Source organism: Panthera pardus, unplaced genomic scaffold (genome assembly GCF_024362965.1).
Source record: "Panthera pardus isolate Hobbes unplaced genomic scaffold, ASM2436296v1 HiC_scaffold_20, whole genome shotgun sequence".
Classification (NCBI taxonomy): domain Eukaryota; kingdom Metazoa; phylum Chordata; class Mammalia; order Carnivora; family Felidae; genus Panthera; species Panthera pardus.
The window spans coordinates 71,356,063-71,599,855 of NW_026526766.1; the positions used below are offsets into that span (position 1 = coordinate 71,356,063).

At 40.3% G+C, this 243,793-nt stretch overlaps 5 protein-coding genes, 2 long non-coding RNA genes and 1 other non-coding gene across 13 annotated transcripts; 3 read left to right on the forward strand and 5 right to left on the reverse strand.

Moving 5' to 3' along the window:
- Positions 1-7,187: 7,187 nt before the first annotated feature.
- Positions 7,188-113,811, reverse strand: ECPAS (Ecm29 proteasome adaptor and scaffold). 4 transcript variants are annotated; one of them, XM_019454213.2, is made up of 50 exons: positions 113,487-113,776; positions 105,653-105,756; positions 89,295-89,425; positions 83,202-83,318; positions 81,611-81,729; positions 80,329-80,478; positions 76,794-76,962; positions 73,782-73,921; positions 69,969-70,050; positions 67,688-67,807; positions 64,585-64,670; positions 64,252-64,330; positions 62,406-62,455; positions 61,346-61,412; positions 61,131-61,253; positions 58,975-59,078; positions 58,456-58,579; positions 57,399-57,479; positions 55,960-56,185; positions 55,474-55,565; positions 52,524-52,658; positions 51,591-51,753; positions 50,964-51,136; positions 49,244-49,345; positions 45,684-45,807; positions 40,312-40,457; positions 39,847-39,901; positions 38,910-39,024; positions 38,137-38,205; positions 34,990-35,107; positions 34,538-34,705; positions 31,714-31,793; positions 31,007-31,112; positions 30,197-30,244; positions 29,012-29,133; positions 26,991-27,141; positions 25,991-26,056; positions 24,505-24,594; positions 23,385-23,451; positions 22,468-22,559; positions 22,321-22,387; positions 21,893-22,084; positions 21,078-21,286; positions 20,227-20,270; positions 19,938-20,130; positions 16,804-16,942; positions 14,738-14,843; positions 14,205-14,293; positions 11,661-11,732; positions 7,188-10,327 (listed from the first exon to the last, which is right to left on the reverse strand). In XM_019454213.2, the coding sequence occupies exons 2-50, from the start codon at positions 105,672-105,674 to the stop codon at positions 10,188-10,190; spliced, it is 5,523 nt and encodes a 1,840-aa protein (XP_019309758.1). In that variant the 5' UTR covers positions 105,675-105,756; positions 113,487-113,776; the 3' UTR covers positions 7,188-10,187. The 4 variants fall into 4 exon arrangements, with proteins under 4 accessions (XP_019309758.1, XP_053764150.1, XP_053764151.1 ...); XM_053908175.1 differs by lacking the exon at positions 113,487-113,776 and adding an exon at positions 112,872-113,249; XM_053908176.1 differs by lacking the exon at positions 105,653-105,756 and having other exon boundaries at positions 113,487-113,811.
- Positions 113,812-126,527: 12,716 nt separating this feature from the next.
- Positions 126,528-148,361, forward strand: ZNF483 (zinc finger protein 483). The gene is made up of 6 exons (XM_019454204.2): positions 126,528-126,638; positions 128,483-129,023; positions 130,956-131,044; positions 131,978-132,104; positions 132,489-132,584; positions 136,331-148,361. The coding sequence occupies exons 2-6, from the start codon at positions 128,636-128,638 to the stop codon at positions 137,878-137,880; spliced, it is 2,250 nt and encodes a 749-aa protein (XP_019309749.1). The 5' UTR covers positions 126,528-126,638; positions 128,483-128,635; the 3' UTR covers positions 137,881-148,361.
- A 6,880-nt stretch (positions 148,362-155,241) lies between these two features.
- Positions 155,242-181,756, reverse strand: PTGR1 (prostaglandin reductase 1). 3 transcript variants are annotated; one of them, XM_019454207.2, is made up of 10 exons: positions 181,600-181,756; positions 179,436-179,551; positions 177,981-178,026; positions 176,003-176,059; positions 171,374-171,541; positions 167,429-167,546; positions 166,549-166,704; positions 163,469-163,577; positions 159,488-159,606; positions 155,242-155,493 (listed from the first exon to the last, which is right to left on the reverse strand). In XM_019454207.2, exons 2-10 carry the CDS (start codon positions 179,539-179,541, stop codon positions 155,383-155,385), a joined length of 990 nt encoding a protein of 329 aa, XP_019309752.1. In that variant the 5' UTR covers positions 179,542-179,551; positions 181,600-181,756; the 3' UTR covers positions 155,242-155,382. The 3 variants fall into 3 exon arrangements, with proteins under 3 accessions (XP_019309752.1, XP_019309753.1, XP_019309754.1); XM_019454208.2 differs by lacking the exon at positions 181,600-181,756 and adding an exon at positions 181,179-181,412; XM_019454209.2 differs by lacking the exon at positions 181,600-181,756 and adding an exon at positions 180,961-181,067.
- On the reverse strand, positions 155,528-158,547 carry LOC128778630 (uncharacterized). The gene is made up of 2 exons (XR_008424307.1): positions 157,572-158,547; positions 155,528-157,307 (listed from the first exon to the last, which is right to left on the reverse strand). It is a non-coding gene; the product is annotated as an uncharacterized LOC128778630 (long non-coding RNA).
- Positions 181,757-182,172: 416 nt separating the features above from the next.
- LOC128778629 (uncharacterized) lies at positions 182,173-236,932 on the reverse strand. Its single transcript, XR_008424306.1, has 5 exons — positions 236,819-236,932; positions 184,330-184,410; positions 183,026-183,195; positions 182,580-182,650; positions 182,173-182,235 (listed from the first exon to the last, which is right to left on the reverse strand). It is a non-coding gene; the product is annotated as an uncharacterized LOC128778629 (long non-coding RNA).
- Positions 186,364-186,436, reverse strand: TRNAT-CGU (transfer RNA threonine (anticodon CGU)). The gene has a single exon. It is a non-coding gene; the product is annotated as a tRNA-Thr (tRNA).
- Positions 207,362-227,148, forward strand: DNAJC25 (DnaJ heat shock protein family (Hsp40) member C25). The gene is made up of 4 exons (XM_019454206.2): positions 207,362-207,770; positions 220,489-220,641; positions 222,938-223,408; positions 225,927-227,148. The coding sequence occupies exons 1-4, from the start codon at positions 207,438-207,440 to the stop codon at positions 226,047-226,049; spliced, it is 1,080 nt and encodes a 359-aa protein (XP_019309751.2). The 5' UTR covers positions 207,362-207,437; the 3' UTR covers positions 226,050-227,148.
- On the forward strand, positions 236,930-243,379 carry GNG10 (G protein subunit gamma 10). Its single transcript, XM_019454210.2, has 3 exons — positions 236,930-237,060; positions 241,268-241,399; positions 242,431-243,379. Exons 1-2 carry the CDS (start codon positions 236,980-236,982, stop codon positions 241,391-241,393), a joined length of 207 nt encoding a protein of 68 aa, XP_019309755.1. The 5' UTR covers positions 236,930-236,979; the 3' UTR covers positions 241,394-241,399; positions 242,431-243,379.
- Positions 243,380-243,793: the final 414 nt, after the last annotated feature.

Sequence of the window (243,793 nt, forward strand, 5' to 3'; positions counted from 1 at the left end):
ATAATTAAATTATATAATTATAAAAATTACATTAATTTTTATTTTTTAAATTTTACATCCAAGTTAGTTCGCATATAGTGCAAGAAAAAAGAAGAGGACCAATTAAAACCGTTCTCCGTCAATAAAGAGTTTAACTGCCATAATAACAGATAAATAAAGAAAAATCAGTAATTTTCTTGTGGCCAGTTGGAAGATATACTGACCAGAAAAAGATGCCATTATCAATCATATTAAAATTGTGAGAAATCTTAGGATGACTCTAACAAGAACAGTGCAGAACTTACATGAAGGAAACAGTAAAAGTTTATAACAGTAGTTCCATAACCAGTAAACTAAATGAATCCTGACGCAAAATCTAGAGTTCACCTGTGTTATTTTGTCAGTGAACAAAAAATAATTCTTTGCTAATGTAAGGGTTAAATTGTAGTGTAGGGCTAATGCTTAGCTTGAAAAATAACAGCTTTGTGTTGACACTGAAGGTTAAGAGATAACAGCCTTGCTTTGCTCTGGTAAACTACGCCTCATACCCTTGTAAATTAGGCTTCACCAATTAAGGAAACAAAAGTTCAAAGAAAAGAGCATGAGAGGCAGGGTCAAGGAGATCCACTGGTTGCAACTTAGAGGCAGAAAGTCTAAAGTAAACACCTCATTAGGCAACTGTTTCTAACTCATCTGGAACCTGTTTCTTTGTTCTGTTCCCAGGTGATGATAAAACGATGTGATCGGTTATAAAAACTCTGTACCCCGGCTGTTCGGGGCCGCACTCTTATCAAGAGTGTTGGTCCCGATCGGTCGGCCTTGCCTCTCATTGCAATAGACTTTGCTGTGACTGTCACTGGTGCCCGTAGCATTCTGTTTCAGGAGTCGTGTGGATGCAACACTGGCAAACTACAAAATCACTGTGTCAAAGTGATACCTTCAAAATTGAAGCAGGAGGAGTTTCTACAAAAGACGGTAGACATGAAAGAGGCTTTCATAATCATTTCTCACAAAACCAAACAAAAGAAAAAGTGCTGTTTAATAGCAAAACTGACTCCAGCCACTTTACCTTTCAGAAGAGTGGCATTGTCTCATCTCCTGGTTATGTGGTTCTTTTATTTAGAAAACCACCTCCCTGGGGCTGTTTTGTTGAGAAAGCAGGGCCCTGGCTCATGCCAATGGGAAAAGGCTATGATAAAGACAACTGAATTATTCTATTTAAAAATGAAGTTATGGGATTGCACAGTTCAATCCTGGCTCCTGAGAAGGGTTTGGAAAACTGGAAGACAGGAGAGTGGAGAGAGTATTAGGAAGAAAGCCTGGAAACCCTGAAGACTGAAAGGAATCCAGAGTAATAACCAATGAAAAATATCTAGTAGCAGGGAAGGCTAGGGATCTATTAAAATACTCATCCTTCATTTCGAACTTTAGATTGTTGGCTGGTCTTAGGTATGCTCTACTCCCTCTATTACTCCCAAAATTTCAGTTATAGTCATATAAACACAACAGTCTTGAGTAATGGAGCTTTGGGGAACAGAGGAACAGGAATAGCTACCAGAACAGAGAACTTTTGGGTGAAAGGCATCTGAAGAGATCTCTGTCCAATTAATAGCTGATTGCTAAGCTAACTGAGCAGAGCATTCCGTGGTCACATACAATAAAGAATTGACACTTTACAGAATCGTTCAGGAAGTCACTAAAAAAGAAAACAGAGGGGCGCCTGGGTGGTTCAGTTGGGTTAAGCATCTGACTTCAGCTCAGGTCATGATCTCACAGTTTGTGGGTTCGAGCCCCGTGTCGGGCTCTGTGCTGGCAGCTCAGAGCCTGGAGCCTGCTTCAGATTCTGGGTTTCCCTCTTTCTCTCTACCCCTCCCCCGCTCACACTCTGTCTCATTCTCTCTCTCAAAAATAAAACGTTAAAAAAAAAAAAAGAAAGAAAGAAAACAGCAACAAGTCTGGCATGAGGGGAATCGATACGAGACATGCAAAGGAACAGGAAAGGATAGCCTATATTTAATAATGATAGAGGGGTCAATCCATCAAGAAGACTTAACAGTAGTAAATACAGATACATGCGCTTAAAAAACAGAGCCCCCAAAACACTTGAAACAGAAACTGACAGAATTAGAGGGAGAAGTAGACAACTCAACTATAATAGTTGAAGACTTTAATACACTCAGCTCTCAACAATTGATAGAACAACTAGATAGCCTATCAAGAAGAGAGAGAAGACTGGAACAACACTACAAGCCAATTACACTTAATACCATTTATAGAACTCCCCACCCAACCACACACACACACACACGCACACACACACGCACATGCACATGCACACACGCACATGCACATGCACACATTCTTCTCAAGTGCACACAGAACATTACCTGCTGATTTTGTGCCATCATATAGTGTGCCAGATGGCATGATTGGCTTCCCTCCACAATATGCTTACAAGATCCATGTTGATGTGTATGGCTACAGTTTGCCCATTTTCATTGCTGTATTCAATAGTCTATTTTACGATCACAACACACTTTATTTGTTCTGTTGTGAAATATTTGAATTGGCCCCACTTGTTGGCTATTTCAATTAATGTTGTTATAACCCTGCATGTGTATGTCTTTTGGTACATGATATGCACACTTAGGATAGATATATACTTAGGAGTGACAGAACATGCTTAAGTCACCTTTAGTAGATAGTGTGAAATGATTTTCCAACATGGTATAAAAATTTAACTACTATCAGTCCTTTTACTGCATAACAAAGTAACAAAAACAGTGCCTTTAGCCATTTTCTTTTATCTCATGGATGTCTGGGTCAGGAATTCAGACTATTTAAGGGTAATGTTTGTGACAGGCTGTGTTCCCCCCACCTCCCCTTAGCCATGTTTCTTTTTTTTGTTTATTAAAAAAAAATTTTTTTATTAGTTTTATTTTTGAGAGGCAGAGAGAGACAGAGCACATGTGGGGGAGAGACAGAGAGAGAGGGAGACACAAAATCAGAAGTAGGCTCCAGGCTCTGAGCTGTCAGCACAGAGCCCGATGCGGGGCCCGAACTCACTAACTGTGAGATCAAGACCTGAGTGAAGGGGGTCAACTCAACTGACTGAGCCACCCAGGCGCCCCATACCACGTTTTTTGTTTTTTTTTTACTGTTTCAGTTGGCCACAGTCAACCGAGGTCCAGAAGCGGAGGACCGTCCTTCTAATGCAGCATCAGAAGGTCAATAGTAGCCCAACATTAAACAAATTAAGTTAAAAATTAGTAACATTTTATTATTTTTATTAATAATTATGTCATTGTTATTATTCCTAGAAGAGTAGCCATTAAAATATTAACAGATACTATCTTTGAATAGTTGCAGATAGGTGATCTTTATTTTCATCTTTAGTTTTGTTATATGTGCAAAAAGCATTTGTTACCTTTGTAATCCAAAACAAATCTATAAAATCCTCTTTTTAGATTTACCTAAAAAATAATTTATTTCTTAACTTTATTTTTTACAGCAGTGTTAGTTAGGTTCACACTGCAAAGTTGAGCAGAAAGTACAAAGATTCGCCGCCGTGTGTCGTCTGCCCTCAAGCGCGCACAACCTCCCCCACTGTCAACATTTGGCACCAACGCATTTGTTATAATCTGTTATAATCGATGAACCTAAGCTACATTGTTATCACCCAAACTCCAGGTGTACATTAGGATTCACTCTGGCGTCCTACACCAGCATCATAGTATCATACAGAATAGTTTCACCGCCCTAAAAATCCTGTCTTATTCATCCTTTCTTCCACACTCCTCCCTGGCGACCACTATCTTTTTTCCTGTCTGCATAGTTTTGCCTTTTCCAGGATGTCATGTAGTTGGAATCATAAGAGTATGTAGCCTTTTCGGATCTCTTTAACTTGGTAATATTCATTTAAGTTCCCTCCAAGTCTCTTCATGGCTTGATAGCTTATTTCTTTTTAGTGCCGGATAATAAATATTCCATTGTCTGGATATTCCAGTTAACTTTCCATTCACCTACTGAAGGATATCTTCGTTACTTCCAAGTCTTTCTTGGAAATTTTTTATGAATAAAGCTGATATAAACATCCACGTGCAGGTTTTTGTGTGGACCTAAATTTTCAATTCATGTGGGTAAATACCAAGGAGTTTGACTGCCGGATCATATGGTGGGGGTATATTTACTTTTTGTTGTTTTTTTTTAAATTTTTGTTTTAACATTTATTCATTTTTGAGAGAGACAGACTGTGAGCGGGGGAGGAACAGAAAGAGAGAGGGAGACACAGAATCTGAAGCAGGCTCCAGGCTCTGAGCTGTCAGCACAGAGCCCGAAGCAGGGCTCGAACTCACAGACCAAACTAGGAGATCATGACCTGAGCCAAAGTCGGACGCTCAACCGACTGAGCCACCCAGGCGCCCGGGGTGTATTTAGTTTAATGTAATTTATAAACTTCCCAGAAGACTGACCTTTCCACATAATATAACAACTAAACTCTGGACAAAACACAAAACCGGTTCTGGAGTCAACAAAGGCAGACTTTAGAAAAGAGCTAAAACATGGAAGGGATCAACACAGGGTAAGTTCCCTGGATTTTGGGCTTTTGTCTAAAGTGAAACACAGCCAAAACAGAGCAAAGAAGGGCTGATGTTCTCATTAAAAACCACTGCTTTCTGGCCTAAGGGAGGCAGAGCCCAAGACAGAAAGTGAAGGGGAAATTCCGGAAAAAGAAAAAAACAAGGCAGCAGGGAAAGTTCCCCATTCTACGTGTAAGCTCTGCCCGAGTTGTGGCTGACCTCTGAAAGCACACACATTGCATGGCAGGTTGCAGACAGCTGTGAAGGAAACGTAACAATAAATAATAACTGAACTGAGATCTGGGCTGCCACCACCAAAGGTAAGATAGTTTGCAGTTTTGAGTCTAAGCCCGCTAAGTGCCTGCTAAAAGAAAAGCATCTCGTTGGGAGGAATACACGTAATAGAGACCAGAATTTCTACCACATTCACAACGTCCGGGCTATAATCCCAGAACATTGGGCATATGAAGAACCAGGAAAAGGTGGGGTGGCAGGGGGTGGGAAGGGGACAATGAACAGAAACTAAACCTGAGGTGACCCAGATATGACACTATGAGACAAGAACTTAAAATCAGTTATTATAGGTATGCTTTGTGAACTTTATAAAAGTTCTTAATGAATGAAAAGATTGGAAATATTAGAAAAAGAAATCAAAATTTAAAAGTGAAAACAAGAGCTGAAATAAAACTTCACAGGATGGTCTTTAATATCAGAATGGATATAGTAAACAAAAAGTGAGTGAATTAAAGACAGAAGCGTTTGAGGGTTTTTGTGGGGTTTTCTGTTTGCTTGAGAGAGAGAGAGTGTGAGCAGGGGAGTGGGGGAGAAGGGCAGGGGGAGAGTGAGAATCCTAGACAGGCTCCACGCTTAGTGCAGAGCCCAAGGCAGGGCTCGATCCCACGACCCTGGAATCATGACCTGAGCTGAAATCAAGCTCAATCAACTGAGTCACACAGGTGCCCCAGGACAGATTTTTTTAAATGCCTCAGAGGTCTGTACAGCAGTATCAAATGAGTTAACATAGCTGTCATTGGAGTCCCAGGAGGAGAGGAGTGAGCATATGGCACAAAACAAAAACAGAACTTTTGAGTAAACTGACCAAAATATCCCAAATTTGGTGAAGCACAAAACTTAGAAATTCAAAAATCTAAGCAAATCTTAAACAGGATACATAGAAGAGTACACCTTGGCAAATTGTAGTCAAAGTGCTGAAATCCAAAAAGAAAATCATGAAAGAAGCCAGAAAAAAAATGATGCATCTAAGGAAACAACAGCTTGAATGACCAGTTATCACACTGGGGATCTTGGGGGCTAGAAACAGTAGAAATCTTTATAGTTCTGAAATAAATACTCAAAAAACATTTGCTTCAAATGATTATTTAGAAAAGATTTTGTGTTTGAAGATAGTTCTGAAGTCAAAAGTAGCATAATAGAATAATGTTATCTAACTGCTAACACCCAAAATCGGTTTTAAAATATTCTTTTCAGGAATATCCAAACAAAAACTAGGTGTCCTACAACCATTACCTGTTTTCTCCCTGTCCTTTACACTTTTTTTTTTTTAATGTTTATTTATTTAGAGAGAGAGAGAGAGAAGGAGACTTAGAGAGTATAAACAGGGGAAGGGCAGAGAGAGAGGGAGAGTGAGAATCCCAAGTGGGTTCCACATGGTCAGCACAGAGCCCAATACAAGGCTCAGACCCACAAACTATGAGATCATGACCTGGGCTAAAATCAAGAGTGGGATGTTTAACCGACTGAGATACCAAGGAGCCCCCTGTCCTTTAAACTTTCTAAGGCAGGTTTATCAACAGTTCTTAAATATAAAAGAAATGTCATTTCTTTAAAAAAGCCTTGTTGGGAAGTTTGATTATTTCCAGGTTTTTTGTAACATTATGATTTAAATTCCTCTTTTTAAAAACAAATTGTTAATCCAATCAGTCAATCTGGGACTTGCACTTAGGGGAAAAGGAAACAGAGGGGAATGACTTAGGCTTGTTGGCTGCTACTACAGATAAAATAAGGTCTCTCACCTTTTAAGCCTATCTGCCACAGCATAAAAATTTATTTGGCAGTTTAGGGTAGGCTGTGCCTGTACTTTGGACATTTTATGTCCACAACTATGTACATTAATCTTGGTCAAAGATCGCCTGGGTAGCTCAGTTGCTTAAGAGTCCAACCTCAGCTCAGTTCATGATCTCGCGGTTCATGAGTTCAAGCCCTGCATCAGGCTCTGTGCTGACAGCTCAGAGCCTGCAGCCTGCTTTGGATTCTGTGTGTGTCTCTCTCTCTCTCTCTCTCAAAAGAAACATTAAAAAATTAAAAAAAAAAAAATCTTAGTCAAAAGATTGGTCTATTGCTTCTGTGTTCATCTGAGATTACCTTGCTCAAAAAAATAATTATTTCAGTGATTATGTTTCTCCAAGTATTTGACTGCAGTTTTTCAGGTATCCTGCCTGCGTTTCTGCTTTGCCTTGGAACTTCCAGTTAAGCCAAAAATGTCTGCTTAGTAGAAGTTGCTCAGGATATGGCAGGCAATGGAGCCTTTTCAGTTTTTAAAATGTAACTAGCCAATTCCCTGGAAGTTGAACTATTTTCCATGAGAACCAGTAAAAATTAATGCACTACTTCAAAAGAACTGATCATGCAGCTTTTATTTACCACGTATTATCTTCTTGGGCATGGGTAGAGTTTTCCTTTCAAATAAGACTATCACATGCTTAACTAGTTCAGCACAAATTGCAAAGGATTCTATGAAGACTTTGCATATAAAATACAAAAATCTGTTACATATACATCCATTTAACAACATTTGTACATTACAATGAGTGCCAATGTCAAAAGAACTCCCTGTACTTAACAAGCAGCATGAATATATTGTGGCGGCAGCCGGTGGAGACGCCCCGCAAAGGGCAAACAGTGTTCACACAGCGCAACCGCTACGAGAGCACAGATCAACAAGGTCACATCTTTTTTCTTTTTTCTTGTTAGTGCATACACAAGGAAAAGGTGGAAGGGGAAAGCAATGGGGATTTGGTGGCAGTCAGTTTTATTGGCAGGTACGCTGCCACAGGCAGACACGCCAGCAGTTGCAAATTGGACACAGACATTAATTAAAGAAACTGCCGCTCTTTATCACCAAAAACACGATTTTATACTACTTTCATTGTTTTGATTTCCAATGGTCAAACTTCAGGTCCCTCCTTCTCACGTTATCAATAGATTTGTGAAGCTCTAGCTAGTGCCCTAATTCCAGGAATAAGGAATTCAGTAATTAGACTCTAAAACAGCCACTTGTATGATCGGTAGCACTGAGTGTTCTCAGGGAAAAAAAAATAATAAAAAATCAGTTCCAGACAGCTTTGGAAAATGAGGGCCAAAGACATAACCATGCATGGGTCCTTTTGCCATTTGTTCACCAGAACCATCCCACAATTACAGACTAAGTTAGTAACCCTTTTAGGAGATATGTGCACCCGTGCACACCCAACACAAGCTGCACTGGGAGACCATGATTTCACATTACTAGTTGTGCAAATGACTTGGCTGGTTGAGATGAAGGCATTAAGAGTGTAAATTGGAACTGTGCTTATAGAAAGCGACAATAAATGAACTAAACAGCGCTGAGCGCGAAGGCTCAAGTGTCAGCACCACTCTCTCAGCACCATGGGAAATTCCCAACGGTAAATAACAAAAGGTTTAAAAAGCATACAATTTGATGAGGTATAACACTCCATATGGGCTGAGAGCACAATTCTTGCCCTTACACTCTTTCTGAAAACAGCCGACCTGTACTGCATTCTTGCCTTAGAGGCATGTCCCAGGTCCTGCAAATGAAAGAGGGCACTTAGCAGAGGGGGAAATACTGGTCTGGAAAAACACCAAATTCTATGAGGCCATATGCCTTCTGAAAAATATCCAAAGTTGATTTTCCGCCAAGTAAAAGCCATTCTTAAGTTGAAGTCCATGAGAAGCTCCTTACAATCCATAATGCTACTAAAACCCACAATTATATTTAGTATCAGCTAAGAGGACGTTTTAATAATAAACACCTACATTTTCATTTGTAGACTCCCTTTCCAAATAGGAAGCAACTCCAAAACATAGTACATCCAGCCAAGCCTAAGTACTATTTTCAGCTATGTTTTTCAAACTGTGAATTGCAACCCATTTGTAAGACAGGAAATGAATTTAGTGGGTCTGAAAAGAATCTAAAAGGGTGGTGGGGGGGGGGGGGGGTGGAGGAGGGATCAAAGTAGATCACACATAGTTAAGAGTATGTGTATTATTTCACAAAACATTTATTTGAGTTAAAGATTTTATATTGATTCATACACACATACACAATTCTGGGTCAAGATGTAAGAAGTTACTTTTATTATGGGTCACAGTCAATACAATGGCCTATAGAGACCACCAAAAATAACAACCATGGAGTTTCCACCCTGGTGTTAATGTCAGTAAGCGGTCAGTATTGACTGTAACACCAATTTTGTGCTTGGAATCCAAGGTGAGCTAGAGTTCTCAGTTTACCATAAACACTTGTGTTAGACTTGGTTCTTCCCCTTACCCTATACCCTTTGGCAGGGGTATGAGCAGAACAACAACAAAAAAAGAAACCCTAGCTGCAATTGTTTACTTTCAGTGATAGGTTATTCCCAAATGGTTAATTAAGACGCTTGCCTTCTATTTCTAGAGTCATACTGTTAGTATAAGAATGGGCGGCAATTTATTGTCTTTACAGTTTTGAGATTATAAATGGTCTAAAACAGAGCAGTCACGATTTTGTTGTTGGTTTTTGGCTTTTGCAAAATACGCAAACTACAGATACAGACAGAACAAACAATCCTGTCCTAATCTCCTTTCACATGCCTGTAAAAGGGTGATCAGAATTATCACATGGAGAGCAAAGTCTCTCAGCCCGTAAAGATGGTAACCAATCATTTTCTAAAAACCGATCATCTAAACAAATGACAAGACAACGTTCAGCCTCTGAATTCAAGAATCCAATAGTACTTAGATAACGGGTCGGTTCAGTTCTGGTTCAAGGACTATAGTATACACCTCATCTTGGGAGTTTCTTAGGCAGGCCAGGGGTAGCACTGATTGGCAGCAGCTTATAAAAGAAGTATACTGGGCAGGTCTTCAAACACCTGGGTCCCAGCCTTGGCACAGGCTTCAGATCAGAAGCTAAGTCATCTGCTAGCTTATTTCTTCAGGTGTAAAGCAAGGGGGCTAAAATAAGTGAATTACAGAGTCCCTTCCTGAAATAACCTTATTTAATTTGGATGCAGTTCCAAGATTCTTATCCAGCTTGCTCTGCAACTCTGCCTACTCCTTTAATTACAGCCTTAATTCTTTTCATAACTATTTCCATCAGTTTCACCTCTGACCACCTCTCAAACATCCAAGGTCCCATTAAGCTCACTCAGCCCAGACACTTTTAAAAATCAAGTAAAATAAAGCTAATAAGGAACAAAATTTAAGGCATTTTTTTTTTTTTATTTCAGCCAAGGAATGATGCATGCTACAGATTAATCTTTACTTTTACCCACTTGGTTTTTCAAAGAATACCACCATTTCAACCCCCAATGAACATGGCACTTGTTGCTTTCTTCTCCTTCTAATTTATTCCAGGTTTTCAAGTGTTTTCTTCAGTAATGATGCTTTCTCCTGCAGCTCAGGTCTGCTGTCCGTCTCCATAGTAGCTAAAGACTCGATTAGGAGCACTCTGCATTCTGATGTCAAACTTTCCCACTGTTTCGATTCTGAATGGAAAAAGAAGAATCTTTATAGAACAAGCAAGCAAAAAAACCCTCAAACTGTTCTTTCTGCTTTTCCTCCACAGAGCGTATCCCCCAAATAAATGCAAAGCAACCCCCTGATGACAGTTTGACATATGATAACAGGTTCAATAGTTGTCTCAAAACCTAATTATTGACAATAACCCGAGAATATGTCCGAGCACTTCATCCTCTGCCCCCCCTCCCCCACACTAGTGGAACAAAGAGGATCTAAGGATGCTGGAGGAAAGCATCCTTAGGAAAGCTGGAGGAAGTAGGAAGAATCAAGGCAAAGCACACAGTAACAAGCCACTTAACACAAAAGCCGTCTTTATAAAACACACTCGGTAAAAAAATCTTGAATAAACTTCACAATTGCAAAGTCAGTCTGAACAGACTGACTTTCTTGAAGGCACCAGAGATCTATACACATACTGGAAATTTTAGAAACTCAGAAAGTATACCAGATCCTCAATCTTGTCTATCAGGCTCTGCCACTTTCTAGTGACGTGGTTTCAAACAAGTTGTCTCACTGTTTAGCCTCGTTTTCCTCATCTAGAATTTATTTCTACACATCTGACTGTGAAAATTCAGTAATGCAACTAAGTTCCTAGCTCTTTTATTTCAACAAGGAAAAACAAGATTATGAGATGTGTAGCATTACTGAGTCTAAAAGGCCTGCTTCATGGAATCCTAGGAGGGGTGCTTTAATTGCTAGGCAGAGAGAAAGGAGAAATAGAAAATATTTAAGACTCTCGAGAAAACTGTTCCATCTTCTCCATTCTTAACCTACGGGGTTAGAAAAATGAAAAAAAAAAAAGAGAAAAAAGAAAAGAGGCCTCCTTTTGAAAAACCCCACTGGAGAAAATGCTAGTGGTTTTCTTTTACCACTGATACAACAGACCTTTAGAAGACATCTGCTTCTTGATAAAAGGTTTAAAAAAAAAGAAAAAAAAAAGAAAAATGGGAAAAAATAGGATTAAGAAAACTGCTATCAAATTTGATGACTCAACTGTTAAAGTGTTTTCCCAACTCCACTCCCTAGTGCGTCACTGTTTCTTTGTGTATGTACAGAGAGCCCTCGAGATAGCTATGGCTTCATAATATATTAAAAGGATATAAAATAAGAGTACCAAATTTAAACACTTAATAAAATTTAAAGGTTTTAGCTTTGTATATTTGACTTACACGCACATGTATTAATTTGTATTTTAGATTATACACTTATTAAAAACAAAAACAGAAAAAAATTCCTAAACTATATGCCATAAAGTATCCTGCCTTTCTGATCCTCTGATCAGAACCATCAAGAGCTCACCTTCAAGTTTTTTAAGCAGTAATTCTATCACAGATAAAGCTTCCGTTCTCACAGATGAGTAGGTCTTATTTTCTAAGAAGAAAATCAGATAGTTCACGTTATTTGTTTTATATGCCTTACAAACAGAACCTTCGAGAGTAAATTAGTGTTACTGGAAGAAAGATATTCAGAAATTATAAATTCAGAGAAAGATATACCTGTTCTTAAGTAAGCTTCCTTTTGCTTATTATCATCAAATACTTAAAATATGCTACATGTCCGTATTTCTTACTTTAAAAAAAAAAAAAAAGCAAACTGTCAGCCAAATATACCAATGCCAGTATTTGAAGGACCCGTTTTAGAAGTGAGAAATCAAACGACACTATCTCAGAGTTGTCTTCACATGACACCTGAGAAAGGTATTTAGGTTTACATGATGAGTTCCTCATTTTATCAGAGAACATTAGTAACCCAGAGGGTTAAGGACAATCAAGGACACCTGTGTCTTCACTGCCAGTTCCTTTATTTTTCCTTCATTTTTTAATGTTTATTTATTTATTTTAGAGAGAGAGACAGCATGTGTGCATGCAAGCGGGGGAGGGGCAGAAAGAGAGGGAGAGAGAATCCTAAGCAGGCTCCACACTATCAGTGCAGAGCCCAACTCAGGGCTTGAACTAACAAACCATGAGATCATGACCTCAGCCAGTATCCAGAGTCAGACGTTTGACTGTGCCATCCAGGCGCCCCTTGGCTGCCAGTTCTTATTCAAAAGCATTCTACCTCCATGAACTGCAACTGAAACATGCTTCCCTAGTGTCTATTTTAGACACAGCATCTAGTTCAGGGTGATACCGTCTACCAAAAAAATTAACAGACAAGCAAGCCTGAGGCAAGGAAAGCACAAGATGAGCTTATAACATCCTTTTTTTGCTACAAAGTACAGAGGTGCCTAAAAGGATGCTAGCGACCTGTCAGTAACACCCAGGAGTCAGCTTAAAGAAGCCTCCGCCAGCCAAATCTGGAACCATCCGAGTAAAAAATTACTTAAGGAAAATAATTAATTATAAACCAATGGGGGGAAAAGGAAATCCACAAATCAGTACTGATGAGATAAAGAGAGGGAGAGGTGGCATCTTGTTTATAAGAGGATGCCGATGGCCACATGGTAAACGTGAAGGAAGTGCCCCGAGGTAGAAAATCACCCTCGTAAACACTGGTTCAGGGAAAAACCCTTGATGCATGCTAAGTCCAAAGAGGATATTTTGAAGAGGGGTGGTTTATCTGCATGGTCTTAAAGTACCTTCTCTGGGACTGCTGGTTAAACATAGTTAAGAGGAGCAGGTTGTTGGAATGGTCTTAAAGTGTGTTCCCACGGGCTTATCAGACACAAGGGAGAAAAAGAGTAATGAATAAAGAATAAAGAATAAAGAATAAAGAAAAGTGAGTAGTACCCTGAGGAGGTGATCAAAACTAACATCACCAATCAGGGCAGATGAACACTGTGTGCCTCTGGAAGTGCAAGGATACATCACTCACAGAGTGTCCCAGCCAGGAATTCATAACCTGCATCTAGTCACCGGTAAGCATGAAACACCAAGTGAGAAACATTCTAGTTTTAAAAATGGGGGGGGGGGGGGGGGGAGTGGGGAAGGGGGAAGACTTTTCTTCAAAATTATCAATGTCATGTAAGATAAAGAAAGGCTGAGGAAGTGTTCCAGATTCAGGGAAACTAAAAAGACATGACAGCCAAGTCCAGTAAATGATCCTGGACTGGACTCTTTACTAATGGGAGGGGAGAAAGAACTTTGTTGAGGGCACATGGGCGGCTCAGTCAGTTAAGCATCAGACTCGGTTTTGGCTCAGGTCATGATCTCACAGTTCGTGGGATCAATCTCTGCACTAACAGCATGGAGCCTGCTTGGGATTCTCTCTCCCTCTCCTTCTGCCCCTGCCCCATTTGCGCACATGCACGCACGCTGTCTCTTTCTCTCTCAAAAATAAATAAATAAAAACATTAAGAAAAAAAAAGAACATAGTTATGTCAACTGAAAACCCTGAATATGAATGGTAAAAATCTGACTAAACTTACTGCATCAGTGTTACACTCCCTACAGCTGGTAACTGCACGTGTTACATCAAAGAGCACACGTGGCAAACTAAGGAGCAAAAGGGCACAATGTCAGCAACATACCGTCAATGGTTCAAGAAAAAACACAGGTACACAGAAGTACAAATGATGAAGTAAATGGGACAAAATATTAACAGGTGACCTTGCGTAAAGGATACACACATATTATATGCACTATTTCTGCAACTTTTCTGTAAGTTTGAAATTCTTTCCAAATAAAAGTTAAATAAAAATACTTATCACAAAGGTTCTCCTAACCTAGGGGTTAGTTCCAGAGTAACATGCCACAGTTTGGGGACACATGTCGAGTACATGAAGTAGTTCAGCAGCTGTTCTGTGAATGAGGCTCCTTGCACAAGGGAGGGAGTATCTGAAGCTCCACTCCCCGAGCTCTAAGGTTAGGACTCCTTATATCCACATCAGCTCACCACACTCACCTAAAGAATATGTGATTGATTTACAAGTTTCGAGAAGAATTTCAGCCAAAGCTTCAGGATCTGCATGTTCTTCTTCCAAAAGCATTAATCTGTACAATAAAAGCAAGATACAAGTGCCAGTCATTAAAGAAACATCCCCAAACTTTTCTGGCACAATTTCTATCTGCATGTTATCGCTTTACAATGTCACTTCAGCTATTTGGTTTTAAAATTTGAAAGAATTCAGGGGCCCCTGGATGGCTCAGTTGGTTAGGCATTCGACCTCAGCTCAGGTCATGATCTCGCGGTCTGTGAGTTCGAGCCCCGCATCAGGCTCTGTGCTGTCAATTCGGAGCCGGGAGGCTGCTTCGGATTCTGTGTCTCCCTGTCTGCCCCTCCCCCACTCACGCTCTGTCTGTCTCTATCAAAAAATGAATAAACGTTAAAAAAATTTTTAAAAATGAAATTTGAAAGAATTCCTTGATTAGATCTAAAACGCTGAGTGGATGCAGGAGGCAAAATAAATGACTAAACTGTGTGTGAAGCAGAATTACCCCTGAAAAAAGGCATTCATCGACTGTAGCACTCCGAGCTGCACCTTCCATGTGCTGAGTTTCAGCCGCTCACACATCAACTTGCACAGCTCCTGACGGTAACAACCTGGGGCAAACAGAACAAGACAAAGCGAGACAGAGAGTGCAGGAACAAGACACACAGTGAGAGAGGGACACACGAGGGACAGACAGAAACCGGAGCACAGAAGGATTGGGAGGGTAGGAAAGAGGAAAAAATAAAACATATGCCTTTAAATTAAAGCCATGAAATCTCAAGAAACTTCAGTGTAACTTTGTGCCCAATTCCCAAATTTCCCAGACCAGAAACATCCCCCCATCCAGGGTCCTATGTAACTGCTCATAAATGTTCGTTTTCAAGGCAATATCCTTCTCCAAGGAACTAACAGAGAATCTTAACCACACTCCCTTTTCCTGTAAAATACCCTGAGTCACAGCCAAAGAAAGCAGAACTCTGGAGGCAGGGAACTCCTCTCTGGACACTCACAAGCTCCTGCATATTATAGGCTTATCAAGAGACAAGAATGCTTTGTTCCCAACATGTTATGCCAACTGCACTTGTTATAATTACATCATTAATAATACGCTCAATGACAAAAAGGAGGATAAAACTCAACAAAGTAGTTATTTTTTAAATGCTGTCAAATTTAGTATGATTCACAAATGTAAAGATGCATGGGGATAAAAATCTAAAAGAATTCTGCACCTGACTTGTTTTCTAATAGACTACAATTTCTTTCTCCACCATAAACAAACATAAACCAGGAATTGTAGATGCTACATTATGAGTAAGATGTACATAAGAAGCCAATGTGGAACAATTAAATTCTCAGACCTTGGCCCTCTCCTCAATAACTAGCAAATGAATGTACATTCCATTGCCCTACACTATAATGTACTGCTTTGTGTGGGATCTTTTTTATAGAATTCCCTACTTTAATTTTTCCTATCTATCAAGCAAAAGTTAGGAGTCCAAATGGTGTCAAATGAAGTGGATTTTCACTGCAGCCCGTAACATAAGATGAAGAAATAAGACTACTTAACAAATCTCTGTCTTATGGAAAATTCTTCCAATACATAGCAAATATGCTGTATGAAGGTCACACAAAGAACAGCCAAGGCTCAAAGACAATCTTAAGTCTGATTTTAGACATATGCAATCCTGAATAATCAACAATATTCTATACAGTATCCAAGATTATTAACATGTTCAGCAGGGTGCTCTGCAGGAACCAGCATAAGGCAAACTCAGGAGCACAGTGTCATCCCAAGAGGCCCTCTGAACTAACTGCAACTTAAATCAAGAGCAAAGGTTTAGTGGTTCTTCACTTAAACCTTTGGAAATATATATTCAACTTAAAAAATCTCTCAAAAAGTTCCAAGTTTCTCAGTGAAATACAGATTTCACCTGTTTATTGAAGATTTGGTAACAAGGCCGTTAGTTTTGAAGAAAAGAGCTCACTAATAAATTCTATGGATTCCCCAGAAAAGAGCACCATAAAGAGTAACAATTCTTTTTATGGTCAAAATACATAAAATTTATCATGATTGTTATGGGCTGAATTGTGTCCCCAAATTCATCAGTTCAAGTTCTAACCCCAAGTACCTCAGAATGTGACTGTATTGAAAGACAGGATCTTCAAAGGGGCCATTAGGGTGGGCCTCAATGCAGTCTGACTGGTGTCCTTATAAGAAGAGGTTAGGACACAGACACAGATGGTCATTTACAAGCCAAGGAGAGAGGGTACAGAAGAGCCCACACTGCCAACACCTCGATCTCAGCCTTCCAGCCTCCAGGACTGGGAAAAAGTAATTTCTGTTGTTTAGTACGCCCAGTGTGTCTTACTGTGTCGTGGCGGGAGCCCTCGCAGACCCTACACGGGTGTCCACGAGACTGTTTGCGGAGGTAGGAGGACAGTTTACAGTGAATCCCTACTATGAATCAGACTCCGCAAGCAACAACAACTACCAACTGCCACACAGAACATCCTCGTTCCCACCAAGTAACCTCCGGTTACAGCACTTCACGCGCAGATTCCAGTGCTTACGCTGGGTCTCCACGTTCCGGGGCCAGGCTTTGCCCAGGCTCTCAAAGGCTCCCAGCAGACATTCCAGCTGGAGCTCCTTCTCCTTCTCATTCTCATCTTCGTTTTTGGTTGTCCGAATGCCAGTGCTCTCAGGTGAGTTCTAGGATATAAGAAAGCAAATTTTAATTTTTTTCCTTCTGAGTTACAGGTGTACTACAAAAACAACCAGGGTACCACAGTAGGAAATGTTAACTGAGAATTAAATGCTAAATTCTCTATCATGAGTCTTCCTTTTTGAAAAAAGAATTTGTTACAGAAATACTACACCTCTCTAATAAATTTGGAAAATCCTTTAAAGCAATCTGTATGAAAAGGTGAAAAATATGCTGTATATGTAGCTTTGTTTGTTTTTATGTAGGCTCCACGCTGGGCATGCAGGCTTGAACTCACGACCCTGAGATCAAGACCTGAGCTGAGATCAAGAGTCAGACTTCCAACTTTGGCTCAGGTCATGATCTCACAGTTCATGAGTTCAAGCCCTGCATCGGGCTCTGTGCTGACAGCTTAGAGCCTGGAGCTGCTTCAGATTCTGTGTCTCCCTCTCTCTCTGTCCCTCCCCTGCTCGCACATTGTCCCTCTCTCCCTCTCTCAAAAATAAATAATATGAAACATAAAAACAAAAAAGATTAAAAAAAAAAAAAGGAGAGAGACACATGGGGCACCTGGGTGGCTCAGTCAGTTAAACATCCAACGCTTGATTTCCAGTCAGGCCATGATCTCACGGCCATGAGATCAAGCTCCCTATCTGGGCTCTGCACTGACAGCAGGGAGCCTGCTTGGGATTCTCTCTCTCCCTCCCTCTGCCCCTCCCCTGCGTGCGTGCACATGGTCACATACTCTCTCTCAAATAAACTGTAAAAAAAAAAAAAAAACCCAAAACAACAAACAAAAAAAAGGGCACCTGGGTGGCTCAGTCAGTTAAGCATCTGACTCTGGCTCAGGTCATGATGTCACGGTTCGTGAGTTCAAGCCCCACTTCGGGTGAGCATGATCCTCACCTTCAGGTAAGCTCAAGCCTTACTTCGGGTGAACCCCACTTCTCTCTGTCCCTCACAGGATTCTCTCTTTTTCTGCCTCTCGCTCACTTGCACCCTCTCTCTCTCAAAAACAAAAAAGAAGAAAGAAAAAGACTCAGATGCTTAACTGACTGAGCCACCTAGGCACCCCTGTATATGTAGTATTTTAAGCATAATACAAAAAGATTGGCATTTGAGTCATGGGATTAAAAATGGAAGAACCTGGTAATCATCTAAATCCAAACTCTTTCTTAATAAGAAAGGGAAACAAGCTGAGAGGTGACTCATGCAGCTAGCTGGTGAAATAATGTATTTAAAACACAGTCTCCTAAATCCATGTATATCCATATATCAGTATATAACAGAAATTATCTAAACTGCTTTTTGTTAAAAGAAAACCAATGAGCAGCAACACAAGAAATACAAATCCTATTTAAAACATTTCATGTTTCTTAAAAAAAATGATAAGCCATAACCTTTTTCTCTCTGAACCAGTGTCCAATCTCCAAAAATGAGTACTTCATTTTCCAAATGACACCTAAGTCTTTTTTATCAAAGTCCCCTCAATATACAGTAGAGACAAATAACAGAGACACCCTGAGGGGGCGCTTGGGTGGCTCAGTCAATTAAGTGTCTGACTTCAGCTCAGGACATGATCTCACGGCTTGTGGGTTCCAGCCCTGTGTCAGGCTGTGTGCTGACAGCTTGGAGCCTGCAGCCTGCTTCAGATCCTGTGTCTCCCTCTCTCTCCACCCCTCCCCCATTCTCACTCTGTCTCTCTCTCAGAAATAAACAAACACTGGGGCGCCTGGGTGGCTCAGTCAGTTAAGTGTCCAACTTCGGCTCAGGTCATGATCTCGGGGTTTGTGAGTTCAAGCCCTGCATTGGGCTCTGAGCTGACAGCTCGGAGCCTGGAGCCTGCTTCAGATCCTGTGCCTCCCACTCTCTCTCTGCCCCTCCCCCACTCACACTTTGTCTCTGTCAAAAATGAATAAACGTTAAAAAAATTTTTTTAAAAACATTAAAAAATTAAAACAACAAAAGAGTGACACACTGACCTCCCTGTCTTCATTCTAGGATGACTAGGATGGCTTCTGCACACACTTAAAAGGCAAAAGCACATCACCACTATGTTAGAGACTGTCCATTCGCTCCAACATTCACTCCTGCAACTCACTGTTCCCATAGCCATGCGTTTCTCAGCTTGCGGGTTGAAATCCCTGCAATAAACTGCTCTTTCTGCTCTGTTTAAAAAACAAAACAAAACACACACTCTCCCCTTCTCCCATGAAGGGCAAATGGACGCCTAGAAGACTACCTTTCCTAGCCTCTGTTGCAGCCAGGTGTGGCCACCTAGCTAAGTACCAGGAAATACAAGTCAAAGTGCCACAAAGTGTCCAAGAACTCTCCTTGAGAGAGAATGGCCATGCCTACTTGGATCCTGCATCATTTCCTCATCTCCTCTGCCACCACCCGCCTGGAAGGCAGTTACACCTGCACACTGTAGGGAAGGCAGAGCTCACAGCATAATCAGCCAGAATGCCTAGCTTCCTAGGTGACAGAAAAGCATCTATCTTGTTTGAGGCCATGATATTGCGGGATTTTCTGCTATTATGCAGTTACACTAATCCTAATAAAATATGTAAACAGGGTACGTGGAAAATCTTCCTTTCTTTCCCTTCTTTTTAAATTTTTTAAGTTTTTAAGTTTCAAAATTTAAAAAATTTTTCTTTTTAATCTTTTTAAATTTAGTTTTTATAAACTAGACCAGAAGGGGGGGCACCTGGGTGGCCCAGTCAGTTAAGCGTCCAACTTCAGCTCAGGTCATGATCTCGTAGTTCGTGGGTTTGAGCCCCACATCAGGCTCTGTGCTGACAGCTCAGAGCCTGGAGCCTGCTCTGGATTCTGTGTCTCTCTCTCCGTCTCTGGCCCCTCCGCTAGTCACATTCTTTCTCTCAATAATAAATAAATGTTAAAAAATAAATTTAAAAATAAATAATAAATAAAATAAAATAAAATAAAATAAAATAAAATAAAATAAAATAAAATAAACCAGAAGGGTTTACAGGTGGTCGTTACCTTCTTGATGAGAGGTATGACAATGTCCGAAAACTCCTGGAATCTGTCTTCTTTGGTGGCCTTTAAGACATCCGCCGCACAGTTGATTGCTACGATCTTATATTTAAGATTCTCTTTGCAACACTCCTTCAGAACAGCCTGGAGAATTTCATTTGTGCTGGGCTGATTGGGCACAGGCTTTTCCAGCTGTGCACTAGAGGATCCACACAAAAGAATCAGGACAGTTAGTAAGGAATGCAGCTTTCGGATTCTGTTTAAGAAATGGCATCGTCACTGGAAGAACATTTACCTGCATGCTGTCACCACACAGGCAATGGCTTTCAACAGCTCTTCCTAAAGGGTTGAAAGATGAGGGAATACTGTTAAGCACATGTGTGTCATTGACATTCTATATACGATGACTGCATTACCTGAGGAGTATTTAATAACTTAGCCAGAGTCATAGTATCTTTAACACGCTTTACTATTTAACAAGCACATCCACAGAGTTTTACTACAAACCACAGAGGGAGGACAAGTGTCTTCATCTCCACTTTAGAAAGCCTAGAGACCTGACTTGTCCAAGGTCAATCACAGAAGTCCCAGTCCAGCACTTCTTCTACAGTACTGTGTTGGCCGCCACTGACTGTGACCACAGCAAGTCGACTGTTACATGCTGCCACATGTCATGTTCCCCGCTGAGTGTTCACTCTAAGTAATCTACTATCACCCGTGTGTATGAAGTGACTAATTCACAGGCCTCGGCGATGGGCACCCTCAGCTCCAGGTTTAGGCACAGCTTGCTTTCTACTCAATTTCACGTGTGCCAAATCCTGATCTGTTCACGAGGTCACCAGGTATGAAACAGCCAACCATGTGATTTAAGACTTCTCTTGGAAAGCTAAACGTGATAGATAAAAATCAATCTCCAGCATTACTATGCAGTATTCAAAAACATGTGGGTTACACTTTCATGAAACATCATATTTAATCAGGCCAAGTTTACACAGAGCTTCCCACTGGCTAGAAAAGCTGGTTCAGATAAAACAATCCACCTGACATCCCACAAAAGCAGATTCTAATTTTTATGGAAAATGAAAGATGAAATCATAATCCTTTAAGGATACCTTCAATTTAACTGGGCATGAATGGTTCCTTTACCTTTCCTGCCCATGTTCTTCCAGCCAGGCCTTGCAGTAATGCGGCCAGGATCATTCCCAGATATGGAGGTACTAGGGAGCTGGTCTGTTTTGCAATTGATGCCATGGCAATTGCACCCTGGGCTTTCATTTTCCAGGACTGGGACTGCAAAGCCTTCTGGGTAATGGTAATCAACTCCTGCAGGTATAACCGAATGCCACCAAAGGAACCTAGGTTATGAAAAGCAAAATGAGAGCAACTTTTAAATGACAAAAAAAAAAAAAAAAAAAAAATCAACTTTTTTCTAAGTCTGAAAAAGAAAAAGGCAGTGACCATCAGCAATAAATGTTCTCAACGGTTACATCATACCACTCTCTGAAAGAGAGAGAAAGAGGGGAGTGTTGGAGTGTCGTGATATACCTTTATAACAGTAAGACTTTATAAACCTGAATATGCCCACAGGAGGGTGTCATGCAAATGGTCACCATCCATTTGTACACGTGAAGGTGAAGTACAGAATGAAGAAGCATTACTCTGAAATAATACACTAAAGCAACATAAAATCACCATTCACTCCCAACTCAAATAGGTACGGCTCCACTTTGCTTGGGCAGAGTTCTGTTCTGTTACGTGGGCAGCAATGAGGGCAGAGAGCAAAGAGGTCTGAGGGCCAACCTTGAGAACGTAGCAATTTGGACAGGCTTAAAACCAAATGGGACGCATGATGTTAAAGTCCTGGGAAAGTAACTACAAGAGTTTATAGATGAAAAGTAAGAGTAAAACCCCAGCTGTGGTTTTTAAGAAACAGGTTTAATTCACAGGAACTGTTTACTAACCAGGTACATTTTCCTGCCACACTTCAGTCCATAAGTTACACTCTTCCTTCTCTGCTTTCTCCTCATCAGTAATTTCATGCATGCCCAAAAATGCCAAAGGCAGAACTTCTTTGGCATGGTTCTTCAATACATCCGGGCTGTATCGTCCAATAGCATGAACAGTCAAAGCACAAGAGGTCTTGTAGATGGGTTCTAAAGAGGAGCAGAAACACCATAATCTTCATCATGCTTACTGCTGTCAGTCAGGGTGACTGATCTCAACAGACTACTAGCTCAGCTTGCACCGTGGCAAAACAAATCCGTAAAACCAGTCAGAAATGTTCCTAAGCAAAGCGCATAATATCAGAGGGCAAGACCTGATTTGTACTGTGTTCCTAGATTGCTAACATCTAAGTTAAAAATAGTAGAGAAGAGGAAAAGAAAGGTACCTTCTTTCTCCATGTACCAGCCATTGAGTTTCTGTAGGAGTTTCTCAGTGCTGCTATCCCGTGAAGTCTGAGAGAGAAAGCAACCCTATTTATTCCTTTATAATTACCAAAGTATAATTACTTAATTAAATACAAAATTCAACTCACCCGAACTAAATGGCCCATGGCAAATGCACAGGATTTCTGAATTACACTGTTCCGATCTGTCAGGCCACTAAGCAAAGCACTCATAAGTTTACCTATCAGAAGTAACGGAGAAACACATGACACTTGTTTACCTATCAGAAACAACAGGGAAAAACATTCTGCTCTGTTCCCAGGACAAAAACAAACTTAATCCTGTAATTAGTATCTGATTTATTCCAAGCTAGTTTGGAACCCAAGTATGTTACATTTGTACTATCCACTTGTTTCCTTTGCCTGATATAAAATTAAACAATCTGTGTCTAGAATACTGTAGGAAACGTTGCAAAAATGAGAGCTAGGTACTATAAAGTTCATTTGCCCCATGTAGAAGGCAATCTAAGAAGAGAAAAATGCTAACACAAAATTAGGCATAAAAAGGGGCACCTTGGTTAGTTTAGTCAGTTAAGCGTCTGACTGTTGATTTCAGCTCAGGTCACGATCTCATGGTTCATAAGTTCCAGCCCCACATCAGGCTCCATGCTGACAACATGGAGCCTGCTTAGGAGTCTCTCTCTCTCCCTCTATCTCTGCCCCTCTCCTGCTGTTCTCTCCCTCTCTCTCTCTCTCTCAAAATAAATAAACTTAAAAAAAAAAAAAATAGACATAAGTGGTAAACAAATCCTACAAAATGGCAGATACTTTCACCTCCTTATACCAGTAAGAAATGATCCAATACTTATAAAACAGTGAACACTAACTAAACTTGATCATCCTTGCACCTTGTTGCAAACAAAGAAACAAAGGCAGAAAGGGGGGGTCAAAGGGAGAAAAACCATACAGAAGATCACAAGCGTGTCTGAATAATTTTTTTTAAAAACCTTGTCACACAAGACATGGCCATACCAAAATGTCACCACACAAGGTTTTGACAAACTCACCTGAGTAAGGTGTTAGGTCCTGGGGACACTGAGTAGTTAATGACACAATGACACTGGCACAGCCTCCCTACAGGGTTACAAAGGCAAAGGTCTAAATTTGATGGTCACAACGTTCTTTCTTTCAAACCCTTTGTCTTAGGTGTCAATGATTTAAAGATGAGGAATATATGAAGCCTAACAGTCCCTGCAGGATTCAATCTGGAAAGAGGAAGGTCCTTATTTTAAATTAGCAATGCAAAGATCTTTTTCAAGGCTTTCAGTAGGAAGATGTGTGTTCTCACATACATTGCAAGTAAGAAAGAAAACTGGTACAGTCTTTCAGGACGGTAACATGTCCTCTTGGCCACCCTGGTTCTAACATTTTCAGTTCTAAGAATTTAACCAAAGGAAATAGCTTCAGGTGTGTCCAAAGACATTCATCACAGTGCCTTGTTTAATATCAAAAAGGCTGAAATCAGATGTTCCTTGAGGGACTGAAGTAGATGATGCTACAGCCACACAACAGAATACCCTATCGTCATTAAAGAGGATGCTATAGAAGACACAGGCCCGGAAAAGAGAGTGGAAGAAAACACTGTGAAACATTAACAGCAATCACCTCTGCATGGTAAACTTAGTGGACAATCTTTAACTTCCTCCTGATCTATAAATGGTAAAATTTTTAAATGCAAGCAGTATTACTTTTGCCAGGAGAAAAAAAAATCTGACTGGGTCTGATCCTTGAAAGATCTTAAACAGGAAGACATTTTTCTAACCAGACACCTGCTGGCCCCTGTGAAAATACTAATCACCACCTAAATCCATCGTGCCTCGATATCTAGAAGCATTTCCATTAATAACTGATCATGATGAAGACCCAGAGAGCATGTACATGGCAACCAGGGAACAGAAATGATTCCACTAAAAAAAGCAAGATACAATTTATTGAATAAGGCACATGTTTTATATTCTGAGTTACAGGTTTTAACTTATTAGTGCAACCATAGAAACAAAATAGTTAATATAAGATATTATTAAGTTTTACAGAGAACTATGAATTTCAGTATGATAGCTGTTACATTTTTGTGGCCCAAACTAATGAAGATGAAAATTCCTCTTGTGAAAAAATACACTTACTTACCTTAGTTCCGAGACCCACACCACTTCTGATCAATTCACATAATCTAGGAACTAGCTCACCCAGCACCGACACATCAAGATACTGCAGGCACTTTGGGAAAAGAATAAACATAAAGTTAACCTCAGAAAATGAAGTCAATACCACATCAATGAAAACTGCCATGTCAAATATGTTACCCGCTGGATCTGACATGAAGTTGAAAATTGCTGGTTTGATTATGCACTGATTTCAACGTAAAAACCGCCACTATACTACAAGCAGAAAAACCATTTACCAGTGGGTCAACAATAAAAACAAAACAAGGGGCGCCTAGGTGGCTACGTCGGTTGAGCGTTCAGCTCTTGATCTCGGCTCAGGTCATGATCTTGCTGTTGGTGAGATCGACCCCCACATCAGGCTCTGCACTGACAGGGCAGAGCCTGCTTGAGATTTTCTCTCTCCCTCTCTCTGCCCCTCCCCCGGCTCAGGTGCTCTCTCAAAATAAATAAACTTTAAAAAAAATAATAAATGTTTAAAAAAATAAAAATAAAAGCAAAACAAAAATAACAAAAAAACATTTACTTACTACAGGAGAAAATGAATTATGATTACCCAAAAAGAAAGGATTTCTCTGGGCCTATCTTCCTCTTTCCCAATTCATGTTCAGTGTAAAACACATGAATTGGCTTCAGGGGGCCTGCCCGACCAAACCATCTTATTAAAGTCAACTTCTTAGGTGAATACTATGTTTTAAAAATGCAATGACACACATTCTATTATAAATGAGCGTATCTGTAAGGTATTTGCTAGCCGTTTCTATTTATTTAAGATTTCTTTTCCCCTCAATAATCCAATTAAGACATAATATCCTTAGACCAAGTTTGGTGATAGTCCCCCCATAAGCACTAAAGAATATCTTCTCTTGTCCAGCCTTGCGCTCTGCTTAGCAAAACAACTTCCAGTAGCTCACAATTTGTCAGTTAAGCACTCCAGTGTATGCATAGCAGAGCTGGCTCTAGACTTTAGTGACCCCTAATCCCAGACTCTAGGATCTTTAGAATTTCGAACCTCAGTGCCAAGCAGCTCTTTTCTGCAAATCCCTTTCCACGACCAAAACATTTCAGCACTGCTTCAGTTCTCTTTCTCTCTCTTTCATGCCGTCTACCTTTACTGAACCTCCAGCTTACACCTTCCTCGGTCCTCCCAAGGACAATGCTCAGGCAGAGACAACTATCTGAATCTTTCTAAACAGGCAGGCCAAAAGAAATACACATTTGAGGGATCTTTTAATATAACACAAATCTGAACTAATGGATGTTGGTATTTAGAAAATGATTTATTCCATTTAGCAATCTAGAAGAAGAAGAAAAAACTATACTAAGAAAAAACTAGAGTCACAATAGGTGCTTGACTCACCCCTTAAATCTCTACATCACTTGATGGACCCTGAAGACTGAAAAATTACACTCTAAGGTAGCCAAACATTGCTATTACATTAGGCACTGACCATGTTGATTGTTTCCATCATGGGAGAGGATTTGGCAGCACTAAGTCGAGCACTATCCATCGCAGCCTGAGAACACAAATTCAAGTCACTCAGCACATACAATTAATTAAGAAGAACCCCTACACACACACACACCCATAAAAGGGCTTTGTTTCTAGAGGAAATTTTCAAAAAAATAATATACAGATAAAGGAACAGGCACAACATTTGATGCTGCATAATCTGACAAAAATCTGCAATCACCTCACTATAAAATATGACACACACATTAAAAAGAACGAAGTAGCTCCATCTACAGATATGATGTATTGTCAATAACAAAAAGCAAGTTGTAGAACAACATTCATCGTCTATTTTTAAATTCGCGTGCTTGTTTGTGTTTGTAGGCTATGACTACAAAGGAATTTCAAAACAGACCCAGGAAACCACTGAGAGTGGATACCCTCAGGAAGTGATACTATACCAGCAAGGGAGAGGGGGCTCCTAGGGGATTACTGTCTACCCTTCTGCATTATTTTTTCACAGCAAATGTTTCACCTACAATTTTTAAAAAACTTTGATCAGTCTAGGCACCTACAGTATATCTGAAGAGCAGAATAATTTTGGACTATGCCCAAGTCTAGATACAAATCCTCTGTTCTTACAAGGGCAGGAGTGGTCCACAGAAGGACTCTGAAGGTGTGGAACCCACCCCTTAAAAAAAAAAACGAAACGTACAAAAAACTGTGTTATATAAACATAAATCCATTTTTTAATGGAAGTGCTAGCTTTCATCCAATTCACAAAATAGTACATGAGCACTCCTCATACACCCTCCCACCCCTCCAAAAAACACACTGCATGTAGTCACAGGAGTTGAGTTATTTCAAGAGTGATGAAGGCATCATTTGAGTCATGGAGTTTGTCTAGGAACACCAGAAAGACTGTTCAGACAGAACTCAGGACCTTAACAAGGCTTTTCCTCCTTGACCATGACCAACATGTCTTGTTGTCAACTCACCTTTTCTTGGTCTGTAGCCCGGAGGCTCAAATAATTGAGAACTTGGGGTTCCAACACACTTAAGGATTCCAACAGAGCTGGGATGAGTTTTGGTGCATGTGGTTTCAACATGGCTCCTGCACTTTTGCTAATCTTCACAAGGGTGTTAATGCTACAGACACACAGAACACAACTCCTAAGTCCTTTTAAAAAAAGCAAGAAGCTCTACAAATCTAATCATGGGGACATTCTGTAGTTTATTGCATTCAGGAATACATTCGCCTGGTTAGAGTCTGGTCCTAACACTACCTTTTTCCTTTTTATCATAGAAATTTTTGAGCATATGTGAAAGAAGAAAGAATCGTAAATGAAATCCTACATATTCTCTACCTGGTTCAACAACCAGCAACTTTTGGCCAATTTTGTTTCATTTATACCTCCTCCATACACACAAGCACACTTCCCCTCTCCGACATCATATTACTTTCAAGTATCTCCTAACTAAACTTCAGTATGTGTCCCTAAAAGACAAGGATCCTTTACTACAACCAAAATACCATTTTCAAGCTTAGAAAATATTAATAATATTTTTCACATAATCTGATATCCAAATTTCCCTGTTTCACAAGTGTCTTTAAGAGTTGGTTTGTTGCTGGGGTACCTGAGTGGCTCAGTCAGTTAAGTGTCCCAATTCTTGATCTCGGCTCAGGTCATGATCTCATTGTTTGTGAGATCAAGCCCCACATCTGGCTCTGCATTAATAACGCAAAGCCTGCTTAGGATTCTCTCTCCCTCTCTCTGCCTCTCCCTTGCTCTCTGAAAATAATTAAACTTAAAAAAAAAAAAAGTTGGTTTGTTGGAATTGGATCCAGAGCCCACCCACCCATTGCAGTTTACTGCATTTCCCAAATCCTTTTTAACAGTATCGTCCCTACCCTTTTTTTAATAATCTGTTCTCATCAATTGTATTCCAATGGTGTCATTTAACATGCTCCTCTGTCCCCTGTACAGATCTGCAGGCTACATCAGGTTCAATTTTTTTTTTAATACGAATCTTTCACAGGTGGTGGTGTACATGTCCTATTCCATCACATCAGGATGCATGTAATGTCTGCTTGTCTTTTTTTTTTTAATATAATTTATTGTCAAATTGGTTTATATACAACACCCAGTGCTCATCCCAACAAGTGCCCTCCTCATTGCTTGTCTTTTTTTGTGAAGAGTTATCAGTGGATTCAAGTTTGGTTGACCTAATCATTCAGTTAAAGTTTCCCATCAGCCTTTCACCAGTGGAGTTAGAAGCCACTAATGATTATTACCGCAGATTATCTTACAGAGAATAGCAAAATGGTAATATCTTAATTTTATAATTCCCTTGCCTTTGTCATGCAAAATCTTTAAAAAAAAAAAAAAAAACTCCCCTCAGCTATTTTATTATTAGTAGTATGAAACAGTTACTATAAGTATGGTACTATGCTGGTAGTATTAATTTGATCTAATTTTAAGACTGAACTAAAATGACAGATAAAATTCCTAGATAGGAGTCTAGTTTAAAAACAAAAAAACAATACAAACTAGAATCGTTCACCATTGAATTTTACAAAATAGCCATATATGTCTAAACATGTGAGTGCATTTTTTTAGTAATTCATTGTTGCAGGTGGTACAGTTTATTTTAAAGCTAGTAATCTGTGAAATATTAACTAAATGATATAACCAATAACTCCTAAGGACCTGTGACATAACAGAAATGTGTGCCTGCTGGGGGCAGAGGCTGATGGCAACACAGTAAGATACCTAACTCAAGGTCAAGGCAGAACGCCAGAATGCCGGTCCAAAGCAAGGTCCCCATGAGAATGTCTGTTTCTGCAAAAATGGTCTACCTCACAACTTTTCACAAATGCTCTTGGGTCACCTCAATAGGCTATCCTCAACTCATTTCTCCATACTCTAAGAATCTAACATTCAGAGACACACTATTTCTGCTGAATGGCTAGGAACTAAGTAAATCCAATATACTCATTTAATCAGCGGATTCACACCTGAGGGCTCGAACTTCTGTCACAGGGCTCATCATTCCTTTGTCCAGAAGGCAAGGCAGAAGGACAGCGATGGTTCTCTGGCCAGCTGCTCCTTTGGCAGGGTCACACATTTTCACACAAACCTCACATACACAGAGTGTGGAAATTAGTGACAATGACCTCTTACCCGATAAAGCATTCATCTAACAAAATATTTCCCATAGCCACAGAAAAGAGTAAGTTAATCAATTTTCCATGATACTTTGGGGAGAAACAGGAAAGAGTCCTCTGTCTGCCAGTAACTAAAAGGAATTGGGTAATGCTTCCACTCTCTAAGCTTTGGCTTTCTCAGGCCAACAGGAAACAGCCGAAAATAAAATGAGAAAATGTGTAAGAAAGCACTTTGCAGAAGGCTTAAGGTATTATCATCATCATCATCAATAACTTTGGGTGGCAGCATAACACAGTGGTCAGGAACACAAATGTGAAATAAGAAATACCTGTTTTAGGGGTGCCTGGGTGGCTCAGTTGGTTAAGTGTCCGACTCTTGATCTCGGCTCAGGTCATGAGCTCATGGGTTTGTGAGATTGAGCCTCGCACTGGGCTCTCAGCAGACAGCACAGAGCCTGCTTGGGATTCTCTCTCTCTCCCTTTCTCTCTAACCCTCCCCCGCTCAGTCACGCATATGCTCTCTAAATTAAATAAATAAATAGAAACATCTGGATTTAAAACCTGGTTTTACTACTTACTACTTACATGTAACCTATGGCAAGGTTTACATAGCTAGAATGTAGAAGTCCCTGAAATACCACAAAATCAAGTTCAAGTAAGAAACTTATTTCAAAAAGCCTGGCAACCTCGTAAATATGCAAGGAAGATTAACACATAACCATAGCAATAGTAAGAGACGAGATAGATGCTGCTTGCTCTACAAGGGTCCAGTGAAAGTCACCTCTTATGTAAAGGCCCAGAGAAGCTGACCACAGAAAGAGATCAGACATAGACTTTGTCACAACTACTAGTATTCTAGTATAATGGCACCCAGTTTCTCATTCACTCTAAGAACTGTGAACTAGAACATGAAGCCAATTACTTCATGTCACTGCAACTCAATGTCAACTTATATGACAAAAAAGAAGTCACTGTTGTCCTGGTCTCAGAAAACCCTGCCCCACCTCATCCCCGAGATAAGATAGGAGTTTTCACCTTGCTTAGGGTTTTCAGGGCTAGTTCTGCAGCTTTCCGTACAGATTCCTAAAAATGAAGGAAAGTATGGCATGATACAGATTCGTTTCATTCTCATTCACCCCACAATGTGTACTTAACTGCCCCCGACTCTATACAGATTAGTGAAAAATCCTACTTACGATACCAGGTAAAAATAGTGTTTCACTAGGCTCCCTGTCCATCATGCACCAACATATAACAGCATATATTCCTTGAATTAGGAAGGACCTATTGTGACCTTACAAAAACCTGGCTATTATAACAGTTTAGAAGCTAAATGTATTATTAACACAAACATATAGATATCTATGTGAGGATTCTGGAAGACTTTTAAAAGTCTGTAATGAATAAAGCAAAAAGAAAGGTAAAACTGAAGTACCTAATTCTAATGGTGAGATATCCCAAGTATTTAAAATTTGAATCACTTAGGAAAAATTCAAAAGAATTAGTCCCATTATTTGGGAATGACTGATCCAATTTATAAAACTGATCAAGTAGAGGTAGTCTGGATTATTTCCAAACTGTTATTTATCCTAATCAACAGCATCATTAAATCTCTATTGAAAGAAAGTCAGACTGTAGCCACTTTTTTTTTTTTTTAAGTCAATTCAATTTAGATCTAAGGATATCCACCCTCGTAACTTCACAGACACATCAAGACTGAAACTTCGGGAGGAAATTGTAGTCTCTTAAAACTGTCTGGAGTGAGTTGTGAAACACTTAACATATGTACTTTAACAATCCATTTACACCTATTCCATGAATAAATGCAGACTATTTCTATAATACCTTGATATCATCTTGTACCCGGAAAAGAGTTTCCCAAATTTCTGGAAGTTTATCAATGATGTCATCTAGGGGTCTTCCTCTCAATAAATCATTCAGAGCTAAACAGCTGAAAAGAAACAATTTGGTTTTAAAATATAAGATCAAGGTAGTTCAATCTTCTACTATGAAACATTGCTACCAAACAAGAATAGGGATTGTGCCTGTATTTCCAGTTCCTACCCCCTCACTGCTGGACAGCAATACCTATTCCCTCCCTGGTTCTGCACACACCACAGGCATGTGACATTTACACTCATCAAATGTCTGTGTCCCACAACTATAATACAGCCTCTTTGAGAGGATACATCACTTTTTAGTTACCAGTGTATCCCTACGTGGGTAGCAAAGTGAAAGGACACAGCAGGCACTGAATACATCATATAAATACATAAATAAATGATGCCCTACAAAGCCTTGACAGTGCCGATTTAACAAGTGATCTTCTTTAATGTCATACTTCTGTAAACTAAGACAAGTTAAAAACACCATTAACTAGAGGTTTTTTTTTGAGTTTTAAATAGTTAAATATAGACTGTCTAACCCAACCAAAAATATGCTTTTTAGTAACATGAATTTATTCCTTTTGCAAAAGTATAAAGCTTGGAAACCTGAAGAAAAAAAAAAAGTCACTTCTATTTGACTAGTCTTATATTTCCAAAAAATGGTACCTAGATTCTCGAACTCGCCACATATTGCTGGTAAGGTTCTTAACCAGATCTTGAAGAATTTCCTTCAAATATTTATCCACCTAATGAAAGAAAAAGGTAAGATTTAAAATGTGAAATTCATCCACAGATTATTAACCTCTCACCCATACTGACCACATCCCTGAAGGTCACAGCCTAAGTGTCTCTAGGCTTCTCAGTCTACAAGTCTCTCCCCACTCTGCTTGCTGCCAGCTACCAGAACGATCATTCAAAAATGCAAACTTGATTCTCTTGCTTTCCTTAGTACGTGAATAAAGTCCAGCCACTGGGACATGGATACAAAGCCCTCTGTGACCGATCTAGCTCCAAAGGTATCGTGTGCCATCTCGCCCTTGTTCCTTAGTACATACTACCTCTCACTACAATCCCCTTCCATGTCTTGCTTGCCTGGCTAATTCCTACTTGTCATTCAAGATTCAAATCAGGCATCACCTTTGCAGAGAAGACCGGCTACTCTCCTCTGACTTCCCACAGCACCTTGTTAGGCACGGCGTATCAGACTGTAAACAACTACGATGCTCCATCACACTGAGACCTCAAAGACAGGGACAGGGTCTCACTTGTCTTCGCTTCCCTGGTAACTTGCACAGTGTCTGGCACATAAAGACATATTATGACTGCTCAGAATGAAAGGTGAGTTCAATCTTTTATGCCTGTTTTGTTTGATATATTTGGTAATAACCAACTGATGATAGACTCAGTTTTTATACTGATCCAAAGAATCTCAAAACTATGGCTTTTCCACTTTTACTCTTGTAGGCAGAAGAGGTTTTGTTACCCTCCTTTACCCATAAAAAATCCAAGACAGATGTGAATAACTCACCTATGATTTAACAAACTGACATCTTCCAATGTCCACCTCTAAACATTCTATATCACCTTTTGCTTATAAGGAGATGATACATCTCAAGAGCCTCAGCCTGTGCCTTGGACTCAGATCTGTAAAGCCAACTGGCCTATTAGATCTTGACTGACCCAGGAATACCAAATACTCTCCTAGAGCCTTCAAAGCTGAATCCTCAAGTGCCTATCACCATGAACAGGAGCACACTCAACCTGATACCAAACTGAGCAAGAGGAAAAGGCCACACATGTGCAGGGACTAACTCCTTTAGTTAACTTTAAATAAAGGACTTAACCCAAAATGGCACAATCCAATTTGTTTTTAATTGGTTGCTTATTAAATGAAGGAAGGCAAAGAAAAGAGAAAGATGATACCCTGTTAATCAGGAAATTAGGGAAAGAAGAGAATGGATTCAAGGGATACTTCGGATGCAGAATCAGCAGAATTTGCTACTGGATTCAACTGTGTGTAGGGGCAAGACAGACAAAAAACCAAGATGATACCAAGTTTCTTGGCATGGGTAAATGGATAAGTGCTGACAAGAGAGGGGAAAGCTTGTTTTTTTAAGTCTTGTTCTGGACTTCTTAAGTCTAAGGTATCTTGAAACAATATCCAAGTGAAGACGTCAAGAAGGCATTTGGATGTGCAAGTCAGAAACGCAAGTCGTGTCTGGGCCAAAATTGTAAGATTGGGAACCATCACAACAAAGATGACATTTGTATTCACTGGAACTGATGAGCTCATTTAGGAAGATAAAGTTGAAAGTAAAAGGTACTCAGAGGCAAGCCCCGATAAATCCTAATATCTAAAAGTGAAATTATGGGGCGCCTGGGTGGCTTGGTCGGTTAAGCGTCCAACTTCGGCTCAGGTCATGATCTCGTGGTCCGTGAGTTCGAGCCCCGCATCGGGCTCTGTGCTGACCGCTCAGAGCCTGGAGCCTGTTTCAGATTCTATGTCTCCCTCTCTCTCTGCCCCTCCCCCATTTATGCTCTGTCTCTGTCTCAAAAATAAATAAACGTTAAAAAAAAAAAATTAAAAGTGAAATTGAGTATGAGAAGCAGCCAGATAACAGAAATACAAGAGAGAAAACCATACTTGGCATTTGCCTGTTTCCTTGTCTATCTTCTCAAGGAAGTGAACTCCCTGAAGGCAGGAACTATTATGACCTGTTCTCCACTGCATCACCAGTACCTACACACTGTTCTATTTGTGTGAATACACTGCCATTTCCTTAGCCAGTCACCCCATGGACATTTAGATTGTTTCCATTTTTAAGACTGTAATAAATGTTGCCATGAGCATCTTTGATACATTGAAAGATGAAAGAAAGCTCATTTGTTTAAATAAGCATACAAACATAGGGACACTTGTACCCCAATGTTTATAGCAACACTCTCAACAATAGCCAAATTATGGAAAGAGCCTAAATGTCCATCAACTGATGAATGGATAAAAAAATTGTGGTTTATATACACAATGGAATACTACATGGCAATGAGAAAGAATGAAACATGGCCCTTTGTAGCAACGTGGATGGAACTGGAGAGTGTTATGCTAAGTGAAATAAGCCATACAGAGAAAGACAGATACCATATGTTTTCACTCTTAGGTGGATCCTGAGAAACTTAACAGAAACCCATGGGGGAGGGGAAGGGGGAAAAAAAAAAGGAGGTTAGAGTGGGAGAGAGTCAAAGCATAAGAGACTCTTAAAAACTGAGAACAAACTGAGGGTTGATGGGGGGTGGGAGGGAGGGGAGGGTGGGTGATAGGTATTGAGGAGGGCACCTTTTGGGATGAGCACTGGGTGTTGTATGGAAACCAATTTGACAATAAACTTCATATATTGAAAAAAAATAAAAATAAAAAAAAATAAACAAGCATACAAAGTACAAAGAAAGATGAGCACTGGGCAATCTTAGACAAGGGTTCACAGATACTTGCCGTTGATTTGTCAGTGACCAATGCATTCCAAATACTTGTCATGGCCTGTCGAATGCCCAGGTTGGGATCAAACTGATAACGATAAAGACGAGGAACTAGCTGAGGCAGAAAAGGAGCCAGCTGCTCTCCAGCTCTGGTGGCAATCACATTAAAACCAAAAGCAGCACCCTAGAAAAATAAAAAGATGAAGTAACTCAGATACATCTACTGTGGTAAAATATTAATACATTAAATATATAAAGATCACAAAATTACCCCTCCCAAACTTGTCCCTGAATACAGCCTGATTTATTGGGTGTCCCAGCTTTACCAATGAGCCTGGGTGGTGGCCTGGCTCTCTCTCATCCCAGATTCTTACAAAATACACTGCATATCAATTGCCACTTCCTGCCAACATAGCAGGTTTGGTTTTGGAAGTAAAAAGTAAAAACCATCCAGTGATAGGAACTTACCTTCCTAGAGTTCCACATCGCATGATGGTTGGCTAAATTCATAAATTTATACACCAGATCTGGCTGACTAAGATCACTTGCCAGAGAACAAAGCTCCTTGTAAGTAGAAAGGCCCTGGCTTGGAAACAAACAAACACAAAGCATACAATAATGTATTTCTCTGCCTTCAGCCCAGTAAAAGTTACTTCACCAATATTAGTGGGACATTTTAAAATTGTTTTCAATCTCATCACCACTGAGGCAGAGAACCAGGGTGAGAGGAATATACAAGTCACCTGGTTCAATTATCGACAATGCCAGATAAATGACCTGAAGATCCCTGCGACTCCTATGGGGGCAGAGCCCTCACCACCTCAGGAGGCGGGTAACTCTTCGTTACATTGTGCACCAATCTCTCAGAATCATGAAAGTCACTTAAAGACAACTTCTATCATCCCTAAGCCTTTTCTAAGCTACAGCAGCCCATCTTTTTTTAAAGTTTTTTTTTTAATTCCCGTTAGTTAACATACAGTGAGCGTTATGTGCAATAATATAGTGAGTCAACAGTTCCATACAACACCCTGTGCTCATCACAGCCAGTGCGCCCCTTGAGTCCATCACCGATTTCACCCGTCACCCCACCCAACTCCCCTCTGGTAAACATCAGTCTGCTCTCTAGAGTTAAGAGTCTGTTTTTTTGTTTTCCTCTCTTTTTCCCCCTATGATCTTTGCTTTGTTTCTTAAATTCCACATATAAATGAAATCACGTGGTATCTTTCTCTAACTTATTTCATTTAGCATTAAACTCTTTAGCTCCATCCATTTCACTACAAATGGCAAGATTTCATTCTTTTTTACAGCTGAATAATATTCCATTGTATATAGATGCCACATCTTCTTTATCCATTCATCTACCTCAGCGGACACTTGGGCTGCTTCCCTATCTTGGCTATTGTATATAGTGCTGCTATAAACATAGGAGTGCATGCATCCCTTTGAATTAGTATTTTTGTATTCTTTGGTAAATACCTAGGAATGTAATTGCTGGACCACAATTCTATTTTTAACTTTTTGAGGAACCTCCATACTGTTCTCCAGTGGCTGCACTATTTTGCATTCCCACCAATGGTGCACGAGGGTTTCTTATTCTCCACATCCTTGCCAGCACTGCTGTTTTCTTGTGTTGTTGATTTTAGCCATTTTGACAGGTATGAGATGGTATCTCATTTTAGTTCTGATTTGCATTTCCCTGATGATTAGTGGCGTTGAGCATCTCTTCACGTGTCTGTTGACCATCTGTGTATGTTTTCTTCAGAGAAATGTCTATTCACATCTTTTAATTGGATTATTTGGTTTTTGGGTGTATCAGTTCTTTATACATGTTGGATACTAACCCTTTATTAAATATGTCATTTACCAAGTATCTTCTCCCATTCTATGGGTTCCTTTTAGTTTTGTTGATTGCTTCCTCTGCTGTGTAGAAATTGTTTATTTCAATATAGTCCCAATAGTTTATTTTTGCTTTTGATTCTCTTGCCTCAGCAGACATATCTAGAAAGAAATTGCTACAGCTGATGCCAAAGAGGTCACTGCCTGTGTTTTCTTCCAGGATTTTTATTGTTTCAGGTCTCACATTTATGACTTTAACCCATTTTGACTTTATTTTTCTGTCCGGTGTAAGAAAGTGGTCTAGTTTTCTTAACACCATTTGTTGAAGAGATTGTCTTTTTCCACTGGATATGTTTTCCTGCTTTGTCAAAGATTAACTGACTACATAATTATGGGTTTCTGGACTTTCTATTCTGTTTCATTGATCTATGTGTCTATTTTCGTGCCAGTACCGTACTGTTTTGATGACTACAACTTTACACTATAACTTGAAGTCTAGAATTGTGATGCCTCCAGCTTTGCTTTTCTTTTTCAAGACTGCTTTGGCTATTCAGGGTCTTCTGAGATTCCATACAAATTGTAGTACTGCAGCACCCCAATCTTGATAACTTCTTTTGAGTCTTGTTAACTTTCCTCTGAACAAGTAATATTTACTCAAAGACCCGATTATTTGTGTTACTCTGTGAAAAGAGCACTTTTTCAGAAAAAGTCTACAAGGAGGGTAAGTGGAACAAAAATAACTTTCAAGGGGTGTCTGGGTGCCTTGGTTAGCTTCCGACTCTTGATCTCGGCTCAGGTCATGATCTCACTGGTTGTGAGACTGAGTCCCAAGTCAGGCTCTGTGCTGACAGTGCAGAGCCTGCTTGGGATTCTCTCTCTCCCTCTCTGCCCCTCCCCTGATAGTGCTCACTCACTCTCTCAAGATAAATAAACTTAAAAAAAACATATTACTTTCAATGTGGAAACAGTGAGCTATGGGAGAAAGTCAAGGACAGAACAAACAACTGGTTTCCGGTGTTGTAGACAACACTGAAACAGGGCTCTGTGTGATGTCACAGCAAGGCCCAGCCAGCTGAGCAGTCTGACCTGAGGGCTTTCAAAGGAAAAGCAGCAGCGTAACCACAATGAAATAATGATAAGACAAAAAGAGGGTAAAGCTCTAGGAACTAATCTGAAATGCTAACTTGGTAGACCCCACAATACCAAGTAGAGTTGCTCCCCCCAAAAAACGAAATGCAGTGGATGCCAAGCTGTGCTGCCAGACCCCTCCTCAGGACTCAGCCGCCCGGGAGCTAACAGAACTGCCCTCAGTACAAGGTCAGGTCCTTCTCCAGAGAGGCCCACCACTGATGCCTAGTCACCGAGGGGATTTAAAGTCTAATGAGAGGAATGTAAAGGCCTGGCCCCTCAAAGCAGGACAGCTCTGAAGGGCCAGCCCAGCCCTTCCTCCCAGCCCAGATCCTCCAGAGCTCAGGATCTGCTTAAGTATTAGCAGCAGGTCAGCTCCTCCTTGGGCCACCAACCCTCTCTCCTGCCTCGTTGCTCCCCCAGGTGATAAGGCTGGGGCACTCTTCATTTCAGGTTCCAGCAGACAAACCTCCACCTCACAGTCTGTTTCCCAAGAACCTCAAGCTGAGACACTACACTTTCTCCACAGACGTTTTCTTCTTCCATTAACATACAACATTTCTTAGGAAGGTGGGAATCAGCGTTGTGAGCGTTCTATTGACAAGACTAAAGGTGTTTATGATGAACAATCAATGCATTTGGCACACTTACCCATCGGGTGTTTTGCCAAGGCTTCCCCCTTGAAATACCACTGTCTCTCCAGAAACTTCATGTTTCGCTCTAAAGCAGAACAATAAGACTTGAAATTAGCCTCAATTTTTTCATACCAATGAAATTTTTTCATTCAACTAACTGATTCATTTCCTTTATAAACTGATTAACATCAAATTCCACAGCAAGAATCTACCATGTGCAAGATGTAAAAGTCACCTAAATCCTTTCCAATAAGCCTAAGAATTTTGTAAAATGAATTCTAGGATGAACAAAGAGACATAAAAGACATCCCACGTCAAGTTAAACTGCATTAAATGTGGTCACCCATTAAAAACTATCCTCCCTGTAAGGAAGGTGACATAAAGCAGTGACCAATTACAAGAATGATCGCCCCTCTCATCCTCTTCACAGATCAAGCTACAAAAGACATGCAAGCTTCCTCTCCACATCTTCATGTTCATTTAGTCAACAGCAATTACGGTATTTTTGTAATCCGATGCTTTGATTGTCCGAGAGCATTCAACTTTCAAAGCCCGACCTACTGGCATGTTTCTGAACAGTAGTTTGGTTTCTTTCACTTTACCGTCTAAACAGGATACACTGAGTAATTAAACCACTCTCCACTGCAGAACAATCGCTGACATGCAATCCACAAGAGCTTAATAAACAGGAACACCAAAAGCTGACGTTTCCTTCTTCCACTGCATATTCTCAGTATGTGCAAAATTTGCTATACGTGTTTAAATGTGAAATGTTCAAGTTCACTGTACCTTTTGCCAGTCATGAGTGTCTCTACAAGTGTTGAAACCAATTCCTGTTGATCTTGTTCATTGCCCAGTTCATACACCAACCCAAGACCTTTTGAGGCAACATCTTGGCTAAGTTCTGCACACAAGTCAGACAGAATAGTATTACTGTAAGAGAAATTTGTCTTCTGGCCATCACTAGATTTTTTAAAAAGCTGTAACAGAAATCCAAAATAATATCAAAGTAAATTAGATATGAAAACATCATCAATCTGCTTATTTTGTTAAAACATACTAAATCATCAGTGGACATGGCACCAAAAAAGTCCCTGTAAAGGAGAACTACATTCACAAGAGTCAATTCACAAGCCAAGTCCACACTGCTGGGCCTGGGCATGCAGGCACCGTGAGAGAGGATCAGGGCGCTACAAGGCATACTCATGCGAAGTACAACAGCCTCATGGGATTTCAACACATCCACGTCCAATGTTTTTTAAATGAAAAGTCAATACGAGACTCTATTATATTGAAACAATTTCTAAAACAGAGCTACTTATTTCAATGTCTAACACATTCACCCTCCCCTGACTTACATCACAAAGTGGAAAGGAATCAGAAGTAAAAGAAAGCGATTGTTTATAAATACTATCATTGAGGCCTCAGCTCCATTTTTATTTTAATTTTTTTTTATTTTAAATAAACTCTACGCCACACATAGGGTATCAACTCACAACCCCAAGACCTAGAGTTGCATGCTCTACTGACTGAGCCTGCCAGGTGCCCCAAGGCCTCAGCTCCATTCTTAAATGCAAAACTGAAGAACATGATCTAATTAATCAAATCAGTCAATAAGAATCGACCTTCCTTTGTCCCTCTTTTATGCTCGTTAATCTAGATTTTTTCAAAATTTAAAATACAAGTTTACTGAAGTTTGGAAATCAAATATTTACCAATAACCTACCATCATTTTCTGACAAAACGGAAACAAATGCACTCTGAATTTCCTTCAGGTGAGACTGAAAGAAGAAGAAAGGAGTTTAGAACACAAACTCTACCTCTTGGTAGATAAGGGAGGGTAAGAATCTTTTCTCAGCGTACACAACACCTTGTTGGAGTCTTCCAACCCCAGGCAGCCACATTACCTATTATGTTATGCTCTGGTCTCTGAAGGCAGCCAAATCACCTGAAGGCTGGACCACTTCTCAGCCTCCCTATCCTTACCATTTGACTTTATACCTTCAAGTTTAGAATCATCTTCTAACCGATATAGATCAGGCTGTCATCTTTCATGTACAGCTTATTTCAAAATATCTGTTATCAGTTTGTGGCCCTCCCCTTCATACACTTTTCTTCCTACCAGCTTTCAATGATAAATATTTCATAAACAATTTCCAAAGGTGCTGAGCACATTTATAGCATGGCTTACCTTCACTTCTTTATGGGTACTTAGCTTCCTCACAAGGGAAAGGAGCCAGATGCAGGCCGCTTGCCTCACGTGTGGGTTGGGGCTGACAATATGTTTATTTAAAATCACATCCAACACCCAGGGGACCACATCATTCACTTTGGCTCCTGAGGGGAAAAAAAGGAATGATAGAAGTAATTAAAATAATTACATAGAGTTTCCGGAAAAATTAAATTTTAATATTTATTCAACACAAGAAGCTTATAACATATAAGTATCTGAATGACTAAGGTGTTTAAGTTGTTGAAAGAATTTTGGTAATCGTCTACTTCAGAACCCAACACAAGCTAAATAAACCTTCAAAGGTACTCTCGTAACTTTAGCTCCCTAGAATGAAAACTTATTCCTACTACGGGGGAGGCTATGTAGGTGTAGGGGGCAGGGGGCATATGGAAAATTTCTGTATCTTCCTCTTAATTTTGCTGTGAACCTAAACCTTCTCTTAAAAAATTAAGCCACTTTAAACAAAAATTATCCCTACTCTCTCTGGTCTTAGCAATTTTTCCTTCTCTACCACATCTTTTCCATCTCCCATCTAAAAACTGACACACAAACAAAACTCTTCAGACTTGACTTTCCTCCTCTAGCTACACATGTCTTTTTTTCTTCTCCTTTATTACTTCAGAGTCCTCGGACATTTCTGGCCAGCAAGTGTGTTGCAGGCCCATTCTGTGCACTGCAGCATGTTCAGCAGCTTGCTGGCCTCCCCTCTCTAGAGACCAGCCGCACCCGCCCTGTCCAGTGTCCAGACATTACCAAATGTCCCCCACGGGGTAAAATCTCCCTCTTACAGTCAAGAATCACTGCTTTTCATTAAAACCTTTCAAGTAGTTGTCTATACTCAATAGTCTAAGTTTTTCTCTCCTCTTTTTTTGAACCCACTCCAAATCAGGCTTTTACCTTCTCCACTCCACAGAAATTACTTATAAAAGTCACCAATTACCATCCTGTTGCTAAGTTCAATGATCACTTGTCAGTGTTCATCTTAATTGATCTCTCAGCAGTGTGAGACCTGGCTGATCCCCATCCCAGTCCTTTCCCTCCCCTCTACATAGATTTTCTTCACTTCCCTTCCAGGGCCCCCTACTTCAGGCCACTTCTTCTCAGTGTCCTTCCCTGATTTCTCCTCATCTACTGAAACTCGGAACTCTGGGGACCCCAGGGCTTGGCTGTTGGATCTCTTCTCCTTTCTACTTACCCCTCAGCGATTACACATAACACATGGCTTTAAAAACTATCTTTACATGATACTCCCAAATATTTTCCAAACTGTGACTCCTCAAAATGCCATACTCATATATCCAACTGACTTCCAGATATGTCCATGAAGATACTGGTTACAACTCACCTATGGGGGCATTGGGGCATTCCAACACTGAGAGGGAGGAGTGAGAAGAAGAGTCAGAAAAGCAGATTTCTCCCTGCACCCACCACGTCTGTATCTCCCACAGCCCCCCATCTTAGTTAAATGGCAATTCCATTCTTTCAGCTACTCGCATCAAAACCTCCGAGGTCATCCCTGACTCCTCTCACTCTTCACATCCATCCCAGTAAAGTCCCCATCCTCTCTCACCTGGAATACTGCCAGAGCCTCCTAACTATTCTCCTTGCACTGCCCTGGCCCTGCTCCAGACTACTTTCAACAAAATACAAATGACTGACTGAGTGACTGAGTGAGTGTGTGAGTGAGTGACTGACTGACTGACTTATTTATTTATTTATTTTTAATGTTTGTTTATTTTTGAGAGAGAGAGCCTGAGTGTGAGGAGGGGAGGAGAAAGTGAGAGAGAGACGGGAGACAGAATCCAAAGCAGAATCCAGGCTCTGCGCTGCCAGCACAGAGCCTGACCTGGGGCTTGAACTCACAAACTGCAGTTTTATGACCTGAGCTGAACTTGGATGCTTAACCGACTTGAGCCACCCAGGTGCCCCAAAATGACCCTTTTAAAATGTAGTCAGACCATGGCCCTCCTATAACCGCTTCCTATTAAGGCCCCCACGGTAGCCTACAAAGCCCCTCTATGTTATCTCTTACTCCCCGTTCCCTCACACACACTACTCCAGTCCCACTGACCTCAAACATACTCATGCTTCAGGGCCTTGCTTGCAATTGCTACTCCTTCTGCCTCCAATGCTCTTCTGTTTCAGGTCTTCACTTTAGTGACACCTCCCTGAGAGCAGGTGCCCCGTGCACTCTCAATTCCTACCCAAATTTTATCTATCGCTTTCTCTGCTATACTTCCCTCCATAGCACTTGTCACCATTTAGCATGTTGTGTGTTTCTCTTATTTGCTTTTTGCCAACTCCCCACTTAATATAAAGCTCTGTAAGAGCAGGATTTTCAGCTACCCAGGAAACTGGATAGAAACAGTGTTACTTTTAATTGAGATAGGGACTAAAGAGAGAATAGTTTTGGGAAATAAAGAGGGCAAACGGTTTGGGAAGCCAACAGGAGGAAGAGGTGATTTCAGAGTCAGGCATCTAGCTACAGTGGAGCCTAGGGGACCTGTGTATGGACACACCTAATGGAAATATAGTTCTGGAGTACAACACAATGGTTCTAAGATGAGATATCCATTTGGGGGCCATCAACATATACTGGAGTGAGTGAACTGGGACATCCCAGCACAGTGAGGAGTATGCAGGAACAAGACCAGTGAAGGACAACGAGAAGAGGTCAGAGGTAAGGAAGAAACACAGGCAAACACAGTCTTGCAAAACCTAGGTGAAAAATGTTCCAAGAAAGTGCTGGGGATATGGTAAAGGCCTGGGTGAAAATGCAACCCAACCGGACCAAAAAGAAAGGAGAATATAGGTAAGACAAGATTTCAGAAAGAAGGAAATGGTTAGAAGAAGACCCTAGAATGATAACATTCCTAAGGGGAAAAAAAAAAAAAAAAAGCCAGAATAGGACTCCCACAAAGCCAACAAAAGGCCTGAAAAAGGTAGAGCTCTATTAGGGGACATCCCCCTCTTCATAGGAATTCGGATACAGAAAGAAGCAGGTGCAGGGGCACCTGAGTGGCTCGGGCGGTTGAGCGTCCGACTTCGGTTTAGGTCATGATCTCATGGTTCATGGGTTCGAGCCCCGCATTGGGCTCCGTGCTGACAGCTCAGAGCTTGGAGCCTGCTTCCGATTCTGTGTTTCCCCCTCTCTCTGCTCCTCTCCTCCTTGCACTCTGTCTCTCTCTCTCTCTCTCAAAAATAAATAAACATTAAAAAAAAAAAAAAAAAAAGACAGAGGCAGGTGCTATTAATTCCTCACTGGTCACATAAATCTAGTTCTCAGGGATGCCTGGGTGGCGGCTCAGTTGGTTAAGTGTCTGACTCGCAATTTCAGCTCAGCTCATCCATGACCTCACAGTCATGAGATCGAGCCCTGCATCGGGCTCTGCACTGTGGATTGGGATCTGTGCTGCACGTCGAGCCTGCTTGGAATCCACTCTCTCTCTTTCCTTCTATCCCTCCCCCATGCATTCTCTCTCTCATTCAATAAATAAATCTAGTTCTAGTTCTCAGAGGCAAACACAATCTCTCCTTTACCTTCCCAAAACCACAATTCCAGCTATCTGTAGGTCTGCCACCTAAGCAGCCGCAATCACCAAGTAAACAAGCTCTGATCAGATTCCCACACTGCGCCAGGTACTGTATTACATGCTTGAGATGCTAAGATGGCTAAGACCTAGGCCCTAAGTGGCTTCTCCAATACTGTATCTTCTATTCGAAGCCAGATCAGTACACTACAACAAAAGACATCAAAAAAGCTGAGTAGCACTCAGAGGAGAATGACAAACATGCATAATCAAAATTCAGGTCGAAAAGTCATCATTACCCACTTCACAGGATTTTATGCTCTCCTTTCCCTAAACACACAAAGATGGGGCAAACCTTAACACTTGATGGACAATTTAACTGAGACTCTTTTGGATGAGCAAAGAGCCAAGCCAACCAAAGAACAAATTCTTCCAAGAAGAGCATGAGACATAGGAAGTTTGTAAGTCTGAAGACGGGCATAGGTACCTCTCTATTAATCTTCATTTGCTTAAGTCACTACAGAGAAATCCATGGACTCAGAAACATGGCTTTTACAGCAGATCTGCTCTTCCACGTCATGAGCCCTCACTACCATCAAGCCTCCAACATCACCCCTCATGTGCAAACTCCGAGTTTCTACTTCCAGTCTGGTTGCCTGTTAACAACGGTCACTTCCCTTCCTTTAGTATCTTCTCCCATTTATAGACAATCCTCCTTACCTGGCCTCATACCCACTGAGAGAAGCCTCAGAGAATTAGCCCTATCAGCTTCTGTCAAGTTATAGCTCTCCTAATTAGATAGCAAGTGAAAGTATATCTGTCCATTCCCTTTACATTTCTTTATGGTGGTTAACGAACAGGTGAACGTATGCAAAAATGCAAAATGCAAAACTAGTGTATTCATGGTAAAATACAATTCATAATGCAACAATTACCATGAAAACACTATCATTTCCTTAACTGAGAAGATAACATATAAAACATCAGGTGACTTTTCTTTTGTTTTTAGGACTAAAAATATATTTCAGTATCTGAAACAGAATTCATTTTCAATTCCAAACTGAAATCGAACCACAAGACATATGAAACCATAGTATCTATGACACGTAGTCGGAAACCACACCCTCCCTCTCCCGCATAGTTACGGAAAGCCAGTGACCCTCCGGGCAGAGGTACTTGGAACACCAACAGAAGACCCTGAGGTTTCATTATGTGATAAAGGATGAAGGGACACACAGCTTGGCAATGGAACTGTGTTGCGACTTCTGAAACTGGCTAAATACCCCAACCCTCCAGAAAAGAGCCTAAGCGGGGCGCCTGGGTGGCGCAGTCGGTTAAGCGTCCGACTTCAGCCAGGTCACGATCTCGCGGTCTGTGAGTTCGAGCCCCGCATCAGGCTCTGGGCTGACGGCTCAGAGCCTGGAGCCTGTTTCCGATTCTGTGTCTCCCTCTCTCTCTGCCCCTCCCCCGTTCATGCTCTGTCTCTCTCTGTCCCAAAAATAAATAAAAAACGTTGAAAAAAAAAATTAAAAAAAAAAAAAAAAAAAAAAAAAGAGCCTAAGCTTGAAGGTACAACATAGCGAATTCCTTTGCTTGCCAAAGGACTAAACAAAGAAGTTCTTGTTCATTTTGTGTTCACTCTCCTTTAACCAACTATTTTTCTTGACTGAACCAAGATGATATAAATATTTTTACAGAAAGTTAAAATGGAACGCATACATTTTTTCTTTTGCTTCAAATGTGCAAACAAGAACAGAAAGGGTTACTGGATTCTGAAGGGATGAGCTGCAGGTACCGTACCAGCAGGGGGAGTATACTCCTCTTCAGTCACCAGCCAGGCATCGCGGGCAGCCACAGAGCTCGTTCCTACGGCAGCACTGGTGATGGCCTCCCCGATGGTGAACTGCAGCTCTATCTGCTTGGCCTGCACGGAAGGAAACAAAAGCCGCAAATCGGTGAGAACATTTCCCAAAGACGTCTATTTCCACACAAAGGCTGTTTGGTATCAACACGTTCGTCTATTTCCACACAAAGGCTGTTTGGTATCAACCCCGTCAACGTGCTTGGTTTTTACGCTTTTTACTGGATTGCTCTCACCTAACCTGGTGGCTCACAGGGGACGGGTGGGGAGGGGAGGGAACGGAGAATGTAGAGAATGACCTCAACGCCACACTGCACTCTTCACCCTCAGCAGAGAACCACTAAGCAGGGATTTTTAACTGCTGGAAGAGTGATACCAGTAACTTTGGGGAAAAGGGCACGGACTGTGAAGCCACACAGATCTGGGGGCAAATTCTAATCTGTCTCTCACTAGCCACACAGGCATATTTAAACTCCGAGTCTCAACTTTGTGTGTAATGCGGGCATAACACCATCACCTGCCTCATCAGGCTGCGAGGAGGGAATGACGGTAACATGTTTAAGGTTTCCAGAGGATCCTCATGTGCGGTAACTGCACTACGAACAGCAGCCATTACAATGTATTAATTCATTATCACCTCCCTCTTTGCACTCCTGAATTACGTGGTGTCTGCAAGTTACTCTCCAGTGGTTTAGAAAAAAAAAAGAATGATAAAGCAAATGCGATAAAATGTTAAATTTTGGTGTATCTAGATGAAGGGTATATGGGAGTTCTTTATATCATTCTTACACTGCACTGTAAGTTTGAAATTGTTTCAAAAATCAAACATTAAAAAAGTTCTATACAGTATATACTCAAATTTTTTTAATTTGGTTTAGAAATTTTGACACATTTCACAAGCATGAATCACTGCACTGACAACATGGAATTGGGCCTGTCTTAGCTCCCTTCAGCATTTTTCTGTTTACTGTAAACTGGAAAACAGCTAAGAATGTGGGGACTGAGAAGAGAATGAAGAACAGAGGGTCCCCGTGAGGAGCATGGAAAGAGTGACCTTTGGGAGAACTCGGCACACAGACCACAGTGTAGCCATTCCTAAGCTCAATCAACTAAATGCTCTGGTCTCGGTGACGTGTCAAGTGCTGAGAGCTTCCGACTCTGAGGAAAAAGAATTTCAGGACTTCAGTTCTGCAGCTTTCCTGGTCAAAAGCTGCTTTGGCAATTCTAAGCAGAGAAAAGGTATCTCAACACAGAGGATCCCATAGTAAGGATTCATTTTATGTACCCTTTATCACACGTTTTTCCCATTGTTACTAACAACATAACTGGCATTACAAACAAAAACAAAATTCCTTAACTCCATTTATGAATGATAGGATACCCAGACTTTACTTTAAATATTCCAGAAATAGGGGTGCCTGGCTGGCTCAGTCAGTTAAGTGTCCGACTTCGGCTCAGGTCATGATCTCACAGTTTATGAGTTTGAGCCCCACTATGGACTCTGTGGTGACAGCACAGAGCCTGGAGCCTGCTTCAGATTCTGTCTCCGTCTCTCACAGAAGTAAAGATAATACTAATATAATGAATCCCCATGTACCTGTTTTTATCTCATCTCATGATCCTTTATTTCTGGGATATTTAAATGTATTTTTTAATGTTTATTTATATTTGAGAGAGACAGCGTGAGTTCGGGAGAGGCAGAAAGAGGGAGAGAGAATCCCAAGCAGGCTTTGCATCATCAGTGCAGAGCCTGATGCAGGGCTCAGTTTCACAACCCATGAGATCACTATCTGAGCCAAAATTAAGAGTTGGACGCTTAACCCACTGAGCCATACAGCGACCCCTTTCTCACTATTCTTAAACTTTAATCTCTCCATCATGTTTCTAGCGTTTCGTATTATCTCTGTCCTTCTACACTCTTAAAAAATAACTTCAGTAACAAGTTAATAATCCAGACAAACCTTCATTTATCTAAATAAAACTAGAAGAGAGGCGCCTGGGTGGCTCAGTCAGTTGAGTGTCCGACTCTTGATTTCGGCTTAGGTCACGCATGATCTCACTATCATGAGATCAAACGCTGCATCAGGCTCCATGCCAGTGTGGAGTCTGCTTAAGATTCTCTCTCCCTCTCTCTCTGCTCCTCTCCCACACTTATGCTCCCTTTCTCTCAAAAATCAATCAAACTAGAGGAAATCCATCTCTCCCATGAATTTTTTAAAAAGAAAAAAAGGTAAGAAAGCAGACACTGTAAGCTTTTCCCCAAGAGGTTACAATGTCAATGACACCAGGGAGAACCTAATGTGGGTATAAGTCATGCTCAAAAAAATTCACATTAAAAATACTGGATTATTGGGGCACCTGGGTAGCTCAGGCAGCTAAGCCTCCGAATTCAGCTCAGGTCATGATCTCGCCATTCCAGAGTTTGAGCCCCGCATCGGGCTCTGTGCTGACAGATCGGAGCCTGGAGCCTACTTCAGATTCTGTGTCTCCCTCTCTCTCTGACCCACTCCCGCTCATGCTCTGTCTCTCTCAAAAATAAATAAACGTTAAAAAAATTCAAAAAAAATACCGGATTATGACTCCAGAGACCTGGATCCTAACACTGGCTCTGTCACTCAGTGGCCTTAGTCCTCACCCCAACCTGCTTCCTGTCTCCCTGCCATCCTTCCAGGCCCAAAAGGAACCTCACCTCCAAAACCCTAACATAAGTCTCCCAAATAGAAGTACTCACACCCTCCTTTGTGAGTCTACTGGCTTCTATGCAAATGTCTCTTCGTTCATTTATTGAGGTCCTACTACTACCAATCACACTGCCAGGCACTTGTTTCATAATGGGGATCAAAATAGACTTTGCCTCAGTCTAGTGGGCAATTAGAAACTGTGATAAATGCTGTGAAGACAAAGTTTGGAGAATCATGAGAGCCCAATAAATGAAGAATCTACTCTAGTTTGATGGCTTTCAAGGGGCTCAGCGCAACCCAAGAAAGAAGTATTAGTCTTTCAAAAGCTCAGAGCAAAGAAGGACAAAAAGTCTGGTGTACAAAAATGTGAGTAAGTGACGAGAATCAAGCCTAGATGAGGGTCCATATCAGGTCTTGTTAAGATTCATGACACAGGCCTAGCAGCTGCCCATTTGTTGGTCTTCCCAACTACCCTAGAAATTTATCCAGAAGACAGAAGCTAGGCCATCCAACTCAAGAGCAACTGGAATACCAGCATCCAATTCCTACATCTAGTTCACTGGGTTAAGTGTCCTCTTCTACCCACAATGCACTGGGCTTTACTCAATAATTATGAGGAGAGGATTTTCCCATATAGGTGATTTAGTCAATGCTATGCCTACCGAAGTGGTAAGCCCAAGGCTGGTTTGTACTCAATAAGTACTTGGTGAATAAATGAATAAAAGTTTAATTTAAAATCTCATAGCATACAAAACTCCAGCTAAAAAAAAAAAAAAAATGCCTTTTTCTGAATAACAATCAGATAGCAATATAAATACCTCCACAGAGTCCATCAGACCTTGCAAGAGGAGCTTCTGGTGAGGAAAATCTCCATCCCCAACTGGAAAATATCCCAGTGTTTGGATTGCTCGTTCTTTCATCTAAAAGAACGGAAAAATTTTTTTAAACAAAGTACATAACAGCTTTATCAGAGAACAGTGTTTCCAAAATGAGAGGACAGGGAGGAGTAGGCTGTCTAAAGCACTTATACACATAAGTTTCTTCTTAAAAGTATCCAATTTTACATAATTATGTTTATAAGACACTGGAGGTAGAAAGACATAAAACTGAGTTCATTAAAGGTCCGTCGCTGCAAAAGAAGAAAGAAGAAAGCCTCTAAGTAGGTTTATTATCCTTCAAACTGTTTATAAATGTAGGTTTCTGGGCCTGGGTGACCTAAGATCAACTCACAGCTTGACCATTTTAGCAGTCTTTACAGGTATGTAACCTTAGGCAAGATACTCCACCTCTCTGTGATTCTATTTCCTCATCTGGGAAAACAGAGATGACAACTGTACCTACTTCACTAGACCTTTCAGAGAATTCAATTAATTAATGTACGCGAATCACTCAAGCACACACCTGGCACATTATAAGTGCTCACCAATTAGTTAATAACAGCTAACAAAAACTACACTGTGACATTCTCAGGAAGTTTTAAACGGTGTCCAGATCAAGAATCAGATTATGGGAGTGCCTGGGTAGCTCAGTCAGTTGAGCATCTGACTCTTGATTTCAGCTCAGGTCATGATCCCAGGACCACAGGATTGAGCCCCGCATCAGGCTCTGTGCTGAACATGGTGCCTGCTTAAGATTAATTCTCTCTCTCTCTCTCTCTCTCTCCTGCTTGTGCTTTCTCTCTCTAAAAAAAAAGAATAAAAAGGGTGCCTGGGTGGCTCAGTCAGTTAAGCATCTGACTCTTGATTTCAGCTCAGGTCTTGATCTCACAATTGGGGAGATCGAGCCCCGAATTAGGCTCTGTGCTGACAGTGCAGAACCTGCTTGGGATTCTCTCTCTCCTTCCCTCACTGCCCCTCCCCCACTCATTCTCTCTCTCTCTCTCTCTCTCTCTCTCTCTCTCTCTCTCTCTCTCTCTCTCTCAAAATAAATAAACTTAAAAAGAATAAGCTTATGTGTCTATTAAATTTGTAGTAAGTTGATTTATCTGCTCATTAAATCATATTATACTTCAACACTGAGGTACTCTGATCACAAATATAATGTTTTTAACTTTATGAAAATGTTTATCTGAAACTTAAAAATGATAAAAGTCCCTCTCCTCAGATATTACTCACCCCTCTTACTAATGCCCAGATTTCTTAAAACCAAATCGGCTGTCAGAGATTAAGATTTAGAGTTGTTCTAAAATTACAAACGTGATAAAACTATTTAACACTTTACAAACTATTTAACACTTTATTATCCATTGTTTGCAGGACAGAAGAACTACCTGATGCACTTAATTCTTTACCCAAATCCTAACAGTTATGGGCCTACACTGGAGCAGCTGGGCCAAATGGTGCATGCAGAAAGGCTGAACAAAATCACCCTTAACTCAAAATTAAACAGTCACCTAGACTTCCTGTATCATTCCCTTTTATATTAAATCCTTCCTCCAGCTGCATGGCCCTCTATCCTCATTACAACTGTGTTTTTGCTCATTTATGTATCTACAAATAGAAAGAATTTCAGAAAGGAAGGGAAAAAAAAGAAACTTGCCTTATTTGTTTCTTTACTGGAGGGTATTCTATTCAGTAAGCTTTCTACAAGATGCAATTTGGTGAAGCCAGATCCCTCACTGGGGATTGGGAGGGGACCGTTTCTGCCAATTTCACCCAGGGCTGTACAGGCAGCAATTGCCAGGAGGGGCGACGTACTGTCCAAAAACGAGCCTGAAAGCACATTGAGACAAAACTGAGAAGAATACACTTTTGCTCTTGGGATCCAGGGCAAGCAGCAAGGTACTTGAGATTGTTTTAAAGAGAGCACAACAAATCAAAGTCTACATTTCCCTCTAGTTGATAATTTGTTAGCATTTACTCAGTAACAAAACAACATAGAAATTAGGTAAACAGCACTGTACTCTGGTAAATGTTTAAGGTTTTCCCCGTGAGGAAGTATCACCTCCGTCATACTGAAACCTATGTATAGGAAAAAATATACAGAAAAACTAGAGTACTTTCATTGCTATTAAAAACACAGAATTTATCCAACACTAAGTAAGGTATTGTGAAAAGGCTTGCACCTTTAAAGTGCAATGCTGCAAAAAGAAACTAAAATGCTGTATTAAATTTTAACCTAATTCAGACACTGCAACATCCAAGTCAGCATGAGCGTATTCATTACCTATCGTTTCTGTGGCGCTCTGAATGAGCTCCTCCTGGTCAGGCAGGAAATCGGCATTTGTCTCCAGGTCTTGTTGTTCGGCCATTCTCATTTTCTTCTTAGCCAAATATCTTCCTACTGTGAACCCCAATGCAAGCAAGGATCCGTGTTGTATCTCTGGGCTCTGAATTTAACCACACAACAGCATACGTGTCTGTCACTCTCTCACACATGCAAGAATGCACCGAAATAACTATGTTTCTTACAGTCATCTCCAATAAAACATAAGGCCAGACAACAAAGTGATCATTTGAGATTCGACCGAACCCTAATGAATCTGGGGTTTCTAACACTCAAGAATTCTAAGAAGGTAAGCTGGGTCTTGACTCACTTCAAGTAATTCCCTAATCCTACACCCACTCCATGTCGGTGTGAAGGGGCTCTCCTGCAGGCCCCCCTGTAGCACCCATACATTCTTCTAGCTTAGAGCACTTACGTAACTACATTACCACAATCTTTAAGCCTAACTTCTCCCTACCGCCAACAAAATACAATGAGCAGATACTATTTCTAACTGCTAAAACCTCTAAACACAAAGTTGAGGTCTGAATGTTTGCAAGCACATGCTTTCTGATAGAACAGGCACAATGAGAGGCACCAGTAGATGGGGAAAGAAAAAGGAATTAACATTTCTGAGCATGTGTAGTACTAGGGATCCTCATGTATTTACTGAATTCCCAGCACCTAAAATTCAGCACCTAAATCAGACACAAGGCACTCAAAGTTGTTGCACAGAATGAATTAATCAATGTATTATCTATCCTCTATCTCACTTACTCTTCACAATCATAAAAGTTCCTTTTAGAAATGAGAAGACAAAACCTAAAAACAGATGCTTTTGGAAAGCTCTGCCATCTCCCCCAAAAAAGAATAAAGACAAAACTGGTAACATACATGATTGTCTTTTGTAGTCTTTATAAGCTGTTCTATCATTGACTTCAACTCATTTCCCGACACTGTAGACACCACCACAGAATAAAACAATGCTGCCAGTTCACGCATCTCTTCTTTACTGCTATTCATCAGACTCTGAGCGGTGTAAGAAACAAATATATACATCATATGCAATCATCTTCCTACTGACATCTGACATTTAAAATTAATAATACGTTATATTCAATCTATTGGTATCTGCAAGAAAATAACACAATAGGCTATTATTTAAAAGTAAAAGATGAATTATATATCAAAATGTCCTATGCCTTTTCATCAAAAATACAAAACATAAAACACAAAGAATTAATACACAGATGATCTAAAACAGAGGTCAGGGTGCCCAGCTGGCTCAGCCAGAGGAGCATCCGACTCTTGATCTCCAGGTCATGAGTTCGAACGTCATGAGTGTAGAGATTACTTAAATAAATTAAAGCAGAGATCAACAAATGTTTTCTGTAAAGGGCCAACTAGGCTTTGTGGGACCTATGGTCTGTGATGCAACAACTCCATTCTGCCACTGTAGCACAAAAGCAGCCACAGGCAACAGATAAATGAAAGGGTATATATGTGTTCCAGTAAAACTTTATGGACTCTATAATTCTCATGTATCAGAAAATGTTATTCATCTTTTTTTTTTCAACTATTTAAAAATTAAAAACTGAGGTGCCTGGGTGGCTGAGTCGGTTGAGCCTCTCACTCTTGATTTTGACTCAGGTCATGATCCCAGGGTCATGAGATAGAGCCCCGGTGTTGGGCTCCATGCTGAGTGTAGAGCCTGCTTAAAATTATCTCTCTCTGCCCCTCCCCTGCTTGCTCATACACGTTCTCTCTAAAAAAATAATTTTTAAAAAATTAAAATACGAAGGGACGCCTGGGTGGCTCAGTCAGTTGAGTGTCCGACTTCGACTCGGGTCATGATCTCACACTCATGGGTTCGAGCCCCGCGTCAGGCTCTGTGCTGACAGCTCAGAACCTGGAGCCTGCTTCGGATTCTGTATCTCCCTCTCTCTCTGCCCCTCCCCCACTCGCACTCTCTTTCTCTCTCAAAAATAAATAAACATAAAAAAATTTTTTTAGGGACGCCTGGGTGGCTCAGTTGGTTGGGCGTCCGACTTCGACTCAGGTCATGATCTCGCGGTCCATGAGTTTGGGCCCCATGTCAGGCTCTGTGCTGACAGCTCAGAGCCTGGAGCCTGTTTCAGATTCTGTGTCTCCCTCTCTCTCTGACCCTCCCCTGTTCATGCTCTGTCTCTCGCTGTCTCAAAGATAAATAAACGTTAAAAATTAAAAAAAAAAATTTTTTTTAAACTGACATATGAAAACCACTCTAAGCTTGCAGGCCATACAAGAACAGGAGGCAGGCCAGATCTGGTACATGAACCACAGCTTAATGACCCCTGATCTACATGATCAAAAGTCAGAAACTCTTGACATCATTTTACAATCAGCAAATATTCACAAGGAATAAAATAAACCTTTTAAGCCAGAAGCGATTTCATGAGACCAGATTTTCCAGAAAAGTGCAAAACTCACACCTCTTGGTATATTACATTCATGCTTTCACACTAAGAGCTAATCTGTACATTTCACCATAACTCAAGTTCCATTTTCCAAAAAGAACTGCATTAGGTGGCACAAGAGGTATACGAAACTGTATGAGCCATACCTGTACTAAAAACAATGTTTCACTTTGCAGTGCAATTCAAATTTAACTGAGCATCTTGAATTTTTCTTTGTTAAACCTGGCAATGCTTTTGGTGTGAGCATGGGACAAGAACACTCTCCTACATGGCTGGTGGGAGTGTAAACTGGTACTGCTCATATGCAGGATGCTTGTATCCCTCAAAAATGCTAAGCCTATGTCCTCAATTCCACTTCTAGGGAATCCATCTAAAAAATATACTGCCTTATATTCAAAATGACAGACTGTTCACTGCAGCAAACTGGAAGCACCCTAACTGACCATCAGTGAGGCTCTAGAATAAATTATGGCACATTTATATAATGGAAAAAATGAAGCCATTAAAGACGATATCCTCTCTGTAGTTCTACAGGAGTACCTACACATTTTAACTTTAAGCGAAAGAAGTAAGATACAACATGGTGTGAGAATTTTAAAAAAACGTGAAACAACAACAACAACAATAATAAAACAGTGTGAAAACTATGCACCTTTTGTGTAAAAGAAGGAAATAACTTAAAAATGCTTACTTTTATCTGTGTGTATGTGTGTAAGTATACTCGAGAAAGTACACCATATATAAATAAGTGATGACCTGTGTATGTCTGTCAGGTGAGAGAGGAAGGGGCAGGAAGTAGGGAGATTTGGGTAAGTAGGAGACAGTTACAGAAAGGAGACAGTTTACATATTTTTTTAAATGATCTATTATTCCACTATCATAAGGCAACCAGTTTTTTTTTTTTTTAAGTTTATTTTGAGAGCAAGAGTGAGAACGAAAGAGAGAGGGGAGGGTTGGGGGAGAGAGGAAGAGAGAGAATCCCAAGAAGTCTCTGTGCTGTCAGTGTGAAGCCTGACGCAGGGCTTGAATCCATGAACCTTGAGATCATGACCTAAGCTGAAATCAAGAGTCAGACGCTTAATCGACTGACCCACCCAGGTGCCCCACATATTTATTTAAACTACAAATCTATTTTTTTTAACTTTTAAAACAGAAAAACATAATTTTTTTTTAATCTATATGATTCTCAATTAATCTCTCACTCTCATCTAGATGGATCATTGAGATACACTAACCTAACATGCTTCCCAGGAAGTGTTTGGTAGGAGAGTTTTCAAAATGGCCCAAAGGTAGGAATGGTCATAGCAACACTAGCAGGAAGACGAAATCCTAAGACTACAGTGAAAAATATACAGAATCAAAGAGAAATGTACATGCATAGGATGTACCTTTATCCATTCTGTTTTGTCTACAAATTTGGCAGCCAGTTTTTCTGGATACACAGAGACAGCTTCCAGTAGACAGTACATGACTGGCAAACCTAAATGAGACAGAATTCCGTTTTAGCTTCAAGAAAAGTGGTAAACACACAGGGTTCACTAAATTTCTTTTAAGTATGAGGCCCCTGCTTTGGAAGGCATCTCCCAGTTCTACAAAACAAAAATCAACTTAAATCCAGTAGGTGATTCAATACAGCAAGTTTACAGACTAAATACCTATAAAAAGATATACCATTCTTCATACCCACTTCCAAAGTAAAAAACATTATCTATTGTTAGCATTTCTTTCTGAAGGAGTAACAGTGTATCCAGGATGAATCAAGTAAGTTCAGAAAAGAAACAAAGACTAATGTTCAGGTACAGGAGTGAAGAGAGTTAAGATTAGATTTTTGCCTAAGTGCTTTACCATCTGTCCTCAGCCGCACAACCACCTACCTCCAACACCTGCCAGCAGCTGCTGAAGCAGGCCAATGTAGATCTGAACAGGGTTGGTCTCTCCACTCTTGGAAGAAGATGATGAGGATGTCGCCTGGCTACCTGACATCAGAGTCCGTATGTAGCGTCCAATGGCCGGGGCGTGATCTTGCATATCGGCCAAACTCTGGGAGGTGGGCACCACTCCGGCACTGTGCGCTAGGCACGTGCGTAAGTACAGGACGATCTGAAAGCAGAAGGAGGAAAAGCAGTCAAGCTTCTCAAGAAGTCAGTGTGGGAGGGTGTGCTGCAAAAGGACACTTTCCTAGCTTCATTTCCCCACCCTCCCTCATAAAGCTATTCGACAATCCTCACAAAAGCTGGAAAACATGACTCAGTAAGTTAACTGAAATTACAGTAATGCAGCACAGTTTACATAACAAGCTTTTATAAATCCAGAGAGTGTTTTTAGTGGAGTTTAATGGAGTTAAAATGCAAACTCAACTTTTTTAAAGTCTAAACAATTACAACAAAATCATTATTTTTTAAAAGATGTGTGGGGGGGGGGGGAGAGAGAGAGAAAGGGGGAGAGAGAGAGAGTGAGCAGAAACCTGGGGCAAATCATCTATTCCTGTAGAACTCCAGTTGTATTTAACCTCTACCAACGTAAGAATTTGAGAATATGGGTTCGTACCATCTACCCAAAGAGACAACACCATAAAAACTTGTGATATAAACTGGCTAACAAGGAGTCCTCTGGAAGTTCTTCCCTTGAGAGCTAAAATAGGACAGATGACAATTCCACCGTGGGTATTCTTACTCACTCTGAACAAGATTACCTCCTGTTGTTTAATTAGTGCAAGTCAATGACCTAAATAGATAACCCAAACAACCTCGGCATATCGTTGGCTTTAAATTCAAATCTAATTTGCTGTAATAATTTGCTGAAAATAACAACAATAATCAATGCAGAGCACCCAGTTCCTCCACAAAGAGAATCTCACTGAGCTAAATATACTTAAAGACTCCACCATGAATTAAAATAATAACAATTACCAAGGGGCACCTGGGTGGCTCAGTCAGTTAAGCATCGTAACTCTTTTGATTTTGGTTCAGGTCATGATCTCACAGTTTATGAGATCAAGCCCCACATCGGGCTCTATGTACCGATAGCACGGAGCCTGCCTGGGATTCTTTCTCTCGCCCTCTCTCTGCCCCTCCCCCGTTCTCACTCTCTCTCTCAAAATAAATAAACTTTTTAAAAACTTAAATAAATAAATAAATAATAAAATAATACCAATTACCAAACGCTTTTTTTCTAATAAACAACCTGGTGAAAAACAATGACATCACAATATGGGTTTATGTAGAACACAAAAAAGTTTGGACATCTCTTTGGGTGTGACATGATCTTTCAGAATGTGTAGAGAGAGAGAAATGGAAACCTATCCCAGTCCCACCTCTCCAAAGGCCGCTGGGTTAAACGGAAGGACAGTGGTCCCAGTCATGTACTTGGCTGGAGTTTTCATTCGATGGGAAGCCTGATAAAAATAAGCCAAAAACAAACACTATTACTAAAAAATGGAGCACATGTGCCCCTCCTCAATTCAAACATAATTGTATTTCTAACTACATTATTGTTTGCTACCGTTTTTTTCTAGTCACAGCATTTTTCCATCAATCATGCTGACTGCACATGTCCCTCAAACCCTAAATGACAGGTGCGGTGCTTTTTTTCCTGGCTTTTCTCTCCTTTTCTCCTGGCGTGTTTACTGCTTGTTTAAAAAGAATAAACTGCTCCAGGCATCTATTAACACTCACCTTGGGCCACTGCAGGCCCGTTATTTTCATTACTAATGGAGCAAGAGGAAAATATGTGCACAAAAGCATCTTCTGACCACAAATGTGACTGTGCTATAGAGAATTATGGCTACCTAGTCCTGACCTCCAACTCCCTTAAGATATCTGTCTGAGCAGAAAGCTAGGACTACCAGCATACTCAAAGAAACACTGATGTAAAAAGAGGGACAGGATCAGGACTGGGGGGTCACGATAGCCAACACTCTGTCTGATCCACCAGCAGAGAGAACTGCGCACACGTGGGAGGTTTGCAAAAGCAGATGTGATGCCCTCCTATGATCGGAGTGGAAAAAATCTGACCTATTTCCTGAAGCATTCTTAAACTTATGGTTCCTAAATAATCCTCTCAAAAAATAAAAAAGGAGACCTATGTTTAAGAATGTCATACCAAGGGGAAAATTTTTAAACCTAGTCAGAATGTTAAAGAGCATATAAGGAATTATAAGTAATTCAGATTGGGGCAAAACAAATCAATTTTGAGAATTACATTTTCTTCATTTTGTATTCTCTTCCTCTACTGTAAATATTAACATTGTTAAAAACCTTACTACTATTCAACATTTAGCAATGACATTTCAAATATGTCACCTAAAAATGCGTTTATTTTTATCATTCATTATATGATCCACACTAATTTTCTGAAGTTAAATGCCATACCTTTTCTTGAATATAATACACCATTTCTGGGAAAGAAGGCATCTGCTTAGAAGCATTTTCTTTTCTGTTTCTACCAGGAAGACATCTTAATACTCGCTGTGCCTCTCCATGAACTTCTTCTCGTCTTTCAGAAAGACAAATAAAAATAAAAAATTAATTTCAATAATGGCAAAATGATCGTCTGATGATTAAGAACAGCAATTTTATTTGACAGCTGGGGTTCTGAGAAAATGTCTTAAATACGTTCTTGGCTATCTAAGAAAAAAGTCATAAAATACACTGAAAGAAATTACTTCTCTTTGGAAATATCTTGAAATTTGAACAGTTATGTGGCTTACCCAGAAATAAACAAGATAGGGTATAACTACAGGTCTCTATCATATCAAGGGCCATATTTTTAACTCTTTAATAAATTGCTTCTAAATTCCATAGACCAACATTAAAAACAATATAAATTTTAGTAATTTTCAAATAATTTTAAATGAACCCAGATTCAAATTAACACCTTTTGAAACTTACGGATCTCCTGCAGCTAGTAAGAGCAAATATCTGGACGGTATATGATCTGAGGGAAACACCGTGCTAGCAAATTTCACAGCCACCTGTCGAACTTGAACTTCAGGCTATTTGACACATGAATTCATGTACACACAAACACATACGGATTTTAAAAAAAGAAGAAGAACTCAATTAGGAACAATTCATTCCAGTCAAGATAAGTCATCTTAATTGTAAACAATCAAAATTAAAACTGCTATTTTAGGAAGTATGTCTAAATAAATAAAGACAAATCATGTGTTGAAAATCTTTAATCAAGTTGTTTAGAAGCTTTGGAAAGTGACATCACTTAAAAAGTACTTTTATGATCTAAAAGGACCCTCCAAGTAAAGCAGGAAGACCCACCAAGACCATACACAGCCAGAGAATCTCTCTGTACGTGCACATCCTCAGGCCAACTTTGGGACCAAGGTCACTGCAAACAGTTTCTGGCCATCACCCCTGCTTCCCCAATTCTCAAACTCTTAGTCACATGAATGAAATTAAGACATTCTGCAGCAAACACGAACAGAGGTTACTTGGAATCTCTACAAATTTGGAGCAAAATATGTCCAAATTTTTCAGATTAGCTCTAGTTAAAACAGACTCCAAAGCAGTTTCAACTATGTAAACATATTCAATTAACTTAAATAGATTAAGTATCTATGAATACAAAGTTCAACCGGAGAAGCAGTTGAAGAATCTTTATTCTGAAAAGCCTTATTCTCATGCACTTCCCCCGCCCCAGGTCCTTCTCTTAGTCACAAACCTAACATCGTGAGAGGAGAGCGATAGTAAGAAACAGATACTGTCCTACATTCAGGTCTATCTTGCTCTTTGTCATTCCTTGAGCTACAATAAACAGCAATGATATTAAGGACTAGTTCATATGATTTAGCCTACAGTCTGGTTGCTTTCAGTGTAGTCTAAGAATATAAATTAGCTTTGCTGTAGTAATACTGTTACATGATTTTATCTGTGTAGGTACAATCAGCACCCACATGCCTTATACAAGCATCATGCATCCTTGTAAGGTTACCTAGGGAAAGTCTTAAGTATTCTAATGAGTTTCCAAAAAGCCTACACTTCTTTGTCCACAATATATGACTATGAACCATGTACAAGAGCATCTGACAATGGAACTCTACATACAGTAATTTTCTTAAGTGTATATAATAATCCTGTCATATTTCAATAGAAACCAGATACCTTTCTGAACCTTCAGTAATTCCCTCGATATGAATATATTAAATATGCCAGCCACATTTCAGTAGGACACAACATATTAATCACACTAAGACTTTTTGACATCATTCCCTCTTCTAATCTCCCTTTCTACTCCTAGAAATGGAGGACAAAGAACTAACTACAGCAAATACATATTATTTTTTATTGTATAATATATATTGCGTATACATATTGCATGTACATATTGAGTACATATAGATAACTCAAAATTCTCTACAAACAGCCATGACAGCCAAATAAAGTCTAGAAGGAAGAAGAGTATGTGTGATGGTACTGGCTTACTTCCTACACACTCATTATAATGTATAAAATTTGTCTTTCTCTCCTTCTGCTTAGCCAGTGGACTGTAGGGTTCAACTACCAGGTAAGACAAAAGACTTCCAACTTGGGAAAACACAACATTAAGAACAGTTTCCCAACATGAAAGGCTTTAAACATAAAGCCTCTGTGAATATCACCACTCCCTCTTCCCTAAAATCATATTCCCATCACAAAGTATCAAAAATCAACCAGAGGGGCGCCTGGGTAGCTCAGTCAATCAAGCGCCGACTTCGGCTCAGGTTGTGATCTCACAGTTCATGAGTTTAAGCCCCATGTCAGGCTCTGTGCTGACAGCTCAAAGCCTGGAGCCCGCTCCCCATCCTATGTCTCCTCTCTCTACCCCTCCCCCACTCACGCTCTGTCTCTCTCTCTCTCTCTCTCTCTCAAAAATAAAATAAACATTAAAAAAAATTTTTTAATAAAAAAAATCAATCATAAAGCACAGCCCAAATGAAAGCAAATATTCTTACTTGTCAAGATAGTTAAGGAGAAAAGCAATTCAAGTTTTGTTCTTAAAAATGTAAAATGTCTATATTGCCAACCTCTGCAGTTCACATAGCTGGACCTACCTTTATTAAGTATGAAGCCACAAGTGCTTCCATGAGAGTTCGCTGTGCTCCCTCCAAAGTACTATAAGCTCCAACCATCATAGATAACGCTTCTTGAATAGCAAGCCGAGTCTCAGGCTCTTCCTATAAGTATGATAAAAATAGCATTTCCCTCCTGTCAGGTGTCCAGGTCAGCATCCAAATGGAAAGCATAAACTTGCCAGGTGTTTCCCTACCTTACACAGGGCTTCAAAAAGCTGCTGCACAAGAGCTATATCCTTAGTGAATAAATGGGGCATTCGACTGTAAGAGAATATAAGACCATTGTTATGATCATACATTTCCATAAGGTTGAAAGAAAATGCAACCAAACGAAAATTTTCTTGAATTGCATTTTCATCTCTGAACACAATGTCAGCATCATTAGATTACCTCCCCCAAAGAGCCAAATACTTTTTAAAGCGAATATTTAATTCTTCAGCTGTCTAATCCAAGTAACCATGATTTAAATACATACTGTCCAGATATTCCCTTTACAATATTCCATGCATTCAGTTAGCATTTCTGATTTTAATAGGAAAAAAAAACACAATTAAGACTAAACTGCTATTTAAACTAAAGGCTATCGGACAAATGCGGTATCAGGGGATCTAGGGTGGCTTTTTTCTGAGCCCCAAAGATCCTTTCCCTGCACAGTACAGAAGAGCAAGACCCAATCTACACAGGCCAGTACAAAACCTGTACCATGGACGGAAGCACCATATAGTGCTACTGAGGGTGCTGTACCTCTATCTCCCTGCTTTGAAATATAGTGAAGGAAGAGGAAACCAGGAGGAAGTAGAAAAAGGAAATCATACTAAGCAGGAAAAAAAAAAAAAATCCACCTTTGGAAACAGGGCCACCCAGAATCATAATATAGCACTATCAGAAAAGAGAGTCAAAGAGATAAACCTTGATGACTGGGATTATAAAGACTGGTAATAAAGAAGCCACAAGAACACTTAAGATCAATCAAATGTCTCCAGGGTGCAAGAAAAAGTAACCCATCATGACACAATCCAGTTCAAAGTATCATTTCAAGACTACCATTTAATATGGAAACATACCTTCAAATGTAAATTGAAACGTCTCACATCATTTTCCTACTACAAGGAAAACATTTCTAAACAACCTATGGCTTAAATACATTTCCTTTCAAAATCAGAAAAAAAATTATTCTCCATCTATTATTAAATGCCACATAATTTCTCTTAGTTTACCAACAGGATATCTCTCACTGAAGAAGAGTTTACTCACCTGGAGAGTTTTCCAACAGCTGAATATGCCATTGACAGTAGCTTAGGGTCCTTGAAATTAAGAAGAAAAAAAAAGAACAAAAAACAGACAAAACAAAAAATACAGTAAACAGCAAAACATTTTTGCTGCAATTACATGCATTATTTTACTCCTTGTTAAACCTGGTCTCACTCTGCCTAACTACAAGATATTAACATCTGAACAAAACAAACCAACAAAAAAATCCAAACCCAGAATCATCACACTACTAAAAGGAAAAGGAAAAACAAAAACGAAACTTTGCATCCCCAACTCACTCCAAAAGGAAATGCAGATGTCATAAATGAAAGGGTTCTCTTAGTTGTGCTAAGTTCAGGGTATTTGCAACACTATGTAACCTGCAAACACCAAAATTCACCTTCAACACACTGGGAAAACAGCTGAACTTAGCAGAAAATTCACCACTGGTCACACACTAGGGTCCTCCATCTCTAACCCAAAACTGTGATAAGCTAAGCGAAGAACAATTACCTACAAGTCGGCATGATAACAAACAGCTTCCTCTCATATCTTCCATTACAAAAAATTAAAGGGATCACAGTCATCAAGAGAGTGAGGTTCCCTCCTCAGACAGACAGAATTTTACATCGTTTTATGAAAACCAATAGTCTGATGCCTCAAAACAAAGTAACCCCTCTGTGAGCTGAAGTTCATACAATTAGCATAGGGCTCACTCTTCTGCACCTAAACGGACACTCTTAAGGAGTCATCTGTTGGGAAGACAGGCAGGTGTCATCTCCAAGTACAGGGATCGGGGCCCTGTGGTTTTACCTGACCTCTCTAATCTATTTTTAAATATACAAATTCTCCCCTAAAAACCCAAAAGCACTTTTATTTCTACCGACCATCCCAAGCATCTGACTATCCATGCCATAAAAATAACCTGGAAGGTTCGTTAGGCCTCAAAAACCACACAAATACTATTCAGTAAAAGACAGGAGAGCCAAGCCCCCAAAACACAACTGCACACCAAAGAATGGCTTTTCACTAATAATACCTGTTAATGTGCATTCAGTGCACCGATAATGGTGTGTGATCTCCTTTAATCTTCACAATAATCCAATGAAGAGGTATTATTTTTCCAATCAAGAGCAGAGCTCCAAAGATTTTAAGCCACTCATCAAAGAACAAAACTAGGATTCAAACTCAATTCTAACTCCAAATGCCAGGATCTTAGTGACTATACCACTGCAAACGTGCATTTGTGTGTAGCTCAGACTTAGGAAAATAACGCTAACTGGAGTTCTTAAATCTTACTTTCTTTAGCAAATTCACCTGAACTAATGAAGACGGCATGGCACGAGGGACACAGCCAGGACAAACAGGATTCAAAACACTTGGTTTCAAGGAAGCCTCATCTCACTGAGCTTAAGGAATCAAAAACTTACTGAATGCATGTTGTTACAGAATTGTGAATAGGTAAAAGCTCAGCCCTTAAGAATTAACACAATTTCTGAATCTAAGCAAATCCAAATAAACATCCACATGAAAACAAATCATAAAATAAAATTTACTTCTTTCCATTCCATTTTTGCAGAGTGCCTAAAAGCAGAATAAAGTGCAAATGCTTTAAAAAAGATAAGACCTCTCAAAATTCATATCAATTTTTTTAACACTTAGTTCCAAAAAAAAAAAAAAAAGCAAAAGGTGGCAGTAATTTCTGAAATTTGTACCACTTCAAGTAAAAATGCTAGAAATGATGGAACAACAGCAAACTGTAACTAACTAAACCAACATGTAGACCAGAAAGGTGGATAACATTCTAAAATAGAAGCTGTTAACAATATGTAAAAGACAAGTCACTTACTTCTTTATATTCATTGATTAGCTTGGTCAGGCCATTCAAAAGCATTGGACCTAGGGGCTTAATCTTGATTTCTGGACAACTTTAAAAAAAATAGCACACATACACAAAGCAAGATAAAAATCTCGTTATTATTTATCTTTTCAGATGATTACTTCAAATAATGAGACACAACTGAAATAAATTAAAATAATCTATTGAAACCTACAACTTTTTTTTTTTTTTTTTTTAAGATGAGCAAACATGGATTTCTTTCTGGATAGGAAAGAAATACTTGAAACATCTGATCATTACAACAGCTTGAAATGTTACAGTCAAATAGTTGAAAAAACTTACGTTATACAAATGTGATGCACAAACTGCAAGGATAACGTTCTCAATTTTGAATTTGTATTTGTACCAAAGAGTCCGTCATACACCACCTACAAGAAAGGGACAATGACAATACCAATTAATAGCAGCAATTTACTATTTTCAAATATTAGGCTTCAACAGCAGATATTGTGCACCACCCCTCATTCTTCAAAATTAATGATTATAATCATTTTAGCTGACCACCGTAGGAAGCCAGCCAATCAGTGGCTCCAGTCAGTAGTCCATGAAGTACAAACACAAAGGTTGACCTTACAAGTCTGCAAAACTTGTGGCTCTACCACCAGAAAGCAACAGAGCTCACAGCAGGCCCCCTCTCTGCCACTCTGTACCACACAGGGGATACTATCAGATAAAACCACTTTGGGTGTATTAAGTTCCTCAATTACATGCAGTCATTCTGAACAGATTATATAAAAACCTCACAGAAAACACCAAGATTAAAGCATTCTACAAGCGGACAGTCGGGACACAGGTGCTCCATGTATTGTGCAGTCATGTCTAGGTGGCAAAAGAGCACATAGTACATGAGTTTTGTGCAGCATCCAGAAGGCTCAAAGAAATCTAAATTTCCCAAATTTCTACTTTTTATGGGATAGTCTTACACTTAAAAAAAAAAATCTCCTTACACTGGTTCCTAAAACTACTAGTAGTATTCTGATCTTACTTAACAACGACATGTGACTGAACACAGAACAGGACTGAGCCTCTAATGGGTAACCGACACTATGCAAGGTGTTGCGAGATACAAAGAGGGCAGCATCACTCCCAAGGTACTCGATCGTGTTGAGGGGTCAAAATGTACATACATTAAAAATGATATAGGACAATATATAATCACATGCTACTTTTTTGGAAAAGACTTTTAGAAAATTTATCTGATAATGCTATATTATATAGAGTAATATGGTAAAATGAAAGAAGCAAAAGGAATAATCAACACTAATGTTTTGTCAGAAAAAATAAAATTCATGGTGCTTACATTATATGCAAAGAATTATGCTACGTTCAAAATCAAGATGAGGTAACATATGACTAATTAAAGGCACTGGTATCAGGAAAGAAGAGGCTCATCTAAATGATACCTTGAAGGATTCTATGACTGAAAGGTGGAGGGGGTGGGCGGGGCCAATTATGTAGAACAGTAATATGCAATCATTAAAAACAGGAATATAACAAAGAATGTGTGCGATGAACAAGGAGTTTGTCTTTGAATATACAAAGTTTCGGCTAGATTTATTTTGAAAACACTAAATAACTACAAATAAATTATACACCTACAGGATATCTATGAATACTCTGTCACAAAATTCTAGCTGCTTATTATGTAACATAGTGTTACTACAACCAAATATTCTGAACCAAAATTATCAAGACACTGTCTGGGAAACAGTGCTTGGGAATACCAATTATAAAACACCAATCATGAAAAAGAAATGAAAGAAGCTCCGTGATAATTTTATGTTTAAGGAGACACAAAACAATACTTTAAAGTTACTCAAATCCTAGAGTGCCAGATGTGGAGAATACAAGTTTTATCATCTAAGAGGAGGAAGCAGCCACTGATACAAAATAGGCTTTAAGAGGGAGAGATGCTAAGAAGTCTATGTCCACCATACAGTGAACACGAAGGAGAGTGTTCTCATTCTGGGACTGAAAGAGAAGGGTGGCAGGAAATGGGAACATTTTTCAGACGGGAGGTAGCACACTGGAGTGCATCCTGAAACATGAGTAGATGTTTACCAAGCTAAAGGGGGAAGAGGAGCTCTGCCAGGTAAAGGGAACATTCTGAGCAGAGACAGAGCCATGAAAACAGTATATTTCAAGAGGAACAATTTTTGTTGGAGCTTAAGGTACATGGTAAGGTGGGGGTGGGGGGCAAGAGAGGAGACTGGAAGATAAATAACTGCTAACTTTTCAGCGGTTACTAGGAACCTGATAATTGAATGAGAACTAGCCACTGCTAGTGGGAAAAAAATTTCGGGTGGAAATTTAGGGTGGAATTAGGGTGGAAAAAAAATTTTTTTTAGAAAAACAGGAAAAGCTCTGACACTGATTTAAGTTCAAAAGCAAATAACTAATGACAAAATTATACCCAAATCTCTCTATTCCTGAGCTCTGCTGGTCACCACTTGGATAAAAGGTAAGAGCTTTTGCAGAGGGACTCATCCCACATCAAAAGAGAGTATAAGGATTTCCAATGCAGCAAAAGCCCTGGTGGCAACAGAGAAAACAGAATGGCTGTGGGCAAGAGGAAGGGAAACAAGATAGGAGATTACTGGAATAACCAAAATAAGAAAGGACAGTCTCAATTAACACCAGCATTAAATATAGGGAGATAAAGACATTAAGAAGGCAGAATCAAGAGGATTTGGCCATTGTCATCACATGGGGTTCTTTTCCACTTAACTGACTGGTAGAAACTTGTTCACTTAAAAACATTTTTGGAGCACATGAGTGGCTTAGTCAGTTAAGTGTTCAATTTTGATTTCGGCTCAGGTCATGATCTCACGGTTCATGGGTTCAAGCTCTACGTCAGGTTCTGTGCTGACAATGCACAGCCTGCTTGGGATTCTCTCTTTCTCTCAAAATAAATAGGTAAGCTTAAGAAAAGAAAAAAGAAGAGAAAAGGAGAAAAGGAGAAAAGGAGAGGGAAGGGGAGGGGAGGGGAGGGGAGGGGAGGGGAGGGGAGGGGAGGGAAGGGAAGGGAAGGGAAGGGAAGGGAAGGGAAGGGAAGGGAAGGGAAGGGAAGGAAAAAGAAGACAGAAAAAGAAGACAAAAAAAACCACACATTTTTGGAGAAGAGCAACTCAGAAAAACATTAGTTTGAAAGGACAGTCACCATACATTTAAGTTGGATGTTAACTATATATAGTACACACTCGACAACAAAAATTTTTTAAATCATTTCTGCAGTTACACTTGAGATAGAAAAAAAGATGGATTCTCATTAATCTTGTTAATACGTCAATGCATCTCCTAAATATCCATTAATGCATTTCTTTCTCTAATTAAACAGACATAAAAGTTGTAAACAGGCCATTTTTCTCTGCAAAGAACAAATTACCTGAATGTTAGCAGGGAACGTTTCTGCAGCTTGTCTAGAACGAAGGAGATGGGGGACAATCTTCAACTTGACCCTTGTACTGACTGGGTCCCTCTTCAGCTCTGGCTTCAGAACTGCTCCCTGTTCAAAAGATGTTTAATTATAACTCAGCATTTCAAAATTACTGTGTGCTGAAAAAGTCATGAGAGATCATCTAAATCAGTAGTCTCTCAAGCTTTTGTTTCAAGATCACTTTACACTCTTACAAACTACTGAACACACAGAGTTTTTGCTTATATTGGAACACCTATCACCATATGCTACATTAAAAACTAAACTGAGAAATTTTTACATATTCACTTAAAATTATATTAATAAACCTATCATATATTTTAATAACATGTTTTTTAGAAAATTAACTATATTTTCCCAGACAAAAAACTGTACTGACATTGTTTCATGTTTTTCTATAAATATCTTGATTGTCCACCTTAATAGAAGAGAGTTGGATTCTTTTATCTTCTACATTCAATCTATTGTGGTTATGTTATTTTGGTTAAATTACATTTAAAAAAAAAAAACCAGTTTCAAAAAAGATACATGATTGGAAAACTTGGGATGATTTTAGCCTTTTCAGGTACTTGTAGATATTCTTTGACACTATGCCAAAACTTAATAAACAACAGCACCTTGAAGGTTAAAATCTGGATTTGAAACCGTTATCACTGAACTTTTGCATATTGTGTCATCCTAAATTCCACTGAGCTATAACCTTTTAACACTTCTATAACATCACCGGTCATTTGGAAAATAGTGGCTCACTGAGTTAAGCAAACATCTCATTATAAAGCATTTTTAAAAATCACACGTTAATATCACCACCAGTCTCATCAGAAAAATCTGTAGGTACTAACAAGCAGTCAGGCTCATTGTGATGGGATTCAAGTTTCCCTAAATTCTAACTTTTGCTTGAAAGTTCAACTTTTACCACTGGCAATAGACTGTATTAACTGTTCTTGAAGCCTCATTTCTTCATTTTGGAGAACATATCTGCCAAATACCATCTCAATAACCACAGTTGCCCTGTCTACAGGTAAAATAAGTTTTACCGCTTCATCAAAGATATTCTTAAGTAAAGCTGAGTTTTCTTCTTTTTTTTTTCAACCATGAGTGCTGACGATAAAGAGCAGAATAACTACTAGTGCTATTTGGTGACACAGTTCTGGTCTGTGCTAAGACCCCAGCAGTGACACCCATCATTGTTTTAGCACCATCAGTATAAATATCAACATGGTTTAAAAAAAAAAAAAAGTCTCCCTATGACCCAACAAGGGTGCACGGACCACATTCTAAACACCACAGATTTAATCAAACCCTTTCATGTCCCACATGAAGAATATGAGCCAAGAAAAGCTCTGTAATTAGCCAAATTCCTCCTCCCCAGTACAACATTTATGTGCAGCCACTCAGGACCAGAACCCAGAGTGACAGGGAGGCTCCCAGTTCCCAATTCATTGTTCTTTCTGCTACATGACACTCAATTTAACCTAACTGGAAATGGTATGACTTTTAAAATAACTATTTATGGCTTAAAAAGCAGACAAGCAAACAAACAAACAATAAACCTTGTATGTCTGGATATGGACTTGAGAACACTTTTAAACACAGTGAACCAAACAGAACTTAGGTCATTAAGCAAACGCCTTAATTTGAGGCTTCAGAAGAACCCACCTATTGTTCTAGATTCTAGACCAGAGGTCAACAAACTAGAGCCTATGGCCAAATCTGGCCCACCATCTGTCTTGATATGAGTAAGAATATGTTTATGTTTTCAAATGATTCTTTAAAAATCAAAAGAATAATATTTTATAATATACGAATATCATATGAAATTCAAATTTCAGTACCCATAAAGATATACTGGCACACAGCCATGCTCCTTCTGTTATGTGCTGCCTATGGCTGCTTCCATGTTAGGGCAAAGTTAAATAGTTGCTGCCTCAGAACCACATGGCCAGCAAAGCCTAAATAATTTACAGAAAACAGGTGTGGATCCCTAATCTACACAGTGTATCATCATTATTTAAGCACAGGAATTGAAACTACCAGATCAAATAAACTAAGTTACCAGAAAATTTTAATCCACCCAGACTAGCATGGCTTAAAATTTCCTCCTATATTTCCTACAGTACAGGTTCGGCTTAAAATCAAAATAACTAGGGAGAAAAAAATTCAAATATATGGAGCTCCTATCAACCAAATGTTTTTTATTACGATGTGAGAATAAATCAAAACAACCTACCTCTTTCGTCTTCAGTGGTATATCTCCAAGGTATACCTTGTACATCTTATTAATGATGGCAGGATTATTCCAGTCAATCAAGCTACAGAAGGTTTCAACACAGCTTGTTAAAATTATTTTTCTCCCACTTCAATTATCTCAAAAAACACACAGCCCCAATATTTGTTACCAAAGGAAATGTTAGAAATACACAAATGAACTGGGCAACTGACATTGTAGAAGAAAAGGAAAGGGATTAATTTAGATCAAAATTAGTTTTTAAACAGAAATACATTAAGTATGGGCACCTGGGTGGTTCAGTCGCTTGAGTGTCCAGCTCTGTATTCCAGCTCAGGTCAAGATCCCACAGTTCGTGGGATCGAGCCCCGCATAGGGCTTTGTGCGGAGAGCGTGGAACCTGCTTGAGATTCTGTTTCTCCCTTTCTCTCTGCGCCCCCCGCCCCTTTCAAAAATAAATAAATAAACTGAGGCGCCTGGATGGCTCAGTCAGTTAAGTATCCAACTTTGGCTCAGGTCATGATCTCGCAGTTCATGAGTTTGAGCCCTGTGTCGGGCTCTGTGCTGATGGCTCAGAGCCTGGAGCCTGCTTCAGATTCTGTGTCTCCCTGTCTCTCTGCCCCTCCCCTGCTCGTGCACTGTCTCTCTCTCTCAAAAATAAACAAACGTTAAATAAATAAACTTTAAAAAAATACAGTAAGTCACTTATCCCACCCTGACTCAAAAAATCATTATATCCACAGTCCAATTTGACACCACACAAGAAAAAATGGACTGCATTCCACTCTCAAGGCCAATGCCATGGAGCAGTTCTGACAGAGCAGAGCTAGACTACGCTTGTTCAAAGAGCCCTGAGCCAAGCATCTGTTTAACCATTTGGAAATTCAAAAGTGACAAGGAAAGCGACAAAAAAATTCATCCATTAAACCCACACCCTAAGAAGCCCCTCCCATTTCTCTTAAATTGTGTCACTGTGATTCCTAGCCTCCCCCTCTTCCTTATCTATCAGCACATATTTGCAGCTTTATCATCTAATTCTATACAGCAGTCATGCTGCCATTAGTCACTGAGACTTGCTCCTTAGTGAGCTCCACCAGCAGGTGAATTAGAATATAGCGTTGATTGGCGGTGGGCACCTGCCCTCTGCAGCAGCCCCTCCCAGTCGTTTTACAAACCTAGCAACACTGCAATCCTGCATTTCACGTATCAGTGAGATTTAACAATACTGTCTTCTCTCTGTCTTTTGACATTGGTTCTGCTTCAAGCTATACTGTATCTGTGTAAACACAGTTTACGATGCTGCTTTGACGGTTTTTCTTATCCACCTCTTCTTTCATAGTTTATCAATCTGCCTCTTCCACTATCCTTGAAGACAGTCCACGATTCTATTTTAGTTATTATTCACCTCCATCTTTCCTCAGCCGATTGCTACTAACTAATCCTCAAGCTCTACCTATGTTTCCCTTCTATAAATACGTCAGGTATATTTTGACAAAACACACACACATTAGTAAAATGAAGTAAAACTTAACAGTAAAACAAACTAAACACTTTAATAAGGATAATTTTTACTGTATCGTATATTTTCCTTTTGCCATCTTTATAGTTTTAGAAATGTATAAACATATGTTTGATGTGAAAATTCAAAAATGTATAGAAATGTATAATCGGTACCATATCCCTCTCTATTCCCTTTCAGTAGCCACTAATTTTGGTGTATCTTTTCCTAGACTTCTTTTCTATGCATGTAAAATGGGTGGCTGGGTGGGTGGGTACAGCAGGCAGGTAGGGAAATAAACAGATCAATAGATAGATGGATCACATGGAGAGATACTTCAGGATTTTTCTTTAACAAAATGGGAAAATATCTACATATTGTTCTCAACTTACTTTTTATCTCTTAAAAATGTCATACTATTCTTTCTGAAAAAATGGACACTTGTTTTAATAGACAAAGCCAAAACTAATTAGGATACTTCTAGACCACATTTTTATTTCCAACAATCCAATCCACTACATGGTGTAAAGATTGGGGCCAGTTCAAACACAATGAGAAGTTTTAAAGAAAGATTTTCTGATACTTCAAAACCAAAAGTCTTTGAAAGGAAAAGGCAGTTACAAGCAGCATGAAGGAATTTCAGACCTGGGGAGGGAATATCAAAGTACAGTTCTGTCCAACTTTCTTATTTACAGAGCCCAAGATCTGGCGAGGTTATGAGAGTCCTCCATTCTCAATCAGTGAGAGGCATGACCAGAAGTAACTAACTGTGTAAGAATCCGCTCCTCCTATATGCCACCTCCCCTGCCCTGTAGCAGTGAGCTGTTCCCAACCATCACCATACGTGCAGCTTGCTTACTGAAATGGAACCATATTATCAAAGACACAAAGAAGTTAACTTCCTTATTCTGTAATACCTATTTGTATTGGTTTCTTTGAAAAGGGAAAACTACAATACGCATTCCACTGCCTTTTAGCACGTTATTACATTAAGCATTGAAACAAATTTAATAATTATTCCATAATTTGGCTTTTTCAACCAAGTAACTTCAATTTTTCATGTCATTGTTCAGTCTTCACACATCTCATTTTTTAAATCAGTACACACATTATTTTGTATTCTGCTTTATTCATTTGCCATTCCTTGGGAGCAATTTCCATGTTGCTTTATTACTTTTATAATTATTTCGGCAGATATATAATATTCCATATAGATACACAGAGTTAATTTACTTAACTATTTCCCTATAGCGAAAATAATTTGTTTCCATTTTTCTTACAATTGTAGGAAATGGTATAATGAGCAAATCTATAACATTTTTCTAAATATATTTTTCTTCTTTTGAATGACTCTCTTAGCATAAATTCCCAGAAGATTTACATAAAAGATTATAAATATTTTTATGATTCACTGCATACTTCAAACTGCTTTCCAAAAATTATTTTAGCTTATAATGCCAATCAACAGAATATAAAAATAGCAGTTTCAACAGAAACTAAATGGAGTTTCAACTATTACACAATTTTATTTACCAATGGGTACAAATTGGTGCACCAGTGTTTTATTTTGCACTGATTTGATTTCTCATACAAAATATTTCCTATGAGGGGCACCTGAGTGGCTCAGTCAGTTGGGCGTCCAACTTCAGCTAGGGTCATGATCTCACAGTCTGTTCGAGCCCCACAATGGGCTCTGTGCTGGCAGCGCAGAGCCTGGAGCCTGCTTCAGATTCTGTGTCTTCCTCTCTCTCTGCCCTTCCGCCATTCACACTCTCTCTCTCTCTCTCTCTCTCTCTCTCTCAAAAAAAAACATTAAAAAAAATTTTTTTTTAATTTTCTATGAGCCTTTTAGTATTTGTATTTCTTCACATGTGAATTAAGATCTATTCAGCACCACTTTTCACAGGACCTGATTTTTACCATATCAATCCTAATATGTACATATCCTTTATTAAAAGCAATCTCCATTGGTTTCACACAAAGGAAGAGTCAAAAATGAGTAATTTCTGGGTTTTGGCATTTTTCTTAACATTAATTATTTTAAGTCCATTTACCTAGCCGCCAAAGGTCTCATTTCTTGTGGTAATATTTCTAATCCATTCCAGTTTTAAACTGCATCTCCAAACAGCTTCTCTTCTTTGTCTTATACAGAATCCTGCTCTTAGGCAAACTGTCTTTATTAAAAATTAAGTATATTTCATAACCTCCTAAATCAAATGTCTCATTACAGAATCCTGAAAGAAGAAATCTGTGCTCAGTGAGCTTTTAGAAATATAGCCTCTTTTCATCTTTTAAAGGTGAAAAGAGATGTAGTTTACCTTTGCTTGCTTTTCAATTCTAGGTCCGCTGCTGTCGCTACACTGTGGCGTGTGTCACTAGAAGCAATCACCAGGTGGAGAACAGCTTCAAGTTCAGGCACCTGCTCAGCTTCTATGAATTTCACTATACCCAATTTGCACTGCAGATAAATGAAGGGAAGGAGAAACAGTGATCAAAGAAACAAAGACCCCCAACCAAAAATACTGTTTAACAGACCAGTATGGTCATATACCAAGGATCAACAGTAACAACAGGAGCAGCTCCTGTTTAGGCTTACATCGTGTCAGGGACTGTATATGATATATATTCACGATTTCATTTAACCCTCACAATCTATGAGATAAGCAATATTATACCCATTTTTCTGATGAGGGAACTGAGGCAAGGCTTAAGAATTTAGACACATAGTAAGTGATGAAAACAAGATTCAAACCCAAGTCTCTCCAACTCGAAGACCATTATGATACACAGCCTTCCTACTTAGGTTACAGTCTCTCTAGAATGATAAAGCCTTGAACTGAAGTCCAAATTTGGAGCCTGCAGGTAAGAGAGTGGAACATTATGAATAAAGTGCTCCATGGATTGTTTTGACATTTCAAAAAGAACTAAACCACATTCCACAGAGTTCCACTCTATTGTTAACATATTCATTCTGTCCTCAATATTCTTACATACTGAAAACAACAGGATTTCAAACACACTCTAATGAAGGTAAGTGAAATTCTAACCAAACACTATTCAATGTAATTGAATGGCTCAAATGAAACACAGACTGAAGAGGGATTCTAATTTGAATTTCATGCAGTGTGAAGGAGCTACGAATTTCATAAAAATTCTATTTAGGACACATGTGCCTGAAGAGTAAAACTGTCTTTACCTAAAAGCCAGTTACATAATAGTTATTATGTATATGAATCAAGATTGATAGAGTTTATAATTATTAAATGACAATGGGTTCAATTTAAAAAGATATATAAACAGATCATAAAACGCTTGTCTTCCTTCCCCTTGTTCAACACAACCTACTTGTAACAAGAGCTACAACAGAAAGCACTCAAACACTTAAGCCATAGAAAAACAATTATGGAAATTAACTACACAAAGATATAAACAAAAAAATGTGCAAAGAAAACTGAAAACAGTACTAATGCCCATCAATAGGAGACTAGTTAAAACCTTATGTGGTTTACACATAACTAAACTTTATATAAACATTTAAAAAGATGACTTTTTTAAAAAACCTGATATGCTGTTAAATGAAAAAAGTAAACTACAAACCATATATTATATATAAATGTGCAATGTAATATAAAAATGTATTGTGTAAAACTGTAATAGTGTATACACACACATACACACACACACACACAGTAGGTTGTAAGAATGACAAACTAGGGGGAACACCCAGGTGGCTCAGTTGATTAAGTTTCTGACCTGAGACCAGGTCATGATCTCACGGTTCATGGGTTCGAGCCCCGCATTGGGCTCTGTGCTGACAGCTGAGAGCCTGGAACCTGCTTTGAATTCTGTGTCTCCTTCTCTCTCTGCCCCTCCCCAACTCATGCTCTGTCTCTCTCTCTCTTTCTCTCTCTCTCATGAATAAATGTTTAAAAAAAAATGACAAACTAGGGTGGCAGGATTCCAGGTAATTTCTAATTTGTCTTTATAATGTTCTGTGCTGTTTGAATCTTTACATTATCATGACTATCATTAGAAAAAATAAAAACCATTTTTATTGAAATAAAAACAAAATTTTATTTCATCTTTGAAATGAAATGGTTCACTTCAACACCAAACTATAAAACTGACAAAAAACATAGGCCTTTAGAAATTAGCAAATAATTACTGACATGATATTACAATTTAATGGTAACAACTACTCGCCAGCACTTAAGAGCTTTAGCCCTCAGAAAGACCTAGAGTCAAAGCCTAGAGCTAGAAGTGAGACCATGGTACATCTCAAAACCTCAGTTCCTTTTACAGAATGGAACAATTTCTTTACCTCTCTGGGTCGCCGTAAGGATTAAATGAGACAATGTATTCAAAGTGCTCAGCACAGTGCCTGTCACATAGATCACACTCAAAAAAGAGTAGCCTCTACTACGATTTACCTTTCTTTCTTACTTACATCCTGGTTTGAGGAGGGAAAAAAAGATCTATAACACATGAAGAAGTAAATCTACTCAAACATAACCCTCACTGAACAAATCATTCTATAAATCTGTGAGTGGCAGGAATGCCCCGCTTGCCTTTTTCCCTCTCCTGGGGAACACTGTTTTGATCAGTGGTCAGTTACATTCCCAAAAAGAAAAAGATCAAATCATTTAGACTGCCATGGAGAGATAAAGGAAGGATTGGAAGACTAACCCATGTTGCTTGAATTCCAAAATAATTACATACTGATCTCATCTGTTCTTCCCTGAGGTGCCTGAGGGCACAGACACAGTGAGGCAACTTCTCTGGAGAGCACCAGTCTTTTTTAAAAGCTGCTCAGAGAACATCTGTGTCCTGTTTAAATCCAGAATAAAATTCTTAATGCCAATTTTTAAATTCCCAGGAAGAAATATAAAAGGGAGTCATGCTTTTCCCCCATATTGTCACATGAGTATAGGAGTTCTTCAGTTTACACAAAAGGTACAGCCCTAAAAAGCTGAATAACCTGATATAAATTGTATTTTAACTGCACCAAAATAGCTAGATGATTATTAAACCTATAATTAAAAGCTAAAATGAAAGAAGTGAGACATAGTCTCTAAGGGGACTGTATTTTACCCCTGAACTATGTACACAATGTTAGAAAAACTGAAAAGCGCTTCCCACTCCTCCCTTCCCTTGGGGCTTTAACAAATAACTGACACCATGAAGAGAGCACATTACATCAATCGGTCCTTGCAAACATATTTCATTAGAGAGCCTGAATACGTGGGAATTATGTTACACATGCTTCCATGGACTTCATAGGGGCTGGTATACAGGGGGAGGTTCCATTATGAACAAGCAGTGTACGATACCTGTTCCAACTGTTCAGGTGTCCACGGGTTATCACCAATAACTCGCTTAGCTGCATAAAAACTCATTCCTGGAGGAGGCTGTGGTATTCCAGAACCTCCCCCACTATTTGAAGAAGAACTCTGTCCTGAAGATGAATTTTGGCGACTCTGGGATTCATTTAACACATATCTGAAAAGGAAACAAATTTAACCTCCTTCTTAAAACACATACACACACATGCATATTTAATACACTCAGTTATATACTTTTCTCCCAGAGAATTTTTCTAGAATACTTGAAATTACAATTTCATCATAAAGAAAAATTCTAAAGGTGTCTAAAAAACCTATTTACATCTTTAACAAATTAACTGTTAAGAGTCCATCTGTTCGGGGCACCTGGGTGGCTCAGTCGGTTAAGCATCCGACTTCGGCTCAGGTCACGATCTCGCAGTATGCGAGTTCGAGCCCTGCGTCGGGCTCTGTGCTGACCGCTCAGAGCCTGGAGCCTGTTTCAGATTCTGTGTCTCCCTCTCTCTCTGCCCCTCCCCCGTTCATGCTCTGTCTCTCTCTGTCTCAAAAATAAATAAACGTTAAAAAAAAAAAAATTAAAAAAAAAAAAAAAGAGTCCATCTGTTCAACTTTGTTACAAATGAACTATTACAGTTACCAACAATGAGTATAAATATTTTGCTCTCAATCTATAAATACAACTATTCAAGAGCCACTATGGGCCCACTGCATTTTGAGTTTCTGGTTGAACAATAACAGAGAAAGGTTAGCTGACTGCAAGAAGGGCCTAAAAAAAAAAAAATTATTATTCTATATCCAAAGCACAGAACATTTTTAGTCAGTCCCATTTTTGTTAAGTTGCAATCCACCTCCAATTCTCCTTATATCCCTGCATTAGAAAACCCACTGAAACCTCCAACACATACACTCCAAACACATAACACCCCAAAAAGGAAAAAAAAATTCAAAAGAACCCAAAGAGGAAAAGTCGTAACAATTAGCTTTTCCCATTGTATGTTCAAAGCCCTTTGTAGCTACTTATTAATTTACCATCCTATTTCCATTTTTGGCTTCTATAGATTAAACATAAGTTTTCTGGTAAATTATTTTTGATCCAGTTAAACTGGTAGTTCTCATCTAGGAAATGAAAATTTTGAAAAAAAAAATTTAATTCAAGTCCCTTCCAAACTCTAAAGTTCTATGCTGACTTATTATGACTGAACATTAAAATGAAATACTCGCTGTTGGGGCACCTGGATGGCTTCAGTAGGTTGCATGTCCAACTCTTGGTTTTGGCTGAGGACATGGCCTCATGGCTTTGTGGATTCGAGCCTCACATCATGCTCTGTGCTGGCAGCACGAAGCCTGCTTGGGATTCTCTCTCTCCCTCTCTAGCTGCCCTTCCCTGACTTGTGTTATCTCTGTCTCTCTCAAAATAAATAAATAAACTTTAAAAAAAAAATTTTTTTAATGAAATATTCGCTGTAATAGAAATTAAACACTTGGATCCTGATGGTATAGTAAATTATTCCATATTATTTACTTGCTATATCCATTCAATTCCTAAATCCATCTACTAAAAAAAAAAAAAACAAAACAGGGGCTCCTGGGTGGCTTAGTCGGTTGAGCAGCCAACTTTGGCTCAGGTCATGATCTCACGGTCTGTGAGTTCGAGCCCCGAGTTGGGCTCTGTGCTGACAGCTCAGAGCCTGGAGCCTGTTTCAGATTCTGTGTCTCCCTCTCTCTGACCCTCCCCCGTTCATGCTCTGTCTCTCTCTGTCTCAAAAATAAATAAACGTTAAAAAAAAAATTTTTTTTAATAAAAAAACAAAACAAAACAAAAAAAAACCTGTTAAGGAACCACTTTAATATTTTTATAAAAATAAGGCAAATTCTCACTGGTAAGAAAAACTGGATTGAGTACATTATGTGCCAAAGTTAAATTTGGATTTGGTAAGAAAAACTGGATTGAGTACATCATGTGCCTAAGTTAAATTTGGATTTCAAAGTTTATTTACCAAAGCCATCATCACCTGCCAATTCTGGCTGCCTCCTGATTTAACAATTATAAAAAGGAGGTTTTTATTTATTTCTAAGTTATAAGCAAGACTGGTGGTGGTCAGTAAATTAATCAATAATTACCAAACAGCTAACATTATGCAAAACATCATCCTAAGCACACGTCAGAAGCATTCCAAGAGGTGTGAGGTTGAGTCCCTGCCATCTGGAGATCTGGAGCAAGCTGAGATAATAACACATATAACAGCGTTTGACATGATACCACAGGGCAAAGAAACCACCGAAAAATAAGAAATGGTATGACAGGTACTAGACAGAGGTAGTAGAAGTGTTTCAAGGTCTGAAAAATAAAGCCACCAAACAAGAGGGGTGGGAAGGAAGCAAACTGGAAAGGAAGGAAATCGTACAGCACGAACCCTCTTGTGTCTGGATGGAGGGACAGATGATATGGGGCTCCGCACGGTAAGCTTATAGTGTATGTTCTACTCTTGATCAGGGAAGAGACAAGAAAAGCAGCATTTTAGATCAATATCTCTGGAAGCAAGAAAATAATTAGGCCAGAAGCTGATCACAACCTGGGCCACTGTGCCAGGGACCAGAGCTAGGTAAAACAGCTCTTGGCTTTAACAAGTCCCAATCCATTAGGGAAGACAGATGTGTCAGCAGTGTGATAAATACACAAAGTGGTGATACAGATGGATGTGAGTGTCATTAAGGACACGGAAAATGGCATTCTCTGCCCAGGGAAAGAAATTCATGCCAGAGACACACACTGCTGACGTCTAAGCTAGTTTGAGGTGCTTTTTCAAAGCAGTTTTTTTGGCTGTTGTTTTCTTTTTCTTTCTTTCTTTCTTCCCTGCTTTTTTGATGGGCAAGCATTTTAAGCAGAGAGAACTGTACTGTCTTAAAACACGAAAGGCAAGGACACATAAGAGCGCATCAAATGCATGAGTAGTAACGACTGGAAAACGATAGCCCAAGGACTTTAAGGTGTGACTGGTAAGAGGCGCGCATAAAAATCAGGGACCTTTCTGGCAGTGTAGAGAGTTTTGAAGAAGAGCAGCTGGTGAGAAAGTCGTGACAAGAGCTGAACAGAGACGAAAGTAGATGGCAGCGGGCAGCGGTGAGAGCGGTTTCAGGATGCATCAGGGAGCACAGAGGGGGAATTATGGGACTGGTATTAGCTAAAAGGAAAAGGGAAGCTGGAGGCAATTTATAACTATACCGACTCAGCTATGAGAACCATCACAGCACTGATGGCAATTAAAGAAAAGGATCTATTTTTATGGGGAAAAACGGATTTCAGCTTGGACAGGTTGAGCCCAAAATGGTTACAGCAGGTCCACACCTGTGAGGTCAATGAGCAGCGGAGCTGGGGTTTAGCAGAGGTCAGGGCTGCAGCAAACATGAAAATCTGAGACATATCCAATTTCAAGCAAAAGCTGAATCATTTAAAAGAGTACTTCACTCCACACAGTAAAAGAAGTTACTAATAAGGCTGCTTTGTTTTGATTTCTTAACCTACCCGTAAGGCATCAGAAGGACATCTAGCATGAAGTCCAAAAGCAGCTGCACAGTCTTTGGTTTCTCAGCAAGATTAAACGGAGAAGCTGATTTTGATGATTCAACAGGGTATTTCATGTGAAAAAGGGTTGGTATTAAAAGATGCATTAAGCTGAAAAAACAATTACATTTATTGCAACTACTTTAAAAATAAGGTTTTTATAACATGCAAATAACAGACAAAACAAAAATCATATAACATAAAGTGGCAAGTGTAGCAAGGGCCATGCATTTTCAACACCACCAATTTACAAAGTCCTAAACCCAGGGGCTAGCCTAGCTTGCTCTGCTACTGAAACCTCAGTATACTGAGCAAAGACTGCCATTTAGCCAACCTGGCTCATCACCAAAAACACCAGAAACACATGTACAAAATATGACCTCAGTGTTAGTATCTGAAGTTACCAAAAGAGTTTTCTATTAAACTTTAGGTAGTTCAACTTCCAACATGTTCCCTCAATAATTTTTTTTTCTTTTCCATAGTTAAAGTTATTCTAAAGCTAAAAAAATAAAAAGCAACGGTTTAATATTTTGAATAAACGTCCACTGTGTGAATTTACGTAACACGCCTTCTGTAATTCTTTCATTACACCTTTTGCTATTCTTAAAAACACATGAAAACTTCAAAGAGTGCTTGCACTGTTTATCAGTTGTATTTGTAAATACGTGGATTACAGTTTCTCTTTTAAAAATATACACACTCTAAAAAGTAAAGTAAAACCACCACTTAACTCCATCTTTCCTCCACAGTTCTGTGCTCTTCCTGACGATGCTCACTACAACCAGGCTACCCTACAGAACTCTGAGCCAAACCTGGACACTAAGTGTGTTATCTAAACCTTTTCACCCCTCCAATTCCCATATTAATATAAACAAGTGATCTGTTCCTTAAGAAAACTGCTCTAAGACTTCATACCCTCCGAAATGTTTTGATGAAAAGCACTTTATAACTAATTTGTGCAATCACATGAAATTAGCTTCTTCAAAATAATTAACAAAATAAATGCATTTAGATTGAGAAACACGTTGTTAGTTCTGCACATTTTCAATATGCTCACATCAAGAAATTTTATAATTACCAAAACAGTAACAATGAAATAACACAGGAAATTCAATTATTTGTCACCTGAAAGAGCTCAAGCCTTCACATTAGCCCAAGTAAAACAAAACGTGCGACTTTATTTTTTTGAAAGGTAGCTGTAGACTCATGCAGGTGAGAGGTAAGATAACTGAGGAGACCGTACCTATCCTGCTGTGGCTGAGGCTTCCCTTCCATGGCAGTAAGAAGCGTGGGGGCCAGTTCACATTGTTTTTCCACTGGCAGGCGAGGATAGCCCATCTTAACATAAATTATAGTAAAATTCTAATGCAACGAGAGAAAAGCAGGTGAGTGTGAAGGAAATACTCTGGGATTTCAAAGAAAACACACGGTTGATAACTTAGGGAGTTCTGTCATTAACAGAGAAATTACATTCTCTCTCCATACATTTACCACGTGTTTATTACAGCTTGATCAACTATTACATTTCAGGAAGAATTCCAGCCCTATTTAGTCAAAATGCTTGCTTTAAGATGTGCTGCACGTGAGGGAGCATGACCTAATCGAAAGTACTCATGCATACATCTATCAAACATTCCATTTTTTCACCTTAAATACATAAAATTTTATTTGTCAATTATGCCTCAATAAAGTTGGCGGGGTGGGGGGAATAAACCACTCAAATATGCAATGTTCGCTGAAAAGGAAAAGTAAGCATTTGGCCAATCTGAACCTACAGGCTACACATTAGCATTAATCCTTTGAAGCTAAGAGGAGACCAACTGTGAAATCCTAGGCTGTTGTTTCCCAACTGGTCAGTTACTACAGCCTCCTCAGTACACGGCAGTGCTCTGGTTCCTCACCCGGACAACTGACCAATGAATGATGAACCAAGGCAAACTGAGTGCTGTGGGTATGTCTGTATCGCTATAATCTGTATGAATGCCTCACTGTAAGCAAACTTATAAATGCGTATCTGGATCCACGCATAATTAAAGATTTGCTTTTCTGAAGGAGTCTTCACTTTATGAAGGAGGCTTCATAAGGTTATTCCTTTGAAGACATTCTCTTTGGCAGTTTTATTGGTACCTAATGTTCCTATCTGCTTAAAGAAAGGGACATCTGTAATGAAGCTGTATGTACAGAGCAGGCACAGAAAGATGTCTGGACCAGTACATGGCTCCCAAGGTTTGGAATCCAGATGTTACATAAGACCCAATAGATTCTGACTCAAAGCTAGAAACAACAAGGCCAGGAAGAGATCATCTGACATCCCATGGCATCAACACTCTTATACATTTACTTTTCATGAAAACAACAATTTAATAGGAGTATTTCTTACCAGGCTCAGTTTACTTCACTTTTAAAAAGGATACCTTTCTGAACACATCAGAAACAGAATTTTTAAAAATTCAGCTTCCTATCCTTGCCATTTACCTTTCGTTGCCTTCTTCTATTATCATTTATTTATTCATGCCTATGCTACATAAACCTTTCTTCTCTCTATTCAGACTGGTCTCACACAAGCTTCTGCTAAGAATCCAACCATTCCTTTATATACCAGCATACCTGACAAGTCATTTCACCAACCTTCCTTTGCCCCATGGAAATGACCATGCCTTATCCTATTCCTACCATTTCAGTGGAAAAACAGTGTGTCATCTAAAGGAAAATATCGCATATTCCATTTAGAATTAGTCTAAGGTGAGGTTCTAAACTTGCCAATATAGTGATGGCATCTAGTAAGTGTTAGGAGAGAAAACTTACATCAGACAACATTCCAAAAGAACACTCACTGTGACAAAGGAAACTGCAGCCGGGTCCTGGTATTGAACCAATAGTGTCTCTACCGGGAGCTGTATTTTGGGGCGGCTTTTTATACGCTTATTCAGATGGACCAACAGTTCCATTACCTAAGATACAGAAAGATATGAATTGAAATTATTGATACCTTTGAAACAAATTCATTTTTCCAACATTACTTAATTTGATGAATAGCAGCTACTTTGTTCTTTTAAAGGACATAAATGTAACATTCCAGAAAGGGAATTTACAATATCAAGGTCCTGTTCCAAAATGCTGTGCCCCCCAAGGCTGGGATCCCAGCTGAGCCTATACTGAGGCACTATTCCCCAAAAGACCTGCAAATAAATGACTGTAACACCCTACACCACGGACTGAACATTTGTGTCTCCCTAAAACTCATCTGTTGAAGCCCTAATCCCCAGTTTTCTGGTTTTAGGAGGTACTTAGAGTTGGCTAACATCATGGGGGTGGGGTCCCCCCCAATGAGATTGGTGTCCTAACAAGGGGATGAAGGGATTAGAGTCCTCTCTCTTTCTTCCCCTCTTGAGCATGCAGCAAGGAGGCTGCCTCTGTCAACCAGGAAGGTCCCTCCACAAGGAGACAGACCTGCTGGCACCCTGACCTCAGACTCACAGCCTCCAGAACTGGGAGAAATAAAGTGCTGTTTAAGTCACCCAGTCTGTGGTATTCTGTTACAGCAGTCAAATGGACTGACATACACTGTGAACATGACAAAAAGAGAAATAGACAAGATACTGTGAGTTTCCTGAAAAGAAAAACTCTGCCAAATCAAGGAGGACTTAGAGAGGAAGTCACAGGAACACTAAATGCTGACAACCAGATGAATTTCCAAGAAGAGAATCAGTTACAAGAAGAACAGAGGTCCAAAAGAATGTAGCACAATCTGACATGCAGATTGATGAGGATAAAAGTAGGGCCTAGATTATAAAACGACTCAGGTAAAATGCTAGATAGAGAACTTTTACTTTATTCTGAAGATCATCTGATTCTACTAAAGAGCTTTAAGTAATAACAAGCTTTCTGTCCTTCAAGTGGGGAAAGAGCAGAAAGAGAAGTCTGCAAGTCAATAGTCCCTGTGGGTGGAAAGCAAAAAAAAAAAAAAAAAGAAAGAAAAAAAAAGAGACTTGTGTCAAATGGCCCCGATCTTACTCTAACAATGAAATTATCTTGCTAAGAGAGAAGTAAGAAACTGAGCACTGAAAAATAACATTTTTAGAAAGTCTCACCTAAGAAAGACTCAAAGAGTTAAGGTATCTATTCTGGAGGACCAGGCCCACACTACTCTCCATCATTTCTGAAATTTGTGCTCCAGCCTCAAGGCAAGTATTAAAGGGAGTTGTAGGACTTCTCCCAGCAGCAACAAAAGTTCCAATGAATCTAGAGCAATAATGAAATATGAATTTTAAGAAAAACAACAAATCAGGGCACCTGGGTGACTCAGTTGGTTAAGCATCTGGTTTCGGCTCAGGTCATGATCTCACAGTTCATGGGTCGAAGTCCCACATCAGCTCTGTGCTGACAGCTCTGAGCCTGAAGCCTGCTTCAAATTCTGTCTCCCTCTCTCTCTGCCCCTCCCCTGCTCGCAGTCTGTCTCTCCCTCTCAAAAATAAACATTTTTTAAAAATTATATTTAAAAAATGACAACAAATCTATAATCTATGTCCGTTTAATGAATGACAATAATGAAATACGAGACATTCATCAAGCAGTTTCTACACAGAACACACTTGTGCACAGCACTCTGCATTTCCCATCTGATTCTCACAACAACCAGAGAAGTGGTATTCTCATTCCCATTTCACAGGTGAGGAAGCAGAGGCTCAGGGAACTGAAGTAACCTGTCCAAGGAGATACTGAGCCACTAAGTGGCACAGTCAGGATGTGACTCCAGAGCCCATCTGTTTAACCCCTCCCAACACTGCCAGTTGAGCTCAATTCATCTAAAGTGCCTGTCTCCACGAGACATCCTTGGGACCACTGATACCTTACAGAGACCTAGAAACATGCATTACCACACATATTTCATCCAAACTTCCTAGCTGTCCAGACCTGTGATGCAGCTAACCAACAAGGAAAAGAAACAGCAGGAAGCAGCCTAAAAGCAATAGCCCTCTTCTGGCAATCTAATCTAGGCTGTTTCCTAGAAGGACTCTTGGGAAATCATTATTAGTGACAGACAATCATGTCCACAATCACGCACTCTTTACAAAAAAATTTTAATGTTTATTTTATTTTTGAGAGAAAGAGACAGAGAGGGAGCAACAGAGAGAAAGGGAAACAGAGGATCTGAGGTAGGCTCCAAGTTGACAGCAGAGAGCCCGATGCGGGGCTTAAACCCACCAACCATGAGGTCATGACCCGAGCCAACGTCAGATGCTTAACTGACTGAGCCACCCAGGCACCCTGCACTTTCTTTTTTTATCTTTTCTTTTTACTTTAAATGAATTAATGACTAATTTTCTTCTAACAATATCATCATCTTAAATATTGGTTAATTTCCTGTTTAGTTATCCACTATCTGAAATCTTCTATAAACCCATAAAAATTAAAAAAACCAACTGAGCCAGTCCTTCCCCGAGGCCAACTAGGTAACAGTTAACCTATCAGTAAACCTACAGAATCACTAGCCTTGGGTATATAGTGTCCTGTGCATACCAATTCTTATTACTCATTCATTTATATTCATTTATTCATTAATAACTTTTAACTGAAGTATAACATATGGCTAAAGTGCACAATTGAAAGGGCACGGCCCAAAGAGTAGGCATGGCCCAACTTCATAGAGTAAACACATCAGAAGCATAAAAACCCTGTATCCCATGCCCCTCCACTCACCAACCCCTCTTTCCCAAAAGTAACCACTGTCCTGAGTTCAAACACCATGTTTAAATTTATGTAAATGGAACACATAGGGTGAACCCATGTGTCTGAATATGCTTTATTCTATACCATATATGAGATTCACTCATGTTGTCGCTCAGAGCTGCAGTTCACCTTCATTGCTCTGGTAAGAAAATACCACAACTAGGGGTGCGCGGGTAGCTCAGTCAGTTAAGCATCTGACTTCAGCTCCGGTCATGATTGCACAGTTCATGAGTTCAAGCCCTGCATCGGGCTCGGTGCTGACAGCTCAGAGCCTGGAGCCAGCTTCGAATTCTGTGTCTCCCTCTTTCTCTACCCCTCCCCCACTCGCACTCAGTCTCTTTCAAAAAGAAACATTAAAAAAAATTAAAAAAAAAAAAAAAAAAAAAAAAAAAGAGTGGCACCTGGGTGGCTCAGTCGGTTGAGCGTCCAACTTCAGCTCAGGTCATGATCTCACAGTCTGTGAGTTTGAGCCCCGAGTCGGGCTCTATGCTGACAGCTCAGAGCCTGGAGCCTGCTTTGGATTCTGTTTCTCCCTCTCTGCCTGCCCCTCCCCCCGCTCATGATCTGTCTCTGTCTCAAAAATAAATATAAACATTTAAAAAAAATTTTTTTTAAAAGAAAGAAAACACCACAATTTATCTACTCTCCTATTGATAGACATTAGATAATTTCCAATTTGGCCTAGTATGAATAATGCTGCTATGAACATTCTTAGATATGCTTTTAGTGCACATATATACATAGTGCTGTTATATATAAACTTAGGACTGAGTTTATATATAACTTGCTTGTTATGACCATGCTTGGTCATGGAGTATGCATATGATCGGCTTCAGAATATTTCCAAACAGTTTCCCAAAGTGGTTATACTCATTTACACTCCTACCAGCAATCTGTGAGAGTTCCAGTACAACCTTGTTCCAGTACAACCTTGGTATGGTCAGTCTTTAATTTTTAGCTATTCCAATGAGTTTAAACATAAATTTGGCTATAAAGCAGAACCTACATAACAAAACTCATTTTCCTTAAAATAGCAAATGTACTCTAAGGACATGTCACTAGAAATCTAAAACTTTAATTTCTCTTTCATTCAGTTTATCCACAAATTACCAGCTACCTTGCAGGATATCCTGGTTGAATCGAATGTGCATCACAAAACATAGAAAGGAATCCCAAAATTACACAACTGAAAGTCAATACAAGTTTTCATCAATCACAAAATTTCACATATTAAAATTATTTATACATGAACTTTCAAATCGCTGCCCACTGGAATCACTGTTTCCTCTCCCCAGTGCCTGACCTCCTATCACTCCTAACGTTAGATGCAGCGGGTGGTCCTCAGCTCCCTGAAGGCATCATACTCTGTTCCCACTCAGAATGCCTGCACAGGGCCTTCATGTCTTCAACGGTCTCCCCATCTCTCTGTCTGGCTACACACTACACAGCCCTTCCTAATGCCCCACATTCTGTTTAAATCAAGTCCTCAAACATATTCTTTCATAGAATGCTTTTCTTTTTTTTTTTTTAGTATTTTTTTAATGTTAAGAGAGAGAGACAGAGAGACAGAGCATGAGTTGGGGAGGGGCAGAGAGAGAGGGAGACACGGCAGGCTTCAGGCTCTGAGCTGTCAGTACAGAGCCTGAGGTGGGGCTCAAACCCACGAACCGTGAGATAATGACCTGAGCCGAAGTCAGATGCTCAACCGAGCTACTCTGGCACCCCAGAACCCTTTTCTATCTTGGCATTTATTGCAATTTATAACTAGTTACTACTTGCCTGTTTTTGTTTTGTTTTTTTTTACTTTTTTTTTTTTTTTTTTGATGTTTATTTTTGAAAGCGAGAGAGAGAGAGAGCATGAGCAGGGAGGGGCAGAGAGAGAGGGAGACACGGAATCTGAAGCAGGCTCCAGGCTGTCAACAGAATCCGATATGGGACTCAAACCCATGAACAGTGAGATCATGACCTGAGCCAAATTCAGATGCATCACCCAGGCGCCCCTTGCCTGTTTAATACTGGTCTTCCCAACTACATGTTTCTTTCATTCACTATGTCTCTAACACTTGGCATATACGGTAGAAGGCACCTGGTAAGGATTTGCCAAATGAATAACGAGACCGATGGAGCTAAATAAGAAAGCAGAAACCAACTCATGAAGTGCCTTTTATCATACCTTGCTATGCTGAGGGTAACAGAAGGCCACAGAAGAGTTTTAAATAGGACAGTGACAGGATCAAATACATATTTATCTCAGCAAGGCAGTGTTAACAACAGGCATGTCAAATACATGACAAGAATGCCCTATTCCTTCCTGCAAACATAACGGACATTCTTAAAGATACTCTTTCTCCAATGAACCCAAATTGGGTCTCAGAATCCCTCTTAGGGCAGACCTCCAAGAACCCACTGCCAATCAATCAAAGCGGCCCAAGGGATGAAACCCGATGACAGCTCAAAGACCTGAAGATCTAGCATAAATACACCAGAAGACTGAACTATTTTAAAAATGAAGGGGGCAAATGTTCCCTGTAGAACATTTAGGTTAAAAAAATCTTGAGGGGTGCCTGGCTGGCTCAGTCAGTACAGCATGTGACTCTTGATCTCAGGATTGTAAGTTCAAGCCCCACACTGGGTGTGCAGATTACTTAAAAATTAAAATCTTAAAAAAAGAAAGAAAGAAAGAAAGAAAGAAAGAAAGAAAGAAAGAAAGAAAGAAAGAAAGAAAGAAAGAAAATCTTGCTATGATGGCTACCCAACTTTTGGTACCAATACTTTACAGAATCCTAAAACAGGAGCTACACAACAATACCCTGGTGTTTAAAACAACTATTTTGCTTAATTTTAATGAAGGTTTTATTCACAGTTAGCCACTGATTAAAGAACAATTTTGGCCCATTCCCCCCTTTCATACTGGAATCAAGAGCATGGATTTTAGACCAAGCCCCCACATATTTTAGAATAATTATCTCAATTATTTCACTGCACTGATGCCAGTGTACAGGTGAAACTAAATGCAGCTGTGCTTAGCATACAAAAGCTATTTTAAATCACGTAAGCTGGTCCCAGACTTACTTTCCATTTTGAAAGGCCAGATTTGGATCATGAACCTAGATTTCAATAATGGGAACAGAAAACTCACTTCCTATATATACCATTTACCCATCATGTAATTCCCACCACTGTCCCAACATGCATACCTTTTTACGTACTCCTTCTTGGGTGCTGGACAGCTTGAGCAAAACAGGAGGAAGGAATTTAGATATAATATTCTGTAACTGTTCATCTGTTTCAGCATGGCCAAGTCGTAAAAAGACCCGTTCAAGCTGATCTATAAGAAGAAAAAAAGAAGAACTTAACAAAACAAACACAACCAAAACTAAGTATTTTCATAGCTTAATCCTTTTTCTGTACTGGAGGATCCTTCAGTCATAATTAACCACAACTAGTAGGTAGATGACTCTGACCCAGCTGGGAAACACTAAAAAGGTTTACCAGCTAATTATACTTTCTTACAACTGTCCCCGGTCATTTAACCTCTAGAAGGAGGAAAAACAAAGCCAAGAATAACAAAAGTCTCTCCTATATACAAAGTTACTCCTTCTTTCTAAAGGATTTGTATACTGAAAAGAATACAAAATTTTTGAAGAAATGTTCTAGACTTAGCCAGCAGAGGGAAACAGGAGAACTTTAATCAGATACCAGGGATAATATATATTTGGTGAAACCATCTTACTGATGATGCAGTTTCTCCAAAGACAGCACCACTGCCCATTATTGTGTTGGCATTACCTAACCAGAATGTGAGAGACCATTTGCAACCATGAAAGTCACTGTGAGAGAAACACGTTAAAAAAAAAAAATACCAAGGGGACGCTCTCAGAAAAACCCAGGCTGTGACAAAGTACTGAACAAGTAACCAGTACAGTACAAGGTGGAGGAGGAATAGTGACAGGGGAACCTACCAACTGCAAACGACTGGATATCTGATTTTAAGGAATTCACTGTTAATTTTTTAGGTGTAATAATGGGAATGTGGTTTATGTTTGTTTTTAAAGGTTCTTCTAAAAATTACCAGTGGTGATTAAGGGGACTTCTAGGGGGCTAGAAATGTCCTGCATCTCATTCCAGGTGATGGTTACAGAAATATATACATTGATAAAAATTCACCAAGCTCTACAATTTCATACTTTCTACTGTATTATACCTCAATTTAAAATTTTTATTTAAGAGAGTCCTTATTTTTTCAGAGATCAAGACTGAGACATCCAGATAAAATAACATAGTTGACAGGATTTACTTGAAATAACCAGGGGCATACTGGAAATTTGCTAAGAAAGAAATTTCAGATGTTCTCACCACACACGCACACGCACACACACACACACACACACACACACACACACACGTAACTACATGAGAAGATATGTTAATTCCAATAATCATTTCACATGTACATGTATATCAAATCATGTTGTATACCTTAATACAAAAATAAATAAATAAAGTAACAGCCTCATTTTAGTACTCATAAAAAATAATAATTGGGGGCAGAGGGGTGAGGAAAATGAGGAGAAGCCATATAAATGAAACCAAGATTGGTCACTAACTGATAACTGTACAAGCTGAATGATAGATACTAAGAATTTACATTTTTGCATATGTTTGAAATTTTCCATAATAATTTTTTTAAATACACACACACACACACACACACACACACACACACACAAAGAGAACCTAGAGGCAATGACACCCTGGCAGCAGCAAGCACACCTTGCACCCAAATCTTGGTTTTTAAACACCATTCTTCAAAAAAAGGAACCAGGCTCTTTGAAAAAATGGCTAATTCCAGGGCTGGAGCAGTGAAAAAAAGCATGATGAACCTGAAGTATCTTGTAACATTAGGAAGAAAACGAGGCCTGGAACATATCAAAGGTCTACAGGAACCACCCCAAAAGAGTTCCAATATGGCCAAAGCTGAATAATTTGAAGAACAAAATAAATAACACAGTACTGTATTAAACCCAAAGCATAAATTAAATGTACGTGAATCCATATGATATAAATGATTAAATGATTAAATTCACTGAGGAAAAGAAACACGACTTTCTTATAAAATAATTCCAAACAATTTATGTGTAGATACTTCCCCCTGCCGGAGGTACAGCTTAACTTCTGCCTCCACCCTCTTCGAGAGGGTAGACTAGATTTAGTGACTTGCTTCCAAAGAACAGAATAAGGAAAGAGGAAAATTACAGTGGAAACACTTGATAAATATTATCTTAACTGAGTGATGAAAGTTAACAACATGAGTGATGTCACATGGATATCACAATCCCTGATATGATGTGACATGAAAGGCATTTCACCTCTGTGATGTTCTTTCAAAAACCCAAACTCTCCATCTAATTATCAGTAAAACAACAGAAAAACCCAGGTTGGAAAACCTTCTATAGGACACCCGGCCAGTACTGCACAAGACTTTCAAGATCATGAAAAACAAGGAAAGCCTAAGAAACTGTCATAGACCAGAGGAGACTGGGGAGACAGGACAACTAAACAGTGTGGTCCCTGGGTACGATCCTGGAACAGAAAGAGGACATTAATGGGGAAAAGTGGTGAAATCCAAATAAAGTCTCAAGTTTAGCTTTTAAAATGACTAACAAAGGAAGAAAAGAGTAAGGAAGAAGGAAGCAAGGAAAGGCAGGCAGGATGACTGTGAAATAAGCAGACTAGATGATTCTATGCAGTGAAAGGAGTTCGTAGGAACAGGGAGCTCACTCCGCATATTTGTGCCAGTTACAGGAGGCTCTGCCTGGCACCTTACAGACCAGGGTCAGAAGAAACTGCCCGCAGAGTTTAGCTACAGAAACTGCGGAAAAACTGTTCTGTGGAAGAAGGCAGAAAGTTCAATTCTTCCTAACAAACTGACCTGGAGAATCTGGACCAAAGGCTTAAAAAACCAAGCGATATCTGGTCTCCTTCATTTTTCACATAACCATTTGGTTTCTTCCTATGTACTCCCAGTATAGTGCCTTAAACTTCCCTCTCTTCCTCACTAGAATAGAAAATGGAGCTTCCTAAATGCAATAAAATTATTTATGATGGCAACGTGGGAATGCCAAAAACAGCCCCAAACATCCTGTGGGGTCCCTCCAAAACAGGCCAAGTGCACCTGAGGAAGAGTAAAAGCCTCCTACAGCCTTTGGGATCGGTGTTAACACCTGTATGTCATCTGTAGCTACACACCACACTTTAAATAAAAGGGAATTAATCATGTTCAAGCTTTATGAAAATAAATGTAAATAAGTGCTGATATAGTCAAGAACGAAATTTATCAACCTGTCAAAGTTAAGAAAATAAAAAGTAAAGGTTTAGCAATAGTATGGTCCCTGAATCCTGTTTTTAGAGGCACAGAAGGAATGTGAACTCTGTGCCCTTACCCTCAACCCTGGAAACAACCTCAAGAAAGTAAATTAGGCCTGGGACTCAAAAAGTGTCTATTCAGAAACAAGAAGGATTGTAACCAAAAGTTCTGAAAATTCAAAAGGAATCCAAAACTTAAGTTCATCTTTCACACAGACTCAGTTTTTAGTTGCAGGAAATGAGATCCTTCAGGTCACCGCAACAGTATCTGAGGTAAGACAAATACTACTTCCAAGTCAGAAGCAAGTTCCATCCTCTCCAGTTACATTACATATTGTATACAAACTCATCCAAATTGTTTTCACTTATGAAGAAATTAAAGAACTGCCATAACCTCAGATAATCACTGTGAAATGTGGAGAACAGCTTATGCACTAGTATTTCCTGTTCATACATTCGTGTTAGTTTAACCGAAAAACTGGAATATGGCATACAGGATTTTACAGTTTGCCCTCTTTTTTTCCTTTTGATTAACACAAATCCTTTACTAGAAACCTTTGGAGCAATATATGTCTCAGAACTTTTCAGATTTTAGAATGATAATATAGTGACATAGTGTATACACTGTATTTCAAATAACCCTACCCATCCAGTGGGTTCTAGAGCAGTACCTACAACCAAATACATTCATATTCTGTAATAAAACACACACTCATACTCAGTGGGATAATCAAAGATTATAAGGAACCGTATATCCATTCAGGTCAGGTTTTAAATACCAAAGAACACTAAAATGTTTGGCTATGTATAAAACTTTATCTTTCTGTAGCACTAAATAAAAATCTAATTGATAATGGCTACATGGCAACTATGTCTATAGATACAGTAATGTAATTAACTAACACTCTATTTGTGCGATTACCAGTTTTATAGTACCACAAACAATACTCCAGAGAACATTCCTACCCATACATCTGTGCACTTGCACAGGTTTCGGTAAGCTAAAACATTAGCGACAGAACTGCTAAGTCAAAGGGTAGGAGTGTCGTCGGGTTTACCAGATTTTGGAAAAATACCCTGTGCTACTGACTAATGTATAGAAGTGTTGAATTGCGGGGCGCCTGAATGGCTCAGTTGGCTGAGTGTCCGACTTCGGCTCAGGTCACGATCTCGCGGCCAGTGAGTTTGAGCCCCGTGTCGGGCTCTGTGCTGACAGCTCAGAGACTGGAGCCTGTTTCAGATTCTGTGTCTCCCTCTCTCTCTGACCCTCCTCCGTCCATACTCTGTCTCTCTCTCTGTCTCAAAAATAAACATTAAAAAAAATTTTTAAAAAAAGAAGTGTTGAATTGCTATATTGTACACCTGAAATTAATATAACACTGTACATTAACTATACTTGAAATAAAATTTAAAACAATTTAAAAAGAAAATTTTGTGCTAATTTATACCACCAGCAACGTATGTAAGTTGCAATTTCCCTATGCTCACTCCTATACTGAGTAATCAACTTTACAAAGATTATAAGTAGTCAATCTTAGCTGTATATGGTAGATGAAAAAAGATCACTCTGTTGTCTTAATTCATACGTATTTTATCACTAAGGTAAAGTATCTTTTCAAATATTTATTGGTCTTTTGAAATATCTTCTTCAGCAAATTACTCATTATTCTTTTGAGTTGATGACTTGTAAAAGCTTTTATATATTGGGGAAAAAATCTCCTCCATTCTCCCACACATCATAAATACTTTTTTCCTAGTATGCCTGTGACTCTATAGCACTTGCTTTTCATATCTAGGTTCTTAAATATAAATTTACCTTTCCTTCCTTTTATGGCTTTGGAGCTTCTAGTCATACTTAGAAATGCCTTTTTTACTCCAAGATTATAAAAAATAGTATATTCTGCAGAAAAGTGTTAACAGAGCAGGCCTGAGACTGCTATCCTTAGAAATGCCTGCCTGCCAGGCTGGCCCTTGACTGAGCATTTGGAAATGGGTTTCAGGACAGTTCCCTCCATTCCTAGAACGGATAAGAGTGGCTCACTGTGCCTAAACCCTTCACACAAACAATATGGTTTATGCCAAACACCTGCTTTCTTTCTTGAAATCTGGAATTTTGGTACGTGTTAGGCAGAAGATGCCAACATGACCCAGCACTGATTAAAAGCTCTTGGCACTGAGGGGTGCCTAGATGCCTGTCAGTAGAACATACAACTCTGGATCACGGGGTTGTGAGTTCGAGCCCCATGTGTAGCAAGGAGTTTATATAAAACAAAAATACATAAATACATTACATACACACATATATACATAAACAACAAATAAAAACCCTCAGCACAGAGTCTCTAAAGAGCATCCCTGGTGGACAACATGTCACACATGTTGTCACAACTCATTGCTAGAGGGGTTTAAGCACATCCTTTGGGGCTCCCCAGAAAAGGCTGTTGGAAGCCTGTACCTGGTTTCCTCTGGACTTTGCTCCATGTGCCTTTTCCCTTTGCTGATTTTGCTTTGTGTCCTTTCACTGTAATAAATCTTAAACATAAATACAAATATATGCTGAGTCCTGTGAATTCTCCTAACAAATCACTGAAGCTGGGGTGGCCTTGGAGACCTCTGACACATATATTTATCTATGTTTTCTTCCTGGCCTTATGATTTTGCTTTTTTCATTCAAGTCTTTAATCGAGCTTGAATTTTTTTTGGGGGGGGAGGGGGGGGTAGCACATGGATGTAAGAAATCTAGTCTTTCTTGTTTTTGAAACCTAGTCTTTTTGTGTGTGTTTTTTTAAGGTTTTAGTTTTATGTTTGAGAGAGAGAAAGAGAACAGGCAGAGGAGGGGCAGAGAGAGCGGGGGACAGAGGATCCCAAGCAGGCTCTGTGCTGACAGCAGCAAGCCTGATGCGGAGCTCAGACTCAGGAACCGTGAGATCATGACCTGAGCCGAAGTTGGACGCTCAACCAACGGAGCCACCCAGGTGCCCCCTTTCTGTGGGTTTTTAAAATCTTTTTCAATGTAAATTAAACACTTACAAAAATGCACAAAATGTAAGTGTACAGTTTAATGAATTATTATAAACACCCATGAAACTATCACCCTGAAACCTGTACTACAAAGAAAGATTTCTACAGAATTCACAGCTGGAGAGGACTGAAAGACTAGCATAAAAAACAGTGGGTTTTAGGGACTCACCCAAGTTCACAGAGGTAATTAGCAGCAGCACAAGAACTAGAATGAGGTGTTCTGACCTTCAGTCGAAAAAACCTTGCCTATACTGTGCAACTGTCTGCAACAATAGTCCCATTTTCTAAAAGGACCTATGCTACATATACTACATCATACACAGGGAGCCCTGTTTAAGAGCATCACCAAAAGATCATGAGACTTTGTCTCATTCAAGTGGTAGTTAAGACAATATGGAACCATGTACAAATTCAAAGGTCAAAAAGCAACACGAGAAAGGGGCGTCTGGGTGTTCAGTTGGTTGAGCAACCAACTCTTGATTTCAACTCAGGTCATAATCCTGAGGTCATGGGGTCAAGCTCCACATCAGGCTCCATGCTCAGCAAGTGTGGAGCCTACTTAAGATTCTCTCTCCCTCTTTCCCTCCCCCACTCACACACGAGCCTTGTTTCTCTCTAAAAAAAAAGAAAGGAAAAAAACACTAGAGAAAGCTCAACACTATAAATCAGAAGCTAATACCAAATGTGTCAAGGTGCAATTCACCCTTCCTCTTTCTCCCAGCTCATCTAAATTCTCTCCTCTTTCAAGGCCCAGTACCCTCCTATTTCCACTGTGAAGCACTAACTACTCTGGCTAGATCAGTCATGCACCCTTTCAAATATTTACTGAAACCTCAGTCTGTGTCAGAGCTTAGTGGCCATGGAAAAAACAGAGTTAAGAAGGAAAAGGCAAGGATGTAGCACAGGATTACCACACTTGGATATGCTAGTTGCATGCTGAAAGAACATAATAGAAGGTCAGAGACAGATTGCTCAAGAAAACAGCATTTAGGGGCACCTGGGTGGCTCAGTCTGTTAAATGTCCAACTTTGGTTCAGGTCATGATCTCACGGTTCACAAGTTCAAGCTCCACATCAGGCTCTGCACCTACAGTGTGGAGCCCGCTTGTGGAGCCTGCTTGGGATTCTCTGTCTCCCTCTCCCTCTGCCCATGTCCCTCTCGCTCACACTCTCTCAAAATAAATAAACCTTAAACAAAAAGATTTTTTAAAAGACAATAGCATTTAAGGATAAAGGAAAGAGAATCCAAAAAAGGAAATGATAGGCAGTATAAAAAAATAAGGAGAAAACTGAGTATTGCATCTAAAGAACTAGGGAAAGAAAAAGCAAACTAGTCAATGAAAACTGGAAAAAAATTGTCTACCCATACAGAAAAGAAATAACCTAAAAATCCCTTGCAGGTAGATTAATGACATGTACAAAGTAAGATTTTAAAGATTTTTAATTTTTTTTAATGTTTGTTTATTTTTGTGAGAGAGTGACAGAGCATGAGTGGGGGAGAGGCAGAGATACAGGGAGACACAGAATCCGAAAGCAAGCTCCAGGCTCTGAGCTATCAGCCCAGAGCCCACACGAGGCTCAAACTCCTGAACCATGAGCTCATGACCTGAACCAACGTCGGATACTTAACCGACTGGGCCACCCAGGTGCCCCAGGATTTTAAAGATTTTAAAATAAAACTGAGAAGGGAAAATTAAAACTCACACACAAAACATAAAAGACTAATCGGTTAAGATTTTAAAATATCAGAAAACACACCATAAAATAAGAAGATACGTTATAAATAATGATGTTTTTAAATGAAAAGGACTTGAATACAGAATGAAACATGCAAATCAAGAAAAAGCAAATTAATCCAAAATTTTCAAATAAAAAAGGATATAAGCAAGCAATTCAGAGATGAGACCCACAGACTAAATAACACATATAAAGATGTTCAATTACACTTGTCAGAAGTATGCAAAATTAACACAGTAAGATACAGTATCGTATTTTTCACATCAGAAAACTTTGCAAATCTAACTACCAATCTAACTACCAATTGTTGGCAAAACCTGGAAACAAACCAAGAGATACTTGAGTTCACTGTTAATGAGGTGTACACCCATACAATCTCTGAAAACAAATTTCTAGCAATTCTACTCCAGGGTAACAAACCCTAAGGAAGTTCTGCTCAAAGTAAGCCAGCTGCAAACTGTCACCAGTCAGAAAAAAATAAGGAACACTCTTCCTTCATCCTATCTTACTAAGATAAGAAATGTTAAGTAAAATAACAATGATAGTTAATTTACATTCTTCCACAGTTCCCTATTTGCAAAAAATAATTCTCCCACCCTCAGACCATACTTTGTGTATCACCGCCCTGGAGAAAAACTCTCGGAGGGAAAGATAAGCACAAGGAACACCAGAATTTTAAAGCTTAAAATGCACCTTAAAGAATATGGAAAAATGAAAATAAGAACATTTACTGGTGGGAATGCAAAATGGTTCAGTCACTTTGGAAGACAGTTTGGAGGCTCCTTATAAAAATAACAGTCCAGGGCGCCTGGGTGACTCAATCGGTTAAAGGTCGACTTCAGCTCAAGTCCTCATCTCGTCGTCCATGAGTTCAAGACCTGCATTGAGCTCTGTGCTGACAGCTCAGAGCCTGGAGCTTGCTTCGGATTCTGTGTCTCCCTCTCTCTCTGCCCCTCCCCTGCTCACACTCTGTCTCTGTCTTTGAAAAATGAATAAACCTTAAAAAAAATTTTTTTAACTAACTTAACTAACTAACTAACTAACTAACTAACTAACAGTCCTGGGTGTCTGGTGGCTCAGTTGGTTAAGCATCTAACTCTTGATATCAGCTCAGGTCATAATCTAGAGGTTGTGAGATCGAGCCCGGTGTCAGGCTCCACACTTAACGATTCTCTCTCTCCCTCTCTCTCTGCCCCTCCCCCACCTGCATGCACGCATTCTCTCTCAAAATAAATAAATAAACAACAAAAACTAAATATAGTCTTACCGTATGATCCAGCAATTGCACTCCTTGGTATTTACCCAAAGGAGCTGCAAACTTATGTCCATACAAAGACCTCGACAGGGATGTTTACAGCAGCTTTATTCATAACTGCTAACACTTAAAAGCTCTTCAGTAGGTGAGCAGCCCCAACCAAGATGTCCTTCAGTAGGTGAGTGGATAAGTAAACTGGTACAAACAATATTTTTCAGTGCCAAAAAGAAATGGTATTAAAATCATGGCTATGTGTCCAAACACACAGAATATAGGACACCAAGAGTGAACTGTAATATAAACCATGGACTTCAAGTGATTACGTATCAATGTAGTTTATCCTTGGTTCAAAAATGCACCATGCTGGTGAGTGATGGTGATGGGGGAGGCCGTGTAATTTGCGTAATTGTGGGGGACAGATGGGAGCCAAGGGCTTATGTGGGAAATCTCTGTGCTTTCTTCTCAGAGGAGGAGAAACCTAAACCTAAATCTGCTAAAAATTAAAATTAAAAAAAAGTCTTTCTAAAAAAAACTTATTTTGAAAAAATAATTTCAAAAACACTGAAATTCTTCAATCCCAAAACAAAAAACAATTTCCAGCTTAGTTTATGTCTACTATTCCATTCACATAGGAAAAAATAAATATACTGATTTACTCTTCATTAAATAATTCTTTAATCCATATTATTCACCTGCCTTTCATTTCTCTATGTAAAGACAAAGAAAAGGGCCCTTCCTTCCTTCTACCCCCACCTAAAGCAGAAATAACCAGTAAAGGTTCAAGGACTTCACTTCAATGTTATCCACCAGTAGCCACTGATATTTCTGAAAACGTGTTAATTATTCCTGACAAATCTATCTACACAAATCACTCATTCTCTGGATTACGCCAAAAAATACAACTTTGACTTCTGAGTTAAGGAAGAAAGGCAACTTTTCCATCGGATTAGAAAAGGTAAATACTGGTTTGTCACTTACATCATCAGTTAGAGAAAAAAAGTTAAAAAAAAAAAAAAACAGCAATACATCTGTTTCCTCAGATGTATCATCTTTTCATAACAACTTGAACGTCAAAACATTCCTTACAAAGTATGCAAAGCAAGCATATACCATCAAAAAGAATAGGAAAAGTTACTAAATTTAAGGTAATGGTTATCTCCATGTGGTAGAATTTCAGAGGATTCTTTTTTGGCTTAATTTTATGTCATTACTATCTTACTTCATGAGCATGAATCACTTGTATGAACCAGAAAGAGAAAACAGTTATTTCAGGGTAACAGGTTTAGGAATGTTTTTAAAGTTGCTTAAGTTTTCTATAAAGAACATTATTTTTTCTGAATGTGAAAGTAAATTTTAAATTATAAATCATAAATTGGGTTAGCAGAAGCTGTGACTGAAATGGAAATCTGAAAATACCTAGACCACTGCCTGCTGCACCAAAAATCAATTAATACTCTACAGCTACAAGATATTTTGAGAAAGAGCTGTCAAGTTACCATAGAAATATACTAAACTATAATGGAATAATATCACAAGGAAATATCCTTCCTAATAGTATTTATTTTCTTCTGATTAATACATGTATACCCGCACAGTCACAAAGCAGTTTCACATGGCCTTTTGAGCCTCAAAAAACACTGTGAGGTGGACAACTGTTGCCTGCATTTATAATTAAAAAAACAGGCTCTGGATCTGATTTGCCAAAGGTCATCATCATCAATCTAATAAGACAAAGAATCGTAAGCTGAACCTCAAGAGATCTTTACCCTCCAAGAACACACTAGAATGCAGTACCTCCCTCTAAAATACCATTTAGTGAAGGGAGTATTAGTTCCAACTTACAAATGAAGAAACAGTCTAAAATTTATTAAGAATGTTGATCGCAGCACCTGGGTCGCTCAGTTAAGTGTCCAACTCTTGATTTCGGATCAGGTCATGATCTCACGGTGAGTTCGAGCCCCACATCCAGCTCAACGCTCAGCACAAAGTCTGCCTGGGATTCTCAAGTCCTCCCTCTCTCTCTCTGCCCACTCCCTCCCCCTCCGCCCCTTGCATGCACACGCTCTCTTTCTCTCTCTCAAAATAAACACATAAATTTTTTTAAAAATATTTTAAAATATTTACAAAAAAAAAAAAAAAAAAAAAGAATGTTGATCAGAACTGTAGTAAGTGGCAGGGCTAGGGCTCAAACTCCAAGCCAGTCCAACTCCAAACACAATGCTCATGCCTGCATGTTAAATTGCAGCACTGATGAAGCAGAGAAAGTGGATGGAAATGATACAAAGGCTTACTAGACATGGGTCTGGCTCAATTCATACCTTCCGCAGCAATTCAGAATTGGCACCATAAAGTCAAGCCACCCTTGAGTGCTTGGGCCTATGAGAATAAGCCAGTGGATATGGCATGGGCATCTTTAGCCTATCCTTTGGAACACAAAATCAGAAGTCTGGTCTGAAGAAAGAATGGTCACAGAGGCACAGACAGCATCTGGAAGAAGTGGATGATTTCTAGTTCTTGAAGGCCCCTCTTACTTCCATAAAACTCCCTGATTCCTTATAGTAAGAACCCTGTTTTTGCTTAAGCCAGCTTACAACTGGGTCCAAATACAAATGGAAGGTCTTTGTCAAAGGGGCACTGGGGGACAAGGAAGAAGTACTTCCTTCATAAAAGCACATTAAAAAAATTAGCAGCTAGCACAAGCCTAGTGTGAATAATTAGATCAGAGAGGGAGTCCTTTCTAAGAGTGGGCCAATCTAGCCCCAAAAGAACCTTCTCAACCATGTACCCCATTACTCCCCAACAGCCACCCAAATTGCAATCGTTTAAGTGCGCCATGTTTTCCTGCCCAATTATTTGGTCAACCAAGTCCCCCAATCAGGAATACTCTCCCAACCTCTCCTATCTCTCCATCTCCACACAGCCAAATCCTCCCATTCAAGGTCCAGCTCAAATATTCCATGATCCACAACTTGTACGTACCATTTGGGCCCTACAAACTCTCACAGACCTCTTCTACATCTCTCCTGGCACTCACTGTCTTTTGCTATACGTTATGTAACTGCCCAATCTTCTCTTCCCTAAACCAAAGCAGTTCTTCTAGGTGCGATTTCAATCTGATTCCACCTGACTACCCACTCATACACTCTGTCCTTCTATAGAACTCCTCAGGTTGAGAAACTGTGACCTAACTTTCTTGGTGTCCCGGCACTTAATTCAGGCCCTTGCAGAGAGTAATTGCTCAAATACCTGTTGAATGCATGAAATATTAATTCCTCATGCATTAAAAAAGTCATTTAGAAGTTTATACATTTAATGTCTAGCAAGAGAAAGGAGGGGATTGGCAGCAATTTATAGTATCTGACATCAGCATTTCCGGAAAAGGGGACTATATGTATTTTAATACAACGACAAGTGCTTAAGGTTACAAAAAAAAAAAAGAAAAAAGAAAAAAGAAAAAAAGAAAGGTGGGTTAAATTCCAGAAGGTCTGATTGTGTGGCAGCACTGGTCTGCTCCAAATCAGGAATGATGTAGTAGTTACTACAGAGAGGAGAGGAAAAGAGAAAAAGATGGAGAGGGAGGAAGGACCAGTGAAAGAACAGGAAGTCCAGCACTCTACAGCAAGGCCTTTCCCCATGACTCACATCTTCTAGAGTTAACTTAAATTACTGAAATGCTTGCGAAAGTGGATTGTGTGGTGTGTGTGTGTGTGTGTGTGTGTGTGTGTGTGCACGTGTGCACACACATGCGTGTATATAAAACCAGTGAAAACAGGTAGGTTTCATGTCCAAGCTTACATGAGTGGAACCAAAATAATCATTTTCAGAAATGGGAACCTAACAGCTAAGAAAAGCGTAAGTATACGACATGTACAAAAATAGGATGTGATGGGGCAGGGGGATGCGGTAGTGAAGGAAGGATGACCACCTCTGGACTTTGACGACTTCTGCAGTTAGGAGTCTGGGACTAAAACTACGATGAGGACAGGGAAATACAAATCAAAACCACACTCAGATATCACCTCACGCCAGTCAGAGTGGCGAAAATGAACAAATCAGGAGACTATAGATGCTGGAGAGGATGTGGAGAAACGGGAACCCTCTTGCACTGTTGGTGGGAATGCAAATTGGTGCAGCCACTCTGGAAAACGGTGTGGAGGTTCCTCAAAACATTAAAAATAGACCTACCCTATGACCCAGCAATAGCACTGCTAGGAATTTACCCAAGGGATAGAGGAGTACTGATGCATAGGGGCACTTGTACCCCAATGTTTATAGCAGCACTCTCAACAATAGCCAAATTATGGAAAGAGCCTAAATGTCCATCAACTGATGAATGGATAAAGAAATTGTGGTTTATATACACAATGGAGTACTACGTGGCAATGAGAAAGAATGAAATATGGCCCTTTGTAGCAACATGGATGGAACTGGAGAGTGTTATGCTAAGTGAAATAAGCCATACAGAGAAAGACAGACACCATATGTTTTCACTCTTATGTGGATCCTGAGAAACTTAACAGAAGACCATGGGGGAGGGGAAGGGGGGAAAAAAAAGGAGGTTAGAGTGGGAGAGAGTCAAAGCATAAGAGACTCTTAAAAACTGAGAACAAACTGAGGGTTGATGGGGGGGTGGGAGGGAGGGGAGGGTGGGTGATGGGTATTGAGGAGGGCATCTTTTGGGATGAGCACTGGGTGTTGTATGGAGACCAATTTGACAATAAACTTCATATATTGAAAAAAATAAAAAATAAAACTATGATGAGGAAGGAAAGCCTAACTGCCATCTAGATTTTATATGTAATAATCTTTTCAGGTAGATCAATCCTGTGAAGTATAAATCTAACCAAATACTAACTGATAAAGTCCACATCATCTATTAATTTCTATATGCCATTTTAATTCACCAAATGCGACTCTAATACTTGACCAAATCCAAATGAGGCCAGCAAGAAGTAATGCTTTCAATTTTGATCTCTACTCCTAGGTTTTTAAAAAGATGTTTGCCCTCATTCTCTACCTTTAAAAAACATATTAAATGCAAATGTACTTAAAAGGAGAATGTCAGGGAGCACCTGGGTGACTCAGTCCGTTAAGTGTCCGACTCTTGATTTGGGCTCAGGTCATGCTCTCATGGTTGGTGAGTCCGAGTTCCATGTTGGGCAGTGCGGAGCCTGCTTGGGATTCCTCTCTGTCACTCTCTCTGCCCCTCCCCGCCTCAAAATAAATAAATATACTTAAAATTTTTTTAAATTAAAAGGAGAACGTCAGGAAGTCCAGTAGTAAACACCAATAAAGGTCAGGTGGTGGGGAGAGGACCCATTCCATCATGGCTGCTGCAAGAGTTGCCTCCTTCCAGCCAGGGCAGCCCCAAGGGGTGACAGATGTAAATCTCTGCAAGCAACAAGGTTCAGAGCAAAAGGTTCCTGCTGACACAGTCCCTGCTGGTACCCCTTACCCCCAAACTAAGGCAATCAGACAGACCATCTTCCTGTCCCCTAGCCCACCAGTCTTACCCCCCAGGGCCCAGGCAGATAGTGCAATATTGAAAGCCTTGCACCAGGATGCACTATGGACTACATTCTGAGCAGGAAAGGGAAAAGGAGTCTTCCTTCTCCTGCCACTTCAGAAGTCCTAGCCACCTGCATATGACGTCAGGCTACTTTAACCCAGCATAGCCCAAAGCAAGGCTACCCCCTCTTGCTCTCACATACACATTCTACTACCCCCTACACACACACACACACACACACACACACACACACACACACACAGAGGGAGGGAAGGAAGAAGTGACTAGGTTAGCTTGGCAGGGTTGGGCCAAGTGATGAGACAGAAGCCCTCATCTATTACCTAGATTTAATGAATAAGTGTCAGATTCTAGATGCACTAAGCTCCACAACCACTCCCACCTCCCAAGGAAGTCCTTTCCCCCAGAAACAGCAGCTGGCAGGTGTCCACTTAGAAATCAGTGTTAGTAAACTGATGAACAGAAAGATTAGTTCAGCTTATGAAAGCCAGCTTAGAGGAGACAATATACCATGCAAGAGGTCAAACTACATAAAAGTCAAATATGTGACAGTGAAGATCCACCCAAAGCAGCTAATTACTTAGGATAATGCTCATTTGGATGTGTAAACACTAGAATATTCCTCATTTAAGTCACTATTTAAATTCCAGCATTTGTGGTATACTGCTTGCCTTCAGTAGATCATTAATTTCATTAACACATCTGTCACAGGCCCAAAAACACTGACAGAGAAAGAATCTAGGAGCAAATGAACAATGTCCCCATTTCTCTTCTACAATTCCTCCAACCTCCCAATTTTCCATTTCTCTAAAATGGAACGAAGATAGCAAAAATAAACCAAAGTTTACTCTGAAGTTGAACTTTGATTTATAAAATATTCCATGCATTCTATCCCTCAAAATTCCACCTAAATGAATTCAGACATCATACACATCATCAGCAATATACATACTGAAAAACAGAATGCACTGGGGGAAGGGGAATGCAATAGAAGACAGCAACAAAATGAACTTTGAGTTGAAGCCACAAAATCCCAGGTACTCACTGGATATTGAGCTCATGAGATCAGAGAGTTGCAATGTGAACATATAGAGTTTCAATCAAAGGACTATCCAATATCATCCAAGAAGGACACTGACACCATACGTATTCAGCCTCAGAATGAAGTAGAATTAAGTGGCTTTTCTATCACAGTAGATGTCAAAAAGGCAGAATTAGGAATATCCAATTACTATCATGACGCCGTTTTTAACGCCTTTTTTTTTTTTTTTTTTAACAAATAAAACAATTAACTCCAGGATAATATTCCTGCAGCGTGTAAAATCATCTTTTGTGGCTGTGGCAGACAATACCACTTGTAAACGAACACTCATAGATTTTTCCTTGTGCACACAGCTAAGCAATGTTTTCAAGTTTTATCTTTTTTCTCTCTCTTGCTGATTTTTTAAATTTATGTTTGTGCAATGACAGAGAATAGAGGCTTCAGGAATATATAAACTAACATGAACTTCACCAACTCTCTTAAGATAGCTAGAAAAGGAGAAAAACCCATGAAGATCTTGGCAGGAAAATGCTACTTGATAACCTATGCATTTTTAAATGCTACTACAAAAAAATGCACACATCCTAAGGAACTAAGGAACTACTAACCTCTACAATCAATGTGATACATGGTTTATCCAGTCTTGACAAAAATCCTCTGGATCACCAGTGGTACGTTCATCCACTCGTACACATGCAATTGTATAAAGAATCTATTATTTAGAACACCAGGAAAGAAAACAATTAAAAGATTTATACTCACAGCTACCATTAAGAAAACAAAAAAGCACTTTTCATTTCTATGCTAAGATCTAATTTGATGCCCTGCTTTGTAAATTCAAAATGAGGAGGAAAAAAATTACAGTGATTATCAAATTGGAGGAGTAAGGAATATGTCCACAAACAAAATTTATTGTATAGAGGTAATAGGCGAATACTTTAAAAAAAAAATACACTGGTAATTATTCACAGAAGACTAAAAAAACTGGAATACCAATACAACATTTATTTTATCATATATGTATATGTGTACATATACATATAAATCATCAGCATACAAAGCCTTACATTAAAATTAGAAGAAAGTGTAATTATATAACATTTTTACAAGATGAGTATTAGTAGGTACACATTATTAGTACATTACAACTGAGGATGTAAGTGGTTAATATTCATAACCCTGGGAACCTCTGCCCTCTCTCAGCACTCCTGATCCCCTTCCCTGGTTCTTCTTTGTCTTCTTCTCACCCCTACATATAGCACCAGACAGCTGTCCTCAGGACAATGTGTCCATTCCCATGACTCTACCATCACCCCCACACTCTACCAAGCTTCAGAAACCTAAGTTCCTATACACAGGAATCCACATGCCTAGCACTATGCCCAGTTCTTAATATGTATTATCTCTTCCCCCTCTTATAACAACTCTGTGAAATAGATTTTGTTATTAACCCATTTTACAGATGAGAAAACCAAAGCCCAGAAGTTAGGTCCTCTGTTCAAGGACATTAATCGAATGCAGGAGAGCCAGGATTCAAAACCATCTCTGACTCCAACACCAGATGTTTTTGTTACTGTTGAAAACTGTCTCCCTAAACAACATAACATGGGCGCCCCAGTAACTCAACTTACTCACTCAACAAATACTCTGTTGAACACAAACCTGTTCTCTTTTCTCCACTTCCACCTCCCTACATCTGTCTAAATACTACAATCTCCACTCCACCGCAATCTCTCAAGTAGATTCTTAGAATCATCTCTAACTCCTCCCTCTCTTAAATAATGCTTATCTACTTGGCCAATAATTTCTGCCTACGTTAGGGATTGTAGGATACATCACCTTCTTGCCAAATCCACTTTCACTCTCCCACTTCAGACCCTAGGTTTCCTTCACTTGGCCACGGTGATACCCTCCTAATTAGTCTTGCGCTCTTGGTCTCTGGATTCTTAAAATCAATGTTACGCCACGGCCACCTGTTATCCTTATAAAACAGATCTACTCATGTTACACTCCAGCTTAAAAGCCTTTGATGGTCCTCTTCTGTCTACAGAACAAAGTCCAAACTAGTTATGTTGGCATTCCCACACAAGCTGATCCCAACCTATCTTCCCAGCCCCATCTCCTACTGCACCCCCCCGAATAATAATAATAATAATTTATATATAGCTTAATTGTTTAGACAGTGCATTTTCACATACGTTAATCATAACAACATTATGAGTATTTTTTATTATCCCAATTTTATGAGAAGGAAACTGAGACCTAGAAAGGTAAAATTATTTGTCCAAGATCCCAAATTGTAAGAAGAACATAAAAGGTAAAAAGGGCCAAGTATCAAACTACAAATTTTATCTCCTTTCCCAGCACCTCACACAGCCATAGCACGCCTACTCAGTACATCAGACTCACTCACACTTTCTCTGAAAATGCACAACATTTTCTAACCTCTATGTCTTAGCTTAATCTATTTTTCTCTTAACTTGGAATGCTATTCTCACTTGAAATTTCCAAAGAACTGTGTTAGGCATTTTTCATATTATGCCTCATATGAGTTATTTATATTCATATATAAACCTGTCTCTACACTGAATTATAAGCCCTATGAGGACAAGACCAGAAGTTGGTCAATTTTTAAAGTCTTATTTAACTGGAAAATGTGTGGGGAAAACAAGCCACATAAGATGACAAGCATCAAGGCAGAGACTGGCCAGGCCTGAAACCAGAGACCAGAAACTTGGATCAGACCATCTGAGCACCCTGGAAGTGCCGACAATTTTAACATCTATCTTCTGAACAAGTTCGAATGTCCCAGTGCCAACTATTCTGACACTGGCCTTTATTAAATATTAGTTTATTGAAAGCTTAATTCAAAACAGAATGGGGTGAAAATTAAGAATCAGAAGTTGATAAAAAATAGAAATATCATTATTTTCACTTTAACTTTTCATATGTGACTAAGTAACCAAAATTTAAACCATACAGGTTTGATTTACAAAGATCAGCTCAGCTGCATGGATGGCTGTCTCTAGGGCTATTTCAGTATGACCACAGAATCACATTTACCTACACAGACAGCTTCCCACATCTCATCCTCTAAAAGCCACTAGGATTCCTGGCACTGGCAGAGCCTCTCTCAGAAGGTATCTGACATGTTGATTATCTGGCCAACTTTTGCAAGTGAAGTGCCCCATGGTTATGTCAAATGGTCAAATTGAATAGTGTCAGTGGGCCTTAAGATTACAGGCCATTACTCCTTGAGTTGTCTTTATCCCAATGAAGATCAGATTCTAAGGATGCCCTATAATTATGAAGCCCAGAATATGAAACCCCTCAACTGCTGACCAGGTGAAAAGTCACAAATGCTTCCTTCCTTCTATCAGAAGTCTCCCTATCCACTCCTGCAATATAACTACAATGTCCACTTTTCCATGAACTGACAGAGGATATTAGAAGAAAAACTAGCCCACATGCTCTGCCCTGAATTTCATTTCATTCCAAACAGTTATAGCACCCTGAATATAAAGGAAAAAATTACAGACTATGATCTCAAGTAATTTACAATCTAGATTTCAGAACTCTCTTTAACAATCAGAACTAACTGTTCTCCGTGGTTGCATCTCACCCAAAAATCTACTATTTCTATTCAATAAACATCAGAATACTACAACATTTTATACACTACAGCAGATTTCTTCCAGAGGCTATTAAGATGGGGGGGGGAGGGGGGGGAACATGTTGCTCTTGTTATAAACTGTATATTCTCCCTTTCAGAGATGGTAATACAGCAGTCAGTCGGAATTAACATATAAACAGGAATCAGAGAATCTGAATTGAAGTCCTAACTCTGTAACATGAAGAAGTTCCACCACTGAGACAATAATAGGACTAAACTCACAGGGCTGCTGCAAGGATTCATTTAATATGTACAAAGTGACTAGAACACATAGTAAGCTTTTGGTAAACATTAAGCTTTACAATCACCTGACTCAAAGTGACAATTACATGATATTTGTGAGAGGATAACAGATTCTAAGATATCCCAGCCCAAGACTGTCCTGCTTACCTTTCATGTGTCAATGATACTCATCAACCAATCAATCAATAAAAATGAAATAAAAGAGAAACCTAACAGTTCTGCTTCTCAGGAGCTCCTGCAAAGTGCGGTGGCAGATACAACTGAAAGCACCTGTAGATTTAATTTAAATTTATGGCACGCATGTCACCTCAAATACAAAAATAGAAAATGCTGATTTGAAATCTATAGAAACCCACTGTTACCAGCCATACATCTCTAAATAGCAGACATAGGAACCACAGATAGCATTATTTTAGCATTATCTATATTATGTAAGCATACATTTTGGTCCTTAACATAGCTGTTTACAGTTATTCTTCCTTCTTCTCAGCAGTATTATAATTCCACTCGTGGACTGTGGTGTTTCTTTTGCACCCCACAGCAAAGCTAAACAGTAGTCAAATAACTGTAATAGTAACATCCAGCTAAGATTTTTAGCAGCCCATCTGACTAGATCTTTTTGTCCACATGAACACTCGGTGCACAGAGGTAATACAGCCTAAAGCCTGGTTGAGTGCACACTGGAGTCTGAGACACCTGGGATTCAATTCCAACTCATTTGCTGCAGGACCTGGGGAACCTAAAAAGTCTGTTTTCCATTACATAAAACAGCAATAATAATTTTGCCTACCCCTTGGGATTACTTTGACAAATAAAAGAATATACACAAAGCACTTAATGCTAGTCCTGAAATACTGAATGGGATGTTTACAAATAGCTCCAATATACTCTGAAATGCATCTAAAAAGGATGGATTGAGTACTTAATGCCACTCAACTGTATAAAGATGATTAAGTTTTGTTATGTGTATTTTACCACAATTTTTTAATAAAAAATAAAATAATTAAAGTGAAATTGTAAAGGTGGATTGAAAGATGGACAGATACATGATAAAGCTAATAAAATATCAAATGCAGAACCCAGGTAGTGAATATATAAATGCTTATTTTCAACTTTTCTGTATTTTTGAAGATTTTTACAATAAAATATTAGGGGAAAAAATGCAGACATCCAATAGTTCACTTTTATTTTCATCTACTACTGAAAAATAATAGCCAGCAAATATTCAGATTCTTGGCTCCTTTTTAAAAAATCTTATAAAGCATCTTTCCATCAGCCATCTCTTTTATTATAGCCATTCTAAAACTAAAAGTGGCTTATTTGAAACTTCTTAGCCACTAACTTATGTATTTAATTTCAAGTTAAATTATTCTAAGGTACCAGCTGCCAAGCATTTAATCTCTTCTGAAGTACAGAAACCAAGTCAACAGACATTTGTGGTTGATGACTGATGATGTGACCAAACAAAAAAATGGAAAAGCAAGGACTGGAATTATTTGCTCCTAACTTTTCCAGTAGCTGCTAAAACCATAAGTTCCTTAACCAGAAGGACTACCAGCACCTTAACAGGTACCTAATATACAGAAACACAGTGCATCTACACATGTACATCAGCCATATAGAATGATACCCAATCCTTCTTCTAGTTGTGTCCTCCATTCCAAATGGTAATTCGGATTTTAAGTGTTTTAGTGGCACATCAGGAACCCAGATACCATGCAGTATAACAATTTAAACAGACCATCTCACACCCATTGCAATGGCTACTTTCAAAAATACAGAAGAAAATAACAAGCGTTGGTGAGGATGTGGAAAAACTGGAACCCTTGTGCAGTGTTGGTAGGAACGTAAAATGATACAACCACAGTGGAAAACAGTATGGTGGTCCCTCAAAGACTTAAAAATTGAATTACCATAGGATCAAACAATCCCACTTCTGCATATAATACCCAAAAGAATTGGAAGCATAATCTCAAAGAAATACTTGTACACCCATGTTCATAGCAGCATTATTCACAACAGATAAGATGTACAAGCAACCCCAGTGTCCAACAACAGATGAATGGACAAGAGAATGTGATATATGTACACAATGGAGTATCATTCAACTTAAAAATGAAGAAAATACTGTCACATACTACAACATGGATGAACTTTGAGAACATTATGCCAAGTGAAATAAGGCAGTCACAGAAAGACAAACCATGTATGATTCCACTTATATGAGATACCTAGAGAGGTCAAAATCACAGAGACAGTCAGCAGGATGGTGGTTGCCAGGGGCTGGAGGAAGGTGGGGTGGGATAGGGAGTTAAGGTTCCGTGGGTACAGAGTTTCAGTAATGCAAGTTGAGAAGAATTCTGGAAATGGACGGTGGTGATGGTTGCACAATATGAATGTATTTAACACCACTGAACTGCACACTTAAAAGTGGTTATGATGGTAAACTTTATGTTATGTGTATTTTACCACAATAACAACAACAACAACAAAAATGGAAGAAAAAAATCAGGGACCTGATCTCCCCAGGAGGCCTGGAAGGGTGCTCCAGCTTGGAATTGACAGAGGAACAATCAACTCCGGCTCTCAAACCTCGTCTATCTCTGAACACACCAGGAGACCTTGTCCACTCAGACTCTCCATCACGCCCAGGGTCACACCAACTGTGTATTTCAACTTCAAAATGAACAAACATTACTCCGCCTACACCAGTTTTATGTCAAAGCAGCAACTTAATCTCTCTAAACCTGCCTCCTCTTTAAAACAAGGATAATTCCTACCTACCTACTTCACAAGGTTGTTATGAGGGCAAGAGTGAGATCACGTACATATAAAAGTAGCTTCAAACTGCCAAGCACCAAAGAAACAGAAATTATTATGTTTATAACTACTTTCGGATGGAAATTCCGAAGGGACTGTAACAACAAAAACTTCACAAGGCTTGCGACACCTCGCCCATGGTACATTCCATTTAAAACTCACATCATCCCTAAGTAACACCGTTCTTGTTTTTGTCATGAACTGAAGGGCAGCGCTGAGGAAACAAACAAACGCTCAACGTAAGCATTTCATCTAACCACCCCCAAACGCAATCAGAAATCATCTTACATGTTCTAGGAAAATTCAATTTTTATGACCCCAGCGTGGGCCTGCGGCGCCTTGGAACTACACTTCCCACAAAGCATCGAGGTGAACCCGGGCGGCGGGCGGGGCGGCCTGGGATTCAGGGTGGCCACAGCTCTCCCCGAACCTAAGATCGCCGGCCCCTGAAAAATTGCACCGTTTACGGTCGAGCGTGCGCTGGCTCTCCTTTCTGAAACCGCTGTCACCCCGCGGTTCCTCCTGCGTCTAGCACGGCGACCCCTCTCTCCGCCCTCCCGTCCTTCCTGCTCCACCTGAGGGTCACCGCCTATTCTTGACCTTTCCGCTGATTTCTAAGGTGTCACAGAAAGGCACCTTCTTCCCTTCCTCCCCGCCAAATTTACATTTCTAGAACTCCCCAAACAGTTGGGACTCGGGGCCACGGCGGGGTCAGACGGGACGGGCCGACACTGCCCGCCACCCTGGGCCCCCAGCCGGTCCGCCCGCCCGAGCGTCGCGAGCAGGGGGCTGGGCTGCCCCCACCCCCGGGCCGGGGCGGATCGCGGGCAGAGGTGGCTCCGCCCGGGGCTCCGGTTTCAATTTCGCAACGTGACGGTGCAAACCTGAGGCCTACAAGCGCCGGCGGCCGGCGCCCCGCCCGCCCGCCAGGCCCGAGCGCCCCAGCCCCCCGCGGCCGCCGCCCGCCCACCCAACCCGGCACCCGGCGGGAGGCAGCGCGCCCCGGCCTGCCCACCCGGCCCCGGCCGCCGCCCCCGGCCCTGCGCAGCGCCGGCTCCGACTCGCGGCCGCGGGCTCGCGGTGGCACTTACTCAGCTCGTCCTGGGAGGCGGAGGCGGCGGCCGCAGCCATGTTGCGCCAGGGAGGGAGGGAGGGGCCGGAGCGGGAGGGCGCGGACGCGAGGCGCGGGGGGCTCGCCGCTCGCGGTGCGGCAGGGGCCGGGAGCCGCCTCCGGTCGCTCGGCGCGGGCCGCGCTGCGCCCACGAGGCCCGCCTGCCGCCGCCTCCTGCGTCCTCCTCGCAGCACGCGTCGATCTCGCGGTCCCCCGCGAGCTCGCGACTCGGGCGCTCCCACCGCCTCGCGCCTCTGCGGAGCCGCCGCCGTCTGTCGGCCGAGTCCCGGTGCGCCCGGCCCGCCCGGCGGCTCTGCGGCTCCGCGCCGCGCTCGCCCAACTCACGCCGGTTTTATATTTAGAAAGAGCTGAGCCATCCTCCCAGCGGCCCCCCCGCCGGGCCCCTCGCGCGCCCGCCCGCCCGCGCTCGCTCGCTCGCGGCTCGTCCTGCCCACCTGCCGCCGCCCGCCCCGCGAGCGCTCCCCGCGCGGACCCGGCACGCGGCGGCCTGCGCGGGCGGCCCGGCCTAGCCGCCCCGCCGCGCCGTAGCAGCCTGCGGCGGCCGTGGCTCGGCACGGACGCGCGGGCCTCTGACCTGAATCCGAGCCGGTCTCCATGCCGGGGATGCTGCGCGCGGCGCCGCGAGGTGGGCGCCCGGAGGCGAGGCGGCGGCGGGCTCGGGCCCGAGGGGCCGCGCGCCGCAGTCCGGGAGGGGCCTGACCGGCTGGCCCGCGCTGCCGGGGCCGGGGGAGATCCTCGAGGCGGGGCCCAAGCTCCCTTTTGAAAGGTCTGCGGCTGTCACGTTGGCCGGTCCCGACCTGAAGAAACACGTCTGTCCAGAGGAAGAGACGTGGACTCGGAGAAGTAGAGCCGGGCTCCGAGTCGGCGGGAGGAAGCCCCGCCCTGCGCCTCCCGCGAACTTCTCGGCCCCGGCGCGTGGAGCGCCCGGGACCCGGCTCCCCCGGCTCCACTTCTCACTAAAAGGCAGTGAGAAAGTGCACTTTTTCGATCCTCTCAGAACTAGGACCGCCGAGTGAAGGAAAGCCGCGAAGCCCTACCAAAAGTTACATGAACCTATATGTTTAAAGTTCAAATTCAAGTATATATGCTTACATGAACTTTTTTTTTTTTTTTGTAATACCTACGTTCTTTTAGGTAGCCCGAGTGATTTATTTTCAATATGCCGATTTTAACTTGACGGCTTAAGTTGGTCCGTGAGGTCGTGTACGTGAAAAACACTCGCAAAATGCAATTCAAATTAAGGGGTTGCATAATTGCTGTACTTTAAGTGGTGGCACTGTCACAACAAATTAGGTACAAGATCAGATCCCTTTTTTTTTTTTTTTTTGTATAAAAAGAAGAAATCAAGACCCTAAATAGATTGAAATTGCGTCTATTCCTAAAAGAAATCTATAAAGCCCTGGTTACTGTCTTGAAAAATGACTATATGTCATTCCAGATGTGGGCAAGTACATCTTGTACTTGCCTTGTACTGAGGCAAGTACAAGGTACTTACACGACATTAAAGACATCTATTTCCTTTATTGCTTTAATAAGGAAATTATACATGATCTTTGGGAACATTTCAAATGATTCAGAATGTCACAAAATTAAAAGTGAAGGGCCTTCCTCTTGCACATCCCTTCCTCTCCCACCATTTTCTCCCCCAGAGAAAAATGTGGTTAACAGGTAACAGTTGGGCGCGAGTGCTCTGGGGCCACATATCTACACCCTCAAAAGCGACTAGGATAGAGACAGGCTCATACTCAACAATGAAGTTTGCATCAGTTCCCCCCCCCCCCCCGCAACACACACAATCTTCCATGTTAATTCAAAAAGGTCTACATCACCACTTTTTTTCTTAATGACCTCATAGCTCGTTAAATTAGCCAATTCCTTTTTTGAGGACATTTTGGCTCTTTAGTTCGATGTTGGCACAAAGTCACTGCATAACAAACTATTTGCCAAGACTACAATATGGAAGTGTATAAAATAAAGGCTGTCCCCCATCTCACTGTCCACCATCCCCTCATCCTGCTCCCTGGAAAGAATCCTGTTTGATGCACCCAAACTTTCCGACTATGAATATATAAAGTAGGGGCGCCTGGGTGGCGCAGTCGGTTAAGCATCCGACTTCAGCCAGGTCACGATCTCGCGGTCTGTGAGTTCGAGCCCCGCGTCAGGCTCTGGGCTGATGGCTCGGAGCCTGGAGCCTGGAGCCTGTTTCCTATTCTGTGTCTCCCTCTCTCTCTGCCCCTCCCCCGTTCATGCTCTGTCTCTCTCTGTCCCAAAAATAAATAAACGTTGAAAAACATTAAAAAAAAAAAAAAGGAATAAAGTAGCTGCACTAAGGATTGGTTTGGAGAAATGTTGACTTCTCATAACTTCAAATAGATTCTTCTAAAACCAACAACAAAAAAAACCCCATAGAATATAACTTTTAAAAAAAAGTTTGCTAGGCAATTTTAACTTATAGACAAAACTAGCATCTCATAAGTTCTATGTAGAAATTTTTAGAGTCCACACGTGCAAATCACAGATTTATGTTTATTTTAACAAAAATGGAATCCTACTACATACACTATTATGTAACTTTCTTTTCACCAAACAAGATATCACAGGTATTTCTCCATACCAGTAATGACAATAATAGCTAATACTAATTGTGCCAGGCACTGTTTTAAAGTGTTTTACATGGTTGGGGTGCCTGGGTGGCTCATTCAGTTGAGCAACCAACTTCAGCTCAGGTCAGGTCATGATCTCACGGTTTGTGAGTTTGAGCCCTGCATGGGGCTCACTGCTGTCAGTATGGAGCCTGCTTCCCCCCCCCCCTCAATAATAAACATGGGGGGCTTACATGGTTGAATTCACTTAGTTCTCACAACAATCTTATGAAATAGGGATTTTTAATGACACCAGATCATGGAGGAACAAATCTAAAATGCCACAAACTAGAAAGGGGTAGAGTGGGAATTTGAACCTAGGCAGTGTGAATCATTCTTCACCACTATGGTCTGTTCAGAACTACCTTCTTCTTGGGGTGCCTGGATAGCTCAGCTGGTTGGGCGTCTGACTTCAGCTCAGGTCATGATCTCATGGTTGGTGGGTTTGAGCCCCACATGGGGCTCTGAGCTCTGAGCCTGGAGCCTGCTTAGGATTCTGTGTCTCCCCCTCTCCCTACCCCTCCCCCACTTGCACTCTGTCTTTCCCTGTCTCTTGAAAATAAATGTTAAAACAATTTTTTAAAAAAGAACTACCTCATTCTTTTATTTTTTTAAGTTTATTTATTTATTTTGAGAGAGAAAGAGTGCAAGTAGGGGAGTGGAAGAGAGAGAGAGGGAGAGAGAGAGAATCCCATGCAGTGGGAGCCAGATGCAGGGCTCAACCTCACAAACTGCGAGACCACGATCTGAGTGAAGTCAGATGCTTAACCGACTGAGCCACCCAGGTGGCCCTACTTCATTCTTTTAAATGGCTGCATGATGAGTACATGACAATATTTAATCATTCCCCTACTGATGAGCATTTAGGTTGTCGACAATTTTTGTTACTATTGCAAGCAAATACTACCATAAAAAATTCTTTTTTTTAATTTTTTTTAACGTTTATTTATTTTTGAGACAGAGAGAGACAGAGCATGAACGGGGAAGGGGCAGAGAGAGAGGGAGACACAGAATCGGAAGCAGGCTCCAGGCTCTGAGCCATCAGCCCAGAGCCCGACGCGGGGCTCGAACTCACGTGACCTGAGCTGAAGTCAGACGCTTAACCGACTGAGCCACCCAGGCGCCCCCAAAAATTCTTATACATATATCAGCGAAGTCACATGTTATATATAGAGACAGAAATATGTAGAGATAGGATTGTTAGGCAAAAAAAGACACCTTTAACATCTCATTATATACAGTACTTTATAGCAATTTACAATGCTGCTTCTAATCACTAAAGTTTAAAGCTATAAGCTTTTTCCATAAATAAATAAATAAATAAATAAATAAATAAGTCTCTAAGCTTTTTCATAGTTGCTTTCCCCCTTCAAACTAGTTGTAGTTTATTTTCCCCACTAAATAGCTTCATATTCTTACTACACACTTTGGTTTTGAATAGTGGCCTTGAGGTACTTCCTATCTAGAATCTACTTCAATTTCCAAAACAGACAAGAAAGAATTGTGGAAGGGGGTGAACGGGCGGGGGGGGGGGGGGGCAGAGAAGAGGCCACTGGGAAGCCAAAATAATGTATCACAAAATTCAAGAACTAAAAACTTACATCTTTTAGATTTAGAAGTCCCCTCTCCCTCTGTTAGGCCCTAATCACACTAAATGCAAGCATCGTTCTAACAAAGTAAATAGTCTTGTTTCCATAGTAAAAGCAAATTAGAAACAGAGTATTAGAGAGCATTCTTCCGGGAAAGTACTAGGAAGACAGAAGAGCTACTAGACACCCTAAAAACAAGAGAAAAAGGAGGAAAACTATAAATAGAAGCCATAAGAGCTCAAAAAGCAAAACATGCTGGTGTTATTTGTTAAGTACAAAAAGCACCACCCCCAAGAGGCCCTGACGTCATTTCACCTGAATAACTGATGTTCATGGTGATCATCCTGACATCAAGAAACAGTAAAATGATGTCTACTATATCAGCATCAAAAATCAAGGAAGTACAGAGTATATCTTAAAAAGCTGTTCATCCAAAATGATTCTAATAAGCAATTTTAGATGCCTAAAAGGATTGATTCTAAACTGTCTAGAAAATCTAGTTATCCCAAATGATTCAATGATCCATTCCCAAGGATCTCTAGAGAAGCCAAAGTTCTGCAGAGATGTGTCTCAGACAGTATTCATTTTGGTTGCCGAAGAAGTCGGGTACTGAGTCCAGTCTGCCAACAGAATCCACAACGCTAATGATCTTCATCTCTGCTCTTTTCAGTTATTAAAAACATGTTTCACTACACATAAAAACCATGTCATGGCTCAAAAAATTCTGTTTTCTAAAAATCAAACTCCAAAACATCAGTCCTAACCGCCATGTAGAATCCTTCCACTGTTGTACCCCCCACTTCCTGTGGATTTAAAGTACATTTTGGATCCTCCCCATCGCCTCAAACATTTCCACTGCTCTCTGGTCTGCGTTTCCTCTAAGTATCATGTGCTCCGCTCTCAGTCCGAACCCCAAAGATGGCAATGAATTCAAGTCTTTCTTCCCTTGGTTTCTGTCTTAAAAATACAGTGCCAATCAATCCCCAACCTTTGGCAAATCTTATCATTCACTTTATTTTTCCCTCCCAAATATCTCTGGAAAAAGGCAAAAAAGCTAACCTGGTTCAATACAGTACTACACCTTGCATCTTAGAAGATAAGGCAACATTTCCTCTACGGATAAAATTTATCCCTATACCAGAAGATCCTCTGATTTTCTTTAGATGGTGGTTGCAAACCTTTTGGTTCACATTCTTCCTCCTGCCCCAAATTTTTGAAATTTGGGTAATCCATTTACACATTTTAGATTGACATCTCAAATTTTCCCTTATAAATAGTTGAAAAGGAGAAACTTTGATAACAAATTCTATTGTAAATATTAGTGGTTTTTTTGTTTTTCTTTCTGTTTTTTTAAGAGAGAGCACACTCAAGAACAGGGGGAGAGAGGCAGAGGGGCAGAAGCTGAGAGATAGAATCTTAAGCAGGCTCCACGCTGAGTGGGGCTCCATCCCATGACCCCGAGATCATGACCTGAGCTGAAATCAAGATTCTGAGGCTCAACTGCCTAAGCCACCCAGGCACCCCAATATTAGCATTTTAAAATAAAAACCCTTCCGTTATTTAAAAATACATATATATAGGATCTAATTAAGATTTTTTAAATGAGATATTGATTTGATGCCTACTATCCTCTATTTAAAAATACATGAATAGCGTGCCTGGGTGGCTCAGTTAAACCTCTGACTTCAGGTCACGATCTCAAGGTTCGTGGGTTCAAGTCCTGAATCAGGCTCTGTGCTAACAGCTTGGAGCCTGCTTCGGATTCTGTGTCTCCCTCTCTCTTTGCCCTTCCCCTGCTTGTGCACTCGCTCTCTCTCAAAAATAAATAAACATTAAAAAAATACATGAACAAGCTCTTAATAATCAGAAATTTTACATAATTACTTTTGCTCCTTGAACTTCTACACCAACCTGTTTCTTCCCACACAGTAATTTATTTTTTAAGTTTATGTATTTATTTTCAGAGAGAGAGAGAGAGAGAGCGTGTGTGCGTACAGGCACGCACACGAGCAGGGGAGGAACAGAGGCAGAGAAAGGGAGAGAGTGAGAGAGACAGAGAGAGAATCCCAAGCAGGCTCCATGCTCAGTACAGAGCAGGATGCGGGGCTCCATCTCACAAACCCTGAGATCATGACTTGAACCAAAATCAAGAGTCAGATGCTTTACCAACTGAGCCACTGAGGTACACCTCCCATTGATAATTTATACTAATGCAATATAGTTTTAACCTTGAAAGTCCTTGAAAGTACCCTTTTCTTCAACAAAAATGATATATAACTTAAAAGTATTTAAATTTTTTCTGTGGCCATCTAAAGAATTATGATGATTGAATAATCATAATTAATAGTAGTACACAACTTGTCAAAACAACATAAATATATTACAATTTTTTAGAGGTTCCAACTCTTAGTGATTGGCATATTTTTATGTTACAACTTCTGAGAGTTGTAGGGGTAGGGGCTTTTGGAAGGAAAAAAAATATCTAGGTATAGTTATTCACTTCCTCATTACCTGATTTAGTATATCAAATTGTCCCTTTGATGTCACTTGAAGCTCTTCCCTGGGGGTAATCAACCATACTTAGACTGGAGGTAGCTGAGAGGTGTGGCTTCTTTTGGAAAGTCAGAGAAGGGCCATTGTGAAATAGGACACCTTGACTCTATTTTTTTTTTTTTTTTTAAGATTTTATTTTTAAGTAATCTCTATGTCCAGCGTGGGACTCAAACTCATGACCCTGAGATCAAAAGTCACATGCTCTACTGACTGGGCCAGTTAGGCACCCCATGGACACCTTGACTTTACAGCATTCTTAGGCAAAACAAATTAAATGAAAAATGTATATGACCTACAGATTGATTCTCTTAACACTATCCATGTCCTTGTATTCCAAGATATCCCTCCCTACTCCCAGGGGACCATAGCTTCAGCATAGTTCATCTTGAGTGTTCTTTCTTCTTATCCTACTCTGTCCCTAGTTTCTCCTTAGAAAAATAACCTACCCCACCCTTCTCTATCCATTCTCATATTCAAGCCGCTCCTGTATTCTGTCCTCAACCCACTGGACCTCCCTGAAACTAGTCAATAGCAAACTCTGATGGACACTTTCATCCTGATCTTGTTTGAACTATGGACTCATCCTCCCTTTCAAAACTCTCCTCTGCTAGGTTTTCCCTACACAATTTCCTCCTGATTCTTTTCCACTTATCAGTTGCCTTCATTGTCCTCTCATTCTCTGCCACCCCTTTGAAGTTGGTACTTCACTTCAGTTTTAATCTCAGACCATTTGACGTTCTACCCGCTCTTTCTTTGCATTCCCCACTCCCTCATCTTCAATTACCAAATAACTACTTTCTCTCTCCAGTTAAGTTCTCTTGGACATTTCCACCTAAATGTGCTACATGCACTTCAAACTCAATATATCCGCAACGGAACCTATTTTCCTTCTCAAACCAACTTCTTGTATCCCTCAAAGTGTGTGAAACCAGCATTCAGTTGACCAAAACAGAGACCTGAGAGTAACCCATAATTCTACTTTATCCCTCACTTTTATTCACTATCTGCAGATTGTCACTGAGTAGTATCAGTTAGGGTTTCTCTGGTTCCCAGCACAGAACCCAACTCACGGAAGTAGAACAATATTTGAAGAAGAGTACTGGAGTAGTTCACAGAAACAAGGAATAATGAAACAAATATGTTCCAAAAGGATAAGAACTGGGCAGCAACCAGGATCTCTGGACCAGGAACTTGAAGATCATCCCTCAGGGAATTGCAACCAGATGATTCAGCAATAGCACAGCCTTTCATTTCTGGATGTTGTGGAATAAGAATTATAAGCTCCAAACTTTGATTCAACCTTGATTAAAAATAAAAGAAACCATAGGAGCAAATGATAGTAGATGAAAGGTAAATAACTTTATTGACATAAATTCTTTGGGAACCCAAAGTATTCTGTTGGTCTAACATTTCTCAACAACAAAAGAGATGATGAACACACACACACACACACACACACACACACACACACACACACACATTCTGATGCCTAGAGGAGCATACTAAATAAGAGAGCAACTCGTGAGTGGCAGAGGTCATGTTTAAGTTTCAGATCTAGATCTGCTCTGTTTCTTGTTTTTATGATTATTGCTTCTTTAATATTTCATAAAAAACAAGAGACTACCATCTTATGTAATTGAATTATCTCATTCATGCTATAAATGAATTAACTAATCTTAGGTGTACTATATATATTGTGTGGGTTCTTTTGTCAAATCAAGAGTATTTCGAATGACTCTCTCTCATACCTGGAGAAAGTATGATATAACTGATCCAAACACAAACAAAGTCTGATTCCTTTGACAGTGTCAAGTTTAAAATCCTGGGATGGGAGAGTTGATTGATTTAGTTTGGATCACTTGTCCCCACTGATGGAGATTTGGGACTATTAAAAAATTTTTTTTTTAATGTTTGAGACAGAGAGACAGAGACAGAGACAGAGTGCCAGCCAGGGAGGAGCAGAGAAAAGGGGAAGACATGGAATCCGAAGCAGGGTCCGGGCTCTGAGCTGTCAGCACAGAGCCCAAAGAGGGGATCAAGCCCATGAACCATGATATCATGATCTGAACGAGACACTTAACAGATCGAGCCACCCAGGTGCCCCTGGGACTATTAATAGAAGGAGAAAGGGAAAGTTGAACAATAAGACAAACAATAGTAACCACCTCCCACTAATCTAAATAGCAAATATTCACTCTCCTTAAAATGGTTCTAATCTGCCACTTCCTCTCTATTACTGGCTTTAGTCTACTTTCTCCAAGGCATCTCTTGGTAAAAAGTCTTCAGCCTTTAATCCTTTGCATTCCAGCTTGTGTCTTCTTCACTTTACCCTAATAAAGATCACTGTTACTCTGGAGGTTTACCATGATTTCTCTAAGTTTTTTTTTTTAATTTTAAAAAAATGTTTTATTTATTTTTGAGAGAAAGAGAGACAGAGAGAGAGAGAGCGCATGAGCTAGCGGACATGCACACACGTGCATGTGATGGGTGGGACAGGGGCAGACGAGCCAGAGGATCGAGGAGGGGCTCACACTCACTGTGATATCATGATCCCAGCCCAAGTCAGATGCTTAACTGACTGAATGACCCAGGCACCCCTTAATTTTTTTAATGTTTACTTATTTTGAGAGAGAGTGCATGCGTGCATGTTCAAGTAGGGGAAGAGGCAGAGAGAGAAGAAAGACAGAATCAAGCAGGCTCTGGGCTGTCAGTGCAGAGCCTGACATGGGGCTCAATCCTATGAAACATGAGATCAAAATCTGAGCCAAAACCAAGAGTCTGCTGCTTAACTGACTGAGCCACCCAGGCGTCCCTTCTCTAAGTTTTAATTCTTTTTTTTTTAATTTTTTTAAATGTTTATTTATTTTTGAGACAGAAAGAGAGCATGAACAGGGGAGGGTCAGAGAAAGAGGGAGACACAGAATCTGAAACAGGCTCCAGGATCTGAGCTGTCAGCACAGAGCCCGATGCAGGGCTCGAACCCACAGACCGCGAGATCATGACCTGAGCCGAAGTCGGATGCTTAACCGACTGAGCCACCCAGGGGCCCCTCTATGTTTTAATTCTTAAAATTTAATATGTATATACACATATGCTTTATACATATATTTTTTATATTGTATTTTATTATAAATACAAAGAATTTATTAATGCATATATATTTTATAACTTAGATATAATTGACACATAAGATCATATTCCTTCTAGGTGTACAACATAATTTAATATATATTACTATATGATCACCATAATAAGTTCAGTTAACATCCATCACCACACATAGTTTAAAAGTTTTCTTGTGATGAGAATTTTTAAGATCTACTCTCTTAGCAACTTTCAAACATACCATACAGTTTTGGGGTTTTTAAATGTTCATTTATTTTTGAAGGAAAGAGAGACAGAGCAGGGGAGGGGCAGAGAAAGAGGGAGACAGAGAATCAGAAGCAGGCTCCAGGCTCTGAGCTGTTAGCAGAGAGCCCAACACAGGGCTGGAACTCAAGAGCCATGAGATCATGAACTGAGCCGAAGTCGGATGCTTAACTGACTGAGCCACCCAGGCGCCCCTACAGTTTAACTATAGTCACCATGCTGTATATTATATCCCTAGGACTTTATTAATTTGTAACTGGAAGTTTGCACCTTTTGGCCATATTCACCCATTTTGCATACTCCTCCATCTTACGGGACATTTAGTGGTTTTTCAAGACAGCTTAGCCTCATTAACATCTCTCAAACATCAAACATTAAACATTTCTTGCAATTCCACCCTTTCTTGTCACCCTTGATTCATTTTTCTTCCACCTGTCTAAAGTTTGTTTGTTTCCATCATTTCCCCTTCCTACTCCTTTAAATACATCTTATTGGCAAACTTTTCCTGTAAAGGGCTTGCTAATACATAGTTTAGGCTATGTGCACCATAGAGTTTCCTTCACAACTACTCAACTCTGCCATTATAACATGAGAGCAGTCATAAACACTAAATAAATAAAGGAGCTTGCCCAGGTTCCAACAAAACTTTACTTACAAAAACAGTGGGCTGATTTGGACCAGAGACCGTAGTTTGCTGATGTCTCATTTAGGAGCCTCTTGAGAAAGGGAGACTAGGAAATGAATGTTGGGGACTTGCACGTCTAAAAATGTCTCTAATCTCCAACTTAAATACTCAGGATGGCTAGAATAGAATTCCAGGTTGGAAAAACCGCTCCTCATAATTTCAAAGGTACTGTTCAATTTTTTTCTACCTTCCACAATGCGTTTCCTTCAGCTCAGCTAGCTCCACTGGCCTTCAGAGGTAATGCTCTCCCTTAAGATTTTACTCAGGCTAACAGAGCTATTTTACTTCATTAGTAACATTTTTCACATTTCTAAAAATCCATTTGAAGAAATTGACCATTATGTTTTCCAATTTCCTATACCCAAGGACTACCTTTTCCTAGAATTTAGTACCAGAAAAATGTTTGACTCTCAGGGAAACTTCTATGCTGTCTTTTATGAGACGATAAGTATTAAGTAACCCACTGTGATCCATTTTTTTGTCCTGACCGTTATTATCCAATTGCATTCGGCTCTCATACCATATTCATTTGTACTCTGACGTTTATTAAAAGGGAATACATGTGAAGGAATTGCCAAAAGGAAGGCAACTATTTTGTCAGCTTGTTGCAACACTCAAGGCTGAAGGGATAGAAACAGGTATTTCCTTTCAACATCACATTGTAATAATATATTTCTAGATGGGCTAGATATCATTGCAACCATCTTTACAAAATATTATCTACCATATAGTGCATCATTTTGATCATTTCTTTGTTCCTACCTATCCGCATTTGCAATAAATCACCAAATCCTACTACTACTATGTCCTGGGTCTTTTTTAGTTCATCACCAATTAGACCACCTTCATCGTCCCACCTGGATTATTGCACAACATCCTGACAAAACTAGGCTTTTTGCCTCCAGCTTTCCCTCTTTCCAATCTCTTCTCCATCCTGAAGCTAAAACAGCTAAAAAACAAGCAAACAAAAAGCCCACTTATTTGATTAAGTGTTCCCTAGTGTGCTTATCCTGACTAGAGATCCCACCAGATTGCTTATAGGTGAAACTCATTGATATGTGGTTTTTCTCTTTCTTTACTGATGCACAACCCATCACTCTTTACCGCGATGGTTGCTTTTAATCAAAAGTTAGTTTGGTCACCAGTTCCAAGGAATCATTTTTTCCTGGTAATTTATTCATATGTAGCATGTCACTTAATTACGGAACATTTCAACTTGTGTAGTGTTTCTCAAAGTATAGTCCAAGGATCACCTACAATAGTTGTGGAGGGGAAGTTCCAAAATTTGTACTCAAATGAGGAATATCATGTGTGTCTAAGGTACACATTGTTTGAGAACCACTAATTAAAGTTCCTCTGACTTGCCCAGTTAAACTTTCGAGCCAATTTTATATCATGTCCCTCTGTTTTCTCCAGCTTCTCCTTGATGTCCCATTTTCAGCCTGACAAGGAGAGGTGGGTAGAGGAGAAGAGTATGTACTCAGACCTGGGACTGGGATAGCTTCGTTTTGACTGTGGGCAGTTTCTTCAGCTTGCCTTGCTGCCTGTGAGATGAACCCAGTGGTTCATTTAGTTGAGCCTGCTCTGTCTTTTAAAGTCTCAGGGCCCTGACTCACCCTGCTCTCTCAGTCTAGAATGTTTTTCTCTCCTAACTCACTCCACCCTTCCAAAAGCCATCCAGTCATTAGAACCTTCCAAACAATCCTTCCTGAGTTCCTCAGCCCTTTTTGCAAGGTCCCCAGTAATCTGTGCAAGCACCCATTTCTAAATTCAACAAATCTACTGACCACCTACTAAGCACCAGGTACTGTTTTAAGGCCTGGAGATTGTTTCTCATGGAACAAGATAAAAGATAAAAATCCTTACTCTTGTGGAATTGGTATTCTAGTGAAGAAGGCAGACAAAAAACAAAACAAGACAGACAATAAGTAGTAAACAAATTAGAAAATTATATGTTAGGAAGGGAAACAGGAGTGGAGATGGATGGGTTCCAATTTAAGCATTGTGGTGGTGGGAGAGCTTCACCAAGAAGATATGATACGAAAGGGTAGGAGAGTGAGCCATATAGCTGCCTACAGCAAGAGCATGCAGCCAGAAATGCCAGGCAGGTTGGAAGGAGAGAGCAAGGAGGCCATTGTGACTGGAGCAGGGAAGTCCAGGAAGAGGTCAGAGAGGTTATGGGTGATCCATCAGATTCTAACTAGCTTTGTAGGCCACTGTTAAAATTTGGGTTTTTACTCTGAGTGAAATGGGAAACCTTTTCAGGGTTTTAAGCAGAGGAGGGACATAATCTGTTTCACGTTTTTAAACCATCTCTCCCGCTGCCGTGTAAAGAATAGACAAGGGAAGAAAAGTGCATTCAATCGGCTATTGCAATAATCCAGGGGAGGCATGATGGTGGTTTGCACCATGGTGGCAGGTGTGAAAGTCATAAAATTAATATTTGTTAAATTCGCGTTGCGGCATTAATTATGGCTTACATAGAATGCATCACCAATATGCATTCTGCAGTGGGTTTTTCCAGCCTGGATTTAAGGGAAGGGTAGGGAGAGGAAGGAGGAGGGATGGTTTGAGGTTACCTAGGAGACCGAGCATCATAAATCTGAAAACCTGAGATGGTTCTAGGCCTTTAGGCCTCTGGCGCAGCAATAATTCTGTGGCCGAGCCCACCAGCCGTTTCCCAATGACCATGCGCAACAGGCCAGGTGGGAGCCTATGGAAAACACAGGACTTTCGCAAAGCAGGACAAACGCATTCCGGGAATCGTAGTTCTGCGCCCTTGCGCAGGCGCAGTGGCTCTTCGCGGGCTTGCGCGCGCAGCTCCTGCAGGACCAGCTTCTAGAAGCTCATTGCGGTGGCGTTGGTCCTGACTGCGGGTGCTGATGCAGGTAGTGGTTGTTCCGGGCCCCAGATTTGGCGGCCGCGGCCAGGTCGCCGGCTGCAAGGATGCACCCGGGCTGGGTGCATCTTTGGTGGGGTGGGTGGGTGGGTGGGGAGCCGAGCGATCTCACAGTGCACTCCGATGCTGCAGCTTCTGGGGGGGGGGGGTGGGCACTGTCCTGAATGACGGAGCTTTCCTCCATCCCCTCCCTGCTTCCATACTCCCTTAACTTGGGTACGCGGACTTTTTCGGCGGGAAAATTCCTTTATGTGTGTGCGTGGGGGAAGGGAGCATTGCGGTGACTGCAGGATGTTTAGCAGCATCCCTAGGTCTACTCGCTAGGTAGGTACCACTAGCACTCCTCCTCCAGTCGTGATAACCACGTCTTCAGCCGCCCCCCACCCCCTTTGAGAACTTCTGCCTGCCTGCGTCACATTTTCGCGGAGCCTCTATTGTAGGCTCCCTGGAGACCTAGACGAGTGTCTTAGTCAACACAGAGCCCCAGGTGCTCAGAGCGGCGTCAGGTACGTGGTAGGTGCCTAATATTTGGCGAAGGAATAAATGACGTCATGCATTCGTGTGTGCCGGGCTCTGTGCTTAGAGGTGGGGGAATTATTGGTATACTTGCAATAGGAGGAGAGGGCTTTCACTTGCCGCAATGTAGTACATCTCAGACTGTATTTTCATCTCCTGGGTGCTCTCTGAGTGTGAGGACCCCACCAGATCTCTCCACGCTTGTCATAGTTTCCTGATCTTCAGTTATTTGCAGAATGAAAGCATGCGTGTAACACACGATGGGCTCCGTGCAAAAGAGCACTTGGGCATCAGAGAAACCTTTGTGCAAGAGCTGACAGTTGAAAGGAGTCGTTTTGAAGGATGAGTAAAGGTTTGGTAGGAGAGAAAGAAGACAGCATTTCTAGGAGAGGGAACGGCACTAGTGCGAAGGATGAAAGGGGATATAGTTTTTGTTTTGTTTTGTTTTTTGTTTTTTTTTATGGCTGCAGCATCCATCAGGGGCAGCTAGAGCTCAAGAGGTGAGGTTCTCAGAGCAGGGTCTCTAGATCATCAATACATGGCCTCTGCATTTGAACTTCACCCTGAGACAGCTGGGGAGTGATAGGTCCCTATTTTGCAAATTAGAAGGGATCCTTAGGCTGCAGCATGAGACTGGATTGAAGGTACCTGTACATTTGTAGTTTAAGTAGGATCGGGGCACCTGGGTGGCTCAGTTGGTTAAGGGTCCGACTTCTGCTCCAGTCATGATCTTGCTGTCGGTGAGTTCCAGCCCCACATCAGGCTCTGTGCTGACAGCTGAAGCCTGGAGCCTGCTTCAGATTCTGTGTCTCCCTCTCTCTCTCTGCTCTTCCCGCATTCATGTTCTGTCTCAACAATAAATAAACATTTAAAAAAAAAAAAGGTAGAATGGGGAGGTTTTTAAGAAATAAAACTGCCAGAACTTGGTTGTTGATTACGTGAGAAGTTTGAGAGGCAAATACGAAATCGGGCTTCTGAGTTGAACACCTGTTGGGAATATGTGGCCATTCACTGCAACAGGACAGGAGGAATAGAATAAATTTGTGACTGGATTCTCTTCTAGCAGTGTGCCTTTTCTGATGTGTTTTGCTTATGAAGAGTCTTTAGTCTGAAGAAACCGTTTTCTTGGTGGGTATCTTTAATTACCCTTAAATTAACTCCCCAGCCTTTCCCCCACAAAGAAAATTGCTCTTTAATGTAGCAGTTGGGCAGGGCTGTTGCTGGCCTCTCCATATGTTTATGTCTGTGAACCATACCAAGAACAATGTTTTTAGAAGTAATTGTTTTACCTATTTAATATCTTTTATTTCTTGACAGTTTCTGCAAGACCATAAGCTGAATGCCTGGAACCCTTGATATTTTGCTGTCCCTAGTGCCTGTCGGTGGACTGTACTGTTAATTCACCTAGAGTCTGAAGGGGACTGTATTCCTGCTGGTGATACATTTGCAAGCTGTAGTACCTTGGACGAGATGACAGCCATCTCCCCGGACCCTCAAACTCTGGCCTCAAGTGAACCAAACAAGGTCCTAAGAATGGATACTCCTGGGGATCAAGAAGCTATCCGGAGAGGAGACGCGACTGACCCAGAGACTTTTAGACAGAGGTTCAGGTGGTTTTGTTACTCAGAAGTGGCTGGACCCAGAAAAGCCCTGAATCAGCTCTGGGAGCTCTGCATTCAGTGGCTGAGACCAGACATCCATACGAAAGAACAGATTTTAGAGCTTTTGGTGTTTGAGCAATTCCTGACCATTTTGCCTGGGGAGATCAGGATATGGGTAAAGTCACAACGTCCTGAGAGTAGTGAGGAAGTAGTGACCCTCATAGAGGATTTGACCCAAACACTTGAAGAAAAGGAAGGTGAGAATCATAGATGGTGGGAGGAAGAGGGAGTAATTTCCTCAAGGTGTGAAAGTAAACTCCTCCAAAGAAAGCAGTTGATTGCTAAAATAGGAGTCCAGGTTTGGGGTTGGGACTGGGTTTGGATCAGCCTCACGTGGTGAGCAGGTTTGGATCAGCCTCACCTTTTACTGTAGAATCTTGGGCAAGCTATGTAACCTCTCTGAACTTTCATTTTTTTTTTAATCTGTAAAAAAAGGGTTCCTGTCTGTTCTAAGTCTTTTGTGAGGGTTAAACAGGTCAAGGCATAATACTAATTTCTTTCCTTTTCCCCTTGAGTAAGAGGGACTCTTAGAACATGGGAGAGAAGGAAATTATCTGAATGTGTTTGGAGTCACAAGCATATCATCCTGCCCAGGCCTCAACTTCTGCCTCCAGCGGGTGCAGGAGCACGTTTCCAGAACGGGGCTGCCCAATAGCTGCAATGATGGAAATGTGTTCTGCATGGTTTTGCTCTTCAAATTGAACATATGAAATGTGGCGAAGGCAAATAAGGAATTGAATCTTAAATTTAAATAGCCTTACGTGGTGAGCAGCTACCCTATTGGATAATGCAGTTCACAGCCTTAAGGGAGGAACAGCTGACTTATACTTTTATGCCTACATTATTATAAATGTATAAACTATGAATTATAACTTATCATTGTAAGATATGGATAAAAAGACTTCTAGGGTGGATAGCCCTTTGAGGGCATGTGGTTCAGCTTTTATAAAATCCCTCTAATATCCTACAATGTTCCAAATATGTGTAACATATGAGTTACCGTAAGACTCAATACATATGTACAAGTTTGTATTCTACCCAGAGTTCCACAGAAGTGGCATTTACCACCACAGACTTGAATTGTGCTTGCACAGCTAAAGGTATATTCAACATTTGGGTTTCCTGACTTTCCTCTCACTTGTCTGTCATTGCAGTGTGGTGCTTCTCCAAAATTAGGGCCTCTATATGGAAGCCCCTGCAGTAAAGAAGTTCATGAATTGATTGCTTTAGCCTTCTGTAAGAACAGTGTCCTTAAAATCGTCCCTTCTTTCTCTTTGATTATATAATTCTGATTCTTAATTTCTGTTGATTGTCTAATCAATAAGCTGCCTAAAATTCTTTTCATAAGAAAGTGAAGCATGATTTAAAAAATACTTTTCTCGGGGCGCCTGGGTGGCTTGGTCGGTTAAGCGTCCGACTTCGGCTCAGGTCATGATCTCACGGTCCGTGAGTTCGAGCCCCGCGTCGGGCTCTGTGCTGACAGCTCAGAGCCTGGAGCCTGTTTCAGATTCTGTGTCTCCCTCTCTCTCTGCTCCTCCCCTGTTCATGCTCTGTCTCTCTCTGTCTCAAAAATAAATAAACGTTAAAAAAAAATTTTTTTAAAAATACTTTTCTCTTATTAGAAGAGCTGTTGACATTGCCAGGTATGTAATATATTTAGTTGATAGTTTGGCTTCCTGATTTCAGTCTTTAGGAATCTGCTGGTGACCCCAGAAGAAGGGTCTGTTCCTGAGACCATCTTGGTTCTGTCATTCAATAAATGACTCTACAAGGCATTGTGCTAGGACTGTGAAGAAAACAAATTAACACATAAAACAAAATGCTTTTTTACCTTAAAACATCCTATGAATATTTTAAAAGAATAATTAGTATGCCATTTAAATTCATAAAACTGTAGATGTATGGATTGAATGAAATCAGTTATTGTGAGCTTAGGAATCGAAAGGCTTTTTTATGGGGTAGGGGAAAGAGCTTGGATTTTAAAAGAGTGTATCTGTGGCTTTTATCTCTGTTTTAAAGAGTAGGGAAAAACTGTTTCTTCTGACGTTTTTATCCAGAGAGACCTGTAAGAAATTCTAGTGTGAGGAACACATTTGAAAGACCAGAGTGTTCTTCTCTCCCCTTCTTAGATCCAGCCTCTCAAGAGTCTGTTATTTCTGAAGAGGAGAACCCTGAGGAAAATAAAATGGTTTCTGTCCTTCCAAGTGCTGAGTCCCGGGTAAGCTTCCCTTCACTGGTTTTCATTCTTTAGTGAATACTTACTGAGCTCCTACAGAGTGGTATAAAAATATTAGAGTAAAGAAGACAGTCTCCCTTTTCTTCACATTCTTCGAGCTCATTCTTCAGATGCTATTTTATTTCAGTTACCAGAATTTGTCACAAGTCTGACTCTAATGAAAATAACAGCTCTGTGGGGCTCCTGGGTGGCTCATTCGGTTAAGCATCGGACCTCAGCTCGGGTCATGATCTCATGGTTCATGAGTCTGAGCCCCGCCTTGGGCTCTGTGCTGACAGCTCAGAGCCTAGAGCCTGCTTCAGATTCTGTGTGTGTCTCTCTCTCTGCCCATCCCTGCTCGCACTCTGTCTCTCTCAAAAATAGATAAACATTTAAAAAAATTATAAAAACCAACAAAATATTTTTACTAAAATTCTTAAATTATTCTGGGTAAAATTAGTCAAGTGGAAATAGGGTTATATTTTCTTAACACAGTAAAACTCTAGCTGAACAGTGTTGGAAAACAAAAAGCAACTCTCCTGTAAAAAGATATGGCTGTCTAATCATGCTGCTGTTAATGAGCATTTCTTGAATATTCTAGCCAATGCAGTAAGGTAAAAAGGAAATGAGGTAAGTATTGGTGTGAAAGAGACAGACGTGTGTTATTTGCAGATGACATGGTCTATTTGTAAACCTCTGGGTATCAACTGAATAAGTACTAAAACTTGTAATAGTTGAGAAAAGTGGCTGGTTACAAGTCGATAAGCTTTCTATAGACCAATAATTATCGGTTAGAAAAAAATTCTTATTCACAATAGTAAATAATACAGCTAAAATAGACTGATAATGGCTCCCAAAAGTACACCCAGTTCTTAATCCCCAGAACCTGTGAATGTTAAGCCGATGCAAAAAGACTGTGTTTTGTGTGTTCATTAGGAGTCCATAACATTCAAGGATGTGGCTGTGAACTTTTCCAGAGGAGAGTGGAGAAAACTGGAGCCTTTTCAAAAGGAGCTCTTTAAGGAAGTGCTATTGGAGAACTTTAGGAACCTAGAATTTTTGGGTAAAGATACCTCTTCTTGATCTAACATACAAGCTGTGTATCTTTTTGTTCACTATTATTGAAAGGTAAATGCTATTAACTGTTTTGGCTGGGCATGCAGGGTTGACCATGACTGATCCTAAAAGTGTGTTCTGAAAATGTACTTTTCTGCAATGTTTTCTCCAAAAAAAAAAAAAGAGTTCTGCTTTATTGAACTGGAAATGTTGAGTATCACTGTGTTGTCATCAAGGGCATACCTTCCTTGGTTTCCTCCTCATATTCCAGTGTTGATGTCTGTATGTGAAAGCTTCTCTTCCCTAGAGAACCAGAGGCTGTGTGTGAATGTTGGAACATTTTTGTTCTATGCAGAAAACAGTCATTTGGTATTCTTTTCTCTATGAGCAGGCTTTGCAGTTTCCAAATTAGATTTGATTTCCCAGCTTAAGTGGGTTGAACTGCCATGGCTGCTGGAAAAAGAAGTCTCAAAAGGCTCCAGACCAGGTGAGTTGGTGAAAAGCAGATAAGGAAATTAAAACGGTTGTTTAGCCAAGTCATTTGTGAAGAGCTTTTGAAATGTTGGGTGGGCTAGATGCTAAAATGGAAAGGTGATTAGAATATACCCCTTGCCTTCCTGGAATATTCATTTTAGTGAGGAGACTGTTGGTGTAGGTCCTCTGAGAAGTAGATGCCAAGACGTGATTAGCTATGCCAGAGACTTACTGGGGAGAATTTCAGTGAAGGAAAATGGGGATTACTGGAAGAGGCTAGAGGAGCTGTCAAGAGCATAGTGTGACTGTAACATCTGTGAATGAGAGAGGGAAGGGAGAAAGGTTGGGTAGGAAGTATCTTAGACTGCAGTGCTGCTTAAGAAAGTTTTGGCAAGGGGGCGCCTGGGTGGCTCACTTGGTTGAGCGTCCACCTCTTGATTTTGGCGCAGGTCGTGATTTCACTGTTTGTGATTTCGAGTCCCGCATTGGACTCTGCTGACAGCACGGAGCCTGCTTGGGACTCTCTCTCTCCCTCTCTCTCTCTGCTCTTGCCCCACTTGTGCTCTCCCTCAAAATAAATAAATTAATAAACAAATAAACTTAAAAAAGCTCTGGCAAGGCCAAAAACTGGAATCACCTGCCGGTCAGATTCCTGAGTCTCCCAAGAAATGGGCTTGCCCAAGTGTCCCTGCTGTACTTGCCATGGACTGGGAGCAGCTTATGGGAAAGTGGCCTTGGCATGAATGTGGTGGTGGATATTCAGGGCAGCTGCAGGGACTGGTAAGTAAGTGTCCCAGAGTTGGAGATCTGCGAAGTGCATCTGTGTGGATGCTATAATATGGGTATCAGAACAAAAGGTGTTAGTAACGGGATGTGTACTATAATAATGCATGTGTAAGGAACAGTGGGAAATACAGGAGCGACAGCTTTTTTCACGTTTAAGTTGAATCTTGAAGGAAAAGTAGGAATTCATCCAGTGGACAACACGTAGAGTATAATCTCATCTTTGTTAAAAGCAAAAAGATGTTACATGTACAGGTATTAAATATATAGCTATAGATAGATTTTTTTTTTAATGTCTGGAGAGCTTTCATGTTCACCCTGGTTATCTTTGAGGGATTACATTTTTTTTCTTTATCCTTCCTTTATATTTAACAATAAATGTATGAAATTTACATTTAAAAATAATTTATTACAATACTTTTTTATATTAAATAATTTCACTTAGCTCTGTTCCACCTTTTATTTTATATAATTTAAGTTTATTTATTTTGAGAGAGACAGAGAAAGGTGGGGAGGGGTGAGAGAGAGAATCCCAAGGAGGCTCTGCAGGGTCAGCACAGAGCCTGACAGGCTTGAACTCACAAAACCATGAGATAGTGACCTGAGCCAAAATCAAGAATCGGATGCTTAACTGACTGAGCTACCCAGGTGCCCCTTAGCTCTATTCCATCTTTTTAAATTTTATTTTATTTTTAATATTTTTATTTAATTTTGAGAGAGACAGAGCGTGAGCATGGGAGGGACAGAGAGAGAGGGAGACACAGAATCCAAAGGAGGCTCCAGGCTCCAAGTTGTTAGCACAGAGCCTGACACAGGGCTCGAATCCACGAACTATGAGATCATGACCTGAGCCGAAGTCCTACGCTTAACCAACTAAATCACCCAGGCGCCCCATCTCTATTCCATTTTAGCCAAAGTCAACCTGTTGGCTCTTTTCAGTATAGATACACAAATAAAGAATATTATGTTTAATATAAATGATATAAACATGTACCCCTCCACCCCAGAATCATCATGTAGATGTACACCTTGTTTAAAAAGTTATTTACAACAGACTGGAGATGACGGACAAAGCAGAGTCAGTAGTTATAATTTATAAAATACTTAAGTAAATCAGCAAGGAACTGATTTTTCTGATGCTGAGTCTGTTCGAAAAATGGGTGAAGAACTTGAGCAGATAGCTGACAAAATTAAAAATAACTGACAAAACTAAAATTTAAATACCTGTAAATTTGAAAAAATTTTCCCAGTCACTGGTCGACAATGAAATATACATTTAAAGCAGCAGATCTTATTATCCATCAAATTTGTAAAGATCTAAAGAAAGATCATTTCACCAGAGAGGAGGACTCAAATACCTGTGTTCATCATCTCTCATATGGTGGTAAAACTTTTCTACCCTTGGTTCCATAACTCCACTTTTATGACTGTTTTCTGAATATATATTAATCATTTGATATACATTCAGTATGGGAATGTCTCAACTGTAATGCATCTAAATGATGAATTACTACTGATTCAAATTATTCTTACGAAGCATTATCCATGAGATGGGAAGGAATTATGAATGAAAAAAAGTAACACCACGTTATACATGGTTTTATTTTTAAATGTATACAAAAGATTTATTCTAAAATATAGAGAAAAGTGTCTTTAAAAAATACACAGAATTTTTAACAATGGTTAGCTTCTGGGTAATAGAATTTTTGTATTTTATAGTTAGTGCTTTGAAAAATAGTTTCATGAGGGGTATGTGGGTGGCTCCATTGGTTAAGTGTCTGATTTGGTTTTGGCTTAGGTTGTGATCTCATGGTTTTTGAATTTGAGCCCTGTTTCCGGCTTGGGAATCCTCTCTCTCTCTCTCTCTCTCTCTCTCTCTGCCCCTCCCCCACTCGTGCTCACCCTCTCTCTCAAAATAAATAAACATTAAAATAATAATAGTTTTACGAAAGTGACACTGTGATCTCATGATTAAGAGCCAAGTTGAAAGATGATGGCTAGTAAATGAATTCAAAGTTCTGAGAAGGGTGTAAATAGAATATGGTATTAGAGAAGGCTGTGGAGATTGTGGGACCTGAACCCTAGGCCCTGTCAAATTTATGTGTTTGTAATAGTGAATAGTTGAATAGTGAATAGTGAATGCTTGGGATTGCATTTCAGGTAGTACAAAGACTGAGAGAATAGGATTGAGAACACCACCATAGTGTGTAGGGACAGCGAATGGATGCCTGAGTAGAGTGTATCCATAAGATTGATAGGGCCAGACTGGGGTAACGTGTGAAAGTCTAGCGTAGTTGATGTTACATGTCTGTGATGTGATTAACATTTTCTATAAACTTAGTGCTATTTGGCTGCTTTGAGAAGCAGTGTAGTATAGGGATCAAAAGTATGGGCTTTGATAAACACTAAAAAATAAATAAAATGATTAAAAATAAATTATGGGCTTTGGTGCCAGACTAGATTAAAATCTGCCACTTACATGTGACTTTGGGTAAGCTCCTTACAGTCCATGTGCCTAGGTTGTCACATCCACAAAATGGGGATAATGACAGGACCTACTTTATAGGCTTGGTGTGTAGATTAAGTGAAATACAAGTGTCGGATGTGGGACCTGGCATTTACTAAGTATTCAATAAATGTTTGCACTGTCGTCATTGTTTGGAAAAAGGGTAGATTGTAGAGAGAGTGAGTTTGAACATAATACAGAAATTTGAAATGAGGGTGAGAACATGCATCTTTATTTTAACTATAAAGCATAAATTCTTCATTTTCCTCAATATTTTTCCTAATCCCTATATTTACCTAGTTTTCCTATATTAACTTTTTTCTTCTCTGTTTTGTAAGATTCTGAGAACTGTGCAAGCCACACACCTACTGTTCGTAGTCCTTACTATTTATCTGTATTCCTGTTTCAGTCCCAAATATGATAGCTCCCTTTACTGCAACAGGACATACCCTATTTATTATTTCTTTTAGAGTGTGAACCTAGAGGTGAATTGAAGGAATCCTTTCGAAATCAAGATGCTCTCCTGGATGAATCAACTTTAAATAAAATAATAGAAAGATGCCTAATGGGTGGGGATCATGGCTTAATGGGAGAATCCCGGAAGCGTAGCAGTAAGGAATATTCACAAGGCGCAGTCACACAAAAGAAAACTCATGGGAGAGGCAGTAAGGGTGAGGAATTTGATCCAGATAAGAGCCCCTTTGGAAGTAATTTCAAACAAACCTCGGACATAATTAAACATCTGAGAGTCTACTTAAGGAAGAAATCTCGGAAGTATAATGAATGCAAGAAACCCTTCAGTTTTCATTCAGACCTTATGAACCGCAAAGAACACACTGGAGAAAAGCCACGGAAATGTAACGAAGGCAGGAAAGCCCTAGGTCACTCTTCATCTCTTACTGAACATCAGAAACATCAGAAAATGGGGAGGAATTTGGGGAGGAAGGCCCAGAAATGCAGTAACTGTGGGATAGCCTTTACACGAAGCTTGTCCCTTACTAAGAGAAGAAACTGCACTATATGTGAAAAATGTTGGAAAAATCTACATCAAGATGCATCCTCAGATAAAGATGAGGGAGCTGAGATGGGAGAGAAGACCCACAAATGTAGCAAATGTGGAAAAGCCTTCGGCTATAGTGCCTCCCTGACCAAACATAGGAGAATTCACACAGGGGAAAAACCCTATATGTGCAATGAATGTGGAAAAGCTTTCAGTGACAGTTCATCCCTCACGCCACATCACAGAACTCATAGTGGAGAGAAACCCTACAAATGTGATGATTGTGGAAAAGCTTTCACCCTGAGTGCCCACCTCATTAAACATCAGAGAGTTCATACTGGAGAAAAACCCTACAAATGTAAAGAATGTGGGAGACCCTTCAGTGACAGTTCATCTCTTATTCAACATCAGCGAATTCATACTGGAGAAAAACCCTACACGTGTAACAATTGTGGAAAGTCCTTCAGTCACAGCTCATCCCTTTCCAAACATCAGAGGATTCATACTGGAGAGAAACCCTATAAATGTGGTGAATGTGGAAAAGCCTTTAGACAGAATTCTTGCCTTACTCGACATCAGAGAATCCACACTGGAGAAAAACCCTATTTGTGTAATGACTGTGGGATGACTTTCAGCCATTTTACATCTGTCATTTATCACCAGAGGCTTCATTCGGGAGAAAAACCCTACAAGTGTACCCAGTGTGAGAAAGCCTTCCCTACCCATTCGCTCCTCAGTCGTCATCAGAGAATTCATACTGGTGTAAAACCTTATAAATGTAAAGAGTGTGGAAAATCGTTCAGTCAGAGTTCATCTCTCAATGAACATCATCGAATTCATACTGGAGAGAAGCCCTATGAATGTAACTACTGTGGAGCAACCTTCAGCCGCAGCTCAATCCTGGTAGAACACCTAAAAATTCATACTGGAAGGAGAGAATATGAATGTAACGAATGTGAAAAGACATTTAAGAGTAACTCAGGCCTCATCAGACATCGGGGATTTCACTCTGGAGAGTAGTTCTTGAAATACTGTAAGGGGGTGCGGGTGGGGGGTGGGGGTGGTGGAATCTCACCAAATTGTCCCTTATTAAAAACCTGGGGTGTAAACCACCACAGCCTTGATCTGCAGCCACAACTTTGATGGGTTGGCAGCTAGGAAAAACACTTTTTCCCATGCACACTTCTTTGGCAAATCCTAATTTGGGTTGGTCAAGTCACATTGAGAGTAAAGAATGCAAGCGAGATGGGCAATGATTCTAAAAGGCCAAATGCAGATTTAAAAAGCAAGAAGCAGTGCACAAGACCCACTTAACCATTTCTCTTCAAGAGGTTTCTCTTAGCTTCTAGCAAGAACTGGTCGAATTCTGTTCCAGTTTGCCAACCACCTCGCTATATCACCTTGGGGCATGTCATTTGCCCTTTCTAAATTTGAGTTTCTTTACTGGTACAATGAAGTGGCTGAGGCTCATGATTTCTGAGTTTACCTCTGATCCTCTCTGAAGCTGTGGGAATAAGCTAAACACTTGGCTCGTTGGAATTTTCAAGTTTCTGTGGTAGGAAATTACTCAAGAGCCTGAGCTTCTAGCATAGTGAGAACGAAGTATACTCTTGGAATACTTGATGCCAAATCCCTAGACTGTCAGCAGGAACAAGTCAGTGAAGCTCACGCAGGTGTGTTTTCAGGGAGCGTTTTAATTGGACAAAGTCTCCCAACCTGTTTTTTCCTCTGGACTTTGAGTAAGGGGCTTAGGAATCTAGAGGGCATGCGTGGGAGCCATCTCAGCCATGAGAGTACCAGTCCTCGGAAAATAGGTTGGGGGCTGGGGAGGGGGGTGGTAGGGGAAGAAATGGGTGCTGAAAGCAGAGCTATTCTGGATGGATTGTCTTTTGCAAAACAGAATTATATTTTTTTAAAAGTTTGCTTATAGTAAGTATAGCTCCTTGTAATTGGAGTGCAAACATTGTGTATGGCAAAGGTCACGAGCTAAGAATGGGCCATTTGATATGGTTTCGTTGGTCTGCACGATAAGGGGTGTGTGTATGTGTGTTGGTGGAGTTGTCACCATTTAAAAATTAGATTTCATATTTAAAAAAATAAAGGCTTGCCTTGAAAAATTGCAAGGGGTGACCACACTGGCCCATATTTCAGTGGAGTAGTCAGCTGGTTTGGGGTGGTGCCTGCTGCCTTTACATGGGGAATCCACTCTTCTACTTGCCAAGTTCTCTCGTTTATAGGACCTGACTTGCCCACTATAGGAACTTGATACTGTGATCCTCTACCATCTGGAGAATGCAGATTCTAAAATCTAAAGAGACTCTATTGATACTGATATTCAGGAAAAGAATGTAGAAATCAAAAAAATAACTTTTCAGTTACATTTTCTTGTTGAAACTGGACCTGAAAGGAATAGAGTGTGCAGATACTAGTGGATTGTTCCTTAGAAATCTCATTGGTGGAGTGTGAATAACAATTTCTAACTGGAAAAGGAACTAGAACCCTGAGTCCATTTGGGTTACGTCTCAGGTGATAGGGTTCTGGAGGTGCCCTATTGATTCAACAGTGGTACTAAAAAGTTCCTCGAGTTGAAGTTTGAGGCAGCTGTTATATGAAAGAGAATGAAACCAGAAAACTTTTGGCTTATGGAAGAAGATCTTTCATGCTTACTGGAGACTCAGCAATATTTGCTGTGATTTAATAGGTGTGGGTTTGCAATGCTACCTCTGGATTATACTGTTGGTTTCTTCCTTGTACCCCAACTCTCCCCACCCCAAAGCTTGTAGTTCAGATACTGCTGAGTGGTAAATTGATCTGCATAGTTAATTGCTCAGTGGACCAACCAGAGACATTCTAGCCATGAAAGGAATATGGTTTATGAGAATCATTCAATCTGGTCTCAGTGTTTTTTGTGAACATACATAAACCCTGGTTTGGTTTTTTTTTTCCGAAAAGATAGAGTATGTGAAGGGAAGTATTTAAAATTCTTGAGAAGAGGCTTGTTCCAGGATGTTTACCAACATTCTCCAACATTCATAAGAGGATGTTTTATACCATTGTTGGGAATCTGGAACGTAGTTTTTTTTAACAAGTTTTTTGGGGTGTAAGTTACATATAAAAGTCATTTCAAGGGTATAATTGAGTTTTGGCAGATTCACTGAGTTGTGCAATCATCACCGTAATCCATTTTTAGAACATTTTATAACCTCAGATCCCTCGTGCCTGTTTACAGTTAATCCCTATGCCTACTCTTAGTCCCAGGCAACCACTAATCAGTTTACGCTGTCCATAGAGTTGCCTTTTCTGGACATTTTATACAAATGGGGTCATATGTGGTCTTTTGTTTTTCATTAACATGTTTCTAATTTCATATTATAGCGTATCAGTCCGTTATTTTTATTGTTAAATAATACCCTATTTTATGGGTATACCCTATTTTGTCCATTCACCAGTTGAAGGACATTTGGGTTGTTTACAATTTTTGGCTGTTAAAAAGAATGCTGCTTTGAACATTGATGTGTAAGTCTTTGTGTAGACATGTCTTCATTTTTCTTAGGTAGATGCCTGAGTGGCTGACTCATCTGGTAAATTTTTGTTTAACTTTTTAAGAAATTGCCAAATTGTCTTCTCAAGCGAGTACATCATGTTGCATTCTGAGCAGCACTGTATGGTCCCATACAATCTGGGAAATACAGATCCTAAAATCTAAAGAGATTCCATTGACAGAAAAATTCCGGAAAAGAATGTAAAAATCATACAGAGTGACTCTTCAGTTAAGTTTTCATTGTAAAATTACACCTCAAAGGAATAGAGTGTGTAGATATTAGTGGATTATTTCTTAAGAATTTCATTGACAGAGTCTGAATAATAATTTCTAACTGATGAGGCAGCTGAAGCCTTGAGTCTGTCAGGTGTCTCTACATCCTCACTGACCCTGGTTATATTATCTGTTTTTATGAGAGCCCTCCTAGGTATTTGAAATGGTATCTCTTTGTGGTTTTAATTTGCATTTCCCTGGTGGCTAATGATGGTGAGAGTCTTGTCATGCGCTCTTTAACTATTTATAAATCTTTGGGAAAATATTTATTCAAGTGTTTTTTTTTTTCCATTTAAAAAATTGCCTTATTGAGTTGTCATGGTTTTTAGTCTATGTAAAAGTCTTCTCTCCAGTATGAACTCTCTAAATACCATGTACTAGCCACAGAGAGAGACCTCAAACCCTGCTGCATGGTATTTATCAAAAGCTTGCTTTCAGTAACTACTTCTGTGTAATTGCCTAAAGGATATTTGATCCGGGCCATCCTCCAAGTACTTAAATTCATTTTTATGCCCTATCAGCTCATCAAGAGATTTTAAACTTTTTTTGATTCCTTATAGATTTGTTTTTATTAACCAGTATTTGACTTTATGCTTTTTATATACATTGATGGGTATTAAAATCAGCCCTTTAAGACATTCTAATTTAAAATGCAGATCTTGCTTTTAAAAATGTTTCTTCTTCCGGAGTTTCTGTTGAAGAAACTTCTTTCAGCTCACAGGACAAGATAAAAGCTTCTCCTGTCAGTGAGTCTACTTTTATTTACTTATTTTTGAGTTAGTTTTTAGTGTGGTAAAATACACAGAACATAAAGTTGAGCCTTTTAGCCCTTCTTGGGAGTACAATTCGGTGGCATGAAGTGCATTCACATTGTTGTGTAATCTTCATGACTGTCTATCTCCAGAACTTTTCTGTCATCCTAAATGGACACTTATTAAACAGTTACTCCTCATTCTGTCCTGCCCACAGCCCCTGGTGACCACTATTTTACTTGCTGTCTCTCTGAATTTGAATATTTGTCTTTTTGTGTCTGATTTCTTACACTTAGTATAATGTTTTTAAGGTTCATGATACGGCATGTGTCAAAATTTCATTACTTCTCAAGGCTGAATGATGTTCCATTGTATGGATGTACCATATTTTGTTCATTCATCCATCCACGGACATTTGGGTTGTTTCCACCATTTTGGCTATCGTTAGTGGTATAAAATAGAGTCTCTAGTTCTAAGCAGATGTTCTTAATGGCATCTAGAATGGTGATCCATTCCAGAAAGTTTTCCATTTACTCTGCCGAGGTCCATCAGAGGAATCACTATATGTGGCAGCTATAGCCTTACAAAACGTGTGTGTTAAATAAATAATAAGACCTGGAAGTTGAAATTAGTCCTTGATCCAGGGGCTGCAGAGTAGATACTGTTAGCAGTGATAAAAACAAGTCTTATACATCTTCGTGAGAGCTCTTGGGTGACCAGGTAAATTGTCTTTGAGCAGTAATACTTTGAAGGAATTTTTTCTTTTTTTCTGAGCAGATCTCAATAGTGGACTTAGAAAATTGAGTAAAAACCATGTGGTAGGGTTGCCTGGGTGGCTCAGTCAGTTAAGGATCCGACTCTTGATTTCAGCTCAGGTCATGATCTCAAGGTTATGGGATTGAGCCTCACGTGGGGCTCTGTGCAGACAGTAGGGAGCCTGTTTGGAATTCTCTCTCCCTCTCCCATGGCCCTGCCCCCGCTCGCACGCGCATGCTGTCTCGCTCTCAAAAAACAAAACAAAACCATCTTGTAAACAGTTGTGTTGTCATCCAGGTTTTGTTGTTTCATGTATAGAGCACAGGCAGAGAAGATTTAGTGTGATTCTTAAGGGCCCTAGGATTTTCGGAATGGTAAATGAGCATTGGTTTCAACTTGCAGTCACCAGCTGCATTAGTCACCAAATGAGAGTTAGCCTTTCCCTTGAGCCAGGCACTGACTTCTCTCTAGTTATGAAAATCCTAGGTGGCGTTTTCTTATAAGACCGTTTGGTCTGTATTGAAAATCGTTTGTTTAATGTAGCCACCTTCGTTAATTGTCTTGCTAGATCTCCTGGATAACTTCCTGCAGCTTCCACATCAGCATGTGCTGCTTCGCTTGCTGTTAAGGAGACAGCTTCTTTCCTTAAACCTCATGAACCAGTCCCTCCTAGCTTCAAACTTTTCTTTCTGCAGCTTCCTCGCCTCTCTCAGCTTTCAGAGAATTGAGGGGAGTTAGAGTCTTGCTCTGGATTAGGCTTTGGCTTAAAGGAATGTTATTGGTTTGATCTTCATATCAGCAGTAAGGCTGCCTTGCTTTCTTATTCATGTACTTACGGGAGCGCTGCTTTTAATTTCCTTCAAAAAACGTTTCCTTTGTGTTCATAACTTGGCTAACTGGGGCAAGAGGCCTAGCTTTTGGCCTATCAGCTTTCAACATGCCTGCCTTATTAAGCTTAATCATTTCTAGCTTTTGATGGAAAGTGAGAAATGTGTGACTCACTTGAGCACTTCGAGGCCACTGGAGGGTTATTAATTGGCCTAATTTGAGTATCATGTCTCAGGGAATAATGAGGCCAGAAGACAGGGAGATGGGGACAGAGGGTCGATGGAGCAGTCAGAAACCTGCACAGCGTTTATCGTTGGTGTTCGTTGTCTTACGTGGGTGTGGTTCTTGGCACCCCAAGACAATAACATGAGTAACATTGAAGATCACTGATCATAGTTTACCATAACGGCTATAATAATAATGGGAAGGTTTAAAATTTTGTGAGAATTCCCAAAATGAGACACATAAAACGAGCAAATGCTGTTTGAAAAATGGTGCTGGTAGACGTGCTCAACACAGGTTGCCACAGATCTTCAGTCTGTGAAAACAAAAAAACACCACACACTATCTGTGAAGCACAATTAAATGAGATATGCCTAGGTTCATTTTCACAAATGCTACGTTTATTAATGCTTCATATATACAGTGCACTTTAAGAGATGAATGAATATTCCCCAGAATATTCCTGCAGAAATCCAGTCTTCTGTGTAAGACTGATGTGTGTTGGAGGGCAGGTAGGATGCAGGTCACAGTATGGTTGCATTTAGCAGCGAAAATGAACTGTGTTCATTGCTAAAAATGAAATGTAAACATAGCACGTGGGAACACCCAGGAAAGGTGGCTCTGGTGCCTGGGGATAGGAGTCCGTTGTGTTCCTTGCTGCCACGGTGCAGGCCCTGCATTGTAAAGACCTTTCTTTCCAGCCCTGGTGAGGAGTTTGTGTTTTGTTACCAGGGCAGTGGGGAACCAGTAGAGGTTCTTCATGTGTGCATGTGTTTGCTGATAGAGAACTTCTGTTTTTGCTGTTTTTTTTGTTTTGTGCTTTCCTCAGAATTGTTTCTCCATTGTGGAACAGCTTGATGCAAAGAGAGAAACAAAAATTTTAAGATTCTGGAAATACACTGTCAAATTGTTGTCTATACAGGATAGCACGTTCATAGGGTCTCTCCTTTCTGTGGAAATATGGATGTCTCTACGATCTGATGTAAGGGATCTTTTCCCCAAACCAGGGCACTTGTGAAATGTCTCTCTTGAGTTAATCTGATGCTTAGTAAGTTGCAAATTACTAGCAAAATATTTCCTACCCTGAGAACATTGGTGAGATCTCTCTGCTGGGCTCTCTCTCTCATAGGTTCTAAGGTTGAGAGGTCCTTCCAGGTTAGAGTCTTCAGGTCTCTACCCCTACAGAGTGGTTCTGATAATCTACAAGCTTTGCTAAATATCTGCAGCTCTTCTGGGTTTTTTTGCCATTGGTATTCAAGATGTTTGTCAAGATGTCCCGTATAAAATGAGACCAAGGAGAGCATTCCTCTAAAGTAGTAATTAATGGATGCATAATCCCTAGTTTTTTCTCTTTGAAGAATCTTCATTTTTCTCACTGGATTTGCCAAACTCATCAGAACCTTCCTTTAGCTCTCAAAGCATCTTTAAGACCATTGTTTTAAAGGTCTTGTCTGGCAAGTGTGACCTCTGGGCTTTCCAAGGTACATTTTCTGTTGATTTATTTTATTCCTTTGAATGGGTCATACTTTTTTGTCTCTTTGTATGCCTTGTGATTTTTTTTGGTTGTTGTTGAAAACTCAACATTTGAATCTTACAGTACGGTAGCTCTGGAAATCAGGCTTTCCCTCTTTTCAGAGTTGTCTTTTTTATTGTCTTAGCATGTCTCTGTGCTGGGGATCAGTCTGTGAATGCTTAAGCTTTTCTCAGCTCTCTTCTGACTCTGTATTTCCCTGGGAGGAGTCCATGGTATTCTAAATTCTCCCATATATCAAATTTTTTCTCAATGTCTAAAAAAAACCCAGGTCCTGTCCCTTAATCCTCTGGAAGCTACTTGAGCCAGTGGGGGTTGGAAGAATGGTAGTTGGCTTCTGTGCTCTTCCTTCATGATCAGAAGCGGCCACCCACAGTCCGAACCCAGCACTCCGACATTTAGAGACAGAGGTTTTTATTACTTCCTCTGGCACCAGCAAGCCCAACTACAGATGTGGGTTTCGTCTCCACAGCTGCCTCCCCCTGGGCTGGCCAATAGAGAATGAGTGGCTCCTACTGTCCTGAAGGCTAGAATCCACCACTAATCATTGCAGTTTACCAGTCAAGAGTTCCCCTGGGAGCTGTAAGTTTTAAAATAGACTTCCTCTATTCCAGAATTATCACTAGCTACCTTTTTCCAGTACAGTTGTTGTCTACGTGGACAGATGGGTTCCTGGCTCTTCCTTCTCCGCCATCTTCCCTGTCATCACTTCCTTCATGTCTTTGATCTTTATCTTGCTTTCTGGAAATTTTCGTTAGCTTTATCTTGCAACTCTACTACTAAGTGTTTTGAATGTTTTATTTGTGTTGTCGCATTTATAATTCTAAGTGCATTTTCTGATTCTCTTTTCCTTTTTTGTTTCATGGGTGAATTTCTTTTCTCTGAGGATGCTAATATAGTGTCTTTATTCCATGTTCTTCTGCTCCCTGCATTATCTGTCTTTGCTCCGAGTTGCTTTTAACCTGTTTTCTCTCTTTCACATTGGAGGCTTTCCTCAAATGTCTGGAGAGCTTTGACTATTCACATTTAAGAAGAGGGCTCTACCTGGTTCAGATTCTGTGTCTCCCTCTCTCTCTGACCCTCCCCCATTCATGCTCTGTCTCTCTCTGTCTCAAAAATAAATAAACATTAAAAAAAAATTAAAAAAAAAAAAGAAGAGGGCTCTAAAGAGCTGACTGGAAGGTATTTCATTTAGTGCATGCAGCACTGTCCGATAGCATAATGTGAGCCACACATGTAATTTCAAATTTTCTAGTAGCTGCTTTTAAAAAGCAAAGCAGATGAGGTGAACAATATATTTTAGAGACATATTATTTCAACATACAACCAGTGTAAAAATTGACGAGACATATTTTTTGCATTGTCTCCAAAACCCAGTGTATAATTGTATAAAAGTTGCAGCACATCTTAATTCATACACTAGATTTTTCCTTTGAAGTACTTGATCTATATTTAGATTTATAAAACTTAGCATTGAAAAGTAGATTCACCTAGTTCTTCCAAACATATCTTGATGTTAATGTAAATGTACTTAAAGTTTTCCAATAACTGGATCAAATATCAAAAACATTACTTTGATACTTGCATCCACATTGACAAAACTGCTCATTGTTTTATTGAAAGAATTGATTTGATTTTGAAGCAAAAGCAATCATTTTGAAAATTATTTAAGTAAACTCACTAACTCTTGTGTCCACTCAGTATCGTGAACATCAAATTTGGCAAAATATTGCATGAAGTGGAAATAAAACTAAGTTTATCCAATCAACAAACCATTCTTCACATTTGCCTTTTTCTTTTTTGGCAGCCAACTTCCACAGAATACTATTGATTACATTTAAAATTTACATATTGACCAATGTTAGAAAAATGTGTAAAATTGTCATTTTTTTATTTGTATTATGAAGTGTTTCAATTTTAACTAAATTATTTTACCTAAGTAGGTACAAGTTTTTCCTGTTCTAAGGAGTTTCATATTTAGCTCATTCACATGCAGCGTTCAGTTAAGGAGAAATATGAATCACACTGCCACTTTTTGTCCATGATTTTTGAATATATGGCAAGCATTACTTTCATTTTAAGAAAACCTTAAATTGAAATTCCTAGTACAGGAAATCTTTGTAAAAATTCTTTTCTAACTCAACCAAGGAACATTGGTAGAGAACACAAGATCATTAAAAACATTATCCTCACCAGTTCCATAACCTGGCAATGATAATTTTATAGCATTTGCGCATTATATACTGAAGAATTTTAACATCTGTATTCTTGACTCTCTTTAAGAGTCTCCTTGAGAAAACTGAACACAAATATTTTCAAGAGTTATCAGACACTGGAACAAAGCAATGAGGGAAACATCATTCTCTTGCTTTAAAATTCTAATACAGCTGGTCTTTTGACTTAACATAGCTGGAGTCTCATTCTTATGATAGAAACTCGTTTTTCTGTCTCTAGCTGAAATTCTTCTTTGACAGATGAAAAAATGTCAAAAATACCTGTCATGAGTTTGAGTTTTTAGGCAATGAATTGACATTTCTTTGTAAATTTGGATGTTCTTTGAGACAGAATGTACCAGATTTTCAATGGGCACTGTCTTAGTACATGACTCATCCAAAGCTAAAAGTAAATACTTGGAACTTTCTGAATTTTAAATCAATTGATCTTTGATAGTATTAGAAACTTCTTGTATTCTATGAACAACTTTGTTTAGAGAGTTAATTGAAAATTTCAATTTTTGTAAATGTCTTTTTAAGTCTTTCATAATTTCTAACTAAATTACCATAACTAAAATAATTTCTTTTTATCGTCTCTCCATCTAAGATTTCTTGTGTGTGTGTTAAAGAATTCAACTATTGTATAGCTGGCCAAGTTGGCAAGTTCAAAATCCTGTTAAAAACTGTTTAAATTTTTTTGATGGAAATTGCTCATTTCATATAACTAATTTTGTGGAATTTCTTTCTTTTTTTTTTTTTTTGCTGTTAGAATACTTAAACTCACTAGATTGTTGCTGAAAATGACAAATATTAGCTATTGTCTTAAATATTGTCTACTGTATCTAACACATTTGTATACAACAAACAGCTTCTTCATTTTGCTGTGCCTGCAGTAAGTTGCAATGGCCATTCATCGACTGTGCACTATACCCTCTCCCCCTTTTGTCTTTCCTGTACTAGTTGTAGTACTAGCTTCTGTATTGCACTGAATTCTGCCTCAGTAACATGCCTTCATTTTGAAATTTAAATATTTTCCCTTATTTTTTTATCTAGAAAAAAGTTATAATTAAAATAGTATCTCAGTTGGTGGTTAGGAGTTGCATAGATGTCACTGTAACTGTGCTGTCTGCATAGGTATACTTTAACTTGTGCTAGCTACATAACATGCCCAAGTAAACACATTGTGATATTCTTTCAGTGCATAGAAGAAAATCATCTGAACTGAAACAATCCGTTGATAACTGTGTAGATTGAAGTGTTTATCTGTAATACTAGAAATAATGCACGTCCCTCTACAAGCATTACAGTACAACATCCTATGCGATGCAACAGTTAAAGTGAATTGTAGTTCTACAAAAACAATAAAGTTGTGTTTAATGGAAAAACATTGACTCTGCTTCAGTTTTTTAAGCCTCAGAATGTGGCACTGTCTGTATTTGCAGTCCTAAGAAGCCTTCAGCAGCTACCATATTGGACAGTACAGAGTCAGAGTAAGCAGCACTAGCCACAGAGAGCCCAGCAGATCAAAGTGCTTAACTGATAACCGTTCATTTCCCAGGCAGGCATCCTACATTGTGTTGCATTCCAGTGTTTTGTAGCTGTACCATCTGGAGGTCCCAGAAGCAGAGAAAGCCAGAATGGGGAGCATTATATACATGGGTCCCAAATGGGTGCCACGGTGTCCCAGGTCACTGTAGAGAATTCTTAGGGGATTCCAGGATATTTTAAATTTTAGGGAAACACAGATACAACTATTGCGCATAGTACCAGATACTACTGTCTTATTATTTGGAACTTATTTAGCACATGGGACAGTTTGGTATTTCTTTTCTTGTGAAAAGACGATTGTGGTGCTAAGAATGCTCTAACCAAGAAACTTTGGGAACATGTAGCTTAGAAATCACTTCCTTGCTCTCCCATTGGCCAGAAATCAGTCACATGACACTAACTGCAAAGGAGGCTGGGAAATTGTCTTGCCCTCATTGTGAGCACATAGATTGCTTCTGCCACTATTTGTCCTGATCACTATACCCTTTCATTCTCCCCACCCACCCTCCTGCTCCCCCCCCCCCCCCCCCACAGTACATACCTTCTTTCCCCCAGGGAGATAATCCAAAGTCTGTTGATGAGTGTTTACACCTTGACGTCCAGGGTTTCTGGGTTACAAACTGAGTACCTGGGAGCAGCAGGTCAATTTGTGGGCTTCACAGAAAGATGATTGGGTGTTCACTTAGGTTTCGCCTCGGGGAAATTGCCCAAATGTCAGTGTCTGTTAGTCATCCTTGGAGCAGTGTAATTTCTCCAGAAGGACCTAGTTTTTCCAGAGAAGGAGCTATTCTGCCAGGGGCTACACACCTGGCTATTGTGGAATAGGCAGAAGAAATGCTGCATTGTGGGATGGGAGTTGAGAGTTCACCCCCCCCCTTATATAGACTTCCACTTAATCTGTTTGCAGCCTGACATTTCATTTCCACCTTCCTCCAGGGCCAGGGGATCCAACTTAAGAGCCTCTCAAGTTCCACTTGGTGAGAGATCATACTGGTTTTCTGGGGGGTTTATGGAGGGATGGATAATCATTTACCATGTAAGGTAAGAGTGGCATTGTGAGCTTGAACTGCTCCTTACACATATCTTTAAGCACTAGCTTTCATTTTAGCCCCCAATTGCCTCCCCACTTCCAGAGACCCTGACGCCTTCGCCTCCCAAATCTTTATAGGTTTCATCAGTACCCTTTGAAAGAATGCAGGCATTGGGGCGCCTGGGTGGCTCAGTCAGTTAAGCATCAGACTTGATTTCAGCTCAGGTCATTCACAGCTGGTGAGATCCACCCCACATTGGGCTCTGTGCTGACAGCATGGAGCCTGCTTGGGATTCTCTTCCTCTCTCTGCCCCTCCCCAGCATGATCTCACAGTTCATCAGTTCGGGCCCTGCGTCAGGCTCTGTGCTGGCAGCTCAGAGCCTGGAGCCTTCTTCAGATTCTGTGTCTCCCCCTCTCTCTGCCCCTTACCCATTCACACTATCTCTCAAAAATAAACATTAAAAAAATTTTAATAAAAACATTTTTTAAAAAAAGGCAGGTGTGCCTTATTTTCTGTGCTGACAACAAAAGTTCCTCTAAACAATATGTGTCTTCATGTAATATTGTTTGCAGTTACATGTGTGTAATTTTTTACAACAGCTCTAATGAGATATAATTCACATCAAAATTTCACCTTTTCAGCTTTATAGAAGTAAAAATCAGCAAAACTGTAAGCTATTGAAAGCACACAAAGTGATGATTTGGTGTACATATACATTGTGAAGTTATTCCTCCCACCACCACCGAGTTAATTAGCACATCCATCACTTTACATATTTACCAGTTTTTGATGGGAACATTTAGGTTGTACTCTCCTAGCAAATTTCAATTATATAATAACAGTGTTATTAACTATACTCATCACGTTATACACTGGGTTCTCAGAACTTAACGGGGCGCCTGGGGGGCTGAGTCAGTTAAATGTCCAACTTTGGCTCAGGTCATGATCTCATTGTTCGTGAGTTCAAGCCCCGCATCAGGCTCTGTGCTGACAGTGTGGAAGCTGCTTGGGATTCTCTCTCCCTCTCTCTTTGCCCCTCCCTGCTTGTGCTTTCTCTATCAAAGTAAATAATAAATAAACTTAAAATTGTTTGACTTTTTTCTTTCTTTTTTTTTAGACCTCACATATAAGTAATGCCACACAGTATTTTGTCTTGTTCTGACTGGCTTATTTCACTTAGTATAATGCCCTCCAGTTCATGCATACTGTTGCAAATGACAGAATTTCCTTTTCTATGGCTGAAGGATATTAGTGTGTGTGTGTGTGTGTGTGTGTGTGTGTGTGTGTGTGTGTTTATCCGTTCATATGGATACAAACACTTAGGTTGTTTGCATACCTTGGCTATCGTGCATAATGCTGCAAAAATTCATTTCTTTGAGGTGTACAGTTTAGGGGTTTTTAGTATAGTCACAAAGATGTGCAACTATCACCACTATATAATTCAAGAATATTTTTATTTCTCCCCAAATAAATTCCATACCTATTAGTCATCACTTTCTACTCCTCCCGGTCCCATCTGTACAACTACTAAATCTACTTTCTGTCTCTAAATGTGCCTGTTTGTTCTGGACATTTCATATAAACAGAATCCTACAATGAATGGCCTTTTGTTTCTGTCTCCTTTCACTTTAGCCTAAGGTTTTCAAGATCTTATGTTGTAACATGTATCAGTACTTCATTCCTTTTTATGGCTGAATAATATTCCATTATAAAAATGCCACATTATAGCATATTGGACATTGGCTTGTTTCTTCTTCGGGCTGTTATGAATAATGCTGCTATGAACATTTGTGTACAAGTTTTTGTGTTGACATATGTTTTCAGTTCTCTTTGGTGCATACCTGGGAGTGACATTGATGGTTCATGGGGCAATTCTGTTTAGCATTTTGAAGAACTGCTCAACTATTTCCCAAAGCAGCCACCCCATTTTACATCCCTACCAGCAATGTATGAGTACTGCTAGAATCAATTTTTTACCTCTTTGCCATCACTTGTTATTAACCTTTTTGTAACAATTGGTTACAAAAATCCTACTGGTTCCTCTTTATTTTTCTTAAATGGAGTTTGCATTTTTTTTTTTTAAGTAGGCTTCATGCCCAGTGCAGTGCCCAATGTGGGGCCTGAACTCAAAACTCAGAGATCAAGGCCTGTGCTGAGATCAAGAATTGAATGCTTAACCAAATGAGCCATCCGGGTGCCACTGGAGTTTGTATTTTTGTTATGCCTTATGTTATTTTGGATGATTTCCCGGAGGACAAAGCAGAATTCTTTACTCCCTTAAAACCAGAAGCCCTATAGATCTTAAAATTTTTCAGTTGGGCTAATAATATGCTGTCAGTGGTAATGTCCTGCCTGGTTCTTCATCTGGAAATGTCTGTCACTTTACTATTGAAATTTCACTGAAAAAAATTATATTCCTGGGATATGCACAAGTTCACAGAACATATTACATGCTGGAAAAAAGCACATTTTTGGTGCAATCAGTTGTATCATATCAAGTCCAATTAGCTACCTGGAAGCAGTTCTGGATTATGCTGTTAGCATCAGGCTAAAACACTGCAGTGATGATTTTAAATGAGTTAATCCGAAATACTGTATTTAAAAGAGCACTCTTTTCGGGACACCTGGTGGCTCAGTTGGTTAAGCATCTGACTCTTGGTTTCAGCTCAGGTCATGATCTCATGGTTTTGTGGGTTCGAGCCCTGCATCGGGCTCTGCACTGGCAGCGTGGAGTCTGCTTGGGATTCTCTCACCCTCTCTCTCTGCCCCTTCCCTGCTCACCATGTCTCTGTCTCTCTCAAATAAATGAATAAACTTTATAAAATATTTTAAAAAGGAGCACTCTTGTAATACCCTATTACAAAAATGCATAATTGTGCATAGATTGACAGATTATTTAAAAACTTTCCCAAGCCCTGGGGCATCTGAATGGCTCAGTCGATTAAACGTCCGATTCTTGATTTTGGCTCAGGTCATGATCTCACGGTGAGACTGAGCCCCACATTATTGGGGATTCTATCTCCCCCTCTCTCTCTCCCTCCACTGCTTGTGCACGTGCACACACTCTCTCTCAAAATTAATAAACATTAAAAAAAGAAAAACTTTCCCAAGCTATAGGAATAACTAATAAAAAGTGTAATAGGAAAACATCCTATTCCCAGTAGTGACAAAATAATGAAACACAAAGATCAGTTGAGCAGGTTAGTCTAGCTATGAACCAAGTACCTATGAATAGAAAACACAGTAAAAGATGTATTTGAAATCAGTGAAGGGTAGATGGGAGTATTCCATAAATGATGTAGGAAAAACTGGCTCCTAACTCGGAAAAAATAAAGAGGGATATGTATCTTACAGTAGGGACCAAGATAAATTCCAGACAGAGAAGTAGATGGGAGTGGGGGGAACATGAAGACCTGTGTTCATCCTGTCTCAAGTTGAAAATATTCCCATTTAGGAAGCTTTCCCACAAAGTACATACCTTGTGGTTGTAGATCTTACAGACTTTGGCCTTACGCTGGCTGTTTATCATATTTCTCTCTGCACGTAAGTCAGGAGTCTGCAGCGGTTTGGTAGCAAGCAAGCTCCTGTCTTGCAGCCTACCTTTCGTACTGGACATATTTTCTTCTTTTTAAAAATTAACTGTAGTAAGGTATAATTTACATACAATAAGATGCATATTTAAATGTACCACTTCATGAGTTTTGACAAATGTCTCCCCTTATGTAATACCCACCCCCAACAGGACACTGAAATCACCCCCAGATAATTCTCTCTTGCTTCTTTGCAGTCAGTCTCAATCCCCTATTCTCTGCTGTCACAGATCTAACATAACAGCTAAAACTGTAAAACTTACAGAATAAAACATGGGAGAAAAATTTCATGACCTTGAGCTAGGCAAAGATTTCTTAGGTGAGAAACTAAAATCAGTAACCATCAGGGCACCTGGGTGGCTCAGTCTGTTAAGCGTCCAACTCTTGGTTTCAGGTCAGGTCATGATCTCATGGTTCATGGGTTCGAGCCCTGCATTGCTCTGCTGGCAGTGTGGAGCTGGTTGGGGTCCTCTCTCTCTCCGCCCCTCCCCTACTCACCCTGTCTCTGTCTCTCTCAAAATAAATAATCTTTAAAATAAAATGAAAAAAATAAAATCAGTAACCATAAAGGAAAAAAAAAAAGATAAGTATTATCAAAATTAAAAACAAATGCTCTTGGCTTCCAATTTCTGGGCCAGCCCGTGTTGGGTTTGGAAGTCATCACTCTGTCCTAACAAGAAATAAGTTGAGGAAACTGAAAAATCAACTCTCTTTAGATACAGCAGAGAACTGAGGTCACAAACTGCTGCCCCCAAATTTAGAAAGTCAGACAGACACAGAGAATCATGTGATTGGAGTCAAAGCCCAAGAGCAGAAATCTCCATGGGAACCAGCAGTCCCATGGCAGGAAAACTTAAACTATAATTGAGGAATTATTGGGGAGGCTCAGTCTGGATATCTTTGAGAGTTAAAAAAACAAACAAAAAAAGCAGGGGTGCCCATCTTGGGGATACCCCCACACTTGCCTGAGTTTTATCTCATCCCTGTATGGGGGACCCAGAAGGGTGAAGATTTTTATTTTTTAATTGTATTTTAAATAGTGGATAATTTGTAAGACCTAGAATTCAAAAAGTACAAAAGGTTATACAGTGTAAAGTTTCTTTCTTATCCCTTGCCTTCAGGCACTCCCCAGTTCTCTTCCCTGGAGACAAATCATATTATCAATTGTTTATTACATCCTTCTTGAGGTTCTCTCTCTCTCTCTCTCTCTCTCTCTCTCTCTCTCTCTGTCTCTCTCTCATACACACACACACACACACACACACACACACACACAATTTTCTTCTTCCATTTTTTCCCTTCCATTTTTCACTGTGGTCTAATTTACCCCTTACCCTATTTGGAGGCAGAATTGACATCTTCATAATTCTGAATCTTCCTATCCAAAAGCATGGTACCTTTCCAAATTTTAAGTCTTTTGTGTTCCTCAGTAATGCTTTAAAGCTCTAAAGTGTTCGTGGGTGGGCACCTGGCTGGTTCAGTCAATAGAGCTTCTGACTCCTGATCTCAGGGTCATGAGTTCAAGCCCCACGATGGGTGTAGAGAGTGTATTTAAAAAAAAAAAAAAAAAAAAAAGAGCTTGAAAGTGGTCTTCATTTAACTCTCAAACACTTTGGAGGCTTATATCCCCATGTGCTATCTTTTTGTAGCTGTTGGGAATGATAAATTCCTTCCTTGGTCTGTCATATTATTAGACTCAGCTGCAGAGAACCAGTTTGGGCTGCCCTGAGACCCCCATGAGCAATGATTATTTCTGCTCATGTAATCATAAGCAATAAGAGTGATAATTTTATGACTTCAAATTCACTGATTTCTGCAGGGAGATAACTAACACTTACTGGGTACCTAATATAGGCCAGGCATTATGCTGGTATTTTAAATAAATTTATAATATGTACATAACGCAGATGTTACTATCCTCACTTTACAGATCGGGAAAAAAAAAAAAAAAAAAAGAACTCCAAAGTCACAGAGGCAGTAAACTTTTGGCCTCTAAGCCATTGTTTTCTCCCTTAACCTAGAAGGAGCTGTAGTAGGCAGTGACATGACCGGCCATTGTTCACTATGAAATTTTCACTCTCTGTTGCTAATTACATACCACTTAAATGTGTTTTATTAGGTAGATCAAACTCATTACAATTTTTAGATAATGAAGGCAGTATATATTTTTACTAAATGGTTAAAAAGATGTGGTAATCATCCAAATGAATTCTAGATTCCATGTGTCTTTTTTTTTTCATGCTTTCACTATTGTTTTCCCCAAATTTTCACCTTTCAGCATTCCCATAAACGCAGCTGGCATGTTTTCAAACCCTTCAGTGATGTATTCACGATACTGGATTTTACCCTGTATCAAAATGACAACAAATATAACAGATTAATTTCGTATTCTGAATGATATACTTTTCTCATCATAGCAACAAATTTATCAGGAACATCATTATCTTGGACATCTAAGAGGGAGGCCCAATCCACCATGAGCGTATAGTCAATCTAGTGGCATGAGCCACAAAGTACACATAAAAGTTTGGTAACAGGTGTTAGGTCACAGTATAACAATAGAAGAAATGTTACAGGAAGTGATTAAGCAATTTATAAGTAAATCACATGGAAAAGTTTAATAATGTAATGATCTCAGAAGAAGTGGAAGAAGATGGAAAAAGGGGCCTCCTTCCAGAGTATTATCTACTTTAATCCTTCCAGTAGCTTCATGATGTAGCATCATTACCTCTCTTTGACCCCTGAAGCGGCAGAGCCTATTCAGGAATTGTAAATACCATGGCAATCTAATAGTTCGCCCTCCCTTCAAGCCCAGATTCTTTCAATATGTGTTGAACATTCACTTAGGAATGTGGGAGGGAAGGGTTTATTTAGTGAGGGTTTTTCATTTCTCTGCTACAAGGCAGTCTACTAAGTGGAACTAATTTACATTTTCAAGGTTTTTATAAAGGGTCTTCTGTGGAGACTGGAGTTACCGGATACCACTTATTTTCTTAACATATTCCGGTGATGGCTTAGTACCTTTTATGAATTTATGGAGGGACAATTTGCTTGGGGTCACTCAGCTAATTGATAAGTACGGAGGCTGGGATTTGAGGAGGCCTTGACTAGGAAGCCCCAGCTCTTCTGTTCTTAAAGGAGGCAAAGAACCTGTAAAGGGGCAAACGCTGTAATCAAAAGTTTATAAGTTAAAAGTAGAGGATGAATACTAATATATAGGTGATAATAATATTGTAAATTAAGGTGCAGAATACAGGGCATATTGAAACCCTTTGTACCATCTTTGTGATTTTTCTATAAATCTAAAACTATTCTAAAAGAAAAGTATATTTTCAAGAAGAAAAAGAGATGAGAAAAAAAAATAAGTAGTTGAGAGAGAAATTAGGCCAATTCACTAGTTACTGAAAACAAAACTGTAATTAGGTCCACTCTGTTAGAAGGAGGCATTAGGAAGACCAGCACAGTGGTTTCTTGTTGTCAGTTGCCATCATGAGAGGGCTAGATCAGATTTCACCAACAGGGACAAAGAGGCTCCACACTGGGAACTTGAAAATCATTCAGCTCTTCCCAGCTTCCTGGAAAGAGCCCAGCTCAGCACTCCAAGCGTTGGACTGGGAAAAACACCAAGCTCCAGTGGCTGCCAGAGGAGCAATCTATTTGAATTGGGAAAGGATGATAAAGCCAAGAGTTTAGAAGTGTGATATCACTTTTCCCCTCCAAAACTAAAATAATGCCCCTTGGTTATTCAGAATTCTGTTGACTAAAACTGCAAATTGTGAAAGATGGGAAAAGTATCACAACATAGGACAGGATTGGCTTCTTCCTGTGGATTGAAAGCCATGGCTATAGGAAGATGCCAATTTGGGACTTGGAAGAGCCACAGCCCCAAATATATACCTCTCCAACATTTATCCAACAATACTCATCTAGAGTTTACATTGATTCAGACACTATTCTAGGTGGTGGGGATACATCAGAAAAAAACGCATGAATGTTGCTGCCTTCATGGAGGTTACATTCTCACAGGAGGGCGATGGGCAATAAATATACATGAATTATAGTATACATCATGTTAAAAGATAATAATTGCTATGGGTAAAAGATAAGGAGGATCAAGAATGGAGGGGGACTGCAATTTAAAATAGGGGCATTAAGGGGCGCCTGGGTGGCTCAGTCGGTTAAGCGTCCGACTTCAGCTCAGGTCACGATCTCACGGTCCGTGAGTTCGAGCCCCGCGTCGGGCTCTGGGCTGATGGCTCAGAGCCTGGAGCCTGCTTCGGATTCTGTGTCTCCCTCTCTCTCTGCCCCTCCCCCATTCATGCTCTGTCTCTCTCTGTCTCAAAAATAAATAAATGTTAAAAAATAAATAAATAAAATAAAATAAAATAAAATAAAATAAAATAAAATAGGGGCATTATGGGGCACCTGGGTGGCTTAGTCAAGTTAAGTGTCCAACTTTGGCTCAGGTCATGATCTCGTGGTTCATGAGTTTGAGCCCTGCATCCAGCTTTGTGCTGACAGCTCAGAGCCTGGGGCCAGCTTCGGATTCTGTGTCTCCCTCTCACTCTAACCTCTTACCTGCTCACACTCTGTCCCTTTCTCTTATTAATATTTAATAAACAAATATTTAAAAAATAATAAAAAATAAAATAAAATAGGGTCATTTTAAAAGTTGCCTCATTCAGAATGTAGTTATGACTTGAAGGAGATGAGTGAATTAAGGAAGCAGTTACAGAGGGCAGAGGGAAGTGGGGAGGGATTGGGCAAAGAAAGCAAGGGGTGAACACTAAGAAATGAAATTAGGTAATGGAGGCCAGATCATGTACAATCTTGTAGGTTTTTTTTTTTTTTTATTAGTTTATTTTTGAGAGGCAGAGAGAATCAGAGTGCCTGTGGGGGAGGGGCAGAGAGACAGGGAGACACAGAATCAGAAGCAGCCTCCGGCTCTGAGCTGTCAGCATAGAGCCCAATGCAGGCCTGAACTCACAAACCGTGAGATCAAGACCTGAGCCGAAGTCGGTCGCTCAACCAACTGAGCCACCCAGGCGCCCCTCGTAGGTTTTATTGTAAGTGAAATGGGGAGCTTTGCAGAGTTTTGAGCATAAGAATGACATGGTTTGATTTATGCCTTAAAAGATCACACTGGCAGCTGTGTTGGGAATTGTCTGTTGGGGCACAAAGTTGGGAGGCCAGACAGAGGCTACTAGGCTAAATAAGAAGGTGGCCTGGACCAGGGTGGTAGCAGTAGAGGTGGGAGAGCTGGACAGATTCTGTGTATATTTTGAAGGCTGAGCCACCAGAATTTCCCAACAGATTAAATGTGGGTCTGAGAGAAAGAAAGGAATCAAAGATGATTTCAAGGTTTTTGGATTGAGCAACTGGGGGAGGGGGAGGGGTGGAGAAATGGTGAGGTCTGTATATGGAATGGATTTGGCAGGAAAGATCAAGACATATTTAGTTTTTGACGTGTTGAGTCGAAGATGTGTATTACACATCTAAGTGCAGCTGTTGAGCAGCCCAGAGCCCTGGGGAGAGATCCAGGCTGGAGACAGACATTCAGGAGCTGTCAGCATACCAATGATATTTAAAGCAAAGAGCCTGGATGAGCTAAGTAAGGGATAGACAGACTGTGGGCAGAGAGGAAAAGAAGTCCAGTTACCATACCTTGGGACACTCTATTATTGATCTGCAGAGGAAAAAAGAAGTTAGCAGAGGAGGAGGTCCTCTGAGAAGGACAAATCTGTGAGGAAAACCAAGAGCCAAGGGAAGGCAAGGGAAGAAAGTGTACCAAGGACAGTGTGATCACCTCTGTCAAACACCCCCCAGAGTCAAGTGATACTAAGAACTGACCACTGCAGTTCACAATCAGGACATCATCAACCTTGACCAAAGCAATTATGGTGGAGCGGCAAGAGTACAAAAGCCTGATATGTGGGTTCACAGGAGAATGGAAAGAGAGGAACTGCAGACATTGAGTGTCAACACTTCCTGGGGCATCTGGGGGGCTCAGCTGGTTAAGTGTCCCACTTGGGCTCAGGTCATGATCTCATGGTTCCTGAGTTCAAGACCTGCATGGGCTCTGTGCTGACAGCTCAGAGCCTGGAGCCTGCTTCAGATTCTGTGTCTCCCTTTCTCTCTGCCCCTCCCCTGTTCACACTCTGTCTGTCTGTCTGTCTATCTCTCTCTCTCAAAAAAAAAACCACATTAAAAAAATGTGGTATTTTGTTCTAAAAGGGGGAGCAGTGAGATGGACCTGTATTTGCAGTGGAAATGAAGCCTATCGTGTCAGAAGAGAATGGGATCCAGTGTACAACTGGGGGAGTGGCTCTGGAGCTCCTCACCTCTAAGACCCATGTCAGCAAGTCTTTCAGAGCCTTCTGACGGACATCTCCTTGCCAGCGGGTGACAATGAACCCTTCCATGCGGAGTTGCTGATAGATGATATTCTCTGGGGGTGGGCCTGTGAAAGAGGAGGACACATTTAGGTGACAGGGTCCAGGGAGGTGGCCGTGGTGAAAACACAAGCAGTATAAGTCACATCACTGTTCTAGATTTCTCCACTCTTTTCTGATCCACGAGGTTGTCCAAAAATCAACATGCCCTCTGTGGTAGACAGAATAATGGTCTCCACAGGTGGCCATATCTTAACTCCCAGAACCTATGAATGTGCTTCCTTACATGGCAAAAAGGACTTGGCAGACATGATTAAGTTAAGGGCCTTTATTTATTTTTTTAATTTTTTTAATGTTTATTTATTTTTGAGACAGAGAGAGACAGAGCATGAATGGGGGAGGGGCAGAGAGAGAGGGAGACACAGAATCAGAAGCAGGCTCCAGGCTCTGAGCCATCAGCCCAGAGCCTGACGCGGGGCTCGAACCCACGAACCGTGAGATCGTGACCTGAGCTGAAGTCGGACGCTCAACCGACTGAGCCACCCAGGCACCCCTGTTAAGGGCCTTTAGATGAAGAGATTATTCTGTATTATACAGGTGGGCCCAATATAATCACAAGGGTCCTTGGAAGGGATGCAGAAAAGTCAGAGTCAGGAAAAAATATGTGATGATGGAAGTATAGATTAGTGTGAAAGAGAGAGAAAGAGAGACTTTGGAAGATTCTGTGCTGCTGGCTTTGAAGATGGAGGTAGGGACCATGAGCCACAGAATGCAGACAGCCTCTAGAAGCTGGAAGAGGCAAGGAAACAGACTCTCCTCTTGAGCCTTCAGAAAGAATTCAGCCCTGCTGATCCATGTTAGACTTTTGACCTCAAAAAATATAAGGCAATAAATCTGTGTTGTTTTAAGCCACTAAATTTGTGGTAATTTGTTACAGCAGCAATAGGAAACTAATACACACTCAGTCCTTGCACAGGCCAGGAAGCCAGGGAATGTTCAGCCTGCACATGCCAGAAGCAAGGCCCACCAAACACTGCCCAATGGCAGTCCATAGAACACTGTTCTATGGAACAGAAGTGGGTCCTGAAGATAACGTGAAAATGTTCCCGTGCTAATCAACCATAAATACCCTGATATTCCCGACATGTAGAATGTTCTTTTTCAGAATCACATGGAAGGCTTATGAAAAGAGATTGCTGGCCCCTCCCCCAGTTTCTGATTGTGGATATGGAATGGGTCCCAAGAATCTATATTTCTAACAAATTCTCAGGAGATGGTGATGCTGTTAGTCCTGGGCCCACACTTTGAGAACCACCAGCCTAGAAAAAGTACCAGCCTACTCTGCAGCCTATCAAAAAGGTAGTACTCAGGGCCCCTGGGTTGCTCAGTCAGTTGGGCATCCAACTTTGGCTCCGGTCGTGATCTCATGGTTCATGGGTTCGAGCCCCATGTCGGGCTCTGTGCTGACAGCTCAGAGCCTGGAGCCTGCTTTGGATTCTGTCTCCCTCTCTCTCTGCCCCTCCTCCACTCACACGCTATCTCTCTCTCTCTCTCTCTCTCTCTCTCTCTCTCAAAAGTAAATAAACATTAAAAAAAAAAGGTAGTACTTTTCTGTGTGAGAGAGAAAAGGTTGTGTTGGTTGCCTGGCTTATTTTCCCAAGGATCCTGAGTGACCACAAACTGAGGGAATGACACCTGAACATAGTCTTAAAAGTTTCAGGAAGTCAGGTGAACATGCCCCTGAAACCTCAGCACCAGATGAGCTGAGGTGACTGGCAGAATTTATTTGCGGCATCCTTGATAACTGGCATCGCTCAAGCTGAAAGTTCCTACTCCCTTCTTTGGAGAAAGTCACATTAGCAGTCAGAAAAATAAGGCCTTGTCCTGAACCAAAAGAAACTGGTGCAAGAGGAGTGAGATATGAGGGTGACACAAGACAGCAGCACGTCCAAATGCCAGGTTGCTCTTGCAGAGAGGGTGCTTCTTTAGGAGATGCACACCAACCATATTTCTCTTTAAGTTAAGAACTGGAATCCTCATTTCCTCTCTTGGAAGAGGATGAAATACCATTTTTGGGCTTATCCACCCTGATGGGAATATAGTTTCTTTATTGGGAGCAAGAAGAATGTGGCATTTGAACGTGGCATTAATGCTGGGGCAAATAATTACCTCTGAGCGATCCTAACAGTGATATATGTTAGAATTTCTGGAGCTCAGAGGCAGGGCAGGATCTCACCTAAAATGAATGGACAAGGCCAGCTGATGTCTCAAAGACCTTCAACTTCCAAACTCTAATTGCTAACAAGACGAGATCAAGTTACTGGGCCCAAATATTTGGCTGTACCTTATTGGACTATGGTCAAGAAAATGCATCCTGGTGCTTTGCTCAATGGACAGGCAGAAGATTTCCCAGGATTCTAGCTTAGCTTCAATTAGAAAAATAGAGGGGGGAAAAGTCCATAGCAATAAGACTGCCAAGTGCACCTGGAGTCTTTTTGGAGATGGTAGTATCTTTGATTTTTCCCAGCCCAAGAGGGAGTCTGCAAGCTGTCCTTTCTCAGTCCCTTCCACTCTCGCTCACCTGTCTCAGTGCAGTTGTGGGATTGTTAACTAGCAGGGCTGTAGGGTTTCATTCCCATGAGTGAAGCCCATCACAGAAGCCCAATTTATTTATGGTTATCATCCCAGATCTTGATAATAATCTCTAAGATTCCTTTGCTCTTTTTTTTTTCTTTTTTTGGACCACAGGTCAATCTATAATCTCACCAACAGCACAAAATCGTTGTAGTAGGAAAGGACTCTGTACGAGGAGTGCAGAAGGTCTGTCTTTGAGTCTCTTGCTAATAGGATTTAAAGAGCCTCTGGCCTTCTTGCCCATTCATCTGCCCATTCATAAAACAAGAGGCCTGCACAACATCTCTCAGAGAGTTAGGATTTCACAAATAAAGTTCTCTAGTTGATACTGCTTTTGGACCTTTGTGGGTATGAGGAGGGCAGAGGGCAGTCTCAGCATAGGAGAGTGGAGAAGTGGAGATGGATGCACAAAAGAAACAAAATAAGGACAGTCCAGGAACAGAGGGGCAATGCATGCTCCTCTCCCTTTCCATGGAAATTGTCAGTCTGGGGGAGCCAGTGTGTCCTGAAGCTCTAGGAGGCACTGCCCTCCACTGTCGGAAGGAAATGGCGGCCTGTTGTTTGCTTCACCCACATTGAGTCATCCTCTCCGATCCCCATTCCTCCGGCAACGTTCTGAATATAAAGAACCCTGATATTGTACCAGCCAGACCAAGGTGTTCTGTCTCTAAATCAAAGCATGGCTGTCTTTTCACAACTTTGCCCAAAACAATAGGTAAACAATTAAAACTTTTAACAATTATCAACATTTCTTCCCTATTTTCAGATTCTGTTATTTCTCTATATCAAAATCTAACATAAGTTATTTAGCACAAACATATAAAAATACATGGTTTTAGTTTAATAAACACTACTTCATCAAGAATATCAGGAAGTCTGGGGAGCCTGTGTGGCTCAGCCAGTTAAGTGTCCAACTTTGGCTCAGGTTATGATCTCGCAGTTCGTGAGGTCAAGCCCCAGGTTGGGCTCTATGCTGACAGCTCAGAACCTGGAGCCTGCTTTGGATTTTGTGTTTCCCTTTCTCTCTGCCCCTCCCCTGCTCACACTCTCTCTCTCTCTCTCTCTCTCTCTCTCTCTCTCTCTCTCTCTCTCTCTCTCAAAAACAAATAAACATTAAACAAATTTTTTAAAAAGAGGAAAAAGGAGAAAAGTATTTTTTAATTATTTTTTAAAAAGAAAATTATTATCAGGAAGTCTTTTTAATATTTTGATAGTCACTGGCCTATATACCATATCCATGAATTTTCTCCTTGCCCAGTCTTTCTACATCTGTGATCGTGTGCATGAGCTCATTACCTGGGGGAAGTGGGCGAGTAGTATTATACACAGAGATGGCCCCACAAATAGCAATCCTTCCAAACTTCTTCATCTGGGGGATAACAATGTTGGAAAACTCTCCACCTACCTAAACAGGATGAAAAAAAAAAAAAAACAAAAACAAAAAAACAATCCACTTTAATCTAAACACTAGAAGATTCAGGAGAATCATTAAGTCACAATTCCCATTTCATAACATTTATTTTAGAAGGAAAAAAATCAGACTGAATTAGCACAACAGTGCAGAAAATTGCACTTGAAAGGGACATGTGAGGTTGGACATTTCTGTTTTACTGTAGGAACATACCATATATAACTTATACATTTTACTTTATTATATTTTGGGGTTTTCTGACCAGTTCAATAATCTCTTTGCCCCTATCTAAAACCATGGAAAAAAATAGTCAGAAGACACATCAAGAACAAAGTTGGAAGACTCATATTTGACAATTTCAAAACTTACTACAAAACTGTATCAATCAAGACAGCATGGGAGCAGAAATATAGATCAACAGAGCTAAGTTGTAAGTCCAGAGATAAACTCTTACTTTATGGTCAATTGATTTTTGACAAAGTCCCAACACAATGAAATAGGGGAAAAAAACAGTCTTTTCAACAACTGGTGCACAATTACTGGCTATGGTAAAGAATGAAATTGGACCCCTCCTTACACAATACATAAAAATTAACTTAAAATGTATCATGGGCCTAAATGTATAAGCTAAAGTCATAAAAGTCTTACAAGAAAACATAGGAGTAAATCTTTGTGACCTTGGATAAGGTAAAGCCTTCTTAGACATGACATCAAAAGCCCAAACAACAAAAGGAGACATAAATCAGCCTTCATCAAAATTTAAAACTTCTACAGGGCTCCTGGGTGGCTCAGTTGGTTAAGTGCCCGACTTTGGCTCAGATCATGATCTAGTGGTCTGTGAGTTCGAGTCCTGCATCAGGCTCTGTGCTGACAGCTCCGCGTCTGGAGTCTGCTTTGGACTCTGTGTCTCCCTCTCTCTCTGCCCCTCCCCTCCTCGCGCTCTGTCTCTCTCTGTCTCTGTCTCTCTCTGTCTCTCTCTCTCTCTCTCTCTCTCTCTCAAAAATAAATAAACATTTTTGAAAAATTTAAACTTTTGTGCTTCAAAGGACACCATCAAGAAAGTGAAAGAAAAGAAAAGAGAAGGTGAAAGACAACTCACAGAATAGGAGAAAATTATTGCAAACCATATTCAGTCAATCCTCATTACTGGTATATTCCGTAGTTGAGAAAGAGACTACTTGCTAACATTTATTTATATCCCTCAAATCAACACTCACAGGGCTTTCCTGCTCATTTGCAGACGTGCCTAAAGCAGTGAAAGATGCACAAAGTTCCCAGCTAAAGTAAAAAAAAAAAAAAAAAGTCGAGGTTCTCTCTCCTTTTTTCACCTCTCCCAGAGATTACCAAGAGGGGAAGGCAGAAGGGCACAGTACAGAGTAGTTCAAAAAGCTCCAGCTCTGGGGTTGGTTGGATGGGGTCTGAATCCCAACTCTGGGAGGATCAGTTTGTGGGGCAGCCGTAGGCAAACTTCTTAACACTTCTGAACCTCCTTTTCTCTTTTAAAAAATGAAGAAAAGAAAAGCTGTAGGAAGAGTTGTTTCTAGGATTTAAGATTGCAATGGAGGTAAAATATATACATGTATGTACATACTTGCCCTAGAAGCAATGCTCGTTGTTCGTGGTGACTTGATAGAACATAACTACCAGGAATACTGAGAATTGACTGTATCTGATGAGGGACCTATCATAACTCTTATAAAGAACTCTTGGGTGGGAGAGAGCCAAAGCATAAGAGACACTTAAAAACTGAGAACAAACTGAGGGTTGATGGGGGGTGGGAGGGAGGGGAGAGTGGGTAATGGGTATTGAAGAGGGCATCTTTTGGGATGAGCACTGGGTGTTGTATGGAAACCAATTTGACAATAAATTTCATATATTAAAAAAAAAAAAAAAAAAAAAGAACTCTTGGGGTGCCTGGGTGGCTCAGTTGGTTGAGTGACCGACTTCGGCTCAGGTCATGATCTCATGGTCCGTGAGTTCAAGCCCCACATCGGGCTCTGTGCTGACAGCTCAGAATCTGGAGCCTGCTTCAGATTCTAGGTCTCCCTTGCTCTCTGCCCCTCTCCCACTCATGCTCTGTCTCTAAGAATAAATAAACATTAAAACAAATTTGAAAAACTCTTAAAACTCAACAAATTGAAAAATGGGCAAAATATCTGAGTAGACATTTCTCTAAAGAAGATATATAAATGGCTCATAAGCACATGAAAAGATGCCCAATACCATTAGCAATTAGGGAAATGCAAATCAAAACCACAGTGAAATACGACTTCAAACCAACTAGTATAGCCATAATCAAAATGATAGTTAGTAAGTGCTGGCGAGGATGTAGGGAAATTGGAACCCTCATACGCTCCTGGTGAGAATGTAAAATAGTGCAGCCATTTTGCAAAATAGTTTGTCAGTTCCTCAAAATGTTAAATATGGAGTCATCACATGACACAACAATTCTACTTATAGGCATATACCCAAGATCATGAATGTTCACAGCATTATACGTAATAGCCAAAAGGTGAAAATTACTCAGATGCTCATCAATCGATTGATGGATAAATAAAATGTGGTATATCCATACAATGGAATATTATTTTTCAGCCATAAAAAAGGAATGAAGTACTGATACATACTACAACATGGATGAACCTTGAAAACATGCTAATGTACAGTGTAAGAAGCCAGTCACAAAAGGCACTTTGGGGGGGAAATGGGGAGTAATTACTGAGTACAGCATTTCTTTTTGGGATAATGAAAATGCCCTAACATTCATTGTGGTGATGGTTATACAATTCTGTGAATATGCTAAAAACCACTGAATTCAACACTTCAAAATGGGTGAATTATATCTCAATAAAGCTGTTTTTTAAAGGCATATGTACTTTATATATTTTAGATGGAACTCTAGAAGGCTATTCCCTTGTATAGTACTTTGTTAGTAAGTAAGATATTAAGTCCATTTCGTGCTTACGTTATCAAAATAACAATCGTAACCATCAGGAGAGGCTTTTTTCAAAGTTTCTTCCAAAGACTCTACTGTTTTGTAGTTAAAGGCAACATCATATCCAAGCTTTTTAAGGTAGGCAACTTTTTCATCAGACCCTGCTGCTCCAACAACTTTGCAGCCCTAAATGGGGAGAAAAAATGGAGACCATTTACAAGCCAAAAGCATGGACTAACTCACCTTCCTAGCCTAGTATGGTCAGGTTCCCCAAGAATACCCTCTTAGGTACTGAACCACATACATGAAGATACCATAATGGGCCAACAGACCCACAGGTGAAACTGGTCCCTGAATCAGCCTACAACCCAACGTTAACTTTAGCTTGTCTCTGACCAACCAACAGATTCTGGTCTATGTTTATATGGTTTACAGCTCGTTTCAACTTACTGACTTGACAACCTATTCATCTGACTCTCATTTCTTTATTTTGGGTCTTCTCTTGCAGTGACTTGCATGCTATCTTTTGGAACAGTAGTGCTTTAGACGATAATTTGGGCTCAGCTCTGGAACTCTCAGCCATCTTGTCACTTCTCCTGGTGACTTCCCCTTTATTCTTTGATTTGGGCTCAAGCATTGGACTAGATAGAACCTGTCTAATCATAGAATCATAGAGGAACTGGAGAGCATTATGAAAAGCACTTTCAGGATGAGCTAGAGATTGTATTGGTACACAGAGAGTAGCACTTCAGAAATCTCTCTTGCATTCTCAATGTATCTTCAACTTCCAAGCAAGACCCACTAAGCAAAACTCCCTGAGATCAGAGAAGGTCTGCTCTATTCACTGTTGTATTCTCAGTGTACACTGTGGGTATTGAGTAAATGTTGGGTAATGGAAGAAGACACTTACCTTGAGCTTAGCTATCTGGCCCACAGCAGAGCCCACTGCTCCTGCTGCTGCATTAACCATCACTGTTTCTCCACCCTTCACACCACAGATGTCAAGTAGGCCAAAGTAGGCTGTTAGCCTGAGGGAAGAAAATTAAAGATATGTGGGTTGATTTGTGGCTTTCTCTTATAAGTTGTTCAGATATATCCTGAAGACCTTCTCAACAGCCCAGTGCCATGGGTCCAATAAAAGACAGAAAATATAGGAATTGAATATTACCAGCCACTAATGGTCCACCTCCTCCTTCCTTGCTCCTAGATAGGAATAAATATGATGGGAACCAGAGAAGAAATGGAGAGTTGGTTGGAAAGGCGCTGCACCCTGTCTATCCCTAGACCAAGTCTCAAGAGCTAAAGAAGATTCTAGGACTCTGGGGGTCCTAGAATAGAGAGCTTGTGCCTCATTCCTATGTACGCCCTGGGGAGATGGTGAACTTCATGGGGAAAGCCTCCATGTCATCATGGTGCCATAACCATAGAGCAGATGAGAGGATCCAAGAGAAACACCTTGAGTTTTCCATGGCTCCTAAGTGGTATGGAAGAGCTTCTGAAATTTCCCCATCTCATCCTAAGTGAGATGTTGAAGTTAGCTTGCAGGGAAAAAACTATGGGGTCTGCAAAGATACAGCTCAGATAGTACTGACAAGAACTGAGTGAAGAAACCACCAGCTTGGATGGCCAGCTTGGAAGGGGATGTCACTGAGGACTCAGTGGGAAAAGTTACACTTTGAAGCAGGAGAACAGCCAAAGACTAAGATAGATCAAGACCAAGAAGTTATTGGGGCACCTGGGTGGCTCAGTTGGTTAAGCGTCCAACTTCGGCTCAGGTCATGATCTCACAGCTCATGAGTTCGAGCCCCACGTTGGGCTCTTTGCTGTCAGCACAGAGCCCACTTCAAATCTTCTGTCTCCCTCTCTCTCTGCCCCTCGCTTGCACTTGCTCTCTCTCAAAAATAAACATTTTTTTATAAGTTAAAAAAAAAAAAAAAGATCAAGAAGTTGCTGTCACCCCCCTGCTGACATGGAATCTGTTAGCCCTGGAAGCTCTGCATCAATCTTGGGGAGAAGAAAAAGAAAATTCTGAGTTGAACCTGAACAATGTGAAAAACCACTAAATTAAACTGAGGCTCTGCTTTACTACACAAGCCAAGATGCAGGCTTGGGATAGAGATGAAGTACAGCAATAGAAAAATTTTAAGTTTTATAATCACGCCCCTGAGTCTGAGTCAAAGAAATCTATATCCACTGTGGCAATTGCTAAACCACTTGCAAAATTTCAGACAAATTCATGTAAAGTTGTTTCTATAAGAAACAAACTATACATTAGCCTTTGCCTATATCCAGGGACCCATTAGAGTTGGACATTAAAGGCAAGGCAGTGAAAGGCATAGAAATCTACACATTTTCTGAGGACCCAAAAGCTAATATTCCCAGTAATTTTCAAAAGATGAATGGAGCACCATCTGCCTCAGAATCACCTGGAGTTTTATTAAAAATTTAGATTCCCAGGCCCCACACCTCAGACCCACTGGTCCAGAAATACTGGGACATGAACATCTGAATTTCATAAGAGTAGGTGATTCTTAGGAATTTAAGCAACTGAGAACCACCACCTTAATGAATGCCAAAACCGAAGCACACTGGGTGAGCTAGCATAACCTCAAAAGAGAAGAAGAAGGTGCATTTTCTGATTATATCATTCCACTCATGACAATCGTTACCACCCCCCAACCCCGATCTCCCTTCTAGAAACCCTAAAATCACCTCTCAATTAGACATACTGCCCTAGGAGACACAAGGCCTCTCCCAAACATCATATCCGTTTACAAGTAAAATGAAGAAGCCAACAGTAAAGCAATCTTAGAGGAAAGAAAAATTAAAGGTACCCTTGGGACTAAGGGGGACTTAACATATAACAGTTTGGAGAGCAAAACACATGAACTCCTCCAGCTTAACTGAGAAAACAGAGGTCCACTGAAGGAAATAATGCAAACCTGGAGGGAATGCTAAATCTCTGGAGCCTGGACAGCTGAAAGGTACCCTAGGTTTCAAAGTTCAACTTCTTTTTTTATAATGTTTATTTATTTTTTTTGAGAGAGCGAGCAAGAGGGGGAGGAGTGGGGAAGAGACAGGGAGAGAGGGAGAGAATCCCAAGCAGGCTCCACACTGTCAGGAGAGAGCCCCACAGGCTCACAAATTATGAGATCACGACCTGAGCCAAAATCAAGAGTTGGACGCTCAACCCATTAAGCCACCGAGGCACCCCAAAGTTCAACTTCTTTTATGGTCTATAGCAGAAGTTCTAGCACTCTTGAAGTGCCGACCCATCCCACTGGTAAGTAGTCCAGAAGGCAGGAATTGCTCAAAGAATGGGCAGTGTGTCACTAGAGAAGGTTAGAAGCATGGGATAATGCCTCTCCCTCAATCAGTGAGAACCAATGGTATGAAGTTGATTGTTTATGGAGTAAAAATGCACTCCTTGGGGGTTTGGAACAGGGTGAATGAGAAGTACACACAAATGAGTAAGTTATCCTCTGTTTTAGGATTCAAATCTCCTAATATTTTACAGATTACTTTCTCCCCATCTAAGTCATGGGAGACTTGCTCCAAGGTTTCCTCATGTCTGCCTTCACCCCTGCATTCCTACACCTGGCTCACAACTTAGAACGACAGGTGGGATAACAAGGTGGGAGGAGAAGCTCTCCCTCGTAGAGGTTATGGGGCAGGTAGGCAGGACCTGGAAGTGCTATAATTCTATTTAGTGCTTATTTGAAAGTAAGAAGGGGGCGCCTGGGGGGGCTTAGTTAAGTGTCCCGCTCTTGATCTTGGCTCAGGTCATATCTCAAGGTTCGGGAGATCAAGCCCTGTGTTGGGATTCTCTCTCTCCCTCTCTCTCTCTGCCCCTCCTCTGCTCATGCTCTCTCTCTCTCTCTCAAAAAAATAAATAAACTTTAAAAGAAGACTAAAAAAAAAAAAGCAAAAAGGTATTAAGCACCCTCTAATTTCACATTAATTTCAACATTGCCTCTTGGTCACGGCAATACTAAGAAGTTCATAATCTGAGTGCAATATGAAGTTGGGGTGTATGGGACTGGTTTTTGCTAGAAGCTGATCATTTGAGGTATACATATCCAGTTCATTCTTTAGAAGTCCTTCAAATTATGAAAAAGAAGGAGGGAGGGAGGGAGGAAGAGATCAAATAACTTAGAGAAAGAAAGGAAATACATGAATTTCAGGCTAAAAAAGTTTTGGGGGATTCCAAAAGGAATTCAATTGACCTTGCTTCTCCAGGCCACAAAGGGAAATTTGGAGCCTAAAGTACAGCTGAGATAGGATGAACTGACCAGGAGTCTTCCTGAGGGACAAGGCCAAAGGACTCTTGTGGAGTTTAAGTCTGTGTCAGCTGAGTGACTGTGCAACCATACTTGTGATTCATCTCATTTAAACTTCAGATCTCTTTATACCTCAGGAGATTCAGATGTGCATAGGGAAAGGTGAGGAATGAGAGACAGCACAGAAAAGCCAAGGTATATTGAATTCTCTTCCCCTTTTTAAACTCTGAAATGGAGACAGAGACCCTGAAGCCAAGACCCTTCCAGGGACAAAAGGAGCTGGTCCCTTTGTGTTACCATTTGCCAGCTGCTAAAGAGGGATCATGCCCCATGCTGTTTCTCACTGCCGCTCTCTGGTTCTGAGGGTCTCTGGCTGGATTTTTCCCTTTCTTTCCTTTAGTCCAAGGCCAACTCTAACCCATCTTATTCCCTTCTCAGTCCCATCATTTACTCTAACCAGCCCCTGAGCCTAGAATGTCTTGGGTCTCTTCTTGTTGACCACATTCTAGACAAACTATTTTGGAAAACCAGAATGTCAGATATTCAAATAAATGAAACATACCCATGAAACTCACCCTGTCATGCCAACTGTTCCCAGAGCCAAAGACACTGGTAATGTGTCTGGCCACTCTGCAGGCAGTTTTTCCAGATCTTTCCCATCAGAAATGGAGTGAGTTGTCCAGCCTGAAGAAGCCACTACCATAGTTCCTGTTGGGAAGGCTGAGTTTTTACTTTCCACAACTCTGAAAGATAAAGCACATTAAGATGTGGGAAACCTCTTTTCTTTCAAGGGAGTTAGGATGCTGCATGGTTAGTATTCCTAAAAGGGCATGGAAGTTAATATTCCATGATTGAATACCCCACCACATCTCTCCATCTTATTCCTAGCCATTGGTTTCTCCTCCTCCTTGAGAAAAAAATATGGGCCATTAGAGAGGAACTCTCTGAACTGGTTCAACATCTGTCTCTGTCCTCACCCACTTCTCTTTAAGCAAGAGGTGTACATCCTCTGGTTCAAGGTGTTCTGTTCTGTTCTTCAGGGGCCACCCTCCATCTCCTAGCCCCTCCTCTCTCCTGAATATTTAACATTGTCCTCTCCACTGCCCCCTTTCCCTTTTATATTCAAACTTCTTCACTGCCCAATCACTTGACAACCCAATGCAACATGGCCTCCACCCCTGTTACTCCACTAAAGCCACAATTTCTGATTGCAAAATCTAGTGGACACTCTTCACTCATCATCTGATTTCACCTTTCAACTGTATTCAGCACTCTGGGCTACCCAAACTCTTCTTCATTGGTTTCCACAATACTACCTTCACTGGGCTTTTTGCCTCTCCCTCTAAGCTGCTCCTTTCCTGTCTCATTTGCTGATTCTTATTCTCTCATCTTCTCCCACTGTTACCATTTTTTTTACTGTCTTTCCCTTGATCATAAAATTATGTAACACATTTATTTTAGAAAAGTTATAATATATAAAATAAAAAATCAGTTCTAATCCCATAATACAAAGATAACTGCTAATATTTTGGGATATGTTATGGCAATCTTAATGATATATTTAAAAATGTGTATTATAAGAATGCAAACTGGTACAGCCACTGTGGACAGCAGTATAAAATTTCAAAAAATTAAAAATATAATTACCATATGATTCAGTAATTCCACTACTAGGTATTTACCAAAAGAATGGGAAAACACTAATTGAAAAAGATATATGAACCTCTATGTTTACTGCTGTACTATTTACAATAGCCAAACTATGGAAGCAACCCAAGTGTCCTTCCATAGATGAATGGAATAAGATAGATACACACACACACACACACACACACACACACACACACACACACAATGGAATATTCCTCAGCCATAAAAAAGAATGAAATCTTACAATTGCAACAACATGGATGGATCTACAGGGTATAATGCTAAGTGAAATAATAAGTCAGTCAGAAAGACAAATACCATATGATTTCACTCATGTGTGGAATTTAAGAAACAAAGCAAATGAACAAAGAAAAAAAAGATACAAACAAAAAAATAGATCCTTAAATATAGAGAACAAACTGATGGTACCAGAAGGGAGGTGGGTGAGGAGATGGCTAAAATAGGTGAAGGGGGTTAAGAGTACACTTATTGGGGTGGCTGGGTGGCTCAGTCGGTTAAGCATCTGACTTGATTTTGGCTCAGGTCATGATCTCCTGGTTCATTGGATTGAGCCCCGCATTAGGCTCCATGCTAACAGTGCAGAGCCTGCTTAGGATTCTCTCTCTCCCTCTCTCTGCCCTTCCCTGCTTGTTCTTTCTCAAAATAAAGAAAAAAAAACTTTTTTTTAAATTTTTAATATTTTTGAGAGAGAGAGAGAGAGAGAGAGAGAGAGACAGAAAGAGAGAGAGAGAGAGAGACAGAGCACAAGCAGGGGAGGGACAGAGAGAGAGGGAGACAGAATTTGAAGCAGGCTCCAGGCTCCGAGCTGTCAGCACAGAACCTGACACGGGGCTCAAACCCACAAACTGTGGGATCATGACCTGAACCAAAGTCAGGTGCCCCCAACCGACTGAGCCACCCAGGCCCCCCAAAATAAATAAAATTAAAAAAATTTTTTTTTAAAAGGAGTACACTTATTGGGATGAGCAATGAGTAATGTATAAAATTGTTGAATCACTATATTGTAACTAATATAACACTGTATGTTAATTATACTTGAAAAGAAAATAAGTGCATTTTAAAAATGTTTATTATATATATTTACATAATTGAAATCACCTTATGTTTTGCAAGCCAGCTTTTCTCTCTCTACACTAGCATATATGACTTATACTTTTTCTCACGTTAGTAAGACTCCTTTAAAAACTGAAATGAATTTTAGGGCGCCCTTCTGGCTCAGTCAGCAGAGTGAGCAACTCTTGATCTTGGAGGTGGGAGTTGGAATGCCACGCTAGGTGTAGAGATTACTTAATAATAAAATCTAGGGGCGCCTGGGTGGCTCAGTTGCTTAGGTGACCAACCTTGGCTCAGGTCATGATCTCACAGTTTGTGAGTTTCAGCCCCATGTCGGGCTTTGTGCTGACAGCTCAGAGCCTGGAGCCTGCTTAGGATTCTGTGTCTCCCCCTCTCTCTACCCCTCCCCTGCTCACGCTCTGTGTCTCTCTGTCTCTCAATAATAAATAAACATTAAAAAGAAAAAATTTTAATAATAAAATCTAAAAAAAACCTGAAATGAATTTATTATACCAGTATTAGACACTTAGGTTATTTCTAGTATTTTCTAAATTATACTTCAATTAATATTCGTAAATATGAATTTATAATTTTCCTAGGCAATATTTCTATAAATGGAATTACTAGGTCAGAGACTATTAAAACATTTGTTAACTCTTGTTGCATGCATATTGCCAAATTCTTTTCCAGAAGGTTATGCCAACTTTTGCTTCCACCTTCAGGGTATAAGTGTATCATAACAACATTTCCATCCCTGAGTACTGTCTTAAAAAAAAAAAACAAAACAGACAACTTTGCCAATTCAGCAAACACAGACATATGTTGTTCATATCTTTGATCATCAGCAAGAAATGTATACAACCTATATGAAGAAAATGGTTAATGGGCCATAAGACAAAGATGGATAAATGGAGAGGTATACTTTGTGCCTGGAGAAAAATGTACTAAAGATAACACATTTCCTCTAAATGAATCTATAAAGTCATTGAAATCCCAAAAATCCAAATATAATTTCAATAAATGGTGTTATAACTGGCTTGTCACTTGGACATAAAATAAATACTTCACCCATATTCCAAAATAAAAATTAAAGGATCTGAAGATTTAATTATAAAAAATTAGCATATAAAATACCAGAAGAGAGGCACCTGGGTGGCCCAGTTGGTTAAGCGTCCAACTTTGGCTCAGGTCATGATCTCATGATTCATGAGTTTGAGCCTGGAATTGGGCTCTTTCCTGTCAGTGCCAGTCCACTTAAAATAAAATAAAATAAAATACCAGAAGAAAACATGAGTAAATATTTTAGTTATTTTGGAGGGGAGGATGCCTTTCTAATGATGAAATGAAACCCAGAAGCCACAATTACAAATATTAATAATTGTATCACATAAAAATTTTAAATTATGACTGGACACAGGGGAAAGATAAAGATAAAGACACAGATATTGGCAACACTCCTATTCCTAACATATAAAAAGGCTTGTACAAATCACTAATAAAAGATAAAAGACCTAAAGGAGGAAAGGAAAGGACATAAACATAATTCACAGAAAAAAATTGATAATTAATTTACAAAAAGAATGTCAACATCACTAATATGAAAGAAATGGAAATTAAACTAAACATGAAATATCAACGTGAATTCACCTCAGATTGCCAAAATTGATGGTAAGCAATGGGCATTTATTTGGTATGAGAAAGGTTCTTTAATACTATCGGTGGGAGTGGATATTCATACAATATTTTTGAAGAGCAATTTGACATTAAATCCTCAAATTAAAAATGTGCATCTCCTTTGACCTAGGATTTATGCTTCTGGGAATTTAATGTGAAGCAATATTTATCCAAGTAGGCAAAGAATACACAGACATGCACATAAAGATGTACGTATATTCCCTGCAGAACTATTTGTAATAGAAAAAACAGGAAACATTTGCTATCAGGAATAGATTACTTAAATGACAGATAACAGTGGAATAATTTGCAGCCATTAAAAGGTAGGTATTATATTTATATACTATCAACAAAAGATATCCACATTAAGTGAGAAAAATAAATTTGCTGAAGGGCATATAATACTGCTAGTTAAGAAAAATTATAGACATTGGTTTGTGTACTGAACAATTTTTGAAATAAGAATACATTAACAATAGTCATCTCTAAGGCTCAGATGATGGGGGAACTTTCAGTTTCCAAAATAAAAAATGGTGGTTTATTGGAATTTTTACTATAGTCATAAACTGGACAAATGCAATTTTTTAACTAATTAAAAGCAAGACTAGCAAAGTGAAATTGCAGTGATGACAATCTCACAGTCGTCCCTCCCCCACAGGAAAGGGGCAAGATGTCCCAAGTTGCTTCCAAGGTCAGTGAGTGAACCATACAGGCTGAAGAAACTGTAGGGGCGATGGACAGACTCAGGACCCAAAAGAAGGTAAAAGAGAGATGTATTTTTCAAGCCCTGGGACAAATAGAAATACCTGGCCACTTGCTGCCCCATCATCATATCACCCTCCTTCAATCTTTTGGCTGCCACTCTGGAAAAAAAAAAAAAAAAATTCTTAATACATAAGAGCATCAAGGGAAAACCATCTTGAGTTTCAAGCCAAATGGAAAATCAGTGGGAAAGTGTGTGCTGATACTTGAAGGTAATATAACTGGGTGAAATGCGGGAGAGCTGCTAGAAGTAAGCAGTTCTGCTCTGTGACCCCAAAGAAGCATTCTGATATATTTTTCTGGGAAATGAACATGAGAATCTTACCATCATATTCCACTGGGGTTGAGTTTCTACCAATGACTTAAAAGATGACAAAGACACCACTGGGTACTTGTTACTCAAATCACAAGCTGTGATGTTGTGATTTAGAATTAAAATTATTATATTCTGTCTATATCCTGTTTCTGGCAGAGCACCTAAACCCCTGGGATTTCCTAATTAATGAGACTGATAAAGGTATCTTTTGTTATGTTAATGAAGTGACTTTTGGAAAGCACCTAAGGATGGGAGCTGGTTGCCAGAACCAACCATGTGATTAGAGGGCTGTAACTTTCATTTCCCTTATCCAGATCTCAGGAAGGGGAGAGGGACTAGAAGTCAAATCAGTTGCCAATGGTTAATGATTTAATCAACTGTGCCTATGTAATGAGCCTTCATAAAATACATTCAGAGAGCTTCTGGGCTGGTGAACACAAGGAGATCTGGGGAGAGTAGTGCCCTTGGAGGGGGCATGGATGCTCCTTACCCCTCCCCACATACTTTGCCCTATGCATCTCTTCCATGGGACTGTTCCTGAGTTATATATCCTTTTATAATAAACCAGTAATCTAGTGAGTAAACTAGCTTCATGAGTTCTATGAGCCACTCTAGCAAGGAAGGTGTCGTTGGAAACTCCAAAGTACAGGTAACAATGTGGACTTGAGTCTGGCATCTGAAGTGTGTGGGGGCAGTCTTGTAGGACTGACTCCTTCACGTGTGAGATCTGACACTAACTGTAGATACTGTTAGAATTGAGTCGAATTGTAGGACACCCAGGGGTTATCAGAGAATTGGTTGGTATTGTGGGGGGAAACCTACAAATTACAATTATTATTGCAGAATCATACTAGCCACACATAAAGGGATGCTAGTTAACATTTTGAAACATTTTTTACATTAAATTTGAATCTCTATTGATCAGCTCTGAAAACAATAATTTTAAAGAATGATGACTACATTATTTACCTAGGCAAAAACCACTGAGAAGTTAGTGTCCCATGAAGGCCTTTTATTCCCTCCCCACCCCCCCCAAATTGTTTCCTGAGTACACACATTTGATTACAGGAATACAGGTAAATGGAAGTCAAGAAAACCTTATTTTAGTCTTACCATCTTCCTCTACACAAATAAGTGCCAGTAGTAAAATGGACAAATTGGATTTGTCTTAATTTTTTGGGAAGCAATTCTGATGAGCAATTTGAGGCAAATTGTGTACATTAAGATAGGAGATGATGGTAAAATACAGGGGCAGAGTAATTCCTCGTCAACCTTCTCACACCTTTGCTGGCAGAATGAGCATCCATGAATCTTATCGCTGATATTATACTGGGACAACAGGGGGAAATGACAATCAGTTGGATATTTGAAAAGATGGACTATTTCAGGGGCGCCTGGGTAGCTTAGTCAGTTGAACATCTGACTTCAGCTCAAGTCATGATCTCATGATTTGTGAGTTCGAGCCCCGCATCAGGCTCTGTGCTGACAGCTTGGAGCCTGCAGCCTGCTTCAGATTCTGTGTCTCCCTCTCTCTCTGCCCCTCCCCCGCTCACACTCTATCTCTCTCAAAAATAAATAAACATTAAAAAAACATTATAAATTTTTAAATTAAAAAAATTAATCAATCAATTAATTAAATAAAAGATGGACTATTTCAAAACAAGGTCCCAAACACAATACATGAATTTTTAGGAGGAAAATAATACCTCATGTAAGGATCCACAGTGAGGAACAAAGCTTCCAGCAGGACCTCTACAAAATAAAGCATTCCATAGGCAATTAGATACTCAACACTCGATGCCTTCCTTGACTTTGGCACTCTAAATAAACACAGATAACCTTTCTGCTTCAAGGTTGCCCTTCCATCAGTACTTTCTATGGAAGAGACAAGAGGGGCTCTCACATTTGGTCCAGCCCAGATCATCATCATCATCATCATCATCATCATCATCATCACGTTATTTATTCAGCACTCCATGCTTTACATGGATTATTCTAGATGATATTCTCAATGATTACTGTTTTCATTTTATTTAGGCCTAGGTTAAGGAACTTGATCAGGGTCACATTTGTAATCACTATGTTACAATGATCATATAAGGTTTCACTAACAGCCCCCATCGGTATTAAAGAATCTATATTTTGTTGCAGTGACCTCATGCACACATTCTCTGGAATTTTGAATCTGAGTCCTGGCTACCCCAATTTAGATGGGACTGAACTTTGCCATGCTATTTGATTGCATGTCCTTTTCTCAAAGCCTGCCTACCTACCTGTAAACACCTTTTATTGTCTGTTCTACAAAGCTAATCTCCAAACATGTTACGGCATGTGCTGCCATTTCTCTCCCCTAGATTTCTTTAGGTTTACCTTTTCCTTTCACTTTCCCTAAGGGGATGGGAGACTCTTCAATGAAGGAAGAGGGTTTATCCCTCCTGTCTGTGTACAGGATAATCTGAGCTTTGCACACAGCTGCTAGGTATTGCTTTCCCCACTTGCTTACCCCATCATCAGGCTTGCCAGGACAGAGAGGAAATCCTCCCCAGAGTCTGGTCAAAGTCATGAACAATGTACCCAACCATGAGTTTCAATTATGCAGGAAATCAGAGGGATCCCACATGACATGAAGGCTTCACACAAGAACACCTTGAAAAAGTCTCTGTGGCAGATTGCAAAATTGTCACAAATGCCTTCCATCTCTTTGTGTGGGGTCTCTTTGCCATTCCTCCCATCAAGAAGTCTATTTCTCAATCCTTGAATTTGGACTTGGCTAATGTGACTTGCTTTGCATATTAGCAAACATGATATAACTAGAGGCATGAAAGTACTTGCACATTGGAGCCTGCCAACTCCTACTGTTCTAGATCAATGAGGCCACTGTGAAAACAAAGAGCTCAAACCAGCCTACTAGAAGAACTGAGACACACACCTCAGCAGAAAGCTTGCTAACCACCAGACATGTGAGGGGGGCCCATCCTACATTAAACAGCCCAGATGAGACGTGAAGAGTTACCACCAACTTAACCCAGCCCAAATTGCCAACCCACAGAATTGTGAGCAAATAATGATTGTTGTTTGACATCACTAAACTTTGAGGTACTTTTGTTATGAAGCAAAGGCTAACCGATACAGTCTTTTCCAACTCAAATCTTAGGACTTACCTCCATTGTTTAAGGGTGGGAGTTCAACTGTTTTCAACTCAAAGTTACCATGAGTGGGGCTGCCTTCAAAGTGCTTCTTCAGGGTCCAGCTCTTAGCATAAACCATCCTGAAGTTCCTGGAACACAGTAAAGATGTAGTCAGCTACCACGAAGTGACTGGATTATTAAGACTTCCTAGCCATTGCAATGAAGACAGACAGGAGGGTCTACTCATCATCTACTTCTCTTCATTATCATTTAATACCAACCACATTTATTATTTATTATATTTCTATTGCTGTGCAAAACACTTCAAATGCATTATCTCATTTTATCCTCCTAAGTTCCCTATTAGATAGGCATTATCACTGCCAGTACCAATGAGGAAACTGAGGCTTCCTCAGAACTCTCCAAGGCAAGGGAAAATGTAAACCAACACAGAAATTCTTCTCAGCTACCGCTAGGGTTTCACCAGGACACTCGACAGCCACCTCATGTGCAAATATTCTGTTTCTCACCTCACATAGAGCGAATCCTGAGAAAGAGGGTCAGACACAAAGAACCGAAGGGAGGAACACTCACATCTTTCAGTCTGATAAAGCAACGTTCTAAGGCAAACAGTCTCATTCTGCTGAACGCCACGGCGTGGCGCTGCTGCTCTGCTCAGTGGTGAATTTACTCTGGCACCAAAAGGGAAATCCAGGGTTTAAACTTGCCTTCACAGGGAACCAAGAGAGATGATCCAGGCTGCCCTGAGCTTTGGGATCAGGACATTTTGCTTGGACCGATCTACCCCGCATCATGTGGGAGCCTCTCCTTCCTCACGTGTGTACTGCCAGCTGACAGGCCTGTCCCCCAGCAATGTAAGCAGAAAAAGGGGTTGACGGATATAAAAAGCTGAAATAGAGCTTTGCCGACACAGAAGTCATTTTAGGCCCTCCTGACACTACTTACCCAAGTGCACCGCCTTCAGAATTTCCTAGGAGGTGTTAGAATTACAAAGGAATGCAAAAACCTCGGAAGTTAAGGATTTTATGGAAACAAATCGTCTTTGCCGAGCCAGAGAATAGCCTAACCTTATCGGAGACGATAAATCAATGCCAAAGCTCCCAGCGCTGTTTCAAAAGCAAATATTGACCTCATGCACTTGGTTGGGCTGTTCTTTGCTAGATTGAAACCCTTTGAGCACTCAAATTCCGGGCTAATTGGAGCCAGAGAACTGACGATGCCCACCCTTGCTGACCCTCAAGACTTCAATCAACTAGGACCTGGACTCCGTCGACTCAGGATGACCTTTGCCCCAATTCATAATGAATTTGCCTTTGCAGAGCCCCTTCATGAATATGCATGTATCATTAGCTTAAAACCTCCTCACTTTTCTTGTTCGGGGAGACACTACTTTGGGAAACATCCCTGGTGTTCTCCTTTACTCGCAAATAAAATCCTTCCTTTTCCTATTCTTTGCAGTCAAATGCTCTACCCCTGAGCTATACCCCCTACTTTTCCTATTCTTTGGCTCGGTTGTGTCTTTTCACTGAACACCCACCAAGAGGCGACCCCAGTTTAGGGTAACAGCAGGGCCCTGGACATCTCTGCATTGCCAGGGGAGCGATCCCGGCGGGCGGATCCGTAGTCCTGCTCTTCTACTTCTTTTCCCAAAAAGGCAGCTGAGAGCGAATTCTGAACTCGCTGCCAGTCCAGAAGCCCCCCACCCCGGAAAGAGCGTGGCCGAAGAGGCCGCAGAGTTCACGGAGTCCCACCCACCAGAGGGAGATGTCCAGGTGCAGAGTCCGCAGGCGCGCTCGCTCCTAGCTTCCCACCTCGTCGGCCTGCACACACCCGTGTCCACTAACCGAATTCCGACCCCTATCTTAATTGTCCTTCCACACTTGTCCCAGTTCCGCGGTTCCGCAAGTTACTTGGCCAGCCGCCGCCGGGGTTGGGCAGCTATGCTGAGAGCCCGGAATGCAGACAGGCCGTGCCCTTCCCTCCAGTAGGTCTCTGATTTCTCCAAGAACGTGCTGGGACTGGGAGGAACCGATCCGGACATCTGGCTTTCTAGTTTCCTCCTAGCCCAAGACTCAGAGGTTATGCAGCAAGAGGTGAGGGAGAGCAACGGGCAAACGCTCCACAATAGGGAATTCTAGAAAATCAGCAGGAGAAAACGGTGAGGATGTTTACTTACGAGAATACGCGGGCTCCACTACCTAGACACAGAACGTGTTTGAGGTTGTGCAGCGGACCTTCCACCTTAAATCCAGGCGGGTCCCGGGGGAGGGTGGGGTTTCCCGCAGGGGCGGAGCTGCTCCTGCGAGAGTGGTGGAGCCCGGGCCCGCAGAGGGCTCCGGAAGGGAAAGCCAGGATTACCCACAAGTGTGTGTGTAGGGCGTGATTCCAATGATAATGACCTCTATTGGAGCCCTGACCAGGTGGAACTGTACTTCCACTAGCGTCCTAAGTGGCAATCCGGTGGAAAGACGCCGCGTAGAAGAACGAGCCTTGGCGTCCACCGTTCAGGAAGGAAAGAGCCAAACGCAGGGTCCCCCGGCCGCCGCAGCCCAGGTCTGGCCCAGTGCTGCTTTCCATCCGCAGGATCCTCCTCAGATCACAGCTTGCCTGGTGTCCACACCTCCACCCCATGCCCAGTCCCCAAGTCTCCCTAATGAACACCTGTTTACCTTTCACAAGTCGATACAAAGGTCCCAACGTCTGTGAGCTGTGGTCAGATTCCCCCAGGCAGGAGTGAGTGCTCTTCACTGAGTCAGAACAGCTAGCCCTTCACAGGGCCTTTCTGGGACTCGGGGAGGAGAGGAGAGGTGGTCTAAGGGAGGGAATGTACACAAAGCCAAAGTGCTGGTTTGGGCTACCCTGATTCGAAGCTGGTGTGTCTCCCTTTTCCTAGTGGTGCAGCTTTGAGGGAGTTCCTCAGCCTCTTCCTGCCTAAATTCACTCCTCTGCAAAATGGGGATAAGATAGTGCTTTATGGGGGCTCCCCCTAGCTGCCCACCCCGCAAAGCCTGCGACTCTTGATCTTGGGTCTGAGTTCCAGCCCCATGTTGGGTGTTTAAAAAAATAAGTAAGACATTAAAAGAAAAATAGTGCTTTATGAACATTAAATATCTTCTTTCCCCCGTTTCTTTTTTCTTCTAGAGAGAGAGAGCTCACCAGTGGGGGAAAGGATCCCAAGCAGGCTCGGTGCTGAGCAGGGGCTGGATCATGTGATCCTGGGATCTTACCTAAGGGGAAATCAAGGGTCCAGAGCTCAACAGATGGAGCCACCGACGCACCCCTTACGTGTCTTTTTAAAGAACAAAATGAGTTCATAAAGCTCAAGTGCTTAGAGATTACCACACAGGTGTGTGGTAAACTCAATAAACCTAGCTCCCAGTAACAAAATCTTTGGACTTCCCGGTTGACCCTAAGTCAGTCCCAGGAGCCCCACATTGTGTCTGATTCAATCATGTATCCCCATCTTCTAGCCCAATTCTTGCCAGCCATGTCATGTAAATAGTGAAACAATGCAAAGATGTTTAAGGAATTTTAAAACTACCCCTTAATTTCCTCCATTACCCTCTCACTAAGCTAACTCATGTTACCAGTGCAGTATTTACCTTTCACTCCCTTCTCTGTAGCCAGGCAGACATATACATAGAGAAGACTTTTTCCCCTGTTTTGACATCACTGGGATCATTGTCAACATGGTACTCTGTATCTTTTTTCCTTTTTCTTTTTTTTCCTTCTGCATCTTTTTTTCTTTTTTTTCTGATTTAACATCAGGGACCTGTCTCCAAGTAAAGAGATACAGATATAACTCATTACTGAAATAGTTCTTAGATCATATTTCATACTTTGGGTGTATGATACTTTATTCCTCAATGTTGAGATTTTTTTTTTTTGAGATGGTTTCTAATCTTGCTTTGCTTTGTCACTATCAACAGTGTTGCAATAAATGCCTATCTAGGAAGAGCTTTATATTATAATGATTTTATTCTTATAGGCTAGTTTCCCAAAACTGAGATTGTTAGGTCAAAGAATATGTGTTTTTAAATTTTTTAAAAATGTTTTTATTTATTTTTGAGGGAGAGACAGAGCACAAGCAGAGGAGGGACAGAGAGAGAGGGAGACATAATCTGAAGCAGGCTCCAGGCTCTGAGCTGTCAGCACACAGCCAGACGCGGGGCTCAAACTCATGAACCATGAGATCATGACCTGAGGTGAAGTCAGAAGCTCAACCAACTGAGCCACCCAGGCACTCCAAAGAATATGTGTTTTTAATATATTGAGTTGAATCACATGAAACTATTGATACTCAACCACTGTGACCTAAAGAAATCACAATTTCAAAAGGTTAAGCCTAATAACCTTGTTTTCCAAAAATAAATAGCAATTTACATTCCTCTCTTTTAAAAAAAAAAATGTTTATTTATTTATTTTTGAGAGAGCATGTGCGCAGGAGCTTGGGGGAGGGGCAGAGAGCGAGGAGAGAAAATCCCAAGCAGGCCCCATGCCCTCAGTGCAGAGCCCAACTCGGGGTTTGATCTCATGACTGTGAGATCATGACCTCAGCCAAAATCAAGAGTCGCCACCCAGATGCCCCAGCAATTTACATTCCTACCATCAATGTATGTGAGCTTCTGTTACCTAAAGCCAATAATCAGGACTGGTGTTATTGTTGTATTCACTTTTTGCCAAACTGATCAGTGCAAATGAACTTATGCCCACAAATGGCTGAGATCTGATTTTATTCACATTTGTACCCTTGTACCTACCTGTAGTATCATTTAGAATATTTTTCTTCCAAGTTACGGAGGACTCACATTGGCTTAAAAAATATGGCTCATGCGACTGAAAAGTGCAGAAGTAGAATGGGCTTCAGGGTTGGTCTGAATCAAGACCTGGCATATTTCATCCTTACCTACAGCTTTATGTGGCATCAGCATAATCCTAAAGCTTGCTTCCCTTATGGTAACAGAATGGCTGCAGCAGCTCCACTAACCTAAAGGAAAGACAAATACCCATGTCACAAAATTCCTAGCCAGAGTCCTCTACCTCTCATTGACTGAAATGCCTCTAAACCAATCTCTGGCCAATTAAAGACTGAAAAGCTTGGACCTGGGTTACCTAAACCTATCATATGTCATCAGGGATAGGATTCCTCTTTTCCTTTTGCCAGGCTTTCAATGAACAAGGCACTGAAAGATTCAGAACTCCAAGAGAAAGACTTCTCAGTTTTCAACATAAAATGGCATTAAGTAATAATCAGACGTTAGCGGTACAGTATTGTCAGTTTTGTAGGAAACCTTGTTTGTTGGCTTCGAAGGCTTTCAACAGAAGAACTGAAAGAAATCTGGGTGTCTCTGAGAAAGTGTGTTGGATTTCTAGAACTGCCATAACAAAATACCATAGGTTGGGTGGCTCAAACAACAGAAATTTAGTTTTTCATGGTTATGGAGGCTGAAAGTCCAAGATCAAAGTGTTGGCAAGTTTGGTTTCTCCTGAGCCCATGCTTTGTGGCTTGCTGATGGCCACCTTCTTTCTGTGTCCTCACATAGTTTTTCTCTGTGTACACACATCCCTGCTGTGTCTCTCTTCTTTAAGAACACAGGTCATATTGGAGTAGAGCCCCACCTAAGAGGCTCAGTTGAATTTACTCATCTCTTTGAAGGTCCTGTCTCCAAATACAATCATGTAGATTAGAGCTCACTCATTTATGACTTCATTGAACTTTAATTACCTCTTTAAAGGTTCTATCTGAAATACGATTTATTCTCAGGTACTGGGGTTGGGCTTCAGTATATGAATTTGGGGGGAACACAGTTCAGCTCATAACAAAATGTATGTATGAAAAGTAGATGGATGCACACTGTGAGGTATAATGCAGCAATCAGAAGCACTGGGTTAGATGTACATAAAGCAACTTGGATGGATCCTAAAAACCCAATGCTGCCTAAGAAAAGAACATCATATGCCCCGACACAGTGGGGCATATAACTCAATATCATTTCTACAAATTAAAAGTATATGCCCAGAGGGGTGCCTGGTTGGCTCAGTCTATGGAACATGCAACTCTTGATCTTGGGGTTATGAATTTGAGTCCCACATTGAGTGTGGAGATTACTTAAAAACAAAATCTTAAAAAAATAAAAAATAAATACAAGCATAACCTCCAATATGCATTATGCAAGAACATTTACAAAAAAAGACAAACTATACATTAAACACACCACTCTAATTGTCTATAGTAGAAGGAGGAGAAGAGTAGAGGATGGGTCTTTTCTTAAGAACATAAATTAATGAGAGAGAGAGAATTTTGGACAGACCAGTGGTGATGATACACCGTAAATTATGATGAGTATGAAGAACTCAACCCTCTGGTCCTGAGGTCCAAAATCAAATATGAACAGTGAAGAAATTAGGATACCTCTCTTCTTAGCAGGGTGACAGAAAGCTTTTGCCACAGTCCAGCTCCACAGACACAAGACAACCTATGTCCCTCTTTTTCCTCTAAAATATTTGGCCCATATGGTGACATCCAATTGCAACATATCCTTTCCGATTTGGGATGCAGAGAGTTTATGGTTTTCTCTATTATCCAACGGAAACATTGCAAAGTAACCAAAGTGGCAAGCATGTACAATTAATGGCAAAGAGCCAGATATAAACACTTAGAAAAATATTTCATGCTTGGTATTGCCTGTCCAATATCCACTTACCCCTCATTTTTCCTGCAAACATATCCTAATTTTGTTCAGGGTAGCAGTGTGCCCAGTTAAAGAACTCTGCTTTCCAGATTCCCCTGCAGCTGGGGTTTTGACACAGTTCTAGTCAGTAAGATAGAAACAGAACTCTAATACCTAATGGGTAGGGATTTTAGGAAAGTTATTGTTTTCCTGATTAAGATGAAAAGGGACAAACTTAATAGACATGATTTTTTTTTAAGTAAGCTCTAAGCCCAATGTGGGGCTTGAACTCACAACCCTGAGATCACGAGTCACATGCTCTACCAGCTGAGCCAGCCAGGTGCCCCCAGATTGGCATCTTTTGTCCTTGGTCTTTCTTCCTGCTTGGGATGTGGAGATACTGCCCAGTGGTACAACAAACATTTTGTGACTATGGAAGAAAGCCTTTCACTACAGACAGCAGTAGAAGAAGAGAAAAGGTGTCTGGTTTCCTGAGCAGTTGCAGAAGCTCTGGACTTTCTACTTTGGACTCCTTGTTATATGAAAAAAATAAATAAATAAAAAGGTTTTCAAGCCATTGTGATTTTGGTTTCTGGAACCACTGAATGCAGCCCTACATCTGGGGAATGGAACAAGATAAGCCTGTACCACCATGCTCCTGTCGTGAGAATTTATCAAGGCTATCTTTCTTCTAGATAAAGAGAGGACAATCATGACTATTGGTCAAGAAGCCCCTTCTGCCTGTGGGGTGAGAATTTACAAAGCTTACCCAGCATGCACGGACTAGATTTGGGGGAAATATCTGCAGTGCTCACTACATTATTAAACAAGATTGTTGAAAAGATTGTGACATGGGATATAAAGTACCGGCAAGTGGCAAACCTCCAAAACATCTTCATTTCCCTCCCCTCTTCTCTATCTTGTTTTTTTTTAAGCCATTAAAAAATACTTATTGACACCTTTTAGAATGGATAAAATAAAAGACAAGGAAAAAAAAAAAAACAAGAAACAACAAGTGTTGATGAGGACGTGGAGAAAAAGGAACCCTCATGCACTGTTGGTAAGAATGTAAACTGGTGCAGCCACTGTGGAAAACAGTATGGAGGTTCCTCAAAAAATTAAAAATAGCAATATTATATGATCCAATGATTCCACTATTAGGCATTAATGAAAATAAAAACACAAACTTGAAAAGACAGATGCACCCCTACGTTACTGCAGCATTATTATAACCAAGACATAAAAGCAACCTAAGTGTCCATCAATAGATGAATGTACAAGGAAAACAGCACACATGCGCGTGCGCGCACACACACACACACACACACACACAAGAATATTACACAGCCATAAAAAGGGATGTGATTGTGTCATTTGAGACAGCAAGGATAGACCTAGAGGGTATTATGCTAAGTGAAATAAGTCAGACCGAGAAAGACAAATACCATATGATTTCACTCACAAATGGAATCTAAAAAAATTGAATAAACAAACAAAAAGCAGAATCAGAACTATAAATACAGAGAACAAATTAATGGTTGCTAGAAGGGAGGGAGGTGAGGACTGGGCAAAATGGGTGAAGGAGAGTGGGAGATATAAGCCTCCAGTTATGGAATGAATAAGTCAAGGGAATAAAAAGCACAGCATAAGGAATAGAGTCAATCATATTGTAATAGTGATGTAATGGGACAGAGGTAGCTATACCTGTAGTGAACACAGCATAATGTATAAGTGTGTCAAATCACTAAGTTGTACACATGAAACCAATGTAACACAGTATGTCAAGTATACTCAAATTAAAAAAAAAATTACTTCTTGAGTACCTATTGTGAACAAAGCATGTTTCAGGTAAGGTACATCAGAGTTCAAAAATGAGAAAGACACTCTCTGATATTGAATATTGGAAGAGCTGATAAAATCACAGGTATGAAAAGTCTTTGTAAAGCAAATAAGAGTTATAGAAAGAAAGTGCCAGGAACAAAGTCTGCCTTGAACACTTACTTGCTTGACATTAAATGGAAGGTATGGATAAGATGTGACCACTCTGGGCCAACCAGAATCTCTTTCTCAGTCAGTCATTGTGGCTCAGGCTTATGAATGAAGTGAGTGTTATGATGATCAAGCTCAATCAAGGCTGTTACATCATCACACAGAGTTAGTTAGAATATGTCTTAAAGGATTAAGGAAGATTTTCCCTTACTTTGCTTTAGGACAAAATCTTACTCAATTCAGTGCTCTGATGTTAGGTTTCAAAGAGCTCTGATCTAGCGAGCTGAGGGAACACTCCACTTAAAACAATACAGTCACACAAATAATAAGAGAATGTATCTAGGCAAATAATTCAGATAATACAGATGTGTAGAGCATAAAAAGCAAAAGTCGTTATCTGTTTCGTGGAAATTACTTGATGGCTTTCTATGGCAATGCACTTTAAAAACAGACAGACCTGTCTTCCCTTTCTTTTCTACAACTTCCATTGCATTGGTCCAGTGAGATAAGGCTTGTGAAATTATTAGCAAACTGGATAGTAATATTAGTCTCATAAGTGAAAGAATCCCTTAATAAACATAAGACACTATGTTTGGAGAGATAACAATTATGCCTCTTCCCACACAGAACTATGACGTGTGGCTGGTGCAGCACCAACTAGGAGCCTTTGGTATCTAGTATTTCTGTCTTCTTTTTAAATTAAAACAAATTTATTTTAGAGAAAGAGATAGAGAGATTGAGAGCACAAGAGGAGGAGAGGGGCAGAGAGACAGAGAAAGAATCTTAAGCAGACTCCACACTCAGTGGGGAGCCCAACGTGGGGTTCAATCACACAACTCTGGGATCTTTTTTTTTCAAATACAATTATTGTCAAGTTAGCTAACATACAGCATATACAGTGTGCTCTTGGCTTCAGGAGTAGATTTCCATGATTCATCACTTACATACAATAAACACCCAGTGCTCATCCCAACAAGTGCCCTCTTCAATGCCTATCCCCCCCCTCAAAATTAGCCCCCAGCTTGTTCTCTGTATTTAAGAGTCTCTTATGGGCGCCTGGGTGGCGCAGTCGGTTAAGCGTCCGACTTCAGCCAGGTCACGATCTCGCGGTCCGTGAGTTCGAGTCCCGCGTCAGGCTCTGGGCTGATGGCTCGGAGCCTGGAGCCTGTTTCCGATTCTGTGTCTCCCTCTCTCTCTGCCCCTCCCCCGTTCATGCTCTGTCTCTCTCTGTCCCAAAAATAAAAAAATAAAAAAAAAAAAAAAAAAAAAGAGTCTCTTATAGTTTGCCTCTCTGTTTGAAACTATTTCTTCCCCTTTCCTTCCCCCACGGTCTTCTGTTAAGTTTCTCAAATTCCACATATGAGTAAAACATAGGATATCTGTCTTTTCTCTGACATTTCACTTAGAAATAATACCCTCCAGTTCCATATACGTTGTTGCAAATGGCAAGAGTTCATTCTTTCTCATTGCCGAGTAGTATTCCATTGTATATATAAACCACATTTTTTTTAATTTTTTTATTTTTTATTATATGAAATTTATTGTCAAATTAGTTTCCATACAACACCCAGTGCTCATCCCAAAAGATGCCCTCTTCAATGCCCATCACCTACCCTCCCCTCCCTCCCACCCCCCATCAACCCTCAGTTTGTTCTCAGTTTTTAACAGTCTCTTATGCTTTGGCTCTCTCTCCCACTCTAACCTCTTTTTTTTTTTTTTTCCCTTCCCCTCCACCATGGGTTTCTGTTAAGTTTCTCAGGATCCACATAAGAGTGAAAACATATGGTATCTGTCTTTCTCTGTATGACTTATTTCACTTAGCATAACACTCTCCAGTTCCATCCACCTTGCTACAAAGGGCCATATTTCATTCTTTCTCATTGCCACATAGTACTCCATTGTGTATATAAACCACAATTTCTTTATCCATTCATCAGTTGATGGACATTTAGGCTCTTTCCATAATTTGGCTATTGTTGAGAGTGCTGCTATAAACATTGGGGTACAAGTGCCCCTATGCATCAGAACTCCTGTATCCCTTAGGTAAATTCCTAGCAGTGCTACTGCTGGGTCATAGGGTAGGTCTATTTTAATTTTTTGAGGAACCTCCACACTATTTTCCAGAGCGGCTGCACCAGTTTGCATTCCCACCAAGAGTGCAAGAGGGTTCCCGTTTCTCCACATCCTCTCCAGCATCTATAGTCTCCTGATTTGTTCATTTTGGCCACTCTGACTGGCATGAGGTGATATCTGAGTGTGGTTTTGATTTGTATTTCCCTGATGAGGAGTGACATTGAGCATCTTTTCATGTGCCTGTTGGCCATCTGGATGTCTTCTTTAGAGAAGTGTCTATTCATATTTTCTGCCCATTTCTTCACTGGATTATTTGTTTTTTGGGTGTGGAGTTTGGTGAGCTCTTTATAGATTTTGGATACTAGCCCTTTGTCTGATATGTCATTTGCAAATATCTTTTCCCATTCCGTTGGTTGCCTTTTAGTTTTGTTGATTGTTTCCTTTTCAGTGAAGAAGCTTTTTATCTTCATGAGGTCCCAATAGTTCATTTTTGCTTTTAATTCTCTTGCCTTTGGGGATGTGTCAAGTAAGAAATTGCTGCAGCTGAGGTCAGAGAGGTTTTTTTTCCTGCTTTCTCCTCTAGGGTTTTGATGGTTTCCTGTCTCACATTCAGGTCCTTCATCCATTTGGAGTTAATTTTTGTGAATGGTGTAATAAAGTGGTCTAGTTTCATTCTTCTGCATGTTGCTGTCCAGTTCTCCCAGCACCATTTGTTAAAGAGAGTATCTTTTTTCCATTGGATATTCTTTCCTGCTTTGTCAAAGATTAGTTGGCCATAAATCTTTGGGTCCAACTCTGGAGTCTATATTCTATTCCATTGGTCTTCTATTTTTAATTTTTTGTGGAACCTCCACACTGTTTTCCAGAGCGGCTGCACCAGTTTGCATTCCCACCAACAGTGCAAGAGGGTTTCCATTTCTCCACATCCTCGTCAGGAGCTGTTGTTTCCTGAGTTGTTCATTTTAGCCACTTTGACTGGAGTGAGGTGGTATCTCAGTGTGGTTTTCATTTGTATTTCCCTGATGATGAGCGATGTTGAGCATCTTTTCATATATCTGTTGGCCATCTGGATGTCTTCTTTGGAGAAGTGTCTATTCATGTGTTCTGCGCATTTCTTCACTGGATTACTTGTTTTTATTATTTATTTTATTATTTGCTAAGTTCTTTATAGATTTTGGATACTAACCCTTTATCCGATATGTCATTTGAAAATATCTTCTCCAATTCTGTCGGTCGCCTTTTAGTTTTGTTGATTGTTTCCTTTGCTGTGCAGAAGCTTCTTATCTTGATGAGATCTCAATAGTTCATTTTTGCTTTTATTTTCCTTGCCTTTGGAGATGTGTCGAGTAAGAAGTTGCTGCAGCTGAAGTCAAAGAGGTTATGGCCTGTTTTCTCCTCTAGGGTTTTGATGGTTTCCTGTCTCACATTTAGATCTTTCATCCATTTTGAGTTTATTTTCCACAACCCTGGGATCTTGACCTGAGCTGAAATCAAGAGTCAGATATTCAACTGACTGAGCCACACAGGCACCCCAGTATCTAGTATTTATAATCCTCATAACAGTCCAGAGAAGCAAATATTATTATCTTCCTCAGAAGCCTAAAGAACCTGAAGTTCTAAGAGTCGAAATCAGTTAGACAAGCTCACAGAGCTAGTCAGTAGGAGGGTTGAGATTTGAATCCGAATTAACATGCTCCAAAGCCCTGCACTTTTCACTGTTCCATGTTACCTACCAATATAAGTGAGATGGATTCCTCTTGTAGGCAAGAACAAACGTGGGAAAGATCACACTTACGGGATCTCTGTAAACAACTATTAGTAATGTTATTTTGTACATACAAATATACTTGTCTTGGAATGTCACTCTCTCACCTTGGTTTCCTCTCTTAGTCCCTCCTTTCACCTTCCTCTCCACTTGGCTGGTGTCTGATGTAATTCTGTGGCAGAGCTCCTTTCTGTCGCATGAAGGCTGTGGCTGGGACTGGGACAGAGAAAATACAAAATGAACCTGAAATACCTTTTGGTACCAGTAAGTAAGAAAACACATAAAATATGATGGGAACAAAAAAGGACATGGAACATGTTAAAAGGATACAGAACCATCTTAAAGGAGCTTCCCTTGGCCGATTCTAAGACAATTTGAGCATCAAAACAAGTAATGAAATTGACAGATTAGCACCCATATGATTAACAATAACGATTAATACATTAGTGGAATTAACATATTTTATTGCCCATAAAATAAGTTTCCATGAGTTTATAAATGTAGAAGCAAAGAAAGATTTTCGTTGGAGCACCTGGGTGGCTCAGTCAGTTAAGCATCTGACTCTTGATTTCTACTCAGGTCATGATCTCGAGGTTTGTGGAATTGAGACCTGGCTTGGGCTCTGTGCTGATGGCATGGAGCCTGCTTGGGATTCTTTCTCTCCCTCTCTCTCTCAAAATAAATAAATAAACTTAAAAAGAGAGAGAGAGAAAGATCTTCTTTATAGTAAGAATGTAAATGTGGTTGGGGGGCACCTGGGTGGTTCAGTCGGTTGAGCGTTCCACTTTGGCTCAGGTCATGATCTCACTGCTTGCAGATTTGAGCCCTGCATCAGACTCTGTGCTCACAGCTCAGAGCCTGGAGCCTGCCTGCTTCAGATTCTGTGTCTCCCTCTCTCTCTCTGCCCCTCTCCCACTCATGGTCTCTCTCTCTCTCTCTCTCTCAAAAATAAATAACATTAAAAATTTTTTTAAATAAATGTGGTTGGAACGACAAAATTTAGAATGTCACCATTCTGCAACCATCGTATTAATCATTGGTTCAGGCAAAAATCATGGAAGCTAAAACAAATAGGTGAAAGTTTGTTTCAGAAAAGAATACACCTAAAAGTTTCTCTTCACACATTATTTATTAAAGGGAGAAAAGGTAACTTTACAGTATAAAAACCTGGCAGATAAGTGGCCAAAGTTAACATTAACAGTAATGAGACAGATGTTATCTTGCTCTTTCTGATATCATCCATTGAGAAGGACCTTGCATCGGTTCTGTGGTATCCTGACAGAAATGCATACCTGGAGTTAATTATGAGGAAACAGAAAACTCAAATTGAAAGAAGACCTTCTACAAAATAATTCACTTGTGATCTTCAAAAGTGTCCAGGTCATGGAAGTCAAGGAAAGCCTGAAAGATTGACTTTCTAGATTAAAGAAGACTAAGAGACATGACACTTAGATGCAGTGCAGGAAACTGGGTTGGAATGGGGATTGCAAGACAGCTCTAACTGCATGATAGAAACAGCCGGTGAGATCTGAATATGTACTATTGGTTAGAACAGGAGCTGGCAAACTGTGTATGACTCTCTGGTCAAATCCAGCCTACAATTTTTATATAGCTGGCAAGCAAAAAATGGTTTTAACATTTTTAAAAATTATGGAAAAGAACCACAAAACATAAAGTTTATCATCTAAGTCATTTTCAAGTGAACAGTTCCATAGTGTCAACTATATTCACGTTCTTGTGCAACAGATCTCTAGAACTATTTTTGGAAAACTAAAACTCCATACCCTCCAAATGACCACACCCCATTGCCATCTCCCCCTAGCCCTTGGTACCCACAAGTCCATTTTTTATGTCTACAAATTTGACCTCTTCAGATGTCTTCTATGAGTGAAGTCATATAGCTTTTGTCTTTTTGTGATGTGCTTATTTCACGTAGCATAATTTTCTTTTTAAAAACTTAAAAAATATTTTTTAATGTTTTGTTTTATTTATTTTTGAGATAGAGACAGAGCATGAGTGGAGGAGGGGCAGAGAGAGGGAGACACAGAATCAGAAGCAGGCTCCAGGCTGTCAGAACACAGCCTGATGCGGGGCCCAAACCCACAAACCGCAAGATCATGACCCGAGCTTAGCCGACTGAGCCACCCAGGTGCCCCATCTTTTAAAAAACTTTTTAAAGTTCTTATGTATTTATTTTGATAAGGAGAGTGAGCATGGGAGGGGCAGAGAGAGAGAGGGAGAGAGAGAGAGAGAGAGAGAGAGAGAATCCCAAGCAGTCTCCACATTCAGCACGGAGCTGGGTTTCCTAAGCTCAGAGTTCCTCTGCTGTGATATCAAGCCACTGCACGTGCAGTATTCACCTGGGCTCCCCTATATTGCCCCTGTGGGCTAGGGTGGGGTGCAGGTGGGGAGCCAATGTGAACATGAACTTCATGCTGCTTGCTGGGCTATAAATAATAAAGTCCTTTTTCTCTGACCAAGGAGTCTGTGTCTTCTGCCACCATCTGTGAAACTGTGGCAGGCTAACTTGCTAGCTTGCAAAGGAAGGTAAAAATCTCAACCCCTTCACGGTTCCTGACAATTACAAAGTACAAAAGCATGCAGTCATATATAAGGAAGCACAATTTGGCAAACAAAAATGATTATAAAAAGTAATTTCATTTTTCACTCCTATCTCTAAATGAATATTTAAAGGATTCAATTTATAATTATCTTACTGTACAACCATGGCACCATCCAGCTTCTTCCACATACAGTTATGGTCCCCATCTTATCTCCTAATTTGAAGGATATTCCAAATGACCCATGGAATCTAAATCTATCTGGCCATTATCCAAAATCACTGATCGGTGGCCAAGGGGTAGAGTAAAGAGTGTTTTAAGAGAACTGGCATTTCTGAACTCCCTCCAATATCTTGACTGACCCCTTCCTCATTGATTCTGGTGTGTGATGCACAATTCCTAGCATCTTCTTCCCAAACACCCAACTTCAGAGCAACTATATAGTTTTGTCCCTGTTACTTCTCAGTCCACTCACTACCACTGACATCCTGATGGCTGACCCAGGCCTAAAAGAAATACAAGTCACCAAGAAGGACATCTAGGAAACCCTGAGTGTGTGAGTGTGTGTGTGTGTGTGTGTGTGTGTGTGTGTGTGTGTGTGTGTCAAACACTATTAGAACAATGATTAGTGGTACTAGCTCCAGACAGAAAACCTAAGTGGTGGACTGCCTGGTTCTTCCATCATGATTTACATATCTTCAAGCCTGAAGGAGGAGCACAGTTACTTGAGTTCTCTCACCACGATGGAAGTTGGGGGCACCTGGGTGGCTCAGTCAGTTAAGTGTCTGACTCTTGATTGTGGCTCAGGTCATGATCTCACAGTTGGTAAATTCAGCCCCATGGCAGGCTCTGTGCTGACAGTGCGAAGCCTGCTTGGGATTCTCTCCCTTCCTCCCTCTCTGCCCCTCCCCTGCTTGCACTCTCTTTCTGTCTCTCAAAATGAATAAACATTTTCTTTAAATGATGAAAGTTGTCAGACCAAAGCCCTTTGGATCCCAGTGTATTTACTCTGTCTTTTACCATTCTTTGTCACGCCAAGTTTAATGAGGGCATAGAATAGATAACAAGAGAATGTTGTTCCGGAGAGGCTGGACTCCTGGTAAGTCCCAGTACACAGAGGGTGGCTGTGGGGATGGATCACCAGAGCCTTGCCCCTCCAAATGTGATCCCTTGACCAGCAGCATCAGCACCAGCTGTGAGCTTGTTAGAAATGCAGAATTTCAGGTCCCACTTCAGACTTACTGATTCAGAAACTACAGTTTCAACAAGATTCTTGGATGATTCAGATGCCTATTTTACAGACTGAGAAGTATTGCGTTAAAGCTTTCTATGTGGGAAACCCACAGAAATACAAGTTCTGCTTTATTAATGATGACCTGGGTGTGAGACAGAGCGTGTGTAATCTAAATGGCCTTGTAGCCCCTAATACCCTTCACACATCATTGTGGGTTTTGCTCCATCATCCCAGGAAATGTCTCCCAATCCTGTCTGGCATTCTGAAGCCATGTAATCTGTTCTGGGGTCTCTGATTGCTATCTCCTTATCTTGTACTGGGTATCATCTCCCTGATGCTTAGCTGTCTGCTCCACCCAATTCCACCTTTCATCCTCACCTCCACATGGCCATGGGACAATCTCATCCTGCCTGCATCCCACAAGCCCCATGTTAGCCCTCCCAAATTCTGCTTGTGTGGGAGTGGGGTTTAGTGACACACATCCACCTCCCTGCTAGAGTTCTACACGCCCAGCTAGAAGCCTTTGGCCAGGAAAAAGTGAATCAGTAAGAAAGTGGTCTATAGGAGCACCTGGCAGCTCAGTCAGTTGAGTATCTGACTCTTGATTTCGGCTCAGGTCATGATTCCAGGATCGTGGGATTGAGTCCCACATTAGGCTAGAGCGTGGAGCCTACTTGGGACTCAATCTCTCTCTCTCTCTCTCTCTCTCTCTCTCTCTCTCTCTCTCTCTCTCTCCTTCCCTCCCTCTACCCCTCTCTCCTGCTTGTGTTTGCTCTCTAAAATTAAAAACAAACAGTCTATGGTCTTTGATCTTTCTGGAAGGCTTGGGAGAAGAAACATCTCTTGGCTGGGTCCCATAGCAGAGGCTAAGGGCTCTGGCTAGACACTTCTGGGCATGTTTGTTTTGGCTGAGGCTGAAATGCAATGCTGGTGTTTGCTACTGCCTTCACTACACTTGTCAGGCTTCGTGAAAAGCCTCTTGACAGGAAAGGAACAAGGAATGAGGCGTTGGCAGAGTCAGCAGGGCATAAAGCTCAATTTTAATAACCTATGGGTTCTTTTATTTATGTGCTTTTCTTTCCCTGGTTTTGACATTCTGACTTTTAATTACCATTATCATAGTGGGTATGAATTTTAGTCCAACTTAGTTCAGGTAAGATTCCAAGGTTCTTCACTATAATTACTGCCTAGCAAATGCCTTCAGCTTCCTTGCTTTTCTCTTCCTTTATCAGTCACCTTGGCATAATACTAACCCTGAGTAAAAATGATTGCCTTTTTCACATCTGCTCATGAGCAGCTAAACATTACTGGAGAAAACCACACAACCACTGGTTTTGCTCAACCCCACCCAACAATCCCAGTCATTCTCCAGTAAATTTGCTTTCTCACACAGTGTGATAACAATTTTATATTTTCACTTCTGTTCTCAAGTCTTATCCTTTAAGAGATAATCTTACCTTAGGTTTCATTAAGAAAATAGAAACCATTAGATCAGAGACCTTGACTTTTCATGGTCAAAGTTACAAATTTCTCTGCATGTGTACACATCTTCCCTTTTCTTCCTCTGATGATGAGGGAAGCCATCTCCTCCTACTGAAGGTTCATGAACTTGGATTGCATCCCTTCTAACTTCTTAGGCTACTTAGGTTATTTCTTTTCTCCTGCATAATCAACCTCTTTTGTATCAACTAGAGTACTTTCGACAACAAATAAAAAGGCAAAAACCCCTTGTAGACTAAAGGCTCTCAAATTTATATCCCCTGCTTCCACTCAGGAGCCATCCATATCTGAGTGGGTATTATGCTAATTAGTAAATTCTTATGTCCTTAAACTTCCCATGTAAAACCTTACCATGGAGAATATTTCTGAAGTGACTGTTTACCTAAGTTTACACATTATTTCGACAAAAAGTAAATAGATATATGTTTGTACATCGGAAATGTTTTTCCTCCCTTTAAAAACAGAGCCAATGCCAGTGTTTAAATTATATTTTTGGTGCAAAATCCTTGTAACCACCATCCTGTTATGAAGCATGCCAGGGAGTGGGTGCTGGAACTGTGTTTAGCTTTCCCCTTTTGTCTATGCAACCAATCAGGTTTCGTTTCCCTTATTAGATGGTTGGTTTTAAAAAGTGCTTCATTCAAGAATTCTGAGGGAAGGCTAAGAAAAACAGAAACCATTGTAAATTATGGGGTTTATCCATCAGACATTTATAACTGACTGTGCAGGAATGGGTAGCATCCTCTAGTGGACAATTTGGAACTGGCATAAGTCTCTGTTGGGTGCTTTGGAACCAGTTAGAGGTACAGGGCCAGGTTGAGTTCTCTCCAGAATTTCTTCTCAATGAGATTTTATCTGTGGTTTCCTGGTGGTCAGCAAATACACAACTGGCTTCTGTCTTCCTGATGACATAGCAGGTCCAGGATATAAGCCCAGTAAGAGTGGGGTGTGTGTGTTGTGTAATTTGTGTCCTTGCCTCCAATAAGAATAACAGAGGAGGGGAGAATTGTAAAATGAGTTTCTCCACATTAGTGACTGAGTGGGCTAAATAGCTAAAAGGCAAATGGATGTTTAAAAAGCAAGAATTAATAGAGTCAGATACTACCACTCTCCCATTCTTCAAGTGGGTGGCTGGTAGAAGAGATAAGGAAGAAACAGATATTAATTTTTAAAAAGATAGGCATATGTAAAGAAAACAAGAGAGAGGGTATATTCATATGAGTCTGACAAAATTTAAAAATGGGTTTGGCAATGAAATTGGTGGTGTTCTGACTCCATAAATCACCTCACTCACATGACCAGACCTCTGGGCTAACAGATATGACCAAAATGAAGTTCAAAAGCAATGCTGGTTTTGAGTTAGCCTTTTTTTTTTTTTTTGCCTTCCTAGTTTTAGAACATTCTTAAAAATCTTTTAAAAAGATCTTATAGTACCAATTCCTTGCCTTAGAAGTATAGAGAACTTTAAAACACTATAATATCCCAAGTTGTATATAGATTGGTTGTTTTTCAACCATTTATTGATTTGGGGGTATGTAGGTGTAACTTTTGTTCACTTAATTCAAGTCAACTTTTGGGCCAAGCAATTCAATGTAAGTGTGAAAAAAAGTATGCTCAATTTGAATGGGAAGACCTTTTAAAAGTCTTATACCAGAAATTATAACAAGGTTTTCTCTCACTTCAGGTGACTTTTGGCCAGATTGGCCAGTAGTCATCTAGCATAGTGGTACAAATGTCATCTATCTGGGAGTGTGAATTACAACACCCCACTGCTCTAGTTGGACAGTGTAGATCCACTAGGCTAAAATCCATGGTTAGAGCAGTTTCTTATCTTTACTGTTTCACCATTGGAGACACAGAAAAAGCCAATCGACTCTAAATTATTTTCCCCAGATTATTCACCTGGTAGATGAAACAATTTGTGCATCAGTTGAAATGTATTTATTGAATGCTAATTACATAAAGACACTAAAAGAATACAAAGAATTAGAAGGCATGGCCTTAGTGGCTTCTTTTGAAAGTTAATTTTTATTTTGAGGAGGGGAGGGGCAGAGAGAGAGGGAGAGAGAAAGAATCCCAGGCAGGCTCTGCACTGACTGATCTCATGAACCATGAGATCATGACCTGAGCCAAAGTCAGACGCTTAAGTGACTGAGTCACCCAGGTGTCCCCTTAGTGTTTTTTAATAGAATTTTTTTAATTCTTAAAATTTTTTTTTAATGTTGATTTTTGAGAGAGAGAGAAAGACAGTGAGCTTGTGAGGGGCAGAGAGGGTGACACAGAATCTGAAGCAGGGTTCAGGCCTTGAGCTGTCAGCACAGAGTCAGATGTGGGGCTAGAACTCATGAACCAGGAGATCATGACCTGAGCCAAAGTTGGGTGCTTAACCAACTGAGTCACCCAGGCACCCCTTTAATAGACTTAAAAAAAAATTTTTTTTAACATTTATTTATTATTGAGAGACAGAGAGACACAGAGCATGTGCAGGGGAGGGGCCGAGAGATGGAGAGACACAGAATCTGAAGCAGGCTCCAGGCTCTGAGCTGTCAGCACAGAGCCCGACACGGGGCTCAAACTCACAAACGGTGAGATCATGACCCGAGCTGAAGTCGGACGCTTAACCGACAGAGCCACCCAGGCGCCCCAATAGACGTTTTCAAAGAGCAATTTTAGGTTCACAGCAAGACTGAGAAGAAGGTACAGAGATTTCCCATATGGCCCCACATATGCATAGCCTCCCTTATTATTAACGTCTTCTACCAGAGTGGTACATTGGTTACAATTAAGTAGCCTACATTGACACATCATAATCGCCCCAAATGCATAGTTTATACTAGTGTTCATTCTTGGTGTTGTACATTCTATTTGTTTGGACAAATGTATAATGACATGTACTTGTCATTACAGTGTCATACAGAACATTTTCACTGCCCTAAAAATTTTCTGTGTTCTGCCTTTTCATCCCTCCCTCTTGCCTGGCAACCACTGATCTTTTTACTGTCTCCATATATAGTTTTGCCTTTTCCAGAATGTCATATAGCTGGAATCATACAATATGTAGCCTTTTAAGATTGGCTTTTTTCACTTAGTGATAGGCATCTAAGCTTCCTCTATGACTTTTCATGGCTTGACAGCTCATTTCTTTGTAATACTAAATAATGTTCCATTGTCTGGAGGTACTTCAGTTTGTCCATTTCACCTGTGGAAGGACAGCTTGGTACTTCCAGGTTTGGGCAAGTATGAATAAGGCTTCTATAAACATCTATGTGCAGGTTTTTGTGTGAACATAAATTTCCACTTCCTTTGGGTAAATACCAAGGAGTGCAATTGCTGGATTATATGGTAAGAGTATACTTAGTGCAGTGTTTTTTTTTTTTTTTTAATGTTTATTTATTTTTGAAAGAGAGAGAGAGAGAGAGAGAGAGAGAGAGAAAGAGCGCAAGTGGGGGAAGGGCAGAGAGAGAGGGAGACACAGAATCTGAAGCAGGTTCCAGGCTCTGAGCTGTCAGCACAGAGCCCAAAGTGGGGCTTGAATCCATGAGCAGTGAGATCATGACCTGAGCCCAAGTTGGACACTTAGCTGACTGAGCCACCCAGGCGCCTGGTTTGTTGTTTTTTTTTTTTTTTAAAGTAATCTCTGTGCCCAATGTGGGGTTCAAACTCATGAGCGTGAGGTCCAGGGTGGCATGCCCTACCAACTGAGCCAGCCAGTGTCCCAGAGTATGTTTAGCTTTATAAGAAAACATCAAACTGTCTTCCAAAGCATCTGTACCATTTTACATTTCCACCAGCATTCAATGAGAGCTCCTGTTGCTCCACATCCTTGCTAGCGTTTGGTGTTGGCAGTGTTTCAGATTCTGGCCATTCTAATTGGTATGTAGTGATATCTCATTGTTGTTTTGTTTTGTATTTCCTTGATGACATATGATGCAGAGCATCTTTTCATATACTAATTTTACATTGATATACTCTCTTTGGTGAGATGTCAAGATCTTTGGCCCACCTTTTAATCAGGTTATCTGTTCTCTCATTGTTGAGTGTTTTATTTTTTTAAGATTTTTATTTTTAATCAATCTCTACACCCAATGTGGGGCTCAAATTCACAACCCCGAGATCAAGAGTTGCATGCTCCTCTGACTGAGCCAGCCAGGCACCCCTCTCTTTGTTTAGTTTTAAGAGTTCTTTGTATATTTTGGATAATAGTCCTTCATCAGATGTGTCTTTTGCAAATATTTTCTCTCAGTTTGTGACTCATCCATTCTCTTGAGCTTGCCTTTCACAGAGCATAAGTTTTTAATTTTAATGAAGTGTAGCTTATCAATTATCTCTTTCATGGATCGAATCTTTGGTGTTGTATTTTTTAAGTCACCACCATAGTCCAGTTGACTGAGCTTTTTAAACCATAATTTCATTTTTAAATATATGTGAATTAAGGCATTTCTTCCTCCACTTTGAAGGGAGTGATTTAAATTTTGAGACTTTCTGCTATGTGTGTAAATTAATTATGCTTGTACTTATAAAATTTCAAATGTTACTTTTATTTTTTTTTAAGTTAATTTATTTATTTTGAGAGACAGAGTGAGAGTGAGAGCACAAGTGGGGTAGGGGCAGAGAGAGGGAAAGAGAATTCCAAGTAGGCTCCATGCTGTAAGTGCAGAGCCCAATGTGGGGCTCAAACCCATGAACTGTGAGATCATTACCTGAGCTGAGATCAAGAGTTGGAGGCTTAACCAACTGAGCCACCAAGGCGTCCCTCAAATGTTACTTTTAATAGAGACTTACCTTTTGGAACAAGTTTGTGTGCTTATTCCAAATGTAACAAGTTAACATCAAGTGAAATAAAGTTTATGGAAGTCTCAAGACCATGCTGATGCTCTAAAACCAATTGTGTTCCATATGACTTTCCACTACGGTTTATCAAAGCCTAGAAATAATGTAGAGTTCAATCTCAATTACCAGAATCCTAAATACAGTTGTCATCAAGTTGCTAATCACAAACTTGGTTAGCCTATGAACCTACTAACTCATTGAAGTCATTTGGCAAAGGGTTATCTGTGAAGAAATCACTATTTACCATGCTTATTATTTCTCCTTTCATATACCTTAGGAAGAAATTCAAGGTACAGATAATTGGTCTGTAGAAACTGCATCTCAAAATTCCATCTGTGATCATCTAATATTGAACTTTGGACTATAATAAGTGGAACCAAAGGCCAGAGTGTAAGTAATAAGGATATTTTGGCTTAAGATGTTATTACTCAGATAGGTTATAGTGGTCAACCAAACCTACCCAGATGATTTTTCTGATTTATTGAACATGTTTTTACCTAAGCAGTTGAGTCACAGGTAATAACAGCCTCAAACCCCAAAAATTTGATGACTTTTCAGTTTCCTTCATATTTACTAAACACCAATCTTGGCGTTTTATATATTTCTAGGAACTTTTGCATCTCATCCAAATTTTCCAATTTACTACCCATATAGGAGTTTTCCTGATATTTTATTCCAGATTCTGATTCATGGAGTTTCCTATGGTGAGAGAGAAGAAGTGAGACATAGGTGGGTCAACACTTTTAGAGCACCTTGTTCACCTCTCTGAGTAGGGTAATTCTTACCAGGATGTAGCCCCCTGACCCTGGTCTGGCCTGGCTTTTTGTGACCCTCCTTGGCTGCCCTCTGGTTTGCCTTCCCTTCCCTCGGAGTTCTAACCCTGGATTAGGGATACTCCTTCATGGTGCCAGCCATAGTGACTAAAAGGGGGCTAAAGAGAGCTCTAAGGGTTACAGAGCAAAAGAAGTAGTAAATGCATCGCATGCTTTAACAGATACAGCATTTCTTTTGGGGGTGATGAAAAGTTCTGGAACTAGATCATGGAAATGGCTGTCGGCCACTGTTAAGGTACTTAATGCCATTGAATTGTACATTTTATTTATTTATTTATTTTAAAATGTTTATTTATTTTTGAAATAAAGAGAGAGCAGGTAAGCAAGCAGGGGAGGCACAGAGAGAGAGAGAGAGAGATGGAGACAGAGGATCCAAAGCAGGCTCTGTGCTGTCAGTGCAGAGCCTGACGCCGGGCTTGAACCCACGAATGTGAGATCATGACATGAGCCAAAGTCGGATGCTTAACCAACTGAGCCACCCAGGTGCCCTATTTTAATTTTATTTTTTAATTTAATTAATTCATTTTAAGTAATCTCTACATTCAACGTGGTGTTCAAACTCATGGCCCTGAGATCAAGAGTCGCACGCTCTTCTGACTGAGCCAGCCAGGTGCCCCTGAACTGTACATTTTAAAAATGGTCCAGATGGTAAATTTTATGTGTATTTTACCTCAATAAAAAGAATTAATCTCAGATGTGGGGCAAGACACTCCTCTGAGTTTCTGAGTTCCTTGTTTCCTTTTCCCCTTAGCCTCAGGGGTAGCTGTTACCCTTTGCATTTACTCTTTCTTTCTTTCTTTCTTTATGTTTATTTTTGAGAGACAGAGACAGAGTGTGAGTGGGGGAGGAGCAGAAACAGAGGGAGACAGAATCTGAAGCAGACTCCAGGCCTACTGAACTGTCAGCACAGAGCCTGACGTGGGGCTTGAACTCATGAAACATGAGATCATGACCTGAGCTGAAGTCGGTTGCTTAACCGGCTGAGCCACCCAGGCACCCCGTATTTACTATTTCTTTTTAATAAAATTTACCATCTTAGCCATTTTGTGCAGCCATCACCATGATCTAGTTCCAGAACTTTTCATCATCCATTAAGCATGCATTTATTATATATTACTGTAATTCCTTTGGCTCTGAGGAGAGAGTGTGGTTATCACCGAAGCAGGCTGCCTGCTGCTGTGGCGAAGAAACTGCTGAAAGCTAACAGCTGCCGCCCGTGTGGTGACTAAGACCCTGACTGGAGATTTATCCATTTCCTAGGACTGCTGTAACAAATCACCATGAGCTGGCTGGCTTAAAACTACAGACCCTTACTCTCTCACAGTTCTTGAGGTTATAATTCTGAAATCAAGCTGTTGGCAGAGTTGGTTCCTCCTGGGGCCTCTGAGAGCAAACCTTTCCATGCCTCTCTCCTAGTTTCTGGCAGCTGCTGACAATCCTTGGCATTCCCTGGGTTGGGGTAGCGTAACTCCAATCTCCGCCTCTGTCTTCACATGGTCATTTTCCCTGTGTGTCTGGCTGCTTTCTTATTAAGGGGACAAGAGTTGTTGGATTAGAACCCACTTGTATCCAGCATGACTTCATTTTCTTTTTTTCATTTTTTAAAAAAAGTTTATTTAAAGAGAGACAGGGAAAGCACGTGAGGTGGAGGGACAGAGAGAGAAAGAGAGAGAGAGAGAATCCCAAGCAGGCTCTGTGTTATCAGCACAGAGTCAGCCTCTGGACTCCATCCCATGGCCATGAGATCATGACCTGAGCCAAAGTCAAGTCAGATGCTTAACTGACTTAACTGCCACCCAGGTGCCTCCAACATGACTCTATTTTAACTAATTACATCTGCAAAGCCTCTGTTTCCAACAAAAAGTTCACATTCACAGGTACAAGAGGTTAGGACTTGAACATGTCTTTTGGGGGGAGACATGAATCAACCCATAGTAGGAGCCATCACCAACATGGTGGCAAAGAAAGTGGTGCTGAACAGGGAATTTTGCATATTGATCTGTTTGAGAAAAAAAATGCAATGCTCTTTTCCTTTTCCAGCCTTGCAGTGTGCCCCAGCACCCTCTGTAGGTAGAGTTTAACAGTCAGGTGGCCATGGGGGAAATGCAGTCTGCAGAGTCCTGTTCCCCAGGGCAAGGAATTGTGAGATTGCAACTCAGAGGCACTAAATTAATATCCACCACAGTTCTGTCTGCTCTGAAGTGAGCTTTTCCTCTGCTAGTTTGATCTTGAGTACAAAGCTCCAAATCAGCTGTGGGACTATGACACGACAAGGGGAGAGTTCAAATAGAAGAAAACCATCTCTAAATCCTGCAGGATATAGGGGGTTGGAGGGGACTGCAGCAGGGGAGGGATGATATTTTACACAGACAGACCAGTGTGAGCAAAAGCAGAGTGTATGAGGCCCTAGATTGTCACAGAATCTTGAGAGCCTGCTAAAGTATTTGAACTCTAATCTGAGGGCAAAGTCGAGTGAGAGTAACACTATCACATTTGTAATGTAGAAAATTTCCTTTAATTCAAGGTAGAACAGCAAGTTCTTCCAGTTGGGAAGGAGAGCCTGAACAGGTGGCAATGAGCTTCTATAAGAAGAGCTTGCATGGAGGAAGTGGACTGGGAAATCTGCATATCTGAGAGCCTCATGGGATGTGAGGTTCAATGAGAATCATCAAATGTTTCAAATATGGACGTGCCATGCTCTGATGTGGACATGGATGGAATTTCAAACACAGTATGTCCCAAATGGATGCATCATCTTACACCATAAACCCACTTTCCTTCTGTGTTCCTTATTTTAGAGATGGCACCTGGCTGTCCAATCCAGAAATGTGGGCATTATCATGACTTATTCCTCTCCTTACCTTCTCCAGAACCAATGATCCTAAACTGCCCATTTTGTTTCACGAAAGTGCCTCAACTTTTCACTATGCTTTCTCTATTCTCAGTGTACTACCTTGAAATGGGCCTGTAGCATCTCTTACTTGGACTCTTAAAACTGTCTCATAATGGTCGTCCTGACATCTCCCAACTTATTTTCTCAGCAGAGTAATTTTTCTGAAGTGCAAATTTGAAGGTGTCATTTTACTACTTAAAATTCCACTCTGGTTCTCCATTGCTCTTAGGATAAAAAGTAACTTCTTCGACATGGAATAAAATGTCCCCTCACAATCTGGCTGCTTCTGGTTTCATCCCTTTCACTCTTCATTCCCATCCCAGTCCTATGGACTATATTTTATTTCTTGAAAAGCTTCATGTTCTCTTCTTGCCTGCCTCTTTCCCCTTCTTGGTACTTCCTTCACAACTCCCTTATCCCAAAACTCCCTAACTCCCATTCCTCAAGTCATCCTCCATTTGTCCTTCAAAGTCAGTTTAGATGTCCTGGAATTGACCCTAACAATTGACCCTGGCTCTAATAATTTCAGCTTAGGTGACTCTCCTATGTGTTTCATTAATTCTCTCTCTCTCTTCTCTCTATGTATGTATGCTATATATCATACATATATGTGTATCTTTGTTTCATTTTCTTAAAGGAAATTATTATATCTTAAAGTTTACTTATTTTCTTGTTTATTGTCTGTCATCCTCCACCAGAATATATGTTCCCTGAGATCAAGAACTTTTGTCTACCTTACTCACCACTATGTCCCCAGAGCCTCCAACAGTGCCTAGCTCCTATTGGAGACTCAATAAATATGTACTAAGCGAATGATAGAAACACATTTTTTGAGGCAAAGTTCTTCATATTGTTGTATAGTCCCATGAAATATTTGGGATACAATTACACTAAGAAATTATTTGTTGTGTCAGAGATTCAAATTTAAGTGAGCCGCCTGTATTGTTTTTCTACACCCAGAACACATTTGGCAATATCTGGAGACATTTTTGACTGTCACGCTCAGATAGGTGGTACTACTAGCGTGTAGAGGTCAGGGCTGCTAACCATTTTACAATGCATAGGCCAGCCCTTTACTTGGCAAACACTTATCTTGTCCAAAATGTTACCAGTGTGGAGGCTGAGAAACACTTTAAGGGTCCCCAGCAGGCAGAGAGTGACTAGAATCTCTAAGTTCATCTTCCTTTGGGAAAGACAGCACGGGACTAGTGAAAGGAAGGCGTCTGGGGCTCGGGACTCGCTTTAAAACCCTGTGCACACATCTTCATGGCGATAACCAGACGGTAAGAGAGCCAGACTACCAACTGACGCAGCTGAAGTAAGGCTGTAGAAAAGATCGCGTGTGAAGGGTACCGTGGACATTACGTAAAGCGCTCTGCACACACTGGTTACGTGCGACACTGAGACATCCTTTAAGTCTAACAACAAATCCTCCAGCAGCTGAGGCTAGGAAAGCAGACAGCTGCATACCGGAAGCGGCCCGGCGGATGAGGCGTCCGTCTCCCGTAGCAACGGTCGCGAAACGAGTGCTTGTCGCAGCAGTGCCCAGTGCGCCTGCGCGGAGGCGGTGCCTGCTGATGTGGAGTTAGGTCGGGGAGGCGGAGCCCGGCGCACGGCGGTGTGCGGCAGAGGTGCTGGGGTGGTGGAGCAGCGGCCGAGGCCGGGATGGCGGCTCCGCTCGCTCCGCGCCGGGGAGCCGGGGCTGCCGGCCGGCGCTGGTTGGTGCTGCTACCGCCCCTGCTGCTGGTGCTAATGCTGGTGCGGCCCGCGGGGGCCCTGGTGGAGGGGCTCTACTGCGGCACGCGCGACTGCTACGAGGTGCTGGGCGTGAGCCGCACGGCAGGCAAGGCGGAGATAGCGCGGGCCTACCGCCAGCTGGCCCGGCGCTACCACCCCGACCGCTACCGGCCTGAGCCTGGCGATGAGGGCCCGGGACTGACGCCGCAGAGCGCCGAAGAGGCCTTCCTGTTGGTGGCGACCGCCTACGAGACTCTTAAGGTGAGGTCTGGGGGACCAGATGGGTTGCGAAGACTCCTGGCCTGCGGAGCAGGGTTCTCGGTGACCCCGACTCCGGGCGCGGCCACCGCCACGACTCCTATCTAGGATGTTCGCGATTTCCTACGTGGCCCGCGAAAGAACCCATACGGCTCATTGACAAAGATGGGAGCCCCCTCGGGCCTTGGGGGACAGCCCTCTCCTTTTTTGTTACAGTTTTGCAAAGCTTTGGGCATCTAAGGATTTAGTGAAAGCGCTTTAAAAACGTGTAGCTCACACTTGTAAAGCAAGGTAGTTGTTATTACCAGGATCTGTGATAGAACACAGGAAAGGTCTCCAATATTGAATGACTGTGATGGCGCCAATTTGACATGACAGAAACTTGATTTCTGGGCATGGTATTAAATGTGCCATTTAGCGTGGGTTTACGGATCTAGAAAAACAAAACAATGAACAAGCAGTCAGAAGACCGGATATTTGACTCTTGGCTCCTACACCCCAAGTATGACCTTGGATAGTGACTCAATATGTCACAGTAGCTGTTTCTTCATATGCAAAATTAAAGCCGTGATACCTCCTCAGAGGGTTATTAGGAGGATTGAATAAGTGTGAGAAATCCACTGTATAGGACCTGTAAATAGGTGCTTAATGACTTGGGATTCAAGACTCTGAGAATTTTTGACAGGAAAAGTTTGTGAATATGTGTGTAGTCATTTGACAAAGGCTTTATGGAGTCCTTTGGGGATGGGGAGATTTAGCCTGATCCTGTTCTCTTCTCCTACTGCAAAAATCAAACCATATAAGGAATCACAAGTGTAACTCCTATTGGATGGAAGTGTAACTGCTTCAAGGGCCCCATCATGCAAATGTACCAGCAATTTACAGCAATTGTAAGGTACTTCTTTCCAGCCTTAAAAAAAAAAAAAAAAAAAAAAATATATATATATATATATATATATGTATGTATATATATTTATATATGTATATATGTATTTATATGTATATATATATATATTTTTTTTTTAATTTGAGAGGAAGATCACGAGTGTGTTTGCGGTGGGTGGGGGTGGGGTAGAGGGGGAGAGAGAGAGAAAGAATCTCAAGCAGGCTCCACACACACTCAGCTCTGAGCTGCCCTGCAACCCTGTGATCATGACCTGAGCCAAAATCAAGAGTGGAGTGATCAACTGACTGAGTCACCCAGGCGCCCCTCTCCTTTTTTTTTTTTTTTTTTTGGAGTCAAAGTTTTCCATGTTGCTATGTTGTCTGCTTTTAATGACTACTTTGGGTATACTGTAATTTAACCATGGATTATTTTTATAGATTAGCTTCCCAGAGCTGAAAATACTGAAACAAGGAGTTAAAGGCTTTTCATTCATGCTTTCCAGAGCAGTTTATATAATATGGAGTCATATTAATGAGTGTGTGGAGTTTGCTGAATTATGACTAGCATTGTTGAGATTGTAATTCTTACTGGCAATTAACTGAAGAATGAGTGGGGCATGGGGAAAGTGCAGATACCAGAGGGTTTAGTTGCTTATTATTTAGGATATAGAGTGATTGAGGAAAGACTTCCCAAAAATGGGAAAGAACTTCTCCATCCAGGACAACCCAGCATCTAAAGCCCCAATCTGTGTTTTTCTGCAGTGAGGAAATCTAGTGGTCCAGACAAACAGGCAGAAGGACCTGGTGGCATATAAGGAAGCACTGGAGGGATGGAGGACTTCCAGAAGAGAGGGCAGCAGAAACACTGGCAGCTGTTGCCTTCTGCTGGGGTTGGAGATGGTTTGGCATGAGAGTGGTGAGCATGTTAGTAAACGAGAACCAAGAATGAGAGATGGTAGATAAATTCTTGCTGGGAGGAACCCCAAGATTCTTAACTATTCTTGCCATTTTCTTGAAGACACGTATTTGGAAGCTGATTTGGCAGATCTGCATTGGTTGCCTCTAAAAGTTTTTACCCCTAAAGTTTAGGGTTGATTGGTTGGCTAATGAAAGCTCAATGAAATAATTTGTGCACTTTTTGGCAGCTAAAAACTGGTATGTCTGGAGAAAGTAACACGTAATTTTTTTTCAAGTTTATTTATTTATTTAGAGAGAAAGAGCAGGTTGGGGAGAGGTGGAGAGAAAGAGGGAGAGAGAGAATCCCAAGCAGGCTCCCGCACTGTCAGTGTGGAACCTGACATGGGGCTGGAACTCATGAACCATGAGATTGTGACCTGAGCCGAAATCAAGAGTTGGACGCTTAACTGACTGAGTGACCCAGGCACCCCAAAAGTAACACTTTTAATCTTGATTCCAACAAGAGGTTTGCAGTACTACAAATGTCTCCAAACAGGAAACAATTGGAGTTGTGCTGATGGAGGAGGGAGTGAGAGAATGTGCAGTAGTTTCCCCAGCCCCACTCAGAGTTACTGTCAGAGGAAAGGGATGTCTAGGGATGGTTTGGACCCTGAAAATCAGACCTAGCTCAGCTCTATGAAAACAGTTTTACAGTTATAGAGATGGACTTCTAAGTGGAACACTTCCAGAAACCTTTCTTTTTCAAACTTCATTACAGATTCCCTCTCCTGGAATAAAGAAAAGGACTTTGATTTGCTGTATGTGGAAGTTATTAAAAACAAACAGGGTGGTCAGGTTTTATTTCTGTCATAATGAAAAACTGTGAGTAAGCGGCCAGAGAATTCATTTCTGGGTAATGCAAAGATCTAGTGAACTGGGGTCATCCAATTTGGATAGCTTCAGCCTTCAAATTATCCCTTTGAGGCAATGGGGATGTAACTACTACTTGAGTTATATCTGCAGGCTGGAGTCAGGGCTTGTGAGGGATAAGAGGTTCACATGGCCTTTGCTAAGAGCAGATCAGATAGAATAGTGGGAGGAGTTGGTAGGTTCCAGTGGCTCTGGAATAAGGAGATGCAGAAGCCTATCTAGAATTCCACATATCATCTCATGGAGGTAGCAGATGCCTACCTGGGACCACTTCTGTTCTGTTTGCTAGTTTTGGTATGCGCTGTATCTTTCTCCATAAAGAATAACAGTAAACCCTGTGAGAGGTGTACTTATGTACAAAGCCAGCCAGAAAGAGGGAGGGACTTGGGAAGACTGTGTCCTCCTTCATAGCCATGTGCAGTTATTCCTGACATATGGAAGAAGTTGATTTTATATTTGCTTTGTAAAATGCACAGGTAGATTCCATCTTGAAACAGTGTATCTAAAAGAAATTTTTCCTTTCTTGAAATCTGAAATGATTACTTATAAATTCATTGGAGCTAGGAGTCTTTTTTCTTCCCCCATAATTTTTTGATAACCTTTTGATTTCTCTTATTATTAGTCTGTTCAAGTCTCTTAATATTTTTAATATATGTGATATAAGAAGCTATATTATATCTTCATTATAAGCTTATAGTGGTTTTCCATCAAAACTTGTAATAACCAAGGATCTCTGAATGTTGATAATAAAATATATCACCAAAATGGGAACTTATATTTGTGAATTCTTGTGGATTTATGACTGAAGTTGTCTTGGTCAAATAAATACCTCTTTGAGAGAGAGAGGCTTTTTAAGATGGTGGTTGCTAAAAAAATAAGTACACTAACAGGATTTAAATACAGTTGGTAAGACAGGAGATATCACACTTGGTCATTGTTATTTTAGCAACAGATTCTACCTGTGCACAGAGATACTGAGGAAAACCAGAAAAAGAAGGATGGGTAATTGTGGATGGCGAAGGCACTGGTCAGATGCTTTCATCAAGTCATGCTTAGTTCACATTTTCAAATAACTTAAAAATGCAGTTCTCAGCAGGACTTCAAACCATTATGATTTTACACACTGTGTTATATTTGCTTCATCATATAAGCAAAGTTAAGACAATGAAATAGTATTTAGTGTATTCGACTACTGGGATTCAGGGAATTTGTGGACTTTGGAAGTTAAGTAAATGGACTCTCACTTGCTGTGTCAACATTGAATCTTTTTATGTGGATATAGCACTTATCACACTGCACTGTAAATATGGAGTAGCCCTCCTTTCTTCACTAAACCATCTCCTTGCCTTTTTGTATGTATATCCATGGAACCTAGCCCAGTGTCTGGCACATCAGATAATGAATGTTTGTTAAATGAAAACTCATATTTGGAGATAGATTCGGATTGAATAGAAATTGAAAGTGGATTTCTGACATTGTGACATTGTTATGTGAAGCCTACTTTGGTATTTTACCCTAAATTAACTGTAGTTTTCAAGAGTGGTATAGATAAAGTAGGTTGGATGGCTATGAATGAAAAGTTCCCGCATGAGAGAAAATGCACATCTATTTCTAAGGATAAATTCTGTTTTTTTTGAGTGAAAACATTAACCCTTTTTGAATATAGATAACAATTAGATGAAGTAGATGGAATACGGAAGGCATAGAAGTAAGCAGATGAGGGAACAGGTGGAAAGAATGCACTTAGAAAATGGGAAAATAGAATTTGACACCATTTTGCAAAATCACAAAAGAACAGAAAAGATCTTGGCAGTATTGCCAAAAGATCTTGGCATGAAGGTTATCTGATAAGGTAGGGGATCTGTAGTGAGAGCCTTTTACTACTTTAGCCTTGTCTTGGCAGGGAAGTCACAAGAACACTTTAGTTTTCTATCAGTCTAATTGGTGTAGCAGAGCTTTAGCACTTATGAAGAATTGGGCATAAGGGGTGGATTCTGAACACCCTACCCTTTTATGTGACTGTTTATTGTTCTTCCTTAGTTTATTCTCTTACTCAGTCCTTTCTGTAACTGGTACTGAGGGAGGCGCTGAGGGAGGAGACAGTAACAATGAAGAAGGCACAGTTCTTGCCTTTAATCTTTTAACATAACAAGGAGACAGGTACTTATTGTGTGGTTATTATTTATTTAAGTTATATAATAAAAAATGTGTAGGTTATATTGCAGCACTGAGAGGACACAATTATTTCTTCTTTGGGGATTGGAGAAGAATGTACTCTTTGATCTGGATCTAGAACAGTCACCAACAGTTGACAGTGAAGGGATATCTTTGGTAGACGGAAAACCTGATCAACAAAAACATGGAGTCATGAGTATGGAAGACTCATTCCAGGAATGAGATCTAGTTTGGTAAGGTATTATAATAGTATTTTCTCCACCAATGATCACTTTTATTATATTTCTCTGAAGTACTCTTTGTTTTGAGGAACAATTAACTGCACTTCTTAGAATTATTGTTTTTCTTTCCTAGCATCTATCCAGATTAATCAATCATTCATAATAATTGGGTATTCATAAAAATAATAAAAAACATGTATATTTTGAATACAGTTGTGATGCTGATAAACAGCCAACTTAATTAAGCTTGATGGCAGATAGTTTTCATTTTACATGTCAACTCTGATTGGTTATGACTCCCTGAAACACTTGTAAAGGTTTTGAGATCTTGTCTGGGTTTAGTGAGAAGGAAGGAGGACATGTTCGATAGTGATTTCTCCCATGGGCCCAGAAGAAGGGTGTGGTACCTTATGCACCACACACACGATTTCTGCTGTGAGTCCATAAGTGTTTATTTTTTACTGATCCCTTAATTTCAACTGTTATTCCCTACTTATGGCCAAGACTGACTATATACCAGATATATTTAATTTTAGTTCTGTTACTACCTGACACATGATGTTATCAACACCCAATCAGAGCTTTTGATTAACACAAAAACTACTGAGTTGATAGAATTCTGGCCAGAAACTGAGCACTTGAGATTTTAATTTAGCCTGTGCAGATTTATCATGGGTAAAAAGAACATTTTGAGATATTCACAGCACAGAGACCCTTATTGCATTTTTCACAGATTTTAGAGGATCTACTACTTTTAGGTTAGAAGCCTGTCAGGCATATGGTAGGGAGATGTTTCAGGAGACTGGAACATAGTTTGGGATCAGATGATGAACAACCCTTTATTCCATGTTCAGGAATTCGAACTTTATGTATCGAATAGTTACCAGAGGTTTTAAAGAGGAGAAATAACACAACCTGATGTTTCTCTCAGGAAGAAAATTCTGAGAATATTGAGAATGGGTTAGGGAAGACGGGGAGGTTTTTGACTGAATTCATTTCCACCATTTTCTGGAATTTTGTCATTCTTCTTTGGTAACTTGAAAATCTCTTAGTTGGTTCATTTCACATTCCTTTCACTTAATTTTGCTTCTTTCAAAGCTACTGTCACATCTTTCTTCTTTTTTCACTGTTGGCTATCTTTACTTCCTCATCTCCTTTTCCTTCCAGCTGCCGTAGACTGACGTGTATCAGCACACATACTGGAATTGTTCTTCAGGTGAACAGTGGTGCTCTAGGTGTCAGATCTGAGAGCTGCTCTTCCTTTCTCCCTCCTGGTGTGATCTGTGGCATTTGATGTTGCTGATCATATAGTTCTTTAAGCTGTTCTCCCTAAACACCCTCAGTGTTATTCTCACCCTTTTCACCTGTCTTTCTAGTCATTTCTTTTCAGTCTTTATAATCTTTTCTTCTGCCAGCACCTTAAGCATTGCTTTTCCTTAGAGTTCTATCCTTTGGGTACTCTTTTTTCTTTTTGTTTTCTAATCTATTCCTGGTGAAACTCAACTACATCTGTGACAACTCTAAAATCTGTGTTCTCTAGGTTCATATTTTCAGTTGTGTCTCATTTTGTAGCATAGTTACCCAAAATTAAACATTTGAGAAGTCAATCTTGTTATGTTTGTTAAAGCATACGTTTTAAAAGAGGATGTAATTATGACTCATATAAACACAAAATGAACATTGTCAGATTTTATTTAATTAATTAATGAAGGAACCACTAAGATATTGAAATCAGTTCAAAAGAGAAAAATTGCCACACATTCACGAACAGGGAACACTAAAGTGCCTGTAAAACTGGCCAGTATGACAAGGCAATAGTCAGTTGTATTCCATTGGACACAATTTATCTTTCTGTGAAGAAGAATTATCTGCATTACTTCCAGTTTTCTACATGTTACTTCTGTCCCTATAAAGGTGCAACCCTCCTTCAGGAATAGATAATCCCAGGAGGCTCCAAGAATTGAAAAGATTCCAGTAATTTTTTTCTTCCTTTTTCGGAATCTTCCACTATTTTCTCTAGCATCTTCTCTAAACTTGATATCCTGTTCTTTTTTTTTTTTTTTTTAAGCTTATTTATTTTGAGAGAGAGCAAGAGTGCATGAGTAGGAGAGGGGCAGAGAGAGAGGGAAAAAATCCCAAGCAGGCTCTGCACCATCAGCATGGAGCCCCATATGGGGCTCGAACTCTTGAACCATGAGATCACGACCTGAGCTGAAATCAAGAGTCTAATGCTTAACGGACTGAGCCAGCCAGGCACCCTCATTCCATTCTGCACAATATTGTCAGAGTTAGCTTTCGAAAATAAACACTTCTACTTAGTGGTATTGTTCTCATGCTTTAAAACATTTTGTTTTTGAATAGCACAGATGATACTACTCTAGCACTTCAGCATGGCATACAAGGTCCTCTCCATGGTTCTTATCCAAATCTGTCTTCCTGGGCACATTTACTATACTTTCTTCCTAAATTTCCCTACTGTGCAACCTTCGCTGAATCCATTAAATTCATTGATGCTTCTGTACTTCAACACTTGATGTTACCTGTGGCTGGAACAGATTTTACACTGTACTTGCTTTTCAAGATCCAGTACTTACTTCTTCTCTGCTGTGGTTTCTGTTACCAGTGGTCTCAGGCAGAGTTAGTCTTTTCTTCCTTAGCACATCAAATTGCATTTTTCTTGCTAGATTGTTCTAAATGGAAGAGTTCTTGAGACCAGGACGTTATCTTATTTGTCTTTTTATCCTCCTTTGAATTGAGCACAGGCTTAATGCCCGTGTAATTATGCCCCTGATTTGGAAATAACCAAGGTTTTTAAAAGCTCAGGTTACCAAGTAGATGGTGATACTATACTATTAACTGACACGGAGGGACAGATTTGCATGTTTGTTTTGAGATAGTTATGTTACATTTAGGAAATGCTTAGGAGATATTTGAAAACAGGAGGACACAGGAAAAGCAAATCCGAGTATCACTAGTATGTAGGTGATACTGCAAATCGTGGAAGTTGTTGAGGTCACATGTGGAAAGAAGAGAAGACATGGGAAGACAGTGGCATAGTGACTGGGGTCAGGAAGCAGGGAGAGAAATGAAACTGACAGCAGTGAATTTCCTTCCTCTGTAGTAGGATGTAATGGCCTGGATAAAAATGTAGGAACAGATGTTATTTTTTTTAAAGGATCATTTGTGTGTGTGTATTTCTTTTAAAATGGGATTAATATATATTCTTAAGAATGAACAAAAATATTACTATGTTTTTTTAATATACTATTGATTCCTGGCCTTTAACATCCAACCTAAAATGGTTTCTACTATCTGTGTAACAGAAAAATTTTAATGTATAAGTGGCTGCAATACAAATTATTGCAATTTATGTATATTGAGACCAAACAATTCATTATTTCTTCAAGGGCAAGAACATAATATATTTTTGCCTCTGGGGAGGTGGGCGGGGGGAATGATCATTTTCATAAGAGAAGGAAGGATTCAGTGCTTTCTTTGCTTGTGGGTTTCCTCTTGTTCACTTTTGATCTAGATATTGGTGGTTCTGTTCCAGTCCTCCTGCATATGCCCAAGAGGATTGGGAGTGGAGTGGACACCAGCAGAAGCACCATTTTTTCCTGTAGAGATTAGAAACAAGGAGCTTATTGCCCTGCTGGTCAAGGCTCAGGACAGAGAGGAGGAAGAAACAAGTATAAAGGTTTTGGTTTTGGAAAGAAGTTGGAATCTCCTGACCCTGGGACCTTAAGATCCACAAAATTGCTGAAAGAAAAAATACTACCTTATTGAAAGGTAAGACATTAAACTGTTTTAAGGTTTAAGCTGTTTTAGCCACAGTAGCATATTTTCATAAGCTATGAAATCAAGCAGTCATTTCTGCTAAGCCCAAGTTTTTGTGAAATAATCACCGGCCTTCCTGGTGAGATGAAGACCTGTGTATAGTGAGGGAGAGCCTTTACAAAATTTTACTCATTTTTTAAATGACACTTACTGAATGCCAGGCACTATGGTAGGCCTTGGATATACAGAGATTAATGTGTCACCCTACCTATCTTCCAGAAGTTCTCACTCAAGCAAAAGAAAAAACGAATGATTACAATGTGATAAGTGCTATAATAAATAGGTCACATATGTAATAAGAGTGTCCTAAAGGATTAATAGGAGCTCATGAGGTTGGAAGAAAGGGATGGCCATTTGAGGTAGAAAGAATTATATGTTCAAAGACATAGGTATGAAAGGGCATGCTGTACTGGAAGAACACACCAAATTTCAGAAATTACTATCTGATGTTTGCTATGGGCAAAAGAGGGCAAGTGATGAGATGTTGCTAGGTAAGAGTGCACTAGTTATGGGGGCCTTGTTGCATGTCAAGAAATTTTAACTTACTAGCCACAGGGAATCACTGGAGATTGAGGACTGAGTTCCAGGATGGTGGGAGAAAAAATAAATATAATGGTTTTAAAATATGTATGTACCTGTAGCTTTCAATTGGGTCTCAGCCTCTTGTCTTTTCTTTTTTGCTAGTATTCCAGGTATCCTTGCTAGTATTCCTGGTATCGTTGGTAACCTAGTATTCTTACTAGGTTGATTCTAAACTTTGTAGGCTACTAGAGAGTAGAATTTTGACTTAGACTGTTGAAAACTAACTCTCCAATTTGTGCCAACCTTGAATACCTTCCAAGGTATATTATGCATACCTCAGCCTAAGATAATTTTCTTCAATCTGGAGAGAAAGCTATAAACCTAAGAGTAAAGATTCTGGCTGATTAAATCCTATAACAAGGAGGTGGCCAACCTTTCTTGTCTTTAATCGTGACAAAAACGGGGTCATAAATTTATGGTGACCCCAAAGAAAAGAAAACCATCCCGTGAAGTCAGACTTGATCCTGAAACCTTTTGCAGGAATTAATTTGAGGCCTCATTAGAGGGCTCTGAATAGACTTCACAGGCTCTGGTTGCAGCAGAGAGGCCAGACACAAGGTTCAGATTTTGGAGTGGCTGGTTGCTGGAACATTAGTTGACCATCCTATTAGAAGAGCTCAGGACTCAATGAAGTAAGTCACAAATTTAGGGACCAGTGAGAAGATGGTGACCGTGGTAGAAGATCTGGGTGAAATGTTTGAATAGGGATATCTGCATTCTATGGATTGTGACCTTCACTAAGAGAACAAAGACGAGAGGATAACTGTTGGACCTATGACATTCACATAGCAGATTTCAGTCACACTCAAAGACAGTGCTGTATACTTTAACCAGGAGGAGTACAGTCAGGCTGGGCAAAGGGCTCTGTGTAGATAATGATGCTGGCTGGAGTTCTTTAGGAATCTGATCAGTGTGGCAGTTAGTTTCAAAACTACTACATGTAATCAAGTTGGAGCAAGAAGAATTGTGTTTGAAGAAACACATTTCAAAAGGCATCTACCAAGATTGGGAGGCTGAATGAAAAGTCAAAGATTTCAGGCCAAAAGCAGAACATTTCTATAAAATTAGTCCAAAAAGCAAAAACTAGAGGGAGAATGGAAAAATTCTTAAAAGATGCCTTAAAGTACTCAAAATGAGATACATCAAGATATGTGGGTTTTAGTCTTCAGAGCTATCTGTATGACCTAAAAAGTTTTGCCCTTTTTAGGTTAGAAGCTATAAAATATAATGCCTTATAGAAAGAATAATGGATTGACAGTTGAGGCATGTGCCAATTGCCACAAGAAAATCTTTTTTTTTTAACAGAAAAGAACATTCAAAGAGTGAATTTGAAAATAAAAACAGCCTGAACTCAGCCCTCTCTAAATAACAGACAGTTCTCATACTGGGCCTCCAAATAGTGTGGTAGAGTAGACTTTAAATATATTTAAATTTCATTATACTAGATACTAGTTTATTTGGTTTCAGATTCTAGTCAGAGGTAAAAAATAGTTTGAACGTACTGAATCTAAGAGAATTGTCACTGAGAATGTGCTCAAATACACAATTCTTATTAGAAAACATATAATGATTTTAATGGGTACAGAGGAGATATTGCCATTAGCAAACTCATTTCAAATCTCAGAAACTGCATGTTGGAAGGGTCAGGAGGTCCTGAATAGACCCCAGAGCCTTCATCTGTGGTAAAGCACTAGGTATGGATTTTGAAATGCCTTTAGTTAAGAATTTACAATTTTATGAATATTAAATAATTCATGCTAGAAAGACAGCCTCTAGGTTAAATAAGATGGTTAATTTTCATAATGGTTTCTGTTGTACTCCCTCCCTTACAGAGAGTAAAGAATTTGTTGTGGTTTTATTCTTTAACACTCTTTGGACATAAGACAAAATAGGGGGCACTTGGCTAGCTCAGTTGGTAGAGCAAGCGACTTTTGATCTCTGGTCATGAGTTTGAGCCCCACATTGGGGGAAGAGTTTACTCTAATTTTTTTTTTAATGTTTATTTTTGAGAGAGAGACAGAGCATGAGAAGGGGAGGGGCAGAGAGAGAGGGAGACACAGAATTCGAAGCAGGCTCCAGGCTCTGAGCTGTCAGCACAGAGCCTGACGTGGGGCTCAAACCCACCAACCGTGAAATCATGACCTGAAGTCGGATGCTTAATCGACTGAGCCACCCAGGCACCGTGAGTTTACTTTAAAAAAAAAGAAAGACAAAATAGGTTTCCTGTGTGATAAAGAAGCAAATCATAACCCTGTGTAGAGTTCTTCAACCTATGTAGCTCAGTAAGAGATTGGCATTTATCTCTATTTGAAATTGATTAAAATTAGAGGTTTTAAGAAATGTTTTATTTGTGAACATTCAGAGCAGCATTTCAGAATGCTGTGATTTTTTTTTCAACGTGTTTGTGTAATTAAGAAAGATCTATATGTTACCTTATTTATGAACTGGGCTGTGATAATATAATAGTAAAATACTCTGTATTTGTAACATGTTTTTTATAATGTTGTATCACTTGATGTTTGAAATAACCCTGTAAAATTAGAAGGGTAGATATTATCTCTGTTTTACAGATGAGGAAGAGTGAGGCTCAGAGAGGCTAAAGATTTCACTTGAAGTCACAAAGTTAAACTTTTTACCATTATACTGCATCAGTGTTTCTTGGAGATGAGCATAATTCAGTTTTATAAGGCACAGACTGGCTTTGTCTGCTTTTTGTTGTCTTAATCATTGCTTTCAACAGAAAACTTTCTATACAAGGCTGGAAAATGATGGCGAATATCTATAATGGAGATAAACATTTGTTCCTATGAATAATTATTGAAAGTAGGTATCAACATGTTCTGAAGTTAAAAGAATGTGACAACATCCTTATTAGCACCATAACGCTGCCTAAAACATCATGGTTAATTGCTATTAAAATGTTTTTATTTTTTCAGGAGGACTAACAACACTTACAGATTTGGAGAGATTACTTTTATTATGCTTTATACCTAATATTAAAGTTCTAGAAACAAATTTATGTGTGCCTTTGAAGAGTGGTGGGAAATTTTTCATTTTGATAGTTTCAGTCCTTTTATTCAGATTAATCTTACATGATTATAAAATTCTGTTTGACTTAACAGATTATCTGTTTGACTTAACTAAGTCCATTTAATGAAATGTCCTATGAAATTGAGTATCTTGTTATTTTACAGGATGAAGAAACACGAAAAGATTATGACTACATGCTGGATCACCCAGAAGAGTACTATAGCCATTACTATCATTACTACAGCAGGCGCTTAGCCCCCAAAGTGGATGTTAGAGTTGTGCTTTTGGTCAGTGTATGTGCTATTTCAGTGTTTCAGGTTGGTATTAATGGAGGTGCATGTCTTCGTGTATGTGTTTGAGTGCACATTGCCTGGTACTGGGCATTAAAACTGAATTAGAAGTACCTTTTTTTTTTTTTTTAATGTTTATTTGTGAGAGAGAGAGAGCAAGCGAGCAGGGGATGGACAGAGAGAGAGGGAGACACAGAATCCAAAGCAGGCTCCAGGCTCTGAGCTGTCAGCACAGAGCCGGACGCGGGGCTCAAACTCATGAACCGCAAGATCGTGACCTGAGCCAAAGTCAAACAGTCAACTGACTAAGCCATCCAGGCGCCCCTAGAAGTACCTTCTTATAAAGTTTATACTTATAAATTCTTATAAAATTTTACTTGCAGTTGAGACTAATTTTTTTAGACTAGAAAAATAATTCATTTGTTCAACCAATCGATAACATTGGAATCATTGTAAATGGGAAATCCAAGAAATTAATGATGAATGTCATTATTTAACTATAAAAAACTCAACAATAGATCTTTTTCTCATTGTTCCATTTAGAGTATTTCCCCCAACAGCCAGAGTGAATGTTAACCTGATCATATCATTATTTTTGTAGGACTTTTCAATGATTTCTCATTAAATTTAGGGAAAACCTGAACTTTTTCTTTATTTTTTAAAAAATATTTATTTATTTTTGAGAGAGCAGGAGACAGAGAATCGCAAGCAGGCTCCACACTGTCAGCAGAGAGCCCAACATGGGGCTCGAACCCAGGAACTGTGAGATCATGACCTGGGTTGAAATCCAGAGTCAGACCCTTAACCAGCTGAGCCACCCAGGTGCCCCCAAACCTGAACTTCTTAATGTGAACTAGTAAGTCTTGGTGGCTATCCACAAAATGCCAGAAGTGCTTGCCATTACTATAACAACCAAAAATGTCCCACACATTTCCACTGCCTGCTAAGGGCACTCTTGCTTAGGCTGAAAACTACTGAAACAGATTAAAAGAGCTGTAGTAACTTTTCATGTTCTTCTAAATGTCACAAAAATTTAACTTCAGCTTTAAGTGAGTTTTTCCTACTATTCTTAAACTAACCACACCTGTTATGTTCTCTAGAAGAAAAGAACATGTCAAATGATTAGAATGAAGCAATTTGCTAGTCTGAAAACTGCTGTTCCAGCTTAATTCCCAGAAATGAGAATCACTTTGTATGACAGATAGAAATACTGTTGAAAACTAACGTGTATTTTAAATGTATCCGCTTTTGCAGAAGTATTTTCCCTTCAAAGGGGAAAGCAGGGATAATTTTACCTTTGTGTTTTAGATAATGTGATATCCTAGTAACATTTCTTTTCCTTAGTCCTAATAGATTGCTACTATAATATTTCAAGATATTATCGGTGTAACTGCAATATTCATTCAGTAAAACAGCAAATGAAATGTGTGGAATAGTGAGGAGTAGGGCTTTTTCTGACAATTAACAAAACACTTTGTATATATTTACGAAATAAGTTAGATGTTTTACAGTCACAGTCCATGTGTGTGTGTGTGTGCGTGCGTGCGTGTGCGCTTAATGTTTATTTAGTTTTGAGAGAAAGAGAGAGAGATCATGACCTGAGCCGAAGTCAGATGCTCAACCAACTGAACTACCCAGGTGTCCCAGATGTTTTCCAGTCAAATACAAGCTCAAACATATTTGAATCTTTTACTTCAGAATATAATGAGCATTGCTGTGATATGTCTAGATGGCTTAGGAAAGAGATGGGAATGAATATAGTTGCCTGAGTCTATATCCTGTGATCTCTTTTTTAAACAAGTTCCTTACTGGCTAGTTTTGCCAGTTAACTCGTCCTCCAGAATGTAGATCACAGTCTCACAGTCTTAAAAAGAGAGAGAGAGAGAGAATTTTTTAATAGTGATCTAGGGAAAGTCATTTCATAAAGATGTGAAATGAAAGGTATGGTGTGATTCCATGGATTTATCTTCTGATCTTGGTTATCTCCTGTCTGAATTAATGGCTTTTTGGCCCAGCTCAGGGCTTACTTGATTTATCTAGCCTGAGATCCCATGTACATGTGGGTGTTATTCAATTTTATCTTTTACTTACAGAGAAAGATGATTGTGGTCCCGATTTTTTTTTTTTTTTAATTAAGTTAAGCTCTATGCCAAGCTCATGACCCCGAGATCAAGAGTTGCATGCTCTACAGACTAAGCCAGCCAGGCAGGCACCCCTTGAGATCCCTATTTTTAATCAGAATGGCTTTGGAGGGGGGGAAGGTGTTCACCAAGATGCATTTTGGTAGTAAAAATGACCCATTTTTCTTTGTTAAATATTCCAGTTTTTCAGCTGGTGGAACAGCTACGACAAGGCAATCAGCTACCTAGCCACAGTGCCCAAATACCGTATCCAAGCCATGGAGATTGCCAAGCAGCAGGGGTTGCTTGGAAAAGCCAAAGAGAAGGGCAGAAACAAAAAGTCCAAAGAGGAAATTCGAGACAAGGAGGAGAGCATCATAAAAAACATTATAAAAAGTAAAATAGATATAAAGGGAGGCTATCAGAAGCCACAGATATGGGATCTTCTCCTGTTTCAGATTCTCTTAGCACCTTTTCACCTGTGCTCATATATAGTCTGGTATTGCCGGTGGATCTATAACTTTAACATCAAAGGCAAAGAATATGGGGAAGAAGAAAGACTATATATCATACGTAAATCCATGAAGATGTCAAAGTCTCAGTTTGATAGTCTAGAAGATCATCAGAAAGAAACTTTTCTTAAACGGGAGCTCTGGATAAAAGAGAATTATGAGGTGAGTACTCTCTGCTGGGATTTTAGTGTTATCTTACTTTTGAAGTTAAAATTTGGTGTATGAGAACGGATCACAGAAATGCACTCCAATTTCTGAAATCCAAGATTTAAATAATAAATAAAGATCCAGTTTTTATTGGAAGTGTGACTATATTTGGTAGTGGGACAATGGGTTTTTAACCTGTAATTTGTCTTAAAAGATGAACTTCAAATACTTTAATTGACTCATGCTGAAAATCTTAAGAAGGGTCTAATTTGTTGTGTTAAACTGCAGTGGGATAATATTTATGTTTGCAAGGGTGTCACAACAACTTTCTGTTAATTGCTCTAATTAAAATTTGTTCTTCCCCAAATTTTCTTTCAGTCATGTAAACTTAGCCAGAGATTAAAAAAAAAAACAAAACAGAGAAGGAATAAGAGATGGAAATTTTGTTGAAATAACTTCATTTCAAAATAAATGAGCACAGAATCTTCTGTATAATAAATATATTATGAAAAGTTAACTTTTATTTTTAAAAAAATGCCTCTAAATTTTGGGCAGTTTAATAAATGCTATATAATTGTCATCTATACTAGTTACCTTGAAGTGAGCAGCTGCTTAGCTAAAGTCCTAGAGGAACTAGTAATCTCATCATAATGATATTATATTAGGTTTGGGGTAAAATTAATTGATGTTATTAAATATAAGAATAAAGCACAGTGATGGGGTGCCTGGCTGGCTCAGTTGGTAGAACATGTAACTTTACTTATTACTTATTTACTTATTTATCTTCTTATTTATTTATTTATTTATTTATTTATTTATTTATTTATGAGAGTAAGCGAGCACGAAAGAGGGAGGGCAGCAAGAGGGAGAGAGAGAATCCCAAGCATGCCTGCACTGTCAGTGCAGAGCCTGCCATGGGGCTTGAACTCACAAACTGAGATCATGACCTGAGCCAAAGTTAAGCCAAAGACGCTTAAGTGACTGAGCCATCCAGGCACTGCAGTGGAGCATGTGGCTCTTTTTCTTCCTATTTTTTTAAAATGTTTATTTTTGAGAGACAGAGCACAAGTGGGGGAGGGCACAGAGAGAGGGAGGCACAGTCAGCACAGAGCCTGACATGGAGCTAGAACCCACGAACCACGAGATCATGACCTGGGCGAAGTCTGAAGCTTAACTGACTGAGCCACCCCGGTGCCCCAGTGTGACTCTTGATCTCAGGGTTGTGAGTTTGAGTCCCACATTGGGTAGAGTTTACTTAAAACAAAACAAAAAAATAATACAGTGAGACCTTCTTAAGAAATCTGAAGTGTGTTTGGTTTTTTTTAGTTTCATAAACATTCCCTTTTTTTTTTAAGTTTATTTATTTATTTGAGAGAGAACATATGCTTACACACACGTGAGCGGAGGAGGGGCAGAGAGAGAGGGAGACAGAGGATCCAAAGCAGGCTTTGCGCTGACAGCAGAGAGCCCGATGCAGGGCTCGAACTCATGAACCATGAGACTGGGGCTTGAATTCATGAACCATGAGATGATGACCTGAACCAAAGTCAGATGCTCAACTGACTGAACCACCCAGGCACCCCAACATTCCTTTTTATAGGTGGTGTCCTAAATAGATTTTACTGAAGGTAGGGTTCCAGTCTGAATTATATTTAACTTACTATGAATTGCCAGAATGTTTTCGCAAGTAGATGTAGTTAGCCTGCTTGTAAATAACATAAAAATGGAAGGTAACATACTGTTTTGTTCCTGAATTATTTGAAAAGTTTTCTCTTTTAAGTAGGGTAAGCAGCCCAGTTTACAAAACTATATTTTCCATGGAGTACTATCCTGGGCTGAATTATCATATGTTAATTATATGAGGTGATCTTAGTCATTACCTCCTAAAACTTGGTAGTAAAATCATTTCTTTCTACAATTTGATGAAACTGGTTATGAAAACTTGTCCATTTAGCTTCAGCTGACATCCATGAAGATTTTCTTTGTTCTATACCTTTGTGGTTTATTTAGCCCTCTTTGGGAACCTTAGTAAAATATTTTGAAAAACCAAAACTTCTCTTCGAAGATAAAAGTAGATGTAAGTTCAATTTGGAGACAAGTGTATATAAAAGGTCATTTTTTTCCCTTCATTAGCATTAACAAATACTGAAAGTCATCAGTTAAATTTTCAGAGTATTGTATTAAAGTAATAGTGTGATTCTTTAATATTGGATATTAATTGTGGAGAGGAAATGTTTACACCCTTTCAACTCAGCTGATGTATGATTTCAGTAAGGAAACGAATGTATTCTCAGGTTACAGAAATCGGTGACAAAAATTACTAAGTTCTTGTACAAATTTTTTTAATTTAACCCTGAATGTTAAGGTGCTTAATTGCTTAGTATTTTTAGATGCATGGTCTTCAGAAGACTGTGTACATTCACAGGAAACTTTTACCTGAAGTTATATTTGAAAAATATTAATATGCTGTAAAAGTAATGACACATGTTTCCCTTTGGATAGTAAAGTCATTTAGAGTTATTTATACTTACAGGTTTATAAACAAGAACAAGAGGAAGAACTAAAGAAAAAATTGGCAAATGACCCTAGATGGAAGCGATACAGGAGATGGATGAAGAATGAAGGGCCTGGACGGTTAACGTTTGTGGATGACTGAGGATTGCTGGAATGCTACTGTGCCAAACCTTAATTGTGACATTATTTTCATAGCTGAATTATTTTAGAATTGTAAAAACTGCTCCTCAGCAGTACTTAAAATTCCTCAAATATCTGATTAAACAGAATAATGTAGAAATTTAAACTTTCCCTTAAAACTTTATATATAAGACATTTATGATTGTTCAATTTTTATAATCTATTTGTGGATTTTGTTAAATGATCTGACATGAAGATTTATTAGTTGCCATTTAAAATTTGTATCTTTAGTTAAAATATTTGACATGAAAATTTATTAGATACCATTTAAAATTTTTATGTGTTAAGTGTTTATTCTTTAAAAGTGTTTCCTTATTCTTTGTTCTAGTGCTACCTTTTTCTGCTTCCATGGCCTCTCATATTTTCACAAAACATAAAAAATTACAACAGCATTTAAATACACTGTGTCTTTAGACACGAACTTCTTCAGCAAAATGATTTCAACTGTCATGTCATCTTCATTACAGTCATTCTAGGATTGAAATATGTTCAAAATATCTCTCTAGGAGAGTCTTCTGCCAGAATGTGTTTATACTATTTTCCCCCTGTCGTACTATTCTTAATAAGATCAGAAACTCTCCAGGAGAGTGAATCTACCTTCATGTCCTTGTAGGATGATCTTGATTACAGTCATTATAGGACTAAAACTATTCTCAAACATTTTTCCAGAAGAGACCTTGTAAAAAGGTCTTTTGTACCACAGTATTGCTCCCCACACCCCTTCAGTTAAAGAAAAAAAAAGATGGAGCAGAAATAGTGTACTGAAAAGTTGTTCATGTATTATGAAGTCTTTGAGCCATGAAAAATCCAGTGTACATGAGTGTATTTACATGCATTTAAGCCAGAAAGAGGAGGTGCATGGCTGTGTGCTGTTCTTTCAAACAATGAAATATATATGTTTTATACATGTGGAAGTGAAAGCAATTCACACATAATTTGACTGAAGCAAGTATGATACTGCATCAGGGTATCGATACACAATCATGGTAGTGAATCAATACTCCTGTTAAAGGATGTATCTCAATGCTTCATATTAATAAAATGGTTGCAATACGTCACAAGTTTGTGGGTATGACATTTAATTTATGTGTGTGTATATATATATATATATATATATATATATATATATATATATATTTAAGTTTATTTGTTTTTGAGAGAGAGAGAGTGAGAGAGAGAAAGCATGAGCAAGGGGAAGGCAGAGAGAGAGGAGACAGAATCCCAAGCAGACTCTGCACTGTCCACGCAGAGCCCAACATGGGGGTTGATTGAACCCATGAAGTGTGAGATCATGATCTGAGCCGAAATCAACTGACTGAGCCACCCAGGTGCCCATGGTATGACATTTTAAATCAAAGATTAAGGTAACTGCTTTTGTATCATATAGTTTTAAAAGAATAGTGTAGATAATAGAGATGCAGAGTCTCTGTAGCAAAAGTAAACTAGTGCTTTCAGGAGCTCAGCCTAAATGTGACATATACAAAGAGGCAAGGAGGGAAGGGTTTTATCCTTGTCAGTCGTTTAACCTATGAGTGAGGGCCTCAGTTGCCTCATTAAATGGAAAATTGGGGGAGGAGCTTAACTAGCTATCAGTAGGATCCTTTTACAGTTCTAAAATTCTGAAATATTTATATTTTTGTAAACTTTAGATAAAAGTGTTCAGATAAAAGTGGTTCATACATGTATTCATTTTTAGGAGGGTGGAGAAATTACAGAGCTAAATTATAGGTAACTATGTTTCAAACCTCAAAAATGCCCAACCACAGATAAATGTCTTTCAGAGATGCTGAGGTTATCTGCAGTTAGCGACCTCCTGTCTTAGAATTCATTATTATATTTAACACACAATAGTGTTTATCATCTAAGAACAGAAATATGTGCCATAGGTTGTAGGGACCAAAAAGAAATATGTACTTAACCCTCTGTTAAAATTTCAAAGAAACATGTGGTATTCTAGGTACTTTTTACCTAGTACTAAGGAATAATAAAAGGACTGGAGGGGCGCCTGGGTGGCTCAGTCGGTTAAGTGTCCGACTTCAGCTCAGGTCACGATCTTGCGGTCTGCGAGTTCGAGCCCCGCGTCAGGCTCTGGGCTGATGGCTCAGAGCCTGGAGCCTGCTTCCGATTCTGTGTCTCCCTCTCTCTCTGCCCCTCCCCGGTTCATGCTGTGTCTCTGTCTGTCTCAAAAATAAATAAACGTTAAAAAAAAAAAAAAAAAGGACTGGAAATGTTAGCATTCATAAAGGTTGGCTAATACAAACTGTTGGATATTATTTTTTTTATTTTTATTTTTTAATGCTTATTTGTTTTTGAGAGAGAGAGAGACACCGTGTGAGTGGGGGAAGGGCAGAGAGGGAGACAGAATCTGAGACAGGCTCCAGGCTCCAGGCTCCGAGCTGTCAGCACAGAACCTGATGCAGGGCTTGAGCTCAAGAACTGTGAGAACCTGAGCCGAAGGGACGCTTAACTGTCTGACCCACCCAGGCGCCCCTGGATATTATTTTGCATACCTGCTAGACTGTTGTATTTTCCATGGCTTTCTAGAAAACTATTTCTGGAATTGCCCCCACCAGCCTGCTCACATGGTAAAAGTTTGGTTGCTCTTTTGGAATCAGGATCATTGCATGGGTGAAGATAAATGGACTCTCCTTAACAGAAGGACTGTGATTTTTCTCTTTTCCTCTCTCAACAAAAGAACTATGCTTCAAAATCCTAAAGTGAAGAAAGCCATTAGTTGTTTTACAAGAGTTATTCAAGTACTCTGGATATCTTTATTGTCTCCATACTCTGCCCACCCCCCACCAAAAAACCCACAAAAGCTTCTGAATTTTAAAACCATCTGGAGAAGAATCCTGGGTAGAGGATCCCACCTCAGTAGTTAGAAATTTTTCCTTATGCTTCATTTTAAGGCTATAACCATTCCTTTTTGATGGACGTTTACGTGTCTATAGTGCATAGCTATTCATTGCTATCACTTCATATACTTTTGAGGTCTGTGCTAAAATTATTCTTAGGATTATATTCATGTCAAATATCTTCATAACAGATTCCACTACTAACCCTTTCCTCAGTGGTCTTATTTCTTTATGAATTCTCCAAGTTCTACCAATCATAAGGTGCTGTTTCAGAGCACATCTGTTAGGTAGGTACCATGTGTATTATCTTAAAAACTATGATTGTTAGGTAGGATTTTTAAGTGTCACATGAAAAAATAGTTGAGAGAATTAACAAGTATTTTAGTACTATTGAGTTTATGTTTAGAAAATCATAATTCATTTACTTTGAGATTTTTTTTTTTTTCCCTTTTGGACAGTGCAGTAAACCTTTTAACACCCAAACCTTGGAGATATTTTGCTTGAGTGGAAGGAAGCCATTGCTAAGCTAAGCTAACATTCAAGTAAGTATTATGAACCAGTCTGCTGGCCCTAAACTGAAGGTTTTGTGGAAAGTAAAGAGAAATGGTTTTTATTAGACATTATTAAAATAGATATAGCTTTAAGACATTAAATTAGACATGATCTCTGTTCAGTTGTAATTGTACATTTGAGGGAGGTAAATATCAGTACTGACACAAACTAGTGTATGGATAAAGTGTATTTTATTTCCAAAATGTGATACTCTTCATATTTAAGTATGGGAAAGGCAAAATCTAGAACCTAATAACTAAATAAAATTTGTTAAATTATTTAACCTTTCTGGTTTCCTCATCTGTGAAATGAGGGGATCTTTTAGATAATTAGGATTTAAAATACTATAAGCCTGCAAATTCATACAGGTTTAGGGTCTGACATAGATTAGATTGCCTGCAATTGAGAAATGTTACGGGTATTTTAAAAAGGGTACATAATTAGTTGTAAACTTTTATCAGATTCTTAGGACTTAAAGGATTCAGAGTATCTTTGACAATTATGTATGGAATGGATCACATGGTCTTAAGTCAGTGACTTAGGGTTTTTTTTTACAGACTCCCCTTGGGTGTCATTAGGGGATAGAGAAACTCCCTCTCATTTGGCAGTTCTTTTATAACCTCAGGAAGAGTGAGCCAGATGCAGTAGCAGGGCTCAGGCTTTGTAGCTGGATAGACCAAGATTTGTTTTCTGGCTCTGCAACTGACCAGTAGCTTGACTTTGGGCAGGGTAAGCTCCCAACTTCATTTTCTTATTTTTAATACTAGGGTTACTAACTACTTCACACGACTCTTGTGAGAATTAAACAAGATAGGGATAAAGTGCTGGCATATATTAAGTGTTCAATAAATGAGTTTTTTCTTGCCTTTAGAGGAAACAGGGAAGTCATTTTCATTTGTCAAAATCTATGTTAATAGGAGAGTATTTAGTGATGACTACAAACCCCTTGTGTCTTTATTCCTTTAATGGGTATCTGAATCCCTTACCTTGGGCAAGGTACTGTGCTAGAGTGAAAAAGTGCTCCTCAGGGTTGGAACTGTAGATTTTAGAGGCAGCTACCTGCCCCTGTTGCCTTTGGAATAGAGGGTGAATCAGCTGAGAGGACAACTCAAAGAAAATCAAACTTTCAGAGACAACAAACAGTGATCAGCTACTTGCTGGTTTAAGGCCTACCTTTACTACAGGGACACTATCAATGAGATACAGAGGCATGCTTGGAATGTCTGTTCAAAAGGACAAGTACCCTTAAGTTCCACTGCCTCCTGAAGTCTCAAAAATGCCTGTGAAAATCTCTTGGGAGAAGCTGAATCTACAAACCTGCTGGTGAATGTTTAGCTCCTGATTCATGATTCTAAGTTCTAAAAATAATGCAATGGGTATAAGGAAGTGAAATAACTTTTATGGTACGTTACACTATGTCATACGAAATACAGTTGTTGATGTGTTTTCCTGTTTCTTTTAAATTATTTTAGAAAACCGAAGGTATATAGTATTGTCATTTTGACATAACATTGGCAGAAAGACATACCTTCCCATTATATCATTATTTTTATGAAGAAGAGTTATTTGAAGCCCCTTTTCTGGAAAAATAACCCACTGTTAGTAAAAAAAAAAAAAAAAAAGTGACAAAACACATGTCAGAGGGTGAAGAATTGTGTAGATCATAAAAGGGAAACAAAACATTTGCCTCTACAAGGACACTTTAAAAAAAAAATGTTTATTTATTTTGAGAGAGAGAGTGAGTGCAAGCAGGAGAGGGGCATAAAGAGAGGGAGAGAGAGAATCACAAGCAGGCTCCATGGTGTCTGTGCAGAGCCCAACTTGACCTGAGCTGAAATCAAGAGTTGGACAGTTAACCAACTGGCTAAGAGTTGGACACTTAACCAACCCAGGAGCCCCAGAACACTGACACTTCTAAAAAGTACTGAGATTCTTAGAAACAGTAGAAATTTTTAAGTTCTTATTTTATTTCAAGTTTTCAACTAAATTCTAAGTTGTTACCATATATGGTAAAATTGGTTTCAGGTGTAGAGTTTAGTGATGCGTCACTTACATATAACACCCAGTGCTCATCACAACAGGTGTCTTAATCCCCGTCACCCATTTAGCCTGTCTCCCACCCATGTCCCTCCACCAACCCTATTTGTTCTCCATAATTAAAAGTTTCTTATGGTTTGCTTCCCTCCCTCTTTTTTTATTTTCTTCCCTTCCTTATATCCATTTGTTTTTTCTTAAATTCCACATGAGTGCAATCATATGGTATTTGTCTTTCCCTGACTTATTTTGCTTAGCATAATACACTCTAGCTCCATCCACGGCATTGCAAATGGCAAGATTTCATTATTTTTCACGGCTGACTAATATTCCATTGTGTATGTATATATGTGTGTGTGTGTGTGTGTGTGTGTGTGTGTGTGTGTGTGTGTATACACTCACCACATCTTTATCCATTCATCAGTTGATGGACATCTGGGCTTTTTCCATAATTTGCCTATTGTTGATAATGCTGCTATAAACATTGGGGTGCATGTGCCCCTTTGAATCACTATTTTTGTATCCTTTGGGTAAATACTTAGTGCAACTGCTGGGTTGTAGGGTAAGTCTATTTTTAACTTTTTGAGGAAACTCCATACTGTTTTTCAGAGTGGCTGCACCAGTTTGCATTCCCACCAATAGTGTAAGAGGGTTCCGCTTTCTCCACATCCTTGCCAACATCTGTTGTTTCCTGTGTTAATTTTAGCCATTCTGACAGATGGGAGGTGGTATCTCATTGTGGTTTTGATTTGTATTATACATTCTTATTTTAACCAAGAAAAAAATGTGTAACAAATTCTTTAAAATAATACATTGGTGGTGTGCCTGAGTGGCTCATTTGGTTAGATGTCCAACTTCGGCTTAGGTCACAGTCTCACAGTTTGTGAGTTCGAGCCCTGCGTTAAGCTCTGTGCAGGAGCATGCTTCATATTGTGTGTCTCCTTCTCTCTCTGTCCCTCCCCTGCTTGCATGCTCTCTCTCTCTCAAAAGATAAACAAACACTTAAAAAAATTAAAATAATATACTGGTGATCTGTTCATTTCAGCTGAGGGAAAGGATTCTTTGTCCCCAGGCCTCAGCTCCTTTCACAGCTCTAGAAATAACTACATCTGTGGGAACAGATTCTACTCCTCCAGATGAGCAGTGACTTCTCTTGAAAGCTGAAATGAAAGTTATCTTCTCTACTCCCACTTTGTGAGATACTAGTTAAGTTACTTTCCTTAGTGGCTGTTAGTTTTCCTCACCTCTAAAATTGGGATGAGGGGCCTGAGAGGCTCAGTCAGTTAAGCGTCTGACTTCTGCTCAGGTCATGATTCGAGCCCTGCATTGGGCTCTCTGCTGTCAGCGAGGAGCCCACTTCCAATACCCTGCCTCCCTCTCTCTCTCTGCCCCTGCCTGGCTTGTGCTGGCCACACGCGCACTCTCTCAAAAATAAATAAACATTAAAAAATAAATAAATATAATTGGGATGGACTACATTATCTGAGTCTCTTCACTCTGAAGTTCCATGATGCGAAAATAATGGATGAGAAGACATTTTGGTAAAGTACAAAGCAAAACACAGATGGTCTGCCCTCCTCAATTACAAATGGCACCAAGCTTGCTTGTCTGTGGATCACTGTGGGAGGCTGTATGCTAAAACTTTGGTGTTTCTTTCTACATTCGACCACTCTCCAAGAGTAGCACAATCAGTCATACCGAGGTGGGCAGAGATGGTGGGTGTATATAGCATGAAGGAAGGAGGTCGGACACATCTACCTATGGCTGGTACACAAGTACTATGTGTCCCCTCAGTGTGGGCAGCCCCAAAGCTGCCTTTTCTAATTAGAGATAATCTCACTGCTTCAGCTTTCATTGTGAGACGTCTCCCACATCAACATCTTGCCACAACATTTCCAACAGCCTAGAGGCATGTAGCATTACAGCTGAAGACTTGGCTTCTCCTAAACCAAACTCATCTTTTTTACTCCTCTCTTCAAACCTAGGCCTGTTTCCTGACATCTGTTACAGGCACCAATTCTAGCCCACTCTGCTTCAGAACCCTTTCCTCCCTTTCCTTTGCATTTTATAAGCACCACACAGTACTCCTGATTTAGTCTTTTGAATTTGTTCTCCATCCTTCCTTCATAGTCCTGTCTAAGGCCTCATCCCAGCCACTTTCTCCACCAAAAAGACAAAACAAAAAGCCATTATTGAAGTCATTTTGTTTCCTCAACTTCAGTTCATTTTGTATCCTCATCCTGGATTAATACTTCTAAAATGTGTTATTACCCTGTGGCTATCCCACTGTTTGCCACAAACTTTTGTTTCTTTTGAGGTTTTCTATGACTTTGAATCTTAACAGCTGTGTATCTTCTATTACCGCCTAGAGCCTTCATTCATTCATTCATTCGTTCATTCATTCCATTTGTACATGGCCTGCTCTCCCATTGTTGAAATGCTTTCCCCTTCCCCTGTGCCCTGTGCAGGACACATATTTTCAAAGTCTAGGTCCTGCCATTTATGAGGAGTTTTCTCTAATCCTTCTGGTCTATACCTTTGCTCTGAGTTCTTTGCCACATCTTTTTGACCCATGACCATTCTTTTTTTTTTTTTTTAATTTTTTTTTTTTAACATTTATTTATTTTTGAGACAGAGAGAGACAGAGCATGAACGGGGGAGGGTCAGAGAGAGAGAGGGAGACACAGAATCTGAAACAGGCTCCAGGCTCTGAGCTGTCATCACAGAGCCCGACGCGGGGCTTGAACTCACGAACAGCAAGATCATGACCTGAGCTGAAGTCGGACACCTAACCGACTGAGCCACCCAGGCGCCCCGACCCATGACCATTCTATTCTGTATTGCTCACCAATCTAGTAATGTTTTTAACATGTATTTTCATCTTTTGACTAGCATGTATTTTAAGTTCTTTGTGGTGAGGGAACTTGTCACTAGAGAGGGCTTCAAAATTTGCAAATCTGCTCATCATAAGAAAAACTTTAACACCCGAAAAACTAAACACATAGTTCACACACACACAAAGAAATGTTCAGTCTCAACACTCAAGATATTTAAAAGATTTGAGATGCCATACCAATCTATTAGGTTGATAAAGATAAAGAACCACAATGTAGAATTGCGCCCGTGCAGAGAAATAAGCAGTCTTCTGGTGGGAATAGCACATACTACCACTTTCTGGAGGATACAGGAGGGAAAAGTTTAAGAAACTGTTTATATTCTTAATCCACCAATTTTACTTTTAGGAACGCAACCAAAAAAAAATAAACATGCACAAAGCTGTATGTTTAAGGTGGTCATCATAGTGTTAATAGGGCAGTAGGTAAATTATGATCCAGTTGTACAATGGAACACCATGCACTCATTAAAAATAATGGATGTAGGGTATCTCTTTTCTCACTGTTCCTGGCCCCCTTCTGGTATCAGCACCCTGTTTTTTCTTTGAGCAACCACTCTTCCCCTACCGCTCTCAGTTCATGTAGTCTGGGTATCTTAGCTTGGGTTTTTCAGAGAAATAGACTCTAAGATGGAGATATTCATGCAGAAAGTTTACTGGAGAATGTGAAAATCAACACCTGTGGGAAAGTTTAGGGAGTGGGGATTGGGCAAAGGGAGGAATTGAACTGTGAAGTAGTTGCCATAAAGGCCTCAGATGATCCCAGCAAGGAGCTGTGGATCATCTTTCAGTGTTGTTCCAACTTGAGGCAATGGGGTTGGGGTTCGGGTTTTATACATCCCATGTCAATGTGGATGAGAGCTGACACTGGGAGGGATGGTTCTCAGCTAAGGGCAGTTCCCAGAGAGGGACTTAGCTGAGGCATCAGCTGTGGCTACTCCCAGCGGCTGGGGGAATGAGTGGCTCAGTCCTAAATGGGGAAGTCGGGTGGTGCATCTCTCCTCCTCCTCCTGGCCAGGCACAGCTAATCTGAGCATTCTGACTACACAGTGCTTGCTTTCAAATAATAACTGGTTCAGGGTGGGCACATGACTGCATAAGGTTGATGAGATCCAGTATGGGGTTTTTGTTGGAACAACGAGACAAGAGGCGCTCTTGCTCCTGAGTCTGCTAGGCTGGGACAATAAAAACACAGAACCTTTCTTCACAGCACCTCTTATAGAGTCTATTTACCATTGAAGAAAATGAGGTCAACACTCAGAAAAAGCAGAGCCAAGAGAGAGAGTCCCAAAGCTACTATTTGGGCAATTAAATCCACTACTTTAAAGTGCCTGGGCTCTTCAGGTACACAAGCCAATATATTATGTTTTTGCATTACTCAGTTTACGTGGGTTCTGATACAGTTCTTTTGAACAACTGTATCAAAGGCGGGCAGGTAGGGGCACTGATCCCATGCGGGCAAAAATCCACATATAACTTTTGACTCCCCCAAACTTAACTACTAATAGCCTGTTGACTGGTAGCCTTATCAATAACACAAAGTTGATTCACACGTATTTTGTATGCTGTATGTAATATATACTGCATTCTTCCAACAAAGCTAAATAAAACATTAAGGAAATCATAAGGAAGAGAAAATATTTTTCAGTACTGCACTGAAAACAATTCACGAATAAGTGCAACCGCACAGTTCAAACCCGTGTTGCTCACAGATCTACCACTGTACAATGATGTATAATAATAATAAAGGCAGTATTCATGATACAATAAGTGAAAAGATTAACACAAAACATGTATTTTACACATAGGAATGATGCCAGTTTTGTAAAACAAACCCAGGTACACAATGAAAAAAATAAAAGAATGCAGCACAACAGAAACAATGGTTATAACTAAATGGTGAGACGGGACGGGGGTGGGGGCGGGGTGGGGCTGAATTTAATTTTCTTCCACACGTTCCGCAAAGATGTCAGGGCCTGGGATTTTTGCCCTGCTGACCTTACTTCCTATCCAGTCAACTGGCGGGATTCCCGTGAAACGGTACCAGGTGACTTCCAGACCTGTTACCGTTTCCTGGGGCTCCTACCAACCGTCCTTGGTCTCTCCCAGCTAATATCTCAGCGTGGCCTGGGAGCCTTCATGAGCTTACTTCAACTCCTCTGCCACCTTAGCTGCAGCCACACGGAGTCACGGCTCCGGTTTCTCAGGGGTGCGTCTCCGCGTTCCCGGTCCCCACCGCCCTGCCACCCCCCTTCAGGTCGCGCTCGCTCCTCCAGAAGCCCCGCGTGGGCCCGCAGAGCGGCTCTGCTTCCAGGCTCAGAACGGGTAACTCTGCATGTTTAGAGAGCAGAGAGATTTAAGTGTCAGGTGATTCGGGAACCCCACACTGCCGCTTACCTGCAGCTCCGGTCGAGCCGGGGGGCGACCGCCGGGAGAGGCGGGGCAGCGGGCGGTGGGGCGGGCGCAGCGGCTTCCCCGCCCCGGGGCGGCGCTCGCGCTAGGGGCCTGGCGGCTCCCGCAGCCCGGCTCGCCTGCTCTCGGAGCCCAGCGCCGCCGCCATGTCTTCCGGGGCCAGCGTGAACGCCCTGCAGCGCCTGGTGGAGCAGCTCAAGCTGGAGGCTGGCGTGGAGAGAATCAAGGTGAGGCGGGCGGCGGCGCCCTTTGGTCAGGGCGCGGGGACCTCCCTCCCTCCCTGCGGCGGCCGCCGCCGCCCGGGAGCCGTGAGAGAAGAGGCCGGTTGCCTCTCGCCGCGGCTCGGTCGCGATGGCGGCCGTGAGGACGGCGGCCCGGCCCCGGCTAGATGCCGCGGCTCGGCGGGGACGCGGGCCCGAGGGAGGAGGCCGGGCCTGGTGGGTCGGGGGAGACGGGCGCGCCCTCGGGGTCGAGTGCCCTGGGGGCGTCTCCCTGTTGGCGGCGCAGACGGCGACTCGGGGTGTGGGAGGCGGTGCGGCGCGGGGCGCGCGCGCGCAGACCAGGGATGCCCGCGCCGCGCGGCTCGCCTGGCTGGGCTGGTGCCGGCCTGCGGGGCGACGAGGACCGGCCTCGCTGATGGGTTGATGGGACGAGAGCGAGAGCGGGAAGACGGGGCTCAGGTTTTCGGCGTGGTGACAGGGTGTAGGGCCCGGCCCTGCACCACGGCAGAGAGGGAGAGCGGGATCGGGGAATATGGAGTTCAGTGTTGGACTTGTGGACTCTGCGGAGATATCCATGTGTTGGGCCGCATGGGCTTGAAGCTCAAAGCTCAGAGAACAAGAGGCTGAAAGAGGTCATTAGAATGTATGGGGGTGAAAACAGTGTATTAACGAAGAAATCAGAGTGTGGAACCCAGGACCAGCCAAAATGTGACTGAGAGAGAACCAAGAGGAAGTGAGGAAAGAGGCATTTTCAAAAATTGGGATCTTAGTCACTGTGGCCAGTGTTTAGTCAGTTGATTGGAAAGCATCTGTTGTGTAATTGTGTTGAGCAACGAGGGTATGTATGTTCGTATGCGTGAACACGTATTCAGCCTATGTTCATATGTAGAATGTATGTCCGAATGTATGAATACACCCTGCTGTGATATTCCAAGTACCTCCATAGTGCCTTTGGTCTGTATTTGGCACTGTATTAGGTGCTGAGAATATGCTGATAATTGTGGCAAAGATCATCAATAAACACATTAACCAACAAGTAAAATAATTTCAGACCATAAGTGGAGATTATAAAACAAGGTAAAGAATTACGGACCACAGAAGAGGTTTTAATAACATAGGTAGTAGAAGCAGGTAGACAGACTTTTTTAAAAAAAGAAATCTGGTTTTAAAGAGGAAACAACTTTTATTTTTTTAATTTAGAAAATGAAAAGCCTTATTTCGAGGTTGAGGGAAGGGAACAAACGATTTTTAGGTTGAGGAGGAACAAATAGAGAAGGAGCATTGGAGGTAGAGGAGACACTCTGTGGGGGTATGGGATTGGAGGCACACCTTCTGAGACGGGAAGAAAGAAAATCCGGACGTGTATGAAGATAGATGTTTCTAGACATACGGACTTAAGGACTTGTAGGATGACGATTTTCTCTGTGAAGTTTACCTCCAGGGCAGAGGGGAGGGAGCTAATGGAATCACTAGAGTGAGGGTGGGGAAAGTGCTGCTGGGAATGGAAGAGGATTCCCCAACCAGGCACATCCGTAGACACCTTATGACTCTAAAGACCCAGCTACTTTGAGATTGGAGACTGAATGTCCTGCTTGGGGATTCGGAGTACTCAAGGAGAATAGTAGTTGATCCAAGTAGTGGGTTATCAGGGGAAGTATGCTGGAAAGATGGAGGTGGGGATGTAGGGCAAGGAGTTTGAGGGGTTAGCCAGGAAGAGGCTGAACCTAGGCTGGTTAGAGAAGGAACTGAGTCAGCCTGCTGGTGATGGGGAGGGCAAAAGGGGAGGAGGTGTTCTCCCTGAGGTCAAAGACTGCCTGGACTCAGATTCAGCCCCATCACTACCTGTAGGATCTTGGGCAAGTTAACTTAATTTCTCAGTCTTTGTTTTCTCATCTGTGAAATGTATTTTTGTAATAATACCTGACTCAGCGAGTTGATGAGACAATTAAATGAGCTAAATCCGTGTAAAACCCTTTGAATAGTAAGAAGAAAGGAAGCGGCATTCTGGATGGGTAGGAGAGATTGTGATCAGAAAGTAGGATGTTGAAGTGTAAAATTTCAGATGTGGAACAGTTACAGGTTTAGCTGTAACTTGGCACTGGGGAGAAGGTTGTTTGAGGAAAAGAGGTCAGGGAACTGAAACTAGGATTGTCGAAAAATGTTCAAGATGATGTTGGCCCCTGAGATGGAAAGGAGACCTGTGAGCCAGATGCCTGCCTACCCTGTGGACTAGACAGGGAAGATACTTTCTACATTTAAAAAATAATTATAGGTGATGAAACAGACCGAGAGAATTCAAGTCAATTGCTCAAGGTCACCCAGATAATAAGCTTATTTGTGGGGTGTTCTCACGGTAGTATGGTTTCAGGTGTTTGGTGGGCTTCTCTCAGGCAGCACCTTTGGGAGTCACGACATTCCAGGTCTAGTTTGCCTCATTTCAGGGCTCAGTGATGAATGGATGCCCTCAGCACACCCAGAGATGTCTTCTCTTGAGCAGACTTGCTAACTGGTAAATAAACCAGGACATCAATTTTCTAGCATATAATGGAAGGCATCCCTTCCCAGTGATTGGACTGTTCCATATCCTTCCAAGGACCCCTTCTCTGTTTTGGAGAATTCTCTCAGAAGTTGCTGTGTAAGCATGGACTCAAATGAAGGAAAGTCATATACTTTGGGTATCCCACCTCCAATGGCAGTGACAACTTCTAAGTGTTTGGGCTTGTATTCCACCCCCTCCAGAGTCTCTTCTATAAAAGTGCTAGAGAAATGCTGCACCCTTTAATTTTCTCTTATTTTTCTCTGCATATCCCCTCAACTTTTTGACCATGTTCTGCAGGATGGGGTCCAGTTAGTCCCATTTCTCCAGGGATCCAGGAAGGTAGTCTCCTCCTACCCATCACGTGTGGAGTTCATCTGTTCCCTCTGATATAGAGTTAGTAAGCATGAGCATAATTGGTTCTAAATTCCTTTTGAATAAATAACTTATTTTATAACCATTAATTCCAATTATAATTAACATGAAAATGTCAGAACTTCTTTTGAGGGAAAAGCAAGCTAATAAACTTCTCTAAAACTTAGTGATTTAAAGCAACATTTATTAACTCACAATTCTTAGGTCTACAGTTTGAGCTGGGTTCAGCTGTATAGTTCTGCTGCTTGCTCTTTGCTGGGCTCTTCCATGGATCTGCAATCAAATGGAGGGTTGGTTGGTAGCTGGATGATCCAGGATGGTTTCACTTACATGTCTGGAGGTTGGTAGGCAGGTGGTGGGAGCTGGCTCACTGATTCTTCTCCACACGATCTCCAGTAGGCTAGCCTGGGCTCATTGGATGGTGGTCTTAGAGTTCAAACCACAGCAAGAGTAGTTGGAAAGGCTCTTGAAGCCTAGGCTTGGAACTTGCCCATTATTTCTGCCACATTTTCCTGGTCAAAGCAAGTCACAAGGCCAGCCCAGATTCAAGGGTTGGGTACAGACTCTACATTTTGGTGAGAGGAACTGCAAAATATTGTGACTGTTCTTGCAGTCTACCACAATGTATTGCTGACTGTGTGTCAGCACTATTCTAAGTGTTTTACATGCATTTAGCTCATTTAATTGTCTCAACTCACTGAGTCAGGTACTGTTACAAAATACATTTCACAGATGAGAAAACAAAAACTGAGAAATTTAAGTTAATTTGCCCAAGATCCTACAGGTAGTGATGGAGCTGAATTTGAGTCCAGGCAGTCTGGTTCCAGAGGCTATGCTCATAACCAATAAGCTATCCTGCTTCAAAAGCATGGTGGAGAAAACTTGTCACTTGTTTTGGGCAGACTGGATAAGGTGCCAGCCTTGTAAACATTAAAACAGTTTGCTCACATGGCAAACCTGAATATATCAATGCATGCTTTTTTATATAAGTGAAAATTTGTAACAGATGTGCTAGAATGAGCTATTTTCTTTACCAAAACTCAAACTCAGTCTCAAAACTAGGATTCTAAATGGATCAAAGATGCAGCTTTATCTTTATTGAAGAAGCAACCCTAAATCATAGAAATGGTAACATTTCCCTTTCGAGTTCAGGTATTAGAACTTTCATCAAAAAAGAGACTTGTGGAGATCACAGGATGTGTGGCCTTTATCAAGTTGTGGGATCATTTCTCAGACTATCAAATGGCTGTCAGATGGCTCTGGCTGTGAGCAGCATGTCAAGCTGTGGTCCCTTTGTTTCAGGTCTCGCAGGCAGCTGCAGAGCTTCAACAGTACTGCATGCAGAATGCCTGCAAGGACGCCCTGCTTGTAGGTGTTCCAGCTGGAAGCAACCCCTTCCGGGAGCCCAGATCCTGTGCTTTATTCTAAAGGCTGGTGAGTAATGATACACCACCATGCTGTCTAGGGGCTGTGGCATTATCCCAGGGCTCCCCAAGGGCTTGAGCAACAGAGTTTTCAATATCTACTATTGTTGGGGGAATTAAAGTAAGAATAGCAAAATGCACAACTTTCCCTGAAGGTGAGTCTAGGTGGCTGCCTGTGGAATACATCTCATTAAGAGAGTCTCAATCCTCTTTGGTACTAACTCCTGAGATGTTAATATCCTTCTATACTTGAGCTCTTTAACCGAGTTGGCTGATAGTAATTTCATGACCTTAATCCCACCGTCTCTGTCCTGACACCATCCCAGAGTTGTGATTTGCTGCTCGGTGCTATCAGCTGACTTGCTGCTCTGGGGACTAAGGACTCCGCAGTGGAGTCTTGTTCCTACCACCAGCTGTGATTTCTTTCCTGGAGGCTTTCACAATAGATCTGTTTTAATGGAAGAAGAAATGTAGCTATTAGGGAAAAGTGTGGGTAGAATTAAAAGAACTTTAAAAATTGATTACTGAAATGAAAACACCTCTTTGGTGGCATATTAGAAATTTCATAGGTTCTAATGTGTTGTATGGGGTTTCATTCACATTTTCACTTGTTTTTTTTTCCTTTTTTTGGAAGAGGTCAAGGTATAGATTACTAGAGTCTTTTGGGGCCAACACATTTCAAATTATGTGTTCTGAGGGGTTTTCATACAGTGAGTAATCATCTTAGGCCTTTTTTCATATATTTGCAAAAGGAAATTATTCATATTAACAAGAAGGAAGTAATCATATTATCGGATACTATTGTACCTCTTGATGGAAAATGTTCACATTTATGGTATTAAAATAATAGTCTTATGCTGGCATAGCATTTTCCTTTTTATAAAGCACTTTAATGGATGTTACTCATTCAATGGTGTGGCTTGGATGTTTTTTATATTGTTACTTTGTACTTTGAGAACACTAAAGTGACCTGAAATGATGACTAGTTAATTTTATGTATAAATCTTACTAAAGTGAAAACCTACCCAATTCTGTTTCCAGTAGGGAAGAAGTTCACTGAGGAATGCTTTTAAGCGCAAAGTGATGAATAACTGCCTCCAAGTCTCAAGAAAACACTTTTCTCCAGCCAAATGACTTTTAGATATTTCATACCTTTCCTATGGCCTGGTCCTATAGCCAAAATTCTATAGAAATTGATGAGTTTCTACTCAGATAAGGAAACTGGGTGAAAGAGTAGACTTTAAATAATAATGGCCTGATTCTTTTGGTAAAGTTCTTTTATATTTAAGACGGACAAAAATGTTACCACCAAATACACCTCTTTAATAAGCGAATTACTGGTGTTTCTATACCTGGAAATTATGTTTGTTTCATTTACTGGATGTTTACATTTTGGGAAGGAAAACATTTTTGTTTGTTAAAAAATTGAATATTTGTAATTTGTTGTTCCTAAGATTTTTTATACCACAAAACTTGTTCTTTTCTTGTGAATTTACAGTTTCTAAATAAAGACAAGCAAGTATAAAACTGGGGGAAGAATAGGCTTTATCAATCAAATGATGTCTTGATTTTCCTAAATGAGAAGATTGTTTTATTTGTAACACTAAACATGGGAGCTATTTCTTAGCAAACTTGTTTGGAAAGATTCATGTTGTGTTGTGTATGAGATTGCCCCATCCTGTGTATGAACCAGATTTGGTCTTTGTCTTCTTAAGTTCCTCTATTTTATAGTTGTGGTTGTATTTAAAAAAACAAAACAAAACTACATTAGGTCTTTAAAAAAAATGTTTAAATGTGATCTTCAGAACATTGCAAATGATTAAAAACAAAATAATGTGAAAATATTACAGCCTAAATGAATTCTTACTGTCACAAGTAGGTTTTACTTTGATGATGTGCCTTTGATTTAATTTGGGACACTTTTAAAAGGATACTTGATTTGTGTTTGTAATTATCTTTGATGAGCTTGGAAATAAAATTTTTTGCTTAATTCATCGTTTTCTATGGCAGCAACATTTTGTGTCTGATTTTGTTTGTTTTAAGGCTTCATGGACTTTTGTTGCCTTGTGAAATTGAGTGCTGGAAGCGGGAAGTGAAATTTTTGTTTATAAGTGCTTGTAGAACTTTGTTTAAAAAAAAAAAGATGTATGTATAACTTGCTGAGAAATCTCAATTTCTGGCAACATTTACACTTATATTTAATTTTTTTTTTCTTTTTTTTTTTTGGAGAGAGCACAAGCAGAGGAGAGGGAGAGGGAAAGAGAATCTCCAGCAGGCTTCATGTTCAGCCTATAGCATGGAGTCTGATGTAGGGCTCAATCTCAGGACGGGAGACCATGACCTCAGCTGAAATCGAGAGTCAGACACTTAACTGACTGAGCCACCCAGGCACCCCTGCACTTTG

What these genes read in the sequence shown, in the direction of transcription:
- ECPAS (XM_053908174.1), bottom strand. Translation starts at nt 112,911, where the DNA reads ATGGCTGCGGCCGCCGCCTCCGCCTCCCAGGACGAGCTGA. An exon ending in GGGCTACAGACCAAGAAAAG is followed by an intron (nt 26,057 to 26,990) that starts GTGAGTTGACAA and finishes TTGTGTTCTCAG; the next exon opens with GCTGCGATGGATAGTGCTCG. An exon ending in GAAGAACATGGGCAGGAAAG is followed by an intron (nt 20,271 to 21,077) that starts GTAAAGGAACCA and finishes TCAACCCTTTAG; the next exon opens with GAAGAGCTGTTGAAAGCCAT.
- ZNF483 (XM_019454204.2), top strand. Translation starts at nt 128,636, where the DNA reads ATGACAGCCATCTCCCCGGACCCTCAAACTCTGGCCTCAAGTGAACCA. An exon ending in TAGGAACCTAGAATTTTTGG is followed by an intron (nt 132,105 to 132,488) that starts GTAAAGATACCT and finishes CTCTATGAGCAG; the next exon opens with GCTTTGCAGTTTCCAAATTA. An exon ending in CTCAAAAGGCTCCAGACCAG is followed by an intron (nt 132,585 to 136,330) that starts GTGAGTTGGTGA and finishes TATTTCTTTTAG; the next exon opens with AGTGTGAACCTAGAGGTGAA.
- PTGR1 (XM_019454207.2), bottom strand. Translation starts at nt 179,541, where the DNA reads ATGGTTTATGCTAAGAGCTGGACCCTGAAGAAGCACTTTGAAGGCAGC. An exon ending in ACTGTGGATCCTTACATGAG is followed by an intron (nt 176,060 to 177,980) that starts GTATTATTTTCC and finishes TTTTTTTTCCAG; the next exon opens with AGTGGCAGCCAAAAGATTGA. An exon ending in ACGATTGTTATTTTGATAAC is followed by an intron (nt 163,578 to 166,548) that starts GTAAGCACGAAA and finishes CATCCTGTTTAG; the next exon opens with GTAGGTGGAGAGTTTTCCAA.
- DNAJC25 (XM_019454206.2), top strand. Translation starts at nt 207,438, where the DNA reads ATGGCGGCTCCGCTCGCTCCGCGCCGGGGAGCCGGGGCTGCCGGCCGG. An exon ending in GTGCTATTTCAGTGTTTCAG is followed by an intron (nt 220,642 to 222,937) that starts GTTGGTATTAAT and finishes TAAATATTCCAG; the next exon opens with TTTTTCAGCTGGTGGAACAG. An exon ending in GGATAAAAGAGAATTATGAG is followed by an intron (nt 223,409 to 225,926) that starts GTGAGTACTCTC and finishes TTATACTTACAG; the next exon opens with GTTTATAAACAAGAACAAGA.
- GNG10 (XM_019454210.2), top strand. Translation starts at nt 236,980, where the DNA reads ATGTCTTCCGGGGCCAGCGTGAACGCCCTGCAGCGCCTGGTGGAGCAG. An exon ending in CTGGCGTGGAGAGAATCAAG is followed by an intron (nt 237,061 to 241,267) that starts GTGAGGCGGGCG and finishes CCTTTGTTTCAG; the next exon opens with GTCTCGCAGGCAGCTGCAGA.